Source organism: Drosophila grimshawi, unplaced genomic scaffold (genome assembly GCF_018153295.1).
Source record: "Drosophila grimshawi isolate 15287-2541.00 unplaced genomic scaffold, ASM1815329v1 contig_1377, whole genome shotgun sequence".
Taxonomy (NCBI): Eukaryota; Metazoa; Arthropoda; class Insecta; order Diptera; family Drosophilidae; genus Drosophila; species Drosophila grimshawi.
In genome coordinates this window covers 1279444-1493888 of record NW_025062900.1, presented here as the reverse complement: position 1 = coordinate 1493888, position 214445 = coordinate 1279444, and the positions used below count along the sequence as shown (strand labels likewise).

Here is a 214445-nt window from a genome sequence, read left to right as displayed (position 1 = left end):
AGCATTTCGTATTAATTAAATACTAACTCTTATACATTATACATAAAATATTTTTAATTTCTAGTCAAAGTTTTTTGTACATGATTTGTCTCAATTCCTTCGAGTTGGCCAAGGAAAACAAAAAAAAAACATCTTTGGTCAGCAAAAAGGGGCATTTAAATAAATCTTTATATATATATAGAAGGAACTACCATATAAACAAATAAAATACTTACATATATCGAACTGCCCTTACTGTCATTCTACATCACTCTGCAAGGAAAAGAAAACCAAAACATTAAAATATATATTACAAATTTGATATTAATTCAAATGCCATTAAACATAACACAAACAAAAACCCACCAACAACAAAAACAGCAACAGCAACAAAGACAACAAATTTGAATTCGGGTTGAAATTGATGGATTTTTTGCATTTTTATCGTATATAGGTTTTAATTCTTAATTTTAGTTTCAGTTTTAACGACGCGTTTGTCCCCTAATTAATTCTGCTCGAAATTGAGTTGTGAAAATTGAAACAATTGGCAATAACATGCAAAAGCAATTTATGTTTTAGATATACTTAAAATAGTGATTAAATTGTAAATGATTTCGTATATTAAGTTAATTCGCACACAAATCTAAGCAATAAATCAAATCAATAATCGAGTCCGAGTTTAATCGAATCACAGTCAACAAATCAAGCAATGTTGAATTTCGATTCTTTAATCGTTTAATTTAGATTAACGGAACCTGGTTACATTTCCAGTCCAGTTCCGCTTTGATTCCCTGCTTAAAACACTTTATTCACACTCATTTAATCCTAATGCATTTTAACAAAAATCAAAATACAACATTATAAATTCATTGAAAAATCAATCAAATTTACGGTCAAAACAATTAGCCATTGATTTTATTTGCCATCATTTATTAGCAATTTATTAATATTTATTCAACACACACAAACAAACTGGCACTTAAATGAGCAATTTGACAAACACATAAATATTGCAAATTGTTCGTATTGTTTATAAATGTTATAATAGAGAATATATTCGACGCAGAAAGAAACGAAAACTAAAACAAAAACAAGAAACAAATACGAAAACAAAAACCAAACATTTCAAAATGATTTTATTTCTAACTTTAGCATAAATTTTAAATGTATTGTATAATAAAAAACAAAAAACACTGATAAATGAATGCAAAACAAGAACAAGAACAAAAACAAAAACATTTGAGAGCATCGAGTAAACCCTACTTATAAATAATTGAACAAATTATAATTACTATGCGAAAATCCAAATAAATATGATGAAAATAAAATACAAAAAAAAAAAAACAATCTTAATTTTATTTTATTATTTTTATTACAGAGCTGTTAAATAAATACCCAAAAATAACAACACCATTCATATAGAAAGTAATGGAATGGAACGCAATAAATATTTTATAGAGGTTATAACTTTAACATGAGCATCGAGTCAGAATATTTATAGGTCAAAATATGAATAAGAAGCCCCGTTTTTCGAAAATCGATTCAATTTTGATAAGTTGTAGCTGCAGAATAATTTGATGTTGAAAGTCGTGCTAGAATCACGTTTCCAATTTTATATGTGGTATTAAACAGGAAGATAAAAACTGGCTTAAAATTTGTGAGCCATTCCTTTGAAGTTTTAAGGGAAAGCTAACAGTTTACATGGAAATCGTGTCAAAATCGCATTTTCAACTTTGAATGAAGTATTATTCTAGAGGCCCAAATATGACTAAGAAACCCTGGTTTTTGAAAATCTCTGGCAAAGTTATTATATATTGAAAATTTAGACCCATCCTTAAATGAGAGTATGGGAGTAACGCTCTTAAGCATGAATATCGAGTTAGTTCTGTTGAAAGTTTAAACCCGTCTCCCCACATAATCTTTTCAAGAGATAATTGTTTGTAATTATCCACGCCAAATATCTAATAATAATACTATTAATAATAATAACAATTAACATAATAACAACAATAATAATAATAATAATAAATAATTTCAAATATGTCGTTATCGATTTTCAGTTTCAGTTGGCAAGCACCGCCTGTCGTCCAGTGTGTGGAGCACAGAACAAACACTATTAAGTATACGATTATCTCTACGATTAATGCTTTCTCTCACTCACTCTCTTTATCTCTGTCTCTGTCTCTGTCTTTATCTCTGTCTATCTCTGGTTTGCTCGGAGCTAATGCTTATTATGATGGCTGAGTTCCTGGAAGAACTTCTAATGAAAATGCATAACAAATCGCATAGCTGTTAACCCATTTTCGCACACACTGCCGCAAGGCGGAAAACAACACACGCAGCTCACGTAGTGGCCACCAGTACACACACACACACACACACACACACACACAAGCGATGTGGTTTGAGGATTATGATCTAAAATTTATAGAATTTATAAACAGGCGGCGTAAGCCAAAAGGGTTAACGATGATGTTGGCGCCCCCTGGCAGCCAAGAGGCCACGGCAACCAACAACATCCAGTTAACTGTGCAATTAGAGAGTGATAGAGAGAGACAGAAGAGAGAGAGAGAGAGAGAGAGAGAGAGAGCGAAAGAGAAAGAGAGAGTCAATGAAAACAATTAAAGTCGCAATGGAGAAATGCTTGAGTTCTCTGGCGAAATCCATTCGATTTTCGTATGCGAAATCACGCGAAAACCCAAAACAGCAGCAGCAAGGGGCGTTAAGTGGGCGTGGCAACAGGATCAATGCACAAATTAAAACCGCACACGCACACACAAAGAGAGAGAGCGAGAGAGAGAAAGAGAGACAGAGAAATGCAGGCAGTAAAACTGCACAAGCTGCAGCAAACAGCAAGTGGGCGTGGCATGGGCGGGGGCATCAATGATGTTTGCCCACGATATGCCTGCATAATTAATTCCCCTGCACGCCCACAAACAGAGGTCCAGTGGCGAAGGGGGCACGCGAAGGTGCAGGGGGATGGGCGATGTGTGTGGCTGAATTACAGGTAGCAGCTGAAATGCCGACAAACAGCAAAATGCCGCAGCGTTTAAATTGAAACTCACACACGCACACACACACACGCACACACACACAGAGGAAGACAGAAATTTCCATGGAGCAACAGAGCTCGCCTCTTTTCTCCCACTTGTCCCCCTTTCCACGAGGCTGGCACTCAATTTCCTGTTGGCAACTTTTTGTATACACTTTGTGCGGCTTTTTGGTTGCATATATTTTCTTTCTTATCAGCAAGAAATCTATGCGGCACAAATTCAACAGTTCAACAAGGCTATAATTTTTATATGGAAATCGAGCCCAAAATTGCTTTTCCACTTTAGGTCTAGTATGGAACTACAGCTTAAAGCAGATTTTTTGTAACTTTGTTTTTTGTCTGTCATTTTGTTGAAAACATTAGAAAACTTTCGAGCTGGAATCGGATTCCGAACTTTTGACAAGAGGTCAGCCTTACACTAATTAGACATAGTTTTTGAAAATTGGTTCAGTTTTACAAGAAATCTTTAAATCATTCCTTAACAATGCTTTAGCTTTTATAAGTTTTGCCCCATTCTAACAGATAATCTTACAAATTATAATTTACTCAAATTTTAAGCATACTGCATAAAATAAGAGTATTTTCAGTTCGTTTAAGATGCTTTGCTGCATATATTTTTTGTCTGCCATTGTTTGCAATTACAATGTTGGATTTTTATGAGTCTCCTGTGTGTGTCTGCGACTGTGTGTGTGGGTGCGCGAGTGTGCGAGTGTCTGTGTGGGTGTGCGTGCTAATTTTGGTTTTTGCTTACGTTTGGCAAACGCACATAGCAAACATTTATACGGAATTAAGCATTAACACAATTTGCGAAAACGATTTGCATTTATGGGCGCCAATTTTTAATTGCATGCCACATATCCAAATGCAAATCTAAAAACGAAAATGCAACTAATTGCAACAACAACAAATGCAACATTTAAATTGTCCGCTTTTACGCGACATTGTGCAGGCTGTTATTATGTTACACAACTATCCCGATTTAAATTCGTGCTGATTTAAAATTGAGTTTTTCTCGTATAAATAGATTTGAATTATGCTCTTAAATTGCATTATACTGAAGAATAAAAATATTTTTAGAATTAAGCGCAAATTTCAATAAAATGAATAAACGAAATATTTTCCATCTTAAGAAAAGAAGAGAAGAAAAAATTCGTTAGAATTAAATACAGATTCTGTTAAAAATAAATAATTGTGACTACTTTAACTCCAATATATGAATAAGAAAGAGAAAAAAATCCTTGAAATTCAATAGATATTTCAATAAAAGTAAATAATACCAAATACTTAAAATAAAGAGAAGAAATCTTTAGTAAATTCTAACTGATTCCACGGAAAATAAATAGTTGTAACTATAAATAGAGAATTAACACCGATTTCTGTAAAAATAAATAATACCAAATACTTTCCACTTCTAAATAAAGAAAAAAGAGTAGAAAAATATCTTTTAAAATTGATAATTTAACTCAAAACTCTCCCATAAGAAACAAATTAATATAAAATAGATATTTAAATAAAGTGAACCAATTATTCGATGCTAAAACGGTTCGTGTCTCAGCTATTTCTATTGTCACCGAGTAAAAAAACAAAAAGAAAGCAAAAAAAACTATATTGCATACTTTTTGAGGCATGCCCCACAATTCTTATATAATGGATGAGTTAACAACGGCGTACGTTGCATGCCACAGATAGAAAATCACACGTTCTGTTTATTTTTTCCTTCCTAAAAGCACCTTTCAACCAAAGAAGAGGAAGAAGAAGCAGCGAGCAGTGTAAAAATGTTGTTTGTCCACATTCAGAGCGACCTTGACTTGTGATGGAATGGGATGGGATGGGATGGGATAATGTGGGAATGTGGGAATGTTAAGTGGAAGATCGTGCCGGGTACGACACTGACCTTTAGACTCCACAACAGCCAGGCACGCACTACAGTTGCCCCAACTCCCCCACCCCTTAACCCTCCCCTCTTCTATTGTTGAAACATTCGCGATTATCCTCGGTCTTGGATAAAAGGGAACCCAACCCAGGCCCAAATGCCTTTGTCCCATTGATATATGATATGGTTATGCGGGTCCTCCTGTGCCACACCACACACCAGCCCCTGCCCCAAACCCCAGCCCCATCCGCAAAAGGCAGCAGCTAATAAAAAATATTTACACATGCGCGCTTTTTGTGCGTGTGCAGAGATGTAGATACAAATGTATCTTGATGTGAACAGCGATGAACTCCTCGGCTCTCCTCCCGTGGGAGAACTCATCGAGCTTGTTGTCGACGTGGTTAAGGTTCAGCTGGAGCTGGAACTTAGGGTTGAAGCAAAATTGGATTAAGCGAGAAATATTTACAGTCTCGGAAAAATTAGAGAAATTTGTTGTGATTTTAAAGATATAAGCCAGAAATTAATAAAGGTTCCTCAGCCTGAATGAGGGAGCTCCGAAGAAAGAGATATTTAATTGTTGTTTAATTCATAAATTTCAATTTCAACAAGCTCCTTCTATCCAATTAATTTCCTTTAAGCAACTGTGATTTCCAGCCTTTAAAATATTGTTATTCTACTTATTAATATATAAAGATAAAAACAAAACAAAGTCTCTCTACACATGCAACTGAAGTTTACACCGCTAAAAATGTATTATTAAATAATTTATCACTTTTAAAAATGCGCAAAATCGTATAAATATTAATTGACGTTGACCAGGCACAGCTAACACATAAAATACAATTATTTTCCACTTGCAACAGACAACCGCAATAATAATTGAAAGTGATTAAAGTTGACCAGATGCGATTAAGAATCGAATATGCATAAATACAGTGCTTACCTGAGACCAGTTCTGTTCAGTTGAGTTCTTTTCAGTTGAGTTCTGTTCGGCTGAGTTCAATTATCTTGTGAGCCCCATTTAGCCCACATTTGGGGTTAACCGTAACGTAACGTTCAAGCCATTAAAAATCCTTTTACACACGCACACACATACATTGTTTGTGATAGCCTATGTTTTAGCTATGCGAAATGTGTGTGTGCCCACAAAGGAACGAGGCAAAGCAAATCGGGCCAAAAACAAACCCACAATTGCAAACCAAACAGACGCCGTTCAACAACAACAACAACTGAAACAACAACCAGCAACAACCATCCAAGAGTTGCTGCTGTGCGAAGCGTGTGCTAATCTTATTTTTATGGTCTCGACGGACTTGGACTTGTTTTTTTGGCGGCTCACATCATGTCAGCCAGCAAGTGCCGAGTGTGTGTGCGTGTGATGTGTGTGTGTCTCATGTGTGTGTGTGGTTGCATTTGAGCTAAGTTAAGTTATTGGCAATGTGTTTGTTGGCGCTCGCTTGTTTGCATATTAGTCACAACGCACGCAAAAAGCCACAACAGCAACAAGGCGCGAGCTGAGAACGATGTGGGGAAGAGTAATCGACTAGCAGTTACCCTGTAAGACAGTAGAGAGGTAATTGAGGTTCCCATTTAACTTTTGTCTTTACAAACACAGTTAGCCATCCTTAATGTATGGAACAACTTTCCGCCTACCTAATATCTCATTGAGCTGATCAATATGATATAAGAAACAAGTTAGAGTGCTCGAGTTGAGACAGCTTAACTAGAACATACCCTGTAGTTATCTGTTAAAGACATAATAGACTCTCCTATTGTAGTTTGTTCAATATGAAAATATAAAAAAAACATAGATTTTTAGAATCTGTGTTTCTTATTAAATCTTAATCAAATTTTTTAAATTGATTAATAATTTATCTTTCGATATGTGGGATCAGCTATCGATCAAATGTAATAAAGCTGATCTGTAGGCCTTGTAGACTCTGAGGTCGTCCTTTTCAAACAGACGAACATGGCTAAATCAATTCGCCTTGTTGATGCTGATCAAGAATATATACACATGGTGGGATCTAAGATGCTTTCTTCTGATTCTTATGTATATACTATATCTACATAAGTGTACTACTTCACATACTTCTTCAAGAAGACATCTTGCTGCTCACCAAAATGCCCCTTCCTTGATCAATTTTCAATTCGTACAGGGTATGGCGGTGACGACTCCATGTAGCAGGTCTGCAGCCGCAGAGTATAACCACAAGAGAGAGAGAGAGGAGTAGGGAGTCAGGGGAGAGTTTTACGGGGTGTAGGATAGAACAACAGACACTAAATTGAGTATTAAACGAAAGAAATGATGTCGAGGCTGCACATCTGAGGCTATTAGAATTAATCAAAAGGATTTGTTAGTGCTTTGCGACCGCAGGCGGTTCAAGTAATGGAGAGCAGCCTGTACTGGCAAAGTAAAAGGGAGGGGCGGGGGGAAGAGAGAGGAGTGAAAAGGGGCTTAGCAATTCGCATAGAAGAGGAACTGTGGGCTGTGAGTTAGTTGTTGGCAGTGCCTCGACTAAACACCAGAACAGCTGAAGAAGTTGCTCATGGTAATGGTCAGAGTCGATGATGTTGTTGCTGTTTCTGCTGCTTGTTCTTGTTGGATGTGCGCGGTTGGCTCCATTCAGCACACTCAGAAAAATAAATTGCTATCAAATGAAAATCGCCCTAAAATATTAAGACTGTTTACTGTTTTTAGAAATATAGAAATATTAGAAACTATATTTCTAAAACTTAGAAAGGCTTGTTAAGATATGCATTTTTAAGAAGTAGAAATCCAAATCCTAATAAAATTCAAAAACAAATAATGAAATTTTTTAGTTTGGCTTTTAAATCGACGTTTAGCTGATGTTACAAAAGAATGTTTATTAAATAATATTAGTAACAAAAAACATTGAAAACAACAAACTGGAAATTAGACATATTTTTAAAATTGTATTTAAAATCCACACTGAGATTTAGAAATGCTAAGCTTGGTTTAGAAATGCTAAGCTTGGTTTTTAGAAAGCTACAACCTTCAATGGCGATTTACTAAAATTCTGGACGATTTTGTCTAAGTGTAGTAGCTGCTGGCCAGAACCCGATATCGTCTAGGAGGATGCGAGTTTTCGCATTTTGCGGTTACTTTTGCTAATAAATTCGTGCTGGCTTATTGATATTTATGATTAGCCCCGGAAATTGTGCTCATGTCTGCCCCCAAACAAACATATATCGTTACAATAATGTTAATCGGCGATGGAATGAATGGCACCTCTCAAAACCTCTCGCAGTCTCAAGTCTGCTTCCTGCTTCTGATTCCAATTGATTGCCATTCGCCGAGGCTTCAAATCGTGTTTCGATTTGTGTGGGTTAAGTGGGTCAATTCAATGACAAAAGGGTGGCAACTCTAATTCACCCAACAGATTTTTATTAGTTTTGCCACAAACCACAAATAAATAACAGCAATAAGCAATAATTTACGAGTTTTTATGCAAATTCTGAAATAGTTTAAGCCTAATTTGATTGCGCAATCTGCGACGAACCTTTATGGAAATTAATGGAGAATTTTAACGAGTTAGAAGTGAATCGGAATTGGTTGGCAGCAAAGGGCTTAAGCGAATAGCCTTAAGCTGCTAATAAATGTACAATATTTATAGTAAAAGGTAACTTTTATTATTATGCTTACACTTGGCGCTCAACATTTATAAATGTATTAAGCAATAACTGTCTTAAAATTAGTATTATTATTGAGTGCACATCATATAAATCAATCTGTTAGAACTATTTGTTAATCTTATAATCTTCCATTAACCCTAGGTCTTAAAGAAATTCATGTCCAGTTGAGGGTTTATTATGTCCTCAGAGTTGATAACATGTTCCCCTACACTCGGAAACAAATTCGAATGATTATATTTAGTTTAATTGACTTGTTATATAAAAATATTATTTCCCATATTTGTTTGGCTTATGTGTCTCTATTTAGATTCATTCAAAGTGGTTTTGTACATTGCAAACGTTGTAAAATATTACAAAATATATATTTCTGGCTTATAATTGTGACATAAGTGCTATGCACTAAAAATAAAACAAGCCCAATCAATTCATAAATGAAAAAGCTTTTAGATAAGCATGGTTCCAGGTAGTGCTTACAAAATTGAATAGTTTATTTTTTAATGCCGTGCTGGCCACAGAAATAAATGACAGCCAAAGGTCTTGACCGATGACTGGCTTTTATAAAAAGAAAAATAAACCTCTTTTCAGCCCACGCCAAAAGTTGACTGTTAAAAAATACAAATTAAAACTGCAAAAATTGAGAAAAAAACCGAATTTCAATTTCGCATACGATTTTTCAACGTGTTTTTTTTACAGGCTTTCAATTTCAAATGCGATAAACGACAACAACAAGAAAAACATCTGCCAGTGGCTGTCACAATAATCGCAAAAGATTGCATCGTGCCCCCCAGAGGAGAGTAAAAAGCGAGAGAGAGATAGATAGACAGAGAGAGAGAGAGAGAGGAGGCGATCAGTATTCACATTCATAATCAAATTCAAGACCAAACCGAAATCGATTTCGACTTCAACGATCAACGCTTTGGCACATTTGGCCTTTGGGCTCTTTTATGCCTGTTTTCCGATATCATCTCGTTGTTGTTATTTTTGTTTTTCACTCTGTATTTGTTGTAGTGGCAATTAAATTGCGAAATAATCATTTTTATTGCTCGCTCGCCAAATGAAATGAAAATCAATTGGCGTGCTTTATTGTATGCGCCCTGGCAGAGTATAGAACAGGGTATTAACGATATATTATTATATTTGACACAAGCTTTTAAAGGGTAATATTATAGAATTTACATTTTGCAAACTGAACACAATACATATTAGTTTAGAACTTCATAAAACAATCTAACAATCAATCAATTTAAATTATCTTTTTGCTTTTATTAGTAAACCTAATACATTTGATTATCAAATAAATAGAGAGGGTATTTAATGATCGTTGCCACTGTTTTAAGTGTTTCTCTTGTGTATTGTTATATGTGTGCTTAGTTATATATAATATTTCTTTTTGTTATAGACGACAGCTTGTTAATTTGGCGTTTATCCAACTGCGGCGTCTGCGACATCTGGGCGTGAACAGGTCGCAATAATTGGCAACAGCCAACAGTCAACTGGCAATTGGCAACAGGCAACAAGCAATTGGAAATTGGCTTTCCCATAATAACTGAAAAACTGAGTGAAATAAAAAAAAAAAAGACGAGCGCATTTCGAGACCTTCGAGACGTTCATTGACCCATCGAACGTACCGCGTGTGTGTGTGTGTGTGTGTGTGTGTGGGTGGGTGGGTATTGTACTAGCATCTGTCCCCTATACACCAACACCCTCTACTCCCTCCCCCCTCCACCCCTACCACGACTCTCTCTCTCTCTCTCTCTTTCTCTCTCTCTCTCTCTTTCTATTTAAAACCCACTGACTAAGTTAAAATGGCATGCGATTTAAGCTTGCTGTGGCAGCATATGAAAAGTAAAACGGGGCGATAGCTTGTTAAATGATTAAGAGGCGTTGCATTAGCATTTAACCCGCCCCTCCCCCGCCCCCTGTCGTTCCTGCTCCACTTTTATGACGGCGCCGCATTAGAAAGTTCGTGGGAAGTGGAAGTCTTTTCAAGTTGCAGCATTTTGAGAGGCAGTCAAAAGTTTTTGCCATGCAAATGCCATTTCATAAAGGAAGCGCGGCAAAGACTTGAGAGGTGGTAATGAAAAGCGCTAATATTGCCAGCCAAGACGGACGACATGTGCACACTTGCCGAAAAAATCCACTTCGAACTCCACATTGGTTTTACTGCTGCATCTGCCGCATATCCTTAATAAAATGTATCTCTTATTTGTATTCTTTCCCTAATTTAGGACTCGTTAGTAGAGTATTGTGCTTAGTACACTCAGAATAAAAATCGCCCACCATTTTAGTTAATGATAGATAGTTTTCCTTGTTTTTAGAAACAATTTCTGCACATTAAGAATTAAATTTGTAAAATTTAGAAAGGCTAACTCTAAATCGACAAATAAATCGAATATTAGAATTATTCTATGGTACACAAAAATAAAACAACACTCTTGAAATTAGGCATATTTTTCTAAATTTGAGACAAATCTGCACTTTTTAGAAAGCCACAAACATGCAAATTTACTTTCAAAATAATTTGGTGATTTTTTTTAAGTGTACTTATTACAAGCTAACAATTTTACAAATAAATAACTAATGCTCTTGATATGGAAATGGTCTGCACACTTTTACTCTTAGCAACTTGGCTCTATGTTCTCTATACTTGGTGCGAGATTACGAAAGTAGCTATTATTTTTTACAGTATACGGGACATGTGTGTGTGTGCTGCAAGTTTTATGTTAATTGAGGCAATGCGTCAATGGCATTCAGTGCTCTTGCCTCTCTTGTGCTATTCTGTCGACTGCAAAATGCAAGTTTGGGTTATGTCAACTGTGAAAAGCGCCTTGAAAAGGTGACAAACAGTTGCCAAGAGCTCAACGAGTGGAAAACTTGTCTGCCTCGACTTGATGATGATGATCTGACTTGATGCTGATGCTGATGCTGTTGCTGCTGCTGTTGCTGATGTGTGTGGGCCATCTTTATGAGCCACATGCTGCCTGCAAAAAACACACAAACACAAAAAAAAACCTATTCAAGTTTTCAAGTAGAAATTAAAAAAGTTTCATCAAGCTGCGACACACAAGTGAAACAGCATAAAAGTTATGCGAATCAATTTAAAATAGTTTTATGTATATAGAATTAATCAAATCGAATGCAAGACACTTAATTGGTGTATGGGTGTAAAAGTTACTTTCTGTTGATGTTCAATGATTAACAACCTAAAGAAGTCCACAATTTATATTCCTTGAATTCTGATGTCTCTGGCATTACAACTATGCGAGATATCTCGCTTAACAAATATATAAAACATTTTGTGCTCCTAAATTTAGCACAATATTTTAAAAAGTATTCGCTTAACAAAATATCCAAATATTTATAATATCATAAAAAGGAATGCTGTAGTCGAGTGAGCACGACTACAATATAATTTTGAAGACTTTATCACGATTGCGAGAAAACATAATTCTTGGTAACTGTATTAATAGCCAATTTCTATAAATCTAGATCTATTGATAGTTTTGAATGAATAGCAAATTAAGAAATTGTAAATTAAACATCAAACATCAAAAGCAAATGTGATACGTGCTGAAAAGCGATTGCATAAGAAAATGAAAAACATATTAATATCTGCGTATGTCTCTGTATATACAAATTTTAATATATATATATTTATATATATGTTATATAGATATAACAACGAAATTTTTCTTTGGGCTCGCCAATTTCACATGCATAAAACATCAAACATTGTGCTAATAATTTGTGTTGTTGTTTCGCATTTTTTGTTTATTTTTATTGCTATTTGGCTGTTTAGATGCTTGGCAATTTTGCGAGTGGGCGCCATTGGTTGCCAATTTGGCGACAGACTGTGCCACGCGTGGCAGCTGCAACAAGTGCCACAAGTTTGATGATTAATGCTGGCTATTTTTGGGCGGACTAAAACAGAAACTGCCAGTTGCCAAAGGAAGTCACTCTTGGTCACTCGACACGGTAGCCCACAAAGATTTGTGACTGCAAATTGGGTCAAGCTATCCCCACTGGGATCTTAAATGTAGCTGCTGCTGCTGCTGCTGCTGCGGCTGCTGTTTGTCGCCGGCAGTTCAAAGTTCTGACCCGACCCGGATATGCAGGCAGAGGCAGACAAATGGAGAGGGAAATGTCGGGGCAAAAGCAGAGCTGCAACCCAAACCAAAACACAGATCCAAAACCAAACATAGTAAAACTCAAAGAGATGCCATCAAAGGCGCGCCCTTGTCCGCCTGGGCCAGACCTGATCTCGACTAATCGACGATGTCTTCGCCGTTGTCTTCATTGTTGTCTGGGAGACCTCCTTGCTTGCCTTTGAGCAGCATTCAGTGCTGTTGTCCATGACTGCATTCTAGAGATGAGCGCGTGAGAAAATCTTTGGACAGACACTTAACAGTAAGTAATAACAAATTGATCAATAATCAAATACAAATATAAATAATACATAATAAAATCAGTTCTACTTTGATCCTTGTCATCATTGATATTCGTTATTTAATTAATAGTCAAAGAAGTAGAAAGTCTTGTCACTTGCCAATCTACTTGCAATCATTACGTTAGATCTTCTCCCCGACCCCTATTTTAATAGCTTCTCAGATTCGTGCGTGATTTTTCTATGGATTCTTCAAACTAAATTACATTCATTATGTAAGTCATATATGAAGTCCATTTAAAACTGATCCCTACCTCATCCCTGTCTGTTCTCCAACATGTTCCTTTCACTAACCCAACTATCGTTGATCACTCAGCAATTTCTTCCATCTGTAAATAAATCTAATCTTTCATTTGTGCATCTCGGACTGTGGTCTGGTTTGGCCAGGTCTGGCATTGTGTGCACAATGTTCAGTTGTTGTTCCTCGTCTTGTTGCTCGTCTTGTTATTGTTTGTCAAACATGCCCGATTAGAATCGACAGAGGCAGCAGCAGCAGCAGCAACAGCAGCAGCAGGGGAAGTGGGCGGATGGGGAGGAGAGGTTGCTCTCCGACAAACGTGTAATAAGCGTGTATTACAATTATCTCTTATCGCCTATCAGTGAAACGCCTCAGCTTATGCAGCGCTTTATATATATAGATATACATATATATTTCCAATTGTTAATCTCTGCGCGCATATCTCGAACGGAGTTCAAGTTCAAATAGCCAAACACTGAAAACCCACGTTGCCACACTTTGTGGCAACCTTGTTGCGTCAAAAATATCAAGACTTTAAAGCGATCTACGATTTAAACAGCTCTGCAACCAAAATCTAAGTTTTATTTACTGAAAACAAACTGCGAGAAATACAAAGTAATAATTGTTAACTTTAAGAAACAAATGAGTTCAGTTTTCGACAAACAGAAAGTTTGTTTTTGTTTTATTTCCAACTTCTAGCTCATATATTTTGGCGAGTGTATTTGCTGATAATTAAATGCGGCGTAATGCGATGCACGTGAGTCAGACAATGGACCCGCAAAGACCCCCGTTTGAAAGTTATGTCAAAGCAGAAGCTTATTGCGTATGTGTGTGTGTATCATGTGTGTGTGTGTATGTACTATGTGTGTGTGTGTGTATTATATGTGTGTGTGTGTGTGTGTTGTTAGCTAATAAGCACGTGGCCGATTCGAGCAGGTAAATGCTTCAACTGGCTCGTAACTAGAGGCAGACTTGGTTGCAGTTGGCCACAAAAACTGACGCGACGGCGTCGCAGTTTGATTGATTGAATACAACACACACACACACACACACGCACACACACATACACACACACACACGCACACAGACTCAGGCATAACAAAGCGCACTTGATAGCTGATGCACTTGGTGCAATAATCCCCTCCCATTACCACCCAATTAGTATTGCTTGTTCATTTTTCTTCTTTTTTTTGTTGAGGAAAACCTCATCTATCACAGCTCCTCCATTCCCATACCTCCATCCCCTCCTTCCCCATCTGGAAGTCTTCCCTTCTGTGCATGCAATTTGATTAACCAAGCGTAGCCAAATTTCTGTGTCAAAAAGCCAAAAATTGTCGTGTCTGGGTTTTAATTTTGAAGATACCCTTAGAGAGGGTATTATGAGTTGGTTGTTAAGAAGAAAAACTTGAAGAAATAAATAAATCTTGAATAAATTCCTACAAATATGATACAGCTGATAGAAAAGGATTTGAAGTCGCCTAATTGCAAGTTCCAAGAATATATTTTATTTCCTTTTCTAATTTTTCAAAAATACTGTTTACTTTTAAGAAACCTTTTTAGGTTTTATAATCTCATTTCTACACATTTTATTTATTTTATTTATATATATCTTATATTTACTTCCACATTTTGGAAATAAATGTATATTTATAATTATATTTTCATAATTATCTTTATCATACGAGTCAATCTAATCGATATGTTTTCTATTTAACTATCTATCGATCCTAAATATAAATATAATAATAAATAAATGTAAATATAATAAAACTGGAAATACTCCCTATATAACTATAGATATGGATATAGCTATATAGATATAAATATAGATTTAAATTTGAAGGGTATTTAACATTCGGCTAATAGTAAATTTAATATTTGTTTATTTTTGGCGCATTGGCTTAATTGCCTTGGGGGCATTCGGGAGGTTTATTATTACCGGTTGACCTTAGCGCCAAAAACATTTCTTGCCTCATCTGCATATGTGTGGCGGGGCATGACAGGGGTGTGACAAGGCATGGCAAGGGGGAGGGGTGTGTGTGGGGGGAACTGTTGCTGCCAGCTTCGATTATGAAATCGCGCGTTTTTTTTGCATTTTTTGCTCATAAATTGTTTGCGACTGTTGACTATTTTAAATTTTTCAACTGTGATTTTTTGCGAGTGTGTGTGTGATGTGTGTGTGTGATGTGTGTGAGTGTTTGTGTGTGTGTTGTGCTGGTTGTTGTGTGCTTGTCTGCCAAACGAGTGGAAAAATGAGACAATGTCTGCAGGCTCGGCTGGCGACTGTGCAAAATATGACTTTTATGCAAATTGCTTTTGTAAATTTGCCATTTTTTTCCACTGTGTGCGGTTTTTCCTATATACCCCTAGCCCATTCCCCTTCCCCTTCCCCTCTCTCCTCTTAGTCTACCACACCCCCTCCCCCTCCCCACCCCCCACATCCCACACCCTGTCCACGTTTTGCTATTATTTGAGTCGCTTTGCAGTTATTGTAAACCAATTTGGCGACGTGATTGTCTTTTGTCTTTGCGGCAGTTACTTCTTGGCCATCGTGTATTAGCCAAGTGGGCGTTTCTCTTCTTTCTCTTCTCACTCTTCTCTCTCCTCTCACACTTCTCGCTTTGGGCCTTCAGATGCGACGAGACTTGTCGGAAGTGTCGGAAAATGGGTGCCTGACTTTTCACAGACTTTTTCGCGTTGGGTGTGTTTCGACAATAGGTGCTAACGCTTTTCCAAGTTTTCCTTCAGACAAACAGTAATGTTGATCAAGTATATATGTACATGTATTATTTATTTTATAACCATATATTTATTTTATTTATATTTAATGCTGATCAAGAGTATAATTAAACATTCTGCTATTGTTATTCAGTTCCCTTTCAAATACCTTATATAAAATCGATTTAACTTCAATCAATAATTTAAGCAACTTTTAATATAATCAATACAATTCGCACTTCAACTTAGCAGCTTTCTGCCATTGAGAATAAATACCGTTAAAAGTGATATATGCTAATTGAGTTAGCTAATGTTGCTGCCAAATTGGCTAAAATGACCCATTTGTGCTGCCAAAAGCTGCCACAACTTTGATCATAAAGCAAATTAACACTTGCGCTTACTGCCAAAAATAAGGCAATTCATTTCATTTCATATCGTTTCATTTTATAAGATTTTTGTTCTGCGTTTTGTGTTTTGTATTTTCGAATGTGGCCCACGCAAAACACAAAACGCAAACCGCAGCAGTGGTCAAAATCGTTTGGGCCACAAAACTGGCGCAGACACTAAATAAGCCAACAAAGACAACGACGACAAAGTGTCTCCAAAAATAAATATATACTAAAGATTCCTCTCATTCCCCTCACCCATCTTGTTGCCAACTTGTTACGCATTACGGCTAAAAAGACCCAATTGAAAAACGGCCCGAATCCGAGTTCGAATCCGGCAATCCAACATGCATCATCATTAACAACAATTGTTGTCATCTTTGTTGTTGTTGTCGCTTTTTCGCATTTGTTGTTGTTGTTGTTGTCATTTTAATGTTGCGGTCGCCGGCATGTCTATGTCTACACATTTATTTATTTTATCGTATTTTATTTTATTTTTTGCATCTATTTTGCCAAAAACTATTTATTTCGCTTGACGCGTTTACTTGATTTCCATTTGGGGTATTATAAATTTGTCACGCGACCTGTTTATTAAACTATTTATAAGCATTTTATTTCGCATTTGTTTAATGAACTATTTTTCATCTCTAATTTATCAGTTCTTTTTATTGGTAGTTAGCGCTTTCCAATTAAAATGGCAGAAGGAAGTCGAGTCGATTTAGCTCAGGCTGTCTAAAACTGAGCTCAGCTACTAGAGGAGAGCTATAGACTTGTAATTTGGAATATATTAGGCAGATCGGGTATTTTTTATCGATAACTGCAATAACGACACTAATCGATTTCCGATAGTCATAAAAGAGACAAATGATCAGCTGCAATAATGTTATCAAAATTGAATAAGGATCACAAATTGAGTTTATTTTAAGCAAACTTCTTACTCTATTTCTCTCTCTTTCTACGTCTCTCTTTGCCCCTTCCTCTCTCTCTCTCTCTCTACCTCTATCTCTGGCTTACAAATTGCAATTAAAGAGTATTTTGGTTTCGTTTTGAACGCAATTTGAATTTGCTTTTGCATTTTGTTTACTTTGCTGCCAATTTTTGCATTCGCTATTTTATTTTGTGTGTTTCTGGCCAACATTTCTTGGCAGCGTTTCTGGGCTGTTTTCTTTTCTTCTTCCTCGTTTTTTTTTGTCACTGTTGGCCAGCTGTTTGCCGGCTTTTAACTATTTGTTGCTATTGTCTTTGTCTTTGTTGTTGTTTTGCTTTTGCATTTGTATCTCAATTGGGTTTTTACCTTTTTGTGGAGAACAATTTGTCTTGACCATGTTTTAATCCTGGCTGTCGTCCGCTTATCGTGACCAATGTGGCCAATAAATTTGCGCCTCTTAAGTCTTAAGTCTGCCCACAGGGCCGATAATTTGTGTGCCGTATTTGCACATTGACCATATTTTATGGCCAGAATGGCCTTTGAGCCATTTCTGCACTTGCCAGCAAATAAAATCAAAAACAAACAGCGACCTATTTAAAATGCAGTCAGAGTAAACAAATCGGAGAATCTTAATGCTAGCTTGCTTTGGAATTGGTTAATAAGTAGAGATTCCTGTCTCCTTCTGCTAATTTGATTACTTTATTATGTGTTATATCTGTATTTATTTTTCTTTCAGATTATGTGATTATTTCATTCTCATTTTCATTGCTAAATTGATTGCTTTGCTATATATATTGTTACTACTATATTATATCTTTATTATGTATTTTATGTTAATTTATTGTTAATTTTCAATACTAAACTGATGACTTTAATTTCTGCATATAGCATGATTATATTTTATATATATCATATATTTATTTCGTTAAAATGTTCAGTACTAAATGGATTACTTATTTATTTACTAGATTTATATCTCTATCATCTGTTAGTTCTTTTATCCGCTTGAATTAAGTATTGATTTCAATTCAAGAATTGTATCCCCCTTGAACTTGAACTTGGCCCAGTGCTTTTCTTTGAGTGTACTCCACAATACAATTCCCATTCGCATACACTCCTATGGAAAGTGAAAAGTGATCCGAGCTCGGAGCCAAAGTGTAAATCATGTTGAACACAATTCTCACACGTCTCGAACAAGATCTTAAAAGTAAGCCAGAAATCCACAAAACGAATTCATCCACGAAAGCGTTTAGTAAACAAATGCTTGAAATCAGCCAGGGGCGGGGCTTTTCAGTGGTGCATAGGGGGAAAGGAGGAAAGGGGGCCAAAAGCGACACTTCCACTTTCACTAATTGACAATTCTGTAGTTCAATCGGAAAAAAAGAAACAAAAAACATAAAAAAAGACCGCAGACACCAAGCAGACAAACAGACAAACAACCAACAATAACAAAATGGAACGTGCTTTCAAAATGCAATAGATATAGATATATAGATAAAGATAAAGATAGAAATAGAGTGACTGAGAGAAAGAGAGAGCAAAAGTTACACTTGACGCCCCCACAAAAAATATAGAAAAACTAAAACTGGGTTAAGCGTCGAGCTTATCGATAAATGGATTTGGTTTAATCATTAAACTCGAAAGGAGACCGCAAAGTGAGCAATATAGGAATAGATGAAGGGTGTGCAACTGGAACGGTTCAGGCTCGGATTCTGCTAATCACTAAATGCAAAAAGCAAAAAGAATCTACAAAAGTGATCAGTATTTTTAGATGAAGGGTGTTAAAAAGATTCCGAGAATCATCAATCATTAAATGCAAAAAGAATCTACAAAAGTGTTCAATTCTAATAGAAGTTTATAAAAGCAGGTTAATTCTAATTACTAATGCTTAATAATATATTGATTTTCGTTCACGTTTGTATTTTGAATAACGTTCCGGTTCCTGTTCCAAGTTCATACTAAAATCAAAAAAAATGTTGAATCTCGATTGTGATTATAGTTTCGATTCCAACTTTTCCTTCTTTTTAGACCACTTAGAAAAGTTAAATTTACTTTTTATTTATTTAAAAACATGATAGTTTATAAATTTGAAATCTAAAAAGTATCTGTAAGAATACTTCATCAAAAGAAGTATCTGCGTATCTGCCGTAGACTAACTGTGTAATTATATTTGTATTCCTCAGTTCCTCGTGCAACTCACAAAATGTATCTGAGTCTCGTTCTGATTGAGTGTTTGAGAACTCAACTTGCTTGCAGCTCAGACCTGCCACACATTCCAGACACACCAATCACACACCATACTCATACACACCACATTCACACACACAAGCACACACACTCAGCTCACAACAAATTGAAACATTAAAAAAAAGAACGAGTGATTTTTAAGGGGAATCTGATAGAAATGAGCAGCTCCAAGAAATATTTGTTGTTGTTATGGTTTGGTGCTGTTTGTTGTTGTTGTTGATGCGCTTGTTGTTCTGCTTGTTGGCGTGACTAATGCATAAAAACATGTCAAACAATTAGGAGAAATGCATTAATCATTTTAAGACCAAAGATCGTACAAAACGCCCAATAAACACACCCAGACGGACACAGATACACACTCACAGATACAAACACATACACACACACAGAGATGAGCTGTCAAACTTTGCAGCAAGCAACAAGTGAGAAAGCTGCAGTCGAGTGAGCCCGACTACAATATACCCTGTAGTCAGTTGTTTTATATAAATTATATATATCGACTCTGCTGTTTGCTGCTGATCAGGAATATATATATAGCTTACAAGTTCATAGAGCCTGTTACATAGTTATGCAGAAAACCATTAAGCCCTTTTTAATTATTTTTAATGGGTAAAAAATAGACGAGTTGAATTAAATAAGTCCAAACAGGAGATGGCTGAGAGACATGAGAAGAAACCGGAAGCCGTTTCTTATCCATATATATATATATATATATAAGATATAGAGACACATAGAGAGTGAGAGAGAGAGATGGGGAGAACTTGAATTCAATAGAAAACGTATGCAAAATTCCAGTGTTAAACTCTTCTACTTAAAAACTTATGTCATACTTTGTATGGGTGTGTGTGTATATGTGTGTGTGTGCAACATAGTGTCAGAATTCAGCACAGTTGAGCATTTAAAAAAAAAAGGAAAAGAGGCTTAGCCATTGTCTGATTGTCTGTTGGGGAGACAGACAAATTGACTGCTGGCGTTGAGAGTTGTTGTCCATCCACAGAGCAAAATACGCGACTAGAAAACCAACCTGTTGACAGCATGACGAAGCGACAGACTGAGGAACGGACAAAGTGACAAACTGACAGAGAGACAGACAGACTCCGTTTATATAATACACGCAGAAAATCGAAATACTTTTGACGCCAACTTGTTATGCATAAAATATATAGCTCAAATTTTGGGCAGAGTTTTTTTTCCATGCACTTGGCAAAAAAATCGCCCAACATATTAGAAAATCGCCTAAAAAATATATAGTTTTTCAAAATAATTTCTAAAAAATAAGGAAAAAAAATATAATTTAGAAACGCCCAAAAATATGACATTTTTATTCCAAAAAATGTATTTTAGTAAGAAAAACATTTCTAAAATGTAGAAAAAAATAAAATAATTAACACAAATGTTAGTAAAGGAATTATTTTATTGATTCGAACATAGAAAAAAAACATCCTGAAAATTAGACACATTTTTTTCCAAGTTTTAGAACAATTTAACCTGAAATTTAAAAATGCAAACAAAATGGTTTTCGTATAAAAACTTTGGCAATTTACTTTCTGAATAATAAGGCACCAAAAGTCAAATTTAGGGCAATACTTTTTCTGAGTGTATATATATATATACATATAAGTTCTGTATATTAGTTGGGGTGTCTTGCAGTCACTTGACAAGATCATTAATAAGATTTATGCGCTATTAGCTAAGGCAGCCACAGGCCATAAATAAAATGCAAGCGAAAAATCCAACTGAGAACTGATGGAGAACTGAGAATTGACTGAGAACTGAGCACTGCTAAGAGGTTTTTGAGTTGTTTGGGGCATCTTTGGCCCTGCCAGCAGGCAGCAGACAAGAAGATGAGGCGGCAACAAACCCGTTGACAGACGCACGCCCCTTTAACTGGCTCCCAGGCAAATCAACTGACACCTCGCACCACTTCCCATGAAGACCATATCCATAATATATTTCCCAAAAAATATATAGATATATATATATACATATATATATGTATAGATACTATAATATTTGAAGTTCTCCTTCTGCAAAGCTCTCTTATTTTATATTTTTCATTTGATAATATTTGTTTTTTATATTTCATATTTAATTTAATACTTCCTGTTAACCACGATTTGCCATTAATTTAGTCATGCTTATTATCTCGATTATGTTTCATGCCTAATTTGATCTTGTGAATCATTTGTTTGTTGGGTAACTTTGAAGATTTGCGGCGCCAACGAACATCAAAATTGTGATTACAAATTGAGCAAAAATGCAAGCGTAATATTTTTAGTACGCTGCAATGGAAGTATAGAAAATGCGGTTTTACAGTAACATATATATATAATATATATACATATATATAACAATTAAATGTAAATTTCATATGTGCTTAAGTTCCAAGATCAAGAAAAAGCTAACAAGTACAATGCCAGATCAATGGGACGCTCTCAGATTAGATGATATATATAATATGAAAAAGTTCTTTTTATCTGATTGCTATTATTCACGGTTTTTCCCAATCTATGCAATAAATGTTGAACGATTTTGTGTTAGAACATTTGTTTAATAAATTATATAGTAAAAAATAATTTAATAACTAATAGATAAGCTAATAAACAAAGTAAAATATGTGAAAAAATGTGCGACAAGCAAGAATTCAATAGTTAATTAAATGATATCAATTAAAACGAGCTCAAATTTGCAGCTTGAGAGAGGGATATATTGAAAAAGAGGGAGGGAATGGAGGGTGGCAGGGGGTGTGATGGGGTTGTTGGAGTGAGCTAGAGCACGAGTTGTAGTCAGATGCCAATTAACCAGAATGCTTCACAAAAGCTTTTGCAGCTTTGCAGAATTCTGATTTGCCAGACAAACATTGAAATGCCGTTGTTGTAGTTCTTGTTGTTGGCGCCACTTTGCCTAGCCCACATGCTAATCGGATTGCACAAATACTGAGAGCGAAACTGTATATGTTTTGTATATTTGCATAGCAAAATGCGTTTGCAAAGTCGTGAAAATAAATCACTTTAATTGTCGCCTTTAGATAACGGCGGCAACGACAGCAGTGCAGCAGCAGAGCAGCAATGCGTGCACCTTTTATTAGGTGAAATTACACACACATACGGACACACACATACGCATGCGCGAGATGAGATCAGCTTATCAATATACTATAAATAAATATGAGACGACGTCGGCTGCACAATTTGGGCGCAGGCGCTGAGTCATTTGCGAAGGAGAGCACAAAACACAAAACATAAAGCATAGCTGCGCTTCAAACACGCACGCACACAAACGCCGGAAACTAAAGCAAAGCCGACGCGACCACCGAAAAAAGTGATATCACACGCACGTTGACGGCAAGAGCGCGCGAGAGCGAGCGAGAGATTGTCTAAGGTGATTTGCATGCAAAGTAAGTCCTCCGTTACATTTTGACACCCACACACACAAAGACAGACTCTCCCAATCAAAGACACGCATGCGATGCAGTCGTTGCGCACAAGCATACGCACACAAGCGCAACGATCGTTCAAAGAGAGCGCGAGAAGAGAGAGAGCAAATTAACGAAGCTTTTGCTGCTGGCTGCTGTCTGCCGCTGCCCTCAGAAAGAAGAGAACTGTCGACGCGTTCACATCGCACTAAAAACGAGCGCGCATCGTTTTCGCAATCAAACTAAAGAAATTATTTAAAAAGACGCGTCTTCAACACAAAAAAACATATAATGTTCATCATTTGAAAATAAAAGTCAAAAGTGTGTGCAAAATTAAAAAATATACATATATTTAAAAAAAAAAAAGTAGAGGCAATCTAAAAGTGTAACAGGAAAAAAAAAGTCGGCATGGTTCACAAAATATTTTTAGCCGTTAAAGAAATGCCAATTTGACAAGCAGCCGGTTCACAAATTGACAGCATTTTCTGAAAAATTAACAAAAAATCTAAATAAATACAAAACCCACAAATAAGTCGAGTTGAGTCTGAGCAGCTGCTGCACAAGAAAAAAGCAGAACAAAAAAAGTATTGAAATATTTCGTATTTCGTAATTTTTTGTAAATAAAAAATAAATACATATATAGAAAGCATAATTAAATAAACGACAATTTTGATAGAGGAAACAAATACTAAGTGAAATAAAAATAATAATAATAATAAAAATAATAGTTAAATAAAATAATAATTTTGGACAAATAATAAATATAAAACAAAGTTTGCTTTTAATTTTAAATTTACATATTTGTTATATATATATATATATATATACTTTTTAAAATAAAAGCCAATACATATAATAAAAATAAATGGTAAAAAATAAAACAAATATATATCATTTTATATTTTAGTTAACTAAACAGACATAAATCAATTATAATTCGAGACTAAAAAAAGAAGCATTTAAAAAAATGTCCGAAAAGTGGCGTGTTTTACTTTGTCTGCTGCTTTTTTTGCTGCTCAACGCATTGGTTGCCGCAAGGGAAGCCAAATCGAGTGCTGCAACAATAAGAAGGGACACAATAAATGCGCTAATTCAAAACAGAAAACAACAAATAAATGATGAAACTTATGCTGATGACGATGCTCACGTTGATGCTGATGATGATTTTGATTTTGATGCCGAGGATGTAAGTGATGAGGTGGATGCAACAAGTTGGATTATGCGGACAATGATGATTTTGATGCCAAGGATGTAAATGATGACGTGGATGCAACAAGTGATTTGGATTATGCGACACAGAGCCGGGGCAAGTGGTCGCACAAATTCACCCAGTTACGGCGCAACTTATTAACAACCTCGCCCCCGCTCTCCTTGCTACGTCAGCTGAAGCGCGTGCCGCGCCAACAGCAGCAGCAAAGAGGGGGCATCATCAGTGGCAGCGATAATCGCTTGGACACCTTTCATGAGGTGAGTTTTTTATTTAATTTTTTTTCTCTTTATTTTTCTTCTGCTTCTTCTTCTTCTTGTTCTACTGGGTGGCCGGCGAATCGTTCCACGGAATCCATAAAACCTCTGTTATCTCGCTGCGTGTGTGTAAATATTTGCAGTCAGAGAAAGAGAGAGAGAGGCAGAGATAGACAGAGAGAGACGGCGAGAAAGACAGACAGAGGCAGAATGAAGCGTGGGTTGACTCTAAAAAAAATGATTTAATTGCGCTAGAAATGCATATCAGAGAGATAAAGCAGAGAAAGAGAGAGATATAGAGCGAAACAGAGAGAGAAGGAGAGAGAGAATACTTATACGAGTCAAGCAATATATATAATCTTGTCAGACAGTTGACTCATTATACTCTTTGTATTTGTATATATTATTTATATTGTTATTTATATGTGTATCTCAGATATGTTAATGTATCCCAAGGATACATGTATTCATCACTTATATAACAATATAATATAATTTTATATGAATAAGAACTTAAACTATATAATATATACTCCCATATACCAGACTTATACATATATTGATATTTATATTCCTACATACAAATTTCTGTCTGCATTGACTACATTTTTTAAAGTTTAAAGTCTAGACTAGCCTGCAATATATATATATATATATACATAAATATATATGTGTCACATTCACAATACCTAAAAAAAAAACACAAATAACAATATCATTTATCAAATGAAAAATGCATAAATAATTTTTGTTATTTGCGGTTCACTTTATGTGTTCTCGTCAAAAGACGCCCATTTTATAACTCAATATAGTTTATGGAAATATTTAAATAATGTGGCAGATTCTTTGATGAATACAAAAGTGTATCTCACAGATACTCTTTGAGCATTTCAAATTATTATTTCATTTTATTATTTTATATGCATCTTAAATATTCGCGTTATTTGCACAGCTTGTTGAATTCTTTGCAAATTATCTCACATTTATCGCACAGCTGCCAGCTGTATCTCAAAGATAATATTAGCGCATATTCCAAATTGCCTGCCTCAACAATTTTTCATATATATTATGAATATTTTTATTTTTATTTATATTTGAATGATAGACTTGATTATACATGTATATGTTTGGAATACTTTTGAAACTTAAGCATATAAAATTACATATATCACAAATATGTTTAATTTTATACGAACCTAAAAATAGAAACTGAAACTTAATAATATATACACCTTTATATATATACTTCTCGTATATATCTATTGTGTTTATGCATACAAATTTCTGTCTGAACATTTTCAATATAGTTTTGCAGAAACAAGTTTCAAGTTTACATTTCAATTCGCATTCCTATCAATTTTCTGTAAGTTTACTTTTTACAATAATTCAAATGCAATATTTTATCGAGCAATACTTAAAACATTTATTCTGCATTTATGACATACACGTATACTTATTAGCAATATATATAAACACGATTTAAGTTTACATATCAGTTTAACTCACTTCTATCAGTTCCCTCTAAATTAATAAAACTTGCAAATTGCAATAAATAAAATGCAATAATTTATTGAGCAACCCACTTTGGCTGGAGGCCGGTTTTTTGTCCGAGATTCTTTGCATTAGAAGTGAATGCCTCACCTTGAACCTTGAAACTTGAACGGGCAATGAATGTACTCAGCGAGTGATTGGGTGAATATTATGAATATGTGAATATGAATCACTTAACTGAATACCAGAACGAAACGAATGTATTTAATTGCAGCAGCCCACCCAACCAGAGTTATTCAATACTGCGGAGACGCCTCGCAAATTAAAAAGAAGAAGCAAAAAAAAAAACAAGAAACGTGTTGCAAGTCAAAAGAAGCAGCCAATTTGGTTAACAAGCCAATTTGTGGCTTGAGTGGCATCAATTGCCTCCTGATCCTGGCCTGTCCAAGCCTGAACACTCCAATCGATCGATCGGTTTCACTTTCTGGCCTGTAATTGGGCCAACCAAGCCGACAAAGTGAGACAGAGACAGAGCGAGAGAGACAGAGGAAGAGAGAGAGAGAAAGAGAGGAAAAGAGAGAGAGAGAGCTAAAGTTGAACCTGAACCTGAACCAGAAGCTGACTTCTTTTATGGCTGCAACAAGTGTTTAACTGATAAGCGTCAATCAGTGTTGCCATTTAAGGCCAAGCGGACTCTTCTCTTTTCTACTCTTCCCTTCTCTTCTCGCTTCTCTTCTCACTTCACTTGCCGTTATGCTGGCCCTTTAATTGAGTTGATTGACGGGCGATGCATCGAAATGAAATGATATTTTGTAACAGTTGCCGCCTCAGCCATGCAAATCAGAATCACTTCCAATTGGCCCCCATCCAATTTGTGCCTGACTCATTCGAATTGGAAAATAAATTAGAATACGCTCGAGAGCGAGTCGAGAGCGCTCGTCTAGCAACTCTTAAAGAGGTCTTAATTTGATCTGTTCCCGGTTATAGCAAATCTAAACTAACTACACTCAGCAAAACTAGTCATGAGTTTTAGTAAGTGGCCAATGGTAACTCAACTTATTATTCACCAAGTAATTTATAGAATTTCGAAAAAAGATAAGATAAGTCTGAACCAACTGCTGTTTCCCATGAAAACTTCTTAAATTAACATTTCATAAAGTACTTTATCTAAAAATAATTTTTTATATTTCTACTTTTAAGAAATGCATTTCTTAATAATAAAAAATATTTCGAACACATAGAAAGCATTGCCACATTTTTGATACTGTCGATTTAGGTCAGGCATGTTTCCAATTTTTAAAATTGTATTTCCTAATATTTAGAAACTATTTCTAAAAACCAGAAAATCTTTCTTTTTTTGGGCGATTTTTTCTGAATGTGGCTCTTAACGTCTCATTGTCTCATAGACCGACAGACGGATATTGCTTAATCGACTTGGCTGTTGATGCTGATCGAGAATATATATAATTTATGAGGTCGGAGATGCTTCCTTTGCCTATTACAAACTTTAGCACAACTTCTTTAAAGCCTTCTTCCCATCTTATTTAATTAATAGGCTTTAAATTGAGCATTGAGTCACTGTTATCAAGCAATATTTCAAGAAATTCATATTTTTTTATTTTATGTCTGTTCGCATTACGCATTTATTAAGACATGTTTTGCGTTTTAATCAGCATATGAAAAACAAAACAAAAAAAATGTGGATTTCGTTTGAAATGGGGATTTCCAGCGAATTCAATAAAGGCTATTAACACATGCACTATATATATATATATGTTTATTATGCATTTAGAAAACAATCTGCCACTGATTTGTAGACTACAATTGCAGCTTATCACTTGAGGCACGTGCACCCTTAACACCCCTCAGCTGCCTTTTAGCCTTCGCAGGCCACGGCCAGCAGAGAGAAGAGATTTAACCTAAAGTGCAGTCTAGCTATAAAGTGTACCTGTTATGCCAGTTCTACACCCTCCCCCCCCCCTCTACCACTCTCCCACCCTCTCCTCAGTGAATGCCATCCTTTGACTGTTGACCTTTAGCTGGAATTTAATATTGCCTCGTTGTCCTTGTTATCGTTGCAGCAACATCAGCTGCTGCAATTGCCTCTTTGCAACTTTGCCAGTTTCAATAAGAGCACTTGTTATTATTCTGCTTTATTATTATTATAGCTGTTTGCGTTGCACGCCTTCCATTTGCATAGCTGCTGCGTGCCACAAGCAGCAGCTGCAACTTCAGATCACTTTCAAACGGAGCTGTTGATAATTAAAATGCATTCTCATGAACTATTGTCACCGATATAGCTAATATCATTTTCGACGACATTTTAACTATATATTATAAATATGTATTTTGTATTCAAATATATCTGCAAAAGATAGTTTTATGTTTAAATGAAACGCTCAATGATTAGAAAATAGAATTGATGGCAGAGTTGACTCAGTAGACTCAGTAGGAGTCAGAATATGTATATTAAATCGTAGTACCAGAAACCCACCCAACAATAATAATATATTTAACATATAGTATAAATTATAAAATACCCTGTATACAAAGCTTAATAACTTTAACTCTTACAAATATATCAATGCTTAATTTATTGCACTTATTATTTTAAACTTTTAAAGTATTTATTGTTGTCAACTCTGTAGTCTGTTATACCCGCTCCACATGCCTTTATTGTAGGGCATTCCAATTAAATGAAAACTATTATAAAATACTTGACGTATTTCTCATATATGTAATAAGCAAATTAAATACTTCCCCGCTGGAATCTAAAATTAGTTAGAGTATTTTGTATCTTGGCTGCTACAAGCGCAGGTCAGCTGGGTTATCTTTGCTGATTCTCACTCTGTCCCTCTCTCTCTCTCTCTCTGTCTCTCTATCTTTCGCTCATTTTCAATGCCAAGCAACGCGTTATCAGTTGTCTGTGCCTCTCTCAGACTCTGCTCGGGGACTTTGCGAAACAAACATATGTAATTAATTCTAATTTGACTGGGTCAATAAAATGCAAATAGCTGACTTAGTCATAAGAAGCACACTGCTTATAACAAGTGTTATATTGAATGAATCGACGCGTTGAGCGACTCGGTTCATTTTGAGTCAATTATTTATTTATCAACAGAAAACTCAACTCAATCATTATACACATATATTTGTATATATGTATATATCAATATGTACCCCATTTATATATGGACTTTGTTAGCTCATTTCATTTATATTACAAATCAAATTGCCTGCAACATCATTTTATATATCTCATTTATTCTTTATATTATTTCAAGTAAATGGCAATTTTAATAATGTGGAACAACAGATTCAACAATTATTTGTTTCTGTTCAGTTCAGTTGCAATATTTATGCATCCGTTAAAAGATACAACATATCATAGCAGAAAGTAAATATACAGAAGAGATATGAATAGGGGAAAGTTGGAATAATTAGTATACATTTTATTAATATATTTAAAAATATATAAAAATAGTATATATATATATATATATATTGAGAACAGTTAGGTAAACATACAAGAATATCTATTTATATTTAAAGCCAACCTCTTCAAGAATAGCCATAACCATTAAGTAAACCGCTAAATCTGCAGCTTATACTTTCGCAAACCATTACTCTAATTCTCGAATTCTCTGCTACTTCGAAAATTCTCAATTGTGCACTTAAGGTTTTAGCAAGCATCGATGGCTTTGATTCTCATCGGTTCTTGCCTGGGAGGGGGATGGGGATGTGGCAGGCTAATTGTAATCTCTTAAGCTTCACGCGGCATTTTTCTCAGCGCTTCGCAGGCTAAAATATGAAGAGAAAAAGCTGAATAAACTGAAAATATCTTCAAAGTATTACCTTGATTTATTGGCATTATTCATTTAGTATTGCGCGATGGGCGTCCGCTGTCATAACTCGGACTAATGACAACCAAATCGGCTTATGACACAATAGCCAATACACTATATATATATATATATAGATATATATACACATTTTTTACGTTCATGATTTATAGTTCAGTTTAAATTGCGGAAGCTTTCAATTTATATGGCAATCCATAAAGTTTTATACATATTATTAATAAATGCATTTCTTGTTTTTAGCTTTAATGAACAAGGAAAAGCCGAAAAACTTGAACAAAATAAACAAAAATAAAAACAATAAAAAAACGGGAACTGTCAAGCCGAAAAAAAAGTGTGAACATTCCAATAAATGAAGTGTTTTTCTTTTTTCATTGGCTCTCGAAAGTTGTTGGGATTTTTTTGGCTCTTTGGCCACTTTGGCTGTTCATAATTTACTGCCCCGGACTGTTGTGTGTTGGCCCACCTTTTTGATCGATCGTTAAACACCGCCTAACTGAACAATAATCGATGGCTCAATGAAAGCTTGCCAACACTTTTTAGCCACTTTTCTTGCATCAATTTAGCAAAAAAATCTTTAGTTCAATTTACGTTTTGTTTGCATTTCAATCTGCCTGATTAAGATCTTAGTAAAAAGAATCATCAATGCTTATCATGAATATATAAATGAGACAATCGAGCGACACTTTTATTTTTACTTTTAAAATTTTTATTTATTAGCTTTCAGCTAAAATGCGTAAGCACTTTAATTTAATTTTAAGCATACTTAAGACTGTTGGATAGATATCATAATCGTTTTATATATAAAACACCTCTAATAGAAAACCTATTTAGAAGAAAGACATTATAAATAAATTCTAAATATAAGAAAATATTTTTCTTCAAACGATAAAGATATGCCTTAAATTGAATTCATCAGTTTGCAAAGAGACTCTCACTCTCGGTCTCTCCCCCTGTGTCTCTCTCTCTCAGAACAAATTGAAGCAAATTGCGAAAGTCAATCTGTGGCCAAAACACACACACACTTGACACACACACTTTACACACACAGACTGCGTACTCTTAGGCAATCTCAATCTCGATCTTCAGTGTTGTTGCGTGTGGGCGTTGCAATTAGAGGGAGCTGTGTCATGTTCTGCATCTGCGTCTTCTTCTTCTTCGACAGTCTCGACGGGGCAATCAGTCAATTCAATCGCAATGTATATACAGATATATATATATATATATATATGTGTGTGTAGGCTATATCTGTATTTATTCTGTGTCTACATCAGTTCATCAGCTGTGTGTTGAGGCCAGATTTCCGGCATCTTTTTAATGTTGATAGTGCAACATTTAGCTTAAAGCGCAGTGCAGCTATCAACATTTCGATTGAGGCCACAATAATGTGGATAGTTCGTCTGCCTTGGCAACATGTTGCAGGAATAATCAGCTTAAGCGCTGCTCATTTTGTCAATATTTCGATTAAGTCCACAATTGGCTTTTGCAACAAGTTTTGCTTAGCTCGTCAACATTTCGATAGACATACTAATAAGACATATGCCTTGGCAGCATGCGGCAGCAACATTTAGCTCAGCTCGTTAGCATTTCGAATGAGGCCATTATCATTCTGGCATCTTCGCAGCGCGTCTACCTTGGCAACATGCTGCAGCAACATTTAGCTTAAACGCTGCTCGTCAACATTGCGATCATCAGCATCAACATCCTCGTCGTCATCGTAATTTTTCTGTCATTGACATTGGCTGCTGTTGCCGTTTATGGCCGGCAGGCGGCGCTTGCTTTCTTCTTCTTGCGTGAACTTTCTGCTGTCTGCTCTCTGCTTGATGATTTCTGCTTTCATTTTCATTTCAGTTTTCGCCTGCGCCAAAATAAAAACAAATAAAATTGTCATAATAAACAGACGGACAGGCGGACAGCCTGAAAGCGAGAAGTGTAGTGTGTAGAGGGAAGAGTGAAGAGAGTAGGGAGTCTTCTGTAGATTTCCATTTATTTTTGCATTCGCTCGTTAAAATTAAAAAGCATTTTTCCATTGAGTCTGAGAGAAAAATTGTGTTCGAATGTGAAAATAATGCGAGTAGTTTCAATTAAGTTATAAAACCCAAATGCAAATGCAAAAATTGTTGAATTTTTTAATCACTTGACTTTTATGGCCAAACAGCAACAACAACAAGAAGAAGAAAAAACAGCTATTACTGCTGGCCAAGCCGGAGTCTAATTGGCACTTTTATGTCAAACGGCAAAGTGAAACAGGCCAAAAAAAAACTTTAAAAGAAAACCATTTATAAGCATTTCACATTACGCATTCGCCATGTGCCACCAACACCATGTGTGTGTGTGTGTGCGTGTGTGTGGGGATGTCTGCCTCTGTCTGGGCCATGTTTACAATTTCGAAATGAATATATTTGAGGCGAAATGTTTTCCAAAACGCTGCACTCTTCAATGCCCAGCTTTTAGCCAAATTGCCACACATTTCAGCTTGCAACTGTTGCTATTTGTTGCCATTTGTTGTTGCAGTTGCAACACACACAATTGAAAGACAGCAACAACAACAAGAACAACAACACACCGAGCAAAGTAAATAAGCGAACTTGAGTAATTGAAATCTGCTGCGATCTTGGCATGCTCTGATTTGCATTTAACATCAATATTTCAATAAAAAAAATTGTAAGTGAATTGAATTTGAAAGTTAGTCGGATTAATATTCGAGCAGAACTATGTTTAATAGATTTTTAGCTTTTACTTTCAATGAGATCTTATTGAGCATTGTCAGTGTCGCACTCCCATTTCAAAGTACCGCGATAAATGTTCTTAGATCAGTGTTCCATCTTCATTATTCATTAAAGTAATATTATTAAAACTTGATATCTGTAAAAACTGCACACACTCGTATCTCTTACAAACTAAAAAAAAGATATCTTATAATACAATCTTCATAATTCATTCGTCATATTAAAAATATCCGATCTGTAAAGTTGCTCACTTTTCTGTCTTTAGCTTATTGCAATTTGGCACAAATAAATATTATCAAACTATAACTATAACCATATATATATCTATATCTATATCAAATACCAGCATTCCTTTGTTGCTGTTGGGTTTGTCTTTAGTAAAAATAAATATTGTGTCGGTTTTTTGTGTTTATTATTTGCACAGTTGACGTCGAATTTGCCGCATTCGTGACAACCTGAATGGGGAGGGGGTTGGTTGCTGTCGTGCGGGCTGGGGTGCTGATCTAGGGGTGTGCCACACACTGCTACTGTTTCTGCCTGCTGCTTGACCAGCGGCAACTGACTTTTGAGGGGGGTTGTGTGGAGGTGTTTGTGATCATAAAAATGAAAACAGTGCGCTGCAAAACTCGAAAGCTATTTGCATTTGGCTCATAACTCTTTTGATTGCAAATAAAAAGCAGAGACGCTTTTTCGTTGTTATTGTTACTGTTACACTCGAAAAAACAATCGACGTGCATCGCTGTCCCATCGGCGACCTCATCTTGCATTTATAATTTTTGGAAATGCCTTTCTATACAATAGAAAATATTTCGATAAATAGAAAAACATACCATATTTTTGAGATTGTGTAATTTTCCTGTTAGAAAACGTTTTCTTATATCTAAAAATATTTCTTAAAACTAGACACATTTTCTAGTTTTCAGCGCAATTTACTACTTTTTCGGATTGTAACACTATAAAATAATGTTGATATTATAATTGAACAAGTAGAATAAACGAAGTGTAGTTAAGCATGTATATTACTCGGCTTAAGAGTTGTACTTGGCATCAAGAATATGTATTCTTTATTTTCGTATGGTTTTTTTCTGAGTGTAACTGGCCTGCTGCTGCTGCTGCTGCTCCTCCTCCTTCTAGTATAATAAAAAGGCCAGACGTGCGTCACACCCACGCCACGCCAGGAGTCCAGCTCAATACCCTCAACGAGCATCCTTCAAACCGGAGTTAGAGTGCTAGAGAGAGACAGATAGAGAGAAACAGAGAGAGAGAGAGAATGAGGCATATGCAAATGAAGTTTTGTTTTTATTGTTTGGGTGCCTCGAACACCAAGAATAACAACAACAACTGCAACTGCTGTGCATATTTGGAATACTGTCAACCGGCAGACACTTAATGGGTTTTTTCATCTGAAAAGGCAAGAGGTGAAGGGGCGGGGCAGGGGTTGCATTGGGGTAATGCGTACGTCACAGGGCCTCGAAATGGGCCTGTCATGGCTGAGCATGCGTAATGAAGCTTAAGTAGAACTGGTTATAAAAAACAACAACAAAAACAACAATAACAAAAAACAACATGAAAAGGTGCTTTTGTTATATCTCTTGTTATTATTGTTGTTGTTATTTTTCTTGTTTGCGGTAGCCTAACGAATTGCGGCAGGAGCTCGGCTTATGCCACCAAAAGCAAATGCTTTGTTTGCTGTGCAACGCGATGAGTCAAAGTGCCAAAGAACTACACTCAAAAACCACACACAGAAAATAACAAGTGCGCCCACATAATGAGAGAAGATCAGGCGAGAGAGATAATAGATATAGATGAGATAGAGGGGGAAGAACTGCAGTTTGTCATACACATTTATTACTAAAGTTGTGGCAAACTATGTAACAGGCAGAAGGCAGCATCTGAGTTACTATAAACTATATATATATATATGCCTGATCAACAGCCAAGTCGATTTAGACATGGGCTTCTATCTGTCTGTTTGAATAAGTCGATTAGAGGCGATCGTGTTTAATAAATGACAGAAACTAAAGATATTTTTACTTAAAGTTATTAAAACGTGTTGCGAGATACAACAAAAGAAGCCAGACTAGTTTGGATTAGAAAATCGCTTGTCGATTGAACCATACTGATAATATTTTCTGTTTAGCTCATGCTGGGAAACTCCCTCACAGATGTATTTTAAAATATGCCTCGAATTAATTTGCACTTGCTTTTCAATAAATTCTTCTTTGCAAAATACACTTAAATTGATTTATGTATGCTTCAGAAAAACAATTCGATTTGCATAAAATTAAATTATTTTTAAAGAAATTTTTAATTTATGCATTTATCCTGCAATTGGCATGTATCCCAGAATTTAATTGAATTTATGCATTTGATTTATGCTGCATATATTTTGTGTGCGAGTGTGTGTGTGTGTGTTTGTGTGTGTGTGTGCAAAGGTGTGCGAGTTAAGTGATTTTAAGCAGATGTGGGAAATTGTTTGGTTGGCCACAGAAAACAATACTTCTGCCAATAAAATCAACAAAAAAAGCTGGCAAGGCTGAGAGATGTGTTCAATTTGATGAATTGAATCTCTATCTTGCTTGTAGCTGACTATTTATATAATTTATATATTTATAAATTTTTGAATATTCGTATAATATATTTATATATATATATATATTATTTGAAGCTCAAAATAGAAACTGAAATACACTTTTTTATTTTACTTTTCTTTTAAAACACCTTTCATGTTGTTTGCTGCATATTGCATCACTTAACTTATGATTAATGGGCTACAGGGTATTTCACAGAACAACAACAACTACAGCACATGTGGGGTGGGGCAACAGGAGATGGAAACATGTTATCACTTACAGCTCAAAGAGCAGCAAATAAAAAAAATGCATAATGTGCAATGTGAAATGCGAGAAACTTAAACAACTTTTGCATGTCAGTCGCATATACCGATATTGATTTTCAACAAAGGACGCGACTCCTCGAGTCGACTCCTGGACTCCACTCCCCATTTTCACTACTCGCTCCTGCTTTTCCCGAGTGTCGTGTGAAAACTAACGACACTGCATATAACTGACTGAGGAGAAAGGTGGAATGTGGGAGGGGGGATGGGTGGAGCTGGATAGGGGTGTGTAATAAATGAACTGTGCATGCAAGAGAAATGGCAGTCCGCATGAGGAGTTGGGGGGGTTGTGGGCAACGACATGTTTCGCATAACCCAAGTCGGCAAAAGCGCGTTAACTGAAATGCCCAACGTCCTGGGAAATGCTAATGTGATGCAAGGGGAATGAAGAGAGGTGGTGGGGAGATGGGAAGATGGGGAGAGGTGTGTCTTGTTCAGCAGAAAACAGTTTAAGTTGCTTTCTATATTATTTCATTTTATTTTTTTTTTTTTGGGAAAGCAAAGCATTCGAAGAACTTTCTTCAAGTTTGGATTTTTATTTTATTTTTTTGCTCAGATAGTTTTTTTATTTTCTTTTTCTAGCTCAGATGTGAAGTTGATGTCCCAAATTTGTATTTCAGTGTTGATTTCTTATATTTATTTATTTATATATTTGTGATTTATTATTAGACGGGCAAATGTTTAATATTTTCTGATATCGATTGATATATTAAATAAAAACAAGAAGTATGCCAATTTATTTGGTTTCATATCACTTTTATCTTTTTCATGCATTGCACAATTTTTACTTTGCGTGTTTTTCTTTTCCTGATTGGACATTTTCAACGAATTCCCGCAAAAGTTGTGAATGTTTCATGTTGATTTCATATGCTGCGAAACATATTGAAATAGTGCAATAAAATAAATACAAAAGTAAGAAAAACTCATTTATCAAGTGTAGTTAATAAAAAAAAGATACCCTTTATTTAACAGCTGAGTTTTGCATTGATATATTAAATGAGAAATCAGTGGAAAGAGTTGACTAAAAGATACTCGTTAAACAGTAGCAAAAGCTACTAATGAGCTTATTTAAATTGATATTGATATTGATATTTATTTAACATTTTTAATAATGATATACATACAAGATGTAGAAACCAGACAACCCACACGACACTCTATAGGGTATTTACTTTATGGGCACATATGAATGTCAATATGTACATTGAAAATAAGTTTCTGTGGTCAGCAAAAAGATATAAAGGGAAAAACAGGAGTGTTCTGGTTGCGACAACTCGACGAGGAAACACCCTGGAAGCAGCTGTTAAGTAAATAGGATTGCTGATATCAGTTGCTAAGTCAATCAATCAAAATGAACATGATTTGCGCATTTTATAGGAGAATTTGTCATCCAATTTCGAAGTATTTACCGTGTTGGGGAAACAGCAACACATCAAAATGAAGTAAAACTTGATGTGCCTTTAATGCAAATTAAAAGTCTCTCCTCGATACTGCTATAGCTACTCGACTGTTCAAGAATATATATACGCCATACTTTATACATATACTTTTGCACAGCTATAGCATACCCTTATTGCTCACTTTGAATGAGTGCAGGGCGCATACAAATAAATGTCGATATCACATTTCAATATCAATTTTTCACATCTTCCCTTTGACGCACACACACCCTTTTACACACAAACACACACACACACGCTCGCACACACATACTCATTCATATGCACATCATTGCAGGCTGGCTATCAATCGGATCAGCCGGTGGGCGCCATAACCGCAGAGAAGCAACAGGCAGTGGGCACCCAGAAGAATGTGCAAGAAAGCTTTCGCCAATTCCAGGACATGGACTACAAAAACAATCAAAATATCAGTAAGTAGAGCACATCAATTCCAATACATACCTATGAGTCAGAGCTGATTTTTTTTGTGTCGCCACACATAATGGATTGAATGTGTGTCTGGTGCTTGGGTGTGTGCATCAAGCTATTGCTGATCTATAAATGGCACACAAGGCGATACTCGCTCGCTGACTCCCTCGCATGATGATCTTGATGAACACGTTCTGCCCATAAAATCATCTGTTAAACAAATGCGAAACATTGTGCTAAAACCTGACACATGAATTCCTTCCCTTCTTCTTCTTATTGTCTGGCATTGTGCGTCTAATGCTTGCGGCACGTGACAACACTCAGAAAAAACTGCCATCATTTTGGCACAAATGTGTGTTCAGCAAGTGAATTGCTAAATTTTATAGTTATAGCTTTCTAAGAAGCACAGTTTGCATTTCTTAATTTCAAAGTGGATTTTTCCATTTTCAGATTTCACACATCTGCAAATATTTATTTAGCTTATAAATTTATACAATTTAATTTGTATAAACTTGCTACTCTTAACTATTCTAATATATATACTGCTGATGCAGTAGAAAACACAGCCAAAGGGTAAAAATCTAGTTGAGGCCAAAGCCAAAATAGCGACACTTTCTAAATGGCCAGCAACTGAACTGACTAACTGACTCAATGATGGACTGACAGACTGACAGACGCACACATGGACAGACGGACAGACAAGCAGATGGACAGACGGATAGACAAACAGACTGATTGACTGCAGAAGGCCAGCAACAAACTGGCTGTTTATTATTCTTTTTCTACTTTTTCTTTTTCTACCTCAACCAAAAACTCAAGCAAAATGCCAGAAATTTTCACTGTTTCTGCTTTTGCTTCTCGCTGCGCTTCTCCCTTCTCTTCTCTTCTCTTCTCTGCTCTTCTCTCTTCTCCCTATTTTTTCCATGTGCACTTTCGTTGCAATTAAAACAAGTTAACTTGTCAACGTTTGTAGGCATTTCTTCTGTACACTGCTCTCTGAAAAGCCTGCTCTACTATTAATAAAAGCATTCAGCATTCTAAAAGAAAGTCTTCAACTTTAATCTGCTTACATTAAGCAGAAGAAAATTGTTCCGTTTAGTTTCATTTCAAGTTTAAATCAGGCACACCTAATCGATCAATACAATAGTTGATTTCTTTATAAACATTTTATTTGTTTAATGAATTCTAATTTGTAGTGTTATAAATAGTAATACAAGCATCCCTTTCTTTCTTATTCCTCTTAATCAATCGAGCTTTGTTAGTTAAAATATAATTTTCACTAGTCGAACAAGACTTAATTCACTTTATAAACGAAATTTCATTGATATTATGTGGTCTTTTCTTAGTCCTACCTTCAATGGTATTTAATTGTATGTTTCACTTATTTATAATAATTAATACACGTTAGAGTACTTAATATTCGGTGTGCTGCACTTAGGTGCACAAAAATGTGGTATTTTTTTATATTTTTTTCTTTTTCGACTAGTGCTGATCCTACCAATTACTTCATTAAAAGTCTCCTCGAGACTATCGCACATTCCATTTCTAACGACAACATTTGCCCAGTTGAGGAGTGAGACGGCGAAGGGAGAGGGGAAATTCGAGGGGTGGGGAGGGAAGGGAGCCGTGGAGCATTGGAGCATTGGAGCATTGGCAATGAAATGTGAGCTCATCGCGTGTATCTTTTACTTTGCCACTTCCATTCGCTTGGAAAATTGCCGCTTAAAGCGCGTGAAAATTGTCTGCTTCTTCTTCTGCTCAATACCCTGTGCATATTTGAACAAGTGGGGTATATTAAGCAAGATATATGATATATGTGTTGAAGGCATTTAGATTCTCGGTTTACTTAAAAATGTTTACTAACTGAACAATTAAAAATAAAGTTGCACATTGAAGGAAAAAATAAAAGTAGAATAAGTCTGTAATAATAATAAGAGTACAATATTTATGGCCAGGCTTTGGGAATCAGACAAAATATTGTTAAGCTTTAGTAGCTTAGTTATGGGAGCTAAAGAGTAAGACATAAGATAAAGAAAAGATAGGCAACTAAAAGGAGGAAAATTAAATTCATAAAGTAGAATTCCATCGAGAAAAGAGTTTCCATTATTATCGTTTAGGAGTGTCTCAGCTGCAATGCAAATCCGAATGGGAATTTAACTTGAATACTGAATTAATACAGACAAAAAAGGCTGCATAATTTCATTTCTGGCATGGATATTTGAATGGAAATTTTAGTTTAATATACATTATATAAAATACATTTAAGAATTTAAGAATTTAATGTAGAATTAATACAGTTGAAAAAGATTGCTTTACAATGAATATAATTCGCAGATCGGCGAAGGCATTTGAATGGAATTTTTCAAATTTTAATGTAGAATGAATCTAGTTAGATATAAATGATTCATTTAAACACCAAGTGCTAAGTAGCTGTTGGTCGAGCAGTGCCTGCCAATAGCAAGCAACATTTTTGCAAGCCGTTAGCGCGTGTTTGGTTGGTCAGCAGCAGCAGCGACAACAGCAGCAACAACAACAGCAGCAACAACAACAGCAGCAGCAGCAGCAACAACAACAGCAGCAGCAGCAGCAACAACTTCGTCGTCATTGCCACAAATGAAAGTGTGTCACTCAGCCTGGGAAATGGTTAACTGATATGACTCGCCAAATGTTGTTGCTGTTGTTGTTGTTGTTGTGGCTTTAAATGCGTAATGATGCAACAATTTTCTTATCACATTGTTGCCTGTTGTCCGCTGTCGGTTGTCGGTTGTCATCGATTAAGCGCTGAAAGTCAGCTTTGGCTTCTTCTTTCCTTTCCTTCGTATAAATTGACTACAGACTACTGAGTACTGTTATTATTATTGGCATTTGCGCAAGCGACATGTTTGTTTATTAACCGTTGTCTCAAATGTTTGCTCAATGTTCTTGTTGATGTTGTTGTTGCTGCTGCTGATTCAATTATTGTTTGTGCATGCAATTTTCAGGGCATTTGGCATGCTTTACTTAACGTGACTGCTAATCACTGCCGGTGGCTTAAGATAGATATACAGTTATTGCTCAGATTGCCAAGAGTATTATCTATAACGCAATTTTCACTGACTTCAAAACGATGCAGTTCAGCTGACTTCATGAATCATGCCACAAATGACTCATGCTATGAATATTGCTTGTAAATTTGCCTCCATTACTTATTGGGAATTTTACTCTTCTTTATTTTCTCTTATGCTTGTATGAGTAAACAACAAACATAAACTGTACTGTTGCTTACAAAATCTATAGACCTTATTTTGGCAAATAAAAAAAAAAAGCGAGGCACCAAGTGTAGAGAGACGATCTATAGATACTCAGAAGAGTAAGAAATGGATCCATAGTTAGATGGAAAAAGACTAAAGCCTGCCATTCCTTACCATAATTTAATCTCTTCTCATCTGGTTTTTTACGAATGGATCTTTTCTTTTAAACTAATTATTACTAACATACTAACCTTAATTTTAGAGGAGATTAGAGGAAAGCTTCCTTTGTATACACAATTTGGATATCTCCATTTCTTTAGACACACTTACAAAAACATAGAAATTTATAGTACGTATAAATGCACTGGATGACAATTTCCCATTAAAAGAACGCCAATAAGACACAATACTTTGCACGGCACTTATTACACTTTAGCATACGCAAACAGCAAGCAGCATACGCAATAAAAGCAACTCTCTTTTCTCTCTTTTCTCTCTCTTTTGATATTTCTGCGCCGCAACAGCAAACTGCAACCGATTCCAGCTGGCTCTCTCTCTCAGTCTGATTCGCTTTGCTTGCGCTCAGCAATTGGATAAAGTCTTTGATGCTGCTTTGCTTTGTTTTGCACTTGCAAGAACCAAGATTTCTTTACAGTCATATCACTGTTTTTTATTGCACTTGCTTTGTAATCAGCGGATATCATTTTTGTTCATTAGCTTATTAGTTAGATGAATTCTGATAAAACACAAAAATTATGCTCTTTATTAATAATCAATTTTTAAGTGCTTCTAGCACTTTTTAGTTATTAAAAATGCAAAGATCACTGAACAGAATAAGGGAGAGGGAAAGAGAGATTGAAAAATAATCAAACAGCAGCACCAACTTACGCAAGCAGTTTCTGTTGCTCTACACTGTTTTGTTTGGCAGCAAGAACAATTTACAGTTATTTCTACGCATTCGCTTTTACCCCTGAAGATCAGCTAATCGCTTTCGATGAGCTTATTAGTTAGATAAATTCCAATACGAATGCAATATTTACTCAATTCACACTTTTAAATAAAACATTAAATAAGTATTTGTGTATGCAAATAATAAAACACAGACATTTCAAGCAGTTTTTGCAAATGTCACAGCCTTGAATAAATCTTCATTTAATGGTTTTTATTTTATGGTAGTTGTTTCATAGACTTGTTGCACGCGTGCGAATTTTCGCCGCAGTTCAGTCAACTTGTCAATTTGAACTCGTTTTTGCATCTTTCAATGCCATTGTTAAGTACGTAATCTCGCCGATTAAACAGCACCAATATGCAACGCTAGAGTTTTTTATCGCTCGCATTGTTTTACGCGCGTTTCTTGTTGAGTGGATTATTAACCATGTCAGAATGGTTGTGAATTACTAATATTTATGAGATATTTATGTTATACAACTAGAGTATTTGATATTCGTTGCATCGATTAGAGTTCTTCTTGCTTTTTGTAATTTCTTTATGGATCCACGGACGGTTTCGCCACCTTTATTGCTAACACGTTGTTTACATTAAATGTTGCCCCTTTTACATTTGTTATTGTTGTCGCCATAAAAGCCATAAAAAAGCATACGCAGTTTTTATGGTTTATTGGTGTTGTTTTTGTTGTCAGTTGCAGGTGCCGACAAAAATATTCGCAAAAAAACGCAAGCAAAGCAAAAAAGTCGCAAGCATCAAAATGGCACGCACCAATAGATGGAGCCACCATCAGAAGCTAAATGTTAAGCAGCAACCGTTTAAACATAATGTTTATACTGCATATATATGTACATATATATTCATAAACATGATTTTTATGTCCGTCTCACAATTGAATCTTAAAAAAAGGCCAGCAGAGCAACAAATGTGAGCAGACAAGTTGGGTGCACCGACCGATAGATGGAACTAGAACGACCACCAATCAGAATATAAACTTGAATCTGAATCAGTTTAAACAGTTAACTATTGATATATATATATAACTGTATATATCCTACATATATTTAAGTATCTATTTAATATATATACTCTCACAATTGAAGAACTAAAATAGGCAAACAAAGCAAATCAGTCATAAGCATCAAAGTGCCGACCACCCATCGCCAGATGGAGCCACAGCAGACACCAATCAGACAACTGAATTAACTTAAGCACTCAATTGCTAACTCTTGATGTATATATTGGCTTTAAATGCATATACTCCACATATTATATATGAATCATTAAAATCGGTCAACATGGCAACAAGCTGAGTCCCATCCACCGACAGATGGAACGACTGCAGTCAGCAAGAATCAGAATCTGAATCAGAATCGGATGCAGACTCAGTTTAAACAGAATGTCAGACTTTTGGTGGCTAGCAAGTAATGAGAAAACACATTTCAATTTACATTTACACACATACATACACATGTATGTAAATTTATATGCATGTGTGTTGCACGATTGAATCATCAAGTTGGCGTTGTCAGACAACATGGCAACAACTTGAGATCATCCCATGAATTATTCAGTTTGTCCAATTTATTACTGGCTGCTACTGCTGCTGCTGCCTGTGCACTTGCCCCTTGGTGGGTGGTGGCAGTGGCAAATTGCAGCTGTTAGCCGTGACCGTTGCGTTTGCCGGCAAGCAGCAACAGCTACAAAGCCCTCAAGGGGCATAAAGTCATTAGTCTGCTCCAAATGCAACTGCAGCTGCAACTGCAACTACAACTGGAATTTCTCATGGCTTAAGTAAACAGTTAATTGTCCAATTGCGAAAAGGGAGAAAGATATACAGAGAGAGAGAGAGAGAGAGAGAGAGAGAGAGAGCGAGAGAGAGAGTGAGAGAAAGATTACATCAACATATAGAGACTAGAAATATATAATAATAAATAATAATAATCATAGAAATATACATAAAAATAAAGTCACTTTAAACAAACAATTGTTGTGAATAATATCGGTGGATAAACGTTGGCTTCTAGTCTCAATATCTGTTGGAAATAATGGAAATTTATAATGTTTCGGGATCAACATTGTGTTCTAATTAAAAAGTTAGTTATTAACTATGTTTGTACTGATTTATTAATTGTTGCTGTTTGCATTTTATATTTTTGCAATTTTTAGTGAGAATTTTGGTGACGCTCCACAGGTCGAGCATGGAAACGGAGCCGCTGTGCCGGTTGCCGCAGCCGCGGATCATCCGGATGGACACGGATCCGTCGAATACGTATTCGCCGCCATTCACCAAGTTGCATCGGTGCGACAAGAACAGCAGCTGCTGCTCCCACCTGGAGGTGTGGAGGGTGAAGAGCACGGCGATCGTCGAGCTGCCGTTCTTCGTGTCGCCGATGCATGGTCGCATCGGCCGCAACATGATGATCCCGTTCATCAATCACACCGAATGCCACTGCGCCAGTTCGACGCCTCAGCGCACGAAACGCAGCAACCTGTGCCAGTGCCCCAAGCACTTTACCAACTTTGGCCGCGAGCCCGACCAACCAATTCGGGGCACATTCGACCCAGTTGCCACAAGTTGCCGCTGCGATTGCCACCTCAACGATTCGACGTGTCAGCGCATGAAGAACGGCGCCGAGGGATTCGGTATCGACGAGCTCAGGTTCGTCTCTAAATCAAGTTTTAGGCACTTTTCATTTATTATTCTAATATTATAGTTTTAAATCAATCAATTAATTTGAATTATTATATTAAAATTGATTTTCTAAAAAAAAAAACACTTTCATAAAAATAAAAATATAGTTTTAAGTGTTTTTATGTGTTTCTTTGTGCAACATTAACTCGTCTTGTCTGCCACATTTGCAGGTGCATTCGTAACCAGGAGTGCAGTCCGCCCATTTGCACCTATGGCGCCTTTATCCTTGCCTCAGGACGCTGTCCGCGTGCGCCGCCTCGCCCCTTGGGATTTGGCTAAAGCTCCACTATGGTTGCATGGATGGAGGGAGACCTGCCTGCTGCCGTTGAATACAATCCAGAACTGTGTAAGCCCTTAAGTAATTACTACACACACACACAGCCACATGTACTACCTGCAAGAGAGGAGCATCTTCAACCACTGTGCGGCACAGTGGATACGCTGTTGACGTACTTAGAAGAAGCCAATCAATTATCAAACACAAATTACAGCAACAATTTTTCTTAACTTATGCTTAAGCTGACTTGCCTTGGGTAAACAAAATATTCTCGGAATATATATTTAAAAATATTTAGGTCACAAAAGCAAAAGAAATCATTGCTTTTTCTTATCTTAAAAATGATTTATTTGTACTTACTCTATCCACTCGCTATTCGTGGATAGTTCGCCAGACAAACTTCAATCCATAAATTCATTTTTATTCATTAACACATCCTTTTCCTTTCAACTTTGCAAAGCATTTAAGGAGACTTATCTATATGTATATATATGTTCTTGATCAACATCAGATCATATATTTTTAGTTTCTTTATAGCTTAAATGCAATCAAGATGCAACTTTAGATATATCTGTATTTTGGCTGCAGGCAGTACGTAGCTTGAAAATAAACGGATCGAACCATATCATATAGCTGCCGTAGGAACAATCGGTCGAAGTTTGAGTAGGTCGAACTCAAGAAAGCAAAGGTTTATCTTTGACCCGCAGAAGATTATATATCCATGTAGACCGGACTTAATCGGCTGATAGCCAAATTTTCCACAAATGCGAATTATTAGAAATATATTTGTGCAAAACGAAGATTACTAAAAAGAAATATAAAGTGTATAAAAATATAGTATTTCAAACACGGCACAAAAATTGATATTTTAGCAGCTTAACTCTGGTCTACAAGGGTATTTAATATTCGTCCTAAGATAACCATTTATTCATTTTTTCTTTTTGTAAACTCAGTTTTTAAAGACTTTAACGCCTACCTAATATTATATTGAAATCATAAGTCTCAATCAACAATAATATTCATTTAAACTATTTTACTAAATAGTATTGCTAAACTGGAGAAAGTGTTAAGAGTTAAATAGATCGAATAACTTTGGCAAACAAACTTAAATTTGCAAAAACTTTACTTAAATGCTTAACAAAACGTTGCTTTCCGTTTGAGGACAGAGCTTAACGTTGCAAATAAACTATTTGAATAAATAGTATTGCTAAACTTTAGCAACATATTCGAATATTTGGCAAACAAACTTAAATTGTGCAACAACTTTACTTTAGAAAACGTTCCTTCCCCAATTGAGGGCAGAGTGTAACGTTTAAGTTCGCATTTTGTATATTTAATTAAAAAAAAAACATATATAATCTACATCTATATATATATATATATATCTACACATATCTATAATATAAACTTAGACCACAGAACTGTGAGGCGAACCTTTTTTGAAATCGACAACAAAAGAAAAAAGTATTCAAACTAACATTCAATTGTCTTAGTTTTAGTTTTAAGAAACCTATTTTATACCAATACATATATATATATATATAAATAATCTATATGTAATCTATATATAATCTATATATGAACGAAAGGATACGAATAAACGACACAGCTAGTCAAGCGAATGCAGACGAGTCTATTTGATTAACCACAGTGCTGTCCAGCTGATTAGAAACATTGTGCCAAAGACGACAAGGCGTACATCGATCAGTTGGCGTTGCCAGATGGTCAGCTGCCTGGCGTTGCCAGACAGATGCTGGGCACCCTTATGCCTGATGACATACTCCAACCAATACCCAGTCAAATTGCTGGCACTCAAAGGACGATCCCTATAAAGCTGTGAATCTACTTGAATCCTTTGCTTAAATTGCTCTTCTTTGAGCAGCCTTTGAATAGTTGCCAGCAGCTCGAGTGGAGTCAGTGCATCCATGTCCAGGCTTAAGCCCCAGCCCCTGGCTTGCATTTTGAGCAAATTGGCTCGCTGATCGCCGCGCAGTGGCAATCCCAGCAGGGGTATTCCATAGTACAGCGCCTCACTCAGACTACCCTTGCCGCCATGCGTGATGAGCAGACGGGTGCAGGGATGGGCCAAGAGCTGCGCCTGTGGCCACCAATTGGACAGTCTTATATGCCTGTTGGCCAAGCTAATCTCAGTGGCATTGTCGCCATCATAAGTCCAGCAAATATCATAATCCTCCAGCTGAGCAAATGCCTCCACAAAGATGCGCTCCAGTTGCGGCTGAGCCGAGCGCCAACTGAAACGTGTCCCGAGACTAAAGATGATAACGGAACGAGTCTGATTCAATGCCAAATTGGAGTTGTCAGTCGATCTCGATTGCTCCATCACAATGCCGCCTATGTCCAGCATGCTGGGCAACAGTGGAGCAATGGGTCCCTCGCTGATCATGTGGTGATTGTTCAGCGCCAGCGAGACTCGAAGACGCATCTCCTCAAAGCTGGGATAAGGAGGCGTGGCAAAGTGCGTGCTGCCACAAAATGCAAATATTCATTAATTGAAAACTAAAGCAGCATTTGGAGTAGCTCTCAAATTGGTAAGCCCATTAAAAGAGTTCTCATCTCGAGATCTCATTTTAATTTAATCGTAGCTCTTCTCTTCTCTTCTATGTTTTACTTCTCGATCATAAATTCAAATTTGAATATTTTATTTATAGTTCAATTTAATCTATTTTTTACTTTTTATATTATTCTGTTAATTATTTGAGAAATAGATCCTTGCCTCACCTATAAATCCGCTGCATGACGCGCCTGGCCAGCAGCTCCGCTGACTTCTCCCACACTCCGAATACCCAGCCCTCGAATCCCGTTCTCTGACGACTGTCGTAGGGTTGAGGGACATACCAACGCTCCTCGGGATTGACCAGCAGGCTGTGCACAAAGCCAATGGGCTGCTGGGTGCTGATAATGGCGACGGGGCACGCAAAGTGGGCTGCCACGCCCAGCAGATGATCATTGAAATGATAGCCAAGCAGCAGCAGATCATACGGCGTTGTGGGCGTGGCATGCATAAAGTTCAGCCAGGCGGATTGCAAGAGCAACTCCCCCGATTGCTCCAGAAGAGAGAGCGTTCTCTGCAGGCGACCCACAAAGTTGGCATTGTAATCAGTTATCTGCTGCTCCTTTGGCTGCCAATCCACCAGAAAGTGTGTAATATTCTCAGAGAGCCAATCATCCTCGAGGGGTAAGCTGGTGACGAGAGTCAACTGGTGTCCACGCTGGAGAAGCACACGTGCCACAGACAAATGGACGAGCAGCTGGGAGCGATGCACATCCACAAATACACCCAGAATATGACTGCCTCCGATTTGTGCAACAGCCCAAGCAGTGAGTAGCAAGACGAGTGTCAAACCGAGTGCCCAGTTCATAACTGAACCCAAAAAAAAGACAATTGACGCTGTTTGGATATGCAGGCAACCAATACAATCCATCAACTGCTGATAACATGCCCCGCAATTTGGTTATGCAACAAAGCTGAAAGCGAACTAATTGAATTTCTAGAATTACCCTTATAATAAAAAATCATATCGCTTAATGAGTAATTGTTTTGTTTTGTTTTGCTTTGCTTTTCTTCTTTCTTTGAGTGCACATTTAAAAAGCGACTATTTCTGTACGCGGTACTCCCATTGGAAATGGACAAAGGGTATTATGGATCTGTGCACAAGTATGTAACAAGCAGCAGAGAGCAATTTCGAGCCCATAAGGTATGCTTGAACAACTAGGCGATCTCTGAGACTATAACAAAGTTTCTTTAATTTTATTAATAACTCCGCTCGTTGTATATCTATATCAGATATTGTTATATAATGTACCCAGATATATTATTGATCAACTCTTCAACGATTGAATGACATAGGAAATGTGTCAGAAAAATGTATTTTCAAGTTTTAATGCAGAATTGAAATAGATAAACGAAACATGTATATTCACTTTTAGTGCAGAATTATAATAGATAAATAAAAACCTGCCTACATATTAAGCAGATGTGTTTAGTATAGCTTCTAGTCGAGGTCTCTCGACTAGCGCATTCTAACTTTATGTGCTAAGTATTTTTATAATAAAAAGACAGTCAGTATCCATATGCCTTATGGATTTTTAGACTTATTTTTTGGGCAGCTTTGAGAAGAAGTCCTCGTGAAATTCTTTCAAGATCAGCTTAAACTTATCGGCCTGCTGGGCCAGCAGGATCTTGTGCGCCTCGTCCTCGTTCTCGAGCAATTCATCCGCTTCGTGGAGCGTCTGCAGATAGTGCAGCCAGTTGGGCTCCAGTTCGAGAACCTGCTGGTGGGTCTGCTCTGCAATTGTCACACGATATTTGTGGAGGAGCACAAACAGCTCCAGCATGGGCGTGAATCTCATCTGCTTCAGGGGCACGGCGCGAACGAGGCGCTCAAACAGCTGATGGGCAACGATGGACTCGCTGTGGGTTCGAGGCACTCGCATCACCTTCTGCTCATTGCGTGACATATAGCGATAGACAGCTGTAGAGGTGAGATGTGGATTATTTTTTAGTAAGAAAATCGATTTATGTTATGAATATATATCAGAAGCCACTTACATTGAATTAGGTATGTAGCATGATTGAGCAGCAGTTTGATGTTCAGCGCCTGCCACTTCTCGATCCAGTCGAGCAGGGTGCTCTTGATGGGATTCTGATTGATGAGCACAAAGTGCACATGGGCAATGGCATCCACAAAGGATATATCATCGGCCAGCGAGCTATAATGCTCGATGCCGCCCTCAAAGACCCCGGCAGTCTTGGCGCTCGCGAGAAGGCGCTGAGTGAAAGCCTCCTCGGTCATCTCCCAGAGTGCCCGGTGCTGCTGCCAGTGGGCAATGTAGTCGCCAATATGTTGCTGCTGCCCCGCAATCTCTGCCTCAATGCGACGCACCAGCTCCGAGCATTCGGCATCATCGCGAAAGGCTCTCGCAAAATTCGGGCGTCTCTGCTCCCGGGGCAGCTTCAGCTTCTGCCCCAAACGTGGAAACTGATCCACCAGGCTCTGCACGCGATCAACAATCCCACGCAGCACTCCGCCAATTGTTGGCATATCGGGCAAAAGGACTATCTGCGCCTCCTTCACATCGGACTCCATCACCAGAATGGGTGCGGGCGACATGTCCTCCTCGCAGTGCAACGCCTCCAGCAGCAACTCCAGCGAGCTGCGCGCACAGCTCATAAAAGCACTCGCCAGCATATCATCAAAGACATTCACATATTGATGCCATTCCCTCGGCAGCTGCAACAATTGAGACTTGAGTTGCAGCTTTCTGTACTCTGATTGACATATTGAAAATATAGTTTGAGACTTAAAACAAATACAAGTTGCCGATAAGCAAATGGTTAAGTGATGCTTCCACTGGGAAGATTGTTAATCGAAAATCGATCCAAACAAATATCTCCCGCAACTTTGAAGCTAGTCATCAAGGCTTCATATTTTGGTTCTTGAGAATATATTATTTCGAAACCCTTACAGCGAAAGCCTTGAAGCTTCCACGATATACTCGCCTGTGCTCCCAATAAACAAGAAGTCGACTGGGCAGCTACGAAATTGATAAAATCTACAATCGATAATCAATAAACTCAAATATCTCCCACAATTTGAATGCTAGTCTCCAAATTTGGAAGGTATATTACCAGTCAAACTACAATCAGAGTATTTCTTAGTCGGTTACACTCGATTAGAATGTTTTCAGTTGTGTTCGACTGAAATTTCTACGCGCTCAGATAAAGATTACTCACCTCATCCTTGACGTCGTCAAACTCCTCCGACACGGCCAGCATCAGCTCGACGATGGTGTTGTAGTACTTGCGTAAGGCACTGTTGCCCCGATTGAGTCCACTGCTGAGCTGTTGTTCAAACACGGAAATCTCAACGGCGCCACTAAAATTCAGACGCAACATGGACGTGTCGCAGATGCGTTCGCAGCAGCGAACAATTTGCCTGTTCGCACGCTTGTAGATCTGCATGACTTGGCGCAGTTGGTCCACATACCACACGCAATCCTCCAGCCACTGGGCATAGCCGGCATTGGTGTCGCCATCACCAGCAACGGAGCCAAAGCTCAGCTTAAAAATGCCCGGCGCCAGCTGACGATCACAGGCCTGAATCAGGGGCCGGAACAGCTTCCTCTCCCTGGCAGTCAGTCGCAACATGAGGCGATTGTAGTCCAGGCACAGCTGCGACACACTGCAATAAACCGATCGAAGCTGCTCCTGTCGCTCGTAGATCTTCCGCACTGCCACCGGCAACGCAAAGGCCAATCTCTCAAAGTGCTCGGCCTGCTGGCAAATGTCCAAGATGCCAACATCTATGTTGCACTGCAGCCACGATTTGCGCAGCAGCAAATAACGCTCCAGTTTCTGGCCAAGATGCGGGCCACAAGTGGCATACAATTGTTGCCACTGCTCGTGGGAGACTTGCATCTGGCGCTCGAATTGTTCGCGCAGCAGCTCAAACTTCTCCAGCACTTGGGCGGTCTGCGGCACCGCTGGCAACCAGGAGGAGCTGCTCTGAGCCAAGCGATTGCGTAGCCAGCGCAAACGTTCCAAGTTGATGCGATAGCCGAGCGTGTGTGCAACATGCTGCGGCAACCACGATTGATGCCGCTGCGAGCGTTGTTGCAGCAACAATTGCCGCATTGTCGCATCCATATCCTCGCTGAACAGTTGCCACACGCGAGTAACTTGCCGCAAGTAGCACTTGCGCAGTGTGGCATGATACGAGTAGTACAGCATGACATTCAATGCCTCCAGTGACTCCTCCACGTTGCACACACAGCGAAACACGTTGGCAATCAGTCGCTGCTGTGTCTCCTCCATGCGTTGCACGCTCCTCCGATAACTGGACACCTTTTCATACCACTCGGCACGGTGCACGTTGAGCATGAGGTGCTTGGAGCCATTGCAGCGCAGTTGATTGAGTGCAACGAGAAACTGCTGCTCCACACGCCCCGCAATCTTCTCAAGCTGCTCGCCACTGGTGCCACTAAACTGGGTCCTCTCCAGCTTCTCGTTCTCATCCAGGCGGCCAAACACAATCATTGCCTCGCATATATCCATTAGATCGCCGAGACGCTCCATGAACGCGTCGATCTGATTGAATATGTTGCCCAGTTGGAGTTGCCAGCCAATGTTCTGCTGCAAGCGATGCACGTGCTCCTTGTAGGCCATGCAACACTCCAGCGACAGGTTGCACATCTTGATGCCCAAGCGTGGACGACCCGTCAATATAATATCCAAGTCTATCTGCTCTGTGCAGTATTTGATTATCTGATTGCTCAGATTGCGAAAGAGTATCGTAATCCGATCACTGCTCGCATAATGCTCCGAGTGTGTCCAGATGAAGCGCATCAGTTGTATAATGTGTGGCAGCAGTTGCGACACTGCGGCCGGCGTGGCTGCCACATCGATTTTGGCACATGGCTCCACGAGCAGATGCAGAAACTTTATGTTCGACATGGCCAAGAGTTGCTCCTGCTGGCCAGCCTCGAGCAGCTCCCCAATTTGGGTCATGTGCACAGATTGCCATTGGCGCAGCACCTTAAAGACACGCTGCACGTCAAACTGGGCCAGCTGCGAGTTCATGCCCTGCAGCACCTCCACTACAAGTATGAAACAACATAAATAATAATTTTAGAATTGACATATGATTATCTAAAATATGCCTGTTGGGCAAAGTAAAGTGAAATATTTATGGGAGAAGAAAGTCCTCTTCAGGGATCACATTGCTCACACTTTTAATAGAGTAAATTTCTATTGAGAATAAACTATATAAAAGTGATTATAAATCTGCCTTAGAATCATTCCAGCATTGACTTGCATGGAAAAGCGAGGATTGGACCTACAGAAGATAGAATCGAGAATTGTATAACAAATGCAATTGAGTATTTTGAAATAACTCTCGAAATACTGACTGTAACTTTCAAATTGTAAGAGAAATGTGGCTCCATCGATTTGCGATCATCGATTCTCATCGATTTCCTAGCCTCCTAGTAAATGTAGCAAAGGCAAGTAAATGTGCCAAGTTGCAAAGAAATAAATTAAAGCTTTATAAATGAAATCTTAAAATGGTTTAAAAATGATGCTCACAACGATATTCCCAGAACTCGAACTCATCGTTGACTGTGGCCAGTTCGTGGGGCACCATCAGCGTGCGATCGCCGAGCACCGTGCGAATCTGCGTGGTCCAGTAGACTGCAATGCTCTCTAGATTCTTAAACAATGGCCTGTCGCAGACAATCGGCTTGCCGCCAATCTGATGCAGCACAAAGGGGACATACAGCGACGAGATGCCGCCAATCTTGGCGTTCATGGCAAACATAAAGGCCAACAGCCTGTCCAGACTGGCACAGAAGCGTGAGCGAACTGTTGGATTCCAGTCGCTGTAGTTGCGAAAGATGGGCGCATAGAAACGCTCCAGCAGACACATGAGACTAGCGTCCACATCGCTGTGAATACTCCCAAAATGAATCTCGTCGTGGAACCCATCAACTGTGAAGATCTCATTCGGTTCGCCGCGCAGAAAATAGCTAATGTCATCCACGTGATCCGTGGGAAAGCCCAGACAAGCACTGAGCTTGTTTCCCTCATACCAAATGCTTAGCAACGGTTCATTGACCTCCAGCAGCCAACGACGTATCATATCCAGCGGTTCCTCACGCCAATCCTGTTGTGTGAGTGCGTAGAGCAGCGTCATCCGTTGTATATACTCAACCAATTGATTGAGCTCTTCATCTGTGTACGTGGGACGCGGCGTTGGCGGACGCACTTCCTCCGGCTTAATCTCAACTTTGCGCTCTGTTTCGGAAAACTTTATTAATGCAAAAATGTGAAAGTTTTTTTGCAAATTCTCACCCTCGTCATCGGATAATTCCGAGTCGGTTAGTCGTTCATCTTCCACAGCGCTCGAGGATGTCATTTTGCACTTTTCCCAGCAGGACACACAAAATTAAACAATACATTGTTCCTATGGTAGCTGAAGCGCGTATTGAAAAAGCCGTTAAGTCAGCTGATAAAGTTAACAATGCTTAACAACACTTAAAACTCGAAAGATGGCAGCTATCGATATATCGAGTAAGCATATTGTTGGCAAATCGGATGAGTTCGTTTGAGCGATAGCAGATATCGATATCGAGTAATTATTGCACGCATATCGACGCCAAAGTCAAATTCAAGCGCAACGTTGTTTTGCTCGTATTAAATAAAATAGAGATAAAAGATATAGCAAAGTTAAAAAAAAGATGAGCACTGAAGCAATGGAGCACGTTTGCTCTTCGGCCAATAAACTGTTCCCCGAGCTGAATATGCGTCTCAGTGACCTAACGCATCCAACGGAAGCATTTCTCACCCGTACTTTTGTGCATTATTTGCGAGCATTTGGCTTTCGCGTGGAGCCGCCCTACAATATTGAATCGAAGGATACGTCGCGGGAGAAGCGCCAATTCCTGAGCAAACTGTGCCGTCTAGTGGAGCGCATACTGCAAATCTCGTTTCCCGGCAAACCCTTCACCTACATTGACATCTTCGAGCCAAGTCTGTAAATTACTTTTGATTGAATTGATTAATAATAATGTGTTTATGCAGCTGTTCGAAAGACAAGAAATACGCTGGACGTGCTCTTCAATTACTATTGTTTCTACAAAATGCACAAGAAGAAGATTGTCACACCGGTTGTGGAGAAGCACAAGGAACATCACACGCTAACCTCAACACTTGGCGCCAAGCAAAAGGAATTGGGGAAGAACCAACAGGATGCGGCCCAATGGAAGATAAATAAAGCCAAGTCTGAGGCAAACATTGAACAACTGCGCGAGGAGCTGCCAAAGGCACTGGCCGAGCTACAGGCGCAGTCAAAGCTGCTCGAGCAGAAAGAAGCAGAAGCCAAATTGCAGGAGCAGCAGCTGCAGGAAATTACAGGCCAAGTGAATCAGCTCAAGCAGCTGGTCAGCGATGTGCCCAATGTTAAAGAGTAATTAAATATATTCTATAATATACATAAATATATATTACAACTGTTAACAGGCAAACGGCACAAATTGCTGCACGCATTGATTGCTTCAAGGTGGAAATTGCCAAGCAGGAGGAACAACACAAGGAGCGACGCATGGAAATCGAGACGAATCAGTTGCTCAACGATGAAATCGACAAGCTCTTTACCATACTTCCGCCAGAGGCACTGAGTGCCTACAAGAAGTGCCTCAAAGAGAAGGAGCAGCTGGAAAAGGAGCATCTCTCGCTGGAGACCACAAATCAAGGTCTCCTCACCAACGAACAGGAACAGCAACAACAACTTCAGCAGCGTGAAAACGAAGTGAAACAATTGAAACTCAACTGCGAACATGAAGCACAGGCAGCAAAACAAAAAATCGCCGACCAAGAAGCTGAAATTGTCCAACAAGCTGCTCGAGTGGAGCAACTGGAGCAGAGCAATAATAATTTGCTGGAGCAGCTGGAGGCGGAGCAGTGTACGGCTGAGCATGTGAAGAGCTTCGTTGTGAAATTGGATGATAAAAACATACGCGATATTTAAGTTCTTAATATATTTTCATTTGATTATTTCTAATTCGCGGTCTCTGCTATTTTTTGTGGTTATGTATCCATTTTCTTGCTCTCCAAGTGTGCCTTCAGCTGTTGACTGAAATCATCCTCGACATTATCATCGTCCCAGTTGTCCTCCCACACATTGGGCTCCTCCACATCGTCGGCCACACGAAAATCTGCGATTGCAATAAATTTAATTTCGCTTTTGCCAAAAACAACAAATTTCTTCACCTTCAGCGGGAAACTCTTCGAACTCATCGTCTTCCTCCAGCAGACCCAAGTCTTCACTCTTCTGATTCGTCTCCTCCTTATCCTTATCCTTTTCCTTATCGGCCGAAGACATTATTATTTTTCTTGTGTGTCTGGTCTTTAATTGTTAAACAATTTTCTTGCTCAATTTGACGCCGAAACGAAATGATGCCGAGTCATTTGTCTAGTGATGAGCAACTAGGCTTATCGATATATCGATAGCGTAATGTGAGACGATTGTTGGTATGCAAGGCGCTGCCACATCGACGTCAGGAAAGTTGACGCGCTCTTTGCTTTTTCAAATATGCATTTATTAATTTTTTTTTGTTTTTTTTTATAACATTTTGACTTGTGGCTATTTGACTTTCAAGCTAATAGGGTTATTGAGCAGTTTGAAATGTACGTAACGTTAACATTTATAATAAATAGTTTTGCTGTATGCTTTTGATTCATTGCATGTTTTTGGTTTTTTTTCTTGTTTGTTTTTTCTTTCGATTCGTTTTCTTTTGTTTGCTGGGCTATTATTTTTTTGTCCAGTTGGATTTTTTTGCTTGCCAAAACTGTTGATTTTTTTGTTGTACGCTTATTGTAAAAATTTTGTATGCCAAAATATATCTACATGTGTATTATATAGAATTTTTGTTTCTGTTTAAATATGCTACTTTTATAAAGGAATAAAACACCATACATTTGATTAATTTATACCATATTTGAACTTATTGTTCGATTTGTGTTTTTCTTTGTTTTACTTCATTATGGTTTACTTTTGTGTGTGTGTGTGTTTTTTTTATTTTATTTTTTATTAATGGGCTTTCTCAATCTTTGTTTATTTTATTTCTGCTCTATACATTATTCATCACAGACGCACAACGCACAAATAAAAAAAATGCAATGCAATTATTATCATCATTTAACAATTTGTTTTCAAGCTCCATTTTGCTTAACTTTGACGCCGACCTCTTTAGAAAATGCCATTGTCCAACTGATTACAATATTTTTTTTCAGGTTAACATATATAATTCACATTTTTATAATACTAATTAGTGCTGCTCTTTCCAAAAGTTTAATAAATAATATAACTTTTTTGTGGTTTTTCTTTCTTTTTTGCTTTTGTTTTTGTTGCAGAGTTGGGTGCTGTAATTTGATTAATTTGATTATTTAAAAAGTGCATGCCGCGTCCCCTTTTCCCCTTTTAAGTTGCACGGCCCTAGTGTATGGGTGTGTGTGTATATATATACATATATAAATATATATATATATATGTATTTATGTATATAGTGGTATGTGTGTATTATTACATAGTATATGAAAGCTTTCTAGAAAAAACAGTTTATCACATATAGAGAGGAAGTGTTAAATATGTTTGTTTTCTGTTCTAGCATTTTGCGTTGGTTGTGTCTATTTTTTTCCTTTTTTGATTTGATATTTTTGTTTCGACTTTAAGTTGAATAAAACTACAAACATGCATGGTATGTATATACTATTGGTAAACTAAATTATACAAAAAAAAGAAGAAAACAGCTTAGCCTCATAAAATGCATATAGTAGTAGTAGTAAATAACAGACATACATATTCATCATCATCATCATCATCATCATCATCTTCTTCATCATCTTCAACGTCATCATTATGTCCATTTAATACACATTTGCAAGTTTTTTTCAAGACGAAGAGCACCAATAAAGTTACGCTTGAGCTTAAGCAAAAAAAAGATAAAAAGATATATATGTACACATCATATATATATCTATGTTGGGGTAAAACAAGTTGCATTAATAAATATGGACAAATAATATGACAAAGAATTATTTTAACAGGCTACAATACAGTTACAATACGGTTTAAGTTCTAGCACACATAGTAAAGAGTTCTCTCTCTCTCTTTCTCGCTCTCTTCTCACCTCTCGCCACTTGCTACTTCACTCAGCACTCGTTACTCGTTGCTATGTGCGCAGAGAGACTTCTGTAAATAGTTGAGAGTTTGTTGGTTGTGTTTTGTTTTGTTTTGTGTGTGTTTTTGTCTCTTCATTTTTTTTAAAACGCTAAGCGTTCTCTAACGGTTTTTGTTTCGCGCTTACAAACTACATAAATACACATCGAACATCAAAAATATTTTTATATATATACATATATATATGCATAATAGTAATAATAAAGGATTAATGCAAGTCATGCATGTGCTAAAAGTCGCTCACAGCAAATGCAGCGAGTAAAATACACTCGCTCTCGCTCTCTTTCTCTCGCCGCGCATTTTACTCGCCACGCTTATGCAGTGCGAGCTTTACAAGCTACAAGACTATACATCTATATATATATATATATGTATATATATAAGTAATAATTACAAACAACAAATTACTAGAGGAAACTGTTTTTTGTTTGTTTTTTGAAGAAAACTGCTTTTTACTCGCGTCTTGTACGTTTTGGACGAGTGGCTGCCAGCGTCGAGCTATCGCCACTGGATGCTGAGGATGCACCACTCGCTGCAGCATTCGCTGCATTCCCTCCACCACCACCGGCACCAATGCCCTCCGCTGAGGATATGGCCGTTATGGTTGCCGAAATGGTCGCCGGCTGTCGATTGTCTGCCACGCCGCGCACCTTGCGCGATGCCACCGATTGGGCGGTCACCTGCAGCGAGATGGCGTGCGTATTGAGCTTCTCTGCCAGCAGCAGATCCTTGAGACCCTTCATCTTCTGGCTGTAGAGTGTGATCACTGGGCGCTTTAGCATTATCTCGAACGGATCGTAATCATCGACAAGTGGTGCAAGTGGAGCCTGCTCAACGAGGGCGTTGCTCTTGTTGCTGCTCTCCTCCAATTTAGCTTCTTTGTGCTGCGCTTTTTGCTGCTGCGTTTCATTAGCCTCACTCGGCGACAACTGCGTCAAAGTGTTGCTGCTGCCCCCATTGCTTGTTGTTGTTGATGTTTTAGCCTCCTTATCAGTGTTGTTGCTGTTGCTGCAGTTGTTGTTGTTGTTGTGCGTTGCTTCGCTGGACGTGGTTTGCTCGGCGGCGACAACAGCTGCCGTCTGCTGCTTTTGATCGGCAAATGGCTGACCACCGCCCTGCAGCAGAAAATCGGGATTTAAAATCTTCTCGCCACAAGCTGCGGTTAAATCGGCCAATGTTGTGGGTAGCTCCGATTTGGGCTTCTGTCACCAAACAAGAAGGAATACAATTAATAGTTAATTACAAATTGTAAATAAAATAAAATAAATCAAATAAATCTGGTAAATATTTTTTGTTTCTGAATATGAACCCCAGAGATGGTCATTTCTAATGATTGATTATAAAGGGATAAGTGTCTTTTCAGGATTGGCTAAAACGGTTCTCATTCATATTTAACTATGATAATTCAATATCAATATTGATAAGCAAGAGCTGAAGAGACTGCTGCTAAGCATCTTTTGGATATCCAAGGAATCATTCCTATTATTATATAATCTGTTGTCTAAATGCACAATTACCATATTTCAGCACTCATCTAAATAACTACAATAACAAAATAATAATAGATACATATACGCAGGCTGCATGTATATATATATATATTTATATATAACTATATATAGATGCATATAGAACAGCCAAAGGCAGCCCATACATTGGAAAATTCGCATAGAAAACTCAATTAAAAGTTGACCTACATAAATTTCGAGTCAAAGGAGGACCAAAGTAGGTCAATCAGCCAGCCCAACTTTTATTACGCACCTCATCTTTTTTGACAACCGAATTGTTGTTGTTGTTGTTGCCCTCCAAATGCAGCAAAGCCTCTGCAGTTGCCGCAGCTGCTGCCACAGCAGCCGCTGCCTTTTTAGCCTCCAAAGCGGCGGCCTGTTCGGCCTCCAAGTCCTCGGGCAGCTTGATGACCACCTGTGAGCGTATATCGTAATCAAACTTGGTTATGTTGGTGACCAGTGGTTTGGCCCAGCCAATGTGGAGAATGGGCGTCAAACTGTCCTCCTCCCACTGACAGATGCCGTCGTAGAAACGCAACAGATTGGCAAACACCTCCGAGTCCCGAATAATGCTGCGTGCCGAATGGCCCGAGCTCTCCGTCTTCATCACGTATGGGATGAGCTCGTTGGCAATGTCGAGCAGCTCCTTGTAGATCTCCTCGTCATCACGACACTGATACGTGTACAGCCGGATGACATCGGCTGCATTGGCCCAGGCGGCGAATGCCTCGCGATACTTCAACAGGCGATTGTAGTAGTTGCCCTGAAAGATGTGCGGATACACATGATGATTGTGATAGTGGGTTCGCGACGATTCGATGGCCTCGCGGAATAGTTGTTCGCAGCCAATGCTGCGATGCGTCCGGTTGATCTCCTCCAGTTCGCCGAGCAGACCCAGTGCCATGGGGTATCGCTTGAGGTGACCCAGATCGTAGAGTAACCATAGCAATTGTTGCTGCAACTCGGCAACCTCAACGCAATCGCTATTCGCACTCAGCGAAATGTTGAGTGCCACACAAATCGCAGCGACTTCCATGCCACGTTCACAGACCACAGCGAGTCCACCCAGGTAGAGCCACGAGCCGGATTCGATGCCGGCGCCAATGTCCTGGCCACGTTTATCCTCGCTACCCTTGCCGTGCCAGGTCACCTCGATGCTCTCCACATGCTTCTGGCCAAACACCACCCAGGCATGATCCTCGGAGATGGCCAGACGCACATCCCTATAGCCCAACAGCTGACAACCGGCGGTTGTGGCGAGTGCCACACCAAAGCAATCCAACTTGTTGCCCGACAAATAGCTGTAGAGATTCTGCAGATGTGCTCGATCCTTGTAGCTGCTGCGTATCAGCGAATTCCAAATCACATCCGACACCTTCTTGATGATGTCCCGTGTCGCCTGGCGATGCGGCTTTGGCTTCTCCACCACCGACAATATGTTCTGGAACTTTTTGTAGAGACCCGCAATCAGCTCGTGTGTCACAACCGGAAAGGGGACGCTGTTGCCCATGATGACGTCACTGCTGCCACCTAAACGCCAATTAAAAAATGCAATTAGTATTGACAATTGACAATCACAAACAATTATTAAATACAGCAAATTATTCAAACGCAACAAACACAATAATTCGTGTATTGAGCTTCTCTTTTTCTTTTCGATTTTATTAATTTTATTTTATGAAAGAACATGAGATGAATTAATAAAAATATACTCATATATTCGAACTCCATAAATTATCACTTTACCCAACATTTTTGATTCGCATCTCCTGTTCTTTTATTTTATAAATTGTCAACTGTTTTTTTCTTCTAGCAAGCTCTAAAAAGTATGCTTTGAAATTTTCTCATATTTGTTAATATACGGATTACATTGACTATATTCGAATTCTTTGGTATTTCACAAATTTGTAATAGCCTTACACCCAAAAAGGATTTTTATATAAAATAGATTTATAAATATATTAATTAAAATCTTTAAAAACAATAGATTCCTGAAACAAAAATCGTCCAAAAAAATATTCAGCCTATTAGAAATTATTGAAAAATATTTTGTAGGCTTCAAACTACTTTTAAAATATTTTGTTCAGCTAATAAAAATGTTAGAAAAATATATTTATGCGTAACTTTAATTGAATATTTTATTTATATATATTTTTAAATATATTTTGATCGAATAATATTCACACTCTTTTTTTTAGTTTGTCGCTTTCAGTTAAATTGATAAAATCGAAATGAAAAGTGAACTGCTGGAATGGAATCCAACCTTTACAAGGAAGGAAAGAGGACTTTATGCTCACCTAGAGTCGCCTGAGCTGCCTGGGCAGCTTGGGCCGCCTCGCCCGTTGTCAGCGACAGTTCAATGTAGCCGACGACAATGGAGAGCAGTGTCAGATCTGGTTCGATGGCGCTGGTGAGGGAACGACGGAATAGATTCACCACATCCGATGTGGATTTCAAGGGGAACAGGCTGGCGTCAACGATGCCGTTGAGGGCCATGCACGGACTGGCGCTGGCGCTGCGTGTAACTGTTGACATGTTGACGCTTGCAGCTGCTGATGCTGCACAACACTTGACAGCACTAAACAGAAAAAAGGATTTGTCGCACACTTTCTATTGCTTTTGGTTTGTTCTGCTTCTGCTGCTGCTTCGTCTTCTTTTTCTTCTTCCTCTTGTTCGTTTGAGCAGTTGCGCTGTTGTTGTTGTTTAGCACTGGCCGCAGGCGCTGTTGCATGCACACTGGACGAGTTGCACTTCCACTTGACAGCAGCAGCAACAGCGGCAGCAGCGGTAGCAGTACAGCCAGACACTTTGTTGCTGCAACATTTGAGCGGAGAGCATGGGCCAAGGGAGGGGGCAGTGTGTGTTTGTGCAATGGACGCCACAAGTTGACAAACAACTTTTTTACTTTCCACCTTGTTTGCGCGCACTGTTTGCCCTTTTTTTTCTTTTTGGATTCTTTTTTTTTTTGTTTAGGCCTCTCTTCGTAGTTTTGCTTTGTCGCGCTTTGTGCACTTATTCTTGAGCAGGATTTTTAATGCAATGTGTTGCGCTATAGATGGCGCTGCATTTTTAATATATTATTTTTGCAATTGCAATTTGTATTCTCTTTTCGCGTTGCGCTTTTTCTGCTTCTTTGTGTATATGTGCAAGTGAGTGCTCTTATGTGTGTGTATGTGTATGCGTGCGTCGGTCAAAATTGCACTGGTGCTTCGTTAATTTCTGTCGTGCAGTTTACCGTTTTTGTTGTTGCCGTTAAATATCCTGTCGTCGCTTCGCACTCGTTTTGCACACGTCAGCAGCCGCGACGGCAGCAGCGCTGCTTGTTTGGCAGGTGCGTTGAGCGTCGGCAGCAGCAGCAGCAGCTGAAATTGCGTAGCGTTGTCGTTTTATTGCGTAGCATTCAAAGTAGCTCCCCGCGTCACCTCACCAGCCCCTCGCTAACACACGTGGGAATCTACGTCGTTAATATCTTTCTCTCTCTCTTTTGCAGTGTGTTGAATTTTATTTTATATTTATTCTTTTTGTATTTATCACAATTTTATTTATTTTATTTTGTTTGATGCGGGTAAAATTTGTGTGTTGCGTCGACTGTTTGTTGTTGCCGCTGCTTTATTATTATTGTTGGCATTTTGCTTTGGCCAATCGTATGCGTTTTTTTGTGGTCTTTTTTAGCGTCATTAGCACACTTGGCAGCACTCAATAACAGCGTTGCCACCAGGGCGCTTTTAATGCGAGTCACTGTGAAAAGAGTCACAGTGATTTTTAATGAAAACGATTTGTATTTAGTTGTTAGCTTTAAAGATTCAAGATTGTTCAATAATTTAACTTTAATAATACAACTTTTATTTATAGTAATAATAAATATAAATAATACTGGGGAATCTCTCACTAAGTTACTCTCACCCATTCGTAGTTACTTTACAGTTGCGCATCTCTAGCTGTTTTAGTAAAATATATGTAAACAAATGCCGGCTTTCCTCGACTTCAATTGTTGCAAGACCATCGACTGCAAACAGGGCGCAGTGCGTGCTGTCCGTTATAACGGTAAACCTTAAATAGTGTTATTAAATGTTGGAATATTTATCCGCTTTCTTTGCTTTTAGTTGATGGCACTTATTGCATGAGCTGCGGCTCCGACAAAAAGGTGAAACTTTGGAATCCCGCAACGGGATTATTGCTCAAAACATATGGCGGCCATGCGGACGAGGTGACCGATGCTGTGGGCAGCTGCGACAGCAGCTATATCGTCTCTGCCAGCCTGGACAAAAGCATCATCTACTGGGATGTGTCAACAGGTAAGAAAACTCTTCTACTTCTACATACAGTGGCGTACAAAATTATAGCACCACTATTTGGTTCGTTTCTTGATTCGTAAGCAAGCGATATCGTTGTGATGCCATTATTTTGTGCACAAGTGTAGCTATATAACTGTTTATATAGATAGGCTAGAATTTATATAATACACAATAACGATTTCTGTAAGGTACGACTGTAAGTGCTACTATTATTCTACCCCCGACTGTATGCAGACTCACCTGTTTCCGTTGCATTCGCAGGTACTCCCGTGCGTCGGCTGCGCAGTCACGCTGGCGGCGTGCGCTGCGTCTGCTTCAACGAGGACTCGAGCATAGCGATATCGGGGGGTCGGGATAATGCCGTGATGTGCTGGGACATACGCACCCGGCGCCTGGAGCCGGTGCAGGTGATGAAGGAGGCAAAGGATTGCATTACCACAGTGCTGACCAATGAGCAGAAGATCTATGCCTCGTCGCTGGACGGCTGTGTGCGTCACTACGACATACGCATGGGCGAGATGTGCTGCGACAAGATTGGCCAGGCCATCACCTACCTGGCGCAGACGAGGGACGAGCAGTGCCTCGTCGCTGGCTGCCAGGACAGCGTGGTGCGCCTGCTCGACTGCGAATCGGGTGGCTTACTCTCCGAGTATAAAGGCCACCAGGCCGATGATTATCACATCGAGTGCGGCATCTTGGCCAGCGATGCGCATATTGTGGCCGGCTCCAGCGCGGGAGATGCCGTCATCTGGGATCTGCTCGAGGCGAAAGTGCTTCAACGCATTCGCATAAGTAGTTATAACTTATATATATAGTAAATCCGATCTTAACTTTGTTATACTTTTAGGTGATAATGGAGGCGTGGTGCATTCCTTGGCAACGCATCCCAAGCGACAGGAGCTGCTCTTTGCCAGGAGGAGGGATATGTATGTCTTCTCAGCAGATCTTCAAATTGAGGAGCAGCAATTGTAGCAATGCAGAAATTGGGATTGAAACACCCCCTATAATAGTAATAGTAATTGTAGAAATATCAAATCTTCTAGCATTTAGTATTAGCTTAATTTATATCGAAATAAGGCTAGTCATGATTCTGTTAGTTTTATTGTTCTGAAATATTATTTCTACACTCAAGAAAATCATCCAAAATTTTCGGGCTTTGCATTTTTGTGAATTTTTCTAAAGTTTACAAAAAATATATATAATTTTCAAGACGTTTTTTATGAAGAATTATTATATTAGCTTTGTTATACTTATATTATTGATAAACATAAACAATAAAGCGGAGCCAGTAACTTTCAACCATGTAGGTTGGAATCTTCTGATAAAATTATATGTATATATATATAAAATCCGTAATAACCCTCCATTATGTAGAGTTTGACTCCCCCTGGAAATAAGTATTCCCACAACAGGAATATCAGCGCTGAAATGGATGAAAATCGAGAATCTGTCTCAACAATTAAAATCACCAAATTGAATTTCTTTGAGGGGAAAAGGAAAAACCATTTATTTGACATAATTTTTTTTGTTGTTTTCGTATTTTTTTAAATATTTAATGTATTTTGTTTGTTTGTTTATATAGAGCATGAATGTACGTAGTAATATGTTGTTGTTGTATGTATGATCTGGCTTATATAACGCATAATCATGTTTGTGTTGCTGTTTTACTTGTTGTTGTTGCTATTTTTAGCTATAAATTTGTTGGCCTGCAACGCGCTCTTCTTCTATCTCGTATTCTCCTACAAAAAGAATGCCCAATGAATGTGCAAGTGCGTGCGTATGTGTGTGTTTGTATGGGTGGAGCGCCGCTCTCTCCATCATTCTCAAACTCTCTCTCCGTTGTGGGGGGTTGGGGGAAACAAAGCCGTTGGTACGCTGCGCATGCGCTTGTCGGACAAAAGCTGGCTGCTTTGAGGGCGCGCGCGCGCAAGCACAGCGTACCAGCGGCTTAGCAAGAGAGCATAACACTCTCTTCTCTTTGTCGATCTCTCTCTCTCGCACACACACACGCACACAATGCATACGCACAGTCACACGCACAGTGCACACTCACACATGCATGGGGCATTCGCATTTTGTTTGCAGCGTTGTGTTGGCCTCTCTTTCTCTCAACTGTGTTTTTACTGTTGTAACTGCGAACTTCAACTCACGCTGCTTGCTGCACTTACATACTATATATTACATATTACATATATGGGTTTATACGTATGTATATGTATGCAATTTATTTATTTGTATATATATATATATATATATATATATATATATATATATATATATATTTATTTATATATGTATGTGTGTAATTATGGATTTATATATGCATAGTATTAATGTACTCGTATTTTGTAGTAATATTATTATGTAATTTTGCGTTAGCTTATTTATGTATATATATATATATAGATATATATAATTATGTGTTGGTGTGTGTAGTTTATATAATAAACGATTCTCACTTCTTCTTACCACTTTCATCATTCTCTCGCTCTCTTATAATTAGATATACAATCAACAAAAAACTCAAAAAAATTCGCATTTTCTTCTTCTTCGACTTCTTAATCATCTTGTTTGTTTTTGGGTAAAGGAAAAATACAATCAAGTTGTGTGTTTAAATGTTAGGTTATGTTATGTTTGTATGTGTTGGTGTGTGTGTGTATATGTAAATTTACAATTAATTAAATAATAGAAAATAATTTAAAAAAGTAAAAATTAATGCGATGGTGTTTATAGAGTTCAGCATGCTCATATTATATATATGCATATATATATATATATATATATATACTTCGACATATATTTAGCATGTACCATTTTTGTTTTTGTTTCAAATATTTGTTGCTTATTTTATATGTATTTATTTTTTAGTTTTTTTTTGCTGTTTTACTTTTTGTTTATTTTGTTTTTTTTTTTATGTGTGTTTTTTGTAATAAACAGAAAATCATAAAATTTTATGTCTATTTTGTTTTTTGTACTCTGTTTTGTTGTTGTTACTGCCTGTTGTTGTTGTTTGTTGTTTTTCTCACATTTACTTAAACAATAATTGAACAAAATTGTTGTTTGCTGCTTTTAATTACAGTGGCTATGTGAGTTTTTCTATTTATTTTAATTTCTTTTTTTTTTTGCAAATGAAAAATATAAAAACATGTAGTTAATTAGAAAAATTAGTAATATTTTTTCTTTTTGTTTAACTGCACAAAATTCTTGACTAAACTTTATACAATTTGCCCCATTGTTGTCAACACTGCTGCTTGCGCGCCTTCAACAGCAGAGGGCGCGCGCCACAGCTTGTTTACATTTTTCGACGCAAGAGAGTGCGCGCGCGCCTCTCAATGCCGCCTAACAGAGCGGTTAAGGTTAATGCATTGCTGCTGCTGCTGTTGCTTAACATAGCTGTGTCGCTTATTTAGTAGAGTAGGAGTTGCTGCTGCTGCAGCTGTTGCTGTTATGTTATTGCGAGCGCTGTTAATGCTGATGTTGCTGCTACTGATGCTGTTAATGGTAGGCAATCAGGATGACGGCAGCTGTTTGGCAACAATGACGCCAGGACGACACTGTTTCAGTGACGTCGTTATGGTCACCGGCTGATGTGACGTCATCGTTGCACCGCCAACCGTCCCACTGCTGCCGCCGCTGCTCGTCTGTACCTTAAAAATGGCTGTGGGTGTTACCACATCCTTGGCCGATTTGGTTGTAATAATGACCTGCTTGTTGCCGCCAGTCTTCAGCTGCAGAAATGGTCGCAGCTCAGCGAGCGCTGTATGCTGTTTACCCGTTGTGGTCAGAGCCAGAGGCGCGTCCTGCGCCAGGCGATGACTCGTCGTGATCAGCTGATGATGTTGCTGCTGTTGATGTTGCTGCTGCTGCTGCTGCTGCTGATGTTGCTGATGGTGCTGTTGATGTTGCTGCTGGTGGTGTTGCTGTTGTTGATGTTGCTGTTGATGTTGCTGCTGATGCTGTTGATGCTGCTGTGATTGATGATGTGATTGATGCTGTGATTGATGCTGCTGCTGTTGCTGCTGCTGTTGATAGTGATGCTGCAATTTGTGCTGCTGGTCGCCGTCGGCAAACAGATGATCTCCCTCTAGATGCCGAATGGCCTCCACAATTGTTTCCAGATTTTGGCGGGAGCGTGTAAAGACCGCGGTGGCACCCATCACCGTTGTCGTCGTCGGCTGATCCAATTTCTCGGTTTTCACCTTGACGATCTTCTCATTGATGCGCTCCACTTCGACCTTAGGCGTGGCCTTGATGGCCGCCTGGAGGATGGGCGTGCTCATGCCCTCGGCATACGCTTTGGCAATCGCATTCACGTTGACCTCGTTCTCCGATTCCGTTGAACTGTTCGATGAGAGGATGACCTCCTCGTGCACCTGATCCTCACTGATAATCTCAGCGGCTGCATCCGATTCGAGCTCTTCGATGCTGGAGCAGACCACAACTTGTTGCTGGCCCGTCATCTCATCGATTTCGACGTAGGAGACGGTGCCGCCCAATTCCTCCAATTCATCGGCACGCACAAAGTTATCGGTGTGTTCGATAACTTCGCGTGGTATCGAATAGGTGCCACCACCACTATTGCTGCTGTTGTTGCTATTCACTGTGGCTGCGGCTGCCACTGCTGTGTGCGGCGGGGCAGTTGCCACACTGTACAGCTGCCGCTTAATCATCTGCAACTCATCCTCGAGCAGGCGCCGCAAACTGCGCTCCTTCTCCAGCTGCTTCTTCATCTCTAGCAACTCTTTGGCTGCAATGATGCTGGCATTATTCAATTTTGCTGCTGCCCCACCAGCGCCACCGGCTGCTGCAACGGCTGCTGCTGCAGCTGCCCCACCAGCACCAGTGAGCAGTGTCATCGGTTCGGGTGACATGGAACCCAATCCTTCGTCGGAACTGTCGCTGATCGTTTGCATAATCACATTGTCCGTCAATTTTCGCTTCTTAATGGCAACTGCATTTCCATTTTTATTGTTGTTGTTGGAGGAGGATTCGTTGTTGCTGTTGTTGTAATTGTCATTGGAGGCGCCTCCACCACCTCCTCCTCCGTTTGCCTCATGTTCGCCCACCTGCCGCTTGAGTTCGCTGTTTTGGGTCAGCAGCTGTGTCTTCTGGTTCTCCAGATCGACTATATATTGAAACGTCTGTTGCAGTATGGCAGCCTGCAAAAGAAGAATAGTTCAAATTGGAGCTATTAATATATATAAATATTATAGAACAAGATTTAGTTGATACTAACACTCCAAATAGGAATACAAAATGAGGAATGTAGTTTATAAATATTTGAATAAGGTTTCAAAGGTTATTTGTTATTTAATTTAAGAGATTTCTGATTTCATTTAAATTAAATTATTATTTCTAGTTTAATTTACAAAATATTTCTAATTTAAAAGAATATTTTTTTTATTTTAAATGCTAAAGAAGTTTTTCAATTAAATTTAAAGTAAGTTTCTAATTGAATTTAAAGAAGTTCTATAAGCAAATGGAAAATAGAAATTTATAAATGATATTGTTTCAATTTAAATACAAGTTTAGATTTTTCGCGATTCTTCGCATTGCAGGAACTAAACACACACGCACACACAAACTGTAACAGAGCAAGCATAGCATGTACATATGTTGGCAACAATGCAAACTCATTCACAAGACGCCACCAAGCGGAGCGCAGCAGCATAATCTGCCGAAGTGCGAGAATGAGAGCGAAGGCGAGAGTGAGAACGAGAGAGAGAGAAAGGGAGAGATTTGATAATTACCGCAAATGAATGCACGCATGCTTATACATATGCATGTATGTATGGACATGTATATAAGTATGCATAGCATATGTACAGAAATTCATAAGTGCGATTTGCATTGGTATTGGTGCGCTCATAGTAAATAGTGTAGTAAAGCCTGCTGCTGCTGCTGCTTTTGTTGTGCTGTGTTGTGTGTTATGTTGTGACGCCGTCTTGCCGTCAAAAGGTGAAGGAACTTGTGTCCTTCAAAATTGCGCGCGTTCTCTTGCCACAAAACAGCAAAACCACACACACACACAGAGGCATGTGCATAAATATATATGTATGTATTTCGCAGCATAGCCAACAGCTTTTGCATGCGTGCACAAAAGTTGTGAGTATTGGCAACACTTCTAAAAAAAAAAGTGCGTGGGCAAAAAACACGCTTAACGGTGAAAACAGGCATAGAAAGCAGCAGCAAAGCGTAGGCGATATTTGTGCAAAACGATAAGAATTGCAAACTCTGGCAACACCCAATCAGAAAGGAATGCAAGCAGCGACGCCGGCTGAGCGGCAGCCGCAGACGCCACCGCCTCATGGCAAAGGAATGCGAAACTCTGTGAAAATTCTTTGGCTTTGATTAAAAAATAATAAATCTCTCTGTTGTGGTTGTTGTGGATGCTGCTGCCTGCTGCAGCAGCCATAAAACTTGTTTCACATTTTACTCGCTTGTTGTCGGAGGTCACTACTACAACTACAACAACAACAATAACAGCAACAAGAAGAATAATAACGACTAGCGACTCAACACCGGCGACTCACACACAGCTGCTGCTGCTGCTCTCACCCATCCTCCCTCCTCCAGTTAACCGTTCTCTCTCTCTCGCTCGTTCGCTCGCTCAATGCACAGCTGTCTGGGCGGCAAAGCTGTTATGTTGTTTTCATAAACACAACACAGAAGAGAGAGACAAACTGAAAAAGAGAGAGAGAGAGTGGGAGCAGAGCAGCAGCATTTTGTTTGTGTACAGTTTTCTCAGCTTTTTGGCTGGGCATAAAAATCAGCGACGCTGACGTCGACGTCGACGTTGCCATCGTCGGCATTGCAATGTCGAGCGCATATTTTATAAATATAATAACAATAAGAATAAAAATAATCAAGTACACATTTAACACTATTTTAATTTATTCTATTCAATTTCAGTTGTTGCTGTCGCTGCTACCCCAAAGGCCGTTCATTGACTTTAGTTGTTGGATTGCATTGGAAATTGGATTGTATTGGAAAATGACAAAACGTTGGAAAGCTGCATAGGCAGCCACAAAAACAAGATGAATTTGCCAATGGGGCGTGCCGCCAAAAATATGCTAATTGGAATAAAATAACATTAAATAAAGCATAAATGTAAAGATTAGTTTAAAATAATAAAAACAAACAAACATTATGTGTGTTGTTATTATTATTATCATTTACATAAACAAAAGACTAAAATGTGCAGAGGATTTTTCAAATATAGAATTTTCTATAAAAAATATAAAGAAAATTTAATTGCAGATTATTTAAAAACATAGGAATATGCCCAAGAAAACGAAGCATTTCCAATTTGTTTTACAAATTCAATCGCCCGAATCAAATCAGAAAGCTTTATTAAACTAACTTTAGCTTATCACTTTCTTGTTGGAGAAAAAACAACTGACAAGGCGTATGTGTGTGTGTGTAACCGGCAAGTCATGTCTGGGCTAATAAGAAATTGTCGTCGTCGTCAGCAGAAAATGCCGGCAAAAAATCTATACACAAAAATCGCCACAAGCGAAAAAAAAAAACAAGAAAAACAGCAAAATTCGCAATAACAGCCGCAGCCACAGCTGTATTATAAACACACACATATACACAGATGCATATGTGTATACATGTGTGCTATTCATCAAACTGTATGCATTGGTGTGAGTGTAAACAAAAAGCCGATCAAACGCGCGCTGTTTTTGTTCCAACAAGAATCCCAAGCAGCCAACGCGTTCGAGCAGCGAACCAAACCAGACGTCAACCAACGACGACGACAGCAACAGCAGCAGCAGCACAGCGCAGGCAGCATTTTTGCGGCGACTGTACTTTTTTCCAACACACAACGAAAACACACCACCAAGCAGCAAGCAGCAAAACACCAGCAGCAACAGTTCCAATACGAAAAGTTTTTCAATATTCGCCGGCGTTTCATAGTTCAACGTTCCCACAAAATGTTGCTAGCGTGCGCTCTTAGTCTGTGTGTGTGAGAGAGAGTGAGAGCGCGTGGCTTCGTTAAGTTTCGTTTGCCGTTTCGTTTCGTGTGAAACGGAAATTGTACTGCAGGCAGCAGCAGCAGCAGTCGTAGCGAAAAAAAACATGTGGACTCAAGCTTTTTTCATCAGCTTTCGAGCGCTCTCTCGCTCTAGCAAACACGTGTTAAGTTAAGAGAGCCTTAATGCTTCCAGTCCACCGAATATAGTAGTCGCTCTCTCTCTCTCTCCCTCGCTCCGCTCTCTCTCTCTCTTGTGTGTGTATGTACAGCAGCAGCTGACTTGCTGCCTGCTGTCTGCTTGCTGTCTCTGCTTCGTTTCTATAAATGGCGCGTCTGACGACAACGTCGTCGGCCTGTTTTCTTCTTTTTCTGCTTTATCTTATTTTCTACACTACGCTACAATTTGTTGATTGAATAAAATGCATATAAAAATAGCTTGCAATGAGCGCTGCGCGCGCCAAATGCTGATTCGTCATCATCATCAGCTGAGTGGCGTGTGTGCGTTTGAGTGAGTGTGTGTGTATGAGTAGTAGCCACCCAAAATGCACAATGCTCCCCCTTTCCCTTCCAGCAGCAGCTGTCTGGCCTACGTGCTTTAACGCATGCCCTACGCATTAAAAACAACTCTGTTGTTGTAACAAAAATATATACAAAACAAAAAGAAAAGAAGAAAAAACACGAAAAAAAAGAATAAAATCAATTCACTTAAAATTTTCTTATTTCGTTTAATTGGAGTTTCATCATTTTTTTTGTCGTAAATCGATTTTAGCAATTGCATTTTACTCATTTATATCGATGTTGAATTTATCGATATTATCAATTTGTAACAATATATTTAGAAAAAACAAGAAAAAAAATTCATTCCGACTTTTCTTTGTCTTTGTTGTTTGGTAGTTCTCATCTCTTTTTATGGTATATATAGAATTGCATTAGTTTACTGCTCAGCTCACGAATCATTTGAAATATAAATATTGAATTATCGCAAAAAAAAATATTGAAAATCATTGCTTTTGCTTTTGCATTAGATTTTAAATATTGTATTTTTACTGCACTGCTCTGCTCGATTTTATCTCTATATATCGAAATTGAATTTATCGATATGCACAATTTGTAATTTGAGTATTGTAGCAAGAATCCAAGTGCTATAATTCCTCTTCTCTTCTCTTCCTCTTATCATTGATTGCATTTACTTTTGCTTTTGGCTGTTGCTTTTTCTCTGTTGCTTCTTTTTTAGCTGCTGTTATTGCGTCGCACGTTTTGTTGGCGGCAAACAACAATTAGTGTTGTTCTGTTTGTTCTCGCTGCTTCTGTGCTTCTGCTTATCTCTCGCTCTCCCTCTCTCTCGCTTCCGACCAACGACAGGTGTGAGTGCTGCGACTTCATGCATGTACGCGTGTGTATGTGTGCTCTCCTTGATGAGTGACAGAGAGATTGGAGAGGGGGGGAGAGCGCATACAACAAATGTGTAGCACGGCAAACAGAAAACAAGTCAGCTGACATATTAAAATTGTAGTTTCATGTTTTTCTTCCTCTTCAGTGGTATTTTTTCTACTTTTCTTCTTCAATTTTTGGCAAAATAAAGCGCGTGTTTTATTTTTTGCAATTCATTAGCATTTTTTTTATAGCGCTGAGCTTTTGCAAGTCGAATATTTTGCTAAAATTAGCAATACACACACGCACACATATGCATACACATGTGTATTTACAAACATAACGGAATTTGAGAAGGCCGCACACGTTGCAGCACACAGCATACAGCTCCTCATTTTGCGAAATACACACCCACACAATCATATCGTACACACACATGTGTACATATATGCTCAAACAAAAAAACAGCTGCGGCTATCAAACGCTGCTGCCGGCATTGATGCTCACGCACACACATGCATAAAGCACCCACACACAGAGGAGGTCGGTTGTCTCGCTCGCTCTCGCTCTTTCCCACACTCAGCTGTCGCCCACAAAACAATGGGCGCCAAACATGTGTTTTCTACACACTCACACATACGTAGCTCAAAGCTCGCACAGCATTAAACGATAATGGGTGACAACATCACACAGAAACAGAGAGAGAGTGGAAAGAGAGAGCGAAAGAGATTGGCGGCTGGCAAATGCATTAAATTAATACACTATTTATAAACTATATAACACTATAAGCAGTGTTCGCCGTTATTTGCGACACAGTTTCCAAGGCGCTGAAAAAAACAAATTCGCAGAAATGCCGTCATCGAAAGTAAATTGTGGGAGAGAGGGAGGGGCAATGAGAGAGAGAGAGAGCGATTACGCAGCAAAAGGCGAGGTCAGTTGGGGTCTTATCTGTGTGTGTGTGTGTATGTAAAAATGGAAATGTCAGTGCAAAAACAGCTGTCGAGTCTCTGGCAGCACTCAAAATATTTAAATATAAACATTTCTTTCTTTTGTTGTCTTTTTTTCTTATTTTTATGGTAAATGTATTTTTGCGTTTTTAGATAATTTTTAACGAGTCGCCGGCGCTAGAAGCAGCTGCTGCTTTTTTTTCTTTGCTATTTTGACTCATAAAAATGCAAAAAACTATTATAAGTTTTTATTGGCTCTGCCTTCCAACCAACCTTCCAATTTAAAAGTGCTAATTTTTATTTAACAGCGTTTTTTAACAGTTCCCTAACATTATTCCAGGCAGCCGGGCACATGAACATATTACAGTCCTGAGGCAGTGTTGCATAGCGGGAGGCGAAACCTAAGAAATGTTGTTGTTGTTGTTGCTATTTCTTTGTCGTCACTCGCGCTTTCAGCGCGCTTCATTAAAATTCCATTACAAAAGGTCAATAAAACTTTGAACCAGCGAACAACAACACACGAAAGCTCATGGTCAACGAAAGCATTTAATTAGCATACGAACGAAAAAACAGCGAAAAAGAAAAAAGGAACAAAAACAGTTACATGTATGCATGCATGTGTGTGTGTCTGTGTTGAGCACGAATTGAATTTGAATTAAAATAGAGAGAGTGGGAAAGAGAGAGAGAGAAATGCGTTGAAAGCACGAATGAATGAGCAGCAGCAGCAGCTGCAACAACAACAACAGCAGCAGCAGAGGCAAAGAGCAGTCTTGCGAATGCCGGCAAAATGTTGCTGTCAAATTCCCACAACAACATGTCGACGTCAACGCTGACGCTGACCCTCAAATTTACACACACATCCACACACAGAGTAGATCAGCTGATCAAATTTCACATTTATAAAAATAAAGCAAACACAAAGAGCACGCTTTCTGTGGTTGTGTGTGTGTCAGACTTCACACCCAAGACAGCTGTTTTAATTAACCCAAATAAAATTGAAAAGAAAACAACTCGCGCTGCATTTGTTATAAAAATACAACACACACACACGCAGTAATTGCAGCGCATAATGAAATATTTATAAAGCAGCGGGTGGATGACGACAGCCAGTTGTTCCCAAACCCCCCCTCCCCCTCTCAATCTGACACACACACTCGCGCATATGCATATTGCTCACAATTGGCTGACTGATTTTGTTGCTGTTGTTGTTGTTTGACTTTTGGCTACGACGCACTTGGGAAAGCTGAGCTTTTGCTTTTGCTTTTTTGCCGGTCAACCTTGTTATTTTGTGCTTGACCAGCTGAGCTCTGCGCGCTGACGTCGCTGCTGCTGCCTTGTGTGAGCGAGTGTGTGTAAATTGCGCAGCAAAAACGCCGGTTGAATATTTTGGACATTAAATACAAACATTACTTATTGTTGCTGCTCTTACTGTTGTTGTTATTGCTTTGCTTTGCATCTTTTATTGAAGTTATTGCTTTGCTTTACATTTCTTATTGCTGCTGTGGGTGTTGCTTATTGCTTTGCATTTCTTATTGCCGCTGCTGTTATTGTATGTATGTGTTTACATTATTATTGTTGTTGCTGTTATTGTACGTATGTGTTTCCATTGACATTTATATTCAGCTGTAGTCTCAGCTGTTGCGCTGATTCATTGCATTTGCGGATGCTGTAAAAAGCGCACACATACATACACACAACATTTGCTGTAAACAAAAACGGAACGGAACTAATAACAATGCAGATTTTCCCATTTGGCGCCGATGCTGTTAATGACTTTTTTTTTGCCATTGATAAACACTACAAAAAAAAAAGCACCGTTAAAGCTCAGCAGAGTCATTAAATCCGGCGAGACAACATTCCATATAATCAACAACAACAGCAACAACAAATGCAGTCTGTAAGCTCTGCTTGAAAGCTGCTCCAGCCAAGCAACATTGACAAAGTGATGGCGACGACGATCTTGTAAGCGCCAGACGACAGAGCAGCGCAGTCAGCGACCGACCGACATTTTTGCAAGCAGACACAGACAGACACACATACAGCTACACTTGTCTGCCTGCTGTCTGTCGGTGTGTGTGTGTAAAGAAAACCCACAAAGTAATTGATCCATTGCACTTATGCTTTAGCTAGTCGTCATTATTGCTGCTGTTGTTGTTGTCGCTGCTTTCTCTTCTCTCTCTTTGCTTTAGGTTATTCTTTTTGCTTGCTTGCGAAAGTGCAGTACCAGTGCTGCCAATTGCTCGCGCTAAGTCGATATCTCGTATCTGCCCAATGTGGCAACACTGCGCCTAATAACTACATACACTACACGCCACGCAAATAAGTACACATAAAGTATCTAGTTTTAATTAGGCGACGGCAATTTGCGAATGCATCTCAATTGCATAGTGGAAACAAAATATGATAGAGATACACATAGAGAGAGGGGGAAGTGGCAGGTCTGAGGTCAGCTTTGCTACAGAAATTGCATACACAATAAATGCAGCTATTTCAGCTATATATTAAACCACATATACAGTTGCGAAAAGAGTTGCACCAGTCTCACAAAGACTGTTTTCGAAGGATATTTTAAATACCTTTTCGATGGGGAAGAAGACTTAAAAAACTGTTCAAATTAAGAAAAAAAAATATATATTATATACAATAAAAATTAACATTTGGAAAGATTGCAGAACTAACTCTTGCTTTTGCATTCATAAGAAAATATATCGAAGTGATGCTAGTATTATGTATATAGACATAGCTGACATAATCGTAAATACTATATACAGAATTTATACCGTTATATACAACTGTTAAGTTGGGTGTTGGTCGCAATTCCGGCACAGCTGCTTTGACGCAAAAAACGCAAAGGTTGCACGATGCCAATGGCCTAGTGCACTGTGCACACACACTCTGCACCCCTCACTCCGTTGCCCAGATTCCGCCACGCCTTTTTAGCCCCGTCATCAGCAACAGACTCGTCGTCGTCCATCTGCGCAGCTGCGGCAACATAAAAGCTGAACGCCCAATTTTCATACCATTTCCAGTAATTCCAATAGCCAACCAACTTCCTCCCCACCACCTACTTCCACTCTACCTGCCACTTTCCAGGCAGTGAAATAATAATCGTCATCGGGCGGCAAACAAACAAACAGCTGCCTACCAGGCGCCAAACAGGCGCCAAGACAGGCTACAAAATGGCAATGAAACAAACCAACCCCTATTAGACCACCCCACATCCCTCCCATTGCCTGCTGTATGAGCGTGCGTTGCGCTCAGCTGTGAGCAGCAGTGTGGCAGGCAGGAGGAGGGGGAGGAGACGGGAGAGAAGGATAGCAGAATTTGTTGGCTGTTTTTGGGCTTGGCTTCAGTGGAGACTCGTGTCAATGTTTTGGTTGAGAGAAGTCTGTGCGCCGACTACGGTAAAGCATGGCTATGAAAGTTTTAATGTAGCAGCAGTGTTGATTGCAGAATTAATAAATATTAATTTGAATAAATATGATTTCTGGAATTAATCCAATTGAAAACAATGATTTACTAGCAGTGTTGAATATGAATTAACATTTATTTTGTTTTAATTTATAAATACTAATTTGTATTAATAAATATGGCTTTGATTTCAGGCATAACTCTAAGTAGAAAACATATTAAAATGAATGTGTTTTATTTCATTTATTTAGTATTTTGAATGCAAAAGTGCTTCAAATATTTATTGCTTAGATTTCAGTTTTTTTTCCAACAGTGTTTAACAATTTTCAACAATCTCCTCAACATAGTTAAGCTTCACTGTTTCTCCATCTCTATCTAGCCCCTGTGTTTTTGTCATCTATTCCTCGTGCCTGGCTTCTGATTCAAGTTCGATGGAGTTTGGGGGGTTTGCCGCTAACTCGAGGGTTGTTTTTAGTTGGCGCTTTTGGCGCGCACTGGAAGCCCAAGCAGCGCCACGAGGCGACAATTGGATCGATAAATTTGGAGCTACAACTCAAATTGAAGAAGAGCCAAAAGAATTCCAGTTGTGCGTCCTTTTTTCCTCAACCCCCTCTTCTAACTCTCTCACTCTGTCTCGCTCTTGCAGTCGGCACTTTAATGTAGGTTAGTTCAGCTGCTGCTGCTATTGCTGGCTAACGGTAAACTGTACGCTGTAAGTTTTGCTGCACTTTTGCGCACTTTGGCGCCACCTAGCGAGTAAGTTCAATGACCCGCCTCAATGAGTAAATCACAGACTACTTGGCACAGTCGCCCACAGCAGTAGTGTACATAACAGTTATGTACTCACACATACACATACATAAGTTAAGCTCTATGTTTGTATGTGTGTGCAAAAACTGTCAATGGCGCAGTAGCAGCGACTATTGCTACTTTCTGCAGTGTTGCATTTTTTTTTGCGCACTTTTATGTCAACTGAAAGCTCTACGTGTGCATGTGCATGTGTGTGTGTATGTGAGCTGCATTCGTCGTGCGACCTGATTCCGATTCCAGTCGTCGTCGTCGTCAGTTTGTTGTCATTTTAGGCCTAGGCTCAACACTAGAGAGGAAGAGAAGGGGAGGAGGTGCTGGCTACTACTCCCAAGTTGGTCAAGCAAAAAGAGCAGTACAGAGTGTTACTGCTATTTGCCATTTCGCTTGCACACAAAAAACTACTACATACTACAATGTTTACTATGTGTGATAAATGCATAGGAAGAAGAAGCAGCGACAGCAGCAGTAAAAGAGCATGCATAAAAGAAAAATCCATAAACTACTTGCAGGGCGCACACGCCCACCCCACCACACACCTCTCTCCTTCACACTCTCTTTCTCTCTGTGCTGTCATTCGTCACGGCTGCTCTACGCCCATTATGTCATTCATCAAGGCACAGAGCTCAACTGCGCTGCTGCTGTCGACGTCGCTGTTTGCCGTACCCCTTTGCACATTTTACGCGTGTGTCGTAAAAAGACTAACGTTGTTTTTTTTTTTAATATTTACGTTTTTTTCGTTTTATTTTTCTTCTTGTTGTTTACATTGCTATCGATACATGTTGGTTTTCAGAGCACTTTTCTTTTACGTTTTCTATTTTGTATGATTTATGTTTTTGGGTGTTTTATTTATTTTTTATTTTGTAGCTTGACACTTTTCAATTAGCAATAAATAAAAGTGCAAGGATCACAACGAAATAAATCTCTCTATCAGTGTTGCAAAATACGCCCTTGCCCAAACAAAAAAAAAGGGAATGTTGCCTAACAGCAGACACATAAATTAAAGTACACCCGCCCATCACCCAAAAGAAAGTATGCACATAAAATAAAAATCCATTTTTTCGCTGTTTTCTTTTTGCTTATTTAATGTGACATGTATGATTTACAGCCGTCTGCAGCTTAGCCAAGACACACTCCCACAATATCCCTCAATACCGCACCGCTCCCCTCTCCCAACACAACCGCACTCACTCACTCAAGATGCCGCCACAACAAATCGATGTTTGTCTCAAGGTGAACAACAAGAAAAAAATACATACAAGACAAATGCGTAGGTATGCAGAAAAAGAAGCACAAAAAAAGCCTAAAACGGCGACGCCAAAAAGGTTGCCATATTTACATGAAGACGGCGACGTCTGGCGGCGACTGGAAAAAGGGACCTTCATGTGTCAAGAGCTTCGCTGCTGACGTCGCACACAAACACAAACAAACACATTCGGTCTGAGATTTTTGGAAAGTTTTTGGCAAATTGACTGCAGCAGTGTGTGAGAGTGAGAGAGATAGCGAGAGCAGCAGGCAGCTTGGCAATTTGTCAACAGAAGATAAAGCACAGAGTTGCAAAGCTTGCTACTCCAGTTATAATTGCAATTGGAGTGGGGGTGTGGAATTGAAATACGAAAGCACAATTGGCAATATACAGTTGCGGTCAAAATAATAATAGTGCTGCTTCTCGATGCACTTAATTAAAATATGACTCATTGTATAGTAATCAAATCGAGACCTGTTCAAAATCTTTAATATAATGAAATAACTCAATTCGGCAAAACAAAAAAATGTTTGCCGTCTCATCTGTGAATAATATGGGTTTGTGTGTATTCTGCAGAACTCCTATACCTACGATTGCGTGTACATATATATGAATGAATATTCACGTGTTTATCGGCAGAGCGCGCTTGCAGGCCGGCTTAGTGCGTTTAGTGTAAATATTTTAAATGGAAATATTCCAATATATATTTGCATATATTTAACGGGGTTCAAGGTATATCGTAATCGAGCTCACTCGACTACAGCACTCTTACTTGTTTATTAACTATATTTTAAGTTATTTCCAAAATATATGAATGTACTAATGTTTTGCCCGCAGCTATATATATATATGTGTAATCCAATTAGCAGTCAGTGTAGCTCAAACATCTGACATATTGTATGCTTAAAACATAACTTTACGTAATGTAATGTTTAACGTAACGTAACTTTAACCGTAAACACTTACCTTGCTCAACTTTTCGCCTTCGTGTCGCGGCAACAGCGAACGTAAACTCTGAAAACCGGCATTGATGCTCTGCATACGTCGTCTCTCATTGCTATTGGCTATTTCGCGCCGTATACGTTTCTCCGTATCGAGTATCGGTTTACCGCTGTTCGGCGAACACCGTCCTCCCTCGCCGCTCATCATATCGCCGCCGCCTCCTCCCCCACCATCTTTTGTTGTATTCGATGCGCTCATATTCGATTGGCGACGCTGCGAACTCGTCGTCACCTGATGCGCCGGCTCCGTCGTGTATTCAATGTGATACGTATTCTCACCACCCGAATCCTCTAATTGTAATCTGTAAACAAATTAATAAAATATATCAATAAATTTGAGCTTTTGTATATTTCGAATTAACTGAAAATTAGTGTTAAAGAAACCTGTAAAGTGACTCTAAAAAAGTGACTGTGACTGTAAGCAGCCTAATAAGCTATTTGTCGCTCTCTGTTAAGAAATATATATTTGACATAAAAAAAATGGAAATTATTACAATTAATTGTATTGTTTAATCTGCTAAAACTCAGCGATAAAAAACCTCTACAGTGATTGTAAAAATATAAGTTAAATATATTAAGTAAGTAATCAATCTAAAAATTTAAACAGACTATCTTTTTTAGAGTAGTGTAGATTAATTATATTAAATATAATATTTACGGCACAAAAATAATATTATTTAAAATTTGCATATTTAAATTAGCTGCAAATCAAAGCTAAATAAATCTTTACAGTGACTCTAAAATGTAAGCTTATATTCGCTCTCTCTCACACTCTCTTTTACTCTCTCTTTAAAACTGTGTAGATTAATAATAATCGTGGGCATAATATATATATGACACTAAACCAATTAACTCTTACACACACACGCACACAGATACACACACAATAGCGCTGAAAAATTCATTCATTCATTCATAAATTTACAATTCCATTCAATTCAGTTTTAGTTTAGCCGCAGCGACACCAACACACTCCTACACACACACACACAGTGAGAATGGTCAGAGCATCAATACAAACGAAAAGTGTACAAATAATAGCAAATACAATAACAATACAGGCAGCAGCATAAAAAGCAACATGTCAGCTCAAAGAGAGCATAGCAAAGAGAGAGAGAACGGGAGAGAGGGAGGGAGAGAGAGAGAGCGAGAGAGAGAGAGCGAGAGAGCGAGAGAGCGAGAGCGGGCGAGCGAGTGTTGAGCGGCGCTCACAGCTGTAAAATACGGCTCTTTTTTTTGACTGTTCTTTTCTTGTTATTATTGTTTGTGCTTGGATTAAAGTCAAATTTATGCTGCACAGCCAGCCAAATAGCAGCATAAGAATCTCAAACCGGTTTTTATTTTTTTGTAGCTGAAAAACATTTTCACAAAGGTATGCCTCGTGTGTGTGTGTGTGTGTGTGTAAAGTTGCAACACTGCATTCCAGCAACAATACAATATACCAGGCAGCAGCAGCAGCGCAGCAGCAGAACGACGAACAAGCGCTCAAAGAAGAAAACAAGAACAACAACAATAAACGATAGAAAATCTTAGACATCGTCAGTCGTCTGCTTGCATTGGTCTATTTTTAGCAACACAGCATTGCCATCCATGACAAAGGTCGTTCTCCGCAACACACACGCATACACGCGAGCACACATATTTGTGTGCATTTAATACCCTTGATTTAAGCTGATTTAATTAAACTCGCTTTTACTTTTGAATGATTAAGTATATTTTTTGGGAAGCCTCTTTCTCAACTTAATTAAATTTAAAATATAGTTTAAATTAGTCTTTCATTGTTTTTTTTTTTTAAATGGAAAACGAAAATTACAAGTATTTTCATTATTAAGCCAAATTATTATTAGATTCCTTATTCTATTTTATTTGTTTTAATTTTAAATTATATAATTACGCAAAGCAATTTTTGAATGGCTGATCAATAGATATTTAACTATGTACAAATTCATATTACAGATAGAATATAAGTTATTCCATTTTTTTTTTAAATTCAGATTCAAAATGCATATTAATATATTTAAAGTAAATTATTTCTTTTTTTTGTTCTGTCTTGACTGATATTAGTTGAAATTAATTAAATACTAATACAAATGATTGATTCCACGTTTACCCATGCTCATTCGCGAATTAAACGTTACTCCAAATTAGAAATTTACTCTGAGAGAGCATCTCAAAGTCGCATACGCCCAAAAGATTTCATGCATTCTTTAACGAGATGTTGCCAAACATGGCTAAAGCGGATGTTGTTGCACTTGCTGCAGCTATTTTGCTATTGTTGCTCCACTGGAATTTCCATTTGCAAGCTTTGCATGGAAAAGCAAGCCACAAAAGCTGCGGTGGCGGCGGCTGCATAACATACAAGTTGAATGAAGCTGCTACGTCAAGTACAAAATATTTGTGGTACTCCTGCACACACACATAAACATGCCTGTATGTGTGTGTTATGACTTTACAATTTATTGACATGCAAACAACAACAGCTGTTGTTGAGCTTAATTTATGTACTGCAGACAGCATTAGCTAAAAATAGCGACCATGTTAAGATTAACAGGCTTTAAACTCAACGAGGGAGCAGACTCTTAAGCGCCTGCTAGATGGAAAATTAACTTATGAGCCGTTGGGGGTGCATAGGCATTTATCAGCTGTTAATGCTTAATTAGAAAAGTGATCATGCTAAGAGAAATAATAATTAAAAGCTGTTGCTGCAGCTACTATTAAAGCATAAACCGTTTTTATAAAGCTTTTTTCTATTTCTTTCTTGGCATTTTGAAATTGTGAATTGCATTTAAATTTGCGCTACGCATTTTTCGCATTTCACCAGCAGCAGCAAGCATAACAAGAAGAAGAACACATGACATACAACAGCTGCTGCCCGGGGGCCGACTGCTGGTGCTGCTGCTGTTGCCTGCCCCAAAGTTCAATGTAGTTCATTGGCCACTTTTCGCCAACTAACCAACACTGACACACACACTAATACACACAAAGCTAAACAGAACAGAAACAGACAAAGCCGAAGTCACGAGTGCCGCCGATTTGTTGTTGTTGCAATTGCTGCTGCTGATGCACATAAATCGTATGCACACACGTGTGTGTGTGTGTGTAGTGTGTACGTTTATTGGGTCAATGCTTACGTCATCAGTTTTGCCTGGAATTTTGTCGGCAGCAATTTTGCCGATTGCAGGTGGAGTCGTCGCGGATAAGCATATGTGAATATGTTTATTCACAAGAGTTATGTAATGTATAAATATATATATTTAGGATTTGCTTATCTCAAGAGAACAGTAAAATTATCTTGCTAAGTTAAAAAATATAAATAATAAATTAAAAATAAAGATAAAAATTTAAGATCTTTTTAGCTAGTACTGTTAATTGGTCTTTAATATTTTTAATTAAAACATAATTTTAAAGAATCACTACTTTATTTATTTTAATATATTAACTATAATAAATTAGTTCGTTATGAATTATAATTAATTACTCAATACTATATTGAAATACAAATATTTTAGATGTTCACTACTCTACTTATTATTTAATTATATTCACTATAATTAATTATGCTATAACTATGCTCTAATATATTTAATTAAAAACTACATTAAAAATATACAAGATATTTACTAATTTACTTATTATTTTGTACATTTACTTATTAAAAAAGCCCAATGTGCTCAATTTTTTATATATATATATTATTTTTTTTTATATATTTTCTGTGTCGACTGATATTAGTTCACATAAAATAAATATTAGCAATCAAATTATTCATAGAACTTATTTCCTTTATAAAATGTATTTAATTTAATTATTAATCACTCAATGAGCAAGGCCTAGCAAAGATGCTTGACTTGCCACTATTTGTTTAATTATTATTTATTATTATATTATATACTCGTTGCTTCTGAACTTTTTTTTATTGTTTATTATTTAACATAAGACAAGAATCCAATTTCAAATTTTGCCTTTGTTTTTATTTTTATGGCTTTAGTTTTTATGGCAAAAATCCCAAATTACCTTTTTAATGCATATTTATCTTTTTATAGTTTATAATGAAAAACAAAAGAACTCTAAAATTCTTATCCTTATGAGAGAGAGAGAGAGAACAAGAAGACTTAGCATCTGTTGCACTCTAAAAAAAAATGGCAGTCATCATTTTATGCCCAGTCACGTACCAAATAAAATCACACCAATACCAATGCAAATGTGTATCAATGTATGTGTGTTTGTAGTGCGTTCTACTAAAGCGTAGTAAATGAAAAAAAAAAATAGTAGAAGCATGGAGTGAGGGGTGCGGGAGGGAGGAGGGAGCAACTGGCAAAATGCGCAGTATAACGCAATAAACTTTTGCCCACTTGCGCAATGTGCAATGGCCAACAACAAAATAAACAGGCAACAATGTAGCATAAACAAATATAAAAAAAAATTAGAAGCCACCTGCACAACCCCCACCTCCATCTCACTCCTCACAGTGAATAAGTGTCAGTCTTTTGGCGCCATTTGCAATAAAAAAAATATAAACAGAGAACAGAACAGAAAAAAAAAAATGCCGTTGCAATCGCTCAAAGCAGTGTGTGAGAATGAGATGCAAGGTGACAGACTACACATAACGGTTACATAAGCTCCCACACACATACACACACACACACTTGTGCATGAGGTAATCTGAGATGAGCAGGTGCAGTGACTGCAGCAATGGCGGGCAGTGGGGGGAGCGTGACAAAAATAAAGAGCGAAAGAAAGAAATCAACAGCTGTGTTGTATGCGATTAGAAAAAAAACACACACATATATATATATAAATAAACCGCTATTACGTACACAAAAGTCACAGCTGACGTCTGCGTTAATCTTTAATACATTTTTTGCAAATCCAACTATTTTAGCTACACACTAATACACACACACACTCTGACAAAATCATGTGGTTTTCATCAACAACAAAGCCGCTTCTCCTCTCTCGCTCTATCTCGTTCTCTCTTTCACCCCACTCTCACTCTCACAGGCGCGCAGGTTGCCCATTACAATATAAATGCCGCATGCAATAAATAGAAACGCAATGGGAAATTGAAACACACACAGTGACTGAAACGCTTGGCATATGAAACAGCAGTAGGCATCGCCCAAAAATTTGCGCAGCAGCTTTTTATCTTTTGTGTATAGAATTCTTATTGGGCCACACACACACACATGCTGCTCTTTTTTCTTCTTTTTTTTCAATGAATACGTCGACGTCGTAGTAAAAAGCATTGCGCTGTGTGGCGGCATCTGTACTTTTTTGCAAAATTCCCCTTATTATATTCCCACCACTCACTCTCTCCTGCGCTATCTCTCTCTCTCTCTCTCTCTCTTGTATTGACGAAGGAGCAACAAGCTTTTGAGTGCAATGCAAACACTCACCTCACTCACTCTTACACACATGGGCACAAACGAAGAAGAATGAGACACACAAACACAGACATATGTGTGAGCTCCCCGCAATGAGTCAATTTTACAAGCGGCCTTTCCAGTGTGTGGGGAAAAACGGAAATGACGCCACACACACCAACACACACACGCATGCACAGAGAGAGAGAGAAAGAGAGAGCAGCAGCAGCAGTTGCAACGCGCGGATTTGGAGACTTTTAGCAAAGGCACTTTTTACCGGCCGCGCAGCTGTTTTTATTACTTAATAAAATTTGCCATTTTATCAATCTACTCAATTCCATTTTTCACTGAAAATAAACAAGATTTTAATAAAAACAAAAATAAATAAATAAAAAAAAACCTGTCAGCTGTTTTGCGCAATTTGACAGTGTTGATAAAGCAGCGACGACGTTTGCAGTTACACAATACAAACACAAACATATGGCAAATGACAGCCTTATCACACACACATACGCAAAGCCTTCAATCTGTCAGCTGCCCAAAGGGAGACAGAGAGAGATTGCTTTCTTTTACGTCAGACATTCACTCGCACGCTCTCCCTCTCCTGCTCGCTCTCTCTGTGGGAACATATGCTGTTGAAAACAGTAACAAAATGCGAAGAAAAAATCAGAATAAAGCTGATAACGCAGTCGAAGTACCAAAACCATATGATTTTGATGGTTTGAATAAAAAAATAAAACATAAAAAATTCTTAAATAACTCAAACAATACAAAAAAAAAACAACTACATTCTCTTTTTCTTTGCATTTTTGGTTGAGTGTTGCTCTCTCGCTTGAACGTACACGCATACTCAGGTAGCCATATGATGATTATGGTAAAAATATACCGGTACAGCTGATTTGGTCGCAACTAGCATACAAAAAAGATTAGACAGACTGTTGGCGATAAGCAGCAGCGCAGCTGTTTCGCGAGCGAGAGAGCGCTAACAGCAGATCGCAAGTCAAAATAGAAAAAACAATAACGGCAACAAGAACAACAGCATTAAAAATTTATTTACATGGCATGCACACTATTTTTACCGGCAGTGTTGTAAGCCAAACATTGGAAGAAAAAAAAACACAAGTCGAGAAAACAGCCGTTTTTTCAAATATGGCGACAATAACAACAACAATATATGAACAACAGACGCTGGCAGAGCAAACAAAAAAAAGTAGCGTCACCTTTTTCCAGCGGCACAATGTGGAAACGAAACGAGCTGATACAAATGGAAATGAAATATATGGAATGTTGTCTGTCGTTTTCCCATATATGTGTGTGTGTGTGTGTGTGTGTAGTGAGTGTTGTGTGTCTTGCATGGTGGTGGTGTTTTTATGCCGCGTTTGTTTTGTGCGGCAAAACAGGCGGCAAAATTATACGTTTTACGTGCGACAGAGAGAGATGGAAAGAGAGAGCAAGGGAGACGAGAAATAATCAATAATTTGCGTGATAAAAAATACGAATAAAAATGTTGAGCGTACTTTTTGTTTTTCCTTGACTGTTGTATATCTTACTATATATAAATATATGTACTGTAACTTACTGTAACTCTTCATCCAATTCCTCGGCGCTGTTGTATTCGGCGTTTTCCAAAATGACTTCCTCCGTTTTGATGGCCAGCGGTACTGAAGACATGTTTTATCTTGTTCGATATTATCTCGCGTGTTTTGTTTTCTTTGTTCGTTTTTCTTTTTCTTCTACTGCTTTTCACAAATTGCGCGCACTTTAAATTGTAACTGTAACTGTTGTTGTTGTTAGAGCAGGACACGTGTTTTTTTCTTCTTCGTTTGTTGCTGTTCTGCTTCGTCTTTTGCACACACAAACACACACACAGACGTAAATCGATCGTTGACTTTTTGGCTATGTGTGTGTGTTTTTGTCTTCGTCGTCAGCTGGTCTTCTACTGCTTCTTCTTCTGCCTCTGGCTTCAGCTGCTTTTTGTGTTTAGCGGCAAATTGTTAGGCACAAAACACAAACAGACACACACAGAGACAATCACACTCACACAGACAGCAGTCAGCGCACTCACACGCTCTCACTCGCACTCAAAACAGCAGGCGACGCGCCGTAAAAAATTTAGCGCGTCGTCGTCGTTGTTGTTGCTGCACAACACACAAAAACACTTGAAAAGTTTTTCACAAGCTAGTGCAAAAAAATATTTATTATTGCTGCTCTGGTTTTTTTTTTCTTTTCTTTAATTTTTTGTACACAAACACACATACATATGCACTGTTAAATATATATGTATGTGTGTGTAGGCAAAATGGTTGCACTGTACGTAGAGACCGCGTTTTAAACACAGGGCGTCCGCGACGTACGTCTGCTCGGTTCAAATATTCAACGCAAAATAACAGCTGTTAACATGTGCGCAGTACGGCCGTGGTAACGCTTTGCAGTATATACCAAAAGCGCACATGGGTTGAAAAGTGATCGAAAAAATATTGCCAACGGCAACTAAACGTAAAATAACGGATTTTTGACTGTTGCATTTATATATGAGTCAAATCCAAAGTGATTAAGTAATTTCTTGTACATTTTTTCTAATAGCTGTCGAAAATTATAACAGCTTCTAATATCTGCCTAAATATTTATAAAAATATTTAAATAAGTCGTGCTAATTTCAAAATTGAATTTGACATTCAGCTAGTGTGACCACGGTGTGATAATATTTAATCCATAAATACTGGTGTGTGGTGATTATTGCGCTGTTAGCTAACATTGGCGCTCTTTGGCTGTTAACTTAACAGCTGAAAAGAGAGGCATAACATTTTTCTGTTAGGAATTACAGCAGTTGCTTTTTGCCGTGTTTAAAAAAGTTTATTAAAAAATTGCTAACGGAGAATGGTACCCATTTTAAATGCATATTAATTTTAATATATTTACAAATGTGCACAATTATAAAAACTAAACGAATCTGTCTGGTGAACAATTCAAATTTCAAGCAGTGTGTTTTCAGTGTGGCCAAATGAAAATAAATACAACACTCTTTGAATGTTGATTTAGCACCTGAAGAGTTAGGAATGTGCCCGCTGTCTGTAGTTTAACAGCTGCCACGCTACAGAGAAGGAATTACAGAGAAGAGACCGGGAGCGTGAGAGAGATTGACAAAGAGCGCTTTGCCAGTGCTGTAAAGCATGTGCTAAAATCAGTATGTTGCTAGCTGCCAGCAATTTCAGAGTATTTATTTTTTTATATATATTTTGTACACAGCCCAAGCAGCTACACTACCTGAGATAATAACGCAACCCAAAAAAATGTCGGCATCCAATCAATGGGAAGTCGTCTCCAAGTCGCGTAAACAAAAGAATCTAGAAAAGAAATTGAGCGCCCATACGGAACAGAAGAGAATTGCCGCCCAGCTGCCAAAACTGGAAGAGCTGTGTATGTTAAATACAGTTATTAATTACTTTCGCACAGCTTAACATTATTTTCTGTCTCGCTCCTTATGTGCAGTGCCAGCGCAACAGTATATGAATTTATTCGGCAACAGCAACAATGGCAGCAACAATAATATTAATAAAGCTTCGCCAACCAAATCCACTTCCAGCAATGCATCTGGTTCTGGAAAAAGTAAAACTGCTAAAACAACAACAGCAGCACCAGCAGATGCTGCTAAGAAGCAGTCAAAGTCGACGTCGACGGCGAAACCTAAAACGCTGGAACAGGCCATAAAAAAAATAACACCCGATGATTTTATGGCACAGCTGGCACAGATCAAAATCAGCTGTCCCGGCTCCGAGCTGCGCTGGCTGAGCAGTGTAAGTTTGATGCCCGAAACACCCTGTGCATACTTAAAATAAGCCCGTCTACTGTTACTGTTATTGAATTATCTTGTGCTTGACAGATGGCCAGCTATTTGAACGGAATTATTTGCCTTGATAGCGATCCCACTTTTTCCGGCCGTAGTGCCCAATATCCGTGCAATTTGGCTAGTCCGGCTTTGAAACAAGCCATTTTGGAATTTTTACGTAGTGTTGGTGAAACGAATTTGGAATATTTCTTTTACTCGCTGCTCGATAGCATGGCAACAGAACTGAATGCGGGGCAGCATGTTGCTGGCTATAAGTTTGTGTTGCAGCTAATTGGGCAACATTGGCCCAACATCTGTTCACGCAACATGGCAAAGACGGCAATGTTGCGGAACTCGTATCAGAACCGGAGCAACATTTGCCTCAGTATCCTCTGGGCCATTGGACAGGGTGGCCATCAATCGCTGACGGAGGGCGTCAAAGTCTGGCAGAATCTGATGTTGCCCAATTTGGAGCTGAAGAATTTCAGCAAATTTGTTGTGGAGTACATTGAACGTGTGCTGAATGCAGCCATAACTCTTAATCGTAAATCGGATACGTTGTTAATTAATCAGCAGGAATTTTTTGCTTGCTTTTATTCACTTAATGCCACATATAACAATTTTCCGAAGGAGCTGCAGTCGAGTCTTAAGCGTAGCGCCAATTTATTGCTGGTGAGTACAGCCTATCGATAACAATTACACATATCGATTAATCGACTACAACCTGTTTACAGCAACGTTACATAGCCAGCCCTGTTAAGCATGCGAACATTTTCCTTACGCTGTTGCGTGATCTTAATAGCAATCAGAAGCAACGCACGGAAGTCGATGGCTGCGTCAGCTGTTTACTGAGCAGCGGCGCCGATGACTGCTTTAAAGTGTGGCGCATGAACTACAAGAAACAGCAGTTGCCCAGTCTGCTGTTATTGCAGGCAATCGGTAATTCTATTAATCTGTTATACTCAACAGTTGTGCAACAGTTTTGTTCTATTACGTTTACAGATGACAATTGGACTGAATCCACCAAAACGTTAGCGGAATCGCAATCGTATCATGCATTTTTGTACGACATTCACAATTTAAATGTCGAATTGCAAGCGAGCAAACGTAAAGAGACTTATATCGATGATCTGCAAGCTGTTCTTAAGGCAAGTATACATATTACATTTTTCACTCTGCTTTACGTCGCACTGCGTGCTCCACCGCTTACATTAAGAACTGGTCACACTCCCAGCAGCTGTTTGTGCGAGCGCAACTTGTGAATGGCATGGACGCCATTGTGTGTACACGTTGCGCGCTGATTGTCAGTTCATTGCAAGTAGCTGCACAACAAAAAAGTATTTTTCAACGCCTATAATTAAAAAAAGCAAAAAAAGATAGAATAAGAGTTTGAAATAGTTTCTAATTGGAACTACAATTGTGTTCACAAAAATATTACGCGCCAATTGAAGAGAGAAAGAAAGGAAAAATGGAGAGGCTGCTGCGACGCATTTTGCCGGGCGCTGAATTATTTCTCCTTTCTTTTTTATCTAATTTGCAGCGCAAAGTGCGTTTATTGTGTGTGTGTTTCTATAACTGTGTGAATTTTTGCCTATGGCGTTGCCATGCGGGCTGACGACTTTTATTTGCCGCTTATTTATGTGTGTGTGAGCTGCGCTTATCGCACACAGCACAAGCAGCTTTTTATGATCATCTAACGTCACTTTTGGCTTTACGGATGATGTGTTCTAGCTGCGATTGGTTGTTTGAGCTTGCTCAACCCCCCCTCCACTCCCCCATCTTTTTCTCTATCTCGCTCTGCTGCAGCACACCCTTGTTGATTGTGCGCACCGAGAAAAAACATAACGGTGGTGGTGCCATTCCATTTTGGCGATAACAAATGTCAAGCGTACCAAGCAGAAGAAGAAGATGAGGCCTGACTCTGCATTTGACCACTGCACACGTCACAAATTCCCCATGGCGACAGACAGCAGCCGCAGCCGAAGAAGCAACATGAAAGAAACTCTGGCAAACAGAATTTTTTTCTTGTAGTCTTGTTGGCTATTTTCTCTTTGCTATTAATGCTGCAACACGTGGCGTCTTCAACGTTGGCTTATTGCTCTCTGTTAATTTTTCATCGTTTTCACACTTTTTTTTGCCTCTGCTACGTTGTCAACAATTTCCAAACACGTTTTCTTCATTTTCACGTCAAACAAAAAAAAGAAAATAATTGCAGTTCATTCAACTGGTTTGATTATCAACAGTTGCTATTACATATGTATGTGTATGTGTGTATGTCATGTGTGTAAGTACAGTGGTCACTCCCAAATTGGAAGTCAGCAGTTAGAAAGTGGAACTTTTGTTTTTTAATATTGATATTCATAAATTATAAATATAATTTAACGTTGTAATTTTGACATTTTTTGCTGCAGTTTCAAATAGCGAGTAACCACTGTAGCTCTGTTAGTGTTAGGTGATTGTTTTGTGTTTGCTTTGAAAGTTGATCAAATTGGCACGCTCTCATTCTACCTCCATCTGCCTCTCTCTAACTCTGCTTTGGTGTCCAGCTGATGACGCGTCATCAAAATTGTTAGTGCCCTTGTGACGTATGCAGCTGCTGCCGTCGCTACCTCTGCTCGCTGTTCGCTGCTGTTATTTTTGCGCGCCTTTTGCCCATTGCCTGCTCATTCGTGTTAGTGTGTTTTACTTGACTACGTGTAGGAATCTGTCTGTCTGCGTGAATTACTTTAATTGTCTCTCCTACTCGCTCTCTCTTCTACTCTGACTGACCGATGACTTTGCTAAGCTCTTCTTTAATTGCGACTCGGTGACAGAATTGAAGAAGCATTTAAGCTGGTTCTCCCTCGCTCGCACTCTATTGCAATTTTATTTTGTTTCTAAACAGCAGTTTTTGAAGTACTCGCAGTTGTGCAAGAAGTTTAGTTGAAATTATAAAAGCAAAAAATCACATAAATATGGCTCAGGTTAAACCGAAACAAAGCAAACAGGGCAAACAAGCGCCTGCTGCCAAAAAGGTAATTAAAAAAAGAAAAATACCCCCACTCTATTTTTAACAGAGCTTTTAATAAACGTTGACTTAATATTATGTTATTCTCTCTCTCTTTGTGTGTCTTTCACACGCATGCTGCAGACGGTGCAGGAGAAGAGCAGCGCACAACAGAAAAAGAATAAACAGAACGCAACGCAAAAGAAGAAATGCGGTTGCTGTAAATGGACGCTGGGCAGCATTTTCATTATAGCTTTGATTGCTGGCGCCCTCTGCTACGACACCGAGGTGAATGGCAAGGGCATTTTTGAGAAATCAGCCACGGGCAAAGTGTTGAAAAATGCCGGCATGTTGCCCCATGTGCAACGCGGCTGGTATGCCACAATGTCGGCAAGTGCACGCGGCTACAAGTGGGCCGAGCAGCATGTGCCCCCCTATGCCGAACCGGCCATCCAAACCAGCGTCAATGTGTGGAAAGTGTTGCGCAATGCCGGCTGCACAGTTTGCACGCACAGCCTCAACTGGTGGCGCACCAGGTGGCCAGCGGTTGCCAAAACGGTGAGTTTCACTTTACAGCGGAGGTTGAAATCTGACGATTATCTGTCAAGCAACTGTTAAGCGGCTGTTAAACGGTTACTGTTATATTTTGATCGAGGCGAAGGATTTTTTTATTGACAGTTTTTGTTTGTTTATTATATATATTTTTATTATATTATATATATCATTTTACATATTTCTAATTTTATATATTCTTAATATAAATGATATATATTTTGTTATTTAATTCTTAAGTTTATATAGTTTGTCAATTTGTTAGTTGCTTTGGAATATTGTAGAAATTAAATTAATTTATTAAATTGTTACTAGGACTGGTGCCTCAACATAGAGATCAAATGCTGCTGACATCATTCTCGCAGCGGTTGCTTTTTTCTTTGTTATTTTTGGGAAAGTTATGTTGATGGCTTATGAGCTCTTTGTTAACCGGTTTTATCAGCAGTTTTAACAATAATTCTAACAATATTTCTAATATTTTGTCTCTCTTTTGCCCTCTTCCCTCTGTTCTCTTGTAGATCGATCAATATGTGCCCAATTTCTCGCATAAACTGGAGGCCATTGCCGATGGCGCCAAGGATTTGGCAGTCAGCAGCTACGACAAGTCCGCAACGATCATCAAGGAGAAGGTGCTGGTGTAAGTAGAGAAATATAAATATATATATATATATAGATTATCAATGCACAGTTATGGTCCAAAATAGCAACTATATATCTAAGCAAGTGTAGCAACTTTAAAATGAGAGAAGAAATGAAAAAAAGTGTTTTGTTTCAGGAAGTAATTCAAAAGTTCATTATTTATTTACAGATATATTATGTTAGGTGAGCCAAGACGGTGGTTGTCTGTAGGCTTGGATTCTTCTCAATTTCTTTTAATTAGTGGGGAGACCGTATCAAATATTAATGCAGCCAGTTTCAGCTTATAATCAAATTTAAACGCTAAATTTAATTGTTGATTGAAGCATATCTACGCCTAGCATCTTATTCTTTAGTTAATTGTTTTATATTCAGTTATATTCAAAGGTTACTTTGAATGCTTTAGTGGAGAGAGTTCGATGGGAAAATAACCTGAACCCAGCTGTTATATATAATATTGTTTAGGAACAGTTTCACAAAACCCCAAACTGAAATCAATATACAAATTATTAGACTTGTTCGTAGTAATTTGTTTAACGAAATCTGTGTATCTTAACCAATCTTTTGCTTCATGCTGTGCTATTTAGACCTATTGTGCCCCATTTTGAGTCTTTAATTGCTGCAGGAATGCCAGAATTTGTGTCGGGCTGAGGTATTTCTATGTGCTCCGAGTTTAAATTACGTTTCTCAAGGATACTGCATCTTTCAAAATTCATGAAATGGTTTATATTAGTATAAACGTGTTTTGGACTGCAAATGTGTTTTGTTATATTTTATAATTTTAACTATATTTTAATCGATATTTATATTCCCCCCCTCGCCCCTTGCAGTGGTCGCTTCTCCCCGGAGAACATTAACCAGGCGCTGAATCAGACGCGCAATGTTGCATTGGAATATTACAATCAGTTCCACAAAAAGGTCGATGCATATGCCAAGCTCAAATGATTTTAAGCGTCTGGCACGTTTAATCCAACATCCAACAAACAAGAGCAGCATCCACTACAACAACAACAACAATAACAGCAGCAACAACAACAGTAGCAACAAACAAACAACAAATAAACAAAATGCGTCTTAGTCAAAGCGAAGAAGAAATAAACCCAAAAAACTCGAGAAGCATATTTCCATTTTTTTGGCATAATTAGTCAAAAAAAAAAGAAAAAAAAACAGCAAACGTTGCAAAAACACACATAAACAACACAAAAACAACAACAAAAATCAGCCCGTTTGCTGTACTTAAAAAAAAAACTAAAAAAAAAGTAATAATTAAATATACATTTACAATTAGTAAATTTAAACACATAATCAACAGTTTAGTTGTGTAAAAAAATGCAAGAAAGAAAGAACGATAAACTAAAGAAAGAATTGTATATTTTGTAAATGAGCTCGCGAAAAACTGTTGTACATTTTTCCGGGGGGCAATTTGCCGAGGGGGCTTTGAGGAAAATGCGGAAAACTTTTTGTTTTTATGGAACGCGTCGCGAGTTTCGATCGATCAACGAATTTGTTTCACACACATTTCTCACACACATTTTTTTAAATATGTAGTTCGTCTCAAAAAACATTCAAGAACTTTTCGAAAATTTCCCTCAAATTTATTTTGCGCGCGCAACGAAATAAGTTAAGTTAAAGAGAGAAAAACTAATATAAAATCAAGTCAACAACTAACATTTCCAATTGCATTTCAGAGCAACAAAAACAGCATAAATTAATTTTTATAATTAAAAACAAAATACTATTCAAACTACTTAAATGTTTAAACTTTAAAGGTTTCTTTTTAAATGTTTACATCATTATATATTATGTAGTTTAATTGTGTGCATGCCAATTTTTAAGCATTTTCTCCAAAAGACTTTCAAGTTAAACAGTGTGTGTTAGGTCAGCTATATATTTATATACACATATATATATACAAACATATTTCTCAATTGTGTATTTCAGTTTCGAATTCCATTTGTAAGTTAACGTATTGAAGGATTTTTGCATTAATAAACGTTGAAGTAAATGAAAATTGCCCGTTTTGGTTTTATGTTATGTTAACTGTGAACAGTTGACTGTTAATGAAGTAAAGGAAATTGCCAATGTTAACTACCAGCAGTTAACTGCTGAGCTTAATGTTGATTGAATGAAGTAAGGAAAATTTGCACTGTTAACTACATGAAGTTAACTGCCAAGCTTTATGTTAATGTAGTACGTACAACAATCATTGGAAGCTTTTGGGATATTTTAGTACACGTGTTTTGGCGAGGGGTATGATGTAAAATTAACTGTTAACAGTAATGTTAACTGGAAAATGAACATAAACAGCAGTCAATGTTATCTAAATGAGGTAAGAAAGGGGCAATAATTGCCAGAATAACTAATAAAAACATTTAATGGATAAATTTAAGATAGTAGCAGTCTTTCGAGGGAACAATTTTTTGATTCATTTGTTTAATGATTAATTTAATGATTAATTGTGATTAATTAATTAATTTATCTTTCAAATGTAACGGCCAATCCTTATTAGTCTAACATCATTGATAATATTACATAGTTTTAAAAGCAGGACTATAAGCATTGCCGGCTAATACACCAAGGAATTATCAACAGTTGCAGTAATCATAAACAGAACTTCAGTTCCTTAACAGCTTTATTAAATAACATATTCCCTATGAAAGAATCATAGCAGAAGGTCCTGTACAAAGTGCCGCTAGTAACATAGACCATTGTGTTTAGGAATTACAAGCTAACATAAGAAGGATTTTTCAACAACAGTTGCACGTCATAAGTAATGTCTTAACATACTGCTTTAAATAACATAATTCCTGTGAAATAGTAATAACGGCAATTTTTGTGTACAGCGCTGCTAATAACACAGAGACTACAGAGTAACTAACATTAGCTGCTATTTACTTTAACAGTAAGGAGGATTTTATTCATTCTGCCCCTTTTAACTCAATTCGCCGCATTTGATATTTTCGGAGTTAGCCGAAGGCAGCCGTCTCCTGCACTCGGTTCGCTGTGGGTGGGTGATTGGGTGGCTGTCAGTCGCCGTTCGGCTGATTTAAGAAAAACGGCATGAGGCGTGAAAAGCAAAGCTTTTGGCCATCGTGAATTGAGTCAGTCTCAAACGAGTGTCAAAACGCGTCGCACGTGTTTCACCGCAAGCAGCGCGCGTCTTGCGTCTTTTTCGGGCTCCCAAAAAGTGTCGTTTGTCGTGTGCTGATCGCCTCCACGAGGCGAATGAAAGAAAGTGCAAGCAAAGCAAAGCGTTTAAATTGATTTCGCATTTCGCATTTGGGGTGTTGAAATTGGGCCAAAAACGCAAGTGAATCTCGCATCCGAAAATGTGCATAGTGTAAAAAAGAGTCTGTCTCCTTTAAGTGACCAACTCACACTGACAACAACAGCAACAACATCACAAATATATAACAGCATTAGAGCAAAAAAAACAGCTGTTTCTTTGCCGCACAACAAAAAAATGAGCTCCTTAAGCGGCTCTCTTAAGAATAACAACAACAAAAATGGACTAATTTTTCCTTCGAGTATTTTTAGCTAAATAAATATAAACGTAAGTTACAAATGTGGTCATTTCTTATTTAGATTACTACTCTTTTGGGATAATAGGTTTTTTGGTTTTCATGTGCCTGCTGGGCATTAAAAGCCCTGTTTATATATCTATAAATAAAAGCAGCCCAAGTAAATATTACCAGCTGTCTCTTCCTTTGTCTCTTTCATGCAAACTTTATTCTCTTAGTTTTGGCTCCTTCATAGTATAATCGGTATTAACTGTAGCTGCTCCCTATGCGCTTTGTTATGAGATCATTTAATAGTTAATCTCTTCGTCGAGGGATGTGCTCCTTTTTGAGTACTGCTCTTCAATATTAATTATAGTTGTTCTCTTTGCGTTGTGTTATACATATGCATGTATGTTACTTTAGATATAATTGTTAATCTTTTAGTTGAATGTTGGTTTCCTGTTTGAGTACTGCATTTTTTGTCTCTTCTTCTTTCTAATCGATATTAGGTGCAGTTTGCTCTCTTTGATCATATAACAGTTAATCTGTTAGTCGAAAGCTGATAACATTTTTTAGTAATTCTTCTTCTTTCTTATTGGTATTAATTTTAATTGCTCTCTTTGCAATTTGTTAAACATATGAATGGATTTCATTTTAGACTATGGTTATCAGATATAACAGTTAGTCTGTTAGTCGGAAGTTGAGCTCCTTTTTGAGTAATGCACTTTGCTCTCTATCTATTATGTTATATTAGAGTATGGATATGAGATCATATGACAGTTAATCTCTTACCCAAAAGCTGAGTTCCGCTCTTCTTTGACTTTTCATCTCTCTTTGCACTACTTAATTATACAAACGAATGCATTGTAAATAACAGCTTAAATAGCAAAAATTACACACGAAGGAAAAAAAAACAATTGCAAGTTGTCTAACAATTTTGCCAACTCGATCTAAATTTTATTATATTTATATATATATTTTTTCATGCATGTTTTTGATGCCCTCCAAATGCTAGCTGCAACTGCCAAATAAATCGAGAGTAAAATATTTATTTGCCACGGAAATGGATTGAGAAAAGCGACGTGATTTAATGCTAATCCAAAATGCATTTGTTACATTGCGCTGTAAAAACAACAAAAAAATACGCTGAACGTATAAATATTCTGAAGTATGTTGAACCCATGTGTGGATTTTGTTCATTGCAATTTTGTGTGAAATGCAGCTGAACAGCTGAAAGTTGAAAGAGTGCTCTTAACCACCCTCCTCTCTTCCCCTCTCTATCACTCTCTTTTCTTGCTCTATTTACGTTTCTCTTTGTTTGGCGTATCGAACTTTTTTAAAAGTTTTGTTCCAAGTTTCTTCGAACTTATCAGCTTTTTATTTGGTTTGCTCTTTTGCTCTTTTTTTTTGTTGGTATTTTGCTACTTGCTCTTAGAGCAAAAACCACAAAAATCGAACACGTGCTCTCATTTTCAGGACTCATTGCGTGATTTAGAGATAAAGTATCGAGATTCTTGGTCTGAGTGACAAATGATGTTAGTTATACGCATTAGTGCGTTTTTCTTCTTTCTTTCTGCTTCCTTGAAATGAGTAAGTCTTTTTTAAGTTACTCTTTCCCGACAGCTAAGTTAATTTTTTGTGTGAGCGCTAATCAGAAGGAAGAATGAGCTGATGACAGGAAGAGAGAGAGTGAGAAAGAGAGAGGTAGAGAGAGAGAGAGAGAGAGAGAGAGAAACAGAAAGAGAGGGAGAGATCTCTGTAAATTAGCTGGGTGTATTTTATTAACTAACATAATTTATTCACATTGCATATTAATTTAATTATGGACATCATTTTAAAGCAAGCTTTTTCCAATGTTTAATCCTCTTCCGAAGTCAATTTGAAATCGAGCTACAACTGGGATTACAAGGATTAATATAGTTTCGATAAAGAGTCTGAATATTGTATTTGAAATGAATATAAATGATTGCTATATATATATATATATATATATATATACAGACTGATATATATTTGCAGCAGGGTTTCAAACCGAAACAAGAATCGCAACCGCATTTTAACCGAATAAAATTAGAACCGCAATCAGCACCTAAATTCAAAATTAACTCAACATTTGCGCCGAAAAGGCCGTATCGGAATCAGAAGATTGTAACGGAACTTAATTATAGTCACACCTATGAACCTGAATTCGTTTCGCTTATAGCCAACTATTGATGCATGGCTAAAATCCAAATTGAGCTTATAAATAAAGGCTCTTTAACCAATTAAACTAAATGCTCTGTTGGCCAATGATAAAAGAGACCTGCGAGCTTCATTACAATATCTTCTGAGCTTTTCGTGTACTGCTCATTTCACCGTGCCTCACATTTGTAGGCCGACAAAATTCAGAGAGGCGGATTCCAATTCAATTCAACCACTCCAAGCTAATCCCTGCCTGAACAATGCTCATCTGGGATTTGTTTGGCATTATTGTTGGTTATTTGAGATGAAAAGAAATTGTACAATTTTCCACAGGCGTTAAAATTGTCTGCATTCCATCAATGTATTCAATTTCAATTGATGTTAATGCTTCAAGGGGAATCTCTCTATCTCCCTCTCACACCTCACCATTCTCTCTCTCTCTCTCTCTCTCTCTCTCTCGTCTATCTATTTATGAAAGTGTAATTATTTTGTTGAAAATGTTTAATGTGAACTTTTGGCAGTTTATCGTTAGCGGAAAAGACTCGAAAATGGCGGAAATTGCCAAAACAGAAATCATTGAAGGAATTTCAAGAAAACTTGCAACAATCTTAACTTGGGGTGAGAATAAGGAATATCTGTGGCAAGCTGTGTATAAAGGATATGGGGCGCCACACTATAGAGAATAGAGGGGGGATGAGGGTGGGGGGGGGGAAGGAACTGGGTACAGCAATTAATTAGACGCCACTGAAAACAATAACAAAAGATGAGCTTGTCGCTCATTAATCTTATGACCTCATAAACACCAACAAAGGACACATGTCACACACACGGAGAGAGCCGAACAGTTCGACAAGGACGACAAGGACATCGACAGTACACGTCGAAGTCGACTCTCACGTGCCTGGAATTGAATTTTTGGTTTTATTTCCCACTAAACATATACCCTGCACTCATTCCAAATGGCTGAAAGGATATGATGAAATATATAAATTTATTATCCATTTACAACATTTCTACATTCTCGATTATCTACAGTCTGTAAAATTGTTGCCTGTAAATTTGCCCCTTAACGGCACAACATTCTGCACATTCAACATTCGTTAAGTATGTTGCAAATTTTAGTAATTATTAAAGCTGTTTTTTATGGTTTATAGAATGTTAATGCAAAGTCAGATATAGTTGATATTAAATATTTAAATTTCTAATATTTAAGTTTGATTCTTTTTCATTGGACTTTGATTTGATTGATTTGATTAATTGTTTTATTTTTATTAACAAATCGACTATCTATTCATTAGCTGAGTACAGGGTATCGCCCGGTCGAGCGCTCTCCCCCAAAACATTCTAACTTGTGTTTTTTTCCGCTCACTTTCTGGTTGGCTTTTGTGGTTATCACCTGGCGCCTGACCGTTGTCCCGGTGATTAATGTGCAGACGTGGCTTGTTTAATTATCTTGTATTTACACACGCATACACACACAATTACACACTCAAACACACACAGACACGGAGACAGACACACACTCGTCCACTCACCTGGTTGAATGTGATATTCCTAATGGGCAACACTTGTTAACTTGATTTTATTTGGGCTTGTGTTTTGATCTCATGCGGCTTTTTCCATACAACATACAACGCTACTACAAATAAGGGTTTTGCGATTGAAAGTGAGTGTAAATGAATACACTCACTTGACAGCTGGGAGTGCTCTTTGAGTCCTGAACATGCTGTCTCACCTTCGCTAAGCAACTAATTAAATAAAGTGATTACACAACTGCCATGAGTTGCTATATTTATCAGGCTGAACGCATAAAAAGGATAACAAATTTAGTTGAGTCTTTGCCGCAAATTAACTCATTTAGATTGTAGACTTTTGCTAAGAAGGCTCTCACATTTATTGCACTTAAAAAATACTTATTTTTCCAATTTTTTTTATTGAGATTATAACTGTATAACATTTTTTAATAAATCTGGAATTTGGCAAAAATGTTGCTTTCTTTCAAATATTGAAAATAATATTGAAAAATTATGAAAATATTTTATCATCTTAGTTAGCTGTAATAAACTAGCAGAAAACTTTAACTTTAACAGAAAAATGAGAAAATCGGTTTAGAAAGAGTCGTTTAAGGTGCGAAAGTTAATTAAATTGGCTTAATTAATTTGAGAAAATCTTATTTTAACTTTTAAATTAAACTAGAACTTTTCGAAAATTAAATTTTACAACAAATTTTTATTCTCATAAATTTGAAAATACAATTTTACAAAGTTTTTCTTTCGCATTAGTTAAAAAGTGAACTTAACGAACTGTTTTTATGGGAAGCATATTCAAGGCAACGTCTTGGAAATTCAGCATTAATAGTTTTTAAATACTCCAGAATAATAATAACAATTTAAGTCTGTAGTCACTTTTCTGCAAACAACCCATTCTATTTGGCTTTCGCAATTGAATTATAGGAACTTAAAAAAGTATAGACAATAATTAATTTTAATTGTGATATTGATATTGTCACACTTTTGATTACAGCATATTATTTTTATATTCTTTAGATAATTGAGAAAGTGGAAAATTCTTTACCTTGAATTAAATTTTGCTGAATGTGTGTTGAATTGTTGAATGCTGTTGTTGAGCTGAGTTTAAGAAAAAACATATTAATATGCATAATTCAATCTACAAGCAAACGCATTTACATACTTGATTATAAAAATAAAACAATTATCTAACTAATTGCAATATCAATCAATACACATGCACAGTCAAGGCAACATTTTCACTGAAACTGAGTAAAAAAACATTTGCCACATAAATTGAGTATCGAATATCAAAAATTGCTCTATGCAAATAGCGGAAGCATAAATTTGTCAGCTTTTTGACTACTTTTTTGGTAGAGCAACCAAAATGAAATATATGTATATATATAGACTGAAAATTGTTTGAGTTAAATTTGCATATTGATGACGACGCTTTGGGCACTTTTTGGCTTGTGTTAATTAAAGCAAAGTTTGTTTAAACCTAATTTGGACGCAACTTCGAGGAATTTCATTAAATTAGCATCAAACTCAGCCTGCGGCATAATTAAAGTGGAAAAGTTGTCCACAGCAAAAATGTCCACTGTCATTATGATAATGGCTATTGCATTTATATAGTATTAAGTACGAGAAACATTAACAGATTATTACATTGATGATATTTAACCATTTTTACCATTAATTTTTACAATGCTTGCTAAGTAAATATCCCATTTGCCTTAATCAAATATTTAAAATCATTTTCAGGTGTAATTATTTATTCTTTGTACAGAATACACTTTTTGTATATTACACTTTTTGTCCTGAACTTTTCTATAGATTAAGGACGCATATAGTATACAAGCAGGGATATGATTTTGTTGTGGAAATGCTTGCAGTCAGTTTGTCAACCCGGAAACGGAAATTCAGACACGAAACTGCCACCGAATTCCAACCCCTTTTAAAGAGCCAGTTACGGAAACTGGTTATTATTAGTTCATAAAATATCACAATGAAACCAAAAATGCGAAACAAATTTGAAAGCGATTCAAAACTTTTAACGGAACCCTTACTCTTTATTCTGATACATGTTTTTGGATGTTGTAAAATACCAAAAGGGCATACGATAGTGTTGTGGAACTGTTGTCAAGCCAGAACCGGAACCGGAAGTGTAACCGAAGAATTACCAAAATGCAACATTTTAAATTATTATTTATTTATAGAGTAGCCAAATTCAATTATTCCATAACTTTTCACACAGCAACTGCTAGTTGAGCATCGCTCGCTTATTGATAACATTGAGTTTGTTTTGCTCAAATATATTTTTCTTATTTTAACATTTGTTGCCACAACACTGTTTGCACTCTCCACATTTATGTTGCTGCATTACTTACCTTGATATATATATTTTTTTGTGCAACAATGATGAAGGTCTTTATCTTTCACCCTTATCACAATGCATAAATGTTATAAACAATACGCTTTTTGTATTCATTCGCAAAATAAATAGAGATATATGTTTGCATAGCTTTTTGTTTTTTGAGAGGTTGCTTGTGTGTGTGAGGGGAAGGGGGGGGGGGGGTAAAGTTCAAGGGTTAAAGCATTGATTGCTCACACTCAAAAAGCATAAAGTGCCCCGTCCAAAATCCAATTAAAATGTTAATTTTCTGCGTAAACAAAAGCAAACAATGAAATTTTCAGCTTGCTGCATTAATTTACAGCATCAACACAACGCAACACAACACACAAGCCCCAAAAGTGCAAACCACACACTACACACACGCCCGAACCAACACACACACCCTACACACAAACACACCCGCACACACACTCTTTCTAATAAGCTTGACAACTGCTGTGTGTGTGTGCGGGGGATAATCACAGCATTTAAATATTTACACATTGGGAATGCATCTCTCAGGGATATTTTAATTGTTGCTTTAGTTGTTGCTGTTGCTGCTGCTGCTGTTGTAATTGGTATTGTGTAATGAGCTGTTTGGGGCCTTGGGCGACCAATCAAACATTTAAAATTAACCAGCGCACAAAGTGGTAATTGCCATTTGAGCAGCAACGAAATTCTTTTATCGGTTATCGGCAAACGGTAAATGTTAATCGAAGCAAGGTATTTTTAAATGGTGGAATTAACTTTTTGAGCTATAGCATTTATACATTTATACAAAAGTCATTTGCATTTCTTAATATTGAGTGGGTTTTTTAACAATGTGAAAAACAATCAGTAAAATTTCAATTTGGCAAATTGTCGATAGAGCCTGAAAGATAGCTTCAAACTTGGTAAATAGACTCATCTGTTAAAGCCAAGACTCAAGCATTTAATAATAATAAATATAAATATACATATTGCATTTAAAATAAAATGAAATGTAGATAATACTCAAAGTATGCTCAAATATAGCTTTTATAATGCGTTGCAAACTTGACATCGCAATTATGTTTTTAATGTTTGTTTGTTTTCATTTCAAGTGATGAATGAGCCAAAGTAAATTTTAATGAAATTACATTCCCATTTTCTACGGAATCGAGTTAAATTGGAACTAATTACTAAAATAACTCGCTCAAAATTCAGATCAATTAAAAAACCAAGTCTAAAACAAACAAAATGCTTCGTTAAATAATTTGTTGTTGTCTGTGCAGCCAGGCAATATTACTTTGCATAAAAAAACTGTGGAATTGTTGGAAAAAAGTGTTTTCCTTTTTATTCACGAAATATTTGTGTTAATAATATAATATTTTCACTTAAACTTGTAATTAGTTATTTAAAACGACATTATTTGATCCGTCTTTTGTCTCTAAATTTTCATTGACAATCTGTCAGCGGAATTTAAATAAGTGATTGAATAATTTTAGATTAAATTCTTTTCATTTTAATTAAATATACTCTTATATATATATATATATATATATATATATATATATATTGATTATTTATTTAAGTCGATATATAATTTGTTTTACTTATCCTGGCTGTAATTATTTATGTAAATAAGATTTTTAAATTTTTATTTACATGACTGGTTAAATCTAATTTCTATATTAATTGATTAAATATTCATATGATATAATTATTGTATTTTCATCTATTTCTGTAGTAATCAATTACGTAAACAACTGTGTATATAATATGATTTGATTAGATGATTGAATAATTCTAAAGCAATTAAAATGGAAGGCATTTTAATGTTGAGCATTTTAATGTAATTGATTTGCAATTTGTTTAATGAACAATTCCAAGATTATTTTTGTTTGAGTGACACATTTTTGATTAGCCAGCAATTGGAGCGTGCGTGAAACTAATTAGATAAATGGATTGTTTAATTGCAGCCGCAGCCGCAACCAGGAGGGGCAAGTGCAACAACAAGGAGCTCAGCTCAGCTGCTGGCTACTGTTAAATCATGTGAAACTAAACCAGAGCAAAGAATCCGAGCAACAGCAGAAACAACTGCAGTAACTAGAAGCAACATCAAGCACATTAATCTAATTCATCAGATGCCTCTAATCAAGCTCGAGTGAAACCATAAGGACAAATAATTAAAGCAAACAAGCAAGCAACTGTGTGTGGCAAGCAACTGTGTGGCAGGCATCATGGCCAAGTGCGTGAGGCTGTTGTTGCTGCTGCCACTGCTGGCAATGCTGCCAACAATGATAAATGCTACGGCCATCAAGGATACTTTAATTGCAACTGCAACGGCAACTGGAACTGCTACACCAACTGAGCGACAGCCCGGGGCAACTGAACAACGCATTAAGTCAATATGTAAGTACAAACAACTTGCACATTTAAATCTGTATATATATATATATATATATATATATAAATATATATATCCTTAGATTTGTGTGCACTTTGCGCTTATTTTGCTAAGAAGTTAGGCAGCTTGTTGTGGCAGCTGCTTATTTATCTAATAACTAGTTGCAAAATCAACATCATTGCCTGCAGCTGCCACAATTGAGATTATCAACATTACTTTTGCCTTATTTATTTATACACATTTATTTAGCTAAATGCATTTTATGCCTAAGACTACAGATATTCATTTTCAATTTCTGACTGCGGTCATTTATTTAAAATCTAATGAATAATGCCACAATCTAATCGCCGTAATCAACTGTAAGTGCTAATTCATTAACTAAACACTTCGAGTTGCATTTGAATTGCTTAGACGAATATTGAGTTGAATGAAGAAATGTTTGTTTTCAGCATTTATATGCTAATATTTAACAAGAAAAATGTAAATTCAATTTCATATTTGAAATAGGATCCGGAAATTCGACAGTCATCGATTGCTTGACGGTGAATTCATTCGCAATCGAAATTAATATATTGAAAGTCAGAGCCACAACTTGAAACGGAAATTCGATTAGATTTGGTCTCTCAAATCTGAATATTGTTGACTGATTCCTTGACAGGGCACCCAAACCGTTTACCGATTGAAACTCAGAAACGGAACCAGAACTGAAATTCAATTCGGATTGATTCGCTTCTCTCAGGTATCTGAATACTGTTGTCTGATTCTCAACTGATAATGCAAACTGAAATCGAAACTGTTAGCTGAAATTAACCAATTGCAATTCAGAATTCGGTTTCATCTATTCGATCTCAAAATTTATTCTTTAGTTGCTCAATTTAATCCAATTCAAACAAGTATCTCTGTTTTGTGCCTTAAATCAATTGGGAACTAAAATTCGATTCGGGCCTATTCGCTGATCTCAAGTATCTTAGGATCAGTTTGGAATTCCTTGATCGGAAATCAATTTCAAATCGTTAAGCGAAATTAGCCAATTGAAACTGTGAAGCAAAACCAGAACCAGACCCAGAACTGATTCGGTTCCGGATTCATTTTGATTGTTTGATCTTAAGTATTTCTTTCCTATTTCTCAATTCCTTGATAGGAAATTAAATCCAAACGGTTAATCGAAATTACTTGAGTTAAACTCCGAACCCGAACCGGAACTAAAATTCTACCTGCCAATTTATGTAAATCCGTCTCTAATTCCTGCTCAGCTTGTTATTTCGCAAATAAATCGCCTCAGTTTTGATAAATTGTCAGACAATGACCCATACTTAATATATATGTGGTGAGTGAATCTGATTAAACATATTTATATAGATTTTATTAAATTCCAATAAGATCAATTTAATATGCTGTTTTTTTCTGAGCTATCGCACTTTATTTTAATAATATACTTAGAAAGTTGTTCAGCTTTATGGCTTACATTTTTGGTAATATTAATGGATTTGGTGCTGGTCTCAAATCAAATATAAATGACAAACACATTTCACATGACATCCACACATACACACACAAACACATTGAAAGAGGCGAAAATCTTGTTTATATATGAAATAAGGCATTGAATTTGTTTGTCAGACAGACGGACAGGCGGACAGGCGGACAGACTTGTCGACTTGTCATCGAGGCCAAAGTGCAGCCTCATCCCCAAGTTGAGTGAGCAACTACAATATGAAATATTGCCGTATCATAAAGTAAGAGCCTTGAGTAAATGTAATGCAATGCAAATAATCATACACTCAGAGAAAAAAATGTCTTGCTTCAATTAAGAAAATAACATGAGAAATTAAGTTATATGAATTTTGCAAACTATGTCAAACGTTTTTTGGATGTGTGAAATCTTACAATGCAAATGTCTAATTAACATTAATCAATTCATTGGTTTATTAAGTAACAAAAAGCTAATAAAAGAATTGTTCCATGTACACATATGAAATTTTTTCCGAATGTATATATTCACATATATATATACTTAGTATTGTAATAAAGTTCTGCGGCAGCTTTTTTGCTAAATCAAATCAAATATAATTCATACGCAGCGTTGGACGCTTTGTTAATTTATGTGCCAGGTTTCTTTTCTCTCGTTTAATGCAGTAAACTGCTAAATCAATTACGAAAGCAGAGCAGAATAGAGAATCAAAGAGAGAGAGAGAGAAAGATATGGAGCGACTTGGCAGAGAAAGAATGAAATCTACTTAGCACATGTAGGAGCTTAATTAAATCATGTTAGAGCAGAGACAGCCGCAACAGCAGGCGTGTAGAAGCTAGAAGTTGAATCGAGTGCCTTTTTCTGCGCCCTTCGTCCTTCGTGGTCCTTGGCCCTTGTTGCTTCACATCAACATAACTCATTGGCATTCTTCTGCTGCTGCTGCTGCTGCTGCCAGTGCTCTTGTCTAGAGTTCCGGATGTGGCGGCTTTAACGCTTCGAAAGAAGCGACAAGGACTCGCTTTTATGATTATTATCATTATTACAGTACATATTTGCTGTTCTTGTTCTTGTTGTTTCTTTGTCGCTGTTGCTGTTGTTGTATACACTGTGATTCTCAGCCCTATTCCCATTCGCATTCCGCATTTGCCCATTGTCATAATGTTTGTTGTTGTGGTTGTTGTTGTTGTTGTTGCAGCTCGTTGTGCGCTTATTGTTATGCTCCACAATTTGCCAAGCTCAAACAAAAAAAATAAAGGAAACCAAACCTAAAAAAAATATAAAAGGCGTTGTTACAAAAATCTGATGGCAAGTGTCGAACGAACGAAATGAAGAAACAACTGAAACTGAACAACTCAGCGAATAAGTGAATGAATGAATGAGTGAATGAGTGAATGAACGAATGAGTGGATGAGTGGATGAACACGTGCCCCAAAGCACAGCCAGCTGTAAAATACTTATTTAAACAAACAGCCACAACAAAAATATATGCATAAAAAAAGCAAAGAGAAATGTGTCCCAAGTCTTTAATTGAATTTTTATTATTTTTGCGCAATTTTGCGACAATTGTTTCGCATTTCAGTTCACAAAAAAAAAACTAAAAAATTTGTAGTTAATGTTTTTGCTCATTTGTAACAAGTTTTTTTTTTTGGAGGCGGTTTACTGTTATGCGACACATTAAGAATTTTAAAAAAGAAATTGTTTTATCAGAGAGAAAGAGAGAGCGACTGGGTAAAAACTTGGTAAAAACAATACTTGTTAAAACAGTATTTCAATTTCAAATTGAAGCGAACTTGCTGGGGAAAGAAAATAATTCCAACTTGTTTTTCGGTTAGAAAAGTTTGTACAAATTTATACAATAAATAATTTGCTTTCGTCAGCTTTACATATTAAAATGCACTACGAAATATAATCGATTTTTTCCATCAGACAAACAACATTTTTTTTCAATAATATTTAATATACATAAAAGTCGGCAAATTTGTGCACAAAAAACATATACTTTGTAAAAGACAAAATATATATTTTTATTTAATTTTCTTCTTTTTTTTGTAATAAAATCCAGCAAATATGGATATTTACAGGATTTCAAATTGCTTTTTGGCCAAGCGTAGGAAGTCAGACAAATAAGTTAATTACATTTTTTTACCATACGAAAAATGTTGGGGCACCTTTTGTTGTAGTTGCTGTTATTGCTGTTGTCTGCGTCTGAAGTCCCAGAGCCTTGAACCTTGAGGAATTAGGGGCAAGTGGTACCTGGACGGGGCAAGACACCGCCTGTTGTTGAGAGACATGAGGAACGTGCAGTCTGCCATATTAATTTACAGTAGTCGCAAGCAGCAATAATGTCAAGGATGCTGCTTGTGGCACAGGGTTGTCATAGACGACAACATGCCACGAGTGTTATCAGCTTGTCTGGGCAAGGTTTAAAGCACACACTCACACGCATATACACACACACACGCACACACATATGAGTGCCACTTGAGAGTGTGTGTAAAAACCGCTTTATGCTGTGCCTCAAGTTTTGCGGCACAAAGTTTTTTGGTGGCACTTGGAGCGCCGCTCACGCGAATTAACAAATTTTATTTGATACGCTGATTTATTTAGTGGCTCTTTTTGCCCACTTTCAACCCACTTTGCCACTTGCAACGCGCATAATATTGTTAACGCTTTTATGGTCCTGAAGTTGATATAACTTGTTGGCAGCAACAGCAGTAGCAACAGCAGCAGCAGCAGCAACTAAATTTTATACACAAATGTGCATAAATCACATTTTCCGCGGGTGCTGGGGAAATTTTCGCATCATGAAAAACTCTTCAGCGCCTGGGATTTAGTATTACGCAGTGTGTTGTTAATTTTTATGTTGCTTTAAGTAGCTGACATATTTTATGGCTCCAGCTAAGATACAACCAGCGCGGGGCAGGGGCGTGGGGCAAGGCAGCGCGTGTCGCGTTTGGCCTTAAGTAATTTAAAGGCATCTAATTTGAGTTGGAATGTGGTTTACGGTTCGCTTACATTTCTGGCCTTGAATTGAATGTAATGCTTGACTAACCCTCAACTTAGCAATACGCATTGAATTGAAATTTAAAGTTGCTTAAATTAAATAACTTCATAGTCGAGTGAAATTCCAGTTTAGGTGCAACATTAATTGAAATGTGTTGCACATTGCAAAAATAGTGCTCGAGTTGCAATTGCATTTAAAGTTGCTGCAATCATTGCTACAAAATAAAAATAGAATACGTCAAATCCACTTAGAAATAAGTCAACTAGCAGATGCCCTGTAAAATACATAGTTGACTTGCTGATAGTTAATTGTTCTTCTTATCGGATTTTGATTAAGTTCTTGCAGTCGAATAATTTTTTATTATATTTGCATAATTTTGAGATATATGTAAAATGCTCCATTTTAATGCTTGAGGACATTTAAAGGGAAAATCGTTAAATTTTCGCTTGAATTAAATGCACAACTTTTTGAATTCAATTGAAGCTTATGAGAAATGATAAAATGCTCAATATGAAGGCAACTGGGGAGATTTATTTATGTTGCAAGTGTTGACAGTTGCAACAACATTGAAAGTATTTATTTAAGCTGATCAAAATGTATTTCAAAAGGACACTCGACTGCAGTTGCAAGTTGCAAGTTGCTGGCGAAAACGACAACTTCAGTTTCACTATTTGTGAGCACCTTTGCCCTTTGACTTTTGGCCCACTCAGTCAATATATATACTTGTATATTGACGCTGGTGTAAATCCGGCAAACTTGATGAGGGCAAGGTCTTTGCCAAAAAGCTGCCAACCAGTCAGCCAGGCAGCCAGCGTCTGGCACTCAGCCAGGATCTGGGACCTGACCTGTCTCTACATTAAGAAAAAAAAACTGCAAATATATTTCTAAAAATCTGTGTTTTCCTTTCTCAATTTCTGTACACATTTTTTTAAAATTTAGAAAAAATGACTGTTTTTTAAATTTACATATCTTATAATTTATAAAATATATTTTATAATATAAAAAAACTTACCACTTTCTGTTACTTCAATATAAAAACCGAGCCTGTAATTTAGAAAAGATTTTTTTTACTCATGCATTTCTTAATAATAGAAATATTTAAAAAAAAATGAATAACCGACTCCTTTCTAATTTTTAGAAAAATGTTTTCTTATACTAGTGCTCAGCTCGAACTTTAATTATAGGTTGGTTTTTCAGAGTGTAACAGGAGCAGAAGAAGTGTAGCAAGAAACCGAAACAGACACAGAAGTCGAGCACAATGCCAGATGAAATGTCAACAACAACGCTGCATTCCTCCCAGGGCTAGCTGTGCACTCCCGCCACACCCACTCCAACCGCCCACTTTTAAGTACAGACAATAGGGAAACCACCCAAGCAGCCACACTTCCATTCGCTTACCGCCTGTCTGCGCTGCGCAGCGTTGCGTAAATGAACTCAAACTTTAACTTCAAAGCAGCGCGAGGTAAAGGTGGGAAGTGGATAGCGATGCGAACAGGGGTGTGGAGGGAGGTGTGGATGGGCGGATGAACAGGAAAACAAGATCGTAAAATAATTTTATTACCCGCCAGCCTGGCCGCACAATTAAACTTGCTACAGGGCCCCCGCCCCCTTACTGTCCATCCCATCCCCTTGCCACAAGTTCAGCGACTTTTGCTGGCAACTTTTTATTTTCAGCGGGATACAAAATTGAGAGAAAAAGAGAAACCGAAAAAAACAACCAATTAATTGAGGCATATCGAATTATTACATGCCCTTGCATCTGTCGAAATGCAACAGCCCAAATTGAAATTGGCATTGAGAAACCCACCGAAAGTTGCGATAGGAATTATGAGAGATAGGGTGTTAAATTTGGATGTTTCGATTCAAAATCAGATCTAGTTAGCTTTAAGACTTATAGAACATACAGAAGTGCTTATTCAGACATGTAAGCATAAATTGTTTTGAATAATTTCTGTTCTTCAGGTAGCTTGAGTATTTTGTTTGAGGATTTGACAGCTGATATATGTTCTATATACTTTATATGTTTTAGGGATTGGGAAACGTTACTTTTAATGCGTTACACACTCATCGCCAAAATTATATTGCCCAGCACCGTTCGGGCATAATGAGTCCGGATACAGAAAAGAAAGCACGATTGCGAAACGGGCGCGGCCATTTGTCGTGGCAATTAAAAAGTTTAGATTATTTTGTAACAATATAATGGATGGGGGCGTGGTCATTATATTGACTTGATGACAAGGTACAAGTTGGCTGTAAATTATCTTCCCCACCCATATTCATAAATTGCATAAAATTGGGAGAGGGACCATTAAAAGCGGAAACGTTCGGAAAGTGTCTATCAAAGGGTTATACGAGTATCAAAATTTTAATGATATTTTCATTTTATTAATGAAGACAAAGTGCCCTACAGCTGTCTCAGAATTGGCTCAGCAACAAATTTTCAACCATGATGCGGCCAATTAAAAATGCACAGCAAATTAATGAGCCAACTAACGTGGCTTAAATTGTCATTATTGTTTTTCCTGTTGCTTGTGTTGAAATTGTTATTATTATTCCCATCGTTGTTGTTGTTGCTGCTGTTATTTCACTCAATCGCTCAGTCATTGGGCAATTTTAAATCGGCTATTAAAATATTTGGCCTGGTCATTAAATTTATATGTATAAAGAAATACACTTTATTCGTGCCTAAAAGTAGGCAAATAAAACCAGAGCGATTTTAAAACTTAAAGGCTTGAAATTAGCCAGTTGTAAATTCATACAGTGCCTGCAATAATTACTGCTTTAGTTGTCTGAGCTTTGCTTTAATGTGTTGTGCACCATAGTGAATCGGATTTTGAACCTGGAATTTGATATTAGAGAAGAGGTAAAATTATGGTAAAAAGCTTGGTTATTTGAGAATCTTAATCACTCAATGTTAAGAAAAGTTTTGATCAATTTCTATAAGCACACAGTGAAGACAAATGTTTATATTTGAAAAGAAAAATAAATGTAGAAACTCTTTTCGCTACTTATTTATTTACAGTTCATAAATGATAAGAAATAAATATTTAATAAGTGAATAAAAAAAAAAAAACTTAAAAATACATTATATATTATATTATGTGGTGTTATCAAACATTTATCAAATTTTACAATGTGTCACATACAAATTTTTTGTATGTTTGTTTTTTCATTTGCTTTTGTTCTTTTTCATTTGCTGTTTTTCTTATTTTTTAAAATTGCTTTTGTCTATTCATTTTTACTTCAATAAGCCGTGATATATATTTTCATATTTGCTTACTCTGCTAGTCCCAAATGGGCACTCTACATTTTAAATATATTTTATTTGTAACTGAAAGCTTTTCCAATAGTTTCATGTGTATAGTGCCTTGAGAGATGTTGAAAGACTATTTGTATATTTGTGTAATGATTTAACTCTTGGCTCTTAATGGCTGTATCGGTGGCTTTGTTAAAGCGCAAAAATATGTATGATACTCTTACTTATTTGTTTGGTATATATGTATATATATGTATATGTAGTCCAATTTGCACAATGTTGTTTTTGCACGCCTTTCATTCCATTTAATGGCAAGGCGTACGCATACTGTTGGCACAGACTGTCTGCTCGACATTTTTGCCGGGTCAAACTTGGCTGATAAAAGCCAATGGCCTCAGCTTGGGACACTTTTCTGGGCCGTCGCAATTTAATAAACATAAATTTCATTTAAACAATACAAAGCAACGACAACAATTACACGAGTGTGTGTGTGTGTGTGTGTGTGTGTGTGCGAGTGTGTGTATAGTATGCATATGGGCACGTAATTTTATTTCATATATTGTTGCTCACATTTTGGGGCATGTTTTTTTTGCTGTTGCTGTTGTTGGCCTGGTCCAACTTTTTGTCGCCGTTTGGGAGACGCTGGCGAGACGCGTCTCTGTCGTGTGGCATAAGGGGCCCCCAAAAGGATATAAGGAAATCATATAAATACATGCTCATAAAAATCATGGCAGCATGTCCTTTTAGTCCTCCACTGCTACACAGACAGCGGTTATTGTCCTGCATCCAAGTGTGTGTGTGTCTGTGTGTGTGTGTGTATGCCGGCCTACTCTTTTCCTGTTTTCATTCATATTTTATTTTATATGTCGCCTGTTTTTTTCTCTTCTTCTTTTTCCCACTTTGCTCAGCTTGGGTGTTATGAATTGTTTTACATATACTTTAAATATGCGGCATATGTTTTGGCGGTCGCCACTTTTGAATATTTCTGCGGCACAAATTACTTTTGCACTGCGGCATCTGCTCTGAACAAAGCTTGCCTTAAACTCACCCGAATGCGCCAATGAGCATTTCGCGGATATTACCCCAATGCTGTTGCTTGTTTTCTGGCTTTGCATTTCGCTTTCTTCAATTGTTTAACCCAGAAAAATGCAGAGGGGCTAACCAACTGAGTAATAAGAGGGAAGAAGAAATTATAAAGGGAGATTTTTGGGCCAGCATTTTTTCCATGAGACTTTCAAATTTGAGTGTATTATTGAAGAAAAGCTCAAATCATAAGCAAAAAAGGAGGGGGTTTTTTTTAACAACTTTTGATAAATTTAGGGTTTTCGATCATTTGCCCGAATCGTGTTTCAACTTTGAATGTAGTATTAAAGAATAGCTCTAACCATGAAAAGAAATACCCGCTTTTTGGCTATGAAAAGCCATTCTTACAAGCCTATTTTATAATGACTGTTTTAAGTTTTGATCGATCTACGGAAGACTACTAAATCATATCAGCTTATCCGTTTTTCTACCTTGCTTTAAGTTTTATTTAAACTAAATACTGCCATAATTAAAAAAGGCTTTATTAAATAAGCAGTAGAGTGAATGTGGCTCAGGGACCAACTATAACTAACTTCCAGAGGCGTCGCAGGCTAATTAGCTTGGTTTCATTTACTTTGTGTCCCTGGCCTTATTCGCAAACTTTTGCGCACAATCTTTATCACAATTTAAATCTAAAATAATGCCTGAATCTGCCTTAAACCCTACCATGATTATAATAAATATAATCACATATTTTTCATACATTTTAAATCAGGTCATAATTAAGGTAAACTGTTGTAGTTAAAATTACACTAATGTTTTCAGCGATTGCTGTTTTTAACACGAGCATTATTCAATGCAATAAATAAATTAATTATTTAAAATTGCGATATTCAATTTAATCTATGCAATTCGTTTTTTCGTTTTTTTTTTTTATGCTTTTAAGCAATTTGTATAATTGGATAATATTTTTGTGGGTCATATTGTGCAAGCGAAGCAAAAATTTGAAATTAAATGCAATCAATGGCCGGAAAAGAGCTGTAGTTGTACATGTATTGTGTGTGTGTGTGTGTGTGTTTTGTGTATTCCTTTGGAACGTGCTTATTTTACAGATGCGCCTCAAGGTATGCAAATAGTTTTAATCAGGTAGCTGCAATAATTTTATGCCTTTATATATTTAAAAAAGAATGCGAGAATATCACACATACGCCACATTGCACACTGATAATTTGTTAATTGAGTTTGAATTACAATTTGATTTTGTGTTTATTGTGTGGCCAAAGAGAGACTTGGGGGTTGTGTGTACATCAACCACACACACACATTTGATTTATGCCGAAATGCGTTTTCAATGATGTTGGCCAAATAGCAACAAACAAGAATATTATTTCATGCATGGCAGGGGCCAAACAGTTGCGGCTGACATAAACGATTTGCAACTGGGGAGTGAGTTACTTGTTTTGTGATTTTGCTTTTTTTGGCTGGTTTTAGCTGTGCACTCAGCTGTTATAATAATAGTAAGTCATAAATTTTGTTGCGCTGCGACTAAATTTAATTTTAGTTGGCCAGCCGCAGTGCCAAACTCACAGACCAACTTCCCAATCAGCGTTCACGAACTTTTTCTCTCGTGTTTTTGATTGTTTTCTGTTTCCTTTTATTTTATTGTATGATTTTTTTCTGTAGGTAAAAGCGAAAAATTATTACAGGGCAGTGTACCCAGGCAATATTTTGTTGTGTTATTGTTGTTGTTGTGTTTTATGTGCGGCAAGCATAATCTGTAACAAATCTTTTTCTCTGCAAAAACATTTGCCTTACGACGCATAAAAGTTGACATACATCTGTGTACACATATGTATATGTATATATGTATGTATACACATATATGTATATATTATGGACATATGTGTATATTTATAGAAAACTGCAGGCCGGCAAAAGTACAGCAAACAAACAACAAAAAAAAACAGAAAACAAACACATGCATAAACAAATGTATATAAATATCAGCGAGGGTTGACTAAGAACATATTACAAAGATATTGCACAAAAGTGTTTCTTTCCAAGTGATTAATTTTATGTTTTGTAGCAGACTGATGGCAGCATATAGGTTGGTCTAATCTTCAGCATTATTTATTTGTAGCACATAAGAGCGATATAATCTTAAATTTAATTCTATTTAGATCTGTGTTTCACTGCTCCTTTGTTTTGATTTCATGTGGTAAACATATGTGCCGTTGTTGATCAGCTGGTTAATTTAAGTAAGAAAAGTCCTACATATATATTATATTTTTCAGGAACATTTAAGGTCTGCTTCGGTCGAGTAAGATTTACTCATTAAGTTGCAAACTGCTCAAGCTGCCCTCGATTGTGATTGTGGAAATAAGCCACAACACAAACAAAGGGCCTAGCTGCTTATAAAATTTTTGGGCTGATATTGCAGGGCAACTTATAGACGTCGAGAGAAAGAGAGATAGCGAGAGAGAGAGAGAGAGAGAGAGAGAGAGGAGAGCGTATAAGCCACAAAGCTTTTTGTTAGATTTATTTCCGTTTTCGCCACTTTTGTTTGTAACTTTTTTGCTTCCTTTCTTTTTTTATTTTGCCATTTTGCTAGCTTGCTTGTTTGTTTTATTTGTTTGATTGTTTACATGTTTGTATGTTCGTTGCTTGTTTGCTTGTTCGCTTGCCGTTTGATACGTAATACGTTGCATGGCTCCCTCCAGGGCGTCGCAGTGAAGTCTCCCAGGCCCCATCGACATTCACATGCGGGCAATATTCGAACTGTTGTCGATTCATGAAGTATTCAATATATCATTGGAGCAGCAGCAGCAGCAGCAGCAGCAGCAGCAGCAGCAGCAGCAGCAGCAGCAGCAGCAGCGTTTGTATGTTTGTCAATGGGTGTGAATGTGAGTGTAAATTGAAGCGAATGAATAAATAAATTAAAATTGAGTTTGCATGCAACTGGTTCACTGACGAAGTGAATCGAGCAAAGAGCTATATATGAATATATATATATCTATATATATATCAGCGGCAAGATGAAAAGAGTGTTTTAAGGCTTACACTGATGAAATAAGCGAAAACAATTGATAACGCACAAAGTAGAGAAAGTTTCTTTAAAAAAAAAGAGCGAAAGCGGAGCAAAAAGTATGAGTAAACCAGGAGTAAAGACACTTAGCTTAAGGCAGAAATTACCATATCAATAAAAGAAATGAATAAATCAAGGAAAGCGCACAGATTGTGTTAAGAGATGACTTCAAAAGATTATCGAAGGGCTGAAAATCTGTTGAAAATACGTAAAGTTTTCTTAAAAGCAAAACATCGGCAAACTATTAATATAATTCTTTATTTATATATTTTGCTTTTATTTAATTAAGGATTTTGAGAACACTGGAAAAATTTAATTAAAACAAACTATATAAATATTTATATATGTCTATTTGTGTTCACTAGCGGAAGAAAATCCTATAAATTCTTCGCCTTGAAACACAAAAAAGTAAGCATTCCAAACTGTCATTGTAACCATCAAGAGAAACTTTTATACAAGTTTGTTGTTACTTGAAATTAATTTGATTTTACTATGGTGGCATTTTAAACATTTCACGGCCGAAGTGACAAAGTCGTATTTGTCTCTGGAAAAAAACTACTCGCAACCTAATAAACGATTTTAATTATTAATTTCGCAACTACTCCACTTGCACAACACACACACACACACAGCCTCCCCCCTTACACACACACACACACTCATTCAAGTCACAGCCAAAAGTTTACACCCAAAACTTTGCACTGGTCGTAAATCCTCGTCTTTATTCCACAATATTACAGCATAATTAAGCTGCACTCGCTGCTTTTACTCAGCTTCATCTCGCTGCTGATGCTGCTGTTGCTTCTGCTGCTGTGTTGTGCAGAACACATGACCTTAAACAAATGAAAGTGGCAAAAAAAATCGTGAAAATGTTACCTGACTAGGACTTACCCTGTTTAAATTTACAATATGAAATTTAGAAAATATGATGGGTATAAAAAGTAGTTGCTGGAAGACAATAAATTTGAAGCAAAAGCTCAAATTCTGTGTTTAATATTTTTGCTGCACACTTTAAGCACATTCTGCTCGATTTTAGTTTGCTGTATATTTATTACGTATTTTGGCCTGTTGCATTTATTAATGCAGCACTTTAGACATTTTATGGTTGGAGGGTATAAAAATGGCGCCAAGAGGTAATTAAAAATTCGCCACACAGCCAAAAGTCGCACGCAAAAAAAACCAACAAAAAAATTGTTATTATGCCATAGCGCTGGTGTGGCAAGACAAGCTTTAATAAGTTGCGCACACATACTCACTCACAACACACACACAGAGGACTTAACTAGCACACATTGCCTTTGCACATTACGTATACGCAACGTTTACAAATGAAGCTGCCAGCTGGATGAGTCGAGTGATAAAGTGAGCAAGTGCAAGCAAGACAGAGCATTAAAAAGAGCACACAAGCTGACTGTCAACGATACCACACACACACACACACACACTCGCACACTCTGAAGCACAACTAAATTTTGTATAAACTAACAAGGGAAACTTCTGTTCTTCCCACGATTGTTGCCAGCTGATAAAAGAGGAGGGTTTTTTGGTGCGTTGAGAAACAACAATTTCGCTAAATTACAAACAATGCTTATTTGTTGTTTATCTGTGTAAACTATCTCTCTTTCTCTCTCTCTCGGGGCGTGTGGCATATGGCAGGTGGTTGTAGTAGCTCCGACACCTCCTGCTGCTGCTGCTGTTGTGTAATTGAGTTGATAAAAGTCCCGGTCGCTTTATTGTAATTTACGTAATGCATGCAAAGTTAATTACCTCGGGGAGACCTCAGTAATTAGAAATGTGATTGAACGGCGTGGGGCAACCAATGCCGTTGACACACAACTCCCCTGCCTCTGCCCCTGCCCCTGCCCCTGCCACCCTAATCCCTTGCCACAGCCAGGCTAAAAAATAAGCCTTGGCCATTTATCAACTTTCTGGTTGTCTTATTCCATTTTTGTTTTGCCATTTGACAAATCGTGCAATTGTCCGAAAGCATGCATTATAAAAAATTATTGTTATTGCTGCCACTGACTTTGCAGACATTTTCAATTAGCCGACAGTTTCTCCCTTGCCTAAGCCGCTGTTGCCATTTGTAGATTGTCAGGCGATTACCTCGCCCTCTTCTCCTTCCTGTGTGGTACTTTTGCAATTCGTAATCGTAAATTGAATTTCAATCAACGAAACTTTGCAGACTACAATAATGTATTTTGTTTATTGGGCGACGAGTCTCGCCAAATAGCAATTGGCAACAGGAAAGGCAATAAAAAACATGCTGCTGCAGCTGCAATCGTCCTCCTTTTTTTATAGACAAAGAAGCAATAGTGAATAAAAATTAAGTGAAACAAGTGAGGACAGTTATTTTGGCCTAGACTGAGATTACATGCCAAATCCTGAAGAGTATTTTATTTTATTATTCACTAAGTATAAAATAGGGTTTTCTTTTCTTGATTACAGTGTAGATTTTTCTTAAGTTTAGGGAAAACTTGTTTAATTTCCAACCGTTTTTTTTTTCAAATATGCCCACAGAAATGTTAATTATTAGTATTTTACTCTTGATATTTACAACATTTTTAGATAGATTTAATAATGGAAAATATTTCTGAGAAAAAGAAAATAAACTTTCGAAATTAGAATCATTAATTAGAAATTTTCTTACACGTTTCGGGGCGTTTCACAAAATAATTGTAATACCCTCTGTAAAATGATCTTACTTAGAAAATGGTTTATTTTTTTGCATAAAATATTAATCTACGATTTTCAAATATAATCGTATGTGTTTATTTATTTGATTTTCGACCACATTATGATTCAACAGAAATTTGTGTTAATGTGATCAAAAATGAGAGAATTATTCATACTGGCAAATATAATCACATTTTATGCTCCTCAAATTGTTTTTCATGCAAATTATTCATTATTCAGAAATATAAGAATTTATGATCAGAATTTATTGAAGCATTATTTGTTCGACATCAATTTAGGCGAAAACGTGAACAAGTTGGTGCAACATTTGCATACACCCACAGGCAGACAGGCACACACACACACACACACACACACTCACACACACACACACACACAATCACACACACACACACACTCACACACACACACACACACAATCACACACACATTATGTGGCATATTGATTTAAATGGTATTTTTGTGCTGTGTTTATTTTGTTTGTCAATTTTGATATTTTTATTTATTTTTTTTTTTAAATTAGACAAACACCAAATATTTTGTAGTTTGCTGAGCGAACTACAATGGAATCATCATTTGCTAGTTACATCAGACACATGCACAAAACACACACACAATGCACTTAAATACTCATCAGTAGCAAAAAGTGTTGGATTGTTGTTAAATCCTTCGATGCTGCTAGGCATTTCAGCACTTAGTCAAATCCCAGCATGGATTTATGTACGCATATGCATATCCTGACCGCAAAAAACTTTATGAAAAGCACTCATTCACCAATTCCCCCTCTTGCATTCACCTCTCTCCCCACCTTGCCTTCATATGGTGCATGCATTTGGAAAAGTTTGGGGCTATATTGTAAAGATGTAAGTGGCAACAACTTTTACAATTGCAAAAGAATCTTCAAGTGTGGAGGGCAAAACAATCTAAACTTATGTATAACTATTTGAGCTAAGGGATCAAAATTCGCCAGCTAATGGAAAGTTGATGCTGCAAAAATACTTTAAGTGATTTATAATAATTTTATATATATAATTTCTACTTTAACTAATAGCTTATTCTGAATCGATCTGGAACTGCAAAGTTTTTCTTGTTTCTAAAGTTATTTATAAATATAAACCGAAAAACTTCTGCAAACTAAAAATGTTTGCCATAAATCGATAATCCAGAAAGTTGGTGTTATTTTATATAATTCTTAGAAATTTTTTCTATTACTAAAAGATGCATTTGCAAGTAGAAATGTCAACAATAATTTTCACAAAAAATTCGTTGTATAATTTAAAAGAAAAACTAGTGAAATTTACCCTGCTTTTTAGAAAGAAACTTTCTTAATAATAAGGTAAGTTACCCTTGGTGCCAAAAGTATGGCAAAGTTCTAATATTCAAAATTATTTCCAGTTGGATAGAAACACAAATTATAACTGCAACTAAACGTAACAGTTTGAAAAGTTCAACAAATGTTCTAAATGTTTGCTCTGTTTTATGGCCATTTAGATATGTACGGATAAATATATATATATATATGAGTGTAGTTTTGCGGCTGAGTTATCATAGATTGTGCAGGGTAATGCTTGGGGAGAGGAAGAGAAAGGGAAAAAGTAGGAATGCTGTGGCTATCAGGCGTCGCATTGGGTCAATGACAGAAGTGACGCCAAAAGTTTTTCGATAGTCGAAACTTAAGTGCCGGCGACTGCCAACGAGTTGCCACTGCCCCTATATCTACCTATAGAGATAGACAGAGAGCGAGAGAGAGAGAGAGAGCAAGATGGAGAGAGAGTGTGTGTTACGCTCTCTTTCGTTTTTGGTGCTTTGACTTTTGTGCAAGCCAAAAAGTTGTCCGGGTACTAACCATAAATTAAGTGCAGCTTCTTTTGCTTGCATGCTCTGAATGCTTTTTGTTTGCTGCTTATTTATGATAATATATATATACATATGTATATATATATATATGTGTGTATGCAGTTAGTTGCAGTTTTCTGTTTGTATTTAATTAATGCCTCAACGCCACAAGGTGCAAGAGCGAACTCTGCCGCATTGCTCGTGACGCGATTTCTAATTAGAGAATTCGCCAACTTGCAACTTGCAACTTGTGTGTGTGCCACGTTTTTTTTCTATCCCGCTGCCACTGTAGCAATTGTTTTTACTACCTGCCTTTGGGTTACAAGCTTGACTTGACTTTTTTGATTGACATTGACGTTTTCTGCCAATTTTTACAAAGGTCTCTCGCCTCACAATTCGTTTCGGTTCTGTTACTTTTCGAGGCCAATCAATTAACAGCGGTTTTCCTTTGTTCGCCCATTTTCTCATTTTCTTCTGTTTTTTTTTGGTTTTTCAAATGTTGCATACTTTGTGGCTGGCCCCGAGGTGTTGCCACATTTCGTGGCGCAGTTTAATTCTTAATTCTTTGAAGTTCATTTCCTGTGGTGTAACAGCTTTCAATTTTTCGAGTCTTTACTTTGAGAAATTACACTGAAACTCTCTTATAGCATTCTTTTGTGACACTTAAAAGGTTATGGGGCCGTAGATTTACTCGTATTCTTAATAGATTTGGGGTATGACAGACCTCAGACCAACTGCTAACAGCAGATTTTAAAAGAAAAATCGACTGAGACATATTAAATAGCATCAGACTTCTAACTAGCTTTTTTACTTATTATTATTATATAATTATGATTAGCTATTGGTACCGTCAACATCAATATATTATCGAAACTTCCAAATATATGGTGTTTTCTTTAATATTTGTTTGGTAATATTTTATATTAAGAAAAGCATTCCGTACTTAAGCATAAGAATATAAAACACAATGGAGAAAATATATATTTTTTTTCCAGCGAACTTTATAACTTTAAATGTTAGAAATATACTTTCTGAATAACAAGTTGATATACCCGTGGTGTGAAAAGTATTGCGAATTTCTAGAAAACTAGATTAATGTATCACCATTTAACTTGCATGTGCTTGCTTAAAGCTGCTGAAATGTAGCCCAGATGCCGTTGAAGGAATTTCCCAGTGCGCCAAAAATGTTGGACTAAAGATGCACACGGCAAAGTTTTAGCATATTTTGCTATTGCTGGTGCATGCCTTGAGTTTTTGGCCTTCAATGCAACTGTAAATTATGCGCAAGACAGCAATTGTTTGCCAAATAGTTTAAGTTCGCTTTGTTGTCAGCACTTTGTTGGCAGCAAATGCCGCAAAAGGCATTTGTCATAACAGGTAGCAATTGGGAGCGATGTCTCACAGCAATCTTCCTCCCTCTCTCTCGCTCTCTCACTCTGGCTGTCACTCGGTTGCTATCTCTCTCTCTCTCTCTCCAGCCAGATACGGCACTCAGTGTAATTGAGCGGCACTTGAAAAATATGCGGCTCATTAGCTGCAGGCCCAAAGGTGTTGGGGGCCGGCCGATCCCCGATGTGTTCGACAGTCAGAAAGACAACTCCTCATACTGCCGACTGGAGTGGAGTGGAGTGAAGTGGTTTGAGTAAACACACGACTGCACACACAAATATACCATGAACACACACTCACACACTCACACACACGTAAACTGAACTTATCGCTTGACTGATTTCTTGAGCCTCAAACAAAATTGGCACGCTCTGCGGCAGGAATGATGGCAAATACATATGTATATAAAAATGATTTCCAGCAACTGCTATTGCTGTTGCTTTTGCTGCTATTGCTCTCCTTACACTCTGCAAAAATGTGCCCTTAATTTGAAAAATTTGACCTAGTTCTGATGCCAAGATTAACTCTCCTTATTATTCAGAAAGTATTTTTTTTATAGTAAATCATGAATATTTTTATCTTAATTTCAGTATACAAAATAGAAAGAATATCTTATTTAGTTCAAATTTGAAGAATTTGTTTTCTTATATTTTTAGAAATCATTTCTAACGTACAAGTTTTCAGTAAGATTTTCTTCTGAGTGCAGATATCCATCCACTGTTTATATGTGGTCTACGTGCCGCACTTCTCAACTTTGCCAGCTTGTGTTTGTTTTTGGGCTTAAGTTTTGTTACGTGCTCTGCTTAATTTTTTTTTCTTTGTGGGCAACACGCTGGCATTCTGATTCTTAGTCTCATTGGGTTCCGATTACATGGCGTATACGTAATACGTAGCATAAGCAAAAGTTTTAGTTTGCCTACGCTCATCAGCATCATGGCAAGTTTGGTTAGCTGCAACAAGTTGCGTGGCAAGGCCATATATAAAGAGTAACAGCAACAGCAGCAGCAACAATAACTTTAAGCTCAAGTTACGCTTCGCTTGGTTGCTCATACGCAACGTTAGCCACTGTCTAACCATCATTTCACCTTTAACGCCTGCTGCCACTTGCACTTATCATCGATGGCCAACTGTAATTCTCCCTCTCTCTCTCTCTCTCTCTCTCTCCATCTCTCTCTCTCCACTGCATGTTGCAAATGCATTTAAAATCTGCCCGTTGTGTCATTTTGTGCAAAAACTCTTTTGTTTTCATCATTTCTAGTTTTGCACACACTAAATTTAAGCCAATATTCTCTCTAGTTTTTCCGCACAATGGTCTGCCAATTTTGGTCTGCATTGAATATTTTCCAGGCTTATTGAACAGAATTTTAAGCTCTTTATGTTCATTTTGCCACATTTTCTCTTGCATTGTATTGCCGCATTTTGGTAGCATTGTTTTTGGAAAATTTCAAATATAATCCTTAAACAAGTGCCAACGTTGCTGTTGGAAGTAAACGATTGCCAAATACTTTGTTAGAAATGTAATACCAGGGTTTTCAATTTTTGGAGATCGAAGTTACTAGTGATCTACCTTTGAATCTATTATGAAATGTTTTACTAGCTATTTGCCTTTCATATTATATATGGTTTTATCGATTTTAAATGGAGTTATCTGTAACATACCTTTCAAATTTAGTAGTTCTATCCCAGAGGTGGCTGTGGTCAAAGCCGATCTTTGAAGCACATCGCCAACAATGTACTAAGAAAATTTGGTGACTGTATCACTTAGCAAATATCAATTTTTATTGATTTCTTTCCGCTCTGGTGGACGTAAGAACCTTATACCTGCCACCTGACTGCGAACTGCACAGAAAGAATATGATTTAAGTTGGAAGTCCCTAGCTTAAAGGGTGTCGAAAAACATGACGAACATTGCCCAAAGCCAATATATTCTTTAGTATCTTTTGAAGCAAAGTATAAATAAAATTATTGCAATATTTTTTGCCATATGCACGTAATGAGCATTTTATGCCACGCTTTAGTTAACATTTAACACTTCCTTTTAAAAGGCATTTTGTGCTTTTTGTTGCTTTAACATTGTGTGTAGGCAGTTTCTCTCTCCCTTTCTCTCTCTCTCTCTTTGTGCAACTCCGTTTCTCTCTCTTTCTGTCTGGTCGCTTTTTATTTTCATTATTGTACTGGCAGCATCAATTTGGTGAACTCAGCAAGCAGAATCTCCAGCGCATAAAACGCGCATTAGCAAACTATTACTGAAATCCCCAAGGTGCCATTTACCATGTCCAGAGCTGTCGTTTCTCATGTTCTCTCCACCCCTCTCTCCCTCTCTCTCACTCTCTCTGTCTATCTCTGTCTCTCACTGTCTCTATCTCGCTCTCTCTCTTTATCTCTGCTGCTGCATCGTGTGCCATTTGCAATGTAATTTGTGACGCCTAATAAAATGCCAAAATACTCAGTAAAAGTAAAATAAATAAAAAAAAAACGAAAAACGAAAGAAAAATGTGCATAAATTATAAGACAGCAGCAGTCGCAGACCAAAAGTGTGAAAAATTACGCACACGCCCCACTCTCAGCGCCCCCTCCTCAACAAAACTGCGGAGCACCACAAAGTACCAAAAACAACCGCAAAAGCCAACAGCAAAACAAAAAAGGAAAACAACTCGCGAACATTTTACTTGGAATACACTCAGAAAATCGCCCTGAATTTTAGATGTTCCACAAGGAACTTTTCATTTTAGGGAGAGTTTTTCTAATTTTAAGAAACATATTTTCTTATATTTAGATATTGTTTTTAAAAACGAGAAAACTTTCTAATTTTTAGAGCGACTTTCTAAACTTCAGGAAGATTATTATTCTGAGTGTATCGCAACTCTGCCAGTAGACAAAATGACTGACGACAGGCGAGTAATTTAATTTGCTTTTAATTTTCACTAAGAAAGTTTTAGGCGCAGTTGCCTTAATATGGTTTCTTATGCTCTGTGCAAGTCTCTGGATAGCTGGAAAGCTGATGCGCATTTAATTATGCTCCCATTTTTCTACTTTTTCTACTTTTTCTCTTGTATTTTTTTCATCTGCCTGCAAATTAAGAAAAATGCGTTGAAGTCAGACCAAGTTATTGCGCAGAGTGAATGTTTTAATGCTCTAAGTTATAGTTGGGTATACTTAAATTTTGACATTTTTGTACGACCATTATGTGCTTTGCAAAACTTTTACAAACTTTCTTTTGTGTTCCAAAAATAAAGCTAAGTACTTTTGTTATTAAAATAGTAACTTTTTACACAATTCAAATGTACATTATATATTAAATAAAAAATAGTAAGTGTCCTTTCAAAATGGGTAAAGAGGTATGATGAAATTGTGCCAAAGTATGCAACAGATGGAAGGAAACATCTGCGAAGTATATATATTTTTGATGTGCATCAAGAGGCGAGTCAGTCGAGCCATGTTCATCTGGTTTTTTATATAAAAAGAGCTAGAGATATTTATATTTGGAATCGACTTTAAGAATCTTTTTTCGATGGCAATAAAATACACGATTGTTAAGATAAAGCCTACCAATTATTATCTAAAATACAACGAATTTCATTGAGAACCGATAGCAAATGCAGATTTTGTTAACCAAAACACATTTCATGCTGAAAGACTATTGATAATAGTTGTAGGCTTATATATTTCAAAGCTGCCTGTCTTTTATCAATGCTGAACACTCTCAGCTGCTTTGTTAGGCATTTCAAGAGAGCATTCTCATTTTGTTAGGCAACTTAACAACTTAATAATATTTGCTGCAAAAGTTTAGAAATGGTTTTTGCCGGTCTAAAATAACATTGTTTATATGATGGGAATTAAGTTTGCACTTGCCAAGTGCTGACTGTAATATTTTTGTAAAGGGTATTTAATTGTCACCATTAGGCATATTAAAAACGTTGCCTGTTATTTTAGTTGTTATTGTTGTGTTTTGTGTCATAACTTTCACTGTTTTTGTTCAGCTCGAACAGTTGAGTTGAGTTCAGTTTGGATTTGTGTTTGTTCAGTTTCTCTCTTGTGCCATTTGTTTGTTTAGCGACTTGGCTTGTGCTGTGCTGTGTGTGTGTGTTGTGTTTATTTTAACTTTTGTTGTTTTTGCTGCTTTATTGTGGCATTGTTTCTCTCTGTGCGCTGATTGAAATTAAGCGCATTTGAAGAGGCGGCTCACAAAATGTTGCCATAGTTCAAGTGGCCGCTGCTTGCGCATTGTTTCAAATTGCTGGCAAATTATCCGGCAAGTTTCGAGTGACACAAATGAATTCCTATATATATATACATATATATACATTGTTCTGTGTGGGATTTTGTGCTAATTTGATAAACATTTGCGTGCAGCACCAATAAACATGCCGAAATTGTCATAATTAATTTGAGTGCCCTGGAAAGTAGGCAACATTTATTTTCATTATGCTTATTTTGGCTATAAAATGTTGGCCATTTCCATTTTCATTTGCAAAATGCGGCTAAAATTCATTTCATATCTGTATGCTTGCTTTTTATCCACTTAGAAATTTTTATAGATATGTGGGTTGCCTGCAATCTGAGAGAGCTGTGATTAATGCTCGAAATAAAATGTAAAAAATTGTGCTGCTTATTAATTTCAATAACTTTGCTATTTTCGGAATCCAAGTAGAGCGATACTTTTATTTTTGGAATATTTATAAAAAATTGAAAATTTGGAAAGTAAACGTTTTATAAATATTTTTTGATTATAGGTGAAAAAGTAATATTATATTTGTATTTATATTTATTTTCTCCAACTGTCAAAAATAACTAAAAACAGGGCACATACAGTTTTTAACTTGATAATAATTTATCTGTATGAACTTCAAATTATACTCGAAAAAAACTCGTCAAAACTGATCCTACAATTACGCTAAATATTAAAGTTTCCATCTCAATATAAATATAAATGATTTCTTGGATTTTAATGTTTAAAGTCATTATAACTTGGGGTTTATATTTATTCAGAGATTTGTCTTTAGTACAGTAAATATGTCCGTTTTCTGTTTCACATCTTGAATAATATAAAAAGCACTTTACAGTCTCAAAATAAAACCTATTAATGCATAATTAAATTCTCAATTTATGAAAGTTTTTGATTACTTTCAAGTACTACCAAAAGTGCAATTAGTCTACAGACTCTATCCACAGCACTCAATTATTTTGCAGCTGCATGCGCAAAATTTGTTCCAGTTGCTGCAAATGTAATTTAAACGTCCGTTTGACAAATTCGCCAAAAATTCCAAATATCGCATAAAACTGTAGAAAATGACAATGGGTCCTAATAACGTAACTCTAATGCCCGAAAATGCCCATGCATTAATTAAATCCAAATGCAAATGAACAACGCTCAATACACTATTCAATAGTCAGACACTGCAGTAAATCGAATACTTTCTTCTTTATGGGGGAGTTCATTTTAGGCTGTGATGGAATATAACAATTTTGCAATGGGGGTAGGTATTAAGGGGCATGTATTACGATTAGTCCATTTGAAATGGATATTAAGTCGAGGCTTGGCAACCAATTTGTGGCAAGTTGTAACAGTCGCCTGCAATTGCCCCCAAAAACCTGTGCCACACACACACACACACACACCCGTCTAATGCGTGATGTGCACACACATTTCAAAACCATAGAATTTGCCGTTCATATTTAGATGCTGGAGGCAATGATGAGTTTCCAGACTGAGAAGAGAGACAAAAGCATCAGCGAAGCGAATGAAAAAGGCAACCATTGCTGCAGTTTTCCACAAAAGCAAAACTCAAACGTTGAAGTTTTGCTAGTTGTGCAGAAAATAGCAGAAGTTTAAGTTTCTGGGCACATGACCATAGCACAATATGTGCTATGTGACTGAAATGTACAATTCGGAAAAATCTGAAGAAAAAAATGCTAAAGCAAACATGCGAGTAGAATCATAAACTGGCAGCATATATTTCACTTGTAGAAGAAGCAAAAGGCATAAAACGCAGGAAGACCCAATTCGATTTAATCTGGTTGTTAGCTAAATATTTTATTTAAAATTGAGTGAAGTAGGATTAAAATTAAGTTGTTTTAAAAAGGAGCTAGTTTCATGTTTTTAACAATAAATGTAAAACTCAACTTTAGGTCAAATTATGCTCAAAAAGTGCTGGTTTTTTAAAGTTTGATCAGTTTTGAGAAAGTTGGGAGTAGTTTTTTTGAGAGTGTAATTTAAGCATGAAAATCGAGTCAAAATCGTATTTCGAACGTTGATCTAAAGGTCAAAAAGCTCTGGTTTTTGAAAATTTGAATAACAATAATAATTTTAAAATAAAAATCAGTACAGAATAACTTTTTTTTATTTTGGATGTAATACTAAAAAGGAGCTCAAGTCATATCCTTGGTTTTGGGAGTATAATTTACAAATGAATTTCGAGGAGAATCGAGTTTGAAACTTTAAATGTAGTTTTGATCTAGAAGTCAAATCGTGATTAAAAAGACCTAGTTATTAAATATCCGCTCAGTTTAAATAAAGTTATGGCTCTCTGCAAATTTTTGATCCGAGTCTGAAATTCCTTTTCCCAGCCTTAGTTAAAGCTGGGCGTTTTTCAACACTCACGCAACTGTTAGTCTGTTTATTTATAAAGAAGATATTTCTTTTGATTACAAATTGAATTTAACTGATGCACAAGTTGAATTTTTTGTGCTGTATATTTACTTTATATTTTATGCTTTATACTCCACCTGTACTATTTTTACTATATATATTTCTACCCCATCTGTACTATTTGATAACAAACGTACTTTACTTCAGTCTCGCAGAAACATATGTTTTGGTACAACGTCATAAACTGTTGATTTATGACATGCTTACAATCAATTTACTCATAAAACATACCCAGCCCAAAAATGACCCGACATTGCAGAGAGTTGGCTGCAGGCAGGTGTGTGTGTGTGTGTGTCCCGGTGTGTGTGTGCCTATCTATGTTGATATGTGTGGTATATAAACACGTTTAGCCAGCAGCATATGTGTGGGTTGAATGCAATCTAAAGTAAAGCACAAAACAAAACTTAACAAGCTGTTGACCCGCTGTTGGCCGGCCGCAAAGTGTGTGTTGCAGTATATCGAAGCGTTTGTGTAAATTGCAGTATTCGATGGCCAATGCGACCGACCAACCGACAAAACTGCCAAAGAATAAATCCAACGGATTGGAAAAGTGCGCCAGACCAACACACACACCCATACACACACACACCCACACACACATACACTCAACCGCACACCACACACACACACAGAGAGAGCGAAACAGAAACAGAGAATCGCAGCCACAGATACGTTGAATGTTATACTAGAAAAGAACTCACAATCACAATGTGAAATGCCAAAAATGCCAAAAATCTGTTAGATAGCACGTAAAACATAAAGAGTTTGTTACACCCTGTAGCTGTATAGGATTTCAGTTTTTCGTATTGGACAACAAGATTGAGAATTTGTGTATTAACCAAAGACAGCATAGTTATACTAGTAGAGACAGTGCAATTGTTTACCTCAATTGATTGCTTGTTGCCGTTTGTTAACTGAAAATATCAATTTCTTTGCTGCTTATAGATTTTTCATTGGATTCGTTAGATTCATTTATCCACTTAGCTGCTAAGCTTTTCTATTTCAGCTCAGCTGAACTGCTCAGCTTACTATTTTCAAGATGATCAATACTTGTTTTACCATATATTGCAGTATTTGTCACAACAATAATAAATCAAATAAAAACTTTGAAAAAAAATGTAAAAATTTATCTTATGCTGTTTGCATGAAAATTTCATCATAATTCATAATAATTAGGCGCTATAATTAATATAACTTATTGAATCCCTAATTTTTATGGCCTAGAAACGATTGAACAAAAAATCCTACATTCTAATAATTTTAAAAATTGTTAAGGTGCAGCCTCACGACATAACAAAAAATTGTATAATAAATTCTTGAGCTGTTTCCCGAAATGATTTTAATTATAATTAATCGAAGCTCTTAATGAATAGAATGCCCAAATTTCTGTGAAAATTAATAAAAGTTAATTTCAGTATCAAATAAAAAAAAATATTTTTCGAATTTGTTAAAGTACATAATTCATAAATAGTATCTACTGATTGACTATTCAATAAAGTATCAATCGTTACGCTGCCCTCAGTTAATAGTCACATACAGAGCATGTGCTAGTCGAGCATGCTTTAGGTAATGCTTCTACTGACATTTGGGTTGCATAACGAGATTTGTTGGAAATAAAACAGTTGATAGCAATGGTATTCCCGTAACAAGAACGCTATTCCCGTTACCCGTTTCGTGTGCGATTAGTCGAGGTGCAAGGAATAATGACAGCTGACGAGTGCCTGGAACACCCATGGATTAATTGAGCGATGAGGAGGAGCTGTCGTCTGGATAATGGATAATGGATACTGGCCGCCATCGCATAACACTTCAATTTTAGCGCTGCACGTTCGATGTCGCTTAATGGCCCAGCCCAATCTAGGCTCAGCTCAACTCAACTCAATTCAACGCGGCTATCGAGTATCGAATGTGTTTATTCAACACTTAAGACAGCTCTCTGCAATGCGTATCGATTGACAATGCGCGCTTGCATAGCATCTTCATACGAACACGCCTTCATTTCATCAATATCCATATCCATATCCATATCCATATACATTCACCCATTGGGGAAAAGTACTTTCACCAGTTTACAGTTATGCTTACATCTATAGCAATAAGCTTTTATCTTATGCCTACTCGCTTGTCGTGCTTCTTCTTTAATTGTTATGCAGATTCCAGAGCTATCACCTTGTGTTCCATGCATGGGTTTCGTAGCAGGCAGCCATTGCTCAAATTGCTTACTTTTGGTTCAGTATAAATATGTAGAGGGAAATGAGTGATTAAGTTGTCCAAAAGTATGTAAGAATGTAAGTAAGTAAGCACATACACTCAGAAAAATTACTCAACTGGAGTTTTATTGGATTAACCAATGGTAACTCACCTAATTGTTTAGAGAGTATATTTCTAAACAAAACACAGTTATTCATTATTCCTTTATTCAGGGTTCAATTTTCTAAAATTAAAAAAACATATATCGAATTTTCGGGATATTTTATCATATTTGCACAAGCAATTTACGATTTTCCGGAAAGAGTGACTTCGCATAAGCCACTTGGCCTTTAAGGCAGACGATACTTGTTTCTGAATTAGGCATTTATTATTATTAAAATGGTGGAATGTTGGAAATGTGGTCAACAATTTGTCAAGTCTTAAGCCGTATAGTGCATATATGTATATATATATGTTTACCGCATGATATTGTGCGGATAGCAATTTGTCAAGATGCGAGATGCGAGATGTTAGAGCGCGTTTCGCTTTTGTTCTTAAATTGCAATCGTGTCTGCAATTGGCTTATGAAAGGCTTACGGATAAACTGGCCAGCTGCCAGTGAAATGTTGCAGCTGCAGTTGCTGCCACAACGTGTGTGACTTGACTGTCATCGGGTCACAGACTACGGCCAGCCTTTGGGCTGTCTAACTGGCAACATGCCGAGCAGGAGCCGCGCGAAAGTGTCGCATTTATATCATGTCCACACTTGACAAACGAGACACGTAAAGAAACACCTTTTTCTTATCAGCTCAAACAATTTTTAGTTGTACAACTGTTTCTCACATTGTTGTGACTAAGCTCAAGGCTTAATCGTTGCCTATTTAAGTTGGTCAACAACTAAGAAATCAGTTGCATTCATTTGCCATTGCTCAACATGAATCGTTCTGCAGTCGATTTTCTGGAATATATCCAGCAACTCATTGAACTGGAGCATCCGGATAATGCCAGATTGACTGGCATTAGTGGCCTGCGCATCTGGTTTCCCGATCTCAAGAAGAAACAGCCATATAATTTGGTCCAATCGGAGCATAAATATGAGAAGAATTTGCAATTTACCGTTTGGCGTTGCTGGCTAAAAAAGTGCTGGACACAATTGAAAAATGTGCTCAAAAAGTGTGTTTTTCCGACAGAGAGAAGAACAACTAAAATACAAATTGCAACAAATTGCGGAGAATTAAATTTAAATTTACGGAATCTGTGACACTGACATGTATAAATTTCATTATTGAACATATATCTGATAGTTTTGATTTATTTATTTTGAAATATATTTCTCATAATTATTTATATAATTATAAGATAATATATAATATATAATATAATTTGAATTTATATGATAATTTTGTTTTTTTTTTTGCTATAAATGTTGAAAATTATGTTGTTAAAATTATGCAACATAATCCAGATGGTTTTTTTTTTATTAATATATGGACATCTGTTTGGCCAATTGAAGCACACTGATGCCATAAACATTTGTTTAATATATTTGTTGGTAATTTTCATAAATTCAGTGCTCTGTCAATTAAATGAATGAAAATAATTTGCGCTGACTCAGGCCAAAACTGGAACCCGAAACAACTTCATTATTGGGCTAATGAAAATATATTACCCCAGAGGCAGAGATGGGGGAAAACCGAGAACGAAGAAGCGAGAACCGAGAACCGAAACAAGCCATAACTTCATTAGGCGCAGTGGAGCGACAAGTTATGCGATATATCTGACAAGATGAGTACTTATAAACTGTGAAATATCCAAAAAGAAAAGAGAACGAGAAGGAAAGAGCAAGACAGAGAGAGAGAGAGAGAGAGAGAGAGAGAGAAAGAGCAGAAAACTGTAGATATTTTATACGGTATAATCAATAAAAAGCGCTAAACACAAACATAAATAAAAGGGATATGCGAATGCGGCACGAATTTATTAGCCATCAAGAAAACCCAAAACGGAAGAAAAAAAAATTGAGTACATATATACATATACATACATAGAGTGTATGTGTGCGTTGGCCACGTCAATGGCAGAAAAATGATAAAAATAAATAAAAGTCTGTTTTGTGGGTGCGTTGAAGCGTGGGACGCGTAAGCAGTTCAAGGACCTGCTTCGCCGCATGATTTATTTACTTTCCAACTGTCTTCGTTCACTGCCATCCTGATGACCTGCCACACACTCATATGTGTGTGTCTGTGTGTGTGTGTGTGTTGGTGTGTTTATAGTGGTTCAATTGCCGCTTAAGTGAGGGCACATTGCAAGACATTTTATGGGCTACGTGCAACAGCGCAAACAAATTTACATGACACTGAACCCTGCCTCGGCCTGTTGGCTCTCAACTCTACAGCACTTACCTGAGCAGAGTAACCATGCCTTATTCTTTTCTCTTTTTTTTTTTTTTTCTTTTTGGTAATTTGAGCAGCATTATTGAAAGATTGATGAAACTTTGGGCAGTGTACAACACTCAGCTGACTTACCGACTGACTTTCGACTATCGAACGAACGCAAGATAAATGACTTCTCGGGTTGGTTTTTCCTTTCGGGGTGGCACCGGCTAAAAGTTATTGCGGTCTGTGTGGCGCTTATAATGAATAATGAAAGATTTGCTGCCTTTTATTTTCAGGCGTTTTATTGTCGAAGACCAAACAATAAAATACTGCCTGGGCCATATTGGCTAAAACGGTTCCCTATGCCCTAACCACAACTTCATTTCTCCATTCCCCAAACAATTTAGTCGACTATCATGTGAGAAAACCATTGAGCAGTATTCACACTTTGATTTCGCATATATATATACATATATATATGTATGTATGTATATATATATATGTGTGTATTAATGGCTTTTATAACGCTTCCTGCTGGCCCCAAATATATCTTGTTTTGGCCTTAGGCTCTCTTTCCATATCTGTGTGTGTGTGTGTGTGTTTGTTCCTAGGACCAATTTGACTGTCAGCAACTTTCTTTTGATGCCATATATTGACAATAATGTTTCTTTTTTTTTTTGGCTCATATGTAGATGTGTACATTTATTGCCCAGGGAACATTTGATTGAATGCCGGTCATAATTGCCGTTTTTGCTTCATTTCACGTTCGTTTCTCCATATATTTCTTTGATATGTTGGCCCCGGTTTCAGTTTCAGTTTCAGTTTCGGTTTCAGTTTCGGGTTCGATGTCTTGACAAATGTTTTGCATTGATTGCTGCTGTCGGGGCCCCAAATCGCTTTGGGGCTTCTTTTTCAGCTTTATGGTTTTCTTATTTTAATCGAATTTTCACGTAGAAGAGTTTCCCCAAAAGTTGTCACAATGCTTTAATAAATGCCTCACCGAATCAAATTTGTTCTGACTAAAGGATTACATAAAATGGTTACTGAACTCAATCTATAGCGAACTTTCTAAAAATAAAAATGTTCGATTTTAAACTTTATTTGGAATTCTCTGAAAAACATTGTTTCACTTTCAGCAGGCAAAGGCTTAAATACTGAGTCGATTTATCTGTATGAACAAGCCGACTTTAGAGACTATATACTGTACATATACAGATACAGATAATTAATCATCTGTACAAATTGCACTAAGTTCGAATAAGAAACAAAATACAACAAGCAAGCTTAATATGTATTTAACAGCTGTGCTTAGCTCATCTGCCAGTCGAGCTCGCTAGTCTTTATTATTTTTAAGAAAAACGTATATAAATATTTTTAATATTAATTATATAACAAACAAAATGAACTTTAAATTGATTAACTACAATATTACAATTACGAATATAAGTCTACCTCCAGCTTCTTGTGCTACTTATTCCGCTGATGAATAAATTAGTAAATACGAGTAAAATTAATTTATGGGTGATGCTATTATTAATTTTTGACTTGCTCGCCCAGCACCTAATTATAAGAATCCTTAGAAACGGAGTCAAGCAAACTGATTAAATCCGTTTCGGACAGTAAAGCTACTTGCCAGCTTTCAGCTTTCAGATGCTTGCTTTGTTTGTGAATTTCTTAATACATATTAGACTGTAGTTATTTGGGTGTGTTTGTGTGTGTGTTACCAATTAGATGCTAACAATTTGGCCAAATTACTGCATTGTCAGATGGGGGAGGCCGACATGTTGTCAGAGTCTGTGAGTCTTCTGCTCCACAAAACTATTTACGGCTGTCAGAGAGAGCGACAGGAAGGTTGACCGGGAGTTGTGTTTTCTGCTCTTGGTTTTTTTTTTTTTTGCTCTGTCTGTGGGGCGTATGCACTATGCTGTTTGGCTTGACATGCGGAAATTGTTTGAAAATGTCATTGGTTGCCACGCTCGCCACGCCAGGTGTCCAATGTCACATCGTGCACCCTGGAGGCGAGTCCGACAGCATTTTTTGCTTTTATTGCTTTATTTTTGCATACTTATTTTGCTTTTTGTTCCGTGTTGTGTTTTGATATTTTTAATTAAACACACGGCAAAAAAAGGAAGGCTCTTGTTGTTTGGTGTGTTCCTTATTTTCGTGTTTAATAAATTAAGCCATTTCATTTCATTTCATTTTGTTTTGGACGCTTTTCTCTCTGTTTGTGGCTTTTATGTTGGGTTTTATTGTTGCTCTACCTGTCCGTAAGTAAAACCTGTGGCTCATTAAGACGACTACGTGAGCATTTAGCAGCCATGTTCGAGGGCGTTGACAGTTGGTAGTGGGGCGGAGAGAGCGGGGAGGGGTTTGTGGCAGGCAGGCGTGGCACGTGTTGCTTTTGTGGCATTGTTTACGTTTAGAGCAGCGCGGTTTTCTTCTCTTGTTGTTGTTGTTCTCATTGTCTTGGCGAATTCATTTTTATGGCATCGACGCTTTTGTGCTGCTCGAGACTTGCTTAATGGCTCTGCAGCTTTGTATGCCCTAGCCGTGGGTATCCTTATTTTGTCGTAAAGTGTGCATACCATAATATAGCTATACTATTTAAATACTCTGCTCTGCTCTGCTCTGTAAAGGTATACTCAGAGAAAATGTGCTCTGATTTTGACACATCTTCTTAGTCAGAAAATGTTCTTGAATTGTGGAAGCAAGTGCTTGTCTTTTCTAAATTCTAGGCTTAATTTCCATAACTTCAAGAGCTTTATTTTGTATATACAGAATTGGTACATGAGCTTCTTCATTACTTGTATTATTATTATAATAGCGTATTAAATATTGAAATGTATTTTTTGCTGGATCAAGTTCAAGTGATTTTTTTTTTATCTTTTATGTGCTCCAATATATTTTGCAGCAAAGAAACATATTTAATTATTATAAATAAGGACACCACAATAATAAATGATCAATCAAAAATATTTAAACATTATTATTAAATATTAGGTTAAATTTATTTAAAATTTTAAGCATACAAATATTTATATAATATTTATAATTCATATAAAAACTTAACATAAATATAACAGTCGGCAGGGCAAATTTTTTATGATTCCATTTTGAATTTACATTTTTATTATTGGTTTTCTTGTTACTACTTCTGAGAAAGTGATTTATTTATAATATAAAACATTGCTTAGAAATGTAAAAGATGCCCTTTGTTTCGCATATTTAGAATACTTTTCTCTAAAAACCAGAATTTTTTTTATAAATTTCAGGGCAATCATATTTTTTTTGGGCAATAATTGAAAATTGAATGGTATTTTTTCTGAATGTATTTGTGTGCCTCATAAGTCTTAACTGTGTGTAACTGCTGCTGCCCTTATTATTGTTGTTACGTCTGTGTGAACAGCAAGGTTTTTGTATAATTTGCCAGTTTTGTTGATATTATTGTTTGTTGTTCTTAAAAAATTTGTATTTGTATTTATTTTAACATGGTACTGCAGGCGAAATTTTTTAATTAAAACCATATTTTACCTGCGTATTATTGTTGGGCGCACAAATGAATTTGATCATAAATATATGTATATATGTATATATGTATGTATGTATATATCTAATTATGTATGGAAGTTCAAATGTGATTGGCATAGGTGTTGTTTCTGTTGTTGTTGCTGTTGTTGTTGTTTTGGTTGCCGGCAATTCCGCAGAGTGCAGAAAAAGTAAATCTACATATTTATGAGTGTTGAAATTAGGGCCACATGTCCGCACATGTCGTCCGATGTGACTTCCGTTGCCATTTCCGTTTCCGCTGCTCGTTGCGCGACATGAGAAAACTTTTAGCATTTCTTTTATTTTACTTTCATTCTTCCTGCCTGATTTTTATGCACGCCGCCCCTTTACTAAAATTATTTCAAATGTAAGCAGACATTTCTTTATGTTTTTCTGTCTTTTTTTTAAGTTTTTTTTTCAGTTTCTAGTTATTGCTTCAGCTTTGTTAGCTCTGCCTTAACCTTTGAGCTGCCAGATATAATTTCACGCAGACACAACGCAAAAAAAGAAACTCATTTGTTTCAGTTGCAGCTGCAAAAGTAGTGGAAGAACTAAAGTAAATATTTATTTTTGGCTCCCTTTGCAGCTTGTTAGAATTCAGCTCTCTACTAATGAGCAGCTGGCAAAATTATCTCAAGTTTCAACTGCAATTTGATGTGCATTTTATTTGTGAATGTAAATTGAGCATATAACGCAAAAGTCGCTTGCCTCGTCTCCAGTTCCAATCATGGCTGAGTCAGTTAGACCTTTATTATATTTTGATATATATATATATATATATATGTATACATATATAAACAAAAACACATGAGTATTTCTTGATAAGAAAATTCCATTGTTGATAATTCGCTTATTGTTGTTATGTCATTTTTGCTGTGTGCCATAGTTGATCTAAATATACAAATAACTGCAGCTATGAAAAATAAATATTTTTATTTTCAAGTACTTCTGTGTTGACCCTTCGATAGCTATGAAATTTTGGACACAAGAGTACGTCATGCAAAGCAAAAATTCGAAATGTCAACTTGTTTACATATTTGCCAGAAATAAATATTGAGTGTTTATTTGTTGTTTGCTGATATGAATTGTTCAAACGGATTAGATTTTTCAAATAGCATTCCAGTTTTGCTCTTGGCAATTATTTCTTTTGTTCCCTTTGAAATCTACTCTCGGATTTTTATTTGTTTATATTAAATATCAAGTTTTACTTAGCTTGCATTAAAAACGTGTTGAAGTTTTTATAAAACTCGAACTTTAAGCGGCATACAAGAACTGCTTCTATTTGGAAGATGACTCTATTGAGGGGAAATATATAGTTACGTGAGGCGGACAATACATATTTTAGAAAATCTCTGACCGTGCTTAACTGTGATCATATTCCATATTTAACTTTAAAATTGTTCTGTGGACTGCTTTTTGGATCACATTAAATAAATATTATCTTATAGAGCTTTTAGTTCTGTTTTAAAGAAAATAAATAAATGTTAACTAATACAGCTATTAGTTCCATTCAGAAACGATTATGTAAGCCCCAGGTTATTTTCTACTTGAGTCAACTATGCACAGAATTACCTTAGTCAAACAAGGCCTTTGTGTACCAATCATTTTCTGCTGGCTGTTTGTTTGTTGGTTTGTTTGTTTGTTTGTTTTTCCCTTTTTTACAAATTGTAGTGAACATCTTAATAAAATGCTTTGCGTTGTCATTGTTGTTGTTCTTGCTGTTATTGTTGTTGTAACAATAAGTATGCATTTGTGTTTGTATTAGCCTTAAGGGTTACATGAACTCTGCTGTACAAAACCACAGCAACAACAAGAAAAACAGGATAGAAAGAGGTAAAAGAAATTTACAGTTGACAGTTTTAAGCATGCAGGCGCAGCACATGCAAACCGGGACGAATACAACTGCCGCAGACTGTACGGTATACAAGGCCTTTTGTTTTGTGCTGTAATGGTTGTTATTGTTGTTGGTGTTGTTGTTGGTGTAGCTGCTGTTATTTGCAGCCACTACAATTATGATCACACACAAACACACTCTCACACACACACAGATAGAATTACACATTTCAGATGGCGTGTGTGCGTGTTGAAATGGAGCCCATTTTCAAAGGCTTGCCACAAGCATAATAAGCATCATGGTTCTGGCTGTAACTGTGACTGTGACTCTGCCAACAAAATATATGCGCACACATGCCGCACTTAGTCGTTTGTACACTAACGAAAAAAATTGACAAGAAATTAAGAAGATTTGCAAGTGAAGCTTACTTTATTATTAAGAAATTATATTGCCAAAAACCAGGGCATTTCTATTCTTAATTAAAAAATGATTAATATTAACATTTAGAAAAAAGAAAATATTTATTTATAATAGAAATATAGTTACATAAATAGAAAAAATACTTCTTGATTTACATATATATTTGTTTTGTTATAAGCAAGAAAACCTTGGCAGTTCTCAGAGCGACTTTCATTTTAAGGCCGCTATTTTTTTGAAAGTGTATGTGCACCGTATATAGAATATATAGCATATATCGCGTGTATTTGCCGGTCTGTGCTAATTGCGGCAACGCCTTTTTGTCGCACTGTGCTGACATTTCAAACGCCAAGAGCCAAGAGCTGAAATGAAAACCATTTGCCCTACTGTTTCTCCACTTTTACCCCAGTGCTCCTCCTCCAGCTCCACCTCATCCTCTATTCCCTCCTCTGTCAATGGTTTTTGCTGTTATTTTGTTTTTTTTTTTACCCCTAGCTCCAGTTACTTGGAGTCGCCTGTTTGTCGTGTGCTTTGTTTGCTTCAGTGGATTTTGTGGACCGGGCGGCTGATGTTCACTTTTGGCCACTTTTCATTAAGGGGGATTTTTATGAACGCAATTATTCTATGGACTTTAAGCCTTAATTTTAGTACATTAATTGTTAGCGCGTGTATAAAATGCATTTGTTCTGCATTTTTAAGTAATAAAATAATTAAATTATTATTTATGGCTGGCCAACATGCAGTCACTTGTGTCCACCACATTGCTGTGCTGTGCTGTGCTCTGCTGGGCTGTGCTCCGTTCTCTCTGCTCTATGTGTTCCATTTAATGATGATTTGTTGGGCCAAGCCATGCAGACATATGTACGCCGAACTATGACCTTATGCCGCCCACATCCATAAATTCACATCCACAGCGGGTATCTAGGTATTTTTATTTTTTTTTATTTTCCTTCTTTTTTTTTGTTATTTTATCTCACAATTTACGCGTTATCGATGCATGTCGCTCTCCCTCAGCATGAGACTTCAAAGGGATGCCAGAATTGCAAGGAGAGAAAAAAATACTTAAAAAATAGTATGGCAAAGGAATATAGTTGGAAACTAAATACCTATGTCAAAAGTAAGCATAAAATGTAATATATAGACTAAAACGAGAGAGCTCAACCGGTTTGATTAATATGTAAATATGTTCTGGTTAACAAAGTCTGTCATTCTTATATGATATTCACAATATTTTTACAGTTGATAAATTATATGTATGTTTATATTATATATATATGGGAATGTGATAAATTATATGTATGTTTATATTATATATATATGGGAATGTTATATATTTACAATTGTGTTCTTTTAATGCTATAAAAAATCGATTTATATCGATAAAGTTAAATAAACATAATCTGCGTATATTTTAAAGAGTCGGATATGATTAAATCGACTCAACTGTTAATACTGATCAAGAATATATATATTTTATCAGGTCAGAGTGGTTTTTATCTGCCGTTCCAAACTTTTTCAATTATTTTTGCCATTTTTTATTGGGAAAGTTTTGAAATATCTGTTTAAAACTTTATTTATAGTAAATGGAGACTACAAACATAAATGTCTGAAAACGAGTACTTTTAGTAGTCGGTACAAATATTAGGAAATAACTTGGCAATAAAATCATCAGGTTAATTCACAGAAATTATTAAGAACATGGAGCTCACGTTCGTCCCATTGCAGACTGTTATTTTGTGGCCAGAACTTTTTTATTGCACTGTAGTTTCATCTTTTGGAAAATGCATGTCGACTGAGTTGAGATTTGTGGCATTGCGCTTGAATATATTGCACCCCAGAGAATGGAATGAAATAAAATATGAATTCACTGCCTGACTGCGAGTCTGCCAGCTGCAATAAGTTCTACTCATAATTTGTGTTGCTCAGATCCAATTTATTTATTTAGCACATGCAATTTTGAAATAGAATGAGCGACAAATTGCTCTCATACAATATTCAATAATGCTTTAAAACGGAAAATTCGATTGTATGGGGTTCTTTGAAGAGTTTCAAGTATTGAAATTTGTTTATATAATAGTTGAGATAAGTTTTCAATAAGCCCGACAAAAATTTAAAAAATATTGTTTGTTGTTATTTATTTTTTCGTTTTTTGTCAATATATGCGAAGAGATGCAAAACTTTTGCCTTTAAATTTCAAAGGATATATTTGAATGGCTTTAAGATACATTATCATATTACTACGACTTAATTATGTTATTTATTAGGCTATAAAATTTTGTGTTTTTCTGCTTTTCTTCTGCTTTTTAAAGATTGTGAAAGAAAGGAAAACTTTTTCTTACAAATGCCTAATCAAATATTTGCGGCTATATCAATGAATTTGAGTTTAATGTTTCAACAATTTTCTTAAAGTTATATTTAAAATTTGCCATATTCGCTTATACGATAATTTTTCAATGAGCCTGGGCAAAACTTTATTGCAATTATTTATTAGGGTATACAAATTGGTATTTTTCTTTTTACTTTTTTCTTGTTAAAGTCTGCGAAAAGGCAGTCAAACTTTTGCCTAATCAAATATTTGTGGGCGTATTGAAATTCATTCAATTTAATTTTGAGCAATTTCCGTTGCGTTGAAAGTAATTTCACTTTTTTAGGCAGAGCTTTAAATATTACTCATACGTCACATTGTTAATAATTTATCGAAAATATAGATACACAAGCGTCAAGGAACCCAACAAAACCGGCCTAAAACTACAAAAAGAGAGAAGGCGGAAAAAAGAAAAAGCAAAAGAAAAACGCAGCAGGGTCGGTAAAAAACAAAAAAAGAATGTTTGACGTGGCAACAGCTGAGGCAACAACGAGTAGCAATGGCAACGCCTGCCGCCGACGGCATCTTAATAAATTTGCTACGCAACACTTTGGCGTTATTAATACTTGAGTGAATGGGTCGAAAGCGGCAGAGTCGTCCTCGAGTTGAGAGCACAGCACGCACCTAGAAACCGCCAACCAAGCAGTGGGCAAAGGGATGAAAGTGAAAGGGAGTTGGTGTTTGGGGTTGACGGTGCTTAATTGCACGGTTTATCCGATTTGCCCGGCAGAGGGCGTCTGCGTGCATGTGTGCGTGACAGAACGTGGGCCCAACAACGAGAACAACGCGATTTCTCCGATAATTAATTAAGCCAACATTGGCAGCTATTCTCAGCTGATAGCAGCAGCTAGTTTAAAGTTTTAACCTCCATTCAATTCGATTACGCAATTAATTCGTGAAGTAAATAGAGGGGGTGGGGGAGGGGACCCCAGCACATGTCAACTTGTTGGGCAACTATGCTTAATTAAACAAATTCCAATGAGTCGCTGCCATTTTTTGTATTTTTGTTTTCTCATGTTTGCATGCTCCGTGCAGAGAAATTTTAATGAAGCAGCTCAGCTTCAGTTCAGTTCGCTTTGGTGCGGTTCAATGCGGTTCGGTTCAGCTGGATAATTCCGAGTCCCAGAGTCGCATTCCAGTCAAGCGCCTTGGCCAATTTGCCAAGACATTCCAGAAATCCGAGTCAAAAACAAAAATCGCGTTTACCTGCGCAGTGCCGAAGTTTAAATACTCTGGCACACAATTATCAATGGCACAAAGGATTCCAAACAAGAACTCAGTTACTGGACCAGTTTTCAGTTGAAAATGAACGAAATTAATTGTGGAAGGTGGTCTGTTGAGAGCCAAGAAATTAATTTTTATTGACGATCTTTCCTCGATCTGAAAAGAGGCCTTCTATAAACAAGACTTTTACTATGACATAGTAGTGGTACCCACTGTTAGGGCATCATCATCAGAAGATAGTCGCTTTTGCCTAATGATGTCTACGCTGCTGCTCAAGTCGTGCATAAGCCGCATGGACACGCCACTTGGTGGCACCTGTATGTAGTCAATGATGCGGCATACTCGCAGGCTCATAGGCTGTATGTTGTACACCTACAAACAATATATTGTCGTTGCCTGTCAGAGCAATAATCCAACCAGTTTGCCAGACATGTTAAGTCATTTTAAGGGGGAGACTTGTAGCAGTTTGCTCCACGCCCTGCTGCTTGTTTATTTGGTTGTTAAATATTACGCTTGGCATTCAAAATGGTTTTGCCTACCCAGCTTCCTGTGGCTCTAGTTGAAATTAATTTTGCAGACAAAGGTGCGTGGATCCTGCACCTATGTCTGGCTCTGTAAAGCATCGCTGGCAATTGTACATTTAAATGGAAAAAGCATTAATTTCACAGCTAAAGTAAAGACTGCTGAACTGAACTGTGAATTGTGTGTTGTGTGCTGTGAACAACAACAACAAAATTCAGCCTCATTTTATTCATCTATATAGGGGAGATACACGTGCAACTCGGACCCATTGACCATGCCACGAAACTCACAAAATATCTTATAGATCAGAAGCTCCTTCTTCTCGTAATAATCGTTGGCATTGCGATCCAGGGCATCCACTTCGGCCTTGTATCTCAGCAACTGTTCACGCAAAAGGAGAGTTTCGTCATCGAAGCCTTCATCCGGTTGTGACTGCATCGCCAGCAGCGACAACATGAACGATAAACACAACTGAAAATGCCAAATCTATCAAACCTATATATATATATTCCGATTCCTATTCCTTTTCCGATTCCTATGTACGGAAATCAAACTCACCTCCTTTTCCAGCGGCAATTCATGCGTCAATATGTTCTCATCGTGAGCATTCTCTACGGCATATTCGATGTCCATCTCTCTCTCTCTCTCTCTCTCTCTGTCTCTATCTCTATCTCTTTGTATGCTTGCAACGCGTGCGTATCTAATGAGTTTGACTGCCGGTTGGAGACTGTTGCAGCTTGCCTCGGGCGATTCGCATTTATTGCCCTCTTTTTGTTTATATAATTTGAGTCGTTGGGTTTGGTTGGGCTTACACTCGGAGAAATATTGCCTTGAAAACTAGAAAGTTTTTCTAAATATAAGAAAATATTTTTCTAAAAATTAGATAGGTTTGGTTAATAATTAAAAACACTGGTTCTTAAAAATATACTTGCTGAATAATAAGAATTTCCCTTGGCGGTAAAACTATGGTGCACTTTTAAAATTCAGGCGCCTTTTTTTTTTTGAGTGTGGTTGGGCTTTGGCTGAGCTCTGTTTATTTTGTGGACATCAAATAATAATATAAACATGAATAGCTGGCTCACATTTTCTGATGTGTTATTTTGATTTAATTTGTCATGTGTTCGTATTTTTGTTGCAGGCAGCATATTTGTTTGAACCGGGCAATTCGACACACTGAACGAGTAAGTTTACTCGTATTATTTTGCTTTCATTAGATAAATAATTAATGAAGTCAGACTTTAGACTCTTGAAGACAGCTTAAGACTCTTGACAGATGAACTATTAATTGAAAATCATTTTTGTAGGCAAAATTAGCTTTTACACGAGTATTAAGTCAGTTTACTAAATTTATTCATTCTTGCGTGTTCATATTTCAAATTTGCACTTTTGAAGATGCTTGTCAATAATATTTAAGGGATTTATATTTTGGAGTTCCAATAAATATTGCAGCACACGCAGTGAAAGCCAAAAGCACAAATTGATATGGAGCATTTTGAATTACGGCAAAAGTTTGTTAAACAAAAATGTTCTAACAAAATTTGGAAAATAATTTTCACTTTACGAAGCTTGACTTAGCTGTACAATAATATGCAACTTGTCAGGAAATATAATAAAAAAAAGTGGGAAAAATATTTCGAAAATAGGAGATCGCATGACAAGTAGACAGAATAGAAGCAGACACATAACTGAGACTAGACAACAGGGAGGAAGGAGTGTGGATTATGAAGAGGGAAACTGAAACGTGCATAAAAGTCAAGTTGGTGCAGTAAAAAGTAAATAAAATTGACACCCGCACAAAAGGGAGTAAAATAAAACGAAAAAATAAACCGTCTAAACAAACAACAAGCGGCGCTTAGCCAAATAAACATTGTATGAGAGAGTATGAGAATAACCGCAGACAGGGCCAAAGCAAGTGCATAGAAAGACATTCAATGAGAGAGAGAGATAGATAGAGAGAGAGAGAGAGAGAGTAACCTGAAGTGAAAGAGTGAAAGAGATGACAGCAATAGCAACAAAATATAATACTACTATCCGAGGCGACGCTGAACTAAAGTGGAACTGCCAGTTGCAAGGCTAAAAAAAAAATGAAAATGTGCTCGTGCTCGCAAATTTGTTTTTTATGAATTTTACATTTTGTTTATATGTGCATGTATTTTTATGGAGATTATATGCAGAGAAAACGATACGCAGTGTGCAGCTAAAAAAGAGAGAAAAAATCGACGTGCAAAGCTAAGCACGTGCAGCACAGGTTGCATAAAAGTGCGGCATCAAATGTGCACAGTAATAAAATTTAAGTGCCGCATATTGAAAAGCTCGTTCTGATTCCCCTGGCTAATGTTAGTAAATATTGAAAAAAACATACATATATATACATACATATATATATATGTATATATTGGGAAAAAAGGTAAAGTGTGAGATAAATATTAGATACAATGTTGTGGGTGAGCTTTAAGTGAGCCTTAACTTAAAGTGCCCATCATTCTTGTGATTTGCATATATTCAACATAAAATGCACGTTTTTAATCTTCTTCACGTTTAATTATTATTTTTATTGCGCTTGCAGCACTCAGAATTCTAAAAATAAATTCATTTCTTTTATTTACAAATTGTGAGCATATTCACAACAAGGCACCAGCAGACAGCTTTAGACTCTTGAGCATGAGAATAAAATCTGCTGCATTACTGATAAGATGAGAACGTATTGATTGCAATATAAACACACATAAATTGTTGACAATGCTTTGCGTACTGGTGAAAAGTTGAGATAAACCATTTTAAGCTGCTTTCAAGCGTCTCAAATCGAATGTTAACCTGAAAGATTGTTGACTGTGGTTTAAGTCTCCCCCCTTTTCATATATTATTCATTTTATAATTTGACTACGGAATTTAAATCGAATACTGATACATTTATCTGCAGCTTATCTTGAATAATAAATCTTGAGTTTGAAAGTCGATTATTTATTTATTTATTTCATGTAGACTAAATGCAATCATAAGAATTAAAATTAAAAATTTAAAATCAATATATATAATATGCTCCAGGCGGAAATATGGGCTATATATGGGTGCCTCAACTCACATTTCTGGGGTTTCTGAACAAGAACCGGTGCATTTGAAAAAAAACGAGCCAGAAATAGCAACAAATTGCTTAGCAGTTATGACATGAAACGTACAACTGACTGTCAAAATATGAGTGGAAACTCGCTTCGAATAACATGTTTACTGACATCAGCTCAGCATTGTGGAGGATGCTGTGAGCAGACTCTGTCTTGAATATGTCGAGACTGCAGAATACATTCTGGAAAATTTCTGCAATAAGTAGACAAAGACTCTTCCATCTATGAACTTGAACACTAAATAATAATGATATCTAAACGGCCTGTGAACATTTTTTTTTACTAATTTACAACAGAGCAATAATAATAACAAAAAATAAATAATACGCTCATAAATGTATGATTAAGTTGAGAGCTTTTAATTTTATATATTTTCATCTGATAATTATAATAAAATGGCTTTAATAAAGTTGATTTATTGAACAGTTTTGTGCACAATAATATAAATAAATGTATAATGTATATAAATGTATAATAATAAAAAATCGCTTTAATAAAGTTGTTTTAATATAAATTTATTGAACAGTTTTGTGCATAATAACATAAATAAATGTGTATCAATTTAAAATTCACTTGCCAAACTCTCTAAAATATGAGTTCGTTCGACAAATTGCACTTGAAATATTTATATGCGCCTACAACAATAAGAATAATAATGATTGTAATAATAATAATAATTGACAGTACTTTCAAAAATGTATTGAATAACATGACAGCTTTCAATTTGTTTTGGATGCCATAATAATTAACAAAATATTAAATTAAGACATATTTTAAAGCCTTAAGAAATATTGACTTAATGTGCACTGAATATCAATGTATTGAACAGACTCATTCGCAATAATAATAAAAATAAATGTGGATCAAGGTAAAATTCAATTTGGCATTGCTGTGCGCCTTTGAAATATGAAAATGACACTTGAAATCGCTAAGCGATGTCGCCATTAAACGGCGGTTCCAAATAAATTTAATTAAGCAATCAATGTCTTAATTAAAACGGCAAGTGCTAGCAAACTCAAAGGCAGCTCACACAGTGTGACAGGGGCAGATATCAGGGGCGCATATCAGATGCCACAATCAGGGGCAGAGTCTGAAATGGAGATGGAGACGCTGAGCATGAGTAATGAATGCTTGTGTCGTCATGTAAATAAGCAGATGCCAGATCAAGAATGTTGCCTACCGAATACCAACACATATAAGTATATGCCACAGCCTGTGTGCGTGTGTGTGTGTGGGGTGGTATTAGAGACCAGGGTGACAACGCACAGACGGCATCGTCGACGCTGTCGTATCGAAAATGAAGGAAATGAAATAAATCAAGACTCATTAAACCGCAGAAGGAGCTGGGAAAAACCTCAACACGGAAGCTGCCACGGCAATTGTGCGACGACATATGTGTGTGTGTTTGTGTGTGTGGGTGTGCCTGTGTGTGCGAGTGTGTGTTTGTGTGTGTGGGTGTGCCTGTGAGTGCGTTTAGGTTATGTTAGCGGGCGCCAAAGCAAAGTTGACAGTTGTTGTCAACTTAATCATCGTCAACACCCATAGTTATACACTCAGAGAAAATCGTACTGGCTTTCTAAAAATCAGGTCTTGCATATTTTAATTTCAGGTTGATTTTTTTAAATTTAAAAAAAATATATCTAAATTCCAGGGTGTCACATTTTTGTCACTTGGATTATGTATGTTAGTCGTAATTATTAAGAGTTCTCATATAAAATTAATTTATCTAGTTTATAAAATTCAGCTAACTTAATTTAATTTCTATTTTCAGAATTTTAGAAACGATTTTCTACTTTCTAGAAATGCATTTCACAAGCTTAGAGCATTTTTCTAAAGAAGAAAAGTTTTCTAATTGTTTTGTGGATTTTGCAAATTGAAGGTTGATTTTCTTCTGAGTGTACTTACAGCGACTGTCGCTTAGATTACTTATGCATTGGCAAATACTTATCTACAGGCAGCGGCAGCTCGAACTTAATTTCCAGCGATAAGCATAACTCGACATATTGCCAGCTCATTATGTGACTCGACTCTGGCTCTGGCTCAGTCTTTAGACAAAGACATATGTGCACTGTCTGCCTATCTATATATATATATATATATATATATGTATGTATGTATATGTATAAATACGATATAATATATAGTTATATATCTATTATGACAACGACATTTTGGCGTCAACTTCCGTTTGGGTGTCTTTTGTTGTTGGCAGTTGCTGTTGCTGCTGCTGCTGTTGCTTAATAATAGCAAATTACACAAGTAATTAGTCACGCATTTAATTATTATTTATGGGCTGTGTGTGCTGTGTGTGTGTGCGAATGTTTTCCTATTAAGCTGTTGTATTTTCCCACTTTGTAATTATTTACTTGAATGCTTGTTTTTGGCTTTGATAATATATGCACGCGTCAATAGATAAACACTAATTTCTTTATGGCTACTATAAAAATATGCCTACTACATATTCTACGAGCGTGTGTAGGTGTGTGTGTGTGTGTGTGTGTGTGTGTGTGTGTGTGTGTGTGTGTGTTTGGGACCAGTTGGGAAGTGTTGAGTGCTAAGTGCTCAGTGGGCGAGTGTCCCATTGAATTAGTCATTTGTGGACATGCTTAGCAAGAATTGCTTTGCTACAACAATAAGTTGCTGTTTTGTTTTTGGGCACATTTTTAAAGCTTTCCCTAGATTAAAGCTAGCACTCCCTAGATTAAAGCTAGCATTAAGTTATTGGGGAACTCTTTTGAATTTAAAGTAAGCTCGAATAGGATATACTTATATATAGGGATATATAGGATTAATATATCCTACTACACCAGGTGAACATCAAAATTAAACAGCGCCAAAATAGGTAATTGCTGAAGTTCTGTTAACGGTAATTTGTAATCGTTATACTTTAATCGAAAGAAGAATACTGCCAGAAAATTTAAAATGGTCGAGCTAATATTCGTGTTGCGTCATTTGAATATCTTAAAAAAACATTCAGCAAAATAAAGTTAGAATCATTTTAATATGTTATAGAGTGGCTCTCTGTCATACGGACTTGCTGATCAAGATTATATAGACTATGTGTGTCCGTCCATGCTTTCTTCTGCCTGTTATATACTCACGCACAACTTCATCATACCCATTTTGCAAATTCGTAAAGGATTAAAGTTAAGTGTTGTAAATATTTGTGGGTTGTCTTAAATCGTTTGAAATGTGCTGCGTAAGGCATAAATTTGAAGTGGAATTCGGGTCATGTTTCAAATGGTCAACCAATTAATTATATATGGGGCCCGACTATTTTTCTGACAAATTGACAAATTGATGTATGCGTGCGCACAGCTGTTGCCAATTAGGTTAAAGTTCACATCCGGCAAGGGTATTTTGGGTGTGTTTCGGGCCAGAGAACAGCACAGAAAACAGAAAACTTCGTCACGTACTTAAGCAAAAACTTTCATCGATTAAAAACTTTTGCGCCCAGCAGTATTATCAGCTCTTTATAAATATTCAGCTGGCTTTTGTTGTTGTTGTTGCTGTTATTCGTTTTTGCTGGCTATATATACATATATATTTCTTTTTGTTTGGCTTTTGCGGCGACAGCTGCGGCAAGTTTTCAAAATGATATTAGATTATTTGTTTGTTGCATAATAATTGGGCAAGCAGTGCCCAAATTGAAATGCCAGATCGCATGTGCCAAACAAAATCAAATCAGCCACAAAACGTCTTGGCCAAAAACCAAACCAAGCCCAGCCAAGCCAAACCAAATCAAAGTAAAGCAAATGCAAACAACATTTGACGATTGCCATTTGCGTCTTGGAATAGGCAATCGATTTGGATATCGGAAATTGGCAGCAGACATCAGAAGGTCGAAGCTCAGTCAACAGCTGATTGCCTGGGAACGATTGGTGGCTCTGCAGCCTTCGCTGCCAAGTTGCTTATTGGAGCGTGTTGTAATTAGCATAACCTAAAAGAAATTGTGGTAAAAGAGAGAACTAAACAAAGCAATGCGTCGCGACGGCAAGATTAGACGCAATTTGCTTAATGCAAAAACTTTTAATCACTCATACGCTCCGTGACGCCAGCAACGAGCAACAACTTCCAGCCAAAACCAAACATTGGTTGCTGGCTGCACAAGTTATATATTTACACTCAGAAGAAAAAAATCGCCTTAAGAATTAAAATAAATATATTAAATATATTATTATTATTATGGAAATGATCACCTTGCAAATTGGACATATTTTTACCAGATTGTTGGAAAATCCAGCGCGATTTTCGAAATTTACTTTGTGAATAAAAAGGAAACCTCGGCGCCTAAAAAATTATTGCGATATTTTTTCTGAGTGTAGGAAACAAAGTGACTTGCGAAGTGAAATGAGTGTAAATACGACACAACAGAGCACAAGAAAAACTCTACAGTACTAATACAACTCACACACTTACACACGCACACACACACACACGCACACACACACACGCACACACACACACACGCACACACACACACACTCACACACACTCCGCACAGCTACGAACGCTTACTTAAATATGTATGTATGTGCATCTGATTAAACATGAGTGTGTGTTGATTGCTCTGCTTGTGTGTGTGTGTGTGTGTTGTGTGTGTGTTGTGTCAGACTGTGTATGTGTGTCAGCGTATGTGATGCTTGATAATCCCCCAAAGCGCGACTCCTTTTGAGCATCAGTGGCCAGAAATTTGTGCCTCGCCCTAATCTTGAGTTTAATTTCTACTTTGACTTTTGCAGCTCACTAACACACAAAACACACACACACACACGCACACGCACACACACACTTACTTAAGCACACTCGCTGACGCAAAATTTAACTTTTAATGCATACTTTCTTAGACTTCGTTTTAGCACCCCGTAATTAACAGATGGTCTCAAAAGGGTATACAAAAAGTTAAATTTCGTAGTTATATAATTTTTTTTTTAAATCTTTTAATTGCTTCATATTTCATTTACTTTATGTAGTCTATTTATGTTATTTTATGAACTTTATTTTTTTTATTTATCCTAGCGCTATAATTTCAATCTTATAAATTATTGCGCGATTCGCAAGGCTGTTAAAGTTTTTATATTAATGTACACTGTATTTTGAACAATTTTAAGTGGTTAATTTAATTGATTTATTTATATGTGTTGTCTTTTTTATGTTTGTGCTTGGGCAAATAATTAAAATTTGTATTTATGTTTGTGCTTTGGCAAATCATGAAATTACGTAGCAAATATCAATTACACAACGCAACTAATTTATTCTGATTAATAATCATTAGCTACTGAGTTGTTAACATTATTAGTTTGGTTTAAGTAAGGCAATAACTTCAGCTTTACTGCTCTTAGGGCTGTAAAAATTTGCGAAATATCGTAGAAGGATCCATTTACAAATAAGATGCGATGAAAAACTAGAGAGCCCGTATAGCCCGACTAGTAGAGTAAGTAAATGTAAATATATATACTGAGGTTTATGTTGGAAATTAAGCTGGGCAGTGGCCCCACAAACGACTTAAGCAATTAATCTCCAGAATCTCCAGCATGCTACCAGGTCCCCTACCAAAACTAAATATAATCAGTACCGAAATCTGTCAATTTTGTGACAAGGAATCCTCAAAGCACATCATATCAGATTTTGTTGCCTTTGCCAGAGAGAAAGATGTCTTAACAAATCCTCAACTCGAAAAATTGAATTTACCAGAAACAAGTGGTTGATGTAAGCAAAAATATATATAAATTGACATGAAATAAATAATTATTATGTGGTAAATTCTTTGTCGATTCTTCTAGTTGGAGTTTCATTTATTTCTTTTAATTAGTATTAGTGAAGAGCCTGCCATCTCCAGGTTTACTGTCCCTTGTAAATGTGTTATAATTCCTGAATAAGCTCTTCACTGAATATAATTTATATCTAGATTTTGTAACCACTTTTATATTGCATGTTTCACAATAACTCGGATGAAATAACTTGCTTTAAACCGACTTTAGAGGGTAAAACAATGTTTTGCCTGGGAAATGAGAAACAGTTTTCCCTGAAACATAGCCTTAGGGGAAAGTTTGCTTTATGAAAGTGAAAAGTTGTTGCTGGCTGCTCCCCAATGCCACTCTATTTTCCTGCTTTGAGCTTTTAACAACACCACGAGGTATCTGTTGGTTGAGCATTCAAAATTCAATTCTTTTTGGTGGCTTCTTTCAGTTGGCCAAATACGAGCAGTGCAATGCGAGCTTTAGGGCGTTAAAGTGCGACACTGTTTGTAGCTGGCGACCTATTTGCCTAAACACACTCGCACACGCAGACACACACACATGCACACACACACATGCACACACACACACACTTACACTTAGATCCCCATGCTTATTAACTCTCACTGGCTCGACTTGGTTTGCTTTGCTTTGGTTTGCTTGAGCCTGGTTGAGTTTGGTTGGCTGACTGCCTCTCATAACACATTAGCGAAAGTGAAAGCCTCCATAACGACTGCTCCCAGTTGATTTTAATTTGCTGTGCGTGTCTGTGTCACACCGAGCACTCTTAAGCCCATAAATTTACATTAGTTGGAGATGCAGATGATGATGACGATGACGATGACGGTGACGCTAAAATGCTAAATTCTACTAAGAACATGTTTTTCCTTATTTACTCACACATACACGCATGTATATATATAAATATAAAAAAATATATATATATATATATTTATAGAATTTCAACTTTCGTAAAAGTAAACAACATATTCAAATTGAAACCTTATTAGCACTTTTCAGTTGAACAAATATTAATTGCTTTTATCTTATCTGCTCTTATGTGATAAATGAATTTAGAGCTATTCAACCGATAAACGTAATAAACTTTATTTAGTTTTGCCTAAAGATAGTAATATTTTTTGCTGAATATAAAATATGTGAATTCATTAAATTGGCATTGAGCAAAGCATGTGAAATATGTTCAATTAAATGCAAATGCATTTGATAAACTAATAAATTGTAGCACATCATCAACATTTTGAATTTCGCTGAGATGCAGCTCAACTATTTCATTGAAGTATTGCACTCATTAAGAAAGGGAAAACGGGTACGATCGACTAGCAATAAAATGCACAATTGTACGCAAAACTCAATCAAATATTTTGTTAAGAAATTGAGAAACTCAAATTTTAGTTGAGAAAAATATATATTCATATTGAATAACAGCTGGTTACAGATTATCTGCTAGTCGAGCTCTCCCTACTAGTGTATTGTAACTTGTTTGGTATTCGTATGTTTCGCCCACAGCTAGTGCAGAACAATTTTGAACAGCTTTGGGCAAAAGATTCAAATTGCATTACAAATATATGGCAGATATATTTCGTTATTTCTTTTCATGTTTCTGGTAGCTGGAGGGCTCCTCGAGACGCAGGCCAAAATGACTTTTAATATTATCTGAGTACATTACAAAGAAATAAATGGTAGCTGGCAAACATTGATTAGACTGTCATTGAATCAGCTGGCAGCCAACGATTGCAGCTAAGACTAGCTGAGGATCTTGGCTCAGACAGAGTTGGACACATTTGAATTTGCATTTGCTCAGCGTCGACTTATACATGGATGCATAAATATTTACGACTATTAGTTAAGCGTACTTGAAAGTTTTTCAATTTGCTGGCAAAGCCATTTGCATATCGATGAGAGCCAGGCAGACATACTTAATAGAAGCGCACAAAACAACAATAAAATCCGACAATTAAAATAAACTTTAGAGAAATCGTTTGAACAACTTTTTTTTTCTTTTGCATGCGCAAAGAAATTGTTTTAAATATTTTATGCTAAATCTATGTAAAAACATTTTGCTGCATGAATTGAGTCAACAAAATGCAAATTAATTCGGCTTGGCACCTACAACCGACCAACCAACACCCAACTGGGGTTCGACTATAACCCACAAGACTCGCCAAACTGGCTGGTAAATCAAGGCTCTTACTCTTAGCCAACAAAAACAACAACAACAACATCATCAGCTTGGCTAACAGAAAAACGGAAACTGTTCGTCTTTGCACGTAGGCCATCATTATGTGAACCGCTCTCAAACCTCGCGCCTGACTGCCTTTCCTTTTATGTCCTGACTTGTCCTGTTCTGTCCTGTGCTGTCCTGACCTGTCCTTTCTCCTATCTATCTCCCCTATCTATCTCTCTGTGTGTGTCTGTGCTTATGTTATTTATTTATTATTTATGTGGCTCAACTAAACGTTTTGCCACAAAAATTATAGCATAATATGTCAAAAAGCAGAAAAGGCCTTTGCTTTAAATATTACCAAAGGATAATCGCCTTTGGCCCTGCAGTGACGCCCAAATACCCTTTACTAATATGATTATCCTGCTCTTTTGGTATTGAGAGTTATTATGTCTAGTGACTATAAGCTCTAGCTGATAACATTATAATTAAATATGTTTTTCTTAACAATTGCAATTAAAAAAAAAACAAAGAAATTCGTAAAGCCAAAAGGACGTTTTTCTATTTTCTTTTCGCAAATTCAGAAGGAAGTAATTAAAATTTTGCTCTCTGACAGCTTTATAGAATTTATATGTATATGTGTAACTCAATCCGACAGAATGTTTATATTTTATGTAAAATTTTATGTGAGAATAATATTTTATGTATTTCTTAACTGACTATAATTCAGTAGATATTGTGAATAAGAAAAATTCAAGGAATATTTAACATAACTTTTCTGAGCTAAATCAAGATGTTTATAAATTTCCCAAGCAATTATTCGTAGCTCTAGGGAGTTGGGCACCTCAAAGCAGGCTCCTACATATTTTACTTTTTCATTGGAATTTGGGAATGCTTTCGTAGAAAAAAACTGCTCATCAGTCAGCTTATGAGCTTTATTGGATAATCTTTGGCAATAGACTGGTGTCTGCCTCTAAGTACATTGACTAAAAGTCTCTGCAAAACAATTCGTGCGTTGCAAGCTTTATGAGCAAGTTGTGCGGCTCTGTTGCTCTATTGATATTACGTATACGTAATGTGCGCGTCTATTGGCAAGCACTCCTAAGCCGCAGCGAAAAACTCTATAAATTGTAAAGCCGCTATTAGCCGGGACTTAGTAGCTATATCAAGTCTCATAAATTCAGCGCTCAGCGGCAACAACAACAAATTGGATTCATCTTCCACCCCCATCTAAATTTCTTTTGTATATATTTTTTGACGCTGTTATGAATTTAAATGTGATGAACGAGCGACGAGCCACGCCTGACTTTGAGTGGGGGGAGGGCAGAGATGAGTCGCTGTCCAGCTATGTGCAACATCGTGGGGGCAACAACATTGTTATGCAATACACGACTCACTTCACCTTAACCCATTTGCCGCATCATTTAAGTGGAGTGAGAAAGCCAACTTTTTGAGGCACGCATCCTTTGTGGAAAAAGTTATGAAAAGCACTTAGAAGCCAGGTACTTAGAAACTGGAAAAATAAACTAGTGCAAGTAAAAGAAAGCAAACTGAGAGCAGCAGAAAGTTATGCAAAAGACGAGAACTGCCTTTTAAATTATCGACTGTCAGTGACACACACACACAAACACACACACACACACACACACACACATACACACACGAACAGACACTCAGACACACCTGGGCAGCTACAACATAAAATTGATAGGAATTTATGTTGTGTATTTATATATCCTATATATATATCCTATATATATATCCTATATATATATATATATATATATTTTATATATGGTATATGTATTGTTTATTGACTTTGGTGCAAAATAATGGCTAGCAATTTGTAAGGTCTACTTTTTTGTGCCTGCGCTGCAGACAATGAAATATACTTGCGCAAAACACACATGCCCCAAATTGCTGCATGTGTGAGTGCGTGTGTGTGTGTATGTGTGTGGCCTTAAGCACCATCATCAGTTACAAGTGTGAACAATAAATTGTCATCAGCTTTGTTACGCAGACTTTGCTTTTGCAGCTTCGTCTTCAATTTATGGCGGATTTTCAATTTGTATGCCTCGCGACCAATTCATACACATACATACACACATACACATACATAGCCTACACCCTGCCACACACACCATACCCCAACCCCCTGACAACGCAGATGCTGTAAGGAGAAAAGCGTGAGAGAGAAAAGCAGCATGGAAACCATGCAAAGCTCACACTTGGCATCCACAACTAGGAGGAGGCCGGAAGGCGTTGAAGAAAAACCTCATGTGAAGTTTTCTTTGCGTTTTCATTTTCATTTTCATTTTTGTTGTTATTGCTGTTGTTGTCGCTGACATTTATTGCGCACATTCGGTGGCATTGATTTTTTATGCGTTTTTGAAGTAGTTCAGTTGGCGACGCTCATAAGTAGGCAACATTATTATTTTTTCAATTTCTCTCTATTCGATTTGCGGCAGTTTTTTTTTTTTAGCGCAGACAGTGATTATATCATGTGTGTGTATGTGTGTGGTTCACATTGGGCACTAATGTTGCTGCTGTTGTGAAGTGTGTATTTTTTATGTATATGTATATATAAATATATATGTATTTATGTATATATATATATATATATCTGTTTGTCACTGTGCCGGAAACTTAATAAAGTTTGTTGTTCATCTTGTTGTTTTGTTGAACACAAAAACTTTCAACATCATTGACAAGCAATGTCATATGAGATTTATGGCAACACTATGAATTTTGTATGACTTTTGAGTGCCATTCAAATTGCCTTTTCCCTTGGTTTGTTTTTTTTTTTTTTTATATTTTTTCCATCATATTAAAGTTTTTGCGGCATTTCAGTAAATTTTTGGTTGATAATAAAACTTTGCTTCTTGGCAGAGTTGTTGCCGACAACTTGAAGAATGTGAGAATGAGGATGTTTGAAATAAAAGTTAAATTTACTCAAAAAACATTCAACTGTTTAACTATATATTTTATATATAATCATAATAAAACTTTTAATTTTTAAAGTTTCTATACCGAAAGTCACTTAAATTTTGTTGATGAGCGTATAGCTTAAAAAGTTCAATAAGTTGCCTCTTGAGATTTTGCTTAAGTCTGTTTCTATATTTAGAAACGATTTTCAGAGTGAAATTCTTAGGTGAAGTCAATCAGCTATACGAGCTATACGAGCTATCAGCTCGTATTTGACAAGACCTTTTGTCAGTTTGTTAGAAGTTGAGTTATTAGACCAACAACTATGAACAAAACTTTAAAACAAAGTTAATTTTCCATTAAAAAAATATCTACAGGCTTTTGTTTAGATTATGTAATAAAATTGCAAATTTTCTAACATGCAATTTAAGTCCCTTACAAAGTGGCTAAAAGTTTTTATTAATAAAATATTTAAATTGAAAACACATAAATCAATTTGCTGTTTTGATGCTTTATTTAAAAAAAATTAACTTTTGAATGTTCAATATATGTGAGTAATAAATGTAAAACGCTTCAATAACATTGTTAAATGAATCTAGCAGTCGACGCGTGGAGCGAGCTGCATGGAGAATAAATGTGAAATATGCAAGTTTGTGTTAGATTCGAAAATCAACACTGGGCGGATGCAAACACCATGTCAATGAACGCCGAGAACGCCATTAATCTTCGTTCTTATGCTACGGTCTATAGAGTATATATAACCTATATAAACTGTCATGTAGCGACACTTGCAAACACAGCCCTGGGGCTATTTTGCAGTTATGTATGTTGACGCTGACTAGCTGTTGTATGCAGTAGGAGCTGCAACCCACGTGGAAGCTTCAATTTCAAGTGGCTGCCACACGTGATATTCGAGAAATTGTGCGACTATCTCGCCTAGTCTATTTGAGTTGGTTTTTGGTGCCTTGAGCTATTTGCACGGTTCATGAACGCATTTCTATGAAAATGTGCACATATCGGCCATATATTGGCCAATGGCTAAAAACACTGCTCTGCTCTGTTCTGTTCTGTTTTGTATGCTTGACCCATGGCTAGGATGTCAGCATGTCTCAACTGGCACCACATATGCAAACACACAACTCCTGTTTGCCCCATTGAAGGAATCTGCACAACAGGCCGCAACAGACGCCTTTTCATATGTAGTATAAAATTGTGCACAACGATTTTAATAAATATTCCCCACACAACACTCACAACCCATGGCAATTGACGACCGACGACAGACGACAAGCCGTCGACTGAGGAGCTTATTGAATTTTTCAGAAGCCTTTTTCTGCAACACCCGACCCCATCCCTCCTCATCGTTCCCCTGCCCTCAGTCTGGCTTAAACGCTTGAAGCCAAATACTTTTAAGGTGCTTAGCTTTTCATGAATTTCTTATACGAACTCTGCATGCCAAAAATAATTTTATTTTACATATCCCACAAACTTCTTTAAGTTTCTCAAACTAGGGAATAGTCGCTGGATTTGCGTGAAATGCAATAATAAATTAAATTAAAATTTTTCTCAAGTTAATTATGAATATATGAATTGTTAGTAGTGGTGCACAAGTTTCTTTAGAAAACTAATTCAATTTAAAATTTAAGGCTAACTGCAGCTATAATTCACAAAACTAATTGATTTATGTGTTCATATGGGAACCGATTGTCACTGTTATAAAAGTTCTGGGTTAGTTCATCAATATTTGTGATGAAATAGTAAAATGATTCCAAAACAGACTTAACAGCCCATAGGCATAAAGAAGATAGTTTATTTGCGCTGGACAAGCGGAAGTTGCTATTTATAAAGGGATATATAATTCTGGTATGTGTATTTACTCCAGAGTTTTTGCTTTACTTCATTTTTAGCGTTATTTAGCTTTCAATCTGTATTAACTGTTATGGTATATAAATTTAACTTAAATTAATTTGTGTTTTATTGGCTTATGCATTTTCAATTACTCATTTATCGCTTTTCTATGTGAACTATTGAACAGTTAAATTTTCGGGTTATTCACAAACAACATTTTGATCTTGTTTTGTTAGGTTGTTTGATGTTTATTTTATTATAAGCTGTGGTGGATAAAAAGCTTACCAACAGCTTATAAACTATTAAGCTTTATTTGAAATGATTTCCTTTGGCTATTTGCACTTTAATTTATTTCCATTAGTCAACTTTGAAGTACTTTCCACTACTATTAATGTGGTTGCAGAAGTGGTTTAAGTGAAATATGTTATTTTTATGAGTTTCTATCCGCTTATTTCGATAAAATGTGTTTCGGCTTTATTTTTGTTCATTTCAATGCAATAACAAACCAATAAACAATATTGAGCTGATACACAAATCAGACAAATCAGCTGACAATCCGAAAAGCAGCTTAATATTCACACCTGTGCTGCTAACCATATTATGAGCTGCTTAGAGAAATGTGCTTATATATATATATTTTTATCAGACATGCTAGCAATCGAGCCGAATATAATGCCAAGGTCAATTCATTTAGCATATGCAAAGGCGCTCAAGTAAAGCACCTTGGCATTTATGCGTATTTTTCGAATTTTATTTGCATATGATGAACCCTCTTCGTACAGAATAATATATATATTTGTGAATACTTTGTTTTTCATGCGCACCACTGCAGTTAAACTTATGATAAATAACTTTGCCAGCCAGCCTGGCAAATTGTGCAACGGTGCAGAAAGTTTATAGGCGCATCAAGCACCAATAAAAAGAGAGAAATAAAAAAATGATACACAAAAAAAAAGCTCGAGACAAAACCAAAAGCAAAAGTCAAGAGGCAACCATAAGCCGCAGGAAACGGGCAGCTAACCAACCAACAAGTTAACCAGTCAACCAGCTAACCAAAACCAAAACCAAAACCAAACCAGTCATTAAGCGCTACCCGTCACCCTTCACCCCTCTGCCACCTTTAACCCCACTATTATCAACGACCGAAAAGAAAGAGAAAAAAAAGTCGATCGTTAAATCAAAAAGGCGAATTCGAGTGCCTGCAACATCATTAGTTGCAGTTCATACACACTCAAGCGCAAGTTATGACGCAGATAGCTACCCTTAACCATTCCCAACCCCAACATTTTAGCCCCCTCCCTTCACCCACACACACACCCTCAGCCTGTCAGGCGCATTTTTTGTGTGAGGTGTCCAAATTAAATTTGCATCAGTTGCTCGACGAGCACCTAAATGATGCCAAAAAAATGTGTGTGTGTGTGTGTGTTAGTGTGTGTCTGCAGCATAAAGCCAAAGAACAGCAACAACAACAACAACAACAGCAACAACAAGTGCAATACTCACTTTAGCGCATTTTCATGTTGCTTCTTTTTTATGTGTGTGTGTTGCTTTTTATACACCCTGCACAGAAGTATCTTTTAACAGGGTATGACATTCGATAAGCAGACATTTAGAACATGTTTGATACAATATATACATGTATTCGTAGATTTATGCTCAATCATTATTATGTTATATTCCATATTATATAAATGCAAGCAGAAATAAATAATTATTTAATTATTCATATGTGAATTTCCTCCTTTTTTTTTCACTTTGCACGAGTGTTCAAAGTTTTGGGTATATAATTTTATTGCCCATACTAATGTGTATAGCTCATCAAGTAAGAATGGATTTCATATCACATTATGTATGTTAACAGAAATTAAAACAAATATTAGCTTCAAGTATAAATGATATTTTTTCCATTTCACGTTTATCTAGCTTATTATTTTTATAATGTTTGTTATTATTCTATTTATATATTATTATTATTATTATTATTATTAATATAATTTTTACTTTACTTGCTACTTACTTGCATACCTATTGAATACAAGTGAATACAAAATGTTTGATTCGGAATTGATTAGTTTCACATAAACCCCTTCTTTATTTTTGTATGTATTTGACAATAATAATATCTCAAGTATATTTAATGGGTATCTGCCAGTCAAACTCACCTCGCACTTTGCTCTCTTGCCAGCGGATGCATATATGTCTGTGTATGTGTCTGTACACTCTCTTCGTTTCCCGTGTATATGTGGGCACTTAAATAATTTAGATTTTTGTGTCTAACATGCACAAGTGCCACAACGGCCTAAAAGATTCAAGTGCAGTTGCAGCAGCAGCTGTCAAAGTGAGTGACCCAGTTATACAGCCAGGCCGGAACGAGAGACGGGCTGGGAAAGCGGTAGGAGATGCGGCAGGTGCAGAGCCGGGAGAAGTTACTGTAAACGACCCAAAAATTGTGAAGGAGCCGCCAAACGTTGAATTATGAGTGTCGTGAATCTCTGACTGTTACTGTAACTGTAACTGTCACTGAAACTGTAACTGTGACTGTGACTGTGACTTCGACTGAGACTGACTGTCACAGAGTTTCTCTGGCCGTTGTCAGAGTTGTTATTATGCGCTCATTAAAATGTCAAATAAACTCAAATGGCAATGCAAAAATATGCATTCTGCTTTCTGCTTGCTGCTTGCTGTTTTGCAATGCTAAAAGGATGTCGAGGAACACAAGCGACAAGTGTTGCACTTGAAAAAGGATAATGCGAATGGGATTATGCAAGTCACGGCAATGTGCTTAATGTGTGGCTGTATTCTTAATTTATGACTGCACTGCTCTGAGTGCCAAGTGTGAACTTTGAACTTTACGAAACGGTCAATAATATGCAATGCTTACTGATCAGAATGAATAAATGTCTGTGTTGATCAAATTTGAGTCTTGTCTGACTGCATATTTTACTTGAGATGCACAACTTGTGGTGCATTTTAATCCGAAACGAGTCGAAATTTTCCACTAACATAACTTGAACTGAAGTGAACTCGTAAACTGAACCGATTTTTAAAAGAAGTACCTTTCTGGTCTTGAATGGATCTCTCGAATTGCATTTGAAATGTAAATAAACTATCCTTAATCTTAACTAGTAATCTTAAATTGCCATAATATTATTTAAATTATGCAAGCATATTAAAATCAAGACCGAAACCCAAATTACCCATTGCTTTTATTTATTTATTATATTTTATATTTTTAATGCAACCAACAAATATATGTTTAGTATCATAACCATCTTACATACGATATAGAGTTATTTTCTTTTATTTTTAATTATCGCTTAATGTGCGCTGAACATTTGCGCGAATCAAGCAATGCTACATTAAATGTTGACATAAAAATCGTAGCGTTAAAAACAACATGATAAAAACTGTTATTGTTCGCTTGGCACGTTTTTCCATAGCACTCATTAAGTGTAATTTCAGAGTTGTCAAAATTTTTATCACTTTGGCCAAGTGTTTTGCTCAACTGCGAGCAGAGAGTCGCCAGTCGGAAGTTAGATGCTGGGAGTTGAAAGCATGGAGTGGCCCTGGTCTGGTTTATGTGCACTTCCGGCCACAACAGGACCGTTAAATTGCTTATTTATTTTAATTAAAAACAATTTCCGCTGTTTAGGCCAAATGGTCAAAAGAGTAGCAAGGGCAACACAGGAAACATTTGATTCTTGCTCTTCAATGTTATTATTATTAATATAACGAGCATTTCCGCAACTTCATTTAGACCAGAGCCTGCATTCAATTTGGCCTTTTGTCTCATGGCCATGTCATCGTGACACACACACACCCACACACAGACTCAGCTCTATGACTATTGCCCACTCAGAAAAAAGCGCTGAATTAAACTATAAAGTTTTTCTTGTTTTTAGAAATCATTTCTAATTCTTAGGAAAAATTGTAAAGTTATATATATAAATAAGTATATAAAATGTTTGTACATGTGAAATCTTAAAATAGTTAAGCTAAATAATTAAAATAAGTAACACAAAAGAAGTATTCTGCTATCCTGGAAATTATAAATTTTTTTTCTGGTTTTTAGAAATATAGTTTCTGAATAACAAGGTGAGTTAAGCTTTTCTAAAACTGTGTAAAGTTCATTGCATTTATTTTTTCTGAGTGTATGACTATTGCACACATGCTCAAGCCGTGAGATGCGGAGGCGTCGTAGTATTTATTACTCTTGTTTCTGGGCATTGAGTGGCATTTAATTAATTTGCTCTGAATGCAATGTATGCCCTTTGTTCTCTTAGTTGGGGCATTTTCTCGATATCTTTAAGTGGTTTTTTCTTACTCAATGCTTAAGCTGTAAATGAAGTCTTGACTTGGCCCCCTATCGATGGCCAACAGACATACAAATCCTGATGCCAATTCAATCAACAATTGCCGCATTTGCTTATTCAATTCAAGTTGCTCGTTGCTCTCTGCTCGAATTTCAATTTTTCCATTTACATTTTCAACTTTTGTGCTTTTCTTCGTCTTTTTTTGCTCCTTGCAGCTGGCAGCGTCATAGACAACGACTTGTTGCCCTCAATTGCGGCTGTCGATGATGTATATATCGCCTCATTGGTCCATGGCCACAGTCTCAACCACAATGGCAACCACCATCACCACTTGCACCACAACAATGTGGCACAGTTCGACAATGCACTGGATGAGCACCGGCTCGATGGCAATGGCGATGGCGACGACGATGATGGTGATGATCATGTGGATGAGACAACTTATCCGCCGCCGGTCTTTGACTTTGGCATGCCCCGGAATATAACGGCCCGGACGGGACACACGGCAGCCATCAATTGTCGCGTTGAGAATTTGCGCGATAAATCGGTGAGTCAAGTGGCAAAATGTGCCACGCCGCTTATCACAAAATGCTTTTCCTTTCGATTTGCTTTTGCTTTTTTGTTTTTTTTTATGCACTTTTAACTATCGCTCAAGCAAATATTGGACTTGCCTTCCGACAACTAGTCCGCCTGAAAATCAACTTAAGCCAAAAGTTTTTTCTTTCTATATTTTGGCTGCCGTTTTTTGTTCGTTTTCTTTTGTTGGCATGTTCGGCTACTCGTATCGTTTTCCGGTTCCGCTTCCATTGTGCTAGTCATCATCTCTCATCGCATCTTTTTGTCATTTTCCCTGCTTGAATGACATAGCATCTCCACCTCCCCCCCACCCATGCAAACTGCAGACCGCTGTCGTTATCCTGCTCTTCCTGTTTATTGCTCCTTTGTCAGTCCATTGGCATTCGCCACCCTGCAAAGTTTAGTTTATGTTTTTGCATTATATGTATATATATATATTTATATATATATATGTATTCTTTTGCGTTTTTTCTTTTTTACAGCGATCCCTTGACTTATTTTTAATTTTGTTTTGTGTATCTATTGATTGGTGCGCGACTCCACCATCTTTAAAGATTATTTTCCCAAGTTTCTCTTTATCATCGCTGTCCGTTTTTATCTTGTCTTTTGATACCCTGAAAAATTGAAAAACGAAAACAACTTAATGAGTATAATGAAGTTTGGGAGAGTATTTAATAGCAGGAAGGGAAGCATAGAGTATATATACATTCTTGAATATCATAGCATTCATATTAAATCTATTTCATTTTGTCATTTTGTAAAATGCAAAATCATAAAGATTTGGCTTCCCAATTCGTATATAATATTCCCAGAAATATTATAGATCAACTATACAAATTTCAACAAAGTCACAAAAGAATGCCGTCATTTAGAACAAGTTACTATTTAATAGCTGTTTACGGGGTATCTATTAGTCGAGTTTTCTTGACTCCAGCATTCTTTCTTTGCGTTCTTTGCGACCTCGAAAGGTCGCTTGTAACTTGAGCTTGTCTGCTGTGAAGGCTGTGAACAGAAATGAATCTCAATCAATTCATTCATAACTTCATACAATGAAACATTCTTCGTATTATTCTTCAAAATATTCAAATTTGAAATGTTTAATTGCTTATAGCAATTTGTTTTATTTTGTCGTATTTTAAAAAGGCTTCACTGCATACTGATTGAGGCGTTATATACAATGAAAAGGAAATAACAGATACTTTTTATTTGAATTACATAATGGAATTTATGCACAAGACAGTTCTGACCAAGGTTGTGTCCCATTTCTGGTTTTAAAAAAGGTCCACAAAAGTTTTGGGCCTACTGCGTAGATTTGGAGTATAGGTTAAAGCCACAAATGTATTAAAAAATATATCCTTTTTAAAGTTACGGCAAAGCTTGTGGAAATTTCAGTTTGCATATATGCAAATTAAAAAAAAGGCGTATAAAAAGTTTCAGTGACACAAATAAACTATAAGAATAGTTTGCCAAAAAGTAGCAATGCCCTCAAGCCTGTGATTTATGGATTTGCTTAATTTTTAACGAAATGCACGAAAAGTTAGAAGTAAATATTTAAAAGACCAAAAATAAAATCGACTAAGAACTAATTTGAAAAATAGTTTCCTTACGCAAAATCCAACACTTATCAAACTACCAAGGTCAGTTTGTTGATAGCTCGTCGCTTAACCTCAATGAATTTTTAGCATCTGTTTCAGTTCCGCTTTACACTTTCCACTTGTCGGCTGTCAATTTCCGCTTTCCAGTTTCCACTTTCCACTTTAGCTGAGCCGTTTTTCAAAGGGGCAGAGAGTCTCTTATAATCTATCATTGGGATGTGTTTGCTGCTTTGCATACTTGGAGCTCCTTACCTTTTCGGTGCGACTTCTTTCACCTGGCAGCGCATCTATCCACTTGACCGAAAACTGTTGCCAAGTCCCAGCGTACACTCAGCAAAATAATCGAACTGAAAGAACAGAGAGTCAATTTCTAGAATATAAGGTGGTGGCTTTCTAAAAAACCATATAAAATGCATCATAGTCTTGGGATGGTCGATTTAAAGCAAGCCGTGTAATTTGTAGATCTTTTTTTTTTTGTCTGAGTGTACCTTGCTCATCATCAACCATAGCCATGCTCATTCTTTAAAAAGAGCGAGATTTAGTGGCACATTTTTTCATTTTCCTTTCGATTTTTCTTCTTTATTTTCTTTTTGGTTATATTTTGTTTGATGTGGGAAGGCGTCGTTTCCCTTTTGCCACTTTGACACTTTTAGTTTTTCGGGCCTTGCAAGCTTTCCCTTGTTTTACTTTTTCTTTTGCGTTTCGGGATTTTCTCTTTTTTTGGGAGCAACGAAAAGTTTTCGTTGCCTGCGGCTAAGGCAGGCTGGCAGATTACATTCTGTCTGCTTTTGGGGGCTATATACCCCAACTGGGAGAGAGACTTTGGCCAACTTTAAGCCGCTGACATTTTGGAAACGCACTTTTCCATGGCTGTTGCCATTCGTCCTGGATTTGGTTGCAGGTGTCGCAAATCGCTCTGTGTTATGGCGACTGTATTTTACAAAGGAGTTTTTTTTTTAGTTTTTCTTATTTTATTTTTTTTGGGTTTAGTTCATTTTGCCGTTTGGTTTATTAAATTTTCTATCTTTATTTCGGACCGGGTCCCTTTTGAAATTTATTTTTTTTTTAAATTGACTTAAGTGCTGATTGTCCTTTTGTCGCCTGCTCACTAACTGTGTTTCTCGGTGTGTGTGTGTGTGTCTGTATGTGTGGGTGTTTTTGTCTATTTGCAGGTATCCTGGATAAGGAAACGCGATTTGCACATTCTGACTGCGGGCATTCTGACCTACACATCTGATGAGCGCTTCAAGGTACGTATACGTAATTTACTTATTGTCTTACCTCCCTCTCTCTCTATCTTTCCCACTCACTCTCTCTGTCTCTCCCTCCCTATCCTTGGCTATCTTCGTGTGCATGTTCGCCTGGCTTATTAAATGGCTAAGAGGGCATACTGCTGCCATTTGTAAGCCAAGTCAGCTTAATTGCGTATGCAATTCGTTGCTCCTGGCAAGTTTACTTGCAGGCCCGTACTCAAGGAGGGTAGAGGGAGACGGGGGATGCGATGTTTACTTGCCCCTTGTAACGTTACATGGACACATTCGAAGAGGAAATTGGTTACATAAGACTGATGCTAAGATAAGCATGGAGTCAACTTTTAATTATTTTATTTGAATGAATGAAAACTAGCTGAAATGAAAAATTGTGCAAAGTACAAATTTAATTTAGCCCTTTTGGGTAAAGTGTTTATATTTTTCCAAGAGAATATCTGAAATTAGTTTAAAAAAAAGTGATAAGGAACAACTTAAAAATATAGCAATTTAAATTTGGAATTAGTCAGCAAAATATGTGTGCGATATTGATTGGATTGAACTATTAATTTCTTTGATTGGATTGAACTATAATTTTCTATAATTTTCTATTATTAAGCATAATTTATAGTTTTTCTGTGACTCTTTAAGATAAATGTATTTAACAACCAAAACAGAAATTGTTATGAAAGAAAGTGATAAGGAAAATCTTGAAAATATTAAAATGGCTAATCTTTGTGAGAATTTGTTTTCTTTTTATAATTTATAGTTTTTTTTATTACTTTTTAAAATAAACATAGTTCAGAAGCACAAGTGAAATTAGTATAAAGAACGTAAAATTCTGAAAATGACAATTTTTTGCATGGTCAGCAAAATAGGTGTGCCCAAGAAGAATATCGATGGGATTGGCTAATTAAAATTCAAAACGCCCTTAGCCAAAATGCACACTCAGGGACATTAAAATAGGTGGACACAATATTTATTTTTTTATAATTAAAAGTTTTCTTTATTTTTCTGCGACTTTCTAAAATAAACATAGTTAAGTAGCAAGCCAGAAATTAATAAATGCGATCATTTTGGCTAGTCAGCAAAATATATGCGAGCAAGCACAATATCGATTGGATTGGCTAATTAAAATTCAAAAATACATAACACCCTCCACCCCACCCCTCACTTTGAGTAAAGCTGCCTACGCCCTTTTCTGAACATGGATGCTTGTAGGCAATGATTAAATTTGTGCATGGACACTCCAAAAGCCAAAGGCTGCCACAACCGAGCCCCTTCCCAACCAAAAACTCATCATGTAGTTGCCTTAACGATTTATCTGTGTGTGCGTGTGTTTGTTCATTGTCATTTCGGTTGCAGGTTGTACGCACCGCCGACTCCAAGGATTGGACGTTGCATGTGAAATATGCGCAGCCACGCGACAGTGGCATCTACGAGTGCCAGGTGAATACGGAGCCAAAGATTTCGATGGCATTCCGCTTGAACGTCATAGGTGAGTAAGAAAATACCAACTCTATCTCGCTCTCTATCTCCCTATCTCTTTCTCTAACTAGCTGTCTCTTTCTCCTAGATTTTGTAATAAAGAGTCGTCGAGTTTCTTACGAATTGTCAGCGAGTTGTCGCACGACTTGCAGCCAACAAGTTTTTGTATTCTGGTTGAGGCTCTTTCAAATTGGGCACAAACTTTGTCAGCTGCATTGGGGGGCGTGTGTGTGTGTGTGTGTGTGTATGTGTGGGTGTACAGTTTACAACATCGCATATGAACTTTGCATAAAGTTTTTGTTGGTCATGCGTCATGCTGCGACATCATTTCGTATTGCAGCGCATAAATACATATACAGCAATCCACGTATAAGCCAATATCTACATCTGGCTTAACACACACCCATACACACCAGCACACACCCACACAAACCGATATACACACACATATGTTTACTGCAAGGGTTTGGTTTTGTTTTTTATGCTTAAACCATAAAGTTATTGCGTTCAATTTAAGGGGACTTTCAGCAATTTTATCAACGTATTAAAATATTTCTATATATAGAAGTGATGGGAAAAAAGTGCTCATAAATATTTGAGCAGATTTTAATGTTTCCGCTCGTTAGGAAATAAATTACAATTTTTATATTTTTCTTTAAGGAATTGCTAAATTTTTGTTGATTTTCTTTTGTAAGTAGTAAAATTCTTCTGTTTAATTAATGCATTTTATTTGGCAATATTTTTAAAAGTGTTTGCCTGAAATTTAACAGAATAATATATGTATATACGAGTATATATATACATATATCGATAGTTGTAAGCTCCATTTAGTCAAATGTTGGCTATTTGAGACATTTACCAATTGTGGACATTATACTTTTTATTACTATTATTATTTATTAACCGTAAAAAGGAAGCATTTCCCAGCCCGTAAAGTATATGTATTCTTGATCAGCCAAGTCAACTTAGACTGTCTGTATTTTTAAAAAAATTAATCTCCGAGACCATAAGACTTCAAATTTGAAAACTGCCAAATAAAGATTAAACTTAATATATTATTTATTTTGACATATGTTTAAGCACCTTTAAAAATTTCATTAAGATTTTATTAATCAAAAAGTGGTTTTAACTGAACAAATTAATATCAGCAAGTTTAATAAGTAATTCACAGCTGGCTGCCGTCTGTCCCAACAGGAGTAGTCTAACTTGTTTTAATACAAATAAGAATTGTATATTATTATGTCTTACTTCGGGCGGCAGCTAATTTATGTAGTAGCCAAGTCTTTAATTTGGCAAGCACTTGGTCAATTTCTAAAGTAGACCATCAATTATCGCTTATCCGGTAATCATTCAAGCTGCCATGTAAATGTGGGTCAACGCAATGAATATATGTATATGCTACATCAAGTCTCTGTCTATATAAATATATATCTATATATATATATATATATTGTGTGTATATGTGTGATATATATATGTATGTGTTGAAGAGCTAGTATCTTTTGTTTCTGCTCTAAAATTTTCAACGCGTTTAGCATGCAAACGCAATTTGCATTTAAATTCAATACTAAATTCATATGCTGGATGTAACACACACCAGCCAACGGAGACGTGGGCGTGGCCCCCTAGGGCGTTGCGCCAATTGCCACTGTGTGTATCTGTGCGTGTGTGAGTGCTTATATAGAATCCTTTTAGGTGTTTTTTGCACGTTTACACAGCGCTCTCAAGCCATTGTTTTGGCATTTTACAAGTTTTCTACAATGGATTTCCGATGCGTCTCAACTTCAAGTTGCCCTCGAGTGTATATGTATGTGTCGGTGTGTGTGTGTGTGTGTGTGTGCTTGCTTGTGATAAATTGTTATACAATGGCATGCACGTTCATGTTTCATTCATGCACATTAAATTGATTTGAAACTTTCTTTTCCCGAATGTTTGTCATCATGTGCGAGGAACACAAAGTTTTACTTGTTTATTTATTGTGATTTTGATTATGGCATTTCTACTCTTCTACTTCTACTTACACTTCCACTTCCACTTCCACTGCTGGGGCAAGTTAATTGAAATTATTGAATAGTTTGCCGTCTGGCAGCTCAGCACGTTTTCAAATACTTTTTGTTTGCCATGATTGCTTTAGTTTTTGCTTTTGATTTGGTTTTGATTTGGTTTTGATTTGAGCCGGTTTGTATTGCATATATTCCCCGTTGTATATTAAATCGATTTATTTGGCCACTTTTGGACCACTTGAGAGCCATTCATATGATTAAATTTAGTAAAAACTTGGAGATGTTCATTTCAGTTGCAGTTGAGTTGTGTGTTGTGTGAAATTTGGCGCACATGTCTCGATCTGCTGACAAGCTCAATATAACAACCAGCGCAGCAACAGCTTGTTGTGCCTGGGGATTTTTCTACACTCAGAGAAAAGACGATGGGAACTTTAGAAAATCGCCTTGTGAATTGGAACATTTCCTTAAAATTAGAAAGGCTTGCCCTACTTTTCAATTATTTTAAATGTATAATGTAAATGTAGAAATGCAAACCTTGATTCTGGGAAAAAATTAGTTCCAAAGGTCAGAAAAGCTATTTAAGGTGTTTTTGTAAATGTAAAATTTTTAAATAACAATGCTTATTAATAATATAAAAAGACTGATATATTGAGTTCTTTGCTACATATATGATAAAAGACCCTGAAGCATATACATATTTTTTCAACATTTTAGTAAATAATACTCTGAAATTAAGAAAAAAAAACAACGTGCTTTATAGAAATATACTTTCTGAACAATTAGGTGAGCTACGTTGGCCCAAAAACTATGGTGAATTTCTAAATTTCAATGCCAATTGTTTTTGAGTGTAGCAGGAAATTGGCTTTCGTGGTAAGGGTGGAAGCTCCTTACTTTATTTATAACAAAATCTGCCAAAATGGCATAAGTCTCATCAAGAGTAGTAAACTCAAATCAACGCTGTCGCTTCCTGTTGCTCCATTGCCCCATTGCATCCGTTGCATCCGCTTGCAACCTGCAACCAAACTCCCATTTTGCTGGTGTGCACAAAAAGTAATCCCCCCCACACAAACCACCTCCTCGCCTAGGTGGTCTTGTGCCGGCGACGGAAAGTCGCCGAAATGCCAAGTTGAAGAAAAATTTATGCAAATGATTTGGAAGAAAAAAAGTGCTCAGCGCAGATTTTTCGTCGGCTTCTTTTTCTGGAGTTGGCGTCGTGATAAAATATTCCGTCACCAGGTTTTACGCACCCAAAACACAAAAACTACGGCACAATTCCTTCCATTGAAAAAAAAACAACAAAAATATTCTACTTGACTGAAGGCAAACAAATTATATTTATGCCTTAAGCGAGGTATGCTCTGTGTGTGTATAGAAAAAAAACTGAAGGAAAATTCAATGGCGCAAACAAAGTGACCCTGTTTCCACGGAAAAACCTAATCAAAGAAGAGATAGTGCCAAAGAATTGGATTATCTATGGAGAGGAAAAGTGAAGAAGTAAACGGTTTTAAATTCAATAGTTAAAAAGATTCTTAAATTTTAACTCACTTTGTCAATCGAGATTGAGGAACCAGTGAATACTTTAAATTGGTGGAGAATCTAAATTGTTTCTTGAATAATTATTTATAATTTATAACTTACCCTTGATTATTTTTAATCAGAAGCCAGGACTTTCATAAATACTGAGACTGATTTCGGTACTGAATTTCAATTATTAATTAATAAATGAATAAGGCCACAGCAGAAATAAGACAAGACGAAAACAGATATTAAATAAGTGCCAGCATGATAACCGCAAATAAATTAAGTTAATTACTGTTCAACAGTTAATATATTTCTATAAACATGCATCATATTTTTGTATTTAATTTAAATACTTGTTAAACTTTTACGGACAGCTATTCTGGTTCGGGTTTCACACTCAGAATATCAATATATTTGTGTCTCAAGTATCTAGTGCTGAAATCTTTGGCCATAAACAGAATCAAACCCTCGAAGCACTCCACATTCAGGTGGCCATTATGTGAAGAGTCAATTTCAGGGAATTGTTCGTGTCTGGTCTTTGTGTTATCGAAAGCTGCCCATAACTGGCACATAATCATCATAAAAAACAAGTGAGAACTCGGCCAAAGAGTTTGTGCTCGACGAGGAGATACTCTACTATTTAATGATACCTCAAAAAGTTCTCTATTTATTTGTAGTAATATATTTAAATATAATTAAACTACATATAAAGACTATATATTTAAGTTAGTCTAGTGAGAAGGCTGTTGAAGATGATGTGCTCAACTGGAAGATACCCTTTAGTCAGAGTTTGAAAAGTTTTTTGTTTATTTAATGCTTGATTAAAAATAACTAAACCACATACAAAGACTGTGTATTTAATTTGATCTCTGGACAGGAAATAAGCTTTCAGACTTTAATATTATTTAATATCTTTTTTCATATTTTGGTTTATAAAAAAATATTTGTTATACCCGCTTTTAGCCATTTAATGTGTGCAGGGTGTGCAGAAAAACAAAAACTAAATGAAATGGCAAAACTAACACATAAAAATTTGTAACCACAAAGCCTAAAATATTTGCTAGTAGAGGGGGGCGCAGGTTTGGGGTTCTGCTTTCCACTTTCAACATTGTGGACGGCAGCGTATCATTGACCCATTGTTTTGGGGGCTGGTGGGGTAGGCGTGGCTGGGGGCAGTGGGGTAAATGAAGCCGTTGACTGCCACAATTCTTGTTGCTGTCGCGTATTTTACACACATTTTAAGTGTTGTTCGCCAGTTGTTATTGTGAATTCACTCACACGCACAAATATGTGTGTGTCTGTGCGAGGGTCAAAGGACAGTACATGTGTGTGCGTGTGTGTGAGCGGGTGCTGGGGATCATGAACGGAACCATTATGTTCATAGCGTTGCGTTGATGGCTCTTGCCTGGGTGCGTCGTGGCTTTCTAATATTGACCATGATTTTGGGGGCGAGATAAGCTGTTGTCGTTTTTGTTGTTGTCATTGTTGTTGTTATTTCTGTTGTTGCTGTTGCTGCCGTTGTTGCTGTTGCTTAGTGCTTCCAGTTGGCAGTTGGCTCTTAGTTGTTGGCATTTGGCAGTTAACAGCTGCCGCAGACAGAGACAAATGCGCGGCATATACTCGCATACTCGAATACTCCTTCTGCCTACACTCAGAAAAAAGTCGCCCTACATTTTCAAAAATATTTCCCTGAAAAGAAAGAAAGAAAGTTTTTCTTGCTTTTAAAATAATTTGCAAATATAGGAAAGCATTTTTCTTAAAGTTATAAAGATGTTTTTTTCTATTTTCTACAAATAATTTTTGTTATTATCTAAAATGTTGAAATTCAAACTTTGATTCTTAGAAAAAATCGTCTCTGAAATTCAGAAAATAATAATGAAATTAGGTCTCTTTGCTAATATAGTAGATTAGTGTCTGATGTGAAATCTTAAATTACAAATGCCTAATAATAAAATAAAATAAAAGTCTGAGCAAAACTAAAATAAAAATGTCTTCCCAGGAAATTAGATATATTTTTCTCAAATTTTAGAAATGTGCTTTATGTGGCAAATATTTAAAATTCAGTGCGAGTTTTTCTCAGTGTACACACACAATCCGCAGTTACAAGTCGTTGGCTCTGCAAAATTGGCCTAATGTTTTTTCGTGTGTCCACCGACAATTTGGCCAACAGCAGCAGCCAGTCAACAAAGTCAAATGTTGACGTTGTTAATGATGTGCTGAGGGTTCGAGAGCAGAGACTAGGAAATAGGCACAGAGAGACTAACTGCGACTAACAGCGACTAGCAGCGACTAAAGCCGATTTAGTCCACAGCAAATATAAACAATAAAGCAGGCTTCCTCGATGCTTAACTCTGGAGAGTTACTCAGCTAACTGGCCAGCAGAGAATGGCCAGCTCATTAAGGCCAATTGACAGTCACGACAGCTACTGTCAATAGCAATAGATATTGCACATATCTGATAGTATATATTTGAGTTCCGCTTCACTTGACTGAATAGGACAAAAGTGCTATAAATATTTTATGTAATTCACATTAATGTTGCGGCTACTTTATAGATAATCTCACTTAATTTAATTATGATAATTTAATCAAATAACCAGAATAAGCCATTTGTCATCTAACAAGCCTCAACAAACCGAATCAAGCTCACTGGAGTCAGAATTTAATTTGAGTAATGGTAAATTATAGCAAATTACTCCTGGATAAGATTTATGTTGACGCAAGAAATATTGATTTGGAAATTGAATACATATTTTATTAAGTAGGCTCAAAAAATCGTAATTTTTAGTTCTTAGATGCGTAATGCTTGGTTTTCTACATATCTACTTCAATCCAGAATGAACTCTAGAATGGAAATTAATATTAGATTAAAGAGCAATATCAGCTAAGGTCTTAATTTAAAAGTTGACTTTAACGTTAGTTTTCTCTGCTTAAGAAATCAGAAATAAGGTTAAGCTTGTGGCTGGTAGAGTCTGGAAGGAAGCAAAGGCTTATAGTTGGGAAGGGTTGAACATTGAATTGGGTATCATTCCTAGCTACCAGTTCCACTTTTCAAATTTTGCCAAAAGCTTTACAGTTGGGTTGAAATCCCAAGCGGACATTGTCATCGAAATCCACTCGAAATCTGTTTAATATTCGAGGAAATTTCACAGGTCGACACATCTCAAATGGTGTCACGTAAACCTGCAACAAGCTGCTTATTAACTGTGCTGCTTATTCGCTTATATATATATATATATATATGTGTGTGTGTGTGTGGCATGCAGGTGCATCTCTGATTCATCGAATCTAATTGTGGATGATCTGCTAAATTGTTGCCATGCCCAGCCTGAAATGTGTGTTGTGTGTGGTTAGTCGCATGCTGAACACGCGGTGGCAACATTTGGGGGCAAGTGTTCACTTGGGGTGTGTGTGTGTGTGGGTATGTGTGTGTGAAAGGGAGCGCCTAGAAGTGCTATTAATCAATTTCGTACACTATTTTGCGATTGCAGTAACGCCACCAGATGCCAAAGCGATTATAGCCGGTCCAACGGATTTGTATGTCAAAGTGGGCAGCGTCATAACGCTCACATGCCACGTGAAGCAACCGGCAACAGCGGCTCAGGATATTGGACCAATTTACTGGTACCGTGGCCCCTACATACTGACGCCCTTTGTGGCGCATCCGAATGATGCAGCCATCGACTTGCAACGCATCTCAATGGAATCAACACTGGCCGAGAAATTGCAAAGCAGGTAAGCATCATCATCATCAGGAATGAATGTGTTTCCATCATAATCATGAAGTATCAAACTAAAGCGATTCGCACCCAGGATTAAGTTGAGCGTCCCAACACTCAGTCAAACAATCGCCCTGAAACTTAGAAATTTGCATTGAAGTAAAAGTCTCCCCAAAATAAAAATAACCCTGAAAACTATATACTTTTTTTGTTTTTAGAAATTATTTCTAAATATAAGAAAATATTTTCTTAAAATTAGAAAGGCTTGACCTAAATTGACAATTATAAATATGGTTTTCATTCCACTTTTTAGAAATGTTTTCTATTATTCAGAAATCGATATCTAAAGTTTAAAATGCAAGCCCAGATTCTTAGAAATATACTCTCTGAATAATAGGATGAATTACACTAGGCGCATACAATTCAGTGCGACCTTTTTTCTGAGTGCATCATCATCATCATCATCCGCAATCCTCAATGGCATGCCGAATGGGAAGGAATGTGTGTTCATCATAATCATGAAGAATCAAACTAAAGGAATTCGCACGCTGGAATAAGCTGAGGGCCACTAACAAGCTGTGTGTTGTTTTGTGTTGGGTATTGGTGCTTTGGGGTGCTTGTTAGTTTCCAGCTCAATTGCTAGCTCTGTGGCATTTTGAACTTTGATCAATGGAGTTGAATACATCTGGCAAATGATTGGCCCAATGGGTGTAGTTGCAACTGCCCCTCCACACAATACATGCTTTAAGCTTCTGCCTTTGCTTTAATCCATGTTGCAGATTGCGGATTGCGAATGCACAGCTGCTGGATACCGGCAACTATACGTGCATGCCGACGACAGCCGAGGCTGCCAGCGTTGTGGTCAATGTCATTAACGGTAAGTGGCAGCACCAGCGGCAACAGCAGCAGAAGTGCCAGCAACAGCTTTACTTTTCTTTTCATCTCTTTCATGCGTCACTCAACTCGCTGATAAATCGCATATCCTTCGATTGCAGACGAGAGTCCTGCGGCCATGCAGAAGAGCGGTGCCAACGGCAGCTGCCTGAGGACAAGCCTCAACTTTAACCTCGTCCTAGCCCTGGTCGCCAGTGCTGTGGTGCGGTGGTTGCGCTGGCTTCTTGGCTCCGCCAGCTTATCCTTAGTGCATATCAATTATGATTTCAGCCAGTCGCAGTCGACAAACAGCTCCAGGCTCCAGCGACAGCAGCTTCACCAGCAGCAACAACAATCGTTGGCATCATGATAATTAACTGAAACTCAAACTGAACACACAGTCACAAACAATCCTTGTAAATAATTATATAGTTATATATTGATAGTTAAACGATAATTTCGGTTGCAAACAAAATTGTCAAATATTCATGATAATGATATGAAAAAATTAGGTTTAATTTTATGCATAGCGTAAATATAAAATAATAATGAATAACAATAAATGAAAACAAAAACAAAAAACAAATAACAAATACATAAACAATCGCTGCTAAAATGTAATTATCAAAATGTGTACAATTACTGGCTCGCATTGATTAATGTATTCAATTTCATTTAACACTTTCCCCTGCACCACGCTTCCATAATAAAATACTAAGAAGAAAAAAAAAAATATTAATAATACACTAACGCAAAAAAACCAACAAAACTATAATTAATAAATAACCATAATGAAAATAAATCAACTAATTGCATTGTTAATTTGAGCAGCAATTTGCGTATAACAAACAGCTACTAACGTGTACATATATTTTAATGCAAACACACACAATTTTGGTTAAATCAATTAAATAGTTAAGTAACATTAACAGTAATAGCAAAAGTGACAGTTTTCATTTGCACAGGGCTCAAACTAAAACATGAACTAAAAAGTAAAACTCAATTGAAACTCATTCAAATAAAGTCTCTCGTAAATGTCAGCAAAACTATCAATAAAAGCAAAACTATATAATTGTTATTTAAGCTAAAGTAAATATTTTAAACAAAAACAAAAATAAATAACAACAACAAGAACAACAAGAAGAAATGAAACTGCACTCTCATGAAAACTTTTGATAGTTTTTTCGGTTTTCAAATGAAAAATTGGAACAATATGTAACTAAATGTCATGTAGATAACATTAAGCAACAAACCGTTCTCAATGGCAAAGTGAATACAAATAAAATTCATTTGATTAAACAAATTTAAATATACAAATCTTTACTTCATTTTATTCGAATAAAATTTAATTTTCTCGGGAAAATGTATTATCTCACTATTTCATTTAGCGAGGCAAAAGCCTTGAGTCACTTCCGCGAAGGCTTTTGTTGAGAGCTTTTGTTGTGGGTCCGAGGTGCGAACAAACACATTACATTTTATTTAATTAATATATAATGATTGTCGTGCTCAAGTTGTGCCTGAGGTGGCTAATGATTCTAAGAAGCAGCACATTTCCTGGTTCAAAGGTTCAAAGGTTCATGCGAGGTGCGGGGTTCTCGTCGGCATCAAAAGACATAAATTAAATTGTATTTAATTAATATATATTGGCTGTCATGTTTAAGTTTGTGCTTAAGAATGGCTGATGTTCTAGGAAGCGTGAAGATCGTGGTGCGAGGTGTTCGTATCCAGTACAAATTCCTATAAATAATATTTAATAATAATATATTGTATATGGGTGGTATTATTAGATCGTAAGGGAGGTAAGGTATTTGTATACGAATGGATGAGTGTGTGTAACCACCTTGCTTACCCTTGCCCCTCCCAACCTATCTTCCTGCCACATTTCTTAAATTTCGTCAAGCTGCAGCTATGAAGTCACGTCTTCTACAGTTTCCGGAACACGTCTGGCCACTTGGCCAAGGTCTGGGCGGGACATTCCAGTGGAAAGGTCAGCTTCCGCCGGGGTGTCTCTGACAGTTGTTGTTTCCTGGGGAATTGGCAACGGCTCGAAGCAACATCCCGTGATGGCCTGGCAAAACAGAATGCAAATGTTTAGTTGATAGTTATGATAGACTTAAACTGTTAACTGTTATCGTAAATATGAAATCTGTAAGCGCCGCGTTTACTCAATGGAAATATGGGTTATATCTGACCCCTATTAAAAAGGTATTTTAATAGATTATTTCCTATTCAGGCATATGTTAGCCATATTCTTAAGTAACTCAAAAGGACACATTTTTTCTGAGCACCATCGATTCGCATGGATTTTTAAGAATCTACAAAAAACAAGAATCATATAAAAAGTGAGAAATTTAATAATCGGCCGTAAAATGGCCATTTCGAGGAAGATGCTAAACATGTGTTTATTTTTGTAGAAAACAAGGATTTTGTGATATCCTTAAGTGACGTGCTTTAAATTCTTGGATTCTTAGATAAGCCCAAAATCATGAATTGCACTTCGTCAGAGTTGGCTCTTGAGATTCTCGAAAGAAACATGTTGAAAATATGGAAGGAGGGAGTTGAATTTTTTTGTTATGGTTTATTTTCGAGAATTTTTCTGATGTTTAAGGTAATGTCTATATTTATCGACTGTGGTTAATCTTAGGACATCTTTCCCTTCTCAGAATCGATCCCGAACTGTTGGATAACAGTGTGTGCTTAACTGCTGCCAGTTTCTATTGTGTTGAATTGAAAGCATTTCATTTCAGAGCTCCGCTATTGATGCCATTTAGCTGAGCTTTGCGAAAGACTAACTGAAAATAAGATTGCCTTAGACGGTTCTATTGTAGGCACTCTATAAATGAAAGCAAAGCACTTCGGCTGACTAATTGAATATTATTACACAAATAGTTTTTAGAATATAATTATGCGTCCGCTATTTTAATTAAATTTTGCTGTTTGTGTTGATTATTAAAAGCGCTGTAATTTGAACTGTTTTACGTAACACGGCTTGAACTAAGAATGTTTTGTTTGTTTTGTTTATCTGTTTGTTGCTTAAGCATTAAATCAATAAATTGTTAATGTACTGTTATTGACCAGGCACTTCGTCCATTGCATATTGAGAAGCAGCTGAATTAAAGCCGTAAGCGAAATCGTTTCAAATTAAGCGCTTCAGGTAAAGCCAACGACCAGTCATTAATTCGCATAAGCACAGAGTGTATGTGTGTGCGAATGTGTGTGTGTGTAAGTGTGTAAGTGTGTGTGTGCTTGCGAATTGTTTGGCCCTGAGGGGTCGCAAGGCGCAAAGTTCGCGCTCGACCGGAGACCCAACTCGCAGCTGTGCGGTCAACTTATACGGACTGTTGATGGCGACCTTACACCCATTCCACCTCCACCCCTCCCCAAACCCACCATTTGCTACCCCATCCCAATCCCCTCGTTTCAACCCTGCCATTCTGGACGTTAGTGGGCAACAAAGCGCAACTCTGTCTAATTTCTGGCTTTGGTCTGGGCTTACGGCTCGTATGAGTGATGTGTGTATTCTGTGTGTGTGTGTCTGGGTGTGAGAGTGTGTGTGCTTCTTTGTGTGTAAGTTCTCGTGTGCGGTCACATAATTACTCGCAGCTGAGTTGTTTAAATGAAATCATAAATTATTATGCACACGCGTCACTGTTTCACTTAATTGTGGCCAAAATTATTTTATACGCGAGCAATTTAACCGATTTATAAATGTTCCCAGCTTTTTTTTTGTTGTTTGCCTTTTTGTTAGCTGCTGCACTTTTTTGGCAATAATTAAATTGAATATAATTGGGCTTTCTTTTTATCTTTGCGCTGCGTGCACATGAAAATCGAACTATTTATAAAACTAAAATTAAATTAAAATTGTTAAAATATATAGCAGATATATTCCTGATCAGCATCATGAGTATAAATAAATGAATCTCAGAAACTATAATTTGGGGTGTAAATAATTATCTACCTTAGGCTTGATCGATGAAATTGAATAAAAGACACAACATTAAACTCAGATTTTGTTATGCAAAATGATTTCTTATATGGAACAAACTATCATTAACAAACATATAATTACAATTATATTTAACAAGTTGAAAGTTGAACTGACTTCCTAAGAAGTTAAATTACTATTCAGCCTTTAAATAAATTTGTTTTTAAGCGAGCTCCATCAAAGTCAAACTTAGCAAACAAAATGCCCATTTAAAATTCCTGTAATATCGTCTAAGCAAGGCCACAAGACGTTATTGTGGTTGTTGTATTTGCTGTGAACTAAAAGTTCTTAATTTATTTATAAGTATGGGTATTTAGTAGCTGGAAGCGCTGAAAAGTATGCAAAGAAATGAATACTGCGAACTCGCGATTATCTAAGCACATACAGTGTCGGCAATACAAATATCACCATTATTAATAGATAAACCAAAAGAAGTAGCGAAAGAGCTCAACGTTGGGTTTAATTCCATTTGCTTTTTATTCTATTATTTCCTAGATTAAATTATATATATTCTATATTATTATATTTTCTAAATCCGCCTAGTTTCTCTAGTGAATTAAATTTGTTTCAAGAAATCATGGAAACCTCTATCCGAGAGAGCTGTTTATAATGGTGATATTTTTTCTACCGCATATAAAGAGAACAGCAGAAGAAGAGTGAGAAAACTATTTAAAAGATTCCAAAAAAGGGACAGCCAAATAAGGTTGAGAGTTAATTAGAGTTTTTGTAGTTGTTGTTGGTCGTTGCCAGTGTGACCAGATTATCAGGCAGGTCACATGCCGTGAGAGGCAGCAATTAAAATTGGAAAATAGTTTCGTGCTCGAGAAGTTTTCGCATTTTTGAAGCGCATGTCGAGCGCTTCAATTCCCGCTCAATTTTGTATACGACTAGTGGGACAATTGTTTTTGTTGTAGTTGCTTTTGTTACTTTCGTTGCTGTCATATTTTGTGAACTGTCAAGCTAGAGCTCGCCATATAAATTGACCCATTAACACGGCGAGGCAAGGCAAAAGTTGGCCAGTTTTTCCGCAGTTTATTTCCATTTGCCAAACGCAAAATGGCAGCCATTTTCTTGTCAACGTTGTCTGATCCGCTGCTCCCAGCTACTATTATTATTATTATTATTTTTATGATGCTTTTAACTAAAGTTGTTGTTATTATTACTGTTGCTGTTGCGATTGTTGTTTGTTGCAGCTTTTCCTGCTTTCATTGCTCTTGTTTATTTATGCCGTCAACTTGACGCAGCCATTGAAAAATCTCCGCGGGCCAACAACAGTCTACAAAATACACAGACAAGTACAGAGAGATGGAGATAGTGGGAGTGAATGAGAGAGAGGGTACAGCTAACTGTCTAGTTGACGGACAGCCAACTGGAGACAACTGGAGTCGTTTCCATGGCACCTGGTTAAGTTTCGAGACGTCGTCGTCATTCTCGTTGTCATAGTTGACACTAGCTAAGCCAAACTGCTATGCAATTTAAATAAAAAATATAAATAACTGTAAACTGTTCGCTTAATGGGCGTGCCAGCATACTTTTATGACCCACTACGCGGGTGAAAGCATCACAACTTTAATTGTTATACCCTGCAGAAACGTCAAACATTTTGAATAGCTCGCAATTGGCTTTAGTACCATTTGCTTGAAATAACTCTAGAGTTTCTTCATTCATTATACTTCATTCTATAATTTTTTAGATTATATTATATATTTTTAACTGTCCATTTTGTGTGCAAACATAGTAATAGTCAAAGGACACAATGCTGCCAAGTTGAGTGCCAGTTTTCACTGTTGTACATACGGCGCACACATTATAATAAATTGACATACGGCGCACACATTATAATAAATTGATAAATTGTGCCACAGATTCGCCAATGGCCAGGCACAGAATACTTGCCAAGAGATAGATACCTGTAAGGGCAACCATCAGATTCTTGCCATCGTCCTCCTCGTTCTGCTACACGTAACTGACATATTGAATGGTTTCACAACGCCAACGCTGTCTTTTATAGTTTGGAAGATTCGATAATATCGATAATATGAGAAAACAACGTTTTTTTTAATTATATCTAATTCAATTATGTTCTTGCCTGCTGCTTCTATCCAATTTCAATTAAACTTATCTACACTCGACAAGCCCTAAACATTATCAACAATAATGCGGCAACCAACAACTCAAAAACTCTGCGCCGCGTTTTAAACGATTGCTTAAGATTATTTTCATCATAGTAATTAAAGATTACATTTTTAAAATTTGCTATACTTTTGCGGCCAAGGGTTTCTCTCACCAATGACATCAATGGGCTAATGCAAAATAATGAAGCCCTGGATTAATGGTTACATATTATAATTAATATTCTAGGTATGTAAATAATTCAATTAAATGTTGTTTATCTTTAGTGCGCTTAGTCAACATGGAGCAAGGCAATTCAAAATAATGACTACTTTGAGTAATTAATAATTTCTTGTTATCATTAGTAATTAAATACTTTTGAATGCAATTCTGTCTATTTCAATTGCTCTTAAACAGCATACAGGAAGCAATATTAGCTTTTATTTTCAACTACCAGGGGATATTTGATAGTTGAACACATCGCTTCAAGCTGTTGTCTAAAGGATCTTTTATATGTAAGATATATAATATATAGATATGTATATTTATTTATATGCTTTTTTCCCCAATTAAATTTCATATTTTAATTTGGCCACACAAAAAAAAAAAAATGCAATGCAAAGTAAAAAAAAGGCGGCTCTCATAAAAAGTTTTTTTTTTTGTTTGTTTTATCGTTTTAAAGTTGTGCGCAATTTTGTGCAAAAGTTAATTAAACGCCGCAAGCGGGTCGTCCATAAAATAGTGGGTGCGGTGGGTCAGAAGGGGGCGGTGGGGGTGGGCGTGGTAAGTAAGTTGGTGCTGCCTGAGTCACTTTTATAAATAAATCTTGAAATGTTTTTACCGGCACTGTGGCTGCTGCTTTTGTTCGCATTCAGTGCAGTTGTTGTTCAAGTTGTTGTTGTTGCTTAAGTTGTTGTTGTTGTTCGCGTTTTTCTTTAGCGCTCAGCGAAGCGTGTTGTTAATCAGAGCTTTTGTTGCTATTGTTGTTGCATGCGTGCAAATGGCGCAGATACAAATCATGTATTGTTTAGCTTTCAGTATTAAGTTAACAACAGCTGCTTTGGGTGTGTGTGTGTCTGTGTGTGCGTGAGTGTGTGTGTATGTGTGTGTGTGTGTGTGTGTGTGTCTTTGCTTTGCTGCCATAACGAGCCATTAGCCAGAAAGTGTGCTATGCAAATTTGCATATCATGTGGCATTTAGATTTAAACTTATTAATATGATAGCCAGGCAAATTACCAATGCAAATTGCTGCTGGCCCCCATAAGCCACATGTGATGTTGGCCTCATCAGTCATCAAGTGTATGGACACTATAATGTCACACACACACACACACACAAACGCACAGGAGTCGAGTGTCGTAATTCAGAAAACCACAACATGGCCGAAAACTAGACAACTTGAAAATGTTTTGACTCTGGCAATAAAAACTTTTCTGGGCATTGCACAATGAGCCAGGAGTGAGAGAGACGGAGTGAGTGAGATAGAGCGAGAGATAGAAAGAACCTTATGCCATTTAATCTAATCTGCGTCAAATGAAATAAATTAATGTCCGACTCATTCGTTGCCAGACATTTAAATATATACAGCTGCGAAAAAAATTATAACACCACTATAACATTTTTTTAAATTGTTGTTTTATTTATTTTCTTCCATTCTCATAAAATTGTACTATTTAATTTTAATTAAACTTAAATAAGTTGAAAACGCTTAATAGAATTATGTTTTTGTTAGCACCTTTTTCCTTTTGAGACTCTCCTGAAAGTGTTTTCATGGGTTCCCTAAACAAATTTCAAAAAACAACATTTATATTAATTTTTCGCAACTGGAAATTTATATGTATACCAAAAACTGTTTCTCTTGTTGTTCTTTTCGAGTGGTTCTCTGTTTGTGGCTCTCTCTCCCTCTATCTATTTTTGAGCCTTTTTTGTTGAGGGGACTGTTTAACTTTTACCACTAATTAAGTGCTTACACGAAGATTTTCGCATAAATGGCCAAAAACGGTACGAACTCGTAACTTGAACTGTTCAACGAGAGAAGGAGCCTAAGCTATGTGTGTGTTCGAGTGTGTGTCCGGCAGGAAGCATTGAAAAAAGTGTTGGCATTTAATTATACATTTACACGTTTGATCAGCAAAAGAGCAAGTTTGCTAAAAGGGATAGACACGTCAGCAGCAAACACTCTGGCGCACACACTACACACATGCACACACACACACACACACACACACACACACACACACTAGGCACACACACATCAACTACATTTAAGTATACACATTTGCTCAAACTCTTACACCCAGCAACCAAAATTGTTTTAGCTAAGGGGTATATCATTAAACTGTGCTGCAAGATACTAAAAGAGCAGGCATAAAGTGAATTTACTTATAATTATCATAAATAATAATAATAAAAGTTTATCAACTTAAAGATAAACATAAATAAATTATTATTAAATGTTGAATTTACAACTCATCTGCAATTTGAATTCAAATAAGTGTTATTCAAAATAAAAATAAAATGATAGAATAAGAAGATATGAAGCTCGCTTATGGTGTTATATAACTTAATATAAATATTAACCAACCAACTGAAAATATAAAATATATGAGTTCCACAGAGATAGATAAATCTAACTAGCTAATATCTATGGCAAAGTATTACAGAGAAGTGTTGTAAGTCTAAGATAATTATAATTATATATTTGTAATTTTTATATATTACTACAAACACACAAAATCTATTAGTATGTGTTATTAGAAATACTGATCAAAATACTGGAACGCTATAAAATATTAATTCGATGGAGAAATACAAATAAATTAGCCGAATTTTACCAACAGAGTTAGCTAAGCTAATATGACATTTAAATAAAAATGTTAAGCTATTTCCTGAAGGGTTATAAGATATGAAACAAAAAAGATAAGATAATAATACTTATTTCTCTTTGAGATTTCCTCTTGGCAAGCTTTGCACTTTTCGCGAGTTTTGTAGGACAGGGTATTTGCCAATCAAGCACTCCATGCCAGAGAAGCCTTGATAGTTTTCCTTTTCATTTAATTTTTTTTTTTTGGTAATATTGTGTGGAGTATTCGGGATTCGGGCCTGGGTTTGAGGTGTCGTTAGAGGACCCGGGCACGTTTGATGTGCACTGTTTGTTTGCCTGCTTGGCTGGCATGCATAAATAAAGCTATGGGTATATTTGCACTTTAGTGGGCGTAGTCGTAGGTGGGGGCGTGGTCAAGAACCAGACCCATTTGGACGCACGTTGGTAAATAAATTTGTTAAAGCCCAAAATGAAATATGTTTATGCAAAATACCCCCCCAAAAAAGAAGTGAAGAGCAGTTTGCTGGCATTTAATATTCATTTAAATAAAACATTTGACATGTGCCTTGCCCCATAATCATTTAGTCGATCAACTCTTTATATTTTGCCCGCGTCAGCAACAATTCAGAGTGCGTTGACCAGATAGGATGGTTCGGGGAGTGAAAAATGCTGCTGCAGCTCATTAAAATCGCTGGCATTTAAATTAAAAGTGCGTTTGATTAATTTGCTGTAATCAAATGATGGCCAACAACAATCAGCAAATACCAAACAGATTAAAACACTCGACACACTCGAAATAGTCAACATTTAGCATTCAACATTCAACATTCGTTTAAAATGAGAGTCATTCGACATAATATTTACACACAATTACATTTGAGTAGTTTTCGCTAGTTGAAGTTTTTTAAATTACATTTTCTATGACAGTTTTTAAATCCGCTTATTGCACTTGAATTGTGTTTAATTAGTTCTCAAATATATTCAATTTACTTTATATATATATTTATATAATTTTTTTTTGCGTTTATTTAGTGTTCCTTTTCCGCTTTATGACAAATGGCAAATGGCATTTTGTAGCTGGTGAGTTTATAGTTTTCCCAGCTGATTGCTGCCTAATTACGCTCACTGTTGTTGAAGTGCAACTTTTGCGTAATGCGCTCTCAGCAGCTATGTCATCAAAACAAAAGTCATTAAATGCGCATTGTAAAAGTTGCACGTTTCATTATATTCAATCAAAACGATGCTGGGAATGTGGCGGAGGCGGTCTTGAAAAGTTGCTTGAAAAACGCCAAAAAATAATGCCCACAATTTGATTTGCAGAGAGATGGAGAAAGAGAGAGAGAGAGAGAGAGAAAGAGAGAGAGAGAGAGAGATAGAAAGAGAGACTGCCCCAATTATATGAAATATGCATGTAATTGCGGCTCATTATTAAATTAACGAAAATTTAGTTATGCATTTTTTTTTCCCTTTATATTTTCGGTTATATAATAATCCATAATATATTATAATAATATCAAAAGTAACAAAACAACGAGTCCGTCAGTCTAGTCTTTCATATTTAAAACAAGTTTAATTAGTTGACGATTTAAAGTTGTGCAAATTAGAGTATATACGCTTCGGTGTGCCTCAATTAATTGTGTTTTTTATTTGATTTAAACAAATTTAAAGCAACGTGAAATTGAATTTTTAAGCGTGCAACATTTCCGGCGGAAATTGAAAGCTTTCGCACTTGTCAGCTTGCAGATTGTTGGCCATAATGAACGATTGTGATTATAGCAGCTGCAATTTATAGCACCTATTTATACGCTAGACAGGGAGACAGCGTATCAGAGAGAGATAGAGAAAGAGAGAGAGAAAGAATGGGAAAACTGAATCCGGCTTTAGTGTGAGTGATGCGGTCGCACTATCTGACTAACTTTGGCTTTAGTCTGACTGGCTTTGTCAACTCGTCAGGCATTGATGCATTTGGTGCCAGTCAGTTTGTCACGTTGCTCGCATTGAAAAGTGAAGTGAAAAATCATGCAGGGTGCAGCAGGGAAATATGACAACTAAAGAGATGCTCGCATGATAAATGACTCATGAGGCGACACAAAGCCGACAACAAAAGCGACGCAGCAGAAACAAATGTATGCCACTGCCAACCAGCCAAGCAGCCAGCCAAAGATGAAAGACACAAAACCCCAAAAGCCAAAAGTATCAAGATGAACACCAAGATCCAAACAACATGATGATGACGATGACGCACGTAGTCGCGAATGAAGATTTATGAGCATTCAAATACACACACACACATATACATATATATATATATATTTATATAAACCTGTATGTGTCTTTAGATAGTTTACAACTCATTAGAAGTCAGTTCATTTAGCCGGTAATCCGGGCATGAAGCGAAGGCGTGAATTGCCAGCACATAATTGCTGTAGTTAGTCGGGAATGCAACTGCAACTCTTCAGCTTCAACTCGCAAATGGCATTACTCATACGCCATGTTGAGCGCGAAACTTTAGCCTACTATGAATAAAATACATGTGAGCAGCATTGCACACCAGACATTGCAGGCCATAGACGACTGCCTACACCTAGCAACAAAAATTGGTTCAGCAATTTCGCAAGTTGCCCTGAAAATTAGTTTGTTTTTCCAGTTTTCAGAAATGATTTATAAGTATTAGAAAGCATTTTTCTTAAAATAAGAGAGGCTTGCCCTATATTATGGTATATTTTTTGTTTTCTGTTTAGAATTAATAAATATCCTGAAAAGTAGACATATTTTGTAAAATCGTAAAAAAGAGTGTTTGTTTTTTAGAAATATATTGTCTAAATAATAATTTGAGTTACCCTGATGAATTTCAAAAAATCCTCTGAATACCAGTTAAAAATATGTGGTAAACATACTTTTTAATTTTCATATTCTCCCTAAGAGTGACAAGAACTGAATTTGAGTTCCATACAACCTGACCAATATACTCTTCCATTTGCCGTATCAGTGTATAAAAAGCGGATGCTCGCGTTTTCTGCACTCTTCCATTGTCTTAATTCCAGGAACTGCGAATAGGGCTTTGGGAATTTAAAGAGCCAAAAACATTTGTCTGCTATAAAAAAAAACAAATAAAGGGAAAACATTTAAATCAAACACAGACAAAGCACACAAAAAAAGCAACACGAACAAAAGGAAAAGGTCAAAATTATGTAATTGAATTCTTCTGTTGAGGCTTTTTAATTTCTATGCGAACGAAAAAAAAAACCGCACCAGCTGATGACCTGCTGAGAGATGGCTTAAACTGTAAAAGGGGTGAGCGGAAGGGGAGCTGCCACAGTTGGCCAGGTGGGCATATCCCTTTGTGTGGCCTTTGTCATTGCTTTAATGGAGTTGTTGAAATGAAATAAATGAAATGAGGGGCATTTAGAGAGACAGATAGACAGAGAGTGAGAGAGAGAGAGGGGGAGAGAGAGAGAGAGAGAGAGAGAGAGAGGGAGTTGACATAACGAGCCATCTGCACATGGTTGCTGCCTTGCCTCATTATCATTGGGGCGGCAGCTGGGGGCCATTCTCTGATCCAATCCTTGTGGCATCATTAGGAACTAGGTTAGAAGAGGGCGCTGCTCATCTGCTCATCTGCTCAGCTCAACTGAAATTGAGGCAGACATTTAATGGCCATCCATCTATGTGCTGCATGTCTCTGCTCAGTTCAGCTAATTAATAAAAACGCCAAGCAAGTGCCGAAAATCAAATGAGTTGCGCTCAACGAAAGCCAATAAAAGTCGAGCAATTTTTATGCCCAAGCACTGCTCGGTGAAATGCTCTCGAAATTGCTTCATTATGGAGCTTAACAACTTTTTAAATTTGCTTAAATACTTAAGAACGCTTTGGCGCACACCGCCTGAAACAGAATACTACAAAAATGAAAAACAACTTAGACTGAAAAATAAGTCGAAAAGGCTCGACTAAAAAATACCCTCATATTCAAACGGCTGGCAAATAAATATTAAAAATCTAAATGAAATAAACTTTTATTTGTCAATTTCGAAGTCTTTAGATGTCCAAGCTAGAGCTGGAGCCAGCAAAAAACTTGTTTAAATTATAATGGTTACAGGGTATCAACAAGCAAAAAAAAAGGTTTACCGCGATTCTGATGAACTCGAAGCCATTGCTGCTCGGTCGAAATGGTCGAGTGCTGCCTTTGAAAAGTTACCTTAATCCTTAATTTAATCCGAAATGAATTTCATGCTGAGATTTGACTGGCAACTGGCTAGCAAAGCGGTCCGCAGGCTGCATAAGCTGCTGCACAGAAGGATGCCCAGCGTTGGCAGTTTTTAACTGAATTAACATTTGGGGATTTCGTTCAACACAAAGCATATAATGGAATTGTGCTGTAAGCACTCTTAGCAAAGGTGTAAGCAAATAAAGACAGACAGATTGAGAGAGAGAGAGAGATAGGGTGCGAGAAAACTTAATGAAAATCAAAAGAAAAACCAATCATTGAGACAAAAAGATCAGATTATGTTTGACTGTTTAAATGTTACAACATTTCTTTATTAAATACCTAAAACCACACCATAGTGATGATTAATGGTTAATCATCATTTTGTTGACTTAAACTAATATTACTATATTGAGAGATGCACGAATGCTATATGTATTTATTTTTTTTTTTGTTCGTTGTGCGAGAATTGCAAAAGCATCGTTTGACAATTTTCAATGGCATTTCACTCAATTTCCCTTACATCTGTATACATATAGACAAAAAAATCCAGCAAAAAACGATAGGTCGAATGCTCGGTGCGATATTAAATAATATCACGGGGCAATTTACGCTCGATTGGGTACATCAGCAGTGCAATTTCGAGGCTGGCTGCAAGTGCAATTTGCAGTTGCACACACACATACTACCGCATATAAAATGGGCCGATAATGAAAATGTCAAACCAAGAAAAAATAGCTATCAAGCAATCTGATTGAAAGTTGCGAAAAAAGCTAAATTAATTTTGTGTGAAACATCGCCGAAAAAGAAAATTATAATACTAATAAAAAATGTGCACCAAGTGGGAGCAGAAAATGCATATCGTAGATCTGGTATATATAGCATCTATAAGCGTTTGCTTTTCATTTGATTTCGCCAATTATTCAAAATATATTTTGAAAGCAAGACGCAAATAATAATTTCTTAGTCATACAACATTTATGTATATAATATATAGAATTGGAAAATTGTGTGTTTAAATAACAACCATGAATAATGGCAAAGTCAGCAGTATTGTACACAACAAGTAAGACTGCTGTAGTTGAATGAACTGAACTAATATATACAATGTCATTATTTATCGAATACATTGTAGTTTTAACAATGGTTCAATTTATATTTCATATGAATTCAAAGGGTCTGCCCTTCAAATTGTGTCTTTTGTGGAGCTGTCTATATTCGCGCAACGGAGAAAGTTATCAATAAAATAAAATAAACTTGATCTGCCCGATGTATTAGTGAACTTTTATTTCAAATTTGAAGTCTCTTTGGGATCCGCGTTTTCACAAAGTTGGACAAACGGACATATCAACTACTCCGTTGATCCTGATCAATAAATTATACATACACTTTGCACCAATGTTTTTTTTTATGAATTTAGATACCAATTTAGGGCGGAGTCAATTGATCGATATAAAAAGATATACATTTTTGTTTCATTAAGCAATTTTTTTTTTAACATAAATGATTTTCTTATTATAACAGTTTTAGATCTGGCTATTAACTGCATATTTCACATTTGTTTGTGTATGTTTTATGACAGCCGGCTATATATATAGAATAGTTCAATCCGGCTCGAGAATACACATATTTGATGTGAGACGGCTCCTTCAATGCAATTTTGAAAAGCAAATCAAAATGCCCACTGCAAACGAATTATATAACTTGGTTAATTTATCAATTAATCAATTTATGATTGATAAGAATTCGTTGCGAATATTGATCGGACAGTGCTATAGATATATATCAGGAGGAAAGAGCTATACATTTTTGGCATATCGAATATAGTTTTCACTGACTCAGGCTTATCACTTTAGTTAATAAACTTAAATATAATTGTGATATATGCATGTGTGCGTGTGTGTGTGGAGGGCTGATTAATCGATCAATTAGAAGACGATCAAGCGCTATTCTGCTTACCTTTGGCTTACCTGCGATATCAAAAAGTCTTGCATGGATTGTTTTTAATTACTTGCTTTATTAATTAATAAGCTGTGAAAGTTTTTTTTTTTTTTGGATTTTTGGAATGTTCTTCACTTAAAGTTTAGGGTTTTGTAAATGAATCGTTGTTGATCATCCTTTAGACTCATCTGCAGTACCTTCATCAGATAAACCTTCATTATTCTCCTGCTGTTGATGAAGGTGTTGTTGTTGATGTTGTTGAAGTTGTTGTTGATGTTGTTGATGACGTTGGTGCTTCTGTTGCTGGGATAGCTCCATGGCAGGCTCCATTGTTTGCCTGATATATGTTAAGACCAGAATTAGGGAAACAGCCCTGGCTGGCTTCGTTGAAAAAGTAGCCAATGGGGCACTCGGATACAGTGCCTTGAACACCATTATTACAATAATAGTATTCGTTACAGCTTGCCGTATCAACAGCATTCACAAATTGAACATTTGCATACTGGCAACGATTGCAGCCATCAGTTGGCGTTGCTGACTGGCGTGATGTACAACCTTCAGTTAATGTATCATAGTATTGACCACTGGAACAACTCTTGGGCACATATTTGCTGCCGTCGCAGTAATAATAGTCGCCACACGTTACATCATTGCCAGTTGTATCACCTGAGTTAGTGCACGTGTTTGGCACTGGACTATCGGTGATTCGGTCACAATTGCCATTTGTATCATAGCCACAAGCACCGTATTGTGCAACAAATGCCTAAAAGTAGCCAATTGATAATATTATGATTAGTAGAGAGCATAATTATTTAATACAAAAACAAAAATAGAAACAACTTACACCATTAGGACAGACACCATCTCCCATTGAGCCGTCTGGATAGCAATAGTAATATATCGCACAGTCACTCGTGGATCCGAAGTAACTTGATGGTTTGATCACTTTGCAAAGGTTTTCTAGATTGGGACCTGTGGTGGGATTCTCAGTACAGGTGCCGTAAGCGCAGCTTTGAGTGTCTGGGTTGAAGATTGAGTTGACACAGGTACCACTGCCGCTGGCTACATCATTCTTGCAGTAGACCCATTCGCTGCAAGTACCAATAACTGGTACCCAATTGTCGCCAACTTTGCCCTCGCAAGGATTGTCCATACCATAATAGCAACTGACACTGGACGACGGACTGCACGATGCTGCCTTATAATCGTACGAGTAACCGGTCGGGCAATTGGTTTGAACCGGTCCATTTTTGGTGCAAACGTAGTAATAGTCACAGGACACAATGCTGCCAAGTTGAGTGCCAGGTGGCACTGTTGTACATGCGGCGGTAACGTTATAATTGCCTTCGATAAATTGGGCCACAGATCCGCCAATGGCCAGGCACAGAATACTCGCCAAGAGGTAGATACCTGCAAGGACAACTATCAGATTCTTGCCATCGTCCTCATTGTCCTCTTCCACTTACCTGACATATTGTTTGCCATTCCGATGCGGGTTCAGTTGAGAATGGTTAAGTAAACACTGAATGATTCCACAATGCCAGCGCTGTCTTTTATAGTTCGAAAGATATTCGATAATATCGCCATGACGCACGGATCTGTGTCAGCGATTTCCTCGAAAAAACACAAAATATATATATTAAAGACTACCAGCGGAAACCATTTTTTAATTATATCTAATTCGATTATGTTCTTTCTGCTGCTGCTAACCATTTTCAATTAAGCTTATCTAACATTCGACAAGCCCCAAACATTATCAACGAGAATGCGGCTAGCCAACAACGCAAACTGTTGATGCCTGAAAGTAGGCCATGAACAGTGATCTTACCTTCCGCAACTCTGTTGGCGATATCCACCACCCTCTAGCAACATAAGGGATATTTGTTTTGTATTTGTACAGGTTTTGGTAAGGTTTATCTAGCTATCAGCTTGAAATTAAAAGTCGAAAGCGAAAACAAGTGTTTTACTTTTCTGTTCGTGAAAATCGCTATGCAACGCAACACGTCCTGAGAAATACACCATCTGAGCAAAGACGGCTGCCCCACTACGAATTGCATAAATGGGTCGTCTTCAGCTCTTCCACGAGATGCAAAATCTTTCATTCGATAGTCACAAACTCACAAACAGTTTCATTGCAATGTCGTTTACTCTCACTCAATTGCGTGTGTATTTAATTGCTTGACACAGTCATGATTGAGAATACTTCAATGCTTGCCACGAATCCACATGTTTTTCACTCAACACAAATAGCTTAGCAAATATGAGCTTGTTTTATATCATTCCAACACAGCCACGTTCTTCTTGTTCTTCGAATTCTGCTATCCACACGGCTACAGCAATTTCGTCACGACCATTGAAACCTGTGAGACATTCTTCTACGTCACGGAAACTCATAGCAAAGCGCGGTGCCTGCAACTTGTTCGCAAATGTTTTATCGTCGCTATGCTCTCCGTTCGTTACTGGACGTGCTGTGTTTTCTTATCATCCCTGTTGTTTATCTTCAATGCTCTATGCGCGCGTTCTTCGTTCTCTTCACTGCTGCCTTCTTTTTCGTCGTTGCCTTTGGTTTCGTCTCTGCCTGCTTCATCAACGCTGACTACTTCTTCGTCACCATTCTCTTCTTCGTCGCTGTGTTGCAGCCTTCTGACTGATGTCCAGTGTTAAGCAAATCGATACAAAGTCATTGTTGCGCAGCCTCATCGCATATTTCTCTCACTCTTCGCCGATCGTTCTTTAAGCATATTCGCCGGATTGCGAATTCGCTCTCGCCGTTGTTTCTTTGCTCGTCGTTACTTTTTTGCTCGTCGTTGTTGCCTAGGGTTCGTCAGAAATTAATTAAGCACTCAGCCAAATAATAATTAACAAAATTGGCATATACTCGTACATATATATCTGGCATATTTTGCATCCGAAACGAACATAGCATGTAATCCGTAAGAAATACGATAAGACAAGCATTAGTTAATTTTCAATGATATTGTTGCTATTTCAGACAGACTAGCCAAAAAGAGGCTATGATCAGTATGTCATCAACAACTCCTGTCTCAGTTTAAACACATTTCGAACTTAATGCCATAACTAGTCGCGAAGCAAAATATATAGTGGCCAAGTCTCCTTTAACAAATGATGGCTTTCAGTCTGTGTGGCAAGAACCTGACCGAAAGACATGAGAACAGAAGATTGCTGTCTAAAAGTCAACTTGAGGTTCTGTTCAGTTTTCCATATATTTCCCACGAATCTGGAGGTGCCCTCAAGGATCTCCAGAGCACCAGTCAAAGTCAAAACTAATAACTGGGCTTGTTTCCTGCTCCTCTTTTGTTCCTCGAAACTCCGCAAACGCAAACGGCTTGAAATGAATTAGTTTCTACATTTATCACAGCTCGGTTGTTCAACATGATAAAGCCTCCTTTCCACCCCGTCCAGGACTACGTCAATGGCTTAAATCATGCTATGGCAGCCAAGCTTAAATTTAAACTTAAATATAATTGTGATATATGGAAGTGTGGAGGGTTGATTAATCGATCAATTAGACGACGATCAAGCGCTATTCTGCGTACCTTTGGCTTACATGCGATATGGAAAAGGCTTGCATTGTTTTTTTTAAATGCTTGCTTTATTAATGTATAACTTGTGAATTTATTGTTTTTTTTTTCCCATATAAGGTTTTTATTTTCACCAACTGGTGATGGTGTTCATCGGGATCATGCTGGTTTTAGTGTTGTTGTTGGTGCTACTGTTGAAGTTGGTGCTAGTGTTGATTTTGGTGCTGGTGTTGTTGTTTTTGAACCTTCCGTAGTTGATGGTGATGGTGTTGTTGTTGGTGCGACAGCTCCGGAGCAGGCTCCATTGTTTGCCCTATATATGCTAAGACCAACATAAGGGAAACATCCCTGGCTGGCTTCGTTGAAAAAGTAGCCAGTGGGGCACGTGTTTACAGTGCCTTGAACACCATTATTACAATAATAGTATTCGTTACAGTATTCCGTATCAACAGCATTCACAAATGGAGCATTTGCATACTGGCAACGATTGCAGCCTTCAGCTGGCGTTGCTGACTGGCGTGATGTACATTGACTAGTTAATGTATCATAGTATTGACCAATGGAACAGCTCTTGGACACATATTGGCTGCCGTCGCAGTAATAATAGTCGCCACACGTTACATTATTGCCAGTTGTTTCACCTGAGCTATCGCACGTGTTTGGCACTGGACTATCGGTGATTCGGTCACAATTGCCATTTGTATCATAGCCACAAGCACCTTGTTGTACAACAAATGCCTAAAAGTAGCCAATTGATAATATTATGATTAGTAGAGAGCATAATTATTTAATACAAAAACAAAAATAGAAACAACTTACACCATTAGGACAGACACCTTGTCCCATTGAGCCGTCTGGATAGCAATAGTAATATATCGCACAGTTACTCGTGGATCCGAAGTAACTTGTTGGTTTGAGCACTTGGCAAAGGTTTTCTATATTGGGACCTGAGGTGAGACTCTCAGTACAGGTGCCGTAAACGCAGCTTTCAGTGTCTGGGTTGAAGATTGAGTTGACACAGGTACCGCTGCCGCTGGCTACATCATTCTTGCAGTAGACCCACTGTCTACAAGTACCAATAACTGGTACCCAATTGTCGCCAACTTTGCCCTGGCAAGGATTGGCCATACCATAATAGCAACTGACACTGGACGACGGACTGCACGATGCTGCCTTATAATCGTACGAGTAACCGGTCGGGCAATTGGTTTGAACCGGTCCATTTTGGGTGCAAACGTAGTAATAGTCACAGGATAGAATGCTGCCAATTGTGGTGCCAGTTTTCACTGTTGTACATGCGGCGGTCACATTAAAATTGCCTTCGATAATTTGGCCCACAGATCCACCAATGGCCAGGCACAGAATACTCGCCAAGAGGTAGATACCTGCAAGGACAACTATCAGATTCTTGCCATCGTCCTCATTGTCCTCCTCGTCCTCTTCCACTTACCTGACATATTGTTTGCCATTCCGATGCGGGTTCAGTTGAGAATGGTTAAGTAAACACTGAATGATACATTGTGGTCAGCGCTGTCTTTTATAGTCCGAAAGAAACCGAGTTTTCATTATATTGTTGCCTGCTGCTTCTATCCAATTTCAATTAAGCTTATCTAACATTCGACAAGCCCCAAATATTATCAACAAGAGTGTGGCAATCAACAAATCAAAATATCTTCGCCGCTGTGCTTTCAACTGATAAGAAAACTAACAATTCTTCATTCGCGTTTGATTGAACGAAAGTATTTTTAAACATTATTTGCTTAAACATATTTGTATCATAACAATCTGAGATATGTCCAAATTTTTGACAAATGAATTTGTGCAAATATGTACCTAAATTGGGTTTTTCTCGCTTTATTTTTCAGCATGTAAAATTCTAAAACTGACAATTGCAGCTTTTTAAAAACCACTGTTTGAATTTCTCAATTACAGGGTATTTTATTGAAAATTAAAAAAAAAAGTAAATATTTCAGGTCGTTGTCTTTTCTTTGTGTGTACATAATATAACTATTATATTAGCTTTTCGATTATTTATAATATTATTAGCAAATATTTGTATGTAAAATTTCACATATATAAACATTTTTGTAATATTTACATAATTTTAAGCAAAATGTTTTCTTATATTTAAACTCTAAATCTAAACTCCAGGTCAATTATTTTTCTGAGTGTATCTATATTACACTTTGTTCAATTTTTAGCTTGATATTAATAGTATTCATTTCTGCTTTGCTTTGCAGTTGTGTTTCGATTGCTCAAGAAATTTAATCGAAATGTATGGCCAGAATTTTTGGCCTGAGCCACCGTTGGCTGCCATTTGAGTCCGATTGCAATGAAATGGAACTAAATCACAACCTATAGAACACAGCTGTGCCTGTTCAGTTGCAGTTGCACTTGCAATGCGTGTTGCCATAGTTCAGTTGTTGCCGCACAGTTGCGTCATGCGGAGCACAAAGGCACACTGTCTGCTGCTCATTATTTTGCCCATTGGCATTTGGGCGGAGTCCAGTGCAAAGAAGTTAGAGCTGGAGAATCAGCCGGACAGGTTGGCCTATTGCCGTTCACTGCAGCGTCTGCAGCAGTATGACCCGATCAGCTGCCTCCAACTCCTCGCTGATGAGCGTCCGATGACCGGTGAGCTGTTGATGGACTCACAGCAGCGCTGCTGGTGGGGCTGGGAACTGTTTGGCAGACGATGTCGGAAACGTGCCTAGAAAATATAATAATAATAAAATAAATTGTAATGTCACAACAATAATAAAAAAATAAATTCCTTACTTTGTGTAAATAAGACTTCGATTACAATTAATTGTTCCCCCTAGACTCACCCGCTACTTCTTCCCACTTTCTTATTTATTATTATTTATTTAATGTCGACCAATTTACACAGAAAAAGATACAATATCAAATTGTATTAATCTACGGCTTATTATGTGTAATTATTGCTGTTTGGCACATCAGGCGGGAGAGGGAGAGAAGGTGAGGAAAGCTAAGGCTAGTTGGTTGACTTTCAACCCTAATCAGTAGTGGGCAACAACAAAAAAACGCTCTGCGGCTGAGGTTGATGTCTTTGACAAAGTCTTTGCTGGTTAACATTGCGTATACGCAATGTTCATGCAAATTTCGCGCGTGTGTGTGTGTGTTTATGTGCTGCCAAGGGGGACACAGACAAACACAACAACAACAGCAGGGAGCGAAACATTGCCATTTTCTGTTTATCAAACTTCCGTATGACAAAAAAAAAAATGAAAAAAAAAATGTTCAACAAAAGTCAATCAACATCCGGCGCCATTTTACGTGCTCTTCATTTTTTTGGATGTTGTTCTTGGCCATTGTTGGTGTTGTTATTACTGCTGCCAGCACTGTCATTGTTGTTGTGGTTGCTGTTGGTTGTTGGTTGTTTGTTAGTGTTGGCATTGTGGTCGTAGTTGTTCCATCATTGTTTCCTTTCATGCTTCTTCACGCTGCCTCACTTGAGGCATCAACACTTGAGCCATTGCTGTCAATCACTTGCCACAACAACAACAACAACCATAAGAACAAATGTCTCGACACGTGCATAAGCTGATGTCGACACCAATCATCGACAAGGGACTTGAATTGCGGTTTATAATTGATAGACTCGCCACAATATAATGAACAGGGCATTGTTGGCTTCAAAATGAGCTGAGAAATCAATTACATATGTCACAAAAGAAGACATGAGGCAATAAATTGGCTAAATCAGAAATGCTTGTGCTATTAGATCGTCTTCTTAAAAATGCAAGACTTACAATTTCCTATGGAGATTAGTGACAATCTATTTTAAAATATCGAATCAAGCCCCATCTAACCTACTATTTGAAGAAGAGTATTTAATTTAATTTATTGTTGTTTTTTAATTTAATTTATTTTGTGCATTTTATTTATTATATATTATTTAATAATAATGATAACAATAATATTATTGTTATCAAAAACCGATTTATATCTACTATCTATCTACTTATGGTAAACAAGACCTTGTGATCCAAATTTGACGTCTTTTGAAGTCAACTCTGACAACTTCGTATTTTTGCACTCACCCTCAAGCCAATTAATTGCAAATACTTGGAATTCACGCACTTTGACAGGCAAGTAGCCAGCAAAATAATGCGAGTGGCAAAGCACAGCGCATTATTCGAAATTAAATCCACTGCAGAGGCAGACCAAAGCATACTTTTAGTTGGGCAATGCTGCTACCAAAAACCGAAAGGCACAAACCAAAAACCAAACACGAAAGCCAAAAACCAAATGTAGCAAAAACAACAAATGCGGCCAGCTAACTGGTTTAATGCTAAGTTGAGCCGGAAAACTTTTCAGAGGGAACACACACACATACAGAGAGAGAGAGAGAGAGAGAGAGAGAAAGAGAGAGAGAGAGAGAGAGGGAAATGGGGCGCGCATTTCACTGCCGATTGCGCAAAATAAAGAAGCGAGGAATCGGAGCAACGGCAGGTGTGCTGACAGTAAAATAAGTTGCACGAGTGTAAGAGATAGGAAAGTAAGACAAAGAGAGACAGCGAGAGAGAGAGAGAGAGAGAGAGTGAGAGAAGGAGGAAGAGAGGGCGGGAGAGAAAAACATTTGATGCAACATTATCTGCAGTGACATCCGTTTTTGGCTGGAGGGCAAAGTTTATGCAGCTACACTCAGAAAAATTATCGCCAGCCAAATGTAGCTGGATTTATTACTAAGAGAGCAAGCTTATCGCTGCTTAATTGCAAGGATCGATTATTTTAAATTAAGAAACAATTATGTCTGAATTGCAATGTGTTGTTTTGTTCTTAATGTATCACATTTTACTTACTTTTCATATTAAATACAGCAAAATTACAAACATATATCATTATTAAGCATTAGTATTCAACGATTTTATTGAATAATTCTTTATGAATTTAAGATTGTATCTTAACAAATATATGGTTTCCCAAGTCCACATTATAGATATTTTTAGAAATAATTATTATTGTTTTATTGTTTTAATGTTTTCCAAAGTGTATTTAAAAAAAAAACATGGTTTTGCAAGTCTTCCTAACAAAATATATTTATAAATAGGTGACATATCTGAAAATATTTGTTTTTTATAAATCAGTGCTAATAGAAAAATATTTAAAACAAAGAAACTGGAAATGAAAACGCTTAGAAGCATGAGATTTTTCAAGTTTTCAGTGTGGTTTTTAATTTCAGTCGAGTTTTTCTCATTTTGTGAGTGTAGCAATCCCTCGTTTCAGCTGCAGCATCACTTTCAGCTTGAATTCCAGTTTTGTGCTCCACCAGCTGCGTCTCTTTGCCTGAGCCGCTCCTAACGAAGCAGAACGGTAAACAGTTACGCAAAATTGCCAACGACTGTGCATTGTTATGCGCCACGTGGCCCCACAAAGGTTACTCATCCCCCCAAAAGAACCGCTCTCGCCATTGATCCCACTAACCCCTTGACTGGTTGCAGACATCCAGCTCCGAAAAGTTTTATTGGCCAAAAGTGCAGTTGCTGGCAACGCTTTTGATGCTTCTGCTTCTTCTGCTTCTTCTGCTTAAAACTTGACCCACTAAAGTTGCCAGGCATTAGAAAAACTTTGCCAATAAGCATGCGAAATATCGCCCAGGATTGCTGATTCAGGATTTAGGATTCAGGAATCCAACTGACCAATGGCTAATCACCTCTGCTCATGTTTCGACCAACTGTCAACTACACTCAATATGTTGTCAGTTGTTTATCTAATTGGATTACTAACTTCAGATAATTATGCTTGTGTCAAATAAAAAAAAGTACCGTTTTCGCCTATAATACAGAAATGATAGCACTATCAACTGAATTAGATTAGCCTGCGTAGAAACAATAACCCGGAAATATTGATAAAGAAACATGATTTTACAAACAGCAAAATTAGACTTGAAACAATCTTCTAATGAATTGGCTGAAACATTTATTAGATAATTACCCATTTAGAGATAGTTGCTGATTGCAATTGATGTTTTTTCTTAGTAAATACTATATATAAAATACTTTATTTCAAGCGTTCTTATCTGCATTAATATGAGTCTAATCGCTTTTTGACGTTTATGTGATATCAAATAAATAAATCAAGTGCAAAAAATATATTAATTTAGTATTAATCTAGAGTTCATTCTATTTATATAAATGAAATGAGTTATTTATTAACATTCAATTAAACTACGATTTATCAAGTAAACACTTGCGTTTTCTGTTTATTTTTAACGAAAAACGAAAACATTACTCAGTGATGGGAATTCTAATTTGCAAATCATTTGCTTTAGCGGGCAAGCAAATATTTTGTTAGCAAAATCAATTTTATCCAACTTCTTAGCCAGGTAACGAGTGAGAGAGAGAAATAGAGAGGGAGAGGGAGAGGGAGAGAGTATGTTAGCGCCATATTTGAGCATTTTCCAGTCATTGCCTTCAAATATTGAAAGCGTTCTGCTTAAAAAGTGCGTATTGCACATGTATTTATGCTTATGCAAATATATTTGCATATATATATGTATAAATATTTTATTATATATATTTATATATTAAGTACGAGGATATTTATTAACCTGCTGTATGTAAATGCCTTTTATTTTAAGATTTGATGTATGTCTCCTAGATAAAAAACACGAAAGACTGCGTGTGTGTGTGTGTGTGTGTGTGTGTGTGTGTGTGTGTGTGTGTGTGTGTGTGTGTGTGAATGTGTGTGCGTTAGCATGTGTGCTCATCTGTGCTAAGCAGATGTATAAAAAATTGGGTTTTGAGAGTGAGTAGCTTTGATTGTAGATGAGCTTTAATGAGAATTAACCAAACGAATCATAAATCAAAGATTTAACATATCGTCAATATTATAAATGAAGATAGTGAAATTGTTAAATACATTTTCCATTGCAGATTGAATTTTTTCTTGGTTTTCCCTATGCCTTGCAACAAAAGATAGATTATTTAAATACCCCCAGAAATCTTATAAGTATTTCTTCTTTTTTAATGTAATTTTAATTTTAAATTGTATTTTTTCTTTTTTCATTGAAATTTATTTTTACTTTCAGTATTTTACTGTATTAACTGATATTAAATAAATAAAAAAAATAATAATAATAAAAAAGTCCACTTCTCCAGTAAAACACAAAATAAACTCAATTATGGATATTCAGCAGTTGATCTCTGCACCCTAGTTATATTTTTCTAAACTGTCAAAGAAGAACAAAATAGTAAAAAAAAATTAAATAAACTGAGTTTAGTGTAAAATTCTCTGTACGAACAGGACGAGAAATTAAATTTTCCAAGATATTCCAAGGATAATTGGAAATGGCGTAAGTAGATAAAAAGTGCAGAGTTGCATTAATTGCCCGATAATAAAACGATCGACAAATTGAACGAGAGCAGAGAGGAGTACAAGCCAGGTCAGGAGCCATTTCCAGAGCAAGATGATCGCAAATTGTTTTTCAAATTTCATTACAAGGGCCTCCTGCTTGTATTGATACCCATCATTTTCGCACCTCTTTTACTTGGCCCCAAACTGCTGGTAAGCTGAATGAGAATTGCCAAAGACAAAAAAAAAACCAAAAACCATTAACAAAATCCCTTTTCATTGCTAATTAAACCGGCCTATCGAATGCTTTACCTTGCGATTTGTGTATACCTGTATTATATGTGCAACGTTATGTCGCAAGGAGCGATTGCGTTTCTATTCATTATTTTCTTGCCCATTCTTGGCATAACGGTAAGCCCATAAGTTGGCCATAAACTACTAAATGCATAATCCAACCAACCAACACACAATTTGTTTGCAGGGCTCGAAGCTGTTGTGTATAGCCCATTATACGGATTTAATATTTGCCACATTCGGCTGCCTCTTTATGGGCATTATGATGGACGCCTCAAGGCTTAGCGAGCGTCTGGCTCTTATTGTCATCGGCATCTGTGGCTCCAATCTTAGAGTGTATGTTCTCCAATATGGGTATATGATACATTATTCTGTTGTCAAAGGCAACAATGGGTATCATGCAGGGCAGCATCAAAAGTCAAGTCCGCCTGTTTGTCCCTCAGCTATTATACTAATTGTTTCAAGACACTTCTGCCATTGTTTTCCATACATATTTTCTATTATTAAGACTTTTACTTCTAAATATTATAAAAACTTCAAGTTTTTAAAAAAATCAAACTGGATTTTAGAAAGAAACAAACTAAATTGAGTAGTAAGCTGAGGCTTTGTCAATTTTCATCATTTCAGAGTGATTTTCTTTTTCTTAGAGTGTATATATTGGTTATAACTGATTATTTAATGCTGTATATTTTGTAATTGGATCTCCATTCGCAGCCTTCAAGCTGGAATAATGGTCGTGACCAGTCTGAGTTCGATTTTTGTCAGCAGTTCATTTATGTCTGCGTTTTGGATGAAGGTGACGCAAGCGATAATCGCAGAGCTAGGCAATGTGAGTATGAGATTCGAATCGTAGATTTATTTATACACCTTATTATATATATAAATACATGTGATTCTAGGCCGGTGTATTGGTGCCAAATTCAGATGAGGAGCCCTACGAGCGACAGTCGTAAGTTAAGTCGATCAATTGCCTCCTCGTAGACTGGCATTTAAATTGTTCAAATTGATTTATATTTAGGAGACCGTATCCCTCAAATCCCGTCGTTGGTATTTATCTATCGATTGCATATGGCGCCACTTTTGGTGGCATGATTTCGTTGTTTCAGGATCCCAATGCTGATCTCTATAAATTCTTTCAGAAGTAAGTCGAGAAAACAAAAACTATCTCAAATTGAGCATCTACTTTTGTGAGTTTTTTCTTTGTATCTTGTTTAGGTTTACGGATGTAAAGCCAGGGAGTTTCCTGATGTTGTTTGTGGGTCCGTTCATTTTGGGTCTGGTAGTGACAGCGATTTGGATAAATGTCATTTTCTTGGGTCTATTCAGTGGCAGCGTCAAGGAACAAGTGCAGGCAGCTGCCAACGGCAAGGATGCCGTCAAGCGGGCTATGGAGGATAAGAAAGGCGCCCTGGGACCATGGAATGCCTATGCCATACTCGTCTTCCTGATGATCATTATCACAATGTTATTATTATTCACACGACGACCCATTTGCTGGCCTGGCTGGTATGACTATTTCCATAGATCGAAATGTGGCCTCTCCGTGGCCATCATTGCAATGTGCCTACTCTATTTTGCTGTACCGGCAAACTATTTTTTCTGTCGCTATTACTGGTGTCGTCAGCCGGCGAAGGAGGGCACAGCTCCCTCTCTGGTCAGCTGGAAGATCGTTAATAACAATGTCCCATGGGCGCATGTCTTTATGCTGTGCGCCGGATATGGCTGCCTCACTGGCTACAAGGATTCCAAGCTGCTTCAGTTGGTCAGCAACGGAATATTCAACCAGAAATTGGACAACAGCGTCTCTTTAATAGTAGGCTGCCTTTTAGGCACTCTGATTACCAATCTGGCTCCAGCTCAGGGTGTTGTTGCCAACACTTTGGATTCCATGTTGAATCCGGTGGGTAAAAGCTAACTCACGCAATTGTTGAATTGTTGATCAGAGAAAAAAATATGATCTGAAATTTAGATTTCAAGATTAGCTCAGCTTATTATTATTATTATTATTTAAATTTAATTGTCCGGATTTTGTTGTTAAATGTGTACAACGATTTATTTCTTTCCTCCTCTTTTGACTTTTAAAACGTATTCATTTCAATAGGTTCTATTTGCAATATAGATTAATAACATTTTCCTTATATAATCCGGGCAAACAGCGAAATGGAGCCGGGGTCATTGCCCTGCCATATGCTGCTGCGCTGCACAATCAATTCCTGCTGCCCGTAAGCACCACCAGCAACACAATTGTCGCCGGATTTGGTAATGTCAGACCATTTCAGTTTGTAAGTTGATCGGATATGTTCTTAGTTTAAGTATTTTCTATAAGTCTTATTAAATGTTTACACAGCTGCTGGGAGGCGTTGTACCCACTTTATTCATGATAATATTCATATGTGCAAGTATCGCGATATTTGGCAACATTGCGTTTAAGGGATACTTACAGACGTGATCAGAAAAATAAAGCGAAACCATTTAAAATCGAAAATCTAAAATTGTTTTTCAGTTTACTCAACGCATACACGTAAACAATTTACGTATGCGGCATGGAAACACTGGCGGCAACAGCCGGTGCCACAGCAGACATCAATCTGGGGCAGACCAAAACTGTCTGTTTGCCAGTTGCCAGTTGCCAGTCGTCAGTTGCCAGTTGCCAGTTGAGTCCATGTGTGTTTGGACCTAGATTGTTATATAAAACTTATGGGCTTGCTATACTGTTGGCAGGGAATAGCTTCATTTTGTTAAGGTATATAAATTCTTGGCCGAGTTCTTAAGCGAGCTAATCTCTCAATGTGAATGATATCCTAATGAAATTTCACGCAGAAAAAAATCACGCATATTCTTTATTTTAGTGTGGTTTTTTCTTTAATTTTGAAAATATCTGTCCAATTTTCAGGGTGATGATTTTTATTTAAGGTCATTGAAGAATTATGATATTAGCTTTTTTCTGTTTATATTATTATTCATTAAAACCATACTTTTCGTATTGTCAATTTCGGCTAATAATTTCTAATTTGAAGAACAATTTTTTCTTAGAATTAGATATTAAAAACAAGTAAAGCTTTCTAAGCTTCAGAACGGGTTTCTATTTTCTTTTTCGGAGTGTTGACACACAGAATATTTAGATGTGAGTGTGTTTTATCTTCGACTTGCTTGGTATAGCTTTAATTTCTTGTATATTTTGTTGCCAAAATAGCGCAGTGCGCAGCTTGCTGCAAAAACAGTCGTAAAATTGAGTGAATTCTAACACGACACACTGGCTGGCAGACAGATAGGCAGGCGGACAGAGAGACACAGATATAAATCCTTGTGGCTGAGAATGCAGTCAGAAGCTAAATATATCCGACATAGGAGCTTCAAAGTGTCTGTTTCTGTGTGGCACAGGTGTGCGGTCAAAATTCGGATGTGGTTGCCTCTTTTGGGGCAAATGAAGTGGGAATCTGCAACAATTGTAAGCGAGCAAAAATGTTAATCAGGCGCCAAAGGAGTTTCATTAAAGTTGGGGTGCTCATACCACGCTTTTAACCAAATTACACAGTTTCGCATTTAGGGTAATCCCCGTTTGGACATTCGCACCTAATTCGCATTGTGCAAATCCAAGCATTGCCCACGAAAGTGTTCGCTCTAAATAATTCATTTGTTAATTTAGACATGCCCCAGCCCCAAAAACCAAGTGACTCAATGTTGTGTTTGTTTGTGTACATTTGGCTAACAAAAATACCGTAGCTACACTCTAAAAACAGCCTGTATTTAAAAAAAAAATTTTATATATTAGACAGGCTTGCCCCAAATCGATAATCCCAAAAAATGGTGTGGTTTTAGTTTTTTGGAAATAGTTTCCATTATTAAGAAATCAATTTCTAATAAGTAGAAATGCAAAACTTGATTTCTAGAAGAAATGCTCTTTCTAATGCAGAACATCGTAATAGAAATTTGATTTCTTCATAACTATGTTAAAATTTAGATGTTGTCCACTAGAGTTGCTTTGTAAATATATACGTCAAAAATGTGACTTATTTTTTATAAATTATAAAAATTTGTAAGAAACGAAAATCACACTTCAGGTGAGTATTCAGGGCTATTTATTTCTCAAAGTGTATCCAATTGCCCCGCTGCCCGTCTCCCACCCGTGTGTCCCACAGCTCAACTGCCTGCTGAGCTGCTAGCCATTTGTGGGCGTATTTATATTCAAGCTATTCAATTATTAAATTCGTCGCGCAGCAATTCATGAATATTCATGGTGCTCACAACAATCGAAATTTGCCTTTTAATTGTTTTGTTTTGTGTGCTAGTATTTGGTCATGTTTGCGCCTGTAGCTAATGGTCAACAGGTCATCCAAAAATATGACAATATTTAGTGAAATTGCAGCGTCATATGAAATTAATTTTTTTGTTATTTCTATACCCTGTACACATTTCAAATCGAAAAAAGGGCATGATTCAGTCATGCGAATGCGTTTTAGAGTGCGATAATTTATGTGGTATTAAAGAAGAGGCCAAATCAATATTCAAAAGCACTTATTGTCGAATATCGGATCACATTTGACTAAGTTATGCCTGTGAAAAAAGTTGACCAGTTGCTGCCTTTCTGACACTTTAAAATAAATTATCGACTGCTTCCCTAAAATGAATATGAATCGAATGGTTTCATTCCCACCTACATCATTTCCACAACTCGTCGGTTTATGTCTCCAACAGAGTGCAGATTTACAGAGTATCTCCCAGTCAACCTTACTCAACTACTTCACCCTTATTTGTTGTGAAACAAGTGACATTGATATCTGAAGTTTTTTTTCATTCATCATTTATTTCAATATGTCAATTTGTCTTTCGATTTTAAATTTTAAACTTTAACTATATATATATCACAAACTGTAATTTCTGAATTAAATTTGAGATATTTGCCAAGAGCGCTTTCGCCAGCTGAATCACTTGCAAACCTTATTAAGTTGTAACGAAATAAAATACACATTTTGCAGAAATTTGAGCTAAAGTAATTTGTTGCTCATCACTTTAATATTATTGAAAAATGCTTGAAGCATCATTCAAAACTTGTAATGTAATCATAATAAGCTCAAATATTTCTGGGGAAATTTCAAATTAACCTGCTAAGACACTCACATAAGCTGTGCCACTTTTCTTTCCTCATCACCAACTCTCTGGGTGCTTTAAACAAAGTATAAAAAAGAGCCACTGACAAGGCAAAAAAAAAAAGAACGAAAAAAATCAATTCACCCAGCAATTGTCAATTTAATTCTATTTCGCCCTCTAGCCATGCGGCTGAACAGGGATGCAAATATATATGTATATATATATATATATATATATATATATATATGTATATAGTAAGTATATTTAAATGTTATGCACACCCTAAGCTGATTTTCCACGATGCCTACCGCAGCAATGGTTTCCCCAAAGCAGCTTCCCAGCTTCAACTCCAACTCCGAGTCCAGGAGCTCATTATCCCTTTTGACATCTGCGCAGATTTCGCGCAGTTAAATTGACAAAAATTCTCTACAGGTATTTCAGTTGGGCATGAAATTTAATTTGCGGCACGGCTTCAGCCATTTTCTGGCTTAGATTTGGCTTTAAAATGTCCCAGCCAAAATCACTTGCAAACAATTAATTCAGCTGACGTACAACGAAATGCACTTGCGCATTCTTCATGCGCCCCAGTTGAGTTATTTTGGTGTGTGCTGGTGTGTGTGTATGCCTGTGTGTGTGCCCATAAAAGGTGCCATTCAAAAAGACACATGTTGTTCCTATGGCTGCAGCATGTCATCTCTATTAAATGTACTAATGACTGACAGACAGCCAAATCCGAGTTGGGAGCCATGAAAAGACACGGCGCACATTTAATAGCCAAACTAGATACATGCACTCGGCAAAACAATTTTCTGGTTTTTCAATAGATAGATTTTTGTGAAATCTTTCCCATATTAAGAAATAAATTTATAAAAAATATTTTCCATATTAAGAAATACATTTAAAACGAAAATCAATAATCGTATTTTTATGAAATGACACGGCGCACATTTAATAAGCGCATACACTCAGAAAAGTGATTTTGAAATTCACAAAATCTCTCTAAAAGGAGAATTGCTCTGAAAGCTACAGAAATCCTTTGGTTTTAGAAATAATTTCTAAATATACGTAAACAAATTTCTTACATTTGGAAAGACTTGTTTTCTATATTTTAGAAGTATTTTCCATTTAAAGAATACATTTCTTAAAAGTGGAAATAAAAATCTTTTATAAAATACAACTGTTAATAAAATGTTGCTGGGTTATTTTGCCTGTATTCGTGTATGCATATGACAAATCTTTAAGCAGTAATTGTAATTTGGGTATTTTTTTTTACATTATAGAAAAATCAAACCCAGAACTTAGAAAATACAGGTTTTAAGAAAAACACAGCCTTGTCTGTTTGAATTATACTCTCTGATGGGTAAGTTAAGCATAAGTTAAGCTGTCAATTCTTGAAAATTCAACGCTTTTTTCTGAGTGTAGACAGCGTTCAGCTAGGCAACTGTAACGAGATTTTAGAAAGTCACATCAGCTCTTCAGTTGTGTGCTCGTATAACGAAACTCGAATAAACAAAAGGACACAGTTCGGCGAGACTGTTCAACGGCTCAACGGCTTGACAAATATTAAATACGCTGAAATTAATAAAAGCAAAATGAAGTAACTTTAATTTGTAGCAATAAGTTGAACAATTGCGATCCCGTGTTAAGTTTGTGAAAATAAAAAAACATTTTTAAACTGAACTGAAGACGATGAGTTCTCGCAGAGTTATCTCGATCGAGTGGCAGTTACAAATATATCAAATTTCGAAGTGACACACTTAAATGAGTTCGCACAGCAAGCGATGATTAAATTATAATGCTTTCAGCAAGGGTATGCTGCAAAGTCTGTAACGATGAAAATGTTGCGTATACGCAGCGTATAAATAAATCATTTTATATGCCTTTATCCGGGCACTCAGTGTTTTTCGTCGCAGGACAGCTGACGAGCTGCAAGTTTGTTTGCCAGGGCTTTATAATTAAAAGTGATTCGCTTATGCCGAGTTGTGGCATGCATATTTATTTATCTTTTCTTTTCTCCATTATTTTTGTAATTATTTTTATTGCTTCGAGTGTCTGTCTTTCTGTTTGCACAATGTAGTCGTTGTCTTGACTCATTTGTCAATGCGTCGTGTACGCAATAATGTAATGTGTTTTTAAATTCACACACACACACACACACACACACACACATACACACACAGACACATACACACACACACACACAAACACACACTCAAGGTGGCCTAAGGCGCATAAGCCGCAGCTCACTTGTGCCTCATGCAATATATTTGTGGCACTCGACTTGAGCGTAATGCTCGATAAGCCATTTAGCCAGCTAATTGATTTGTTTGCCTGCTAGCCTGCCTGTTAGCTGGTAACTGGCAACCGGTTGGCGGCTGGCTGACTGATTGCATGGCTGCTGACACATTGGGGTCTAGCCCGACAAAATTGGAGCAGCGTCAGCGACAAGAATTCACCAACAGTTGTATTCACAGGCCACACACAATGCAAAATGCAAAATGCAAAATGCAAAATGCAAACTGCAAAATGTAAAATGTGAAATGTAAAACGTAAAATGCAAGTTGCCATTGCAGACGACAGGCTGACAGGCGCACACAACTATTGCAGTATGCATAGCAAGTGTGTGGCAAGTGGCATGGGGCATGTAGATTGTGCAGTGCACAGTGAGTGCAATAAGTAAGCGTGCTGTCAAAATATTCACGCCACAGCAACTAAGCAAATGAGTGTGTCCATTGTCTCTGTTACTTTGACGGCCTCTCTTAACTATGCATGCAGACACGGAATGAATACACCAGCTTGAATCCCACTTGCCTAAGTATGACAAATCTCTTCTTGTCTTCTTAGCAGCTTCTATTTTTATATACATCTATTTCGTATATTTTTTCTTTCTATTTTTTTCTATTTTTTGTCTTCGCTTGCATTGTTTGGCTTGGACTGGCCCTGAGGACTTTAAGATAACGAAAATGTCTTTGGCTGCAATAACAAAAGCAACAGCAACAGCAACAAGAACCCAAATAGGAAGCCTGAGATGTGAGAAAATGCTGCCCAGCAGGCAAAGCTGACACATTTACAACAACCAAGAGCAGTTTAGTCTTGTAGTCAATAAACTAAGGTATTCTCTATAGCTACTCCCTGTGGCCATAAAAACATAAAAAACAGAGAGTAGAGGCATATGCGATTCTTTACATGCAAGAAATTCACTTTTGAATTGTCTATTTCATCTGGACATTTTTTAATATACAATCATAAATAAATTGCATAGTTGAGGCAGTTATTAAATCAACGACACCCCCGTCTAGAGCTAGAAACTTCTTAGTCTGTACAAAAATGTATATCATATAGAAATAAATAAATAAATAATATACATTTCAAGGTATTTGATCAAAGAGCAGCTTATTTTATTTCTTAGCATAAAAATTGCAATAATAACTAATTTAAAAAATCACATAAATGCACAAGCCGCTTATTTTGCATAAGGCATTCTTAGACGATTTTGTAGTTTCGTTTTTCCATAAATAAATATTTTTTGCATGCATTCCATAAACCGAGTTTGAGAAAGAAGCAGTTGTTGAATTTAATTTGCAAACGCACGTTATATATATGGATATTTGTATTGTTTTTATTAAAGCGCAATCAGCAAATTGTATAAGTGCAATAATCATTACAGGATGGATTTTGCTACAGTAACCCAATCAATGTATGCACAAAAAATGTACAATAATAAAGTTGTCAGTTTTACGGAAAATCAATGTCAGATAATCGCATAAGTGTCGGCTTTAACTTAATTCATAATAGGCAATAACAATAACTATTATAATATTGAAAATGTCACTTGCCTGACATTTATCAGCGACTGAAAAAATATATGCAACGTAAATGGAATTGTTCAAATTAAATGAAAAAAAAACTAATGAAATTAAAGCGATTTAATCGCTTAACAAATTCACAGAAATGACCACAGAGTCGCGCCAATGCACACAATTATAATAAATTTCAGCAATTTGATTCAAATGCGAAACAAAAACCCGAACAAAGTATTTTTTGTATATCCTTACCGAATCGTATTACAATTTTAATGAGACTATCCCAATTTAGTCTCTCTTTAACACACATTTTTATTTTTAGTTTTTAATGACACTATTCCAATTTAGTGTCTCTTTTAAACTAATTTATATTAAACTAGGAAATATGCTTATTTTTTTCGTGCTGTTTTTAATACTCGTGTGCATAGAGTGTGAAAATTATGGCGACATATCTGAAAGCTATTTGTGCATTATGCTCTTGGCAAATTCGTCGCTTCAAAGATAGTTTTTTTGTGTAGCTTTAGTTTTGAGTGGACATTTTTTTCTCTTTGTAAAGTTTTTAAATGAAATGTGACCCGAATCAAACGAAAAATTCATTTGCTATTCACAGTTTGAAGCAGCAGCCGGAAATCAGGCAGCCATGACGCCATCTTTCAAAATGGTCGTTTGCGTTTTTTCTCCCTTTTTTTTCTTCCATTTTTTGTTTGGCGGTGTTGTTGTATTTACTCTTGGGCTATTTGCTGTCTGCCTCTGGTGATTAGCTGTCACGAATTGTGGCGAAAAACAAAAATGAATTATTACCGCGCTGCGTACAAAATGTTGACATAGATTCAAATTATTTGTAACAAAATCAACGATCTGTGGCGACGTCTCCAACGACGTCTCAGCCCCAAAAAGCGTCGCTGATTTGATTAGCTTGAAAATGTTTTCAGAGTAATGCGGCAGGGAGAGAGTGGGGGGTAGTTACACAGGAGGAAAGGGAAAGAGTTTCCACTTAAATTCATCAAGTTGTTCAGCACGTCTTTATTGTGGGTATTATACAACTACAACTGGAACAACGACAATAATCTGGAGGATGAGAACTGTGCAAATAATTTGTGCAATTAATAAAGTTTTGTGGAGGCAACTATTGCTTGTAGCTCATTTACTCTGAAGGCCACTTCAAATGCTCTTGGCCATAATTTATGTGCAAGCTCAGTGCTCAGCACTACGGATTATACCAATGCCCATTGTCATCAATTCAACGGGCCAGCTTCAAGTCAGGCATCGGGCACATAATTACGGCGGTGCCCGTATTGAGCAATACTATTTTTTTTCTTGTTTTTGCCTAGAATCCAAGGAATATAATGAACAATGTAGGCTCAAACTTACACTGAGAAAAGGTCGCTTTTAAAATAAGTTATTCACCTTTCTTTTGGCGCCAAAGCAACTTACCTTATTGTTAAGAAATTATGTTTCTAAAAAACATTGCTCATCTTTATTCCATCGTTTTTCTGCAGTGTAAATTATTTTAAAATTTAAAACAAAATGTTTAATTTCATGTTTTCATTTGTTATTTATGTGTGTTACGCAACATTTATGGATTTGCTTATTTTATTTCTTATAAAGGGAAATATTTTATGATATTTATATTAACAGAAATTTTTTTAATTTTAATGCAATTCTCCAGATGTTAGGTCAATTTTTTCCTAAGTGTAGTTCGATGGTGTTTACTCCCATGCTTTGAGTTTTGTGTTATTTGCCATGTTTGCTTCTGGTTCGATTGCTGATTGGTCCTTGACTCCGGCGCCTATTGTGTGTGGGCCATTGACTCATAATCGAGAATGGCTTCGTTCTGGTTCCATATCATTGGGTCGAGACTTTGACCCAGGTACAGCGACTTTAATGCGGCTAATTTCTGTTCATTTTTTCCGTCTTATTTTTTGGCCCAAAACTTTGCTCGTTAAGGAGCGGCCAAAAAAAAAAAAAAAAACAAGTGACTGCTTAACAAAAAACCAAAAAAAAAGAGGTATTGTCAAGTGAACCCGATCAGTTGAGCGTTCCAACGCCATCCATCTATCGGTGGCCATTCATCTCTCTCTGTCTCTCTCTCTCTCTCTCTCTCTGCCCAAGCAGCGCAGCACTTGTGGCATTAATTTTTGCTGTGTAAGCAGATAAATTGCAAAATGCTTCACAGAAAGTCAGACTCTGAAAGTCATCGGCATTAAAATGGATGCCGTGTCGTTCAGCGTTTGCTCAACTGAACTGAACTCGACTCAACTTAACTCAACTTTCCAGTC

At 36.9% G+C, this 214445-nt stretch overlaps 15 protein-coding genes across 20 annotated transcripts; 7 read left to right on the top strand and 8 right to left on the bottom strand.

The window, feature by feature from the left end:
• The first annotated feature begins 5226 nt into the window (after positions 1 to 5226).
• LOC6562691 lies at positions 5227 to 44699 on the top strand. Its single transcript, XM_032735886.1, has 5 exons — positions 5227 to 5334; positions 24150 to 24404; positions 37115 to 37247; positions 43590 to 44082; positions 44286 to 44699. Exons 1-5 carry the CDS (start codon positions 5227 to 5229, stop codon positions 44392 to 44394), a joined length of 1098 nt encoding a protein of 365 aa, XP_032591777.1. The 3' UTR covers positions 44395 to 44699.
• Positions 44700 to 45947: 1248 nt separating this feature from the next.
• LOC6562692 (UDP-glycosyltransferase UGT5) lies at positions 45948 to 47786 on the bottom strand. The gene is made up of 2 exons (XM_001989322.3): positions 47132 to 47786; positions 45948 to 46875 (listed from the first exon to the last, which is right to left on the bottom strand). Exons 1-2 carry the CDS (start codon positions 47770 to 47772, stop codon positions 46026 to 46028), a joined length of 1491 nt encoding a protein of 496 aa, XP_001989358.1. The 5' UTR covers positions 47773 to 47786; the 3' UTR covers positions 45948 to 46025.
• A 653-nt stretch (positions 47787 to 48439) lies between these two features.
• Positions 48440 to 53325, bottom strand: LOC6562693 (dynein-1-beta heavy chain, flagellar inner arm I1 complex). Its single transcript, XM_001989323.2, has 5 exons — positions 53262 to 53325; positions 52497 to 53204; positions 50148 to 52009; positions 48963 to 49644; positions 48440 to 48885 (listed from the first exon to the last, which is right to left on the bottom strand). Exons 1-5 carry the CDS (start codon positions 53323 to 53325, stop codon positions 48506 to 48508), a joined length of 3696 nt encoding a protein of 1231 aa, XP_001989359.1. The 3' UTR covers positions 48440 to 48505.
• A 231-nt stretch (positions 53326 to 53556) lies between these two features.
• LOC6562694 (bromodomain-containing protein DDB_G0280777) lies at positions 53557 to 54969 on the top strand. The gene is made up of 3 exons (XM_001989324.2): positions 53557 to 53939; positions 53991 to 54375; positions 54429 to 54969. The coding sequence occupies exons 1-3, from the start codon at positions 53648 to 53650 to the stop codon at positions 54934 to 54936; spliced, it is 1185 nt and encodes a 394-aa protein (XP_001989360.1). The 5' UTR covers positions 53557 to 53647; the 3' UTR covers positions 54937 to 54969.
• On the bottom strand, positions 54932 to 55380 carry LOC6562695 (probable 26S proteasome complex subunit sem1). The gene is made up of 2 exons (XM_001989325.2): positions 55179 to 55380; positions 54932 to 55123 (listed from the first exon to the last, which is right to left on the bottom strand). Exons 1-2 carry the CDS (start codon positions 55288 to 55290, stop codon positions 54996 to 54998), a joined length of 240 nt encoding a protein of 79 aa, XP_001989361.1. The 5' UTR covers positions 55291 to 55380; the 3' UTR covers positions 54932 to 54995.
• A 2185-nt stretch (positions 55381 to 57565) lies between these two features.
• Positions 57566 to 62300, bottom strand: LOC6562696 (menin). Of its 2 annotated transcripts, none has more exons than XM_001989326.2 (3): positions 60953 to 62300; positions 58909 to 60185; positions 57566 to 58349 (listed from the first exon to the last, which is right to left on the bottom strand). In XM_001989326.2, the coding sequence occupies exons 1-3, from the start codon at positions 61188 to 61190 to the stop codon at positions 57600 to 57602; spliced, it is 2265 nt and encodes a 754-aa protein (XP_001989362.1). In that variant the 5' UTR covers positions 61191 to 62300; the 3' UTR covers positions 57566 to 57599. The 2 variants fall into 2 exon arrangements, with proteins under 2 accessions (XP_001989362.1, XP_032592038.1); XM_032736147.1 differs by having other exon boundaries at positions 57566 to 58346.
• Positions 62301 to 62570: 270 nt separating this feature from the next.
• LOC6562477 (WD repeat domain-containing protein 83) lies at positions 62571 to 64278 on the top strand. Its single transcript, XM_001989327.2, has 4 exons — positions 62571 to 62699; positions 62759 to 62950; positions 63212 to 63742; positions 63798 to 64278. Exons 1-4 carry the CDS (start codon positions 62621 to 62623, stop codon positions 63920 to 63922), a joined length of 927 nt encoding a protein of 308 aa, XP_001989363.1. The 5' UTR covers positions 62571 to 62620; the 3' UTR covers positions 63923 to 64278.
• A 1565-nt stretch (positions 64279 to 65843) lies between these two features.
• LOC6562478 (ras guanine nucleotide exchange factor B) lies at positions 65844 to 87457 on the bottom strand. Its single transcript, XM_032736077.1, has 3 exons — positions 86657 to 87457; positions 79680 to 80016; positions 65844 to 68109 (listed from the first exon to the last, which is right to left on the bottom strand). The coding sequence occupies exons 1-3, from the start codon at positions 86746 to 86748 to the stop codon at positions 66460 to 66462; spliced, it is 2079 nt and encodes a 692-aa protein (XP_032591968.1). The 5' UTR covers positions 86749 to 87457; the 3' UTR covers positions 65844 to 66459.
• Positions 87458 to 88337: 880 nt separating this feature from the next.
• Positions 88338 to 95088, top strand: LOC6562479 (transmembrane protein 214). 4 transcript variants are annotated; one of them, XM_001989329.3, is made up of 8 exons: positions 88338 to 88494; positions 88567 to 88871; positions 88958 to 89575; positions 89638 to 89842; positions 89906 to 90051; positions 92034 to 92447; positions 92960 to 93078; positions 93908 to 95088. In XM_001989329.3, the coding sequence occupies exons 1-8, from the start codon at positions 88368 to 88370 to the stop codon at positions 94020 to 94022; spliced, it is 2049 nt and encodes a 682-aa protein (XP_001989365.2). In that variant the 5' UTR covers positions 88338 to 88367; the 3' UTR covers positions 94023 to 95088. The 4 variants fall into 4 exon arrangements, with proteins under 4 accessions (XP_001989365.2, XP_032591951.1, XP_032591950.1 ...); XM_032736060.1 differs by lacking the exons at positions 88338 to 88494; positions 88567 to 88871; positions 88958 to 89575; positions 89638 to 89842; positions 89906 to 90051 and adding exons at positions 90185 to 90240; positions 91791 to 91917; XM_032736059.1 differs by lacking the exons at positions 88338 to 88494; positions 88567 to 88871; positions 88958 to 89575; positions 89638 to 89842; positions 89906 to 90051 and adding exons at positions 90185 to 90240; positions 91788 to 91917.
• A 1409-nt stretch (positions 95089 to 96497) lies between these two features.
• LOC6562482 lies at positions 96498 to 177579 on the top strand. Its single transcript, XM_043214512.1, has 8 exons — positions 96498 to 96630; positions 104602 to 105034; positions 164250 to 164581; positions 167378 to 167455; positions 168818 to 168950; positions 175956 to 176199; positions 176963 to 177060; positions 177179 to 177579. The coding sequence occupies exons 2-8, from the start codon at positions 104863 to 104865 to the stop codon at positions 177424 to 177426; spliced, it is 1305 nt and encodes a 434-aa protein (XP_043070447.1). The 5' UTR covers positions 96498 to 96630; positions 104602 to 104862; the 3' UTR covers positions 177427 to 177579.
• LOC6562481 lies at positions 144048 to 144611 on the bottom strand. 2 transcript variants are annotated; one of them, XM_032736166.2, is made up of 2 exons: positions 144468 to 144611; positions 144048 to 144395 (listed from the first exon to the last, which is right to left on the bottom strand). In XM_032736166.2, exons 1-2 carry the CDS (start codon positions 144540 to 144542, stop codon positions 144135 to 144137), a joined length of 336 nt encoding a protein of 111 aa, XP_032592057.1. In that variant the 5' UTR covers positions 144543 to 144611; the 3' UTR covers positions 144048 to 144134. The 2 variants fall into 2 exon arrangements, with proteins under 2 accessions (XP_032592057.1, XP_032592058.1); XM_032736167.1 differs by having other exon boundaries at positions 144048 to 144380; positions 144468 to 144610.
• A 14674-nt stretch (positions 177580 to 192253) lies between the features above and the next one.
• Positions 192254 to 193645, bottom strand: LOC6561880 (peritrophin-48). Its single transcript, XM_032735887.1, has 4 exons — positions 193589 to 193645; positions 192967 to 193532; positions 192410 to 192885; positions 192254 to 192347 (listed from the first exon to the last, which is right to left on the bottom strand). The coding sequence occupies exons 1-4, from the start codon at positions 193605 to 193607 to the stop codon at positions 192254 to 192256; spliced, it is 1155 nt and encodes a 384-aa protein (XP_032591778.1). The 5' UTR covers positions 193608 to 193645.
• Positions 193646 to 195764: 2119 nt separating this feature from the next.
• Positions 195765 to 197520, bottom strand: LOC6561881 (peritrophin-48). Its single transcript, XM_032736078.1, has 3 exons — positions 197115 to 197520; positions 196484 to 197049; positions 195765 to 196402 (listed from the first exon to the last, which is right to left on the bottom strand). Exons 1-3 carry the CDS (start codon positions 197131 to 197133, stop codon positions 195824 to 195826), a joined length of 1164 nt encoding a protein of 387 aa, XP_032591969.1. The 5' UTR covers positions 197134 to 197520; the 3' UTR covers positions 195765 to 195823.
• A 571-nt stretch (positions 197521 to 198091) lies between these two features.
• Positions 198092 to 198408, top strand: LOC6561882. Its single transcript, XM_001989335.2, has one exon. The coding sequence runs from the start codon at positions 198106 to 198108 to the stop codon at positions 198376 to 198378; it is 273 nt and encodes a 90-aa protein (XP_001989371.1). The 5' UTR covers positions 198092 to 198105; the 3' UTR covers positions 198379 to 198408.
• A 4506-nt stretch (positions 198409 to 202914) lies between these two features.
• LOC6561883 (protein I'm not dead yet) lies at positions 202915 to 205760 on the top strand. Its single transcript, XM_043214516.1, has 10 exons — positions 202915 to 202982; positions 203056 to 203193; positions 203275 to 203392; positions 203463 to 203611; positions 203990 to 204104; positions 204175 to 204224; positions 204294 to 204416; positions 204491 to 205175; positions 205432 to 205557; positions 205623 to 205760. Exons 1-10 carry the CDS (start codon positions 202978 to 202980, stop codon positions 205722 to 205724), a joined length of 1611 nt encoding a protein of 536 aa, XP_043070451.1. The 5' UTR covers positions 202915 to 202977; the 3' UTR covers positions 205725 to 205760.
• Positions 205761 to 214445: the final 8685 nt, after the last annotated feature.

Coding starts and splice junctions, on each gene's coding strand:
- LOC6562691 (XM_032735886.1), top strand. CDS start 5,227: ATGTATCTTGATGTGAACAGCGATGAACTCCTCGGCTCTCCTCCCGTG. Junction 5,335..24,149: donor AGCTGGAGCTGGAACTTAGG/GTTGAAGCAAAA, acceptor GGATGCAACAAG/TTGGATTATGCGGACAATGA. Junction 44,083..44,285: donor TTCGGTATCGACGAGCTCAG/GTTCGTCTCTAA, acceptor CCACATTTGCAG/GTGCATTCGTAACCAGGAGT.
- LOC6562696 (XM_001989326.2), bottom strand. CDS start 61,190: ATGTCAACAGTTACACGCAGCGCCAGCGCCAGTCCGTGCATGGCCCTC. Junction 60,186..60,952: donor GGCAGCTCAGGCGACTCTAG/GTGAGCATAAAG, acceptor ATTGGCGTTTAG/GTGGCAGCAGTGACGTCATC. Junction 58,350..58,908: donor CGGTTGTCAAAAAAGATGAG/GTGCGTAATAAA, acceptor GTTTGGTGACAG/AAGCCCAAATCGGAGCTACC.
- LOC6561883 (XM_043214516.1), top strand. Junction 203,194..203,274: donor TTACTTGGCCCCAAACTGCT/GGTAAGCTGAAT, acceptor GCTAATTAAACC/GGCCTATCGAATGCTTTACC. Junction 205,176..205,431: donor TGGATTCCATGTTGAATCCG/GTGGGTAAAAGC, acceptor CCGGGCAAACAG/CGAAATGGAGCCGGGGTCAT.
- LOC6561881 (XM_032736078.1), bottom strand. Junction 196,403..196,483: donor AAGGTGTCTGTCCTAATGGT/GTAAGTTGTTTC, acceptor GGCTACTTTTAG/GCATTTGTTGTACAACAAGG.
- LOC6561882 (XM_001989335.2), top strand. CDS start 198,106: ATGCGGAGCACAAAGGCACACTGTCTGCTGCTCATTATTTTGCCCATT.
- LOC6562694 (XM_001989324.2), top strand. CDS start 53,648: ATGAGCACTGAAGCAATGGAGCACGTTTGCTCTTCGGCCAATAAACTG. Junction 53,940..53,990: donor CATTGACATCTTCGAGCCAA/GTCTGTAAATTA, acceptor GTGTTTATGCAG/CTGTTCGAAAGACAAGAAAT. Junction 54,376..54,428: donor GATGTGCCCAATGTTAAAGA/GTAATTAAATAT, acceptor AACTGTTAACAG/GCAAACGGCACAAATTGCTG.
- LOC6562479 (XM_001989329.3), top strand. CDS start 88,368: ATGTCGGCATCCAATCAATGGGAAGTCGTCTCCAAGTCGCGTAAACAA. Junction 89,576..89,637: donor GTAGCGCCAATTTATTGCTG/GTGAGTACAGCC, acceptor ACCTGTTTACAG/CAACGTTACATAGCCAGCCC. Junction 89,843..89,905: donor GCTGTTATTGCAGGCAATCG/GTAATTCTATTA, acceptor TTACGTTTACAG/ATGACAATTGGACTGAATCC.
- LOC6562478 (XM_032736077.1), bottom strand. CDS start 86,748: ATGTCTTCAGTACCGCTGGCCATCAAAACGGAGGAAGTCATTTTGGAA. Junction 80,017..86,656: donor GAATTGGATGAAGAGTTACA/GTAAGTTACAGT, acceptor ATTTGTTTACAG/ATTACAATTAGAGGATTCGG. Junction 68,110..79,679: donor AAGGCGAAAAGTTGAGCAAG/GTAAGTGTTTAC, acceptor CTTCTTTTGCAG/GCTGCCATACTGCAACAGAC.
- LOC6562477 (XM_001989327.2), top strand. CDS start 62,621: ATGCCGGCTTTCCTCGACTTCAATTGTTGCAAGACCATCGACTGCAAA. Junction 62,700..62,758: donor GCGTGCTGTCCGTTATAACG/GTAAACCTTAAA, acceptor CTTTGCTTTTAG/TTGATGGCACTTATTGCATG. Junction 63,743..63,797: donor GCTTCAACGCATTCGCATAA/GTAGTTATAACT, acceptor TTATACTTTTAG/GTGATAATGGAGGCGTGGTG.
- LOC6562693 (XM_001989323.2), bottom strand. CDS start 53,325: ATGACATCCTCGAGCGCTGTGGAAGATGAACGACTAACCGACTCGGAA. Junction 52,010..52,496: donor CGAGTTCTGGGAATATCGTT/GTGAGCATCATT, acceptor TCATACTTGTAG/TGGAGGTGCTGCAGGGCATG. Junction 48,886..48,962: donor TGCTACATACCTAATTCAAT/GTAAGTGGCTTC, acceptor TCACCTCTACAG/CTGTCTATCGCTATATGTCA.
- LOC6561880 (XM_032735887.1), bottom strand. Junction 192,886..192,966: donor ATGGTGTCTGTCCTAATGGT/GTAAGTTGTTTC, acceptor GGCTACTTTTAG/GCATTTGTTGCACAATACGG. Junction 192,348..192,409: donor CCAGCAACAGAAGCACCAAC/GTCATCAACAAC, acceptor CATCAACAGCAG/GAGAATAATGAAGGTTTATC.
- LOC6562482 (XM_043214512.1), top strand. CDS start 104,863: ATGGCCAAGTGCGTGAGGCTGTTGTTGCTGCTGCCACTGCTGGCAATG. Junction 176,200..176,962: donor GCCGAGAAATTGCAAAGCAG/GTAAGCATCATC, acceptor TCCATGTTGCAG/ATTGCGGATTGCGAATGCAC. Junction 177,061..177,178: donor TGTGGTCAATGTCATTAACG/GTAAGTGGCAGC, acceptor CTTCGATTGCAG/ACGAGAGTCCTGCGGCCATG.
- LOC6562695 (XM_001989325.2), bottom strand. CDS start 55,290: ATGTCTTCGGCCGATAAGGAAAAGGATAAGGATAAGGAGGAGACGAAT. Junction 55,124..55,178: donor CGAAGAGTTTCCCGCTGAAG/GTGAAGAAATTT, acceptor TTGCAATCGCAG/ATTTTCGTGTGGCCGACGAT.
- LOC6562692 (XM_001989322.3), bottom strand. CDS start 47,772: ATGAACTGGGCACTCGGTTTGACACTCGTCTTGCTACTCACTGCTTGG. Junction 46,876..47,131: donor GTCATGCAGCGGATTTATAG/GTGAGGCAAGGA, acceptor ATTTTGTGGCAG/CACGCACTTTGCCACGCCTC.
- LOC6562481 (XM_032736166.2), bottom strand. CDS start 144,542: ATGGACATCGAATATGCCGTAGAGAATGCTCACGATGAGAACATATTG. Junction 144,396..144,467: donor AATTGCCGCTGGAAAAGGAG/GTGAGTTTGATT, acceptor TAGGTTTGATAG/ATTTGGCATTTTCAGTTGTG.